Source organism: Bos mutus, chromosome 7 (assembly GCF_027580195.1).
Source record: "Bos mutus isolate GX-2022 chromosome 7, NWIPB_WYAK_1.1, whole genome shotgun sequence".
NCBI classification, from domain to species: domain Eukaryota; kingdom Metazoa; phylum Chordata; class Mammalia; order Artiodactyla; family Bovidae; genus Bos; species Bos mutus.
In genome coordinates, this window is record NC_091623.1 from 4,955,085 (window position 1) to 5,243,442 (window position 288,358).

General features: G+C 37.9%; 1 protein-coding gene across 3 annotated transcripts; it reads left to right on the top strand.

Annotated features, from left to right (window-relative positions):
• Positions 1 to 66,441: 66,441 nt before the first annotated feature.
• On the top strand, positions 66,442 to 201,025 carry GABRG2 (gamma-aminobutyric acid type A receptor subunit gamma2). Of its 3 annotated transcripts, none has more exons than XM_005910603.3 (10): positions 66,442 to 66,548; positions 101,553 to 101,704; positions 103,515 to 103,582; positions 105,833 to 106,053; positions 110,144 to 110,226; positions 114,389 to 114,526; positions 190,796 to 190,948; positions 196,961 to 197,166; positions 199,151 to 199,174; positions 200,583 to 201,025. In XM_005910603.3, exons 1-10 carry the CDS (start codon positions 66,442 to 66,444, stop codon positions 200,856 to 200,858), a joined length of 1,428 nt encoding a protein of 475 aa, XP_005910665.1. In that variant the 3' UTR covers positions 200,859 to 201,025. The 3 variants fall into 3 exon arrangements, with proteins under 3 accessions (XP_005910665.1, XP_070230870.1, XP_005910666.1); XM_070374769.1 differs by having other exon boundaries at positions 101,562 to 101,704; XM_005910604.3 differs by lacking the exon at positions 199,151 to 199,174.
• Positions 201,026 to 288,358: the final 87,333 nt, after the last annotated feature.

The following is a 288,358-nucleotide window of genomic DNA, read 5'->3' on the forward strand; positions in this document are numbered from 1 at the left end:
AAGCTACAGGAACTAATGATGAATTATGAACAAAAGAAGACAAACATGCCCCAAAATTTCAACAGAGAAAATGAGACCAGTGTTTATATTCAGGGCCCATCAGACTGGGCCCTGAGAGCTGGTTTCCTCTGCTCATCGGCTGCTCATTTTCAGCGAGTCTCCATTACTAAAAGGAGACAAACCATCGGCGGAAACTAATCTATCCTCATTCAATTAAACTGCAAAGCAATTACTTTTTTTTTCCCCCTAAGAAAGTGCAATTAGTCCCCTTTGAAAATTTATTCCAGCTCCAGGAGAAAAGCAGAACCTCTGAAAACGTATGTTGAAAGCAAAAAACGTTTTGAAGCAATTCTCGTCACCCTTTCTTACCCATCTGCAGCTTTAGTTTCCATCTTTTGGCCCAGCCGCCATTTGTTTGTTTTGTGGTGCCTTCCTAAGATAATTTCCTGAATGATTGCCTTTTCCAACAGGGACTTTTTCTCACAGTTCTGAGGCATTCAGGTTAAGATCCGAGAATGCATAGAAGCGGCGTGGTAGCCGGGAAGGCAGTCTGCACGTGGGGGATGGAGCTCTGATTCATGGCTCTTTGCCTTGTGGCTCTGGGCAACCTAGCTTGCCTTTCTGGGTTTCAGTTTCCTTATTTTTATTTTTAAATTTATTTTTGGCTGTCCTGGGTCTTCGTTGCTGAGCGGGCTTTTCTCTAGTGGCAGCGAGGTGAGCAGGGGCTATTCTCTAGTTGCAGGACACGAGCTTCCTATTGCAGTGGCTTCTCTTGTTGCAGAGCATGGGCTCTAGGGTGCGTGGGCTCAGTAGCTGTGCTTTCTGGACTCTAGAGCACAGGCTCAGTAGTTGTGGCACAGGGGCTTAGTTGCTCCATGGTGTGTGGGATCTTCCTGCATCAGGGATTGAACCCCAGTCTCCTGCACTGGCAGGGGGGTTATTTACCACTGAGCCACCAGGGAAGCCCTCCTTGTTTTCAGTTTGAGGTATTTGGTTTCTTCATATGGGTGTTTTCATAGAACATTTTAAAAAATTCCCATCAAACTCCTAAATGAAAACTCACAATAACTTACAACTTCTCCGTTAAAGTAGAAATGGGAAGTGGTGTCAGAGAAGAGAAAAAGCCAAGCCTCTCATTATCCTCATGGTATATAAGGGACAAGGCACTGAACTAGACAATCTCTAAGTTTCTCTTCGCACCTAGTAACTGACTGTTTCTGGTCCAGGAGTATTGTATGAACACGCCACTCGAGGTGGCTGTTTTCCTGCTCTCTGTACATCCCTGCTCAGTCAGTCCCTGCTTCGCCTACACCTGCTCACATGTTGGCTCTTCCTACATACTTGCCCCTGCCCCAGCTGGTGACTGTTGTAACCTTTAGATTAGAACATCTCCACGTGATGGCTTATCAAAGAGGAATAGGGGCATGGCCTTCTGCTATTTTCCCTGCTCATGGATGAGCCCACCTGAGAGCAATTCCCCCATAACTGATAACCTTCCACTCCTCTCTGCAGTGAAAACTGGGAGTGAAGACTGAGGCTGCGTCCTGCCTGCATCTGCTGCACACAATGGAGTGTTGCTCCAGGACCTTGCATCAGACATGTAAGTTACTGCATCTTTTAAACCAAGGATGTCTCTGTCACTGACTCGGGGCTCTTTCTTGGGTCTTGAAGTTAGCCAAGTATAGGGCTTAGGGCTTGTAGGACTCATGGTGCAGCCCAGCAGTTGGCAGAGCACCCAAGAGACTGAGGTGGCTCCAGTGAGTGCCAAGATGTCAGGAAGTAAAGATAGGGGATGGAAATTTGTGGGGCCGTCCACTAACATGTGGGACCTGAAAATTGCAGGCAATAATCCCGGGCCCTTGGATGAATGTAGCATTTGAAAGTTGCAGGTTTAATCCTGGGGTGCCTGTCCACTAACAGGTGGGGCCTAAAAGTTCCAGAGGCTATCCCCAAAGCTGCAGGGGAAACTCGGGATGGCCTGCACTAGTCTGTGGGGCTCTGTGGTGGCTGTCCTTGATAAACAGGGGCTACTAAGGGGGTACAGAGAAATAGCAGACACCCCTAAGGCTGCTGGGGAGATATTGGCTGCCTTTTCAGTGGTAGGGTAAGGTTGTGGGGCAAAGAGGTGGAGAAGGGGCCACAGCTGTTGCTTTTTGTATTAAGAAAGGCCACAGAGGCTGAGCTGACAGTCCAGGTGAAGTAAGCTAACATAAATGCTGATTCTGGTTCCTCTAAAAGTGAAGCATGTGAGTGAATAATTTGTATTATTATCTATTACTGTTATTTGTTGAAACTGAATCCACTATTTAGAAATTGAAAAAAAAAATCCCTGGAAAATGACAAGATGGGGCTCTTTTGACATTATAAAACTGTTTGTTTGTTTTTGCATATGCCTTTAGCTTTCTAGAAGGAACTGGTATTTCTCTTTTTGCGACGTTGAGTTATAAATGATCCACATGGGCTCTCTGTCCCAAATGAATTTTAGGTTCATGTGATCTGGAATATATCAGTACTGAATTGATACCTGGTATTGAAGCAAATTGGGGCTTCCCTGGTGGCTCAGAGGTGAAGAATCTGCCTGCCAAATCAGGAGACCCTGTTTCGATCCCTGGATCGGGAAGATCCCCTGGAGAAGGAAGTGGCAACCCACGCCAGTATTCTTGTCTGGGAAATCCCATGGACAGAGGAGCCTGGCTACAGTCTATGGGGTCACAAAGAGTGAGACAGGACTGAGCTTGAGCATGAAGATGTTTAAGGCTTCTGATTATATTTAATCATAATTCTTGTTATTGTAACCCAGTTGCTTTATTGATTACATTGTAATCAGGTGTTTAACTGTGCTTTTTAGTCTTTTGTCATTTATAGACAGTTGTTATAGCACCCTGAAACTTTTGCAAAGGTGCTTCATCTTTAAGAAGATTCATAGGAAGGGACTTTTGATAAGTACAGGTCTGTGATAAATTTCAGATTATACCACTGAACTGGGTAAGAAATTGGAGAATACTAAGGGAAAACTGAGTGACTTCATGAAAAGTTAAATGGGTTCATTACTGGGTTAACAGGTGGATATGCTGTAATTTTGGGTTTGTCTGGAATATTACTGGATTTGATCTGTGTTTTCCAGATACAAAGAAATCTTTCCTCTCAAATTAGTTATGACTTACAACAATTGGGTAAGCATACTTGTGGGTAGAATTGAAAGGTTTTTCTTTTGTTTCTGCCTGGTCCCTCCAGAAACTGGAGACTCTTGGGTTCCTAAAAGCCTTATCAGGTGAATGGGAAACACTGCCTCCTGGCAAGAGTATGGTCTGTAGTATGGCCTACTGTAGTGTGGTCTGTAGTAAGGTCTACAGGCACCGGATAAACCTAGGTTTGTGTTCAAGGATCTGAATGAGCCTTGGAAAGGTGTTTCATCTCTGTGCAGATAGTTTTGTCTTTTGCAAAATGAGAGAAATAAAAATTTCTCTGTGCTTTTGAATATTAGCACACTTTATTTGAGACCTTTTTTCTCCACAGTGTCTTATAATTCTCTCTGGAAAAGCAGATACAAATCTCCCTCATCTCTGTAACTACTTCATATGACTATTCTAGAGCGTAGATATTACCATTCACCTTACTATTGAACTTTAGGGCATAACCTATTTTGTGTGCTGAAAATAATATTGAAATAAATATTCTTCTGTGTCTCCTTCCACATGTGCAAATGAATATATGGGTTGTGAATCTAAAGTAGAATCATACTCAATATATTCCATTCTAAAGTAGAATCATACTCAATATATTCCATTTTAGTAGGTAATCCACAATTACTGTTCAAAGTTAATTTGCTAATTTATAATCCCAGTAATCCATTACCGTTTTTGCTATAACTCTGCCACTGTTTAAATTCATTGTGCTTTTTAAATTTGGGAAATTTGTAAATTTTGTCCTAACTTTCACCTTTTTTTCTAAACTAGTACAGAACCTAAGACATACTAGTTGCTTAATAAACAGTTATTAACTGAACAAATCTGTTATTTTGCTTATATCAGAGAAGAATATAATAAAGTATAATATAACTAGTATTTTTTTCTTGACATGTTAAGCAATTACTTAAAGTTAAGAATTTACAATTATGGATAAGCTAGGAGTTAATGTTAATAATAGTAAAGATTAGAAGTCAGGTCTAATATGAGATTTAGTTTCATACTGAGATAAGCAATTAATTTGAAGTCGGACAGATCTGAGTTTGAATCTCAATTTTCCCCCTACTAGCTGTTTTGCCATGGAAATTTTACTTTACCACACTATGCATTAGTTTCTAATTTCTAGAGTAAACTTTGCATGCTTTATTTTTTGGACTTAGAAAAACATGTGATTCATATACAATAAAAATAAGATGGCTAATTTATCCCATTATAGCTACTAGGTATTACTGGGCAGACATATACAACATGCCCATGTGGTGATTTATCCTATAAACTTTTTATGGTTTTCTTTCCAAAGCTCTATGAGACAGATATCTACATGTCTATTTGTATTTGGCAGAATTTGGACTCAAAATCAGCTTTCTTTTTTACTTGTATAATATACAAATTAAAAATGGATACATTTCTAAGAATGAAATAATTGTATTTTCACTCTGTCACTTCTCCAGCAGTAATGGAAAAGGCCAGATCTATGACAGCTGCTTAATAACTTTTTGGCAAACTTAGCCTCAAATTCTGACTGCAGAATGAATTGTGGTCTACAATTTAAATAAGGAAATGAAAAAGTTTACCATGTGTTTATATATCTATTGTCTGGAAAAAAGACCTAGATAGACTTGTGGGCTGGAGATGGAGCAAAACAATTAAAGTGTGATTTACTTAATTATTTTTAATTCCACAAATAAGACACCGGACATCTGGCATTTGACAAGGGAGAATTTCATTCACTTAACTTTTGGGAAGTGGTAGAGGCTTGATGAACCTTTAAAAAGATGAAGCCAATATTCTGCATAAATAAAATAATACACTCACTAACTCAAACCAGCATCCAACACTGAGTCTCACTAGCCAAAATATTGCAGTCACTTTTCAAGTGGTTTCATCAAACAAAGAGTATTAAATTAAAACCAATAAAAAACAAAATCCTCTAAGACAATGAAACTGGGTTCTAGTGCATGACTGACCTTTCTTGACTCTTCAAGTTTTCCAGGATTCCTCAAGTTTTCCAAATCACATTTACCTACAGGCCCCTAAGCCTTTTACTTCAACTCTCTGGACACACGGGGTGTTTGACTGTGGTTGGCACTGCCTCCTCCTCATTGTGATTTTCTGAATACTATCCGTGTGTGATTATGCTTGCCCTGGCTGCTGTCACTTACCTCTCTGACACCTTCCCCTGCTATCCATCTCGACTGGGGATGCTGCTTCAGTTATAAATGTTATGATCCCAAATCACCTTAAATAGTACTTTGGTTTATATTTCTCCTCTTGTAGTTCTATTTTGTGCATGAATGCTCAGTTCAATTCACTTTAGTCGCTCAGTCGTGTCCAACTCTTTGTGACCCCATGAACCACAGCACACCAGGCCTCCATGTCCATCACCAACTCCCGGAGTTCACCCAAACCCATGTCCATTGAGTCGGTGATGCCATCCAACCATCTCATCCTCTGTCGTCCCCTTCTCCTCCTGCCCCCAATCCCTCCCAGCATCAGAGTCTTTGCCAATGAGTCAACTCTTTGCATGAGGTGGCCAAAGTTTTGGAGTTTCAGCTTCAACATCCCTCCAATGAACACCCAGGACTAATCTCCTTTAGGATGGACTGGTTGGATCTCCTTGCCATCCAAGGGACTTTCAAGAGTCTTCTCCAATACCACAGTTCAAAAGCATCAATTCTTCAGCACTCAACTTTCTTTATAGTCCAACTCTCACATCCATACATGACCACTGGAAAAACCATAGCCTTGACTAGACGGACCTTTGTTGGCAAAGTAATGTCTCTGCTTTTGAATATGCTGTCTAGGTTGGTCATAACTTTCCTTCCAAGGAGCAAGCATCTTTTTTTTTAATTTATTTTTATTTTTTTTTACTTTGTAATATTGTATTGGTTTTGCCATACATCAACATGAATCGGCCATGGGTGTACACGTGTTCCCAATCCTGAACCCCCCTCCCACCTCCCTCCCCATACCATCCCTCTGGGTCATCCTAGTGCACCAGCCCCAAGCTTCCTGAATCGTGCATCAAACCTGGACTGGCGATTCGTTTCACATATGATCTTATACATGTTTCAATGCCATTCTCCTAAATCATCCCCCCACTCCCTCTCCCACAGAGTCCAAAAGACTGTTCTATACATCTGTGTCTCTTTTGCTGTCTCACATACAGGGTTATCATTACCATCTTTCTAAATTCCATATATATGCGTTAGTATACTGTATTGGTGTTTTTCATTCTGGCTTACTTCACTCTGTATAATAGACTCCAGTTTCATCCACCTCATTAGAACTGATTTGAATGTATTCTTTTTAATGGCTGAGTAATATTCCATTGTGTATATGTACCACAGCTTTCTTATCCATTTGTCCGCTGATGGACATCTAGGTTGCTTCCATGTCCTGGAAACAGTGCCACGATGAACATTGGGGTACACATGTCTCTTTCAATTCTGGTTTCCTCGGTGTGTATGCCCAGCAGTGGGATTGCTGGGTCATATGGCAGTTCTATTTCCAGTTTTTTAAGGAATCTCCACACTGTTCTCCATAGTGGCTGTACTAGTTTGCATTCCCACCAACAGTGTAAGAGGGTTCCCTTTTCTCCACATCATCTCCAGCATTTATGGAGCAAGCATCTTTAAATTTCATGGCTACAGTCACCATCCGCAGTGATTTTGGAGCCCAGAAAAATAAAGTCAGCCTCTGTTTCCCCATCTATTTGCCATGAAGTGATGGGATCGGATGCCATGATCTTAGTTTTCAGAATGTTGAGCTTCAAGCCAACTTTTTCACACTCCTATTTCACTTTCATCAAAGTGCTCTTTAGTTCTTCTTCACTTTCTGCCATAAGAGTGGTGTCATCTGCATATCAGGTTATTGATATTTCTCCTGGCAATCTTGATTCCAGCTTGTGCTTCCTGCAGCCCAGCATTTCTCATGATGTGTTCTGCATACAAGTTAAACATGCAGGGTGACAATATATAGCTTTGACATACTCCTTTTCCTATTTGGAACCAGTCTGTTGTTCCATGTCCAGTTCTAACTCTTGCTTCCTGACCTGCATACAGGTTTCTCAAGGGGCAGGTCAGATGGTCTGGTATTCCCATCTCTTTCAGAATTGTGTCCAACTCTGAGCAACCCAATGGACTGTAGCCTGCCAGGCTTCTCTGTCCATGGGATTTTCTACAAAAGAATACTGGAGTGGGTTGCCATTTCCTCCTCCAGTGGATCTTCCTGGTGCAGGGATTGAACCCATATCTCCCGAGTCTCCTGCATTGGCAACAGGATTCATCACCACCACGCCACCTGGGAATCCTAGCCTTATTTTACTACCTATTATTTTATTACATTCACACTCTGAAATAAGGAAGAGAAATCTTAACATTAACTATTTATCTAGCTTAGATCACATTGCATCATTTTCTATGTGTGCAGTGTTACTTTGCCTCATCTGTTTATTCCTTTTCATTTTATGTACCATTCTTTAGGGTATTATTATCTCAGGACTACATTGTCACTATAATTGCTTGTTCAACTTATTATTTCTAGTCTTTTCCTTCCATACAATATTATAAACATCTTGAAATTCCTAAAGTAAGTCCTCAGATGTATTTTGTGAAAAATCTCCATCCTGCCAAATGCAGGAAACAATCCTATTTATCTTCAGGTCCTTTATTCTCAGGCCTTATTAACGATCATTGTTCCTGTATAAACCCTCAAAGCTAGTCTAGCTGTCCTTTCTTCACTCCCACCGCACTCTTTTTATCCCCACCTTTGCAAATCCTCATGCCCTCATACAGAATTTTAAAAAAAGAAGCAACCCACAAACTATTTACAAAGGAAAAAAGTACACAAGGATGTAAAGAACAGATTATCTGGAGGAAATGGGCTTATACGCGATGTTTTATCTCTTCTTCTGCATTTCTCTACTATCCACACAGTCTTTAATGAGAAAGCATCAGTTTTATAATTCAGAGAAGCAAAGACAATCATTTTCCTATCTCAGTATTTATTCACTTCTTCCTTTTCAGTATTAGAATTCTTTTTTTTAAACTATGAACAAACATCTTGCTGCACAGAACAAATGAGTGTATCTCCCTGCCAGTCTTACATTTATGCATGGTCGTATGACTTAGCTATTGCCAAGGAAGTGTAAGGGAAAGCATTGTGTGACATTTTCAGAAAGCTCTTTAGGTGTTAACTTCAGCTGGAAAAATGCAGCTGTTTTTTTCCCATGCTCCTTTGTCAAGCAATGAATTTCTAGACTCCCAACAGCCATCTTGGAATGTGAGGTGAGCTTAAATAAAAACAGAAGCTGTGTGCTAGAATGTCGAAACAGAGCCATCAGAACCTGGAGTCCTGAATCACAGTGTAGAGGTTTCTTACTTGTCCTGGCTTGTCTTCCTCCAGAGTTCTTTTATGTGTGAGAGAGAAAAAGTCCATCTTGCTAACATGGTTGTTGCTGTAATTTTGTTGTTGCTTTTAGTTTATGCAGATAAACCTAAACTTAACTGAAGTCCAGAGGTAGAAAATATACCAAAATATACCAAAGTTTAATCATTTAAAATAATCAACAATCTCATAAATACACTCAAATTATTACAATAAATTGTTTTTGAAAGATAAATAACTAATTACATGGTCTTGAGAGTCCTGGGTTTAAATATCAGATCCATCTTTTATAGTGATATGAGTTATTGAACCTTACTGAATTCTCAGCATCATGATCAATAAAATGGGTTGTGCCGGAATACTAGAGTGGGTAGCCTTCCCCTTCTCCAGGGGACCTTCCCAACCCAGGGATGGAACTCAGGTCTCCAGCATGGAGATTCTTTACCAACTGAGCCACCAGGGAAGCCCATAGTGATATGATTTATTGAACCTTACTGAATTCTCAGCATCGTGATCAATAAAATGGGTTGTGCTGTCTCCTCAGTGACCTATACTTCCTGGTCTTTTTGTCCTTGGGTATTCTGCTTTTTGAGTGTGAGCTAAAATTATTGCTTCTCTTCTCTTCTAATGAATAGCATAATGCAGAAGTGATATAATGTCATTTCTGATACTAGGTTATAGAAGACTATGGTTTCTCTCTCTCCCCCTCACCGCTCTTCCTTTCCCTCTCTTTGCTCCTTGGCTCACTTCTATGGAGAAAACCAACCATCCTGTTGTGAGCTACAGTACAGACAAACCCATTTTGTGTAACTATGAGTTGTGGCTGTCAGTTCAACATACAGTAAGAAATGAAAGCCTGAGAATCACATGAATGACCTTGGAAGTGGATCCTTTAGCACCAGTTAAGTTTGCAGCCCTGTCGACTGCTTGCTTGAAACCTCCTGTAAGAAGTTAAATCAGAGGAACACAAGCTAAACTACTCCCAGATTTCTGACTCAGAGAGACTGTGAGAAAATAAATCTCTATTTTCATTCATTAAGTTTCAATATTAGTTATTATTCAGAAAAAATACTTTTATTGTAATGTACACAGGTATTTTATATTTTCATAAAAGGAAATAGTATGCTGGTTGTTTCTTTTATTAAGAATTTAAAGAAAACATCTTAAGAGTTTACTCTCCCACTTACAGAGAATATTTTTCTGCTTATCCTTAATATCTAGACAAATAGAAATAAAATTTCCTAGGTATCCTCCAGTAGGTTATGGTCTAACACAGAGTAAGCATAACAAAATCTTGTTTAACTAGGTCATGCTATAGAGCATGGTTTCTCAAAGTTGGCACTATTGACATTTTAGACCAAATAATTGAATAATTCTTTCCTGTGAAGGGCTTTTCTGTGAATTGTAGAATATTTAGTGACATTGCTGGGCAGTCTACCCACTGGATGCCAACAGTACATCCCCCTTGCAAAGGTGTGACAATCACAATTGTCTCTAGATGTGGTCAGATATTTCCAGAAGGAAAGGACAAATTTGTCCTGGTTGAGAACCACTAATACAGGAAGAGATTTCAGGCAGTTCCTTATAGTCCCATATATGTGTACAATCTGAGGGTTTCTACTCTCAAACTACCACCTGCCCTCTAGATATCTCAAGTTCCCCTGCTTGTTTTATCATAACTTTTTTTTCCTCTGGCCTCCTTTGTTTCCACTGATGTTTTTAGCATTCTGCATTCTTGACAAAAGGAAGGGCCTTAAAAAAAAAAAAAAAGAATGGCCTTTTTTGCGAGGAATAATTTGAAAAGGGTGTGACAGATATATATTCTTACTGCTAATGAGGACTAAGAGTTCTTATATGGATTGTGACCTCCATATGAACATTTGATGGCACTCACTGATGTCTATAGGTGTGCCACAGATGCCCATTGGCTCCTGGGACAGTCAGTCATTCCATGTCCCTGCATAATCTATGTTATCTTTGTATAGGGTCCCACAAAACTCTCTAATCTTATTGAGTGCCATTTTTATGCTTTAAGGGTGAGATCAGATTTGATTGTCTTCATTTTATTTCAACTATATTTTTATGGTATAGACTCCTTTCAAAGCCCTAGCCTTTTGAATTCTAAATTAGCAAGCCCATATAAATGAAATTTTATTTTCAAAGTAAAATTCTCTCCAAAAAGTTTCAAGAGTTGGTTTTATTGTTTGTTTTACTTTTTCTTCCTGTGCCTTTGACTCATCACTCTGATCTATTTTAATGTGACAAGCTACGTAAAAAGACGACGGTGGGAAGAGTTGATAGGGAAACATATCTCTGACAGTTACCATATCAAAATATTGCTCCACTAGAGTGTAACTGTTGGAGATAATCTTTCCCTATCTACTCCCACAGCCCCTTTTTACATAACTCCCATGGACAGAGGAGCCTGGTGGGCTATAGTCTATGGGGTCGCAAAAGAGTCAGATACGATTTAGCACGACTTAACAACAACAAAAATAAACTTAAATTATTTCAGTGTATTGTGACAAGTAGAATAGTTATGCTACATGTCCATGAAGCCATGGATCTGTGATTCTAGAGGCCATTACAGAAGGTCTGATTCATTAATATATCTTTTTTAATATCTAGGCATAGAGATAGACATTCCCTCTTGAACTTGGTCCAAGACCTCTGGTCTTTCTCCCATCCTCCTTTGTTCTAGATTCTTCAAGACAAAACCACTTACCCCCCAGCCACCCACCCACAGAAAGCAGGCAACACTTTCCTATCCATTGTGTAAAACTAACAAAACAAAACAGCTTTGGTGTGAAGTCGTAATCCTCTTTATGTACAGGCTGTAGGGGAAGGCTCAGAACATAAAGGTCTTAGCAATCTGTGCTAAGTGCTGTGAGAACATGGAGCAGGATGATTTCCATCTGTCTGTGGATGTGGGGAGGGCCAAGGGCAGGTGAGAAAATTATATATGGATGAAGTAACAATATGTGAAATCTTGAAAAGTGGTTTCCTGAAGGAGAGAAGATGAATTGCAAAAATGTGATTTGTTTTCTTTTCCTTTAACTGTGTGAATCCATACTTTATTCCCATTACTATATTACTTCATACAATTTGTGGTTCTGTGTAGTTGTCTGTACATTGTCTCTTCAATTATATTTTCTTGAGGGTAAAACCAGGTATTATGCATGAATCATAACAGAATTGTTAATTGTGGACTTAATAAAGACTATTTATTATTATTATTGTTTTTACTATTGATAAAAAGGTGATAAAAGTCCTGTCATCCCTCTGTCTCCCTTCCCCTCCATGAATCTATCCTATTATGCTAAATTCGGATCTTGCATGGCTAAATGGAGGCCTTCAAAATCTTCAGCCCCTAGAAGGGAAGTGTGGTAACTAACTCACAAGGCACTTCTTTGCTTCCGTGGAGCTTGGAATAGAAGTCCGGGGGAGGGAAACTCCACAAATGATCACAGATGTATTATTTGCAGATTAGCTAACATATGGCATGTTTAATTGCAGTTCTAAAACAACAGTGAGACGACGAAAATTGATGGTTCATTTTTAAAGTTTGAAGTTAGAGAGTCTTTTAAACATCATTTGAAAATGTCAGTGGTTTGGTGGACTACCCAAACTACCTAAAGCATTTTTCATAGTTTAAAGATTGAATTGGAAATTCTAGAATTGTTGAAGGTTTAAGGGAAAAAGGATTGTTAAAAAAATGTGTTGGACAATTAGATTGACTCCTTGGCCTGGCTGTTGTAAATAGTGCTGCAGTGAACATTGGTGTACGTGTGTGCTTTTGAATTATAGTTTTCTCAGGGTTTATGTCCAGTAATGGGATTGCTGGATCATATGACATTTCTATTGTTAGCTTTTTAAGGAATCTTTATCCACAGTGGCTATATCAATTTACATTCCCATCAACAGTGTAGGATACCCACTCCATACCGTCTCCAGCATTTATTGTTTGTAGACTTTTGGTGATAGCCATTCTTACTAGTATGAGGTGAAACCTCATTGTAGTTTTGATTTGCATTTCTCTAATACCTGGCATGTGGATGCCAGTGTCTTAATAACACACTGAAACCATACTCACAACCATACTCACAGAAAACTAGTCAATCTAATCACACTAGGACAACGGCCTTGTCTAACTCAATGAAACTAAGCCATGCCTGTGGGGCAACCCAAAATGGGTGGGTCATGGTGGAGAGATCTGACAGAATGTGGTCCACTGGAGAAAGGAATGGCAAACCACTTCAGTATTCTTGCCTTGAGAACCCCATGAACAGTATGAAAAGGCAAAATGATAGGATACTGAAAGAGAAACTCCCCAGGTCAGTAGGTGCCCAATATGCTACTGGGGATCAGTGGAGAAATAACTCCAGAAAGAATGAAGGGATGGAGCCAAAGCAAAAACAATACCCAGCTGTGGATGTGACTGGTGATAGAAGCAAGGTCCGATGCTGTAAAGACCAATATTGCATAGAAACCTGGAATGTCAGGTCCATGAATCAAGGCAAATTGGAAGTGGTCAAACGAGATGGCAAGAGAGAATGTCGACATTCTAGGAATCAGCAAACTGAAATGGACTGGAATGGGTGAATTTAACTCAGATGACCATTATATCTACTACTGTGGGCAGGACTCCCTCAGAAGTAATGGAGTAGCCATCATGGTCAACAAGAGTCTGAAATGCAGTACTTGGATGCAATCTCAAAAACGACAGAATGATCTCTGTTTGTTTCCAAGGCAAACCATTCAATATCAGAGTAATCCAAGTCTATGCCCCAACCAGTAACGCTGAAGAAGCTGAAGTTGAACAGTTCTATGAAGACCTACAAGACCTTTTAGAACTAACACCCAAAAAAGACGTCCTTTTCATTATAGGGGACTGGACTGCAAAAGTAGGAAGTCAAGAAACACCTGGAGTAACAGGCAAATTTGGCGTTGGAATACAGAATGAAGCAGGGCAAAGACTAATAGAGTTTTGCCAAGAAAATGCACTGGTCATAACAAACACCATCTTCCAACAACACAAGAGAATACTCTATACATGGACATCACCAGATGGTCAACACTGAAATCAGATTGATTATATTCTTTGCAGCCAAAGATGGAGAAGCTCTATACAGTCAGCAAAAACAAGACCAGGAGCTGACTGTGGCTCAGACCATGTACTCCTTATTGCCAAATTCAGACTTCAATTGGAGAAAGTAGGAAAACCACTAGACCATTCAGGTATGACCTCAATCAAATCCCTTATGATTATACAGTGGAAGTGAGAAATAGATTTAAGGGTCTAGATCTGATAGAGTACCTGATGAACTATGGAATGAGGTTCCTGACATTGTACAGGAGACAGGGATCAAGACCATCCCCATGGAAAAGAAATGCAAAAAAGCAAAATGGCTGTCTGGGGAGGCCTTACAAATAGCTGTGAAAAGAAGAGAAGTGAAAAGAAACGGAGAAAAGGAAGATATAAACATCTGAATGCAGAGTTCCAAAGAATAGCAAGAAGAGATAAGAAAGCCTTCTTTAGCAATCAATGCAAAGAAATAGAGGAAAACAATAGAATGGGAAAGACTAGAGATCTCTTAAAGAAAATCAGAGATACCAAAGGAACACTTCACGAAAAGATGGGCTTGATAAAGGACAGAAATGGTATGGACCTAACAGAAGCAGAAGATATTAAGAAGAGATGGCAAGAATGCACAGAAGAACTGTACAAAAAAGATCTTCATGAACCAGATAATCATGATGGTGTGATCACTCACCTAGAGCCAGACATCCTGGAATGTGAAGTCAAGTGGGCCTTAGAAAGCATCACTACGAACAAAGCTAGTGGAGGTGATAGAATTCCAGTTGAGCTATTCCAAATCCTGAAAGATGATGCTATGAAAGTGCTGCACTCAATATGCCAGCAAATTTGGAAAACTCAGCAGTGGCCACAGGACTGGAAAGGTCTATTTTCATTCCAAACCCAAAGAAAGGCAATGGGAAAGAATGCTCAAACTACCGCACAATTGCACTCATCCCACATGCTAGTAAAGTAATGCTCAAAATTCTTCAAGCCAGGCTTCAGCAATACGTGAACCGTGAACTTCGAAATGTTCAAGCTGGTTTTAGAAAAGGCAGAGGAACCAGAGATCAAATTGCCAACATCCCCTGGATCATGTAAAAAGCAAGAGAGTTCCAGAAAAACATCTATTTCTGCTTTATTGACTATGCCAAAGCCTTTGACTGTGTGGATCACAATAAACTGTGGAAAATTCTGAAAGAGATGGGAATACCAGACCACCTGATCTGCCTCTTGAGAAATTTGTATGCAGGTCAGGAAGCAACAGTTAGAACTGAATATGGAACAGACTGGTTCCAAATAGGAAAAGGAGTACGTCAAGGCTGTATATTGTCACCCTGTTTATTTAACTTATATGCAGAGTACATCATGAGAAATGCTGGGTTGGAAGGAGCACAAGCTGGAATCCAGATTGCCGGGAGAAATATCAATAACCTCAGATATGCAGATGACAGTACCCTTATGGCAGAAAGTGAAGAGGAACTCAAAAGCCTCTTGATGAAAGTGAAAGTGGAGAGTGAAAAAGTTGGCTTAAAGCTCAACATTCAGAAAACAAAGATCATGGCATCTGGTCCCAATTCTTCATGGGAAATAGATGAGGAAACAGTGGAAACAGTGTCAGACTTCATTTTTCTGGGCTCCAAGATCACTTCAGATGGTGATTGCAGCCATGAAATTAAAAGACACTTACTCCTTGGAAGGAAAGTTATGACCAACCTAGATAGCATATTGAAAAGCAGAGACATTACTTTGCCAACAAAGGTTCGTCTAGTCAAGGCTATGGTTTTTCCTGTGGTCATGTATGGATATGAGAGTTGGACTGTGAAGAAGGCTAAGCGCTGAAGAATTGATGCTTTTGAACTGTGGCTTTGGAGGAGACTCCTGAAAGTCCCTTGGACTGCAAGGAGATCCAACCAGTCCATTGTGAAGGAGATCAGCCCTGGGATTTCTTTGGAAGGAATGATGCTAAAGCTGAAACTCCAGTACTTTGGCCACCTCATGCGAAGAGTTGACTCATTGGCAAAGACTCTGATGCTGGGAGGGATTGGGAGCAAGAGGCGAAGGGGACGACAGAGGATGACATGGCTGGATGGCATCACTGACTCGATGGACATGAGTCTGAGTGAACTCCAGGAGTTGGTGATGGACAGGGAGGCCTGGCGTGCTGTGATTCATGGGGTCGCAAAGAGTCGGACTTGACTGAGCGACTGATCTGATCTGATCTGAATAACTGGCAATATTGAGCATTTTTCATGCTCTTCTTGGCCATCTCTGTCTTCTTCAGGAGAGAGATCTGAGACTAACACAACATTCTGACTTTACCACGTGAAAAGTGAATACTTTTTTATTGACGTATAATTACTTTGCAATCATCTTCTCCTCTTTCCCTTCCTTCACTTTAAGAAAATCACAGTATGAAATTGATAATTTTCCTTTCTATTCATCTTGAAAAAAGTAAAGAAGAATGGAAATTGAAAAAAAAAAAGATGAACACTAGAAATTTAGAAAGGTGTTATTCAGAATCCACTTTCATATTGGGTCTTTGAACAGGGAAGAGAAGTCCATGCTGTAAGATAGACCTTACTCCAATTCATTATAATTGCAGTGAGGCAGGCATTTCAGGACTTTATACACCAAGTGAACAAAAAGTTTCACATGATCCCTATGCCTCAGTTCAGTTCAGTCACTCAGTCGTGTCCGACTCTTTGTGACCCCATGAATTCACAGCACGCCAGGCCTCCCTGTCCATCACCAACTCCCGGAGTACACCCAAACTCATGTCCATCGAGTCGGTGATGCCATCCAGCCATCTCATCCTCTGTCATCCCCTTCTCTTTCTGCCCCCAATCCCTCCCAGCATCAGGGTCTTTTCCAATGAGTCAACTCTTTGCATGAGGTGGCCAAAGTATTGGAATTTCACCTTTAGCATCAGTCCTTCCAATGAAAATCCAGGACTGATCTCCTTTAGGATGGACTGGTTGGACCACACAGTTCAAAAGCACCAACTCTTCAGCACTCAGCTTTCTTCACAGTCCAACTCTCACATCCATACATGACCACTGGAAAAACCATAGCCTTGACTAGACAGACCTTGGTTGGCAAAGTAATGTCTCTGCTCTTTAATATGCTATCTAGGTTGGTCACAACTTTCCTTCCAAAGAGTTAGCGTCTTTTCATTTCATGGCTGCAGTCGCCATCTGGAGTGATTTTGGAGCCCCAAAAAATAAAGTCTGACACTGTTTCCACTGTTTCCCCATCTATTTCCCATGAAGTGATGGGACAAGATGCCATGATCTTCATTTTCTGAATGTTGAGCTTTAAGCCAACTTTTTCACTCTCCTCTTTCACTTTCATCAAGAGGCTTTTGAGTTCCTCTTCACTTTCTGCCATAAGGGTGGTGTCATCTGCATATCTGAGGCTATTGATATTTCTCCTGGCAATCTGGATTCCAGCTTGTGCATCTCTCAGTCCAGTGTTTCTCATGATATACTCTGCATATAAGTTAAATAAGCCAGGTGACAATATACAGCCTTGATGTACTCCTTTTCCTATTTGGAACCAGTCTGTTGTTCCATGTCCAGTTCATTGCCCACTTTATTTCTTCATATTACTCTTCTAGTTTTTAAGTCTCTACTTGGAAGTGAATATTGTCAATTTTCTGGAAGTTCAAGGACCTCATAGCTGCTAATGCATTTGCTTGTAAGAAGGAAATAACTGCCCAATCCACATACCCAAGACTCTGGCAGGTTCTATACACTGCAAGTCCATTGTTTATACTGAGTCCATAATGAGATCCAATGATAGCTTCTTTTTTATAGTAGTATAAATTCACATGAAACAAGTTTCTCCTTAATATATTTATAGAGATATGCTAATAAAAAGCAAGAGAGTGAATATTCTTAACAGTAAACTTTAACCAAAAGAAGTGTGACTATCAAATATCTTTCCTCAGGATAGGTTTTCAACCAGTCCTTCATAAAATGTGAACAGATACTTTGGCTTAAGGACTTTGTCCTTATTTATCAGTACATTTATATTTATAAAAGGGAAAATATCTATGTCTTGCTGTTACAGACTGAATGCTGGTGTACTTTCCAAATTCGTACATTGAAAGCCTAACCTACAGTGAGGCCATAGTTGGTAATGAGACCTCTAAGAAGGTAGTTGAGGTTAAATGAGGTCATAAGGGTGGAGTCCAGATATGATAGGATTACTGTCTAAAGACACCAGAATCTCCCAGCTTACTTGGAAAGGAAAGGGTATATGAGGACAAAGTGGCCATCTGCAAGCCAGCAAGAGAGCTCTCCCTACTGCTGGACCTGGATTGGGACTTCCAGCCTCTAGAACCATGAGAAAACATATCCAGTCTAAGGTGTTTTATAATGCCAGCTCAAGCAGACTAAAAGATGTATCAATACCAAGTAACTTTAGACTACTGTCAAAAGTTAAGGTGAGGTTGATGACAATGAGAGAAGCTGTTTTTTTCGGAATGATTATATTTATTTTACTAATTTATGACTAAATGATCTTACAATATTGTTTCTCACTTCAGTTCAGATCAGTTGCTCAGTCGTGTCTGACTCTTTGCGACCCCATGAATCGCAGCACGCCAGGCCTCCCTGTCCATCACCAACTCCCGGAGTTCACTCAGACTCACGTCCATCGAGTTGGTGATGCCATCCAGCCATCTCATCCTCTGTCATCCCCTTCTCCTCCTGCCCCCAGTCCTCCCAGCATCAGAGTCTTTGCCAATGAGTCAACTCTTCGCATGAGGTGACCAAAGTACTGGAGTTTCAGCTTTAGCATCATTCCTTCCAAAGAAATCCCAGGGCTGATCTCCTTCACAATGGACTGGTTGGATCCCCTTGCAGTCCAAGGGACTCTCAAAAGTCTTCTCCCACACCACAGCTCAAAAGCATCAATTCTTCGGCGCTCAGCTTTCTTCACAGTCCAACTCTCACATCCATACATGACCACAGGAAAAACCATAGCCTTGACTAGATGGACCTTTGTTGGCAAGTAATGTCTCTGCTTTTCAATATGGGAGGTTGGTCATAACTTTTCTTCCAAGGAGTAAGCGTCTTTTAATTTAATTATTCATAATTCCTATTTAAGTAAAAGCTGAAAAACTCATCAAGCTGCTATCAAAAACATATTGATGCCCTCCCTCCTTCACTCAAAGCATGCTTCCATTCCTGGAGGTAATCACTGCCCTGAGTTCTGTGATAATCATTCCTGTTCTGAGTATGTGCCACTCACTCCCATCCCCACTGGCTTTTTATTGGGAGCTTGAGAATCTGTGTCTCTTTGGCACTAATAGAATCCAGGAAGTCTTCCCTGTTGGTTCAGTGGTTAAGAATCTGCCTGCAATGCAGAAGACGCTGGTTCTTATCCCTGATCTGGGAAGATCTCGTATGCCACAGAACAACTAAACCCATGCACTTAGTTGTTGAGCCTGCGCTCCAGAGCCTGGGAGCGGCAACTACTGAGCCCACGTGTGGCAGCTACTGAAGCATGCACACTTTAGAGTCTGTGCTCCACAGCAAGAGAAGCCATGCAATGAGAAGCCCGCCTTCTCACTGCAACTAGAGAAAAGCCTGCCCAGCTATTAAAGACCTAGCACAGCCAAAAATAGATAAATGAATACAATTATAATAAAATAAATATGAATCCAGGATATTCCATTTAGCTCTATTGAGCTTTTGAGCCTAGTTTTTTAACTTCTTGTCCTAGAAAGCTTCAACATTTGGCAGATATCTTGCTGCTACTGCTGCTGCTAAGTCACCTCAGTCGTGTCCGACTCTGTGCGACCCCATAGACGGCAGCCCACCAGGCTCCCCTGTCCCTGGGATTCTCCAGGCAAGAACACTAGAGTGGGTTGCCATTTCCTTCTCCAATGCATGAAAGTGAAAAGTGAAAGTGAAGTCGCTCAGTCGTGTCCGACTCTTAGCAACCCCATGGACTGCAGCCTACCAGGGTCCTCCGTCCATGGGATTTTCCAGGCAAGAGTACTGGAGTGGGCTGCCATAGATATGTTGAGACTGAGACAAATTGGGAGTCTGAGGCAGACCTCCATTAGTTCTTTGTCTTCTAAGCAAAGTGAAAATTCCAGAGGTACCACTCTGCTTTGGTCCTAGATCCTCTGAATCCCATGCAGTCTTCAAATGCAGAAAATGTCTCCTGGGGAAGCTTAGCCATGAATTTCAGCCTCTACAATATTTCCAGTTTGTTATCATAGCCCCATACTCTCACTAAAGCTTTCCTAGTTTCCAGCATAAGCCATCTGCCTCGGATAAGCCAGAGCCTCAACCTAACCCCACAATTAGCAAAATCTCTCAAGGGAGAAAAACAACAATAACAGTGAGAGAAACAGTTGGCCAGCTGGAAATTATACCCTCACTTCAGAAAGATGCTCCCCTCTCTGAAATGTTATTTGCCCTCACTGTTTCCCCATCTTCATTGCACTGCTTTGTCCTCTGGTATCTTTAAAAACACAATTTTTATAGTACATTTGGCTTCGTCTTGATGATTCAGTAGAAGCTTTGACCTATAACAATTATGTATTCTACTTAGAAGTAGAAATCTGTTAGAAATTTATCAGGACTTTTCTATTAATAGCTTGCTACTACAGTGAATTTTATCAAACTTAAAAATATCTATTCACATCAGTGGATTTTCTACTTTCATTTCGTAATTAATACACTAATTTTTCTAAAGTTAAATTATCTTCTTCACCCTCTGTGGTGCACATAACTTTATTATTCAAGTTGTTGATTTTAGGTTGGTACTATTTTTTTAGAATATTGCTGCATTTATAAACTTGGAATAGATATTATAAATATAAATAAATGAACATAGATAAATATAAGTGGTCAAATGCTATTCAAATTATTTCTTTGTGAAGTAATTTAGTTTTCTGTAGAAAATCTTTTAAAAGTCATATGCCATCCTTCATCATCTTACTATAAAAATGTCAATTATTAATATATTTAGGAATATGTGTGGTCACCCATATTGAAACTCCATTTCATATTTTAAGATGTATGTAATTTTTAATCCAATTTATGAACATGATTAGAATGTTATGAAAAGTATTCTGTAATCCATTGTTTTTTAATCCAGAAAATATTAGGAAGACGATTGGTTATAAAGTAAGTAGTCACATGAAATAATTGTTCAAAATGTGAACTTTTGATTTTGCAGTCACTTTTCTGTTCTCAAAAGGACACGATGCATTCTTACACACTGACATGTGTACTTACACCTACCAGATGGTACCTTGTTCCTAGCTTTTACTCAAGAAAAAGCAAAATTCACTTAGGCTACCATTGTGTCATCCTCAAAGGGAAGATTCTAATTTTAGTAGTCATCTATCAGTATGGGTAGTCAGCTATCAGTGCCTTGGGGTTCAGTAGGCTTGAGACTTTCCTCAAAGGCTTAAAAGAATTTGTGTGAAAATCCTTCAGGTCTTTTATTCTGCCCGAAGCTAAATGGAAGGGTATCTGCTAATTTGTAAATGTAATGCTCTCAATTTCTGGGTGCCACTTCTTGTTTCCTGAAATTTTCTTGTGACACTGATCAAGTCAAGAGTTTTCTAAAGAAGGCATCATCTCACAGTTTCTCTTTGTTTGCTTTTAATAAGATCTTTTGGTTTGTATGTATGTTTCAGATTTTAAAGAGTAGTACATGCTCATTGCAGAAAGCTTAGGAAACAGAAGATAGAGAAATTTATTTAAAAAAAATTCATAATTCACCACTCACAGGGAATAATTTTTAGCATCTTGATGTTTTTACTCCCAGATGTATGTGTATGTACAAGTCACATATGCACAGTATATATGCATTCAACTATTGATTAGAAATATGAGCTATTTTTAATTTAGACCTTTACAAGGGAAAATAAACCTGCTTGAACATAATATATGTATCTTTCAGTGGACCTAAGAACCTTGTTTTGTTGAATTTATAATTTATACTTAGTTGTGCTGGGTATAGAGTATACCCAGCTATATATATATATATATACATATGTATACATGTATACTTAAATAAGTTAAACATATGTTCAACTTTTTATTAGAAACTGCCATATAGTTTTCTAAGTGGCAACACCGTTTACTGGCAACCGTAACGTGCAGCACATTGGCAACAATGGTATTGTCAATCTTCTTTTTAGTCATTTTTCTTGGATGCATATTTGTATTACATTATGTTCATGATTAGTATTTCTCTGACGGTTAATAGCATTGCTCAACTTTGTTTGCTAATCAGTTGATAACCTTGAGAAGTGCCCATTTGAGGCTTTGGCTAATTAAAAAAAGAAATCTTTTTGTTACTTAGTAGATTTCATTATTTTTAAATTTTTCTTGACTACAAATAGCTTGACATTTTGCTTTCTTGATTTTTTGGTTCTACTCTGTTACACTCTACAAATGAGTAGTATTTCACTGTATGGTTGCACCGTAGTTTGACTGTCTACTCACCTACAAAAGACAATATTTGGGGATCTAGTTTTGAAAATTATAAATATATAAACATTCACATGCCAGTTGCATGTTTTCAGATCAGTTGCGTATTTATGTGTGTGATTGTTGAAACACATGGTAAGACTGACATTATCATTCTAAGAAGCTAGCAGACTGTTATCCAAAGTTACTGTATCACTTTGTACTCAAATGAGCAATGAATGAGAGATCACAGAACTCTCTTTATCAACCATTGGTATTGGGTTGGGTTTAGCCATTCTATACGTGTTGTGGTGACTTCATTTAACTTTATTTCCCTGTTGATGAGTGATGTTGAACATCCTTTCAAATATTTATTTACCATCTTTATATCCTCTTTGAGATGTCTGATCAAATGTTTTTCTTCCTGTTTTTAAGCTCTGGATGTTTATGTTCTTATTTTTGAGTTTTTGAGACTTCTTGGTGTATTTTGTGTATAAGTTCTTTATTTTTTTTCTTTTTTTCTTTTTATTTTTTTTAAATTTTATTTTTAAACTTTACAATATTGTATTAGTTTTGCCAAATATCGAAATGAATCCGCCACAGGTATACCTGTGTTCCCCATCCTGAACCCTCCTCCCTCCTCCCTCCCCATACCCTCCCTCTGGGTCGTCCCAGTGCACCAGCCCCAAGCATCCAGCATCGTGCATCGAACCTGGACTGGCAACTCGTTTCATACATGGTATTATACATGTTTCAATGCCATTCTCCCAAATCTCCCCACCCTCTCCCTCTCCCTCTCCCACAGAGTCCATAAGACTGATCTATACATCAGTGTCTCTTTTGCTGTCTCGTACACAGGGTTATTGTTACCATCTTTCTAAATTCCATATATATGCGTTAGTATACTGTATTGGTGTTTTTCTTTCTGGCTTACTTCACTCTGTATAATAGGCTCCAGTTTCATCCACCTCATTAGAACTGATTCAAATGTATTTTTAATGGCTGAGTAATACTCCATTGTGTATATGTACCACAGCTTTCTTATCCATTCATCTGCTGATGGGCATCTAGGCTGCTTCCATGTCCTGGCTGTTATAAACAGTGCTGCGATGAACATTGGGGTACACGTGTCTCTTTCCCTTCTGGTTTCCTCAGTGTGTATGCCCAGCAGTGGGATTGCTGGATCATAAGGCAGTTCTATTTCCAGTTTTTTAAGGAATCTCCACACTGTTCTCCATAGTGGCTGTACTAGTTTGACAAAGGAGGCAAGAATATACAATGGATTAAAGACAATCTCTTTAACAAGTGGTGCTGGGAAAACTGGTCAACCACTTATAAAAGAATGAAACTAGAACACTTTCTAACACCATACACAAAAATAAACTCAAAATGGATTAAAGATCTCAACGTAAGACCAGAAACTATAAAACTCCTAGAGGAGAACATAGGCAAAACACTCTCCGACATACATCACAGCAGGATCCTCTATGACCCACCTCCCAGAATATTGGAAATAAAAGCAAAAATAAACAAATGGGACCTAATTAAACTTAAAAGCTTCTGCACAACTTGAATATACTTTGCTAATATTTTGTCATGAGTATGTGACTATTCATTTTATTAACAATCTTCTTTAATAGAGCAGAAAGTTTTAGTTTTATAAGGTCAAACTTATGTTTTTTTCTTTCATGAAATTTGATTTTGGGTTTATACACAAAAATTCATACCATACCCAGTTTCTTGTAATTTTTTTCATGTTTTCATTCAGAATTTTTAATGTTTGGATTCCATGTGTTCATGCTCAATCACATCTGACTCTTTGTAACTGCTGGGTCCTTTGTCCATGGGATTCTCCAGGCAAGAATACTGGAGGGGTTGCCATTTTTTCCTCCAGGGATCTTTCCAACCCAGTGGTAGAACCTGTGTCTCCTGCAACTCCTGCATTGACACATGGATTCTTGACCTCTGAGCCACTTGGGAAGCCTATTTTGCATTCCATTTTTAGATAAATTTTAGGAAAGTTACGAGGTTTATGTCTGGGCTTTAGTTTTTGTTGTTGTTGTTGTTGTCATTTTACATTAACAATTATAGACACCATTTGTTGAAAAAAATCCTCTTGCCATTGAATTGTCTTGTGCCTTTATCAAAGATCAGTTGACAATATTTATATAGATCTGTTGTAAGTAGGTTCTGTTCCATTGATCTGTATATCTATTGTTTTGCTTAAGTCTTAAAATAAGAATATGAGTTCTTCAGTGTTCTTCAATATGATGTGGGTTATTCTAGTTTCTTTGTCTTTCTTATGAAATACAGAATTAATTTCTAACTGCTGGAATTCTGATTGGGATTGTGTTTAGGATTGTGCTTAATCTACAGATTAATTTGGGATAAATTCATACTTTAATAATACTGATATGTAACCCATGAAGTGGAATAACTTTACATTTATTTAGATCTTTGATTTCTTTTAAATGTTTTATTATATATATTATATATACTGTTTGATTTATACCTTAGTACTGCTTTTTTTTTGTTGTTGCTATTATAAATGGTATTGAATTTTTAATTTTAAAATTGCATTGTACATTGATGGCTTACAGGAAAGCAGTTGACTTTTGTATATGAGACTTGTATCCTTTAATCTTATACCGGCTTATTACTTCCCAGTGGTTTTGTTTTGTTTTTGTAGATGCTTTGTGATTTTCTATAAAGAAATAAAGACATTCCAGAATAAAGACAGCTTTATTTCTTCTTTTTATGTTTAATATATACTTTTTTTGTTTTTGATCTTGTGTTGGATTAGATAAGACTTCTACAGTTATGTTGAATTTAAAAGGACTTTTTTGCATTGTTTCTGATTAAGGTAAAAACATCTAATCTGTCATTAGATGTGTTAGGTATGCCTTCTCTCTGCTTCTGTTTTCTGAAAGAGATTATAGAGGATTAGTATTATTTTTATTCCTTAAATTTTTGGTAAAATTCACCAGTGAAACCATTTGGGTCTGATGTGGGTTTTTTACTTTATTTTTTTTGTGGGGGGAGTGTTTTAATTTTTGATTCAGTTCTGTTATTTAATTTTTAATTATTATTTTTTCCATCCTTTTTCAGATTCTTTTCCCACTTAGATTATTACAGATTTGAGCAGAATTCCCTGTGCTGCACTGTGGGTCCTTGTTGGCTATCCATTTTAATTATAACAGTGGCCATTGAGTTGTTGGTAATACTGCTTTATTATCCTTTTAATGTTCATGAGGTTGAGGTAAGAGATAGATGTGCCCCTGGGCTGGACAGCTGGTGTTCGTCAAGTGGAGTAAAACTCAAGCTTTGTTCTCACCCAGACACTCCAAAGACAAAGCTAGTGGCAAAAACTGAGCTCTGCCAAAGTAAAGTGTTTACTCCTGAAGTCAAGGAAGACTTCCCTGTCTGCCCATGCACAGGAAGGCTTCTTGGGGGTCAAAAGAGAGGGGGCTCTACTCTATAATAAGGGTAAAGATGCACCCATAGACTTCTGCAGTGGGATACATCTTAGAAAAGAGTTGCACACATATCTTGGGGAGGGTCCATTCACCAGTCACATGTGAAAAAAGAAACACGATAAAGGTAAACAAAGTCCTGGATGGACTATCTTATATAAGTGATTTTAATCTCTTTTTAACTGCCCTACTTCTCATTCAGAATGCCCACACTCCTTTCTGGGAGTGTATCTCTGCCTGGCTTCTGCCTCACTGTGCTCCTCCTCATTAGAGAAGATGTCTGTACCCTTTGTCTCTGAGTGTGTATTTCTGCCTTGCTTCTGCCTTAAATTTTCTCTGTATGCTCTCCCATATGGGCTGTGTCTCTATTAATAAACTTTGTACCTGTTTTTACCATTTTTGCCTCCTTGAAACATTCTTGCTTTCCAATAGGGGAAAGAACTAGGGCCTTTTCTTCTAGCCTCTAGCCCATGGTGGTCTAGTAGCTAGGATTCCTGGTTTTCATCCAGGTTACCCAGGGTCTGTTCCTGGTCAGGGAGCTAAGATCTTTAGGATTGCTCACTGCTGTGCCCCTGAGATCAAGGTCAGTAATAAGAACTTCGCTTTCATTTCTGATACAGAAAGTATATTTTATTTCTTTTTGTCTTTGTTAGCCTGGCTGCTGCTGCTGCTAAGTCACTTCAGTCGTGTCCGACTCTGTGCGACCCCATAGACGGCAGCCCACTAGGCTCCTCTGTCCCTGGGATTCTCCAGGCAAGAATACTGGAGTGGGTTGCCATTTCCTTCTCCAATGCATGAAAGTGAAAAGTGAAAATGAAGTCTCTCAGTTGTCCCCGACTCTTAACGACACCAAGGACTGCAGCCTACCAGGCTCCTCCGTCCATGGGATTTTTATTAATTTCATGAATTAAAGTACTAGCCTTTGGTTTTATTTATTTTCTCTGTTGTGTTTTTTTAATTTCATTGATTGTAACATAAATTTTAAATATCCCTTTTCTTCTACTTGCTTTAAGGTTAAATTATTCTTTTTTTCCCTAATTTTCTAATGTAGAAGCTTAAATTATTGACTTCAGATCTTTCATCTTTCCTAATGTATGCCTTTAATGCTATAAATTTTCCTCTAAGAATTCTTTTCATTGTACCCTACAAATTTTCATTAGTTATATTTTCATTTTCATTTAATTTAAAATGATTTTAAATTTTTTCTGGGGAGTTTTCTTTGATCCATATGTTACTTAGTTTGTTGTTTATTTTCCAAATATTTGGGAGTTTTCTGGCCATTAAAAAAATAATTTCTGTTTTAACTCCAATTTTTGTCTGAGCACCTTCTTTGTATGATTCCTATCCTTATTCATTAATGTGTGTTGTAGAGTCTGCATCTAATATCTTAGTGAGTATTCCACATGAGCCAGAGAAGAATGTGTATCCTACCGTGTGAACTGTATTACATAGATGTCAATTAGATTGGTTGGTAGTATAGTATTAGATTGGCTTCCCAGGTGGCTCAGTAGTAAAGAATCAGCCTGCCAAGGAGGAGACTTGGGTTTGATCCCTGGGTTGGGAAGATGCCCTGGAGAAGAAAATGGCAACCTCTCCAGTATTCTTGTCTGGGAAATCCCATAGACAGAGGAGCCTGGCAGACTACAGTGCATGAGGTCACAAAAGTCAGACACAACAACTAAACAACAACATAGTATTAGGTTGGTTAGTAGTCTAGTATTAGATCAATGAGTTTATACTTATTAATTTTCTGCCTGCTGGATCCATCAGCTACTAACAGAGTAGATGCTATAGTCCATATCTCTATTAGTGGATTTGTCTTTTTCTTTTTTCACTTTTTTGCCTCATGTACTTTAACATCTATTGCTAGGTGCATGCACATTTAAGATTGTTAGGTTTTCTTAGAGAATTTACTTTTCTATTATATGCATTTCTCCTCTTGATCTCTGATAATTTCCCTTGTTCTGAAGTCTCCATTGTCTGAAATTAACATACTTTAGCTCTCTTTGATTTGGAGAAGGCAATGGCACCCCCCTCTAGTACTCTTGCCTGGAAAATCCCATGGACAGAGGACCCTGGTAGGCTGCAGTCCATGGGGTCGCTATGAGTTGGACACGGCTGAGCGACTTCACTTTCACTTTCCACTTTCATGCATTGGAGAAGGAAATGGCAACCAACTCCAGTGTTCTTGCCTGGAGAATCCCAGGGATGGGGGAGCCTGGGTGGGCTGCCGTCTATGGGGTCGCACAGAGTTGGACCTGGCTGAAGCAACTTAGCAGCAGCAGCAGCTCTCTTTGATTACGATTAGCATGGTTTGTCTTCCTCTCTCTTTTTACTCTTAACTTAGCTAAATCTTTATGTTAGAAATGACTTTCTATTAGACCATGTATAATTGGATCCTTTTTTTACTCAAACATCTCTTGCTTTTAGACTATTTGCATTTAAAGTGATTATTTTCTAATTAACATCTACCATGTTTGAAACTGTTCTCTATTTTTTATATTGTTCTTTCCTTTTTAAAAACTTTTTGTACCTTCTGTTTTTAATAAAAAATTTTCATATGGTTCCAATTATCTCCTCTTTTAGCACATCAATTATACTTTAAAAACAATGATCCTTATAATTTACAATATATAATTGAGTAGAAACTGAAAGACCATTATTATATACATTTAACATGATAATTGACATAGTTGCACTTGTTTACTGTTTTTTTTCTGTGTTTCCCATAAGTCGTATTCCATTTATATTTTTTGTTACATGTTTTTGGATTAATTTAGTATTTTAACTGTTACATTTTATGTCTTTGTTAGCTTTTTACCAATACTTTCTTTGGTTATTCATTTTATTCTTTTAGTGCTTACTCCATAGATGAAAATATGCATCCTATACTTTGTACTATTGATTGAATTAGAAATATTTCATTACCACTTCCCAAACAATAAAAGAAAAGCATTTTATCTTTTATTTACTGCTTCTTCTTCTATATCCTATAAATGATTTTAATACATTATAAATTTCACAAGATATTATTTTTATTTTATTAAATAGCCAATATTCATTTGCATTTACTATTGTGTTTACCTTTCTAGTTTTTTTTCTTTATTTCTTCAAATTCTATGCTTCCATTTGAGATCATTTTCCTTTAATCTGAAAATATCATTTTTTCAAATTTCTGGAGATTAGCACTGCTGCCAATAAGCTATCCAAATATCCCGTCAAGTTTTTTTTATCTTAAAAAAAAAAAAACTTTTTTTTTTTTTTTTTTACTGTATTCTGAGTTGGCAGTATTTTTCTTTTCTTTTAGTCCTATAAAAGATTTACTTTCTACTTTCACAGATTTTGTTAAAAGTTTGCCATCAGTCATATTTTTCCTCCCTTTTGTTTATGTATTTTTCATCTGGCTGTATTTATTTAAGATGTCTGCTTTTTGGTTATCATATGTTTAGATGTGGTTTCTTTGTATGCTATATAGGATTTGCTGAGCTTCTTGAAGCTGTTGATTGATTTTTTCCATCATATTAAGAAAACTGTTAGACAGTATTTCTTTAAATATCATTTATGCTCTAGTGTTACTCTTTTCTAAGAAACTCTAATTTTAAGTATGTTACAAGTTTTGACTATGCTTTACATGTTTCTTAGATTCTGGCAATTTGTTTACTCTCTCCAGATGCATCTTTTCATATAATTAGTTTTTTAATTCACAAATACTGCTTTCTTTTTTTCTCCCGTCTGCTCTTAAAAACCACTAAAAGAGCTCTTAAGTTCAAATATTAAGTTTTGTAATCCTAGAATGTGTGTTTGATGTTTTCAACTAAAATGCTTTATCTTTGAAATTCTCTTTTCTTCATTTGCTCATGTTTTTCTCAGTGGGCTTTAACATATAATTATAGTTATGCTGATGGCTTTATCTGCAATCATTATCTTGGTCATCTCTGGTTATGCTATAGCTGAACCCTTTTCTTTTTTGTTTTCCTGTTAGTTTTCCTTCTCAATAGTTTTATTTAATATGCATTGGGCATCATGAAAGAAATGTGCTCATTTATACAGACTGTTTTTTTTTTTTTATAGTGGTAAAAGTCACATAATATAAAACATACTGTTTTAACCATATTTAACTGTACAGTTCAGTTCCCTTAAGTACATTCACATTGTTGTGTGACTCTTACCATCATCCATATCCCGAACTTTTCACTTTCCTAAACTGAAACTGCCCCCATCTGCCCTCCCTACCCTTCTCCCTGGCATCTACCAATGTACTTTCTGACTTTACAAATTTGACTATTATAAGTACCTCATATAAGGGGAATCAAACAGTATCTGTCTGCACACACTATGTATTAATTAGGTAGTATCACCAACTCAATGGACATGAATTTAAGCAAACTTTGGGAGATAGTGAATGAAGGGAAGGCTGGCGTGCAGCAGTCCATGTGGTCACAAGGAGTTGGACGTGACTTAATGACAACAGAACTATATATCGGAATGTGTTTTTAAGGTTAACAGATTTTACCTTTTTTCCCTCTGTGCTGTTTGGTAGGTTCTCATTGGTTATCTATTTTACACATAGTAGTGTATATATCAGAGAAGGCAATGCACCCCACTCCGTACTCTTGCCTGGAAAATCCCATGGATGGAGGAGCCTGGTAGGCTGCAGTCCATGGGGTCACTAAAAGTCGGACGCGACTGAATGACTTCACTTTCACGCATTAGAGAAGGCAATGGCAACCCACTCCAGCGTTCTTGCCTGGAGAATCCCAGGGTTGGGGGAGCCTGGTGGGCTGCCGTCTATGGGGTTGCACAGAGTCAGACATGACTAAAGTGACTTAGCAGCAGCAGCAGTGTATATATCAATCCTAAACCCCCAGTTCACTCCACCTTTCCCACTTAATGTCCTTGCATTTGTTCTCTATGTCTGTGTGTCTATTCCTGCTTTGCAAGGAGGTTAATCTATACTATTTTTTTATAGATTCCACATATATACATTAATATATGATATCTGTCATTCTCTTTCTGACTTATTTCACTCTGTATGACAGTCTCTAGGTCCATCCACTTCTCTGCAAATGGCACAATTTCATTCCTTTTTATGGCCGAGTAATATTCCATTGTATATGTGCCACGTCTTCTTTATCCATTCCTCTGTCGATTGACATTTGGATTACTTCCATGTCCTGGCTATTGTAGATAGTGCTTCAATGAACATTGGGGCACATGTAACAGTTTCATTTCATCTTTTACAATTTGGATTCCTTTTATTTCTTTTCTGATTGCTGTGGCTAGGACTTACAAAACTATGTTGAATAATACTGGTGAAAGTGTACATATGGTCTTGTTCCTGACCTTTCAGATGTGCTGTGAGTTGTTATATATAGGTTTTATTATGTTGAAATAAGCCCAGGTGGCTCAGTGTTAAAGAATCTACCTGCTAATTCAGGAAACACAGGAGACATGGGTTTGGTCCCTGTGTTAGGAAGAAATGGCAACCCATTCCAGTATTCTTTCCTGGAAAATCCCATGGGCAGAGGAGCCTGGTGGGCTACAGGCTATGGGATCACAAAGATTTGGGCAAAACTTAGTGACTGAGTGAGTACAAAGTTCCTTCTATACCCACTTTTCTGGAGTTTTTTTTTTTATCATAAACAGGTGTTGAATTTTGCCAAAAGCTTTTTCTTCATCTACTTTGATGATAATATGGCTTTTATTCTTCAATTTGTCAATATTGTGTATCATAATGATTTGTGTATACTGAAGAATCCTTGCCTCCTTGGGATAAATCCCACTTGATCATTATGTATGACCCTTTTAATGTGTTGTTGGATTCTGTTTGCAAGTATTTGTTGATAATTTTTGTGTCTATGTTCATCAGTGATGTTGGTCTGTAATTTTCTTTTTTGTGGTATCTTTGTCTGGTTTTGATATCAAGGTGATGGCAGCCTCAGAGAATGAGTTTTGGAGTGTTCCTTCTTCTGGAATTTTCTGAAAGTGTTGGAGAAGAATTGATGTTAGCTATTCTCTAAATGTTTGATAGCATTTAAAAAGGAGAGACATTACTTTGCCAACAAAGGTCCGTCTAGTCAAGGCTATGGTTTTTCCAGTGGTTATGTATGGATGTGAGAGTTGGACTGTGAAGAAAGCTGAGTGCCGAAGAATTGATGCTTTTGAACTGTGGTGTTGGAGAAGACTCTTGAGAGTCCCTTGGACTGCAAGGAGATCCAACCAGTCCATTCTAAAGAAGATCAGCCCTGGGTGTTCATTGGAAGGACTGATGCTAAAGCTGAAACTCCATTACTTTGGCCACCTCATGTGAAGAGTTGACTCATTGGAAAAGACTCTGATGCTAGGAGGGATTGGGGGCAGGAGGAGAAGGGGACAACAGAGGATGAGATGGCTGGATGGCATCACCAACTCGATGGTCATAAGTTTGAGTAAACTCCGGGAGTTGGTGATGGACAGGGAGGCCTGGCATGCTAAGATTCATGGGATCGCAAAGAGTCGGACACGACTGAGCGACTGAACTGAACTGAAATGTTTGATAGAATTCACCTGTGAAGCCATTTGGTCCTGGATTTTGGCTCACTGGAATATTTTAAACCATAGTTTCAATTTCATCACTTACAATTGGTCTGTTCATATTTTCTATTTCTCCCTGATTCAGTCTTGGAAGATTGTACTTTTCTAAGAATCTGTCCATTTCTTCCAGGTTATCCATTTTATTGGCATATAGTTGCCTGTAGTAGTCTCTTATGATCCTTTCTATTTCTGCATTGTCATTTGTAATTTTTCCTTTTTCATGTCTAATTTCACTGATTTGAGTCCTCTCTCTCTCTTTCTGGCTAAAGATTTCCCAATTTTGTTTATCTTCTCAAAGAACCAGCTTTTAGTTTCATTGACCTCTGCTATTGCTGTCTTCATTTCTATTTCATTTATTTCTGCTATGATTAATTTCCCTCTACTAACTTTGTGTTTTGTTTGTTCTTCCTCTAATTGCTTTAGATGCAAGGTTAGGTTGTTTATTTGAGATTTTCCTTGTTTCTTAAGGTAGTATTGTATTGTTATAACTTCTCTCTTGGAACTGGTTTTGCTGCATCCCTTTGGTTTTGGGTCATCACATGTTCATTGTCAATTGTTTCTATTTTTTTTTTTAACTTATTTTATTTCTTCATTTATCTCTTGGTTATTTAGTAGCATATTGTTTAGCCTACATGTATTTGTGTTTTTTTAAGTTTTTTCCCTGTAATTGATTTCTAATTTCATAATTTTATGGTCAGAAAAGATGCTTAATATGACTTCAGCTTTCTTAAATTTACAGACTTGATTTGTGACCCAAGATAGGATCTATCCTGGATAATTTTCCATATGTACTTGAGAGTGTATTCTGCTGCTTTTGGATGGAATTTCCTACAAATATCAATTATCTAGTCTGATGTATCATTTAAATCTAGTGTTTCCTTATTTTCTGTCTGGATGATCTATTAGTGTAAGTAGAGTGTTAAAGTCCTCCACTTTTATTGTGTTTCTGACAATTTCCCACTTTATGGCTATTAGAATTTGCCTGTATGTTGAGTTGCTCCTATGTTGGGTACATAAATATTTATAAGCGCTATATCTTCTTCTTGGATTGATCCCTTATCATTATGTATGTCCTTCCATGTCTCTTATAACAATCTTTATTTTAAATTCTGTTTTGTCTGATATGAGAATTGTTACTCTGGCTTTATTTTGATATCTATTTTCATGGAATATCTTTTTCCACCCCTTACCTTTCCACCTCCTCAGAGTCTATATGTGTCTCTAGGTCTGAAGTGTGTCACTTGTAGACAGCATATATTTGGGTCTTCTTTCTGTATCCATTCAGCCAGTCTGTGTCTTTTGCTTAGAGCATTTAATCTATTTACATTTAAGGTAATTATCAATATATATTACTATTACTATTTTTCAAATTGCTTTACGTTTGCTTTTGTGGGTATTTTTCTTCTCTTGTGTTTATCTCCTAGAGTAGTTCCTTTATATCTGTTGTAAAACTTGTTTGTTGGTAGTGAATTCTCTTGACTTTTGCTTACCTGTAAAGCTTTTGATTTCTCTGTTGAGTCTAATCTTGGTTGTAGGTTTTTCTATTTCATCACTTTAAGCATATCCTGCACTCTATTCAGGCCTGCAGAGTTTCTGCTGAAAAATTGACTGATAAACTTATGGTGTTTTCCTTGTATATTATTTGTTGTTTTTCCCTTGTTTATCTTTGCATTTAATTTATTTTGGATTGATTAATATGTGTCTCAGTGTATTTCTCATTGGGTTTATCCTGTGTGGGACTCTCTGCACTTCCTGGACTTGAATGGCTTCCCAAGTTAGAGACATTTTCAACTATCAGCTCAGTTCAGTCACTCAGTCATGTCTGACTCTTTGGGACCCCACGGACTGCAGCATACCAGGCTTCCATGTCCATCACCAACTCCCAGAGCTTGCTCAAACTAATGTCCATTGAGTCAATGATGTCATTCAACCATCTCATCCTCTGTTGTCCCCTTCTCCTCTTTCCTTCAATCTTTCCAGCATCAGGATCTTATCCAATGAGTTAGTTCTTCGCATCAGGTGGCCAAAGTATTGGAGCTTCAGCTTCAGCATCGGTCCTTCGAATGAATTTTTAGGGTTGATTTCCTTTAGGATTGATTGGTTTGATCTCCTTGCAATCTAAGACTCCAACACCACATTTTCAGCTATAACCTCTTCAAATATTTTCTCAGATTCTTTTTTCTTTCTCTTCTTCTTCTAGGACCCCTATAATTAGAATGTTGGTGCATTTAATATGGTCTCAGAGGTCTCTGGAACTGTCCCATTTATTTTCATTCTTTTTTGTTCATTCTGCTCCACAGTAGGTATTTCCACCATTTTGTCTTCCAACTAGCTTACCTGTTCTTCTGCCTCATTTATTCTGCTATTGATTCCTTCTAGTGTATTTTTTGTTTCAGTTATTGTGTTGTTCTTGCTTTTTGTTCTTTATTTTTTCTAGGTCCTTATTAAACATTTCTTGTATTTTCTCCATCCATACCTTCATTCTGTTTCCAAGATTTTGTATTACCTCTACTGGGATTATGTGAATTCTTTTCCAGGTACATTACCTGTTTCCTCTTTACTTATTTGGTCTTTGCAGCTCCTCTCTGCTTCCTTCTCTCTCTCATCACTTTTCCCAAATCCCAGCTGTCTGGACAGTCCTCAATTTCAACTTTATGCTGTATGCCTGACTGACCTCTGCTCTCTGCTTAAAACCTGTTTCTCTGAACCACATTTTAGAACAGGAGTTTATAAAAAATTCCATGGTTTTTTGTTTTTGTGTGTGTGTGTGTGTGTGTGGTTTACTGATCCCTGTTTTTCAACATGCTCTCAAGGTAAAAGCTGAAGTATAGATGGAGTCCAACTCCAGTGCATCCATTCTCTCAGTAATTTTACCTATAATAATGCATCCCTTCACTCAGTAATTTTACCTGTCATTGAGAACATAAAAAACAGCAAACAACTGACTTAAAAAAAATCCTATACAGCATTTATAGTCTCTTTTTAAAAAATCAGTGCAATGGTCTAATGACAACTACTCCGTCTTTGTGAGAATCAATAGTTATCTCTTATTCTTATTTCCACTTTTGAAATTATAAAAAAAAGTAAATACCACCCATATTGTAATGCTAAATTTCCTCTGCTAACCGTAAAGCATATAGGAAGCATAAAGTGGGAGTGAGGGAGTGGGATACTTGGACTGAAGGTAAATAAAAAGAAGGGTGGGGAGAATCTTTACTGTTGTCCTTCAAAATTTAGAAAATATGTGTATGTATATATATATGAAACCATGTTACATTGTCTCTAAGAGTGAACTTTCAACTAAATCACAAGCTTTTAAATCTGGTTTGAGTCATTCCTCATTTGATTAACATATATCTTAGATGTACTCTGATCAGGGACACATATAAATAATTTGAAGCTTGCTTGAAGTTTGAAATTCTTGGAGCTATTCCCCATTTCTTTAAAATGCATATTTAAGAGGTACTCATTTGGTTGTGGCTGTTATTATCTGTATTTAAGATACATAAAAAAGATTTCTTCTGAGAGTGCAGTTCTTTGGGACTTAAATAATAATGTTACTTGACAAAAAAATTTACATAAGGGAGTTTTTTAATTTAAAACTTAAAATACCTTAAGATAGAACTTATTCTCCTTCAAAAATGTGTTTTCCAAACTCAAAGAAAAGAAAATAAGTGGTATTTTTCCTAAGCAGCAAGCAAGCAAAAAAAAAAAACAAAAACAAAAACAAAAAAACACAGCTTAATTAGAGACAGTACTTATGTCTCAAGGTCATATAGACATTCAGATTCTAACTTAATTCAACTCACATCCTTCTCTCCACTCTGAAGTGATGTTTATGGATGTTAAAAATAAAGCCAAGTCATTTGTATTTACCAGAATTACATTTGTAAAATCACAAACCTATTGCAAGTAAATGTCCTTGATTTTTCATTTACCTCCAGTGAGCTCAATCCAATATGAAATAAAGAATACTAAATTTCCACAAAGAGACATTTCTTGCTGTAACAGCCTGAGGTATATTCATGCTTTGAAATATTTCCAAAATATAGGTGGTTAAATTGCCTCTTAGAAGAATGTGTTTAAAAGCTCCCTAAGTATAGTGTCAACTCCTTACGTGTCATATAACTTGATGTTCCCATTCTAAATATAAACTCTGACATCTAGAATTAAAGATTAAAGGACATTGAGAAAAATTTTATTTGACATTTGTTGCCCTTGATGACCTGTGAACAAACTTGCTTGATGCAAAGGAGCCCCACAGAGTCCTAATAAAAATCCTGAGAACTACCACTTACTGAGTACTCAATACACTGTCAAACACTCTATGCAGGTTATCTGTAGTAACTATCCCAATACTTTACAAAGTATTATCTCCATTGTGTAGTAAATAAAAGTGTGACCGCAGATGGTTAGGTAAGTTGTCACAATTGTGAGAGCTAGTCATTGTCAAAGCCACATTTAATAAAATACACAACTCAGCTGCAACATTTTGAAGCCTGAATTTCATACATGTCAGGCCTTGAGTTTGGTTAATTCAAATTCAGATTTGCTCTCCATTTCTTTAATATTGCTTCAGAGAAAGAGTCATAGAGCTCCTCAGATGGAGATGCATCCTTCTATTGCTAATATTCTTTTTAATCATAGATATTACTTTATAGTAAGGACATTTTCTTAAAAGAATAATTGGCTCCTGTGGTAGGATAACTTCGAAAAAAAGGGAGATTATTTTTTCTAATTCTTGTTCCTTACAATTTCAAAAGGCCTTTTTGCCATTGTTAGACTTGTTGTACATGGTTCTAATAGTGAGAGGAGAGTGATCTGCCTTAGTGGAAGGGGCATGTCAATCCATAAGTTGGTAATTACTTTCTTTCTTCCTGAAAATGTTAGAAATATCAGTAATCAACCAGGCAAATGGGAGAAATGTAGTCAGAATACCCTGTAGCTATTTGAGCACTACCCATGGTTGTCCTGAATTAACTGTTCACAGCTTGTATGAACCAAACACTTTCTTGTTTATAATGTAATGGAAAACAATTCAGGCTAAAAAAATTTAAGTGAATCGATGGCCACAAAATTCTTAGCACCATGGTAATACACTGTTATGTTTATTGACCACTAATTTGAAAGTGACAGAGGAGAGTGAAAAATTTGGCTTAAAACTCAACATTCAGAAAATGAAGATCATGGCATCTGGTCCCATCATTTCATGGCAAATAGATGGGGAAACAATGGAAACAATGAGAGACTTTATTTTTTGGGGCTCCAAAATCACTGCAGATGGTGACTGCAGCCATGAAATTAAAAGATGCTTGCTCCTTGGAAGAAAAGCTATGACCAACATAGACAGTATATTAAAAAGCAGAGACATTACTTTGCCAACAAAGGTTCATCTAGTCAAAGCTATGGTTTTTCCAGTGGTCATGTATGGATGTGAGAGTTGGACTATAAAGAAAACTGAGCGCCAAAGAATTGATGCTTTTGAACTGTGGTGTTGGAGAAGACTCTTGAGAGTCCCTTGGACTACAAGGAGATGAAACCAGACAATCGTAAAGAAATTAGTCCTGAATATTCATTGGAAGGACTGATGTTGAAGCTGAAGTTCCAATATTTTGGCCACCTGATGCGAAAAACTGACTCATCTGAAAAGACCCTGATGCTGGGAAAGATTGAAGGCAGGAGGAGCAGGGGACAACGGAGAATAAGATGGTTGGCTGGCATCACCGACTCAATGGACATGAGTTTGAGTAGGCTCCAGGAGTTGGTAATGGACAAGGAAACCTGGCATGCTGCAGTCCATGGGGTCACAAAAAGTCGGACATGACTGAGCAACTGAACTGAACTGTGCTTTACTAGGGTAACCTCTAAGTTAAATTTTCACTTGTAAATTTTCATTCCTGATAGCATCAAATAAAAATTCTCTATGCCAAGGCTGGTAGAAATTTGCCTTACATGGGGGAAAAATGTACCACTGACTTTGGACAGAAAGAATATTCTTTGTGTGGAGGACAAACGAAGGCAAACCAGGTAGCATGTATTAAACTCAGAAATAGCATTGTAAATTGTAATTACATATTGCTTTTCTATGGCCAAATAATGATTAAAATAATATTTACATTATTATTACCAAAAAAGATATGGCATATTTTTTGGCCTCTATTAATTGAAATGATAGAATCTCTAAAGGTGAAAGTAGAGCCATCTGCTCTCTTTGCTTCCTTTAATTATTTTGTGTTAGCTTTGACAAGGTGTTACTGAAGATTTATTGCAAAGAATTTCACTTCACTAGAGCTTAAGTCTTATTGTATAAGCACAGGCAAATCTGAATTCTCTGTGACTTGTGTGCATGGTTTTGAAATATCTGTATTTCCAAAACAAAGCTCAAAATGTATAAAAGATACAAGATGTGACAGGTGCCATATACAAAGAACCTTTGCTGAAGGCAAGATGTGGTACGCAGAATTCCTTTTTTGTTAATTCCTTTATACCTTGTCTGAACAATCATCATGTCCTCCTGAATTTTTCTTCCACAGATGTTCAGTCCTCTGTTTCTCTAGCACCCTTTTTTATAAGGTCCATGAGGGATGGCTATTTGAGGAATGGATATTTGTTTTTCCCCACTTGCTGTCTCTCTGTAATGGTGATAAATAGTGCTCCTTTCTTTTCTAAGAATCTTCTGAGAATTGAATGTGACTTTATTTGCCTACCAAGTAACTTCTGTTAATTTATTCAATTACATGAAATCCCAAGAATTAATTCAGTATTTTATCATAATTCACATGAAAACTCACCTCCTTGTATCCTCTCCCTCACCTCTCACAACACATATTAGCACTGGAGTATTTGCAGTGGGGCATAGGCAAGCCAGGGAGCTTGATACACATGAAATTTAACAGCTCAGCCAAGATTGTCTATTTACATCCCTGAACTTTTATCCCCCCACCTCTCAAGAAAAAAGAAAATTATGCACACATTCACAAGTAATATTGAAGAAAAAACACTGTGCTGTGAATCTCAGTCCTGTAAATATAGTAGGGAATTGAGGTGGTACCCTGGAGAAGGGGATGGTAACCCACTCCAGTATTCCTGGGGCTTCCCTGGTGGGTCAGATGGTAAAGAATCTGCCTGCAATGAAGGAGACTTGGATTTGATCCCTGGGTTAGGAAGATCCCCTGGAGAAGGGAATGGCAACCCACTCCAGCATTCTTGTCTGGAGAATTCCATGGACAGGGGAGCCAGGCAGGCTACAGTCCATGGAATCACAAAGAGTTGGACACGACTGAGCAACTAACACTTTCACCTGAGGTGTTTATTTAAATATAATTTAAATATTTTTATTATTATGGGAGAGCACCTTTTTTTCTGTGACCTCTGTTTATGAGAAATTTTCTTTTATTTAAATAAAACACTGTCTGTTAACGTCCGGACCCAAATAGCCTCATACTGTATCTCAAACACTATCAATGGTGATGTAAATTATTGCAGCATTTTCTGGATAATTTTAAATATTTTTAAAAGTATACCTCCTTGGACCTAGCTACTCACACCAAGCATCTATTTTATGGAAATAAAGTATAAAATCATATATATATATATACATATATATATATATGTATGTATATATATTGTTACAATAAGTGTTACAAGTAAAATTACGATAAATACTAACTTAGCACAGAGACATTGATTGCTATAACTGCTTGAGGTATATCCATGCAGAAGAAAACTTTGAAATGTTTCCAAAATATATGTGGAATATGGGAGTATTCTTACCTGGAGTATTCTTGCTATCCCAGTATTCTTGCCTGAAGAATTCCAGTTGTTTCCATAGTAAATACAATCCATGTTTTCTAGTGGTAAAGAACCTGCCTGCCAAGCAGGAGACATAAGACATTAGTTCCATCCCTGGGTCAGGAAGATCCCCTGGAAGAAGGTATAGCAACCCACTGCAGTATTCTTGTCTGGAGAAACCCAGGGACGGGGGAGCCTGGTGGGCTACGGTCCAGGGGGCACAAAGAGTCGGACATGACTGAAACGGACTTAGCATGCACACACTCGTATTTGTACATGCATGCCAGGGATTTAATATATTGTATACTTAACCCAGGGATTGAACCTCATCTCTTAATGTCTCCTCCATTGGCAGATGGGTTCTTCACCACCAGCACCAAAACATAATGTTTATTCATAATGAATGTACATTTTAAGTGTAAAACTTTCAACCCATATAAAATTGACACTAAAGAAATGCAATGCTTTCTGCCCAATGACAGCTGAAAGACTTTGAGTGATGGGAGGTGTGCAAGTGGGTTTTTATACAACCATACTTAAAGATAAATTTTATCTATACTTATTTATCTGTGCTTTTGAATAAACAAATCACAAGTGTTGTTTTACAAAGTTTAAACCATATCATAGGAAGTTAGCTTCATTGTGCTCTTAGCTATTTATATATGAATCTTTTCTGAGGAATGTGTGTTGATCAATGTAAATGTTTTCTAAATGAGAGGATAAGGGCTCTGTGTTTGATCACTGATTAGCAACTACAAGGTTTATATACTTAATTACTGATTAGAGACTATGAAGTGGTAATCTTAATACCTCTTAAAAATCATGAATAGATAATATCAACTATTAGTGACAGTTTGAGCTGTTGGAATATATTGCTGGTGGGAGGATAAACTGATATAATGAATTTAAAAAATAATTTAGCATTGCCGGATAAAATTACACATACTTGAGTTGCACCAATTCCATTCCTAAGTATATGCTTCATATTTTCTACCCTTGTATATGTGCACCAGAAGAAATAATCAAGGATGCTTACAAAAGAATAGTTTGTAACCCAAAAATAATAATCCAAATAACCATAAATATCAACATCAATATTAGAACAGGTAAATAACTTATAATATATTAATTCAATGAACTATCCCACATCAGAGACAAAATTACTATATTATAGCTACATTAAACAACATGAATGAATCAAGATTGAACTGACTAAAAATAGTGAAGAATATATAATATCATTAAGATATATTCCAAATGAAACAGGGTATTTTTAGGGATATAAATGTATGCAGCTAAAGAAAAGCAAAGGAACAATAAAGAAATTCAATACAGTGGCCTCTCTAAGGATGTAAAGGAGATGGGGAAAGGATTGAGTACGTAAAGAACTTTAGGCAAATGCTAATAATCTTTTAATTAAACTGAAGGTTGTGCCCATAGGGAATCACCATATCTTTATTCTTTACATTTTTATAAGTAATCTTTTATATATAATTTAAAAATCATTTAATGAGAATAAGATATTTTTATATATGTATTTAATATAGGTATTGTTTGGATTAAATAAAAATTAAAACCCCAAACAAAAAAAAATTTTTTTTTTAGAGAGACATTGCTCTCTTTTTCTTTTTAATTTTATCTTATTTTTAAACTTTACTATATTGTATTAGTTTTGCCAAATATTAAACAAAATTTTAGAAGAGATGGAACAAAGTAGTATTACTTTAGATCCCTGACATTAGCCACTATCATGACCTGTTTGTCACCTGTGCTGTGATTAAATTGAGGACTCAGGCTTTGCATCTTATTTGTAGCATAAGTAAGTATTAGTTGCTCAGTCATGCCCAACTCTTTGCAACCCCATGGACTGCAGCCCACCAGGCTCCTCTGTCCATGAGATTTTCCAGGCAAGGATACTGGAGTGGGTTGCCATTTCCTCCTCCAGGGTCTTCCTAACCCAGGGATCGAACCCGGGTATCCTGCACTGCAGGCAGATTCTTTACCAATTGAGCTACAAGTTAGCATATACTACATTAAAAAAGAAAACTGATAAGAGCTGTATCATTTTGACCCTCACAGAAGCCAGTTCTTCGCCAAGTTTTTAGGATGCATTTTATTGGAGGTAGGTGTTCATGTGTGTGTGTGTGTGTATGTGTTTGTGAGTGTGCGTATGTGTGTGCACAGCAAGACACTAAATCCAGGTCAACACTTCCTGCATTTGAGATACCCTTTTTTCTTTTCAGGAGCTATGAAGTGTGTCTGATTGATTGAATAGAATCGGTTGTAGAAGGATATATCACTATTATTCCATTGTGAATTGTCCATCACAAGGGAAATCAAGCTATAAGATTTCAAAAAAGAGTTGTGGAATTTAGACAGTATTAAAATCAGCTTAGACAGGTTTAATCTTCCTGTGTTACATGTCAAATGCCCAAGGTCCACCTCAGTCCTTCTCCAACACCTCATGTCTAGCCACAGCTGCAGGTTTCACCAGTGCTCAGATCTTTAACCACCATAACATTAATTCCACCTAATGCAAAGTTCTGCAAAATGTTTCCACTAGCAAGTATGTTTGGGAAATACGTTGACAAAGGTAATAGGTTTCCTAAGAACATTTTAGAAGATGTTAAATCTCTAAACTGCTTTTTTGATTCTCCTCTAAATGGGAGACATTGCCACATTGTTCCTCAAATTCATTTGATTATAATACTTTTTTTTTTTCTCTTGGAGTATCATTTCATGGGATTTGGGATTTGTATAATAGACTTTGAAAAATATTGCTAAGATTTATTCTGTTCTATGCTTTACCCTTTCCATAAAAGAAATAGTATCTGAAGAATTTAGGCTATATCATTAGACTGTTAGAATCTATTATGGGGTGGCAGAATCCTGTTGTACCTTTCTTTCCCAGTGATCTGGACCCTAAAATATTAATCTGGCCTCCAGAGTTATTTTCTTAATGAGTCTTTGAATAGGTTCACCTTCCCTTTAATCAGGCCAAAGATTTTGCACTTTAAACATAGAAGCATGTCTCACTGAAGTTTCTCTACAAATATCATGCGACCCACATCCTACTTGTTTGTTTTTAGATTCCTAGTCCTCATAAAAGAATAAGACCAAAAGGTGAGAAAAGTCAGGAATGCTCTGAATGAAACAGAATAAAGAAATTATTTAACACTCCATATGGAGTTTTATTTAAGTGTGAGTTGGGGAAAAAATAACCTATCACACTATTATTAATGCTTATGGATTTTCAAAATTTTCTAAGTAACTTTGAAAAGTCCTTCAAACTTTCCAGTGTCCTTCAAAACTTTTTCAAGGTTGTGAATATATAGGATTATTATTTTTGTTTTTATGTGATGATTAGTGATGTGCAAGACACAGCAAATTTAGACAACCTACATAGTCACAGGATATAGTGTGACTTTCTTAAAATGAGAGGGTTGGATTTCGTGTTAGTTGCTCAGTCGTGCCCGACTCTTTGTGACCCCATGGACTGCAGCTCACCAGGCTCCTCTGTCCATAAGATTTTCCAGGCAATGATACTGGAGTGGGTTGCCATTTCCTTCTCCAGGGCAGCTTCCCAACCCAGGTATGGAACCCAGGTCTCCTGCACTGCAGGCAGATTCTTTGCCAAGTGAGCTACAAGGGAAGCTGAGGGTTGGATTAAACAGGCATTAATTTAACTCTGTTGAATTCTATCCTGTGATAATGTTCTTTCTACTCACAACTTTCATCCAGTAACATCAGGGAATAATGGTAACAGGGAATACAGCAAAGATCATATCTCAAGAATAGTCTTGATACTAACCACATTTACCACCTTGATCAATGTCTAAAGCAACCATTCATCTTTGATTTGAATGTGATCCATGTGCAGACTGACCAGGAGTCCACTGCTTGTTCCCATTTGCTTGGGCATGGGGTGAGGGGTATTATAGCCCATTGATCTATAATAGAGGCTGGTGAACCCTGCCTACTAGGACACAATAAGGCATGCAGAAGCTGGATAGATAAATATAAATAGATAGATAAATAGATAAATATAAAAATAAGGCTGCTGATAGACTGTTTGATTCCATAATTCCTAGTCTATTGATTGGATGAGGTTTTAGAATTGTGTCAAATTGGAAAGCTATCACTCAACATAACCCCTCTGTGTTCCATTCAGCATCAACCCAAGTTTGTGCTGCAAAGCCTTCAGAAAATGAAATTTGGTGGTTATGTCGGCTGCTGGCTAAACTTCAGTTGGCAATTGTATTTAATAATGACTCTTGCAACTTCCACATGAGTTGTTTGTACACATGAGCATAGGATAGTCAAGTGTCAAGATCAAAGCATCTGCCAATGTATAGAAAAATGTAAGGGAATGATACCTCTCCATTCTTTATCTTGTGCTGTGCACTGCTCTGCAGACTGAGGACTAGAAATCTCTGGTATAAAGTATACCTCTGTGATGGATTCATTTTGATATTTGGCAAAACTAATACAATTATGTAAAGTTTTAAAATAAAATAAAATTAAAAAAAATAAAGTATACCTCTTGAAAAGATAGGGAACTTTGGCACTACACAGTTGTAGGACGGTAAATTCTAATATTTTTCATATGTTAATGTGCTTCTTAAGCCTCTGAAATAGTTCTTACAGACTATTCTGGTTATTTCCATTATATAAAGCAAGAAGTCATTTTTCAGATTGAGTAAACTAAGGAAGATTGAAAAACTGGAAATGACAAGTTCAGAATTTCAGTTTAAATGTTTCTGACTCCAGCACTTAATGTCGTAAGCACTAAGACATATTGTCCCTAAAGAAACTAGCAGCATCACTTAAATGTAGAAGAGGACTTTTCTGAAACTCTAAAATAATATTGCTGTGATCTCCCCTGTACATAGGCTAATTTGAGACAGTGATCATCAGGGACAAATTTATCCATTTATAGATATAAAATTCAGGATGCTGGGATTATTTTCTGTCTGTGAGATCTGAGGACACCCCCTTTCAGAACTCAGTTGGCCTTTTCATATAATAGGCAGGTTGGAATAGATGATCTTTAAGATGATTAAACAGAGAAGGCAACGGCACCCCACTCCAGTACTTTTGCCTGGAAAATCCCATGGATGGAGGGGCCTGGTAACCTGCAGTCCATGGGGTTGCCAAGAGTCGGACATGACTGAGCAACTTCACTTTCACTTTTCACTTTCATGCTTTGGAGAAGGAAATGGCAACCCACTCCAGTGTTTTTGCCTGGAGAATCCCAGGGACAGGGGAGCCTGGTGGGCTGCCATCTATGGGGTCACACAGAGTCGGACACCACTGAAGTGACTTAGCAAGATGATTAAAAACTATTCAAAATTCCATTATAGTTTTCCCTTTCTGCTTAAGAAAATAATTTTAAACTTTGTCTAATACGTGATTATTTTGTAAAATGGGATCTTACAATAAATACATGAATGAATATCAGACAGTAAAGAATCTGCCTGCAATGCAGAAGACCTGGGTTCAATTCCTGCGTCAGGAAGATCCTCTGGAGAAGGAAATGGCAACCCACTCCAGCATACTTGCCTGGAGAATCCCATGGACAGAGGTATCTGGTGGGCTACAGTTCTGCTACTGCTGCTGCTAAGTCGCTTCAGTCGTGTCCAACTCTGTGCGACCCCATAGATGGAAGCCCACCAGGCTCCCCGTCCCTGGGATTCTCCAGGCAAGAACACTGGAGTGGGTTGCCATTTCCTTCTCCAATGCATGAAAGTGAAAAGTGAAAGTGAAATCACTCAGTAGTGTCTGACTCTTAGCGACCTCATGGACTACAGCCTACCAGGCTCCTCCATCCATGGGATTTTCCAGGCAAGAGTACTGGAGTGGGGTGCCATTGCCTTCTCTGGGGCTACGGTTCATGAGGTTTCAAAGATACACAACTGAGTGACTAACACATATAGATAAGTAGATAGATAAATAACTTGCACTGACATTAACACTTTCCAACCTAAGTATTGTTAGATCTACCTTTTACATTTTAAAATTTTATAAGTACTTCCATAGAACTCAATGATATTCCATAATGTACCACATTTTCTTAGTCATATGTCTATGGAAGGGCCTTTCTATTATTTCCAAGTGTTTTATTTTATTTTGGAGTATAGCTTATCATCAATGTTGAGATAGTTTCAGATAGATAGCAAAAGAACTCAGCCATATATACATTCATTTCCCCCCAATCCCTCTTCCCTTACAGGCTGCGCTAAATATTGAGTAGAGTTCTCTGTGCTATACAGCAGGACCTTGTTGGTTATCCATTTTAAATATAACAGTGGGTACATGTCAATCCCAACTCCTTAAATATCCCTTGCCCCCATTCTTTTTCCCTGGCAACCATAAGTTTTATTCTCTAAGTCTGTCTCTTTCTGGTAAATAATTTCCTTTGTATCATTTATTTTTAGATTATCCATATAAGGGATGCCATATGTTATTTCTCCTCCATCTGACTTATTTCACCCAGTATGACACACGCTAAGTCCATCCATGTTGCTGTAAGTGGCATTGTTTCATTCTTTTTCATGGCTGAGTAATATTCCATTGTATATAGGCACCACATCTTCTTTATCCATTCCTCTGTTGATGGACATTTACATTGCTTTCATGTCTTGGTTTTTGTAAATAGTGATGCAGTGAACATTGGAGTGCATGTATCCTTTCAAACCAAGCTTTTCTCTGGGTATATCCAAGGAGTGGGATCGCAGGATCATATAGTAGCTCTCCTTTTAGTTTTATTTAAGGAACCTCTATACTGTTCTCCATAGTGGCTGTACTAATTTACATTCGATCAATAGTGTTGGAGGGGTCACTTCTTTCCACACTCTCTCCAGTATTAATAGATACTGATTTTTTTGATGATAGCCATTTTCACTGGTATCAGATAATATCTCATAGTTTTGATTTGCATTTCTCTAGTAATTCCTGGGGCTTCCCAGGTAGCTTAGCTGGTAAAGAATCCTCCTGCAATGCAGGAGACCCCACTTTGATTCGTGGGTCTGGAAGGGATAGGCTACCCGCTCTAGTATTCTTGGGCTTTCCTGGTGGCTTAAACAGTAAAGAATCCTCCTGCAATGCGGGAGACCTGAGTTCAACCGCTGGGTTGGGGCTGATTCCCTGAAGGAGTGCATGGCAACTCACTCCAGTAGTCTTGCCTGGAGAATCCCTGTGGACAGAGGATGAAAGGTGAAAGTGAAGTTGCTCAGTCATGTCCAACTCTTTGTGACCCCATGGACTGTAGCCTATGAGGCTCCTCTGTCCATGGGATTTTCCAGGCAATAGTACTGGAGTGGATTGCCATTTCCTTCTCCAGGGGATCTTCCCAAACCAGGGATTGAATCCAGGTCTCCCGCATTGTAGACACTTTACTGTCTGAGCCACCAGGGAAGCCACATCTTTTCATATGTTTGTTGGCCATCTGAATGTATTTGGAGAAATGTCTATTTAGGTCTTCTGCCCATTTATTATTTGGGTTGTTTGTTTTGATTATGTTAAGCTTCATGAGCTGTTTGTAGATTTTGGAGACTAATCCCTTGTTAGTCACATCATTTGCAAATATTTTCTCCCAATCTGTGGGTTTTCTTTTCATTTGTTTTATTTGTATCCTTTGCTGTGCAAAGGCTTTTGGGTTTTTTGGCTTTATCTATATCATTTTGCTTTTAAAATTAAGGTTACAAGATATATGCTATATTTAAATTGGACATATTCCTTAGAGTTTCTAGTATTGATAGCTAGAACAGCAAGAGGTGAACATTTCAACTTACTTACAGTTATTTGTTGATGATTATCCAAATATATTTTCATAATTTGTTACCATTGATAGTGTTTGCATATTATCAGGCTACTTTGAGTTACAACTAATGGAAACTATCAATTTTAGTTTATTTAAATAAGAACCATAGTCTTGTGTAACTCTTATTCGGACGGTGAAGACAGTTGTCTCCAGGTCTCTCTCCCCTCCTGTTATCAGATTATCCCTCCTAAGCTCTCCAAGGTGATTACAAGATATTCTCACATGGTACAGTGGTACTTAATGCAGGAGTTTGTCCCCTACCCCCCACCTCTGGCAACAGTTGCCAGAGAAAAACCATATTAAAACAACCATTTTATATCCATTAAATTGATGCAGCCTCTCCCCTCAAGATAGAAAATATCTATGGTAGACATTGGGCTTCCCAGCTGACTCGAGTGGTAAAGAACCTGCCTGCCAGTGCAGGAGACATAAGAGACATGGGTTAAATTCTTGGGTTGGGAAGATCCCCCCCAAAAAACTATTGCCTTTTTTCATGTATTTATTGTCCTTTTGCAATTCTTCATTTGTTAACTTTTATAGCCTGTTCTTGTTATTCTGTTGGGATGAAATTACTTATCAGTTATAGGAGCTCTTTGTGGAATAATATATTAACAACTTTTGAGTCGATTTTTTTTTTAATTCATAGTATAGTTCAACTTTGATTACATTTACAGTTCATTTTTGTCATGAAGATTTCTTTTTCTCCTAAACCTCCTTTATGGATTCTAGATTTGTATTAAGTTTTAAGCTATAAAATATTTTTCTGTGACTATGGGAGTAAAACCTAATGTATTTACTTACTGGCTTTGATATCTTTGATGTAAGATATTATGATAAAGCGGGGGAAAGTTGCTACTAGGCACTTCTTAATTAGAAAAAATGATGCATTAGAAAGCAGGACTTAAGGAGTAAATGCAGCCGTCCTTGAGCCCCATATCAATATAAATAATACATCCTCCACCCTGTTACTCAGTCTCTGTGCAACTTCTTTAGTTTCTCAATGGTTCTTATTACAACTTGTTAGTTCATATTTATTAGTGTGTTTTTCTCTTTAATATCTGTTTCCCCAACTAGAAAACCAACTCAGAGAAGGAATGGATCCCTCTTGTTTTATTCACTGGTGTACTCCAGACAATAGAGCACATTGTTCAGCACATAATAGGTTTTCCAAAGTGTTAAGTATTAACACTTTTAATACTTAAGTGTTTGTATTAAATGCCCTAACTAATACAAGGTGAAGACAGGAGGTATCTCATGAGGAAAAGAACATGAGAATATAGAGACGTCAGCAGTTGAGCAAGTGGAAGAAAGGAGCTGTTACCTTGGAGAGACCATTGTTAAGGTTTGGTTGCTTCCCTGTTCCAATGATTTGGCAATGTTGGTCAAAAAACCAAGAATTATAAAAACACCTGTGTCCTTTGATTCAACAACCTGATATCTAGAAATGATCACAGGAAATTAAGTAGGGAGGCAATCAAAGCTTTACCTACAAAAATGTTCTTACTATATTATTTATAATGGTGGAACTGAATAACAACAAAAATATTTGGAAATAGCATAGATGACAATAAAAGGACTGTTAAAACTGGAATATAAAAAATGATGAATATTATCTAGTTATGACAATAAGGATTTCAGAAAATATGTGATGACCAATGAAATAGCCAGCATTAAAAGGGAATTGCAAAGATTTTTATTCAATATCTTTTCCAAACATTTTACTTGGAATATGGGTTCTTTCTACAATTAGCAAAAAGTGAATATTATAAAAATATAAAGGCTTATATTTCTCAGAAATAATGTGGGCATAGTCAAGATTTTGTAAGGCACAAACCATTCACTAAATCATGCATTTATTATTATAATTAACTATGCTTTTTAATAAAGAATAGTCCCTTTAGGTAGCTACATGTCACATTGGAGTTTGAATTTTCTAAGAATTTTTCATTCATTTGATGACAGAAGCCCAAAGTCTGAAACAAAATGATAAATGACTAAATATGGTCTCCCCAGGCAGCTGGAGATGACAAGGTTAATATGGTCTAAAGGAAAATGAAAAATGTTTGAAAAGTATGAGTTTTTATGTTAGAAGGGAACATTTTGTTTTTCATTTTTCTTTGCTCATACCAAAAGCCTTATGGTAACCTAGCTGAAATGAACAAATTTGTCTCACATAGAAATAAGACTTTTAATCACTACTTATATTGCTGTAGACCTCCTGTATACAAAGTACTTTTTACGAAGTAACCAAAATAAAATAGTTGGCTGTCAGTTGGGTAATTACCTGGGTAGAATTGAGATTTCAAGGAAGAAATAAAGGAAAACAATCTGAAGGGAAGAGTAGGAGGTTGAGACTGTCACCAACTCAATGGTTCAAACCAAGTTCTGTCATTAAAATAAACTCTTAGGTGACCAAAACTACCTCACTGGATGCCCTCCAACCTCTAGCACTCTTTTCTTCTGTATCTCCAGCGTTACAAATGATAAATCGTGTTCTGCTATAATGCTGCTGCTGCTGCTGCTGCTAAGTCGCTTCAGTCATGTCTGACTCTGTGTGACCCCAGAGATGGCAGCCCACCAGGCTCCCCCGTCCCTGGGATTCTCCAGGCAAGAACACTGGAGTGGGTTGCCATTTCCTTCTCCAATGCATGAAAGTGAGAAGTGAAAGTAAAAATGCTCAGTCATATCCGACTCTTAGCGACCCCATGGACTGCAGCCTACCAGGCTACTCTGTCCATGGGATTTTCCAGGCAAGAGTACTGGAGTAGGTTGCCATTGCCTTCTCCTCTGCTATAATATATTGAGTTAAATATCTGCACTCAAAAAGTAAATGATCTTTTGGTGACTGGATTAAAATAAACAGGAAATTATCTCATAAACTGAAGATTATTCAATAAAAAGAACTGAAAAAAATACTTGTAGTGATAATCTTCATCTTTGTCTTAATCTGCAAACTGAAGTTTGTTGGGTTGTTTGTTTTTCCCTTGAGGAAGAGGTCACAGGTAGAGGCGAGATCTGTGTGTGTGGCTCAGTCGCTCAGTCGTGTCTAACTCTTTGTGACCCCATGGACTGTAGCCTGAAAGGCTTCTCTCGCTATGGAAATTTCCAAGCAAGAATACTGTAATGGGTTGCCATTTCCTCCACCAGGGGATCTTCCTGACCCAGGAATCAAACCTGTATTTCTTGAGTCAGCAGGTAGATTCTTTACCACTGTGCCACCTGGGAAACCCATTTAGGAAATCTGCATTACCCATGCTGGCTCTGTTGCTATTCAGAGGGGTAACTTCAGATCAGTCATTAAACCCCTCTGGACCTAATTTGCCTTTTTAGTTCAAAGAGAAGGTCTGGTTGGATAAAGTCACTTTTAACTCTTACATTGAATAGTTTTTCACTGAGTAATTAATTTGGTACTGATTAATGAAAATGTCTGAAGTAATAAGGTGTTAAAACTATCTCTTTGGGACCCCATGGACTGTAGATTGCCAGGCTCCTCTGTCCACAGAATTCTCCAGGCTGGAATACTGGAGTGGGTAGCTGTTCGCTTCTCCAGGTAATCTTCCCAACCCAGGGATTGAACCTAGGTCTCCTGCATTGCAGGTAGATTCTTTACCTGGTGAGCTACTAGGGAAACCCAATGAAAGTGTTCAGATCAGAACAGATCAGTCACTCAGTCGTGTCCGACTCTTTGCTACACCATGAATCACAGCACGCCAGGCCTCCCTGTTCATCACCAACTCCCAGAGTTCACTCAGACTCATGTCCATCGAGTCAGTGATGCCATCCAGCCATCTCATCCTCTGTTGTCCCCTTCTCCTCTTGCCCCCAATCCCTCCCAGCATCAGAGTCATTTTCAATGAGTCAACTCTTCGCATGAGGTGGCCAAAGTACTGGAGTTTCAGCTTTAGCATCATTCCCTCCAAAGAAATCCCAGGGCTGATCTCCTTTAGAATGGACTGGTTGGATCTCCTTGCAGTCCAAGGGACTCTCAAGAGTCTTCTCCAACACCACAGTTCAAAAGCATCAATTATTCGGTGCTCAGCCTTCTTCACAGTCCAACTCTCACATCCATACATGACCACAGGAAAAACCATAGCCTTGACTAGATGGACCTTTGTTGGCAAAGTAATGTCTCTGCTTTTAATATGCTATCTAGGTTGGTCATAACTTTCCTTCCAAGGAGTAAGCGTCTTTTAATTTCATGGCTGCAGTCACCATCTGTAGTGATTTTGGAGCCCATAAAAATAAAGTCTGACACTGTTTCCACTGTTTCCCCATCTATTTCCCATTAAGTGATGGGACCGGATGCCATGATCTTCATTTTCTGAATGTTGAGCTTTAAGCCAACTTTTTCACTCTCCTCTTTCACTTTCATCAAGAGGCTTTTGAGTTCCTCTTCACTTTCTGCCATAAGGGTGGTGTCATCTGCATATCTGAGGTTATTGATATTTCTCCCAGCAATCTTGATTCCAGCTTGTGTTTCTTCCAGTCCAGCATTTCTCATGATGTACTCTGCATAGAAGTTAAATAAACAGGGTGACAATATACAGCCTTGACGTACTCCTTTTCCTATTTGGAACCAGTCTGTTGTTCCATGTCCAGTTCTAACTGTTGCTTCCTGACCTGCATACAAATTTCTCAAGAGGCAGATCAGGTGGTCTGGTATTCCCATCTCTCTCAGAATTTTCCACAGTTTATTGTGATCCACACAGTCAAAGGCTTTGGCATAGTCAGTAAAGCAGAAATAGATGCTTTTCTGGAGCTTTCTTGCTTTTACCATGATCCAGCAGATGTTGGCAATTTGATCTCTGGTTCCTCTGCCTTTTCTAAAACCAACTTGAACATCTGGAAGTTTACAGTTCACATATTGCTGAAGCCTGGCTTGGAGAATTTTGAGCATTACTTTACTAGCATGTGAGATGAGTGCAATTGTGTGGTAGTTTGAGCATTCTTTGGCATTGCCTTTCTTTGGGATTGGAATGAAAACTGACCTTTTCCAGTCCTGTGGCCACTGCTGAGTTTTCCAAATTTGCTGGCATAATGCAGCAAAAACAAACAAACAAACAAACAAAAAAAACTGCAGCACTTTCACAGCATCATCTTTCAGGATTTGGAATAGCTCAACTGGAATTCCATCACCTCCACTAGCTTTGTTCATAGTGATGCTTTCTAAGGCCCACTTGACTTCACATTCCAGGATGTCTGGCTCTAGGTCAATGATCACACCATCGTGATTATCTGGGTCATGAAGCTCTTTTTTGTACAGTTCTTCTGTGTATTCTTGCCATCTCTTCTTACTATCTTCTGCTACTGTTAGGTCAATACCATTTCTGTCCTTTATCGAGCCCATCTTTGCATGAAATGTTCTTTTGGTATCTCTGATTTTCTTGAAGAGATCCCTAGTCTTTCCCATTCTATTGTTTTCCTCTATTTCTTTGCATTGATCGTTGAAGAAGGCTTTCTTATCTCTTCTTGCTATTCTTTGGAACTCTGCATTCAGATGTTTATATCTTTCCTTTTCTCCTTTGCTTTTCGCTTCTCTTCTTTTCACAGCTATTTGTAACGCCTCCCCAGAGAGCCATTTTGCTTTTTTGCATTTCTTTTCCATGGGGATGGTCTTGATCCCTGTCTCCTGTACAGTGTCACGAACCTCATTCCATAGTTCATCATACTCTATCAGATCTAGGCCCTTAAACCTATTTCTCACTTCCACTGTATAATCATAAGGGATTTGATTGAGGTCATACCTGAATGGTCTAGTGGTTTTCCCTACTTTCTTCAATTTAAGTCTGAATTTGGCATTAAGGTGTTTATGGTCTGAGCCACAGTCAGCTCCTGGTCTTGTTTTTGCTGACTGTATAGAGTTTCTCCATCTTTGGCTGCAAAGAATATAGTCAATCTGATTTCGGTGTTGACCATCTGGTGATGTCCATGAAAGTGTTAATACTATCTAATTTCACAAACATAGTATCAATGAGCTACAGTAATTCACAAAGATTTAAATAATACTCCATTCAATATCAAGTACTCACAGCCAGCCCTGTTTAAGTTCTCAGATGGTCACCTTTTGTTTCACCATCTTAAATCATTTTTCCAAGATGTACACATAGTGCCTTTCTCATGAATCTGTGGAGCTTCAGGACAAAAATCATGGCTTAATCACCTGTATAGCTCTAGCATCTGGCACAGTATCTGATTCTTTAGTTAACAATTAACAGTATTTGTTAAATGAATGAGTTGATAAACCAACTTAAAATCATACTTGTTTGCCTGGGTTTATGGATAATTCGGTTCAAATTTTTTTATTAGAAATAGGATTCAAACAAGTAGGAATAAATTATAAGTAAATAGCTGCTTTACTGATGTGAATTGAGAAGATAATGTCAAAGGAATTTTCTCTCCTGATTATTATCATAATATTGTATAATCATGACTACCATCTGTCTTCAGAAGTCATTTCATCTTGTAAAAACTGAAACTCTGTACCTCTTTAACATTAAGATCCCATTCCCATGTCACTGTTGATGGTGGCAACCATTGTATTTCCTGTCTCTAGGATTTTGAATACTTGTAAGTATCTCAATGACAAACTTAGTGTGCCGAAAAGCAGAGACATTACTCTGCCAACAAAGATCCATATAGTCAAGGCTATGGTCTTCCCAGTGGTCTTGTACTGTTCTGAGAGCTAGACCATAAAGAAGGCAGGATGCCAAAGCATTGATGCCTTCAGACTGTGGTGCTGGAGAAGATGCCTGAAAGTCCCTTGGAGAGCAAGGAGATCAAACCAGTAAATCTTAAGGGAGATCAACCCTGAATATTCACTGGAAGGATTAATGCTGTAGCTAAAGCTCCAGTATTTTGGCCATCTGATGTGAACAGACAACTCATTGGAAAAGTCCCTGATGCTGGAAAAGATTGAGGGCAGAAGGAAAAGAGGGCGTCAGAGGATGAGATGGCTGGACGGCATCACCAATGCAATGAACATGAACTTAGGCAAACTCCAGGAGATGGTGAAGGACGGGGAGGCCTGGCATGCTCTAGTCCATGGGGTTTCAAAGAGTTGGACACAATTGGGTGACTCAACAACAGCAATAAGTATCTCATATAAGTGGAATCATGCAATGTTTGTTTTTTTGTGTGTGACTAGCTTATTTCATGTAACATAATGTCCTCAAAGTTCATCTGTTCTATGCATATTTAAGAATCTCCTTGTGGCTCAGAGGATAAAGCATCTGCCTGCAATGCGGGAGACCTGGGTTCAATCCCTGGGACAAGAACATCCCCTGGAAAAGGAAATGGCAACCCACTCTTGCCTGGAAAATCCCATGGATGGAGAAAACTGGGAAACTACAGTCCATGGGATCGCAAAGAGTCGGACACGACTGAGTGACTTCACTTTCTTTTCTTTTTAAGGCTGAATAATATTCTCTTATGCATATATATGTACAACACTTTGCTTATGCATTTATCTCTTGATGCACACTGGGCTTGCTTCCACTTTTTAGATACTGTGAATTGACCTCGCACTTTGAGCCACAGGTTTGGAGTTAAAGAGAACTACTTAAAGAGAATGACAGACATTCCTTAAAGAATTTGGAGGACATAGGGACCTATACATAATTCAGAATTATAACAATCTAAAGGCAAGAGGCTATGGCTAGAGCTTTCTGGTAATAGCAGAAAAGACTGGGTATACTGCAAACATTCTGCACTTTCAGAGCTTGGCAAAAAAAATGTGTGTTTTCCATGAGTCATATGTGACTCCCAGGAAAGAGGGTTGGCTGTATACCATCTTGAAAGATTTCACATAAAGAACTTCTGTTCATTTCAAAAAGACTGGCATCTCCCAGAGATGCAGCAACTGAGATCATCACCTCCACTTAGACATTTTCTATACCAAAAAACTTCTTGGTAGCCCTTAGCAGGTATCTCTTAAGACATCTCAAAAATGCCTCATAAAAGAGAATAAATGTGTATCTAAGATTCTGACATCAGATTTTAATGTACCAGTCAAGTGGTATCTCCATTCACCTCCTCCCCTTGTTAAAAAGCAGCTATAGGGTGCATACCTGTTTATGTCTTTGCACGTGTGTATGTAAGTGTGTGGGAATGTTTCTGTGTTAGGGAAAAAATGAGGGGAAAGGTATACCAAGAAAACTCAGACATGTCATTTAGTCTTCTCCTTCCCCTTTCAGATTTCTTATCCTGAAGGAAATCTTTTTGGTATAGCAGAAATGTTTTAAATTGCCGTGTTTAGAGTTTTAAGTTAAGTAGAATTTTACCTGTAAGAACTAGTAAATCCTTCTTCATCTGTTAGCTACAGTGACAGGGAAAACAGTGAGCTATGCCTGGGATTTCACATGGAAGAAAGGAGGAGTCCACAGAGACCAGAAATGAGTTTTTGTGAGAAAGCCCCTTAATGAACTTATGTCTTAGATAGACAGAGTTTGTTGTTCCAGGAGACTCTGAAGGGGTATGCAAGGCAGTCAGATATATATTTATGAAAAATCAATGAGCACTGGTAAAGGATTTATTATGTTGTGTTCTAGTGAGAAAGGTAGAAATTTAAGTCACTGAACCATAATCTCCTCAAGGGCAGGAAACGTATTTAATCCAGCTTTGTTTAAATGATGCCTAGGTTGAGGCTTGTACCTATTAAATGCTAATAAATTTTGGTGAGTGTTGTCGAATAATAAAAAAACACATAATAATTATAATGAATAATCAATATGGATCAGAAATTATATAGTGTTTATATATATTAATTTATTTAATCCACACAGCTCTATGAGTTTAGTATTGTTTGCTCAAATAAAAATGACACAATTGTAAAATGTAAAAAATCTTTATCAGTTGTGACATAGGCATGATCATAAAATATCTGATAAAATGTAAAACTTAAAATTTCTGATAAAACTTAAAAATTACAATGGATTAATTTTTCTTTATGGAAACCTCTTGTTTTTTGACAAAGGCAATAGAAATTTTTATGTACTTTCTATAACTTGAAAGAAGCCATGTTTTTTCTTTTAAGTATTAACTTGAGGTGCTGAAATTATTTTCCTCAATAAAATATTATATTTTCTAATTTTTACATTTTTTCTTCTGATGTAAACTGTGCCAAATAAATTTTAATGGCTACAATAATTTTATTTATATTTATATTTTATAATTAAAACTTTTAATAAAAGAAATCAATCACTTAAGAACTGATTCACCTTTTAACTGAATCCCCCCCAAAAGGAAATTAAGAGAATTCTAAGAATGCCATAAATTATCACTATAGTCATTTGCTGTCATTTTCGTTTGTCCTTTATTTTCTCCTACAATTTAAAATCCTCTTTTATTGGGTACGTGAAGGGATTCTGAAGCCAATAGTGGGAAATTGATACTATGGTTCCAGGCCTACCTGTCCTACCAGTCCCATCCAGTAATAGTCACACTAAATGACACCCTGGTGACTCAAAGTCTGAAACAAAGTCCCTGGAAGCATCTCATTAGCACTGAGAGACATTAGCCTGGGAGAGTCTCTTACTGTGTCATGATTGCCTAGGCCATCTGAAAAGCATTACACAATAATTCACAGCATTGATTCACATGCCAAACTGAGTCAGTGTTGAGAATGCCTTCGTTTTACAGGCCTTAGCTTTGACACACACACACACATGAGTCTGTGTGTGTTCTGTGTGTGTGTATATGTAAATTTCCTGTGGCTTCTAAAGAATGACCAAACTGGCATGCATACATTTTTGTTGCAAATGTAAACTGGCACAATGTTTCCAAGGATACACTCTAAGACTCAACTTTTAGATTTGAACAAATAGTCAAAGAGTCTATATTATATTGCCACCCTATTTATTTAACTTATATTCAGAGTATATAATGAGAAATGCTGGGCTGGAAGAAGCACAAGCTGGAATCAAGATTGCCGGGAGAAATATCAATAACCTCGGATATGCAGATGACACCACTCTTATGGCAGAAAGCAAAGAACTAAAGAGCCTCTTGATGAAAGTGAAAGAGGAGAGTGAAAAAGTTGGCTTAAAACTCAACATTCAGAAAAATAAGATCATGGCACCTAGTCCCATCACTTCATGGGAAATAGATGGGGAAACGATGGAAACAGTGACAGACTTTCTTTTCTTGCGCTCCAAAATCACTGCAGATGGTGACTGCAGCCATGATATAAAAAGATGCTTGCTCCTTGGAAGAAAAGCTATGATCAACCTAGACAGCATATTAAAAAGCAGAGACATTTCTTTGCCAACAAAGTCCATCTAGTCAAAGCTATGGTTTTTCCAGTAGTCATGTATGGATGTGAGAGTTGGACTATAAAGAAAGCTGAGTGTCAAAGAATTGATGCTTTTGAACTGTGATGTTGGAGAAGACTCTTGAGAGTTTCTTGGACTGCAAGGAGATCCAACCAGTCCATTCTGAAGGAAATAAGCCCTGGGATTTCTTTGGAAGGAATGCTGCTAAAGCTGAAACTCCAGTAGTTTGGCCACCTCATGCGAAGAGTTGACTCACTGGAAAAGACTCTGATGCTGGGAGGGATTGGGGGCAAGAGAAGAAGGGGACGACAGAGGATGAAATGGCTGGATGGCATCACCGACTTGATGGACGTGAGTCTCAGTGAACTCCGGGAGTTGGTGATGGACAGGGAGGCCTGGCATGCTGCGGTTCATGGGGTTGCGAAGAGTTGGACACGACTGAGCGACTGAACTGAACTGAATACTTAGAACTGAAAAGATCCTTATATATCACCTGTTTCACCAATCAATTTATTGATAAGACAATAAGATCTAGGGAAATGAAGTAATTTCCCTAAAGTCACAAAGGTAATGACAGAACTAAAATTTTTGACTCCAGACTCTCTGATCTTTGCATTACATCATGTTTCCTCTAAAATTTTATTGTAGCTCATGATTAAGGAAATGAATTAGTAACTATGTTATTTATTACCAGTCATACTTTTTGGAAAACTGTGTGCAACCATGCTAAAGAGTTCAGTTGCTTAAACTGCAAACTGGGTTTAAAATCTGCTCTGCTATAGACTATAGTGGACACTGTGGGTTATCTTGGACAAGTTGTTTAGTCTCTCTAAACTTTAAACTTCCCATGTGCAGAAATTTGAAAGTAATATGGCTTGCCTTCTGTTTGTTCTTTTTTTATGATGATCAAATAAAGCCTATCATACACAGTACTTTGGCTGTCACAGTTCATGCTTATTGATAAGGGCAATATTTATTTTAACAATAATTTTACCAATGTGAAATTAATACACAGTGAAATGATTAGATCTTGAGTATGCTTTTATGAATTTTACTAGTGTATTAGCCTGGGTAATAACTTTCCTAATCAGGAATATTTCCTTTACCCCAGAAATTTCTCTTGTGATTCAACCATTATAAGCAACCTCTATTCTGATTTTAATCGCATGATTTTCTTTTGCTTCCCTGGAAGGTCACATAAATGGCACTATATAATACATACTGTGGTTTGCCTAGCTTCTTTTAGCATAATAGCTTTGAGATTCAAGCATGTTGTCATATGTATGTATGTATGTATGTGTGTATATATATATGCATATTTATCTGTGTATATGTTTATGAAAATGAATGATTCATAAGATTACTCTTCAATCATGTTTTTTCATTTTTTAATATATACCCTTAAATCTGATTATCCATTTTTCTATTAATGATATTCAGATTACTTCAAATATGAATAAATCTACACAATTCTTATACAGAGTTTTTTGGAATATGCATACATTTATTTTTCTCTGATAAATATCTTGAAGTAAAATGACTTGTTCATGTGGTAAGTGACTGTTTAACATTGAAAGCAAATGTCATAATCCTTTGCAAATACAATTACCATTTACATTCTTACTAGGAAAATGAATTTTGGTTGTTCTATGCCCTCAAAAATTTAATATTGTCACTTCTCCTAATTTTAGCGATTACAGTCCACAAGAAAAGATATCATTGTGGCTTCATTTTTAATTTTCTTAATGAACACTGTTGATGAGAGCTTTTTCATGTCCTTATTAGATACATACAACTTTTTTTGGTCTGTTCGAGGACTTTGACCTTTTTTATTAGGTTGCTTGAATTTTCATTATTAAAATGAAGAATTTCTTCATGTATTCTGGATACAAATCCTTTATTATTTATAATGCAAACATTTTCTGCCTGTATGTGACTTGCCTTTTCATTTTTTAGTGGTCTTTTTATGAACAGATATTTTTCATTTTTATTAAGACCAATTTATCAGTCATATTTTATATTTTCTACTTTATGCCTGCTCTAAGAATTTTTTGTCAATCCCAACATTATAAACATATTCTCTTTTCTTCTTAAAATTATTAATTTTAGCTTTGGCATAAGAGATGAAATAAAGGGCAAATGTTATTTTCAACATTATGCTATTTAAAAATAATCTAATCATTTGTTTCAGCATCATTATTTTAAATCATTAATCTTCCTCCTTGGAAATGCCTCACCTTTACTGAAAATCAAATGAATATACATAGAACTCTGTTCTTTTTTCTAGCTTTTAAAGTCAGAAGCTTACATTATTGTCTCCAACCTTTCCTTTTTCTATGTATTTTATAGTTCTAAGCTTTCCTCTAAGGCTTGCCTTAACTCCACAAAACAAGTTTTGATATGTTGTATTTTCATTTTCATTTGTTTTGAAACATTTACAACTTTTCCTGTGGTTTCTTCTTTGATCTGTGTATCATTTAGAAGTATTACTTTCAAAGTTTTTGAAATGTTTCTACATATAGTATTGATTTCTAATGAATTCTATTGTAGTTAGAGAATATGTAAGCTTCCAAAAATTTGATACTTACTGAGGCATATTTTATGAACAGTTGAAAATGATGTACCTTTTTTACTTCACTCTTCAATTGTTGGGTATTGTATTCTATAAATGTTAAGTCAGAGGACTTTTAATATCTCCAACTGTGATTGTGAGATTTATCTCTTTCTCCTGTTCTGTCAGTTTTTGCTCCTATTTATTCTGAAGCCCTGTTATTGGGTGTGGAAAATTTTGTAATTCTTATGTCATCTTGATGAGTTGATCTTTTTGTCATCATATAGAACACCTCTTTATCTCTTGTAATACTCCTTGTGGTTATGTTGCTATTCTGCCACAATTTTGCTATCTGCATTCTGTTTGTCTTTTCCCCCTGTTTGGTATTTTCTACCTTCTTTTGTATTTATGAGGGGTTTTTTTTTTTAGTATTTTTTAAATGATTTTTAGCTATAGCTTTTAATATTACTTTTAGTGGTGCTTTAAAGATTACCATATTCACCTCTGGGTCTTATCAAACTCTACGTATAGTTGCCATATTATTTCTTGAAATAACCAAACAATTATAAAAGTATAATTTTATTTACCCCCAACTCTGGGATATTTTGTGCAATTGTTGACATGTATTTTATACATATATATGTTTTATAAACCCCAAAATGCACTGTTAAAATTTTTGTATTAAAAAGTCAGGTGATTTTTAAAAGAACAAATAAATACACTTTGTATACATATTTTTATTTATATATATAATGTGTATAATACTACATATTGTATATATAGTTTCTTCATATGTTGACCATTTTCAGGGTTCTTCATTTGTCACAGAGCTGGCTTCCCATCTGGCATCACTTTCCTCAGCCTGAAGAATTTACCTTAGCATTATTTTTATCTCATCTTTGCTGATGACAAATTCTCTCAGCCTTCATTTATTTGAAAAGGTCTTTTTTCCCCCTTACTTTTCTAACAGATCTGTATATTGGATATTTGATTCTATGTATAGTTTATTTTCAGCACATTAAATGTATCATCCACTGTTTCCTGACCTCAATTGTGTTGATCCATTTTCGCTTTATTTTAGGTTTCTTTGCCTTGTTGCTCTTTCCCTTCAAAAACAGGTATCTAAACAAAGTTTGTTTGTGGATCTGGAGTCTAACCTTTCTGTTGCTATTTTGTTTCTCTGATTTCTCCCTTAATTTGAGCTGCTCTAAGAGTTAATTAAGGTTGTTGCCTTCTGCTGATGTTAATCATCCTATATCTCTGCAACTGTTTCCTAGAATGAAACTTTCCATGCTAAAACCAAAGAAAGTAAAAGTGAAGTCGCTCAGTCGACCAACTCTTTGCAACCCTTTAGACTGTAGCCTACCAGGCTCCTCCGTCCATGGGATTCTCCAAGCAAATACTGGAGTGTGTTGCCATTTCATTCTCCAGGGGATCTTCCCGATCCAAGAATCGAACCTGGGTCTCCCATATTGCAGGCAGATGCTTGAACCTCTGAGCCACCAGGGAAGCCTCCAGTAAATGAGGAAAATTTTATCATCTTTTAAGTGCCCTCAGGGAAACCCTAGACCTCATCCAATCCAGTTTCCTCATTTTATGGTCAAATCTTCATCACTTTTGGCCCATTTTTGGTGACTTTCTAGGGTGTACATAGTTTTTATTTAATGATTTCTCCACAAGTTATAAATGTTATCTGCATAATGGTTGGCCTACTTCATCATTAGCAGAACTAGAACCTAAGTTATTTATCTTAATTCTACAAGAGTTAAGAGATTTGATGTTGACAACCAAATTGATCCAACTTTAGATTTCATAATTTACTTCTGTGTATAGTAATGACAGTCAGTTCAGTTCAGTTCAGCCGCTCAGTCGTGTCCGACTGTTTGCGACCCCATGAATTGCAGCACGCCAGGCCTCTCTGTCCATCACCAACTCCCAGAGTTCACCCAAACTCATGTCCACCAACAAACTCATGTTGGTGATACCATGCAGCCATCTCATCCTCTGTCGTCCCCTTCCCTTCTTGCCCCCAATCCCTCCCAGCATCAGAGTCTTTTCCAATGAGTCAACTCTTCGCATGAGGTGGCCAAAGTATTGAAGTTTCAGCTTTAGCATCAGTCCTTCCAAAGAACACCCAGGACTGATCTCCTTTAGAATGGACTGGTTGGATCTCCTTGCAGTCCAAGGGACTCTCAAGAGTCTTCTCCAACACCACAGTTCAAAAGCATCAATTCTTTGACACTCAGCTTTCTTCACAGTCCAACTCTCACATCCATATGTGACCACTGGAAAAACCATAGCCTGGACTAGACGGACCTTTTTTGGCAAAGTAATGTCTCTGCTTTTGAATATGCTATCTAGGTTGGTCATAACTTTCCTTCCAAGGAGTAAGCATCTTTTAATTTCATGGCTGCGGTCACCATCTGCAGTGATTTTGGAGCCCCAAAAAATAAAGTCAGCCACTGTTTCCACTGTTTCCCCATCTATTTCCCATGAAGTGATGGGACCGGATGCCATGATCTTATTTTTCTGAATGTTGAGCTTTAAGCCAACTTTTTCACTCTCCTCTTTCACTTTCATCAAGAGGCTTTTTAGTTCTTCTTCACTGTCTGCCATAAGGGTGGTGTCATCTGCATATCTGAGGTTATTGATATTTCTCCCAGCAATCTTGATTCCAGCTTGTGCTTCTTCCAGCCCAGCGTTTCTCAGTGACAATAGTAATAGTAATAATAATAACACAATATCAAATTAAAATAATCTTCATTCAGATAAAATTAGTCTACCAAACAAGTCTCCAATATATTGACAGGGGCTTGTTTGAATGAGAAGATGCAGGTGGTAGTTTTTTCTTTCTACTTTTTAATAATTTTAAAATTTCAGTGTAAGTTGTGGCTCAGTTGGTAAAGAGTCTGCCTGCAATGTGGGAGACCTGGGTTTGATCCCTGGGTCAGGAAGATTCCCCTGGAGAAGGAAATGGCAACCGATTCCAGTATGCTTGCCTGGAAAATCCCATGGATGGAGGAGCCTGGCGGGCTACAGTACGTGGGGTCGCAGAGTCTGACATGACTGAGTGACTTCACTTTCACTTTTCACACAGCAAATATATTGTTTGCAGTGAAAATATGAACATATTTATCAAATTATGGTTGTTTAAAGATGCATCAAACATAAACTTAAAAATGGGCAAGAATAAAAGGTGATTATACTCACAACTAGAAGGTGATTACAAAAAATTATTAGACAAAATCTCTTACAAATACCAGTGAATATGTATGTGGTTAAATCTTAGAAAATATATTGATATTATTTTTTTTTTCAAATAGCAGCCACCAGATAGGAAAGATCCACCAAAGCAAACTGCAACTTGCAAGCCACGAATAGCATAGTTAAAATTGTACCCAGATATTATAATAGTATAATTTCCTCTATAGATTTCTCTTAATATGGTGGCATGTATTCCATTATTGAAATAACTTATAATTTACAGGGATCATTATGATACCAATAAGGAATCAAATCTGAATTACTACTTTGTGAATGTGATAGCATTCATTCTCACTGGTTCACTATGCTTGTCACTAAATTCAAAGGAAAAAATAACTTATATTGGAAAATTGGAAATGTTCTATTTGGTAGAAGACAGAATTGTCACATCAGTTTTTATTTGCAGCTTAATGGTCTGTATATCTGTTCAGTTTGGCCTCCTGTGTATTTGAAAAATTAGGATGTTTCTTATAATTGTATTCCTATTTCCTCTGGCAACTGACTGGAACAGAACAGTGGCAACGCCATTCAGATGGGGTACAAGTACTCCAGTGTGCATGGTTTCCACTACTATACTGATTCAGAACTAGCTCTTTCTTTTCTTTTTTCACTTATCTCACTTGCTTGGCTTTTGTAGGCATGTGAACACGCAAGCTTTGGCCTACAAAAATATGATAGAATGTCTTAACTGAAAATAAATACACAGCTATTAACAACATAGACTTGTTTTCTTAAAAAAAAAAAAAAAAGGATAAATATGAGGAGGGCCAAAATTCCTCACAGTGCAGTAAGGAATAAGCAAATTGCAAAGGAAGACACTTTCATTTTTTTCTGTCTCTAATTTAATCACTACCAAAAAAAAAAAAAAAGTTGACTACTACATGTGAATGCTGTTGTTGTTTTAATTGGATTTTATTCAAATGCCATAAATAACTGCCTAAGTTCTGAAGGCATGCAGGTTTCCAGGCATGTCTGTTAGGCGTTTTTTGCTTTAGTGTCAGAATATGTTTCCTCAGTCTAAAGGAAGCCAACAGTTCTTCTCTCTACTGTCGTTAAGTATGTTTTATGTTTGCAGATGAAGTGTGCATGTACTCATCCCATGTTCTATTCCTATGCATCCTGGACTCTACTCAAGTTCCCTACCTGGAAGACTTTCTTGTAGAAGAGGCACTGGTTTTGGACTGACTCCCTGCTGTGTTCCAGGGAGTCTGATTGGTCCTCTTCACTTGGAATTTTTCATGAACATCTTTGCTATGGTCTCAGTGTTGCAGGAGCCTTGAAACACTCCTCCACTTGCTTCTCCATGATGAGAGAATGGGGTTTCCTCTGCAGTGGATGAACTAAGTTGACATAAAAGGATATCTCCCATGTATCAGTATCCATGGTAACATTCGAGACAAGAAAGAAGCATGGTAACACCACTCTTCCACTCCAGAAATTTTCAGAATTATCACCAAGCAGAACAACAACAAAAGTCAAATCCCACAGAGCAAATAGAATTCCCTTTATATTGTTAATGTCATCTTGACTTTCCCCTTTATCCACCATCCTTTCAAGAAGCAGGCCCCTATTCTGTGGTCTATAGTCTTTAGGCAGCTATTTTCATGCATTTATATTTATATTATTTAATATCCAAGTAGTTTGTGTCTTTGCATTTTCACTAGGGATAGGGAGCAGAAAGAGGAGGAGTGAATACTGAAGAGCATAGATTCTTCTTGTTTTGTAATTCTATCAATGTTTTCTCCCTTCATTCAAGTTAAAAATTCACCGAATCTGTTTTCTTAATGGATGGTTTACAGAGAAACAACCACTCCTCCCCCAACACCTGCTCCCCCTTCCCCTACGATGTAACCCTAATTTCTAATGTTGCATGATTTTAAATAAGGATTCTTGGCAGATCTGAAGAGACACCTTCTGTCACTGGTGATATAGTATATAAATTGCTAAAGCATCTCTTGTCCCCAGGAAAGCCTCTCTTTGCATGCCTGTGTGTGCACCAAAGAGTTAAACAGCGCTGGAAAGACACCACGCATGTGTTAATTCCTTCTGCAGCAGCACGCATCGCTTCCACTTTGACCTCATAGTTAATCTGCGTGATGGTTAATCACGCAGAGACTCGAGTATTTCTTTTAAACACATACACCCCCAGCACACATACATACTTGCTGCCCTCTAAAAGAAAAATCAAAGCAAAGCAAACAAATAAACAAACATAAAACGATGGACCTGGGAGAGTATGTGTGAATGGTGGGGGGACATGAATATGTGTAAGAGTGTGCCCGCGTTTCTCATTCTCTTATTTGTCTCCTATGCGTCTCTCCCTGTACCCTCCCCCTGCCTCAATTATATTATTCCCCTAGACTTGAAAGCTGCTCCCTGAGCTGATGCTTTGATGGTATCTGCAAGCGTTTGTGCTGATGTTATTTCTGCCCCCTGAATATTAATTTCCGAAGCTGGTAGCAATACGGCTCCCCAGTGACGGACCTACTAGAGGCAGGTGGGGGGAGCCACCATCAGATCATAAGCATAATAATAATACAAAGGGGAGGGATTCTTCTGCAACCTAGAGGCTAGAGGCAGGGAAAAAAAAAAAAAAAAAACGATGAGTTTGACAAATATATGGAGCACAGGAAGCTCAGTCTACTCGACTCCTGTATTTTCACAGAAAATGACGCTGTGGATTCTGCTCCTGCTATCGCTCTACCCGGGGTAAGATATGCCCTTTTCGGGGTTGTTTTGTTTCACAGAGGTGGGGGAAGGGGTGGGGACCGAGGAACTAGGGAGACCACCCAGATTTAAAAGACTCTTCTGGGATTTGGGGCTTTGTTATTTAGGAGAATGTGAATATGTGGGGCAGGAAAAGGAGGGAGAGAAAAGGAAGGTCATTTTCATTTATTTATTTATTTAATGGGTTTTATTTCTTTCTTTTAGAATGGAAAAGCTAACGCCATAAAGACTTTGCGTTTGGGGAGTAGCATTTTGATAGTACTGCAATCTGATGTCTAGGTGGGCTGTGCTGATACATGCTGGCATTTGAGGCCATGTTGGAGGCGTTTGGGTGGGGGTCTGGAAGAGAAAACTACAAATGGGGTCCTGGCGTATACCCGGCAGATGTGTTTGTGTGTGTGTGTGTGTGTGTGTGTGTGTGTATGTGTTGGGGGATGGGTTCTGCTCCTGTGACCAAAGTATCTCTTGTTTCTGCACCTGAGCATTCTTAAGATGAGTGAGCCAGGTTTTCTATCCAGCCCTTTTGACCTGGCAGCAGACTCCCTGGTGGGGTAACATGGTTCAGCACCAGGGACAGCAGTCCTGTCAGGGCCAAAGGAAAAGAAGCTTGTCTAATCCCATAAGACAACTTTATATTTACATAGGACATTGTCATAGTAAGACAGAATGCCGATGGAGCAAAGGAGCACTAATGATGTCTGGGGACCCTGCTTTGATTATCCTCTCCCCCTCCTTGAGATAGGAGGGGCATTGTTGGGCATGGGGTGGAGAATGTAGTTAATGCATGGAGGGATATAGGTCTGGAAAAGAGTTGGCTTTGCTGTAGTGTTGAAAAATATGCTGAGCCAGGTAAATGTGATGCCTAATTGGGAAGTTAGGCATTAATGTCTTAGAGCCTTATTACATTGAATGGAAAAGATGGGAAAAGATTGTGTTGTGAAGTGTTTTGCACCTAATTTTTTTTTTAACTTCTTTGCACCAAAGATATCAAGGAAATATCCCTTCACAAATAGTTCATCATTTATCCACCCACAAAAACACCCCCCCTGACTCAACACACACCATCAGGATTTCCAGCCAGAGCCAAAGGCAGGTTAGAGGTCTATTGTACTTATATTAGTTGCACTCTGCTTTACTGTCACTTTGAGACAAAACTCAAAAAAAGAAAAACTAGCTATAGAAGAAACCAAGCCATTGCCTAAGGTTTTCCTGGGAGTTGACACTGCTATGTAGTAGTTGTAATGAAGGGAGATAAAAGAGATGAAGGTGAAAATATTTTTTTATTTTATTGAAAAGCTAACTTTGCTGGTCCTGCATTCTCTGGAGTAGATAATCAGAGGAAAAGATTTCAGTAAAAAGGAGACCCAAGCAAAACAAGGAGTGAAAGTCTGTCTTGGGAGTTTGCAAGTAAAGAGAAGGGCCTGCTTAATCTACCAGTACTTTTCATACCTTCCCGCATTACATTAAAAATTGAATGCATTTTCTTTAAGAGTGTCAGATTAAGTAGCTTTCTCAGAAGAGGGCCTTTTACTTAAGATAGTTTAGGTGTTATGCATTTTAGTGGCATACTGGAAAAACAATGTTTTTAATTAAAAATTACACACATTTTACTATTTAATGTAGTATGTAACCTTTAATTTTTTTCAGAAATTGGGGAATTTAGTTACTTGTTGATAGAAAAACATCATTCTCATGTTCCTACCATTTATGAAACCTGTGGATTAAAATACACTTTCCTTCCCACACACTTAGATTCATTTTAGTAAGCAACTTTATACTTAAATAGATTAGTACATTTTTATGTATTTTATCTCCAAGGGACTTATTTTAACCAAAAACATGCAATTTTATTATTTGTAAGATTATCAAATTTAAGATGTCTTCTTATAGCAACAGTCCTACCTTCTCAAATATTATATAAAAACTAATATTAGGGATATATTTTAATTTTCAATTCCTAGCATGGTATCTAGATGAGCTTTATAAGTAGCTCTAAATAATGGGAGTTATGTGCCAAGAAAACTCTTCAATAGGAGGATTTTCACATTTTCTCTGTAATGACAGAGAATGGAGTCACTGTAGTTTGGTGCAGAGAATGTGATCAGAGTTTCAGTTTGTTGCAATCCCATAAAAAAAAAAAAAAAAAAAGCCATTTGAATGGCTGAATAGAACTGAATGAAAATAGTAGCTTTGATCTCTGAAGCTGATCCTGAAGGACAGCAAGTGACTAGTAAAATGTGAGTTTCTAGGAGAAATTTAAAAAAGGCTTTTTGGGTAAACAGTGGTAGTAGAATCAGAAAGTTGAAGGAATATTAAAAAAAATTAACGACTTTTTATTTATATAACTTCAAAGAAAAATGTCCCTCGTTAAAATTGACTAAATTAATTAGATTGTGTGGGAATATGAGTCATTGGCATGAGGATGTTTATAGCTAATATCTCTTATGTGGGGGATAGTTAATTTCTGAAACCCAAAACTATCTAAACTGTCACATATCTTTTATACAATGCTATCATATGAGTCATCTGGGAAACTTTCTAAACTTGTATGATTCTTGAACCAAACAAGCTTGCTGTTCCCTACCTTTCCAAATTTTCCACTTCGCCTTATTAGAAAAGAAAAATCAAAATCACTTCCTCAGCATATTTACTTGCTTAGTTATAGATATAACATTTCAAGTAGTGTCTACCCTGAGACAAACATACATCTGTAAAAAAAAAAAAAAAAAGAGAGAGAGAGAGAAATATTTATCACTCAGTATTTCCCAGGATCCAGCTGCCTACTACCTTCTAGACAAAACGTAGGCAGAAATTTAAAAATCAGCTTTTAATTTAGTTACATAAATGCATCTGATATCTTAGACTCAGTTTAGAATAATCTCCTCAAGAGAATTGAATTACAAACTATTTAGCAATAGAGGCCTCTGTGCTACACATTTTAAAATTTGCATCATATCAACAAGAATTTCTCTTCAAACTGGAAGAATGTAGGACTGAGTTTAGAGATTTTATCTTTGTTGTAAATATTATTTTGCTAGGACTGTGACTAGAATAACTTCCTAGTAATTCCAAGACAGACTTTCCACAATTTAAGTACAAATAGGCTTTACCAGGGCTTCCCTGATAGTTCAGTTGGTAAAGAATCCACCTGCAAGCAGAAGACCCCAGTTCGATCCTGAGTCGGGAAGATCCCCTGGAGAAGGGAAAGGCTACCCACTCCAGTATTCTGGCCTGGAGAACACTACCGAGTGACTTTCACAGGCTTTACTGAAATGACATAATACTTGTTGAAGAGATGCAGAATTTGCCAACCCAAAATATGCCTCTTCGGCATAAGGATTATTTTAGGCTTATTATTTTTAACAAACAGCAGATACAGGTGTGAAGCTTAAAACTGAGTGGAAGTTACCTTTTGTAAGAGGCATTCAAATAACAAAAATCTCCATTTTTATGAGTATCTCCATCCCTCTACCAGAAAGAAGAGTTTGGCTAAATATCTAGAAACTTACCAGTGGTGAAGGCAGAGATTTGAATCTGCCTAACAATCATCCCCTTGTTGACAGTGCTTTACTCAATAACTGCCCTTAACTGGCTCCCCCTGCTCACAACATCTTCTTTTGTCTTTAACCAGACACTGTATGTAAGGAGGTGGCCTGGGCTATTTGAAGGACTTAGCTTTCCTGGGTATCTCCTATGTGTACAGAAAGTATACATGTTATTACATTTCTGTTTGCTTTTTTTTTTCTTTTCTCTTGTGAATCTTATTAATGCAATGATGTCTCAACCAAGAATCTACAAGTGTAGAAGGAAAATTATTTTCCTCCCCTACATGACTGTCCAAAGTACTTCTGCTAAAATCAAAGACCTTGGAAGACTGGCAAAAACTTTATAGTTAGTGCATTTCAGAAACTGTTTGACCATCACAGGTGTCCAAACAATTTAAGTGCTTAAAGATACAGGATTTCAGTTGTGGTGGGCACATTTCTTATTCAGGCAATTATGAAAGAAAGAATTCATCCTCCTGCTACTGGTTATAAGAAATCCACGTGGGTTATAAAAGACCTATGTGACTTCTTCAAAGTCAGAAACCAAATAGTAACAATGTAACATCAAGTTCAGATTTTCCAATCTACTTGTGTCATGTGTATACATACAATAAACCAGATTTTACATATAAATATTAATATATAATATAGATTTTAATGAACATATACAAAGTTGTGCAACCTATTTCAATGTATAAAATATATTTATTTTATATCATGTGTGTGTATATACACACACACACACACACACAATTTTACTAACATTTGTTAAGTAGTTTTTGTGAACCACATTTGACTTGGAAACCAAGATTATAGAGACTTTAGACTTGCTTAAAAGCAACAGATAATTAGAAGTAACAAAATAATGATTAAGCATGTATGTGGATAGAAATAGAGATTTATAACGATAAATGTGTACATTTGTATACATTTCACACCATCCTGGGGTTCGTTGCTGTGTCGCTTGGTGGGAGTTTTCCAGGAACCAGGGAGTGGCTCTCACTCCAGTTAATACCACTAATTTCCCCCTACCCTTCTCCTCCCCTCCCCAGCACTGCTAGTAGCAGTGAGTTGATGTGAGTTCCACGCATGACCTGCCAACTGCGTTGATGCAACTGGAGCTTTCTCCTTTCTGTGGCTGCCAGCACTCACCACTTACTTATCATCTCATCACTTTGCCCCAGACCCCTTGTCCTGAAGCAGGATCTCAGAAGGCCTGTCACCTCCCTGCCTTGTCTCTTGGGCCATAGCCACTCTGACCTTGATGTGTCCTTTGCTAAATATGACTTTTCTGTATAAATAAAAGGTGATTTGGCATGTTCTTTCCAAAAATATTTTAGAATTATATGTTCATACATGATAGTGATAACTGGTTTCATTTTGTATCTGTCACTATTTTCCAAATTTTGTTTTCTGTTTTGCTTTTTTCTTCTGATTTTTTTCATCAGGTTCATTTGCTCAGTACTGCTTACTTATAAGTGTATTTAACTGATCAATTTTAATTTTTATAAGTATCTGATTCTACCATCATACAGTAGAAGCTAGTATGGATATACATTCTATTAGCCCAGTAAATAAAGATTGAATTTACCTAGTAGTGTGGCTTGAGGTCCTCAGTCTGCATCAGTCACTCCATTTTTAAATTTATCTTGCATTTTTGATTGAAAGCTCTAAAAGATATGCTTAGAAATAATCCAGTATTCAGTTATTTTATTAGTTTAATAACATACTAAATAATATTATTTAATACCTGGGAAAACTGTTTAGAAAGTATATTTTCTTAATGGTTATGTGTAACTAAAGCATAGTTTAATCTGGTAATTCAGTCATTACCCAGAAAGTTAACCACTCTTTTTCATCCCATTTTCAAAAAAAACTTTGTCTTCTATTGAGAAAATTTACAGGATGACTTGTTGAATGTTGTTGGATAGTTTTCCTACAAAAATTATTGAGGCAACCATACTGAATATGAAAGTAGAGAAAAATGTTGCTGCTTCAATATCTGGATATCTTTATCTTCAGTGTATAGATATTTAAAGTTAACAGTTTTAATCACCTCAGTCATACAAGCAACAGCTTGATTAACTTCTTTGGTATGTGAAAACTTAAAGTGCTTTTTTCATTTCTAGAGGAAAACAATTTACACTTTCCAGATATTGGGGCTTTTTTTCCTGAGACTGTTGGTGTGTACACTTTTTCTCCTTCTGTAGCTTTGTAAGTTAGATGAGGAAAATAATATTTTACTTTTTTGACTTTTGAAAACAAGTCATAGAATAGTTCTGAAAATAGTCCAACTCTTCCTGAATTTTGGTGGTGGAGTAGGGGTTAAGATTTCCCCAGTCATATATTTCTAGAGCAATACACCACACCATTCACCTACAGTCTTCCTTTTTCTCTGTAAAAATAAGAAAAATACTTGGATTGTTTTGAGGTGTAAAAGACTTCTCCAGTTTGCTTTACTGGGAAGGTTATTTCCTATTCATTTCTTCTGTATTCTAGAGAATATGTATCTTTTAAAAGGAAAAAAAAAAAACACTTTTAAGTTACATATTAGTGATTTAGGGTAAAAATAAAATTTAACTCCAAATCACATTAATCCCTACAGTATAAAATAAGAGGGCAAATATGGTAATAATTCTATATTATTATGAAATCATTATGTAACTCTCAAGACAAAGTGCTATGTAAATGCTAATAAGTAGTCCTGATATTACATTCTCTACTCATTTATAAAGAAAACCATAAAAAAAAAAAAGAAAACCATATGAATACCAAATAAGTAATAGTGTAGAAAACAAAAGATGCTTTTTAAGCCAAGGTCCTTTGTAATAATTGAAACCCTGCCATGAACACAAGTATCGTAGTAGAACCAAAGTCTATGTAGTGAGATAGATAAATAGCAAGTTCTATAATTTATTTAGGCACATTTAAATTACATGGCCAAAACAAACTGAATATAACTTGTCAATATAACCTTGGTAGAAAGAAATAAATGACTTATTTGTGTTCTTTTGTGCAGGTTAACAGTCCCTTTTTATAAATTGCTTTTGAAAACACATTTGAGATACAATAAGTAAGGGAAAAACTCTAGATATAAACTATAGAATTGACTAGTATTTCAGCTAGTTCTATGCTAGTAATGGTATATAACTATATAATTTATAAATTGCTTTTGAAAACACATTTGAGATACAATAAGTAAGGGAAAAACTCTAGATATAAACTATAGAATTGACTAGTATTTCAGCTAGTTCTATGCTAGTAATGGTATATAACTATATAATTTATAAATTGCTTTTGAAAACACATTTGAGATGCAATAAGTAAGGGAAAAACTCTAGATATAAACTATAGAAGTGACTAGTATTTCAGCTAGTTCTATGCTAGTAACGGTATATAACTATTATGGGGTAGCAAAAGCCATAATTCTGTCCTCATGGAGTTTGCAGTCTCATGGGTGGCAGGCAATGATCAAAGTTTTGCTAATTTTACCTTAGATAAATACTACACAGCAAAGTCATATGGTGCTATGAGAGACTATGACAGTTTTCTAACTGGTGAAAGCATAGGACAGAGAAATTAAGTTAGGGCCACAAACTAGCTAAAACTGATCTACAATCATCTAATTTGTTGGTTTTAATATTTCAACATCCTTTTCTTTGTTATAATAGTTATTGCTGTTTTTTTTTTTTTTTTTAACCTCAGTTGAAGAGGTTTTTTTTCACTTAAAAATGAGTGGTATTTTTTGGAAGAAAAGTGGTGAAAATTTTTTAATGTTCTAAAAACAATTTCTTTTTTTACTATTTAAAAGTTATGTAGTAGACTAGAACTATATTAAGGATAATTAAATAATGTAATACATCATATGTGACATTATTTTAACACAAACTAAATTTACTAATCAATGGCCAGTTGAAAGGCTTATGCTCTACTCACCCCCATCCAGTAAATAGGTCTTCAAGTTACATATGCGTGAAAGTAGATTTATTATCCTACCACTGCCTCCAGCTGAGGCATCTTCCCTGATTCTTTGTCAACCCAATATAGTCAATTATGTCAAAAAGGGAAAAACAGACACACACACACAACTGTCTTAAATATAAATACCTGTTGAGCATCAATTAATTTCAGAGTTGGATACAATATGATAAAAAATAGAGTTTTGAAGATTTTAAAATTATGTGCAAAATGTACTGTGTATGACCTTTAAAAATATGTGCAGAAGGAGACTGTGAGGCATGCAGGATTTGAGTTCGCAGACCAGGAATTGAACTTGGGCCATGGCAGTGAAAGCCCAGAATCCTAACTACTAAGCCACCAGGGAACTCCCTCAAGTTACTTTTCAATAATAAGAAACTATAATCTTTCAGCAAGAGAATAGATTGCTGAAATTATTAACATAATTCCAAGGAATTATGTTAATAAATTATCAATTTTTAAAATCTATTTTACCTATTTTATTCTAGTATCTCCTCCTTTCACCTAAGTCCAGGAGTGGGATTGCTAGTCATATGGTAGTTTTATTTTTAATTTTTTAAGGAACCTCCATACTGTTTTCCGTAGTAGCTGAACCAACTTACATTCCCATCAACAGTGTAGAATGGTTCCCTTTTCTCCACACCCTCCCCAGCATTTATTGTTAGATTTTTTGATGATGGCCATTCTGACTGGTGTGAAGTGGTACCTCATTATAGTTTTGATTTGCATTTTTCTAGTAATTAGCAATGTTGAGCATCTTTTCACATGCCTCTTGGCCATCTGCATGTCTTCTTTGGAGAAATGTCTATTTAGGTTTTCTGCCTATATTTTAATTGGATTGTTTGTTTTTTTGATATTGAGCTGCATGAACTGTTTGTAAATTTTGGAGATTATCCCTTGTCAGTTGCATCCTTTGCAAATATTTTCTCTCATTCCATGGGTTGTCTTTTTGTTTTGCTTATGGTTTCTTTTGCTATGCAAAAGCTTTTGAGTTTAATTAGGTCCCATTTGTTTTGTTTTGTTTTTTCCTTCATTACTCTAGGAGATAGATTGAAAAAGATATTACTGCAGTTTATGTCAGAATGTTCTGCCTATGTTTTCCTCTAAGAGTTTTATAGTGTCCAGCCTTACACTCAGGTCTTTAATCCATTTTGAGTTTATTTTTGTGTATGGTATAATTTATAAACTAAATTATTTCAGGGAAGTCCCTTAACCCTATAACTACCACTTGTTTAATATCTGTAAGATATTTAATTATATTGATATATTGTGATAGGTGATGTTCACCCCTAATAATTGGGAGAGTGAATGGTAACAGAAATATAGTCATGTTTAGATGCTATTAATTTAAACATCTTTCATTGTAAGCCTTCTATTATGAAATGATACTTAAAATATGGTTGAATTTCTCTGTAACTGATTTATTGAACATGCTGGAATTACATAGCTATGGTCTAGAAATTATGTTTCTTTTTAAACATCATCTGTTGAATCTACCCCTCCCCGCCCCAACACCACATCTGGACAATATATATCCAATGTCAAAACTTTCCATTCATTTTAGAGTTTGTAATCTCATTTTCAGGTATTAAATTCATCTAAATTGATCCTTCAATCTCTCACTCACTTTAATTTTTTCTTTTTTATTTTTTCTGTTCTCTCATCAGGCCTGACTTAAGATTTCTGCAGCCCACCTATTACATCATGTTCTAAAGGCTCCCCCTCTTTTTATTATGCTGCTTTTGGCTTTTTTCAAGATTAGGGTCGAGATAGGAAGGATGGTTACATTTGCAGAAAGATCTTACTGTACTTTCTGGGTGAAAGAGGCCTGCATACTGAGTCATTCTTTCATGGGGGAGTTGGATGGGTTCTGTGAAGCTAACCCTCTTCCTCCTTCCTCCCCCTGGGAACCTTGAGAATTGCACTATTCCCTGACATGGGTCATGCTGTAGGGACTTGATGTTTCATGACAGTCCTTCGCTCCACTCCAAAAATACATCCACTCTGACTTTATACTAGCATTTTATTACTAGAGTTGCACTATAAACTCTAAATAAACAGCACGATTCCAGCATGACTATTTTTCTGGCATCCATTTAGCTCAGGAAGAATGAATGAATGAAAAACAGACTCTGAAAAATTACTTGTCAGCTTCTGAAAGTAATGGTGTTTTTCTGACTCAGATTCACTATAGGGATTGTTCAAACCAGCTTATCTTCTTTAGACTTTTTCAGGAAAGAATCAAGCCACATTAGTCACTTAGGCTGCTTAAATTATAGAGACCACAGGCCAAATTTTGCTAAGAATTCTCTGTCTACCCTGTGCTGAAACAGCATTAAGAAGTAAATAATGCAAGTTTTCTGTTTTAGGTAGAGATAGCAGTTATCTCTGTTAGTCTTCGCTAACTTCATCTATGAGTGAGTTTCTTGACTTTGTTTTCCACTTGCCTTGAGGGAGAGGTGGAACATATGTCACTGTGAGGAGGGAATATGAAACTGCTGTAGCTCTTTCTGCAGTTAGGCCAACAACCTTATTCCATAAGAACTGCTCTCTCATTGAATCTTTTAACTTCCATTATATGGTCCCAAACTGGGTGAAGGAAAAAGAATGCAGGAGTGGTTTTTGGCTTTCTCTAGCAAGTTCTGCCTCTTCTTGGGAATCCATCACATTGGTGTTAAATGAGAACATAACATTTCTCATTTTTTCTCAGTTCTGTTATGATAATTTTTTAAGTATTTAAGAAAGTATATTTAGTATTATGTTCCCTATTTGATTCATTTCTTCCTGATATCCACTACTTTATTCACCTTCTTCACATCTTTGCTCAAATATTGCCTTCTCAATGCCTACACTGATCATTCAGTGCACTATTGCAAATGTCCATCAATCCTATATTCACAACTCCAGTTCTCTTCTATGTTTCACCTTTCCTTAGTATTTACAGTCTTCAGTAATTAGAAAATTTTTGTATTATGACACCTACTGATTTATTATTTTAATTTTTTACTTTCTGTCTCACTCAGCTAGAATCCAGGATGGACGATAACAGAGATGCTGTTTTGTCCTCTGCTATACTCCAGACTGTTAGAAAAGTGCCTTGCTTCTGATAAATGTTCAGTAATTACTGTTTCATGGGATCACAAAGAGTCGGACACAACTGAGCGACTGAACTAGAACTGGAAAAGTGAAAGTTAAGTCACTTAGTCGTGTCCGACTCTTTGCAACCCCGTGGACTGTAGCCCACCAGACTCCTCCATCCATGGGATTTTCCAGGCAAGAGTACTGGAGTGAGTTGCCATTTCCTTCTCCAGGGGATCTTCCTGACCCAGGGATTGAACCCGGGTCTCCCTCGTTGGAGGCAGACGCTTTAACCTCTGAGCCACCAGGAAACTGGAATTACTGTTTAATGAATTTAATAATAATAATGGCATCTCCCTTTCCCTGAAATTTATCTTCTTTTTAAAAAATCTTTTCATCTTTTCCATAGCACCTAAGTCCAGCATACATGGCTGGTGACCAAAACAAAAGAGCAAGTCCTACAGTGTAGTGCAGTCCGTAAGAGCATAAGCCATGGACCTGCACTTGCCTAGTATTCATATTTCTACCCTTGACATTCACTACGTGATGACCCTCAGTAAATTTACTTAACTTCATTCATCCTTAGTCTCTTTGTATAAAAACAAAAAAGACAATAATTCCCCTTAAGCTTATTTTGAGTAGTAATTGACATAATACATTGAACATGGCACATGGTAAGCATCTCTTATATGTTGTTATTGTTTTTACTACTACAGGGTCATTATTTATTTCCTGGGATATCCCAAGAGGCACAAGTAGCCTCTCCACCCCTACTAAACTTTGAACTTGGGAAAAGTACAGGAGAGGGGTTTTTTGATAAAAATTCTGTAATTCTCTATTCCCCTGTCTTAATTTGTGTAAGATGAGAAAATTGAATAAAGCTCCCTAAGTTTCTGGAATGACAATACTGTTCATTCATTTTAGATCCATATTATATATAATAAAATGTCTATTATGCATGGGCCAAGTCCCAATAACAATGAAATATGTGCTGACACATAGGCCTTCTTCCTGAAGACAGTTTCTTTAACTATATGCAAAGAAGAGAGAGCTGATGTTTTTCTATTCAAGTTTTTGACTGATTCCCCATTTTTTTTGCGTGTCCCTTATGGATCTGATAACAGAATAAAATCCAACTCCATCTGTCCCCTAGGTTACTGCATCAGCCATCTAATGGACCTTTCTGATGCCGGTTTTTTGCCTTCTGATTCATTCTCCATACAGCAGAGAAACTTTTTTCCTAACAATTATTTTCCTAAATACAGATGTAATTTAGATTCAATGAACTGTTAAGAATTTAAGAGTAGAGTTAAATTTTCTCAAATGTATGCAACTAGGAAAACCACCACCCATATGTACACATACATATTAGTTTTCAATATAATGAACATAAAAACGAATCAAGCTCTCAAGCACTATGTTAAATGCAGAATGAAAATAAATGCAAAGTAGACAAATTTCCTCCTTCTTGCCTCCTGCCTTCTTGCTATAAATAGTTATTGCATTCCTAATGCTTGTTTAGTACTGTACTAGGGATTGGAGATTAAAATGGAATAACAGACATCTTCATAATCCTCTTAGACATTGCAGTCTAGGAACAGGCAGATAGTAAATAAACAACTTTCAAACTGTGATAAATGTTACATAACTAAAAGGTGTGATGTGGTGAAAAAAGAAACAATCTATATTAGAAAACTCAGGAAAGTCGTATCTGAGTAATGGATAAGAAGTTGAGATTGTAAGCATATTAAAAAAAATTTAGCCATGAAAAGATTGAAGAGAAGCCCTTTCTTATTATAGGTAAGAGCAGGTTCAAGGGCCTTGAATAGAGGAAAAATTTGGTGTGGGTCAGGAAATAAAATATAGCCCACATGTATAGAGGACAGTGATCATGGATGAAGAGGTCAGGATATAGGATTTGGGAGGCAGAAGGCTACTTTGTATGGTGTAGTCTTGTGGCCATAGTGAATATTGTAAATTCAGGAAAATACTTCATATAATAATACCATCAGTTTTGTTCTTATGGAAGAAGTGTGCCTCTATGATTTGGGGAATGGTGAGGGTTGCAGTTTGCCTAATAATTTTAAGTTGCTTGGCAATTAACTAAACTGTTTACCTATAGCTTCCTTAGAATTATATATAGTGTTGCTCTACATCTTGCTGCAAAATCTTAGCAGGAAAAAAAAAAAAAAACTATTGATTCTGCTATTATATCAATTACTTAAAACATGGTCATTTTTTTGGCATCATTATGAATGCCATAAAATTATGGCACTATGAAATGATTTATATTTAACTTGTGTGTTTAAACATATATTTTTATAAAGATAAATGTTTTGCATCTAAAAAATGGAGAAGATAGTTTAATTCCAAATTAATAGCTTTTCTGGGGAGCAGTTATTGGCCTGAATGATTTTTAAATTTTAACGGATTCTCACAGGGAACATTAACAAATGTACATTTATTCCCATCCATAAAATATATTATTGAACTTCATCTACATAAAATAGAACCACAGAAGGTAATACTTCTTAGAGCTTGAAAGATATACAAAAATCTACACATCAAATAAGAAAAAGAAAAACTGCCATTTTATTAATAAAAAGTTTCCTTTTCCCCAGGAGATTTTTTAGTGCTTAGACTCACTTACCTCACACTTTAGGAAATTTCACAAAAGTCTCATGTCAAAGAATATTTTGAAAAATTCAGTGATTTACTTTACAGCATAATAGTTTTATTTTTAAGTTAACATACAGACAGCAAACTGACCTGTATCAGTGTACAGTTGTATGAATTTTAACACACATGTAAATTCTTATAATTCAGTATCCCAAATCAGGCTGCTGAACAGTTCTACCAGCAGCCACAAAAGTTCCTCCTGTAACCCCTTGTAGCCATATCCTTCCCCCACTCTTAACTCCTGGAAACAACTACTACTTCATCACTGTAGTTTTCCCTTTCAGGAATGTCATATGTGTAGATTCAGCATACTGCCTTTGAGAGTCAGCTCAGTTACTGTGGTGTCAGTAAGCACATGAACAGAAGTCCCACATTACCTTGAGATAAATGCGAGCTAAGACCATGATGTGGTAACACTACACACCAACCAGAATGGGTAAAACAAAAACAATACTGACCAGACCAGGTGTTGGTAAGTATGTGAACCAAATGGAACTCTCATACATTACTGGTGAGAACTAAAAATGGGGATCAATTTGGCAACTTTGTGTAAGAGTAAGCATATGGCTAACATTACTGAACAACCCCACTCTGATTGCCTGGGAGGATTGAAAACTTACATTCTGGAATAATGGATTTTATACTTATGTGATAATTTTTTCAGAAATGCTTACATAAATATGATCATATCAAGTTTTCCAGACAAAATAGTGTTTTCCTTTATTTCACTTGAGAATACATTCTTGATTGAATTGATACATTTCTTAATGGCTATGTGATCTGCTTTGATTCTACTTGTGACCATGTACCTGAGGATATTGGAAAGACTGGATAGAATAATGATAGGGGTAATGCAGGGAGAAGCATGGATTCCGTGGGAGCTCCTTTTTTAATGTGTGCAACACGTTTGCAATCTCTTGAAAAAGGTAAAAATTCACTACTGAGAAAAGACAGTAAGTTATTCCCTTAAGACATATTCTTTGCAACATGAATTCATTATCCTATAATGACAACGATAAAGCAGTCAACCTATTGTGTGACAAGGATCTAAATTTGTAAAAATGTAAATGACACAAATTGACCTTTTTCCTATCATATAAACTTTTAGTTTCTCTATAAAGCCAGCATGCTGATTTAAAACACCTTTAAGGTTTGGGTGGAGCTGTGATATTTCAAATTCCACTGGGAATTTCTTTTACGTTGTTCCAGATTTCTAAGAACAAAAGTAATTTTGGACTGTCTATGTTTACTGCCAGCATGGAACTTTTTAAAACAACATCTACTATATTTTCATAGGCAAAAAAGTAATATTTCCTAGTGCTGAGAATAGTGTTCAGCTCATAGACGAGGTCTGTGAATAATAACAAATGAGTGAATAAATACACAACTTCTGGAGTATTCATAATTCTTAATTATGTAAACTTACATGATGTAGAGTAGAAATAAAATGGACTATTCATGTAATGAAGGGAGAGGGAAGGGGAGGAAGAAAAATACTAACAACAAGGCTGAAACCTAAAACTTGATTAACTTTTTTAAGTGATTGATAACACACTGATTTTGAGAAAATGTTTATCTGCTGCTGCTAAGTCGCTTCAGTTGTGTCCGACTCTGTGCGACCCCATAGACGGCAGCCCACCAGGCTCCCCGGTCCCTGGGATTCTCCAGGCAAGAACACTGGAGTGGGTTGCCATTTCCTTCTCCAATGCATGAAAGTGAAAAGTGAAAGTGAAGTTGCTCAGTCATGTCCGACTCTTCGCGACCCCATGGTCTGCAGCCCACCAGGCTTCTCCGTCCATGGGATTTTCCAGGCAAGAGTACTGGAGTGGGGTGCCATTGCCTTCTCCAGAAAATGTTTATCTAGGAAGAGCCAAATAATGAAAACTTAAGAATAGTCTTCTAAAAGTGGTCACACCACAGGAACAAATTTCAAATTTGCATGAATTGAACTTAAAAGACTATAGCACAATTTTAGAAAAGAAAAAAAAGAAAATTTTCTTTCTCTAAAGAAAAATTCCCAGACTCATGGTCACTAGGATGTATACATATTGGTAAAATTTCCATGTAAAAATGAAAATTCAGTCAGTCCCCTAAACAAATTTGCTCCTAGTTAGAAACATCTGTATATTAACAAAATGAGGATAATATTTCATTTCTTGCTACGATAGAATAACACAAACTATAGCAATATAAATTGTCCATACATCTAAAGTATATTTGAATACATATCTGAATACATTTGATAATGGATGCATAACCAGACTTCCTTTTTTTTTTTTTTTTTTTTAATTTTTTAAATCTTAATTTTATTTAAAAAAAAAAATCACATGCTCCCCATCCTGAACCCTCCTCCTCCCAACCTCCCCATACCATCCCCTGGGCCTTCCCAGCGCACCAGCCCCAAGCATCCAGCATCGTGCACTGAACCTGGACTGGCATCTCGTTTCATACATGACATTTCACATGTTTCAATGACATTCTCCCAAATCTTCCCACCCTCTCCCACAGAGTCCATAAGACTGTTCTATACATCAGTGTCTCTTTTGCTGTCTCGTACACAGGGTTATCGTTACCATCTTTCTAAATTCCATATACATGCGTTAGTATACTGTATTTATGTTTTTCCTTCTGGCTTACTTCACTCTGTATAATAGTCTCCAGTTTCATCCACCTCATTAGAACTGATTCAAATGTATTCTTTTTAATGGCTGAGTAATACTCCATTGTGTATATGTACCACAGCTTTCTTATCCATTCATCTGCTGATGGGCATCTAGGTTGCTTCCATGTCCTGGCTATTATAAACAGTGCTGCGATGAACGTTGGGGTACACGTGTCTCTTTCCCTTCTGGTTTCCTCAGTGTGTATGCCCAGCAGTGGGATTGCTGGATCATAAGGCAGTTCTATTTCCAGTTTTTTAAGGAATCTCCACACTGTTCTCCATAGTGGCTGTACTAATTTGCATTCCCACCAACAGTGTAAGAGGGTTCCCTTTTCTCCACACCCTCTCCAGCATTTATTATTTGTAGACTTTTGGATCGCAGCCATTCTGACTGGTGTGAAATGGTACCTCATAGTGGTTTTAATTTGCATTTCTCTGATAAAGAGTGATGTTGAACATCTTTTCAAGTGTTTGTTAGCCATCTGTATGTCTTCTTTGGAGAAATGTCTATTTAGATCTTTGGCCCATTTTTTGATTGGGTCATTTATTTTTCTGGAGTTGAGCTGTAGGAGTTGCTTGTATATTTTTGAGATTAGTTGTTTGTCGGTTGCTTCATTTGCTATTATTTTCTCCCATTCTGAAGGCTGTCTTTTCACCTTGCTAATAGTTTCCTTTGATGTGCAGAAGCTTTTAAGTTTAATTAGGTCCCATTTGTTTATTTTTGCTTTTATTTCCAATATTCTGGGAGGTGGGTCATAGAGGATCCTGCTGTGATGTATGTCAGAGAGTGTTTTTGCCTATGTTCTCCTCTAGGAGTTTTATAGTTTCTGGTCTTATGTTGAGATCTTTAATCCATTTTGAGTTTATTTTTGTATATGGTGTTAGAAAGTGTTCTAGTTTCATTCTTTTACAAGTGGTTGACCAGATTTCCCAGCACCACTTGTTAAAGAGATTGTCTTTAATCCACTGTATATTCTTGCCTCCTTTGTCAAAGATAAGGTGTCCATATGTGCGTGGATTTATCTCTGGGCTTTCTATTTTGTTCCATTGATCTATATTTCTGTCTTTGTGCCAGTTCCATACTGTCTTGATAACTGTGGCTTTGTAGTAGAGCCTGAAGTCAGGTAGGTTGATTCCTCCAGTTCCATTTTTCTTTCTCAAGATCGCTTTGGCTATTCGAGGTTTTTGTATTTCCATACAAATTGTGAAATTATTTGTTCTAGCTCTGTGAAGAATACTGTTGGTAGCTTGATAGGGATTGCATTGAATCTATAAATTGCTTTGGGTAGTATACTCATTTTCACTATATTGATTCTTTCAATCCATGAACATGGTATATTTCTCCATCTATTAGTGTCCTCTTTGATTTCTTTCACCAGTGTTTTATAGTTTTCTATATATAGGTCTTTAGTTTCTTTAGGTAGATATATTCCTAAGTATTTTATTCTCTTCGTTGCAATGGTGAATGGAATTGTTTCCTTAATTTCTCTTTCTGTTTTCTCATTATTAGTGTGTATAGGAATGCAAGGGATTTCTGTGTGTTGATTTTATATCCTGCAACTTTACTATAATCATTGATTAGTTCTAGTAATTTTCTGGTGGAGTCTTTAGGGTTTTCTATGTAGAGGATCATGTCATCTGCAAATAGTGAGAGTTTTACTTCTTCTTTTCCAATTTGGATTCCTTTTATTTCTTTTTCTGCTCTGATTGCTGTAGCCAAAACTTCCAAAACTATGTTGAATAGTAATGGTGAAAGTGGGCACCCTTGTTTTGTTCCTGACTTTAGAGGAAATGCTTTCAATTTTTCACCATTGAGGATAATGTTTGCTGTGGGTTTGTCATATATAGCTTTTATTATGTTGAGGTATGTTCCTTCTATTCCTGCTTTCTGGAGAGTTTTTATCATAAATGGGTGTTGAATTTTGTCAAAGGCTTTCTCTGCATCTATTGAGATAATCATATGGTTTTTGTTTTTCAATTTGTTAATGTGGTGTATTACATTGATTGATTTTGCGGATATTGAAGAATCCTTGCATCCCTGGGATAAAGCCCACTTGGTCATGGTGTATGATCTTTTTAATGTGTTGTTGGATTCTGATTGCTAGAATTTTGTTTAGGATTTTTGCATCTATGTTCATCAGTGATATTGGCCTATAGTTTTCTTTTTTTTTGTGGCATCTTTGTCAGGTTTTGGTATTAGGGTGATGGTGGCCTTATAGAATGAGTTTGAAGTTTACCTTCCTCTGCAATTTTCTGGAAGAGTTTGAGCAGGATAGGTGTTAGCTCTTCTCTAAATTTTTGGTAGAATTCAGCTGTGAAGCCGTCTGGACCTGGGCTTTTGTTTGCTGGAAGATTTTTGATTACAGTTTCAATTTCCATGCTTGTGATGGGTCTGTTAAGGTTTTCTATTTCTTCCTGGTCGAGTTTTGGAAAGTTGTACTTTTCTAAGAATTTGTCCATTTCTTCCTCGTTGTCCATTTTATTGGCATATAATTGTTGATAATAGTCTCTTATGATCCTTTGTATTTCTATGTTGTCTGTTGTGATCTCTCCACTGTCATTTCTAATTTTATTGATTTGATTTTTCTCCCTTTGTTTCTTGATGAGTCTGGCTAATGGTTTGTCAATTTTATTTATCCTTTCAAAGAACCAGCTTTTGGCTTTGTTGATTTTTGCTATGGTCTCTTTTGTTTTTTTTGCATTTATTTCTGCTCTAATTTTTAAGATTTCTTTCCTTCTACTAACCCTGGGGTTCTTCATTTCTTCCTTTTCTAGTTGTTTGAGGTGTAGAGTTAGGTTATTTATTTGACTTTTTCTTGTTTCTTGAGGTGTGCCTGTATTGCTATGAACTTTCCCCTTAGGACTGCTTTTACTGTGTCCCACAGGTTTTGGGTTGTTGTGTTTTCATTTTCATTTGTTTCTATGCAAATTTTGATTTCTTTTTGATTTCTTCTGTGATTTGTTTGTTGTTCAGCAGCGTGTTGTCCAGCCTCCATATGTTGGAATTTTTAATAGTTTTTCTCCTGTAATTGAGATCTAATCTTACTGCATTGTGGTCAGAAAAGATGCTTGGAATGATTTCTATTTTTTGAATTTACCAAGGCTAGCTTTATGGCCCAGGATGTGATCTATCCTGGAGAAGGTTCCATGTGCGCTTGAGAAAAAGGTGAAATTCATTGTTTTGGGATGAAATGTCCTATAGATATCAATTAGGTCTAACTGGTCTATTGTATCATTTAAAGTTTGTGTTTCCTTATTTATTTTCTGTTTAGTTGATCTATCCATAGGTGTGAGTGGGGTATTAAAGTCTCCCACTATTATTGTGTTATTGTTAATTTCTCCTTTCATACTTGTTAGCATTTGTCTTACATACTGCGGTGCTCCCGTGTTGGGTGCATATATATTTATAATTGTTATATCTTCTTCTTGGATTGATCCTTTGATCATTATGTAGTGACCTTCTTTGTCTCTTTTCACAGCCTTTGTTTTAAAGTCTATTTTATCTGATATGAGTATTGCTACTCCTGCTTTCTTTTGGTCCCTATTTGCATGGAAAATCTTTTTCCAGCCCTTCACTTTCAGTCTGTATGTGTCCCCTGTTTTGAGGTGGGTCTCCTGTAGACAACATATGTAGGGGTCTTGTTTTTGTATCCATTCAGCCAGTCTTTGTCTTTTGGTTGGGGCATTCAACCCATTTACGTTTAAGGTAATTACTGATAAGTATGATCCCGTTGCCATTTACTTTATTGTTTGGGGTTCGAATTTATACACCATTTTTGTGTTTCCTGTCTAGAGAATATCCTTTAGTATTTGTTGTAGAGCTGGTTTGGTGGTGCAGAATTCTCTCAGCTTTTGCTTATCTGAGAAGCTTTTGATTTCTCCTTCATACTTGAATGAAATCCTTGCTGGGTACAATAATCTGGGCTGTAGGTTATTTTCTTTCATCATTTTAAGTATGTCTTGCCATTCCCTCCTGGCTTGAAGAGTTTCTATTGAAAGATCAGCTGTTATCCTTATGGGAATTTCCTTGTGTGTTATTTGTTGTTTTTCCCTTGCTGCTTTTAATATTTGTTCTTTGTGTTTGATCTTTGTTAATTTGAGTAATATGTGTCTTGGGGTGTTTGCCTTGGGTTTATCCTGTTTGGGATTATCTGGGTTTCTTGGACTTGGGTGATTATTTCCTTCCCCAGTTTAGGGAAGTTTTCAACTATTATCTCCTCAAGTATTTTCTCATGGTCTTTCTTTTTGTCTTCTTCTTCTGGAACCCCTATGATTCAATGTTGTAGCGTTTAATATTGTCCTGGAGGTCTCTGAGATTGTCCTCATTTCTTTTAATTCGTTTTTCTTTTATTCTCTCTGATTCATTTATTTCTACCATTCTATCTTCTAATTCACTAATCCTATCTTCTGCCTCTGTTATTCTACTATTTATTTGCCTCCAGAGTGTTTTTAATTTCATTTATTGCATTATTCATTGTATATTGACTCTTTTTATTTCTTCTAGGTCCTTGTTAAACCTTTCTTGCATCTTCTCAATCCTTGTCTCAAGCTATTTATCTGTGATTCCATTTTAATTTCTAGATTTTGGATCAATTTCACTATCATTATTCGGAATTCTTTATCAGGTAGATTCCCTATCTCTTCCTCTTTTGTTTGGTTTGGTGGGCATTTATCCTGTTCCTTTATCTGCTGGCTATTCCTCTGTCTCTTCATCTTGTTTAAATTGCTGAGTATGGGGTGTCCTTTCTGTATTCTGGCAGTTTGTGGAGTTCTCTTTATTGTGGCTATTCCTCACTGTGTGTGGGTTTGTACAGGTGGCTTGTCAAGGTTTCCTGGTTAGGGAAGCTTGTGTCAGTGTTCTGGTGGGTGGAACTGTATTTCTTCTCTTTGTTCAGTCGCTGTGGGGGAGGGAGGGAGGGATGCTGCAAGCAAATAACACTGGCGTCGCGCTCGCAGTGCCTCAGCCACACTGGGTCTGCCCGCTCACTGCGCGTGTAGTAGCCCCTGCCCACACTGCTCGGGCTCTAGGTTGTTCCGCCGGGAACAATCCAAGGCTGGCCCTGGGTTGCATGTACCTCCCAGGTCCAAGCCGCTCAGGTTCAGGCACTCGGATAGTCCTCAGAGGCGCAGACTCAGTTGGGCCTGAGTATTGTGCTCTTCCCAGGTCCGAGCAGCTCAAGTGATGAGGTGTTTGGCGGCGCCAATGCTGCGACTTATCGCCTCCCGCCACTCGGTTATCTGGGCGCAAAACCGCGCACCTTCTTAGGCAGATGTTAACCGTCCAGACCCCAAGAAGTTTTAGTTAGCAAAGAAGCCTGCTTACAGTTTTATAGATAATGTCTCTCTGGGGCTGCGATTGCCCCCTTCCGGCTCTGGCTGCCTATCACCGGGGGAAGGTCTGCAGCCGGCTATCTCTGTTCAATTCTTTCTTCCGTGCGGGCCTGGCGGTCTTAGGTTGGGGCTGGCTTTTCGCGTAGTAGATATCCCACAGTCTGGTTTGTTAGCCCAAATTATTTCGCTCAGATAGTGCTCAGGGTATTCAGGCCAGATTCTTACTCTAAGCGATGCAGCCCGCGCTGCGCCTCCCTGCCCAGCCCCCGCTTGTTAATGGCGCCTGCAGGCGTCTGCGCTGCTTCTCCACTGGGGGAGTTACCGTAGGACTCGCAGTCTTGAGTTTTAATTGTTTATTTATTTTTTCTTCCTGTTACGTTGCCCTCTGTGCTTCCAAAGCTCGGCACAGATTCGGCAGTGAGAAGGTTTCCTGGTGTTTGGAAACTTCTCTCTTTTTAAGACTCCCTTCCCGGGACGGAGCTCCGTCCCTCCCTCTTTTGTCTCTTTTTTTGTCTTTTATATTTTTTCCTACCTCCTTTCGAAGAGTTGGATTGCTTTTCTGGGTGCCTGATGTCCTCTGCCGGCATTCAGAAGTTGTTTTGTGGAATTTACTCGACGTTTAAATGCTCTTTTGATGAATTTGTGGGGGAGAAAGTGTTCTCCCTGTCCTACTCCTCCGCCATCTTGGCTCCTCCTCTCCAGACTTCCTTTTTATAAACTGGTTCTCCAGGACCTGTATACTATTTTAGAACTGTTTGACCTCTTGTTCTCGGACCATGAGAAAACACACATTAGTTCTATCCACTTGTTGCCCCCTTGTAAGTAAGAGGACAACTTTGAATGTTCATGTTTATTACCTTCTATTTTTCTAGAAGAGGAAGCAAAAGTTTTTCAGTTCAGTTGCTCAGGCATGGCCGACTCTTTGCAACCCCATGAACTGCAGCACGCCAGGCCTCCCTGTCCATTACCAACTCCCAGAGTTTACTCAAACTCATGTCAATTCAGTAGGTGATGCCATTCAACCATCTCATCCTCTGTCTTCCCTTTCTCCTCTCTCCTTCAATCTTTCACAGCATCAGGGTCTTTTCAAATGAGTCAGCTCTTTGCATCAGGTGGCCAAAGTATTGGAGTTTCAGCTTCAACATCAGTTCTTTCAATGAACACCCAGGACTGATCTCTTTTAGGATGGACTGGTTGGATCTCCTTGTAGTCCAAGGGACTCTCAAGAGTATTCTCCAACACCACAGTTCAAAAGCATCAATTCTTCGGTGCTCAGCTTTCTTTCTTTCTTTTTTTTTAATATAAATTTATTTATTTTAATTGGAGGCTAATTACTTTAAAATATTGTATAAGCTTTCTTTATAATCCAACTCTCACATCCATACATGACCACTGGAAAAACCATAGTCTTGACTAGATGGACCTTTGTTGGCAAAGTAATGTCTCTGCTTTTTAATATGCTGTCTAGGTTCGTCATAACTTTCCTTCCAAGGAGTTAACTGTCTTTTTATTTCATGGCTGCAGTCACCATCTGCAGTGATTTTGGAGCCCCCCAAAATAAAGTCTGCCACTGTTTCCACTGTTTCTCTATCTATTTGCTATGAAGTGATGGGACTAGGTGCCATGATCTTTGTTCTCTGAATGTTGAACTTTAAGCCAACTTTTTCACTCTCCTCTGTCACTTTCATCAAGAACCTCTTTAGTTCTTCCTCACTTTCTGCCATAAGGGTGGTGTCATCTGCATATCTGAGGTTATTGATATTTCTCCCGGCAATCTTGATTCCAGCTTGGGCTTCCTCCAGCCCAGTGTTTCTCATGACGTACTCTGCATATAAGTTAAATAAGCAGGGTGATGATATACAGCCTTGATGTACTCCTTTTCCTATTTGGAACCAGTCTGTTGTTCCATGCCCAGTTCTAACTGTTGCTTCCTGACCTGCATACAGATTTCTCAAGAGGCAGGTCAGGTGGTCTGGTATTCCCATTTATTTCAGAATTTTACACAGTTTATTGGGATCCACACAGTCAAAGGTTATGGTATAGTCAATAAAACAGAAATAGATGTTTTATCAGTTCCCCCAAATGTTTTATGCTCTAGAGAAAAATATTACTCTTATCATAGAAAGGGAGATGTGGAACTGATTACAGATGCATGTTGATAGAAATAACCTTCATATCAAGTTGGAAGTGCTGGTAGACAGAGATCAGCCACATTCTACCATGTGACAATGTTTCTGTTATTGCCTTGCACTGTGATTTAAGTGTTGCATTTTTTCCCCTAGCTGTTCAGGTATTTGTCTCCCAAAATAGATGAGATGTGTTTTGATATCAGCATTGTGCTTTGCACATCTTTCCATCTGCAATGGTACTTTGCACAAAAGATTCTCAAATACAGGCTGATTAACTGAAGGATAGAGAAATCTAAACTCACAAGACATTATTTCCCAAATTCCCCCACCTTCTTGCCACATTTCAGTGACACTAGGTTATGTTTTTGCTTACTATTTTTCATAAATCAATGTCTTTTAAATCTAGCTTGTGCTTGTGCTTAGTCACTAATTCATGTCCTCCTCTTGCAACCCCATGGACTGTAGTCCACCAGGCTCCTCTGTCCATGGAATTCTCCAGGCAAGAACACTGGAGTGGGTTGCCATGCCCTCATCCAGGGGATCTTCCCAACCCAGGAATCAAACCCATGTCTCCCGCATTGCAGGTGGATGCTTTACCATATGAGCCACGAGGGAAGCCCAAGCCGTCAGGAAGCCCTTAAATCTAACTAGTTTATTTAATAAACTTAATAAAAGTATTAAACCCAGAAAATAAGTTTCATTTTTCATAATAGAAGAAAACCATAAAGTAAATACAGTGAAGTCACAACAATGTTATCAAGTTTTCATCATACGTTATTGTCTACCAGAGGTGTAAAGCTTGCTGGTACTCCTCTTGAGAAAGTAGGTTAGCGAATTGCAGAATGTGGATAAAGACACATTACAGATAAACTGAGACTTATCTTTAATATGATTGGATGAGCTAGTCTGAAATGAGGAAAACTTTCTAATTATAGATTTCAGTATCATTTAACGCTGTGCATAAATGACACTTAAAACGGCTTTGGGTACTAGCAGCTAGTGGCTCAGACTTTGGGAAACACTGATATAAAGTGATCTTAGTAAGACATAGGATCTTGATTCAAAATGATGCTAATTTGAATTTGCAGTATACCTTGAAACACTGTAGTAAGTGACATTTATTTGACTTGCTTGAGAGCAGTTACCAACATGCTGTTTATTTAGAAAAGGAAGTCCATGTAGCTCTGTCACACACTTGCAGTAGCTCTTCATCCAGGCTGCACCTTAGAGTTAGTGAATATCATTGCTGCCATCTCATCCTAGTCTAATTAAATTAGTATCTTAAGGGGTAAGCTTTCAGCACTGTTATTTTTTTAAGCCCTCTGGGTAATTTTAACATGCTGCCAGAATAAGAACAATTGGTCTGTATTCAGTATCAGACATTCAGTCTAGGCTGGACATTTCACATTCCTGGTGAATGACAGTCATCATATAAATGAAGAAATTCAGAGTATTTCCTTCTTGAACTATTTTTTGAGGGTAAATAATTATATTCTTCTCTGATATTAACTTTATAGTTTGCTATCTTCTGTGGTTAAAATTGGTCTTGGATGTCAGTAGTCAGAAAATAGCAAAAAAGGCAAACTTCACGTGTGTTTCTAGAGTGAGGGAGAGTGGCCCCCAAAGTTGCAGTGGCCTCATTTGTCACCATGTGGTCACAGTCCAATAACAATGCAAGTATAGTGTCTAAGTTCTGCCACCGTGTAGAAAAATTTTTACTGCATAAGAGCAACATACTTGGAACTCCACTTCAGCTAACTGCCTTCAAAAAATTCTGCATTGGTGTATAGTGTACAGGATGAGTTTTGTCCAAATAATTCAGGTTTTGAAGACGGCTTCCTATTTGCGGCAAAGTGTACACAAGCAAGAACATGAGAATATTGTTTTTCCTTCTAGTGTATTTTTCATTTTAGTTATTGTAGTCTTCATCTCTTTAGTTTTTCTTCATATTTTCTCTTTGTTAAAAACTTATAACTTCCCATTCTCTGTATCCATTCTTCTGAATTCTTTGATCATCTTCAGATCATTTTTCTTTACTCTTTCTCCAATAGAATGCCTGTCTCCATTTCACTTAGTTTTTCTGGGGTTTTATCCTGTTCCTTCATCTGTTGCCTCATTTTGTCTAAGTTGCTGTTTATATTTTTATTTCTGTGGTTTCTTGACCTTGGAGAAATCCTATGAGTCCCAGCAGAGCAGTCCCCGTGGTCACCCAAGCTATATACTTTAGGAGTTTCCCCTAAGAGGTCTGCTTGGGTCCTTCTGCTGTGGCATCTGACTATGTGGATGGTCTGGTAGGCTTAGTTGGTCCCGAGTCTGGTTGGTTGTCAAGCCCAGCTTTGTTCAGATGCTGCTGGGCTATTTAGACTTTAGGCAGCCTGTCTGCTGATGGGTGGGGCCGTGCTCCTGCCCCGTTAGTTGTTTGGCCTGGGGCATCCCAGCACTGGCACCCATAGGCTTCCGGGTAGGGCCAGATCTTGGTCCTAATGAGTCGATACGGCAGCTGCTGTGTTTCTGCAATACATCTGATGCCAGCCTCTATGTCCCCAAAGTGAGCCATAGCTCATACCAGGAGACTTTCCAAGACCAGGTTAGGTCTGGCCCATGCTCCTAACAAATTACTGATCTTGCCCTTGGGTTCCAGTGTGCATGAGGTTTTTGTGTGCACCGTTAGAGTGAACTCTTGTTTTCCTTAGTCCTTAGTGAAGTGAAGTGAAGTCACTCAGTCGTGTCCAACTCTTTGCGACCCCATGGACTGTAGCCTACCAGGCTCCTCAGTCCATGGAATTTTCCAGGCAAGAGTGCTGGAATGGGTTGCCATTTCCTTCTCCAGGGGATCTTCCTGACCCAGGGATTAAACCCTGGTCTCCCACATTGCGGGCAGACGCTTTACCATCTGAGCCACCAGGGAAGTCCTGTGAGGCTCCTGCAGTTAAGCCCTGCTGGCCTTCAAAGCCACATGCTCTGTTGGTCTTGTCTTCCACCTACTAGAACACCGGGTTGTGGAACCTGACCTGGGGCTCATAACTCTCACTCCTGTGGAAGAATCTCTCCAATACAATTATTTTCCACTTTGTGGATTTGATTATATTGTGAGTCCACCCCTCCTACCCATCTCACTGTGGTTCTTTCTTTATGTCTTCAGTTGGAGAAGATCTTTTCTGGTAGGATCTAGTCTTTTTTTTTCTGTCTTTTTTATTTTTTAAATTATGATAGTATAATAATACATTTACATGAGACTTGGAAAATACAGAACAAAGTTACAGATAGTTCCATTATAGTACTTATTTTTTAAATAGATAAGTTAAAATTTTTAGTTGGAGTTTCAATATAAGACCCTCAAAAATGAATAGAATGAAAATACAGAAAAGTGGAAGGATGTAGTAGACCTGAAAAGCACCATGATAGTTTCCAGTCTTTTTCAGCCATGGTTGTTCCGCAGAGAGTTATGGTTTTGGTGTGCTTGTGAGACTACTAAATTTTTCAGATTTGTTTTGCTGCACATAGCAGTAGTTCACTAATTTGTATTGTATAATACTTCACTATGTAAATATGCCATATTTTATTTGTGCATTCTACTATTTATGTTATATGAATTTCTATTATCAATAATGCAACTATGAACATTCTTATCTATTCTTGTACCAGATACATTATGCATTTCTTTTTGGATTAAATATAGTAATAAACTTTCTCGGCAATAGGATACATATGTGTTCATCATTAGCAGATAATGCCAAAATGTTTTCCTTTCAGCTGTGCATGAGTCCTAGCTGGTCCATATTCTCTCACTTTAATTTAACAAATAAACAACAGCAGCAACAGCAAATCACAGTGAGGGGGCTAGCCCAAAGAAAATGGACTTTAATAATAAGCCTAGAATATGACCTGACATGGACTTTTTTTTTCTGTTTACACCTTCTGTTCCTAGTGAGTGCTATGGTTGTCTTCTCCATATTTTCTGTCCTTATCTTAAATATCCCAATTTTCATTTGGTTTCTGAAGTCCATATGTCATTGGGGATGACGATTTCATCTTTGATACTAGTGGAAGGATATATAATTACACCAAAATAATGAACATAGTCCCATCCTTTAGCTATAGATTTGGTTTCTTATGTATAAATTCATATGTATTCAGGCTAGTGATTCACAAAATGAGAACTTCTAGGGACTTTTAGAAAACTAAATATCTAGAAGAGTTTATCTCTTTTCATGGATGTACATAAGAATGCATAGAGGAAAGTTTTTGTTAGCATCTTCTGATCATACAGGCTTTCCTTGTGGCTCAGCTGGTAAAGAATCCGCCTGCAATGCGGGAGACCTGGGTTCGATCCCTGGGTTGGGAAGATCCCCTGGAGAAGGGAACAGCTACCCACTCCAGTATTTTGGCCTGGAGAATTTCATGGACTGTATAGTCAATGGGGTCACAAACAGTCGGACATGACTGAGCGAGTTTCATTTCAGTTCTGATCATACAGTTAAGCCATCTTTGGGTTGAAGCTGATACCATGGAGGACAGAAGGACAATATAGAAAGAATCCAAGTTGTTAAATACATAGATGAGAAGCTGAATTGAAGCACCAGGAAGCTTATACTACACTAGGTTTAAAATTATATATCCCTTCCAATTTAGTCTGAATATTCTGATGCTGTTTGCTATTTAGTCACTAAGTTGTTTACAACTCTTTGTGACCCCATGGACTTCAGCCCATCAGGCTCTTCTGTCCATGAAATTTCCCAGACAAAACTACTGGAGTGGGTTGCCATTTCCTTCTCCTGGGGATCTCCCTGGCCCAGGGATTGAGCCTGCATCTCCTGCTTGGCAGATGGATTCTTTACCACTGAGTCACCTGAGAAGCCCAAATATTCTGATACTTGCAATAAAATTCATCTTTGCTAATAAAACCCCTCAGTCATTTATTTGATATAGGTCTTCAGCAATTGTTAATAAACAGCTTGCAATTTTACATTGGAATATACACATCTGATAGTTGACTTAGTCAAATAAACACATTTACCAACAGCTGCTGCTGCTGCTAAGTTGCTTCAGTCGTGTCCGACTCTGTGCGACCCCATAGATGGCAGCCCACCAGGCTTCCCCATCCCTGGGATTCTCCAGGCAAGAATACTGGAGTGGGTTGCCATTTCCTTCTCCAATGCATGAAAGTGAATGAAAGTGAAGTCTCTCAGTTGTGCCTGACTCTTAGCGACCCCATGGACTGCAGCCTTACCAGGCTCCTCCGTCTGACCTAATTACAAGACCACTATGAGGTACCATTTCACACCAGTCAGAATGGCTGCAATCCAAAAGTCTACAAATAATAAATGTTGGAGAGGGTGTGGAGAAAAGGGAACCCTCTTACACTGTTGGTGGGAATGCAAACTAGTACAGCCACTATGGAGAACAGTGTGGAGATTCCTTAAAAAACTGGAAATAGAACTGCCTTATGATCCAGCAATCCCACTGCTGGGCATACACATTGAGGAAACCAGAACACATGTACCCCAATGTTCATCGCAGCACTGTTTATAATAGCCAGGACATGGAAGCAACCTAGATGTCCATCAGCAGATGGATGGATAAGAAAGCTGTGGTACATATACACAATGGAGTATTACTCAGCCATTAAAAAGAATTCATTTGAATCAGTTCTAATGAGGTGGATGAAACTGGAGCCTATTATACAGAGTGAAGTAAGCCAGAAGGAAAAACACCAATACAGTATACTAATGCATATATATGGAATTTAGAAAGATGATAACAATAACCCTGTGTACGAGACAGCAAAAGAGACACTGATGTATAGAACAGTCTTATGGACTCTGTGGGAGAGGGAGAGGGTGGGAAGATTTGGGAGAATGGCATTGAAACATGTAAAATATCATGTATGAAACGAGATGCCAGTCCAGGTTCAATGCATGATACTGGATGCTTGGGGCTAGTGCACTGGGACGACCCAGAGGGACGGTATGGGGAGGGAGGAGGGTTCAGGATGGGGAGCACATGTATACCTGTGATGGATTCATTTTGATATTTGGCAAAACTAATACAATTATGTAAAGTTTAAAAATAAAATAAAATTTAAAAAAAATTGAAAAAAATATTGAGCATGGTATGAGCTAATGGGGCGTCACTGTAAGTAGAACAATTCATCAGAATTGATCCTTAGACATACCCCTACCCTTACTCTAGCCTCTGTGCATGTATATACTCACATACACACCTGTGCATAGAGCACCCTTCCTGAAAGGTTCTGCACAGGTTCTTACGTCTCCTCCCTAGGAGATACAGAATTCCATTGGCCACTAAAGGCCGCATATGAAAGAGCAGCTTGTGCCCCGGTTCTCCTTCTCACTAAACCACAGTGTTTCTCAAGAATCCCTTATCCTTCAGGGATGTACAGAATGAAGTCTCCTCCTCCTATGATCAGATTCTAAGTCCCCTCCACCCCCTGAGGATATATACTTACCTAGCATAGCTGCTCCTACACTTTATACCCAAGTCCACCTTTTGCGGTAGCTGGAGGATGGTCTTTGAAATAAACTTATGCCTTAACACTGCAGCATGCACTGCTTTCCAAGTCATGAAAGAACTTAGAGAGTAAGTTGATCACATCCATTAAGTTAAATTACAAGCTCCACTTTTATTCCTCAGTGTGAGAAGATCAAATCATTGGTATCTGCAATGGCAAGTTTATGAAATTTGAATGTTATTAACTTTGTGCTGAAAGTGCCATACTCTTATTGAACTCAGGCATAAGCAAATTTATTGTCCTAAGGGAAAATGAGCTTGAACACCCATTTGTTTTAGTTGATCTTACTTTCTGATAAGTGTAAAATCGCAGATTCTTTGGCCCCATTTCCTTTCTCAAACCCTCACAGCATAATGGTTAAACATTTTGGTTTTGGCAAACTAAACGACTATTGGCAAATATCACTGTTTTTCTTCATCTGTAAAATGGAGATATTTATAGGAGTATCAGGGTTTTAGAGGTCAAAGTGGGAGAATGTATGTGAAGTCCTTAAAGTTTATGTGTAGAACATGGTGAATACATAACAATAGCCATTGTTGGTATTCTTTATCTTAGGAAAACTAGTCAGAAAAAAATGATTCTTTTCATAAGTTTTAATTGTAAATTTCATATGCACTCATAGAATTTGTAGTTTAGTAGTGGAAACAGACAATATGCGAATCGGTAAATACCCATTGTGACAAACGCTGTGAAGCAGTCGAAGGACTGATGAGAAGAGACGAAGGATCAGGTGGGTGACAAAGGCAGAGGAAACAGTAAGGAATGACCCCTACTGATACCGAGAAGGTGATTTTTGCGTTGAAAATTGAAAGCTTATAAGGAATAAGCTATGATCAATAGCACTTTGGGAGGTGGAGAGAAGAGATTTTAGGCAGAGAAAGAAAAATATATATCCTGTATTTATGATGCCAAATACCAATGGATGTGAAGATACCCAAGTGAGAAAACAAATGTTTTTATTGTTTCTCATCCAAATGTGTGCTGATATACTGCCCTAAGCAAGTACAATGACTAGATTTTTCTTCCTACAAAACTGAGAGCTTGATTGAATCTGTGAAAATATGAAATACTTGGATTAAAATTTAAAAGTGTATAAACTTCATGATTATCTTCACAGTGTCAAGTATCCAAAATAAGTACCAACATTCAGATATTTAAGACCTACTGTCTAATTGAGAACAACCTTTAATCTCTTCACTATTTATTTTTTTGTCACTTTTTTCTTAAATTGATTTTTCTCATTATAAATATAAACTCATTACACTCAAATCATGCATGTAACTGTAAAGATGAAAATTAAAAGTAATATTCTAATTTATACCAGAGAATTTCAGTTGGAAAAGCTAAAGTAGGAAGTTGGAAATCTGTGCTTTTTTAAAGGGCCTACCTCAACACACCACACACACACACACACACAGACACACACACACACACACAGACACACACACACACACACACACAAGGGTAAGCACCCCAGGTTCACTCTGTGACTGAGATTCTCAACTTTTGATATGCATGTGAACCATTTGAAGACCTGTTAAAATAAAGATTCTGATTCAGGAATCCAGGTTGGCCCAGGGTTCTCCATCTCTAGAAATTTCCCAGGAAATTCTCATGCTGTTGGTTCAAGGCTCTTGATTGGATGGCTTTCTAACAGGTTTTTTTTTTTGAAAGTTTTCAAAGATGAAAACTTCACAACCTTTTCTGGCACTGTCTTTTAGGACTTATCACTCAGACTAAAAAAAAAAAGTGTTTTTCATTATGGTAAGAGTAATGTTAATTTCAGTCCTTTTCCTCTGCAAGATTATATTCAGTTTATAAAGGGTACAAGAAGAAATAATCATTTCCGTAGGCCATTACATTTAGGTAGGTGCCTTGAGCTAGAAGTTCAAGTTTGCTCTCAGCACACACAACTGTTAATCAGTTTTCTTGCATCATTATCAATCTATTTCTGCCCAGGTGTTTTCATGGAGTTCATAGTACCACAGAATGCCTTATCTAATTGTCATTATTACTAGAGCTCCCATCTATAAGTGAGGTGACCTTAACAGCAGAGAATTCTGGAGAAACAGCCAATTTTGAATGAGAGAGGTTCTTTTTTCTTTTTTTTTTAAACAAATCTGGAAACAATCCCAGATTATTCATCAGCCCCGTTAATTTAGACCTCAGCTGGGAACACACTAAAGAATAAAAACTTCATTTATTTATAATGTAGGGGTTCATTATTTTTCTTCCTGGATAACATCTGTTTTTAGTTCTTCTCAGCCCATATTAGATCAAAGCCTGGAAGTGGTGTCTGAAGATTCAGGTTTTAGTTATGAGGTTGAAACTTTTTATATAAATCTACTTTCAGGGCTATGTGTCAGGTACTCTCCTAAGCACTTAATAAGCATTATCTTGAAAGTGTTAGTCACTCAGTCAGATCCAACTCTTTGAGACCCCATGGACTGTAGCCCACCAGGCCTCTCTGTCCATGGGATTCTCCAGTCAAGAATGCTGGAGTGGGTTACCATTTCCTTCTCCAGGGGATCTTCCCAATCCAGGGATTGAACCTGGGTCTCCTGCAATGCAGGCAGATTCTTTACTGCCCGAGCCACCAGGGAAGCAAGTGTTATCTTGCACAAAAAATGTGATAGAATAATAGTATTAACTCTATTTTAAAGATGAGAACTTTGTGAAGCTTAGCAAGATTAAATCATTTGCCCAAGGTCATAAAAGAATAAGTGACAGGCAAGATATGAAGCCAGAAGTCAAACCTGGTACTTTCTGAGTATATGCTCTTAATTTCTCTACTCCACTTTACCTCTTTGTGGCTAAGTAGGCAACCTGAATTATGACCAAATCTGTCACTGACACTTTCACCTGAGATAATCTATTTGATTACTATTTTGGCATCCAATAGATGATGACTCCAAGAGAATTACTAGGTGAAATTCTAGAAAGTAGTATTCCTTTAAAGAAGTATCCCTTTTCTTTTCACTTAATGTATTTTTCCTCCTGGTTTTCCAGAAAATAGTAATAAAGGTAACATGGCACCATCATACTTGGATTATTTATTTGCTAGTATGAATACGTACTGTGAATAAACATAGCTATTTAATATATATTTCCTTTCCTTGAAGAAACTTTGAGAGGGTACATTTTTTCAGAGAGGAAAGAGGGAGTGAGAGAGAGAAGCTTCAGGGGGAAGGAAGCAAGAGGTTGAGATTCTTTAGAAAATGCACTTTTGCCTGAACAAATTAAACAGTGATAAAATTTCATAATGATGACATCCAGCATCCAGTGGGTCAACTACATTCTTTTCTCAATGAGTTATGAGAGGGATTTGAAATTTTCTTTATCAGATAACTTTTTTTTTTTCTTCTTAAACTAGTAAGATTCAGGTCATAGGATTAGAACTCTATTACGCAGGGTTCATCAGTGCTCTAGAGAAATGATGAATTGAGGCTTAAGAGGAATTTTCCTAGCAGACAGCTGCTCTCTGCCTGCACTGAAGTAGTTTTGAGTGCTGGCTGAAGCTTTGTCCAGCCCCTCACACATACCCTCTGTGGGTGATCTATGAAATTCAAATTTGGTTTAACTTCTTATGCTAACTGAAGTGCAAGATTTAAGATTGGCTATGTTAGGTTTCATGGGAGTGTGTGACTCAGTTTTTATGTTTCCTTTTGTAAAGCTTTGAAGGGATAAAAAATTACTCACTAAGTTGATGCATGCCAGTGATTACTTTTAAAACTTCATCTCCCATCCTCATTCTCAAACAAAATTAATCACAAAATCAGCTTTCACTTACCATCTTTAGTCATCTATCTGTCTATACATACAAATATATATCTATATATATATATATATTGACAATTGAGTATAATACATGGTTTAAGAACATGATGTATATTCAGGATAATGTGACAGTGATTTGATTTCTGACAAGATTCACTCTTACCATATCTTTAAGCAAATAAACTGAAGATGAGGATCAGTATGAGAAAGTATTTTGTAATTTTTAATTTCACCATAAACATCAAAAGTAACCAATATTTACTGAGTATTGATGAAAATGAAAATGGCAAGGTTTGCACTCCCACTAGGTCTGGAAACTATGATCACCTTATGTGTATGTGTGTGCTGGGGGCAGGAGCATGGAGTTTGGGGCAAGGAGGAGACAAACTATAGGAATTTCAATATCCTTCCAAAATCAGCCTTAGCTTCGGGTTTAGTTGTGGGTTTTCTGACAGGTTTTGGCATAAAAAACTGAATCAGAATATTATGTCACTTTTTGATCATTCAAAATAGATCATTTGATTTCTATGATTATATAAATAATACATTAACCATTAGTATGAATTTCCAGCTTAGGAACTTTTACTACAATAAAGAGTATTTTAAAGTCTACAGCTACATCTTTCTTCATAGTACCAGGTTCTTAGCAATCAAGGATAAATGAACCACCCTTGCTTCCAGTGCAAGGGAGGGGAGAAAAGTACACATACACACACCCCGGGGGAAGAAAATGCAGCAAGACTGACGCTCTCCTTAGTAGTTCAGTTGAGGAGGAAGAGATTTGTCTGGTGGTGTGTGGGAGTGAATCTAATTATCAGCCTCTTATTTCATTAATAGGTTGGAACAAGTTAACTTCTCAAAGGAGAAAGAAGTAGACATTATGCCTGAACGCCTAGACTAGATTATGATCATTTAAGCATTGCTTTCAACAAAATGCTTGTGATTTTTTTCTTAATAAGTGCTTTGTGAAGTTGGGCAGGTGGACAGGAAGAACATCAACAAAAGAAAAGGCAAAGATAACTGGTAGAGCGTAGTATATTTATAGATGGGAGGACAGAGCATTCTGTAAAACCAAAGAGTACACCTGAATAGATTTTAATCTACCTCTGTGAAGTCTAATTAGCTAGACTAACCCTCGGCTGAGAATTTCCCTGCAATCCATTGTAACACACTCCCATCATCCTACTTCGTTTCTCATTTTCCACCAAAGGTCTGTGACTAAAAGTCAACTTGGATGGAGTCTATGTGATTCTTGATCAATTTTTTTTTTCTTAGCCTCACTAGACAAAAATCTGATGATGACTATGAAGATTATGCTTCTAACAAAACATGGGTCTTGACTCCAAAAGTTCCGGAGGGTGATGTCACAGTCATCTTAAACAACCTCCTGGAAGGATACGATAATAAGCTTCGACCTGATATAGGAGGTATGTTAAAGCCTCTTGTGATGTGGGTTTTATACAAACGAAGAGGCCTACCACATTAGAACAAAGCATAAGCCTATTTCAATAACCAGAAGGATATAAATGATACTTTTACTAAATGTAAAAATAATGAATAAACTGCATTCAAGTCTGGGAGGAGATGGAGCATCGATAAGTTCAAAATGAAGAAAGATGATATTCAAACTAACTTGAGAAATAGTAACTTAAAATTTCCTAGACTGAGAGACTATAGAAAAAAAAAAAGTGACAGCTTCTTTATGAAGTAACACCAAAAACAAGTACACACCTACTGTATAGCATAAGGATCTCTACTCAATCTGTAATGACCTAAATGAGAATAGAATCTAAAAATGAGTGGATATATTTGTATGTATAACTGATGAACTTGGTTGTACAGCAGAAACTAACACAACATTGTAAATCAACTGTACTCCAATAAAAATTAGTTAAAAAAAGAAAGGAAGGACATACTGATTATCTATAGCTGTGTAACAAGCACAAAATCTCAGAGGTATAGAGTGATAAGCATTTATTTGCCGCTTTGCTGGGGGTGGCCTAATCTAAGGTCAGCCAGGTTGAGGCTGCTCATTTAAGAAAGCTTTACTCTCGTTTCTCCTCCTGGGACCAGCAGACTAGCTAGGAGTATCCTTCTCATGATGATAGCAAAGAATAAGAGAAAAAAATAGAAGCTCATAAGGCTTAAGGCTGGAGAAGGCAGTGGCACCCCACTCCAGTACTCTTGCCTGGAAAATCCCATGGATGGAGGAGCCTGGTGGGCTGCAGTCCATGGGGTCACCAAGAGTCGGACACGACTGAAGTGACTTAGCAGCAGCAGCAACAGCAAAGCTTAATGCTTGGAATAAGAGCTAGCACACTCACCTTTGCCCATATATTATTAACCAGTGTGAATCAAATGGTCACGCTCAAAGTTCAGAGTCAGAGAAACAGCCTCACTAATGTGAAGGCAAGGATATAGGTGAAGAGTCCAATCCCCCACAGAGAATTAGAGCATGGCACTTCAAGGAAAATGGATAAAGATGAGGGAGGTGTACTTATTGAATTGAAGCCCAGAATGATGTTATGAATCCTTGTTCATTAAATATTAAATGAAAATGGAGCGCATTCATTAGACCATGGATGTAATACTACAAGATTTTTACTATCAGTCTTCTTTGACAAATAGGTGTGTATTGGGTTTCCATATGGTTTTCTCATTTGATGAGTCACGGAAGTCATTAAATCATTGAGGAAAATTGATTTTGTGTTGGCTAGAGGTGAATGAGGATAAAGTGGTCATAAAAGGAATCAACAGGGAGCAATATTTCAATAACAATTCATAATACTTGTTGCTTTTTATGTCTACTTCATATTTCTAATGCAGTTTATTCTCTAGGTCACACAATAGTTATTTATTTTTCTATATGGGGCATGTCAGGTTACAATGCCCAAATCTATTCAAGAGCTTTAAGAAAAAAAATAATAAAAGTCATGATATATGAAGAAGGAAGAAGAAAATCTGGGCAGTACTTTCTTACTTATTCATTTTTATGTAGTCTTAAAAAGAAAATCAGTTTCAAAACTGTGCTATGCTTAGTTAATGCCTTAATGTGCTTAAAAGGAGATGTTTCTTTGAAAGCAAATAGCTAAATGTAGTGAATTAGTCACTAACTCCACATTAGTTGTGAATAAATCACTTCTAATGTAGCAAAATAAATATTTCTAGAATAACAAGGGCTAGTGTTAAAACATTATGCTTCTTCATATGCATATATTTCTATGGTTCTCTTTACAGTGAAACCAACATTAATTCACACAGACATGTATGTGAATAGCATTGGTCCAGTGAATGCTATCAATATGGTAAGTTTCTAATTGTTTATTTCATTAACAAACTAGAGAGGTAGTGTGTTATCATGGAAATAACAAAGACTATCCTTACAAAAAAATTGGAAGAGAGAGAACCTTTCATATCTTTTCTTTCCCCTCTTGTAATATAATTATTTTTAATGATTTGTATTAAAAATTAAATGTGATCATGTGTATAAAATTAACTTATGTAAAATGCTATAATCTTAAAATTCAACACTCATTGCTTATTTGGTAGGTACTGCTTACTATAAAGTAAAATATAGTGCTTTACTGTGTTTTAGAATATTCATGGTGTGGAGAGGTTATATTTCAAATCAGAATTGTTTCTCAGAGGAGAAATAGTGCATTAGATTTAACAACAAATGTAACTTTATTTTTTTTTTATAAAGCTTTCTATCAAAATCTGAAATAACGAATTAGCTTGGAGCAGAAGACGATAGAGTAGAATAGAGTAGAACAATGTAATGTAATGTTAGTGATAGTATAACTTTAAAACACAATTTACCAAATAAGCAATAAGGATGCTCTGCTGAATCAGATACGAGAAACATTTATTGCTCTCAATGAGGCTGATTAAAAAAACTGTACCACCACCTGCACCCTCCATGCAAATAGGTTTGCTTGTTTAACCATGAAACAAATGGCAACATGTTTCTCAGACTGTTTAGAATTATGATGATGATTGTGAGCATCTAAGAAGAATCAGCTGTACATGTAGTTTATTTTAACACAAAACTTATGATTTCAGGAATACTGGTACCCAGAACTACTGTCCCAGGATCATAGTTTATGAAATGATGGTTTAAAGACTTTTAAAACGTGTTTGTGTTGGCCAAAATGTAGGTCAGAAATTCTTGAGTTGCTCTGTCTACTGGCACAGCAGGTTCCCCTTTCATTACTTGTGGACTGCAAATATAGAATTAAATCGTAAACAAAGTGGTGTGACTTACCCCAGTGGAAATGCAGCCAGTTCCAGTGAGATACAGGGCAGGAGTGCAAGGATACAATCCAGAACAACAGAAATCAGGCAAAGGAAGAAGGTTCTAGTCTGATCCTGACAAGCTGTGTTTCTTAGGCAAAGAAATAATCTCTCTGTGGTTTCTGGTGTTTTCTTTTTTTCTTTTGATGTGTATTCTTCATCATAAATGGTGATGGGTCAAGGGGATTAGATTAGGAAATGTGGATAGTTTCTATTCTTCACCTCTCATATTCTAAGACCACTAGGGTCATGCTCTAAGAACACTAAGGGTTTTTTCCATTAATTTTCTCATGTGTATACAGATTAAAATCGAGCTGTAAAATAATACTAAATAAAATCTAAATATGACAGCCAAGCAGATCTTGGGTGTTACGGCTCCAGGTCTAATTCACATCAAACTTTCTTTTCTTTAATTAAAGTCAATCATGTACATGAGGGTAATCATCAGAGTCACGTGTCATCATAGCACTTTTTGCATATGTTTTATGACAGATTAGTACAGTAATAAAGATTATCTTTTAATTGGTCCATTTCTTCTTGTTTAGAAAAAAAGACAATTGTAATAGTAAAAAAATAAAATTAGTTACCTTACACTGAGTGCTTGCCATCTGCAAGACAGGGCACAAAGTCTTTTTTGTATAGGGTGTATTCCCCTTTTCTATCTTCACACTGCTTAGGTCTTCTGGTGGCCTCAATTTATTGCGAGGCAACCTAAACTCCAGAGCTCTAGTTTAGAACTGTTTTTGAGTGTTCTGGACTTTGTTTTACTCTGTAGCAGTGGCTTTTTGAACCTGACTATTTCCTCAAAAGACAATTGGCAATGTCTGGAGATAGTTTTGGTTGTCACGACTTGGGGGTGGGATTTTTTGTTGGTGCTATTGGCACTTAGTGGGTAGAAGCTAAGAATGCTAGTAAACATCCTAAAATACACAAAATTGCCCCCACAACAAAGAATTAGCTGGCCAAAAATAACATGAGAAACTCTTCCCCATAAATACCAAATGCAAACAAGTGTATCAAGGCTACGATCTTTTGCCAGAATTCATTTACACAGGTCTATTTGTTCATAATGTATTAACTTGTCTACAAAAGATGGGTGAGTCTCCTTAGCCAAGCTTTTGCTTTCTTTTGGATCATTCAAACCCAAAGTAGCTTTGCTTGGTATTGGCAATGAAATCATAAGTGATAAATACAAACAAGTGGCCTATAACACAATCCTACTATATTAAAGATGTTCCATTTCACCTTTTTGTTTAAAACAGGAATATACAATTGATATATTTTTTGCCCAAACATGGTATGACAGACGTCTGAAATTTAACAGCACCATTAAAGTCCTCCGACTGAATAGCAACATGGTGGGGAAAATCTGGATTCCAGACACTTTCTTCAGAAATTCCAAAAAGGCAGACGCACACTGGATAACCACCCCTAATAGGATGCTGAGAATTTGGAATGATGGTCGAGTGCTCTACACTTTAAGGTATTCTTTTGGAAAGGGAAATGAGTAATTGTTGGGAATAAAACAAAGATCAATTACGTTCTCTTAGAACAAAAAGAGCTAAGACGTCAAACCTAAATCAGGATTGGCGCTTGAGCAAAATAATATGTGATGCTACAAAATTAGTTTGGTGTTTTTTTTCTCTTATCAATGAACTTTTTCAAAGGATATAATTAAAACATTTTCTGTGACTGATGTAGGAACTCTTTTCTCACAGGGATATGAAATTTCCCTTGCCTTTATGAGATCATCTAACCTTTATACCAGTCTTGGCTTTTATGTGTATGCCCTGCTACTTTAAAATATGGACACTAAATAATAGTCATCCTTAGGAGTTGATATGCTTGGAAATGTTTCTGTTTCAAAGGAAAAAATCATTACTAAAGGAGAATTTTTGGTGTGGGAATCTGTACATCCTTTTCTTTTTAGCTGCACAATGGCATAACTAGAATGAATTCCATCTCCCAACATCTACTCCCCACTACATTGATAGGCTATTTGACTTTTTTTTTTTTTGCTATTTTTGGAATAGATATTCTTGGGGAAAACTTTAAAAGGAGGTATCATTTATTTTCTGAACTTAAATATTAAGCCAACATTAGACAGGTTTTTGACTTAAATTAATGCCATCATCTTAGCACTTCATAATTGATACATTTAAATTTTTTATGTTGAAGTTTCTCATGGGTGAGAGTATATTATGAAGTCAACATAATAGATAAGTACACGCACTTAAGAATCAGACAAATCTGGCTTTGATGATTAGCTCTGTATCATACTGTGCTGTGCCTAGTTGCTTCAGCTGTGTCTGACTCTGTGCGACCCTATGGACTGTAGCCTGCCAGGTACCTTTGTCCATAGGATTCTCCAGGCAAGACTTCTGGAGTGGGTTGCCATGACTTCCTCCAGGGGATCTTCCGAACCCAGGGATCAAAGCCACGTCTTCTACATCTCCTGCACTGAAAGGCGGGTTTGTTACCAATAAGGCCACCTGGGAGGCTCCTGAATCGTATTATATTGTTTGTAGGTATTAGGGTAGTTCTCCAGGATTTCTATAGGAGTGGCAACAGTTGAGAATATGCACAGGACTAGAGGCAGCTATCTGGTAGCAGGGGTCTAGCTGCTAGGAGTATCCCAAAGTTTTATTTGTATGGTAAGTATGATGTTTTTACTTAGTTACATTTTTATTTAGAGGAATGAGGTGAGAATTGATGGGGATTATTGGCAAAGGAGGTACCTCTACTGCCATGACATATGCCCCTACAACTGAGCACCTTTCATTTATTTTAAACTTCTATAAAATAGAGTTAATGATTATTACTTTACAGAGTGGTAATAAGGACTAAATGGGGTGATATGCAAAGTGTTTAACTGCTGCTGCTGCTGCTAATTCACTTCAGTCGTGTCCGACTCTGTGCGACCCCGTAGACGGCAGCCCACCAGGCTCCCCCATCCCTGGAATTCTCCAGGCAAGAACACTGGACTGGGTTGACATTTCCTTCTCCAATGAGTGAAAGTGAAAGTGAAGTCGCTCAGTTGTGTCCGACCCTCAGCGACCCCATGGACTGCAGCCTACCAGGCTCCTCCGTCCATGGGATTTTCCAGGCAAGAGTACTGGAGTGGGGTGCCATTGCCTTCTCTGGTGTTTAACATCAGTCAGTTCGGTTCAGTTGCTCAGTCGTGTCTGACTCTTTGCGACCCCATGAATTGCAGCATGCCAGGCCTCCCTGTCCATCACCAACTCCCGGAGTTCACTCAAACTCACGTCCATCGAGTCGGTGATGCCATCCAGCCATATCATCCTCTGTCGTCCTCTTCTCCTCCTGCCCCCAATCCCTCCCAGCATCAGTCTTTTCCAATGAGTCAACTCTTCTCATGAGGTGGCCAAAGTACTGGAGTTTCAGCTTTAGCATCATTCCTTCCAAAGAAATCCCATCTATCTATGTTTAACACAGAACCTAATAAAAAAGTAAGCACAAGCAGACATTTAAACTATTTGTATATATTTTCAGTAATAAATATGAATAATGTGATTCTTCTAGATCTTAGTATCCAGGATCTTATAGCTTCAAAATATTTCATGTTAAATGCCCTTCTGAGGTATATTTTATGCCATATGTAATATTCAAGATATAAAATTCAATACTTTAAACTGGATCCATAGCTCTTGTCATCAGAGTTACATCAGTTAGTAGGAAAAACAGTCACAATTGCAAAAGAAATTCATTGCATATGTTTTGATTTCATCATGGGTTTTATTAAATTAGATGTGAGGTAAAGATTGGAATTAGAATCTAGTGGAAATCAAATTTTGTCTGCTAAATAAGAGCTCAGTCTAGCTTTTGAAGTATTAAGTAAAGTTATGCTATCTGAAGTCACTTTATCATTCCATAATATTATGGTTATTTTTTCACTTCTATTAACTTAGAGAAACACTATACAATATTTAATTATGGAAGCCACATCAAAATTATCACTCATGAGATTCATTCAAGATTTGAATGAGTTTGCTAATCTATATAAAGAGATGATTTCATTCTTATTGCTTATCTATAATGAGTTACCAATGTATATATATGTGCATAGATATATATCTGTGTAACTATCTGCAATCTGTATTATCTTCAATTTTAATAATTCCAGTTTAATTTGGAGAAATGATACTAATAAAATATCAAATTTAATTATAATTTCACTTATGAATAAAGCTTATCTTTTCTTTGAAGAGCATGTAATTACTGAGTGACAATGATAAAAACTTCCAGCTTTGGAGACACAGTCTTGGGCTCACATCTCAACCATGACACTAGCTTTGTCACTTCAGACAAGTCTAAGTACAATAAAGCCATAATAACACTTACTAAATGAGAGAAAAATTCACCTTACCTAGTGCCATGCTGACAATTAAGGGCTCAATGATGATTAGTTATATCTTAGGACCAGTAATTGCCCTATTATACCATAGAAAAATTAAATTTATGCTGAACTTTTAACATAAAAGGTTTATAAAATAAAGTTTTTTATGTTAAGATTGATATCTGTAATTATAAGAAGTATAGCTAACAAATATGGAATTTAAAATATCATCAATCTATCACCATTACAATTTAACATTATAGTCATACTTCCCCAAATGTGGTCAAAACATCTAGGACTCCTTTAAATTTTATCCCTCCTAGAGTTCTAGCCTCTTTTGGGAAAGAAAATCTGTATGTTTAATAAGCGCCTCTGGGACTCCAAGGGCTTCCCTGGTGGCTCAGAGGTTAAAAGGATCTGCCTGCAATGAGGGAGACCCAGGTTTGATCCCTGGGTCGGGAAGATCCCCTGGAGAAGGAAATAGCAATCCACTCCAATATTCTTGCCTGGAGAATCCCATTGGCAGAGGAGCCTGGTGAGCTACAGTCCACGGGGTTGTAAAGAGTGGGACATGACTGAGCGACTGCACTTTCTTTCAGGGACTCCATGGCAGACATTTTTCTGATACATCTGTGCATTTAACATCTGGCTGCTACTAGATATTCTTATACTCTTTAACATCCTATATAATTGCTTTATAGTGTTCCTTTGTAAGAACGCTTAATACTCTGTTGTGAAACACAGGTATTTTTAAACTCACATATAGTAATTTAAATATAACAGCTAACAAGTACTTACACGCAGAAGGTTCTGCTGTAATTATCAGATAAGTTCTGAGAATTATCTGCATTCATTTACATGCAAACAGTAAATGAGCTTAAGTTCTTAAAAGAGTTTGTTCTATTAAGTAAGTTAAGTGAATTCACTGAGCAATCCCATGTGTGCAGTTAGTTTGCCAAAAAAAATATGGGATAATAAGTACTGAATAAGTGAAGTTGAGGTCAGTGAGAATTTATTGTTTAGTCTGGGAAAATAAATGGACATTAAGTCTTACACAATTTTATCCTGGACTTCAGTGAGGATCACCTTGTATTATCAGTAAGAATGGGTGAGATACTGTCCAGGAATAAAAATGAATGGTCATTAGAAAGTGCTAATACATATTTAAAATTTTTTTAAACTGTCTAAAACCTTTGTATCATATCTTTCTACTTAGACTGACAATTGATGCTGAGTGCCAGTTACAGTTGCACAATTTTCCAATGGATGAACATTCCTGCCCCCTGGAATTCTCCAGTTGTAAGTAATTACTCATTCTATATTCTGTATCCCCTCTCACCAGTAGTCTTTCTCACTGCGATACCAATTCATTGGGAAACTTAGAGAACGCAAAATTGCATTATGCAGTGTTGTTGACTTTGAAGATTCTGATAATCCCTTTCATCATTAAAAAAGGGATCTATTTTATCAGAAATTACAAATAGACTTCATTGGGGCATAAACTTGGAATAAATTGGCAGTGGGTTCCTGAATGACTGTGTTGGGAAGGATTGTAAAGCCTGGCCTTGTCTCAATAGAAAGAGGTGCTGCAATTGATGGGGTTGCAAAGAGTCGGACACGACTGAGTGACTGAACTGAACTGAACTGAATATCACTCCCTCCATGGACCCAGAAAAGATTAGCAGGATATTTGTTAGTTGTTTTCTCCCTATGTTGGCTTCCCTGGTGGCTAAGATAGTAAAGAATCTGCCTTCAGTGCAGGAGACTTTGGTTTGATCCCTGGGTTGGGAAGATACTCTGGAGAAGGGAATGGCTACCCACTCCAGCATTCTTGCCTGGAGAATTTCATGGACTAAGGAACCCAGAGGGCTACAGACCACGGAGTTGCAAAGAGTTGAACATGACTGAGCAAATGAACAAAAACAGCAAAATAACAAAATTGAAAATTACATCCTCCATCTGGAGTTCTAGTAATATCTAAAACTAGTTATCTGCCAGTGAGCAAAAGACTGATTTGGGGGTCATGTGAAAGTGAAAGTCGCTCAGTCATGTCCAACTCTTTGTGACCCCATGGACTGTCCATGGAATTCTCTAGGCCAGAATACTGGAGTGGGTAGCCTATCCCTTCTCCAGGGGATCTTCCTGACCCAGGAATCGAACCAGGGTCTCCTGCATTGCAGGCAGATTCTTAACCAACTAAGTCATCAGGGAAGCCCTATTGGGTTCAGTTAAAATCCCGAACCCAACACTATAGATTTGAACAAATTACTAAATCTCTCAATGAGTCCACAACACAGGTGTCCATAGAGATTATAAGACCTGCCTCACCTCAATATTGTTTTGTTCATATAATATATGTAAAAAGCCTATGCTACCTCACACATAATAAGATTCAATCAGTAGCTGTATTATTTTATTATTATTATTATCATGAGATAATAGCCAATAGCAAGAAGATCCTTGATGATTCTAGAAGGAATTAAGCTTTAGTAACCTTCATAGGTATTTCCTGCCTAAATCAAAAACAAGCCTCATTTTTTCCCACATGTGCCTGACTATTTGTTCTGTATTCATGTTAGATTGCTTACCTCCTCCTTATTTCTGAACTGTCAATTGTGTATATTGTGTAGAATGAAAAAGCATGAATTTTAAAAATTTAATGTATGTACAATTTATCAGCCAGGGAGTAACGGAGATGCCTAAAAAGAAACTGAATCATAATAACAATACTTTCAAAAAAAGATTAGAAAAACAGTCACCTGTTTTGACAAACATTTCCAGAGGGAAACAAAAAACAAAACAAAAAAAGCAAAACAAAGGGCACCAAAGAAAAAATTCATTGTATATTTTATATATATTGAGAAAAGTTCTCATTATAAATCTTATTTCATATGTTTTACCTTGTCCAAGGATAGACTATTTTTAAGTGAAAACTCCCCTAAGGCTTAGGATATAGTATTTATTTTCTTTTAATTTTCCAACTGAGACTACTCCTCTCCTGAGTTAGATAAAACTTAAGAAACAGTGATCTCTATGCCATTGGGGTGCTGATTGACAATTGTCTTCTGAGCCCAAAATCAACTTAGTATTACTTATTGCTATCAAAACAATTCAATCACCAACATATTCTCCATAGGAAGTTCCTTAATATTATCAGGAATAATATTATTATATTAATATTCCTTAAATTCTCAGTTTTCATCACATCCTGCCCTACCACCCGCCACTGCCCTCTCAATAGCAACCTGCTTTCTTTCTTTCTTTTAAATTAATTAATATAGTGGACAAAAAGTTGGACCAAAACCAAAGAATAAAAGAGACAAGGGATTTTATTCCAAGGAGTCAATCACCTTCCATAGTCAAAACTTACCTTTCCACAGAATTATTAGAAGATATACAGTGGAGAAGATTTCTACTTTTATGGGCTATTTTACTTGAGTTTACCCTACACTTTACTTAATAGTAATGTTTATCCATTCAACAAATACATATTGAAAAGCAATTCCACAAAATAAGTACAATCACCCCCATGTAAGTACACCCATAGGTGAACAAATAACTTAGGAGAAAAATTAAGAAACTTGTCTAGGGTATTATGGAAAAGGTAAACAAGGAAAAGGTACTATTGATCACTACATTATCCGTGTAACATTTGTTTCATGATTGCCTTCTGTTGTTTTGGCTGAACATGACTGAACCTTAAAGAATCGATATAGTTCTCATAGGTATCTTCCCCTTGGCATTTCTACTTACTACTTTTAGTTATAGTTGTATATTAAAAAGAAGCCTCAACAAATTGAGTGTGAGAATAATATAAATAGTTGAAGTAATTTTTTCCTTCTACTCCAAGGACATGCCCTGGACAGGGATTTGAATCTGCTTTCCTTCCACCCAGGGACTGAACCTGTGGCTTCTGCCACATCTCATGCATAGCAAGCATATTCTTTACCACTGAGCCATCGGGGACATCCTAGATACTTCTTCCTCCATTATTTTCTATTTCTACGTGACTCAAAATCTCACCCTTTTGAGTCCCTTTCACTGTAAATATTATCCTGCATATGTAGTGAGAGGAGAGTGAAAAAGTTGTCTTAAAGCTCAACACTCAGAAAACTAAGATCATGGCATCTGGTCCCATCACTTCATGGGAAATAGGTGGGGAAACAGTGGAAACAGAAGCTGACTTTATTATTCTGGGCTCCAAAATCACTGCAGATGGTGATTGCAGCTATGAAATTAAAAGATGCTTATTCCTTGAAAGGAAAGTTATGACCAACCTAGACAGCATATTAAGAAGCAGGGACATTACTTTGTCAACAAAGGTCCGTCTAGTCAAGGCTATGGTTTTTCCAGTGGTCATGCATGGATGTGAGGGTTGGACTGTGAAGAAAGCTGAGTGTCAAAGAATTGATGCTTTTGAACTGTGGTGTTGGAGAAGACTGTTGAGAGTCCCTTGGACTGCAAGGAGATCCAACCAGTCCATCCTAAAGGAAATCAGTCCTGGGTGTTCATTGGAAGGACTGATGCTGAAGCTGAAACTCTAATACTTTGGCCACCTGATGCAAAGCACTGATTCATTTGAAAAGACCCTGATGCTGGGAAAGATTGAGGGCAGGAGAAGAAGGGGACAACAGAAGATGAGATGGTTGGATGACATCACCGACTCAATGGACATGGGTTTGGATGAACTCTGGGAGTTGGTGATGGAGAGGGAGGCCTGGCATGCTGCAGTTCATGGGGTTGCAAAGAGTCAGACATGATGAGCCACTGCTGAACTGAACTGATAGTATATAGTATTTATTATATGCTATTTATATCTTACCCCAGACAATATGAAGTATTCATATAGTATATACAAACTCTGTTTAGTATACCTTATACTCAGTTTACATGCTTTTCACAGGTAATTTTGACCTCATGATTTTAAAATCTGATTTCCCTGTTAGGATATATATTTTCTCTCCTGTAATGTGGTGTTGGAGAAGACTCTTGAGAATCCCTTGGACTGCAATGAGATCCAACCAGTCCATCCTAAAGGAAATCAGTCCTAAATATTCATTGGAAGGACTGATGTTGAAGCTGAAATTCCAATACTTTGGCCACCTGATGTGAAGAGCTAACTCATTTGAAAAGACCGTGATGCTGGGAAAGATTGAAGGCAGGAGAAGAAGGGGATGACAGAGGATGAGATGGTTGGGTGGTATCACTGACTCAATGGACATGAGTTTGAGCTCTGGGTGTTGGTGATGGACAGGGAAGCCTGACATGTTGCAGTCCATAGGGTCACAAATAGTTGACACGACTGAGTGACTGAACTGAACTGAATGCTCTTTAATACAGGATCATCATCCAAGTCACAACTATTTCTTTGGTTATTTCCCTCAGTGTGTTGTTCATAGAAAGTGGTTGCTACGTATATTCATTTTTAATAATTTTAAATATGTTTCCTATCTCATGGCAGATGGCTATCCACGTGAAGAAATTGTCTATCAGTGGAAGCGTAGTTCTGTTGAAGTGGGTGACACAAGGTCTTGGAGACTTTATCAATTTTCATTTGTTGGACTGAGAAATACCACTGAAGTAGTGAAGACGACTTCTGGTAAGATGCACTTGAAAATAATTTTAAATGACCTTTCCAGAGTTTAAATTCTGGTATAAATGATTTAGAAGCTTTCAGTACTTGTCTAGAAATGATATTCAGCCAACTAAATGTCTTAATTTACTAGAGACAACTATAATTGGTATTCTAGCATGATACATAAACATAAATGGATTTTATCAATTTAAAGCAAGTTAGATTCAAATTGGATAAGTAAATCATTTGCTTAATTTCCTTTAGAAAAATCAATGTCTATTATTTAAAAAGAAGAAAATATTTATTAGGCATAGATATAATGTTTCTTTTAAGAAATATGTTTCATAATATATTGAAATAGCTGCATTTAAAATATCACATGGAAATGAAGCAACTGACAAAGAATTAGTCTCAAAAATATACAAGCAACTCTTGCATCTCAATTCCAGAAAAATAAATGACCCAATCAAAAAATGGGCCAAAGAACTAAACAGACATTTCTCCAAAGAAGATATACAGATGGCTAACAAACACATGAAAAGATGCTGAACATCACTCATTATTGGAGAAATGCAAATCAAAACCACAATGAAGTACCATTTCACGCCAGTCAGAATGGCTGTGATCCAAAAGTCTACAAGCAATAAATGCTGGAGACGGTGTAGAGAAAAGGGAACCCTCTTACACTGTTGGTGGGAATGCAAACCAGTACAGCCACTATGGAGAACAGTGTGAAAATAGAGCTGCCATACGACCCAGCAATCCCACTGCTGGGCATACACACCGAGGAAACTAGAATCAAAAGAGACACATGTACCCCAATGTTCATTGCAGCACTGTTTATAATAGCCAGGACATGGAAGCAACCTAGATGTCCATCAGCAGACAAATGGATAAGAAAGCTGTGGTACATATACAAAATGGAGTATTACTCAGCCATTAAAAAGGATACATTTGAATCAGTTCTAAGAAGGTAGATACAACTGGAGCCTATTATACAGAGTGAAGTAAGCCAGAAAGAAAAACACCAATACAGTAATACTAATGCATATATATGGAATTTAGAAAGATGGTAACCCTGTATGCAAGACAGCAAAAGAGACACAGATGTATAGAACAGTCTTTTGGACTCTGTGGGAGAGGGTGAGGGTAGGATGATTTGGGAAAATGGTATTGAAACATGTATATTATCATATGTGAAATGAATTGCTAGTCCAGGTTCAAGGCATGGTACAGGATGCTCGGGGCTGGTGCACTGAGATGACCCAGAGGGATGGTATGGGGAGGGAGGTGGAAGGGGGGTTCAGGATGGGGAACACATGTACACCTGTGGAGGATTCATGTCAATGTATAGCAAAACCAATACAGTATTGTAAAGTAATTAGCCTCCAAGTGAAATAAATTTATATTAAAAAATATCACGAGGAAGATTAACTTTACAAAAATGAAGAAAAGTCACCATAGTATATATGGACTAATTCCCTATTCAGTAATGAAATGGTTTAAACTGGCTCATTGTGAATAAGGGACTGGGTTTTGGTGTCAAACAGGCCTGGGTTCAAATCTCAACTCCATCAGTTACCAGCTACAAATTTTAAGAATTTACTGAATGTCTCAGGAGACCAGCTTTCTCAGAGAAACAGTGTGCACAAAAAGATCTGCCTCATAGGCATATTGCATGTATGAAAATAAAAGATAAAATGCTTAGAATAAAACCTGGCAGTGAACATTCAGTAAGTAGTAGTGCCTAATAATATTGATTAGAATTATCAAGTATGTCTGGGGCCTAATGTGGTCAGGGCTTCAGTTTTTTCAAGAAAAACTAAAACTCTATAATCTTATATCAACTATCATAATTTTAACAGTATTAAAAACATGTGGGACAAATCAGACATATTTCTAGACCACATCTATCTCACGGGTGGGTATAGGTTCATACAAACCCTTTGCAATGCTAAGTACAAACTCCATAAAAATTACTCCAGCTACTCCTTTTTAAAGCTATGTGAATTTAAATATGTCCTAATTTCAAATATAAACATTGTGTTCACAACTTACCATCTATTAAGATATATCTTTTTATATTTGTTTCCTTAAGTTGCTTTCTGATTATTTATTTATACATACTAATTTTTCTTCCCCTGAAATTCATAGGAGATAGTTTTGTGTTGACTAAAAAGCTTTGGTCTATGGTACAGAAAGAAACAAAAACCTAGACAAACATGGGAATTTAAGATTCTACCTTCATAAATACCATCCTTTAAATCAAAGCTATCTGGCCCTAATATTGTTTTTGGCATTTTCAGCTTTCTTAAAAAAAAAAAAAAAAAAAAAACTCTTAAGCAGCAAATAGAATCCAAAAGAAAATCAAGAACTGCTCTAGTCTATTTTTAAAAATGTGGCCTTATGTTCTCTTATTCACTGGAAATCCTGACCATCAAGTACTAGAACAGTCCTTATTTTGGTCCCCATTAACAGATTCAGGATTGTCTTAGAACAGGTCTTCCATCTGTGAAAGAACATATGTAAAAATATTCTCTAAGTCTGCATGCTTCCAGAACAAGAAAAAGGGTGTTAAATTCTGCTGTGTATTCATATCTCTATAGTTATTATAGCACCCTAAAACAGAACCCACAAACTTATGACTAGCAGATTTTTTGTTTAGTCATTTGAGCCCAGAATGGCCTTAAAACCAACTAATGGTCAGGGAAGTGTTGATTTGATATCATAGGGTTTAATATCACCCCTCCCCAAAGTCTCATACTGAGAATAATGAGTATTTACTGTCTAATAAGAGATACTTCCAAAAGAAAATAATCTGTTTACTTAAAGCATGACAAGAAAATTTATCAAGGCATCACTGAACTATTTTTCTTCCTAGAAAAATCAAAGCAAACCTGTATTGATATCAGAGTTGATATTGAATAGCACCATTTAATTGATTGCATCAATTCCTTATGAAATTTAATATGGGAGTTAGCCTCCATCTTGGTCTTTTTGTCCACTCCCAGTTCTTGCTGGTTTGTTTTTTTGTGTGCGGTACCATTTCAATTGCCTCTGTTAAGAAAAAGGAAACACCAATGCTGAGGGGCATCTTGATTCTTGTAATAGTTGACTGTGTAATGATCAAAAGTCTGTGTGTTACTTTGTTTTATTTCTGATGTCATTCTTATCTTCAAAGCATTGCTCCATAACTAGTTGATACCTACAAAGAAGTTACATTAACAACTTTCTTGGGAAGTTATCAGAAGATCACAGTTATAGATTTTTTGAATGCTGGTTGTTACAAACAATGTGGTTTTCTCTTAGATTTACAGCAAATGTGTCTTCTTTTGAGAAAACTATCAAAACTAGGCAAGAATATTACCTAAAATTTGGTCTAGTTTACTGTATGGATTTCTAACATTCTCTCATTCAAGTTCACCTTTCATGATTTTGTTATATCAAAGTAATGATTATTCTGTGGGTTCCTTAGTATTTTTTTTCTTTAAATTGATTCCTTGTTATTAATAAAATGAATTTTTAAAAGGGAAGTTCATATTAGGACCATAATTGGAAAACCAGAAACATTTGACATGAATAGAAATTGATTAATATAATGAAAAATAAAGAAATGCTCTTAAATTTTAAGTGCACATATTTGTGTTTCCCAGACTCTGAATATGTTAGAAAAGATAGAGAAAAGGGAAAAGATAAACAGCATCAAAATAAAACACTTCTTTGATTTAAACTGAAGAATAGAAGAAGCAGGAAGGAATTTTCTTACATATAATTCAATGCTGTGTGATAATTCTGTATACACCACCTGAATCATCTTTATCATTTATCTGCATTACTCTTGAGAAAAATATTGCCTTGGTGGTGGATTGATAAGGCTTGAAGAATACTTACAATCCATAATCAATACATCAAAATAGATTCTGGATCCATGATTTCTCTGCAAACCATCTCTTCCTGATTGTTCTATATCTGGTAACAGCACCATCATTGTCCCAGTGAGCCAGGCGTGAACACTCAGAGTCACATGTCTGCCTCCCACATCTAATGAATCACGAAGGCACTTAGCCCTCTGAAATATCTTGTGTAACTGTCCTCTTTTCCATTGCCACTGCCACTGTCCTAGTTCACGATTTTATCTTTTCTCATCTGGACTGTGTTGGGAGCCTATTAAACTATGTTCCTGCTGTCAGTCTCTTTCCTACAGCCTATCCTTTATACATTAATCATAAAAGCTAGCACTTACTGAGCACTAACTACATGTACCATAGCAAACATTTTATATAAATGACCTACTTTAATTCTTATAACTACAGTCATATTTAGTGTCATTAACACTGAGGGTACCACTGTGGATAAGGAAATAGAATTCTAGGGGTTCGTTTATTACAGGGATCAGATATGGCAGCTGGGACATGAATTCAGGTGGTTTGCTTTCAGACTCATGCTCTTAGTCACTGCACTATTTTTATTTGCACTGTGGCCCAGTGAGTCTTTCTGAACCACGACTTTCCTCATATCCCAAGAATTCAGGAGATTCAATTAAGCACAAGCTATAATGGGCTTCCCTGGTGGCTCAGTAGTAAAAAAAAAAAAAAATCCTCCTGCCAAGGCAGGAGACGCAGGTTCAATCCCTGGATTGGGAAGATCCCTTGGAGAAGGAAATGGCAACCCACATTCGTATTCTTGCTGGGAAAAGGTCATGGACAGAGGAGCCGTCAGGCTCTAGTCCATGGGGTCGAAAAAGAGTCAGACATGACTTAGTGACTAAATGACAACAACAATAAACTTTGTTCCTGATATATAAGCCCCTGAGATCTTGGGAATTTTCCAGCTTGGTTTTTATAATTTCTCGGCTGGTAACAGAACTACTCCGTCCATGTTTTCCTGAATATAAATAGCCAATCCTATATACACGTTGAATTTTAATCTTTTCTCTTTTGAGTGGCTTGTCAGCTCACCCATACTTTCTTTATGAATTTAAAACATAAATAAACGGTTTCTCTTTGATGAGGGCTTTACAGATGGTAATGCCCAAACAACCTGGAGCAGTTTTTAAGAATGTGCACTCTTAGAGCCGGCAGCTGAGGTTTCAACATTGATTTGTATACATTATAGAATATATCAAAGTTTAATATCGTCAATGTTACAGGGTTACTCTCAGGAATAAGTAAAATAATCCATTATAAATACTTAAAACTGTGCCTAACACATAGAAAGGACTCATTAAATAGAGAGCACCATCATCATTATCAAATTCAGAGCATTTTCACCCACCTTACTACTGCTGCTGCTAAGTCGCTTCAGTCGTGTCCAACTCTGTGCGACCCCATAGACGGCAGCCCATCAGGCTCTCCCGTCCCTGGGATTCTGCAGGCAAGAACACTGGAGTGGGTTGCCATTTCCCTCTCCTTCACCCACCTTATAAAAACATAATTTCTGCCTTTTTTTTTTTTTTTTGGACAGTTGTTCCCTCTTTTCTGCCCTCTCACTCCAATTAGTCTTCCCAGTGGAAGCCTTCTTATAATCATCTTTGTATCCATGATGCTATTAGCCTGGTGGTTTGCTTAGAATTGTTGATTTGTAGGTAATTATAAAATGGATTGCTTGTGACAATTATATTGATAAAGCCATAAAATTTATCTCAAATAAGCAATTCAGAACTCTCTTATTTTTTCCATTACTCATTGTTTACTTTGAAGTTGGAGATCTTGTTTTTTCTAGTCACATTGCCATGGCCAGTTCACCAGATTATCTATGTGATATTATCTATGTGATATCTGTGTGATATCTATGTGGTATCAAGCAAGGCTTTATTCCTAATGTTAGTATTTTGAAATGTGGGCTAGAAAAATAGGTAAATGAGTTTCTTAGGGGAACCTACATTCTTGGGATTCCATTCATTGGGATTCCATTATTATAAATCAAAAAGAAATATATCATGTTGTTCCTACATTAGAAAAATGTTGAATCTTCTTTCTTCTAGTTTTACTGAGATAAAATTGACATACAGAACTGTGTAAGTTTAGGGCTTCCCAGGTGGCCCAATGGTAAAGAAACTGCCTTTCAATGCAGGAGATGCCAGAGGCACAGGTTCTATCCCTGGGTTGGGAAGATCCCCTGGAGAGGGAAATGGCAACCCACTCCAGTATTCTTGCCTGGAAAATTCCATTAGGGAAGCCTGGGGAGCTATAGTGCATGGAGTCGCAAAGAGTGGATATAACTGAGTGACTGAGCATACACTGTATAGGTTTAAGGTATACAGCATAATGATTTACTGTAAATAGATTATGAAATGAAATGATTATCCTAATGACTTTAGTGAACATCAATCATTTCATATAGATGATAAATAAACAGAAAACAAAATTTTTTTCTTGTGATGAGAACTCAAAGGATTTACTCTCTTGTAAATATAACTTGTTTTTGTGTTCTATAATTAACATATAAATGGCAACCCACTCCAGTATCCTTGCCTGGAAAATCTCACGGACAGAGGAGCCTGGTGGGCTGCAGTTCATGGGGTTGCAAAGAGTCGGGCATGACTGAGCGACTAACACTTACTTTCTTACTTAGTGTTAATTGTATTTGTCATGTTGTACATTATATGTCTAGTACTTACTTATCTTATGGCTGAAAGTTTGTACCTTTTGGCTACATTCATCCAATTCTTCCTTCTCCCACTTCTAGTAACCACAAATAGCTCTTTTTTTTTTGAGCTGTTTGTTTTTAAAGTATAATTGCCCTACAACACTATGTTAGTTCCTTGTACACAATACAGTGATTTGATATTTCTACACATTTCAAAATGATCACCATGTTAAGTCTGCTGCTGCTGCTAAGTCGCGTCAGTCGTGTCCGACTCTGTGCGACCCCATGGACTGCAGCCTACCAGGTTCCTCCATCCATGGGATTTTCCAGGCAAGAGTACTGGAGTGGGGTGCCATTGTTAAGTCTAGAAAACCATTAAATCTTCTGTATCATCTTTAGAAATGTAAACATCATTGTTTCATAATTTTTTGGTATTCCCATTACCTTAAATATTACTTACCTCCTTTTTGTCTTTAATCCACCTTTCCTGGCTTTGATTTCATGTGCAAGTTATGTTTTCTTGATTCTTATTAGAATAAAGGCATAAATGCTAAAATTAAAAAACTGAACTGCTAAATTCACCTTACTTTTCAAGAGTGGTATGCAGACCACAATTTTAGAAAACCAGCTCTGTGGATGAAGTTCATGTTAATTGCTTGGTTTCTAAAGTGTATGTAATCCACCCTATATCTTCAAACCTTGCCCATTATTCTCCCACCATTCCCTTGATTGTCCTGAGGTTTTTTGGAGGGGCTATACCTACTTCAGATCTCAATGCTCTATTTTTTCTTCATACTAAGCTCAAGTTTAAACTTCTCTGCTTATATTAGTATATACCTACTGGCCAGATAATTCTCCAAATAGGAAGAAAGAAAAATAGCTCCCACTTTCTAGGCTGTATTTTAATCTATATGTCTTTGGCAAACCAAGGAGACACATGTAAAGCTACTCATCACTGAAGTAAACTATTTTGGGAGAAATAAAAAGGGAAATCAAAACATAAAAAGTTAACGGTAATTTTTCCATTAAGAAGATTGGAATGAACAAAATAATAAATCTAAATGATAGAAAAGAAATAAACAACTTCAGCACCAGTCCGACAGTCTTCAGTTTTTGAGTCATAGTTAAGTTGTGAGCCCATTTTTTTAGTCAATAATAAGCTTTTCAAATTACTAATGTATCAAATTAAATCAGTATGAAAGACTGCAAAGTAAAAGATTTGTATTTTTAGCCTTCAATTTAGAAAATTAGTTTTGGTTTCAGGAGAGGAAAATGAATGCATTATGTAAAGAGAGCTGGGCCAGGAATGGCCAAGGAGAAGTCATTTGTCCTTTCTGGGATGGAAATTCCTTATTTATAAAGATAATGTATTTGACTAGATGTTTCTTTAAAGTCCTTAGACTAATTTATACTCTTTGATATAACCAAGGTTACACTATAGATGTCTCAGGGTGGGAGCAACTTTCTTTATAGTTGATGTTTTCCTAGAATGTTTCGCTTCATCTAGTTTTCAACATTTACAAAGTGAGTCAAATGCAAAATTATACTCCTTTAGACTTTTAACGTAAAAAAGATGACATTCCTACTCCATTTAAAAACCTGTTATTAATGATATGACATTGTATTTATACTGAATATTAATATACTGAAGCTGAAACTCCAATACTTTGGCCACCCGATGTGAAGAACTGACTCATTGGAAAAGACCCTGATACTGGGAAAGATTGAAGGCAGGAGGAAAAGAGGATGACAGAGGGTGAGATGGTTGGATGGCATCACCGACCCAATGGACATGAGTTTGAGCAAGCTCTGGGAGTTGGTGATGGGCAGGGAAGCCTGGTGTGCTACAGTCCATGGGGTTGTGAAGTCGAACACGACTGAGCAACTGAACTGAACTAATTAATATACTACATTTAAAAATCCCACTTTAGAATGCAAGTTGGTGTAATTATCATGGAAAACAGTATGAAGGTTCTTAACCGTATGAAGGTTCCTTAAGAAACTAAAATTAGAGTTACCGTATGATCCAGCAGTCCCACTTTTGGGTATATCTGGAGAAAACTCTAATGTGAAAATCTACATGCACCCCAGTGTTCACTGCAGCACTGTTTATGATAGCCAAAACATGGAAGCAAACTGCATGTCCATCAATAGATGAATGGAAAAAAAAGGTGAGGTCCACATATACAATGGGATGTTACTCAGCCGTAAAATAGAATGAAAGCATGCATTTTGTAGCAACATGGATGGACCTAAAGATGATCATCTAAGTTAGATAAGTTAAAATAGAAAGACATGTACCATATGATACCACTTACATGAGGAACCTGAAATATGATAACAATTAACTTATTTACAAAACAGAAACACTCACAGACATGGAAAACAAACTTCTAGCTGTCAAAGTTAAAATGTGGAGGAGGAATTAATTAGTAGTTTCAGATTAGCAGATACAAACTACCATATATAAAATAGATAAACAACAAGGTCCTACTGTATAGCATGGGGAACTATATTCAATGTCATGTAATAATTTATAATGGGAAAGAATATGGAAAAGAATCTATATTAATATATATATTATGATATATTAATATATGTATGTATATAGAGAAGGAAATGGCAACCCACTCCAGTATTCTTGCCTAGAGAATCCCAGGGATAGATGAGCCTGGTGGGCTGCCGTCTATGGGGTCACACAGTCAGACAACTGAAGCAACTTAGCATCAGCAGCAGCATGTATGTATATATATAACAAAATCACTGTACATGAGAAGCTAGCATAGTATTATAAATCAACTATACGTGTGTGCTAAGTCACTTCAGTTGTGTCCAACTCTGTGAGACCCTATGACTGCAGCTTGCCAGGCTCCTCTATCCATGGGATTCCCCAGGCAAGAATACTGGAGTGGGTTGCTGTGTCCTCCTCCAGCTGATCTTTTCAATGCAGGAATCAAATCTGCATCTTTGAAGTCTAACCTGCATTAGCAGGTGGGTTCTTTACCACTAGTGCCACCTGGGAAGCCCCTACCTCAATTTATAAACAATTTAGCTATTAAAAAAAAATCCCACATTGGAATTTTAATTCTAAGGTTGCTCTGACAGTACCTAGTGAGGATATAGCATTTTAGAAGTGGAGAGGGGCTGCATAGAGAAGGCATAGGAAATTGAAGAAAATCTAAGAAAAATTGTTTGGTTCCAGGGTGACACACTTCGTTTCTTATATTCCATTGGCAAGAACCAGCTGTATGTTAATATGGAGATCAAATTGGCTGGGAAGTGTCACTCAGTTGTGTGCTAGGAAGGGACAGTAGGTTTTACAACTTTCTAGCATGCATGATATCATTGTTTTTCTCACAACAAGCTTCTCAAAGAGGTAATATTTTTCTCAGTTGACAGATGGAGCAGCTTAAATCTAGAAGGGCTAGGTAATTTGTTCAAGACTATTCAGTAAGAGTTATTTACCCAGATCCCAAACTTTTACCACACTACCTCTTATAAGCACAGAAGATAAAAGAGATGAATTAATAAGATAAAAATTATTCCTCAGCCTGATAACAGCTAAGTTTACCAAGACAACGCAATAAAGTAGTACACATAATATGAGATCTATGTACAGGTATTGATATCAGAATTAATAAAATGTTTTAACTTATAGGAATAGCAATTATATTTACATACAGCAAAAACCTCAAGTGAGAAACAATTTAGTGACAATATATTTTCCTTTTTCAGAAACACATTTATTGCTTATAAGGTATTATTCACTCGCTGAATGAACCTATGGGTCACCATGGAAATCTGGCCTTAACTAATAAACTATTGGATCCAGTGTATTTGTGTAAATATATTACTTGCAGAAAAATATCATCAGAAAAAAGCATAATAGAAGGGTTGCATGACTACTATTTACAGTAATTTTGAGGACTAATATCTTATTCTGACTATCAAAACCAGTCAGGTCAAGAAAACATTAATTTTTATCCAAGATATGGCATTTTCTAATTCAATTGAAATTCTTTTGCTATGTTTAAAAGACACTTTCATCAATGTGAATGATATAACTAATGGAGCCCTCCTGTTAAGTTGCTGTCCTCATGTAAATGTAAAAGATGAAATAATTTTAAAATATACCAAAATGTGAATGAGGAGGACTGACTACAGACATCATTGAAGGTTCCTTTCACTCTGTTTGATGCAATCAAATAATTCCTTCATCTCATTTTTGCATTTTCAGAAAATAATGCTGCCCAGAATTGCACATCTGCAAATCTAGGCATGTCATGGAATGGAAAGGGTGTCAAATAGCATGGAGGAAAAGAATGTTTTTTCTTTTTATATTTACTTTCTTTTCTTCAAAAGGAGGTCATTATGAAGGTCACAGAACGTTATATTACATAATAACCCTGAAAAGAATTTTGGGGGTTTACAAGTTGGGGCTGACCAGAATTTGTTTACTATTCTCTCTTGCCATTCCTGTAATCCATCTCTTTTGGAAAATCAAGGACAGCTGGTTTTATTCATCCATTTCAGAGCAGCAGAAAGAGATCAGGAAAGCCCAAGGACTAGAGAATTGACCCATATATTAAACATGACTCAGTATATTATTTTGTGTTTACTTTTATGTATGGTGTCTCTGCTATTCAAAAACTGACAACATTTCAAATTTAACATAAATCACATAATAAATGTTTTAAATTGATCCATTTCCAAATTACCTACTCCTTGTTATATACCATATCTTAGGGAGATAAAAGGAAACAATAAAAAATAGCATTTTCTCTAGTTCTTCTCCCATAAACATGCTTCCCTGGTGGCTCAGATGGTAAAGAATCCGCCTGCAATGCAGAAGACCCAGGCAATGGTTTGATTGCCTGGGTTGGGAAGATTCCCTGGAGAAGGGAATGGCTACTCACTCAGTATTCTGGCCTGGAGAATTTCATGGACAGAGGAGCCTGGCAGACTACAGTCCATGGGGTCACAAAGAGTTGGACACAACTGAGTGATTTTCACTTTGGGCTTCCCTGATAGGTCAGTTGGTAAAGAATACGCCTGCAATGTGAGAGACCTGGGTTCAATCCCTGGGTTAGGAAGATCCTCTCGAGAAGGGAAAGGCTATCCTCTCCAGTATGCTGGCCTGGAGAATTCCATCGTCTTCATAGTCCATGGGGTTGCAAAGAGTCAGACACAACTGAGCAACTTTCACTTTCATTCATTTTTCTATCAGCTCTATAAGATGGTAACTTTACTTGTGAATACTGAAGTACAGTAAATGACCTTGATAACAAGATGAAAGTTTCAATGTAGATAATTGAGTTTACCTAAATAGGTTCCAAATATGATTTCTAATCTGCCTTTACTCATGTGACTTACAGCATTGTGCATCTCGAATTTCATCATTATATCTATTGTTCACTACTAAGAGTTGAAGAGCTTTGAAATATAAAAGGCCATGTGTAAATCATGAGCTTTGCAATACCTCCTTGCTAAAGAGATAATGTAATCCAATCACTAATTGTAACTGCCTAATGATTATATTTTATTTTTTGATTTCTTGTTACCAGTGTTAGTGACTGAGAATAGAATTAGATTGATAGAAAAATAAAATTTTAGGGCTAAATATGAAAGATTAAGACCAACTGTAATTTGACTTTGGGTAATTACTCCAAAGAGGTAAAATAATTCTTTGTAAATCTAACCTAGAGTGCAGATCATTAAACATGGACAGGGTTAAATTTCATTTCCATCAACATTGAACAATTGAGAAATTTGTATGAAAATTGAAACATCTTTATACCCTAAATATCTAGCTTGTTGTTTGCATTTGAAAATGATTGGGTAAAGTTGAATTCTCACTTCTCCCAGTGGGTGAGGCACATGATCTCTTTTAACAAAATTCCTACCACCCTCTGTTGTATTTTCAGGACTATATGATTTTCTTCTTGAATTACTATTTCCTTGTTTGGCTATTAATTTTCTTTGGAGTATAGTTGCAAAGTGAATCAGCTGTGTGTTTATATATATCCCCTCTTTTCTTGGATTTCCTTCCCAATTAGGTCACCACAGAGAATGAGTAGAGTTCCCTGTCCTATACAGCAGGTTCTCTTTATTTATTTTGTGCATGGTATCAATAGTATATACATGTCAGTCTTAATCTCCCAGTTCTTCCCGCCCCCTTGTATCCAAACACTTGTTCTCTACCTCTACACCTGTGTCTCTATTTCTGCTTTGCAAATAAGATAATCTATACCATTTTTCTATATTTCACATATATGTGTTAATATATGATATTCATTTTTCTGAGTTGCTCCACTCTTTTTTTGTAGATCTAAAAACTGGAATTAATTTTAATAGAAAATCAACATTGAAGAATTAAAAAGTACTTATAGAAAGAAATATTATATCTATAGGTAGTAATTTAGCTTAAGTAAAATGTAAACACCAAGATATGTTTTGATTTTAAGATTTCCTATTGAATTTATTTTCTTTTGTTTTTAAATTAATTTATTTTAACTGGAGGATAATTACGTTACAATACTGTGATGATTTTTGCCATATAGCAACATGAATCAGCCATAGGTATACATGTGTTCCCCCCCAACCCAAACCCCCCTCCCACACCCCTCTGCACACTATCCCTCTAGGTTTTCCCAGAGCACAGGCTTTGGATGCCTTGCTTCATGTATCAAACTCACACTGGTCATCTATTTTACATATGGTAATGTATATGTTTCAGTTCTATTCACTCAAATCATCCTACCCTTGCCTTCTCCCACTGAGTCCAAAACTCTTTTCTTTGTGTCTTTTGCTGCTTTGTATGTAGGATTGTCAGTACCACCTTTCTAAATTCTATATATATATGTTAATGTACAGTATTTGTCTTTCTCTTTCTGACTTACTTCACTCTGTATAATTGGCTTCAGTTTTATCTACCTCATTAGAACTGACTCAAATGCTTTCCCTTTCATAGCTGAGGCATAATCCATTGTGTATATGTACCACAGCTTCTTTATCCATTCATCTACCGATGGACCTCAAGGTTGCTTCCATGTCCTAGCTATTGTTAGTAGTACTGCGATGAACACTGGGGTATATGTGCCTCTTTCAATTCTGATTTGCTCAGGGTACATGCCGAGCAGTGGGATTGCTCGGTCATATGGCAGTTCTATTCCCAATTTTTAAAGGAATCTCCATACTGTTCTCCATATAGTGGCTATATGGAGAACAGTATGGAGTGGCTATACCAATTTGCATTCTCACCAACAGTGTAATAAGATTCCCTTTTCTCCACACGCTATCCAGCATTTATTGTTAGTAGACATCTTTTGTTTAGTTGTTTTGTTTAGTTTGTTTTAGTTGTTTTTAATTTTTTAATTGAAGGATAATTGCTTTACAGAATTTTGTTGTTTTCTGTCAAACATCAACATGAATCAGCCATAGGCATACATATATCTCCTTCCTTGTGAACCTCCTCCAATCTCCCTCCCTATCCCACCCCTCTAGGTTGATGCAGAGCCATACAGCAAATTTCACTGGCTATCAATTTTACATATGGTGATGTAAGTTTCTATCTTATTCTCTCTATAACCTCACCCTCTCTTTCCCCACCCCTGCCTATGTCCATAAGTCTGTTCTCTATGTCTGTTTCTCCATTGCTGCCCTACAAATAAATTCATTGGTACCACCTTTCTAGATTCCATATATGTGTCTTAGTATATGATATTTATCTTTGTCTTTCTGACATTCTTCACTCTGTATAATAGGTTCTAGGTTCAACCACCTCATTAGGACTGACTCAAATTCATTCCTTTTTATGACAATGAAAAGTGAAAATGAAAGTCACTCAGTCATGTCCAGGGACCCCCTGGACTATACAGTCCATGAAATTCTCCAGGCTAGATTACTATAGTGGGTAGCCTTTCCTTTCTCCAGGGGATGTTCCCAACCCAGGGATCAAACCCAGATGTCCTGCATTGCAGGTGGATTCTTTACCAGCTGAGCTATAAGGAAAGTCCAAGAATACTGGCGTGGATAACCTATCCCTTCTCCAGGGAATCTTCCTGACCCAGGAATCGAACCAGGGTCTCCTTCATTGAAGGCAAATTCTTTACCAACTGAATTATGAGGGAAGCCTTTCCTTTTTATGGCTGAGTAATATTCCATTGTATATATGTACCACAGCTTTATCCATTCATCAGTTGATGGACATCTAAGTTGCTTCCATGCTCCAGCTATTGTAAATAGTGCTCCAGTGAACATAGGGGTACATGTGTTTTTTTCAATTTTTGTTTCCTCAGGGTATATGCCTAGTAGTGGGGTTGCTGGGTCATATGGTGCTTGTATTCCTAGTTTTTTTTAAAGGAATCTCCATACCATCTTCCATAGTGGCTGTATCAATTTATATTTTGACCAAGAGTGCAAGAGGGTTCCCTTTTCTCCACACCCTCTCCGGCATTTATTGTTTGTAGACTGTTTGATCATGGCCATTCTGACCGTACTTTGGCCACCTGATGCAAAGAACTGACTCATTGGAAAAGACCCTGATGCTGGGAAAGATTGAAGGCAGGAGGAGAAGGGGACAACAGAGGCTATCTTTGCCTGATTGTATATTCTTGCCTCCTTTGTCAAAAAAAAAAAAAGATACCCATAGGTGTGTGGGTTTATTTTTGGGTTTTCTATCTTGTTCCATTGGTCTGTATTTCTGTTTTTATGCCAATACCATACTGTCCTGATGACTGTAGCTTTGTAGTATAATCTGGAGGCAGGAACATTGATTCCTCCAGCTCCATTATTCTTTCTCAAGCCTGCTTTGTTTATTTGGGTTTTTTTGAGTTTCCATTAGAACTGTGTAATTTTTTGTTCTAGTTCTGTGAAAAATGCCACTGGTAATATGATAAGGATTGCATTGAATCTATAGGTTGCATTTGGTAGCTTAGTCATTTTCACAGTATTGGTTCTTCCAACCCAGGAACATGGAATATATCTCCATCTGTTTATGTCATCTTTGATTTCTTTCATCAATGTCTTATACCTTTCTGTGTACAGTCTTTGTCTCCTTCGGTTCAATTCAGTTCAGTCACTCAGTCATGTCCGACTCTTTGCAACCCCAAAATTGCAGCACGCCAGGCCTCCCTGTCCATCACCAACTCCCAGAGTTCACTCAGACTCACGTCCATCGAGTCAGTGATGCCATCCAGCCATCTCATCCTCTCTTGTCCCCTTCTCCTCCTGCCCCTAATCCCTCCCAGCATCAGAGTCTTTTCCAAAGAGTCAACTCTTTGCATGAGGTGGCCAAAGTACTGGAGTTTCACCTTTAGCATCAGTCCTTCCAAAGAACACCCAGGACTGATCTCCTTGAGGATGGACTGGTTGGATCTCCTGGCAGTCCAAGGGACTCTCAGGAGTCTTCTCCAACACCACAGTTCAAAAGCATCAATTCTTCAGAGCTCAGCTTTCTTCACAGTCCAACTCTCACATCCGTACACGACTACTGGAAAAACCATAGCCTTGACTAGACGGACCTTTGTTCACAAAGTAATGTCTCTGCTTTTGAATATGCTATCTAGGGTGGTCATAACTTTCCTTCCAAGGAGTAAGCGTCTCTTAATTTCATGGCTGCAGTCACCATCTACAGTGATTTTGGAGCCCCCAAAATAAAGTCTGACACTGTTTCCACTGTTTCCCCATCTATTTGCCATGAAGTGATGGGACCAGATGCCATGACCTTCGTTTTCTGAATGTTGAGCTTTAAGCCAACTTTTTCACTCTCCACTTTCACCTTCATGAAGAGGCTTTTGAGTTTCTCTTCACTTTCTGCCACAAGGGTGGTGTCATCGGCATATCTGAGGTTATTGATATTTCTCCCGGCATTCTTGATTCCAGCTTGTGTTTCTTCCAGTCCAGCGTTTCTCATGATGTACTCTGCTTATAAGTTAAATAAACAGGGTGACAATATACAGCCTTGACGAACTCCTTTTCCTATCTGGAACCAGTCTGTTGTTCATGTCCAGTTCTAACTGTTGCTTCCTGACCTGCATACAGGTTTCTTAAGAGCCAGGTCAGGTGGGCTTGTATTCCCATCTCTTTCAGAATTTTCCACAGTTTATTGTGATCCACACAGTCAAAGGCTTTGGCATAGTCGATAAAGCAGAAGTAGATGTTTTTCGGAACTTTCTTGTTTTTTTGATGATTCATCGGATGTTGGCAATTTGAGCTCTGGTTCCTCTGCCTTTTATAAAACCTGCTTGAACATTGGGAAGTTCATGGTTCACGTACTGCTGAAGCCTGGCTTGGAGAATTTTGCGCATTACTTCACTAGAGTGTGAGATGAGTGCAATTGTGCAGTAATTTGAGCATTCTTTGGCATTGCCTTTCTTTGGGATTGGAATGAAAACTGACCTTTTCCAGTCCTGTGGCCACTGCTGAGTTTTCTAAATTTCCTGGCGTATTGAGTACAGTACTTTCACAGCATCATCTTTGAGGATTTGAAATAGCTGTACTGGAATTCCATCACCTCCACTAGCTTTGTTCGTAGTGATGCTTTCTAAGGCCCACTTGACTTCACATTCCAGGGTGTCTGGCTCTGAGTGATCACACCATTGTGATTATCTTGGTCGTGAAGATCTTTTTTGTACAGTTCTTCTGTGTATTCTTGCCACCTCTTCTTAATATCTTCTGCTTCTGTTAGGTCCATATCATTTCTGTCCTTTATCAAGCCCATCTTTGCATCAAATGTTCCCTTGGTATCTCTAATTTTCTTGAAAAGATCTCTAGTCTTTCCCATTCTATTGTTTTCCTCTATTTCTTTGCATTGATCGCTAAGGCAGGCTTTCTTATCTCTCCTTGCTATTCTTTGGAACTCTGCATTCAGATGCTTATATCTTTCCTTTTTTCCTTTGCTTTTCACTTCTCTTCTTTTCACAGCTATTTGTAAGGCCTCCCCAGACATCCATTTTGCTTTTTTGTATTTCTTTTCCATGGGGATGTTCTTGAAACCTGTCTCCTGTACAGTGTCACGAACTCTCCTTAGATAGGTTTATTCCTAGATGTTTTATTATTTTTTGTTGCAGTGGCGAATGTGATTGATTCCTTAGTTTCTCTTTCTGTTTTTTCATTGTAAGCTTATAGCAATTTTTCATTGTAAGTTTTAAATAAGTGATTTCTGTATGAGTGTGTAGACGTTTTGATGATGGCCTTTCAGACTGGTGTGAGATGACACCTCATTGTGGTTTTGATTTGCATTTCTCTAATAATGAGTGATGTTGAACATCTTTTTATGTGTTTGTTAGCCACCTGTATGTCTTCTTTGCAGAAATGTCTGTTTAGGTTTTTTGCCCACTTTTTGATTGGGTAGTTCATTTTTCTGGTATTGAGCTGCATGAACTGCTTGTAAATTTTGGAGATTAATTGTTTGTCAGTTGTTTTGTTTGCGATTATTTTCTCCTATTTGAGGGCTTTTATCCTTGCTTATAGTTTCCTTTATTGTGCAAAAGCTTTTAAGTTTATTGTTTATTTTTAATAAACACTTGTTTATTTTTCTTTTTGTTTCCATTTTCTGGGAGGGGGGGTCATAGAGGATATTGTTATGATTTATGTCCGAGAGTGTTCTACCCATGTTTTTCTCTTAGAATTTTATAGGTTCTGGTGTTACATTTAGGTCTTTAATCCATTTTGAGTTTGTTTTGTGTATGATATTAGAAAGAGGTCTAGTTTCTTTCTTATACACATAGTTGACCAGTTTTCCCAGCACCACTTGTTGAAGAGATTGTCTTTCCACCATTGTATATTCTTGCCTCCTTTGTCAAAGATAAGGTATCCATAGATGTGTGGATTTATCTCTGGACTTTTGATTTTGTTCCGTTGATCTATATATCCGTCTTTGTGCTAGTACCAGACTGTCTTTATGTCTGTAACTTTGTAGTATAGTCTGAAGTCAGGAAGGTTGATTCCTCCAGTTCCATTCTTCTTTCTCAAGATTTCTTTGGCTATTCAGGGTCTTTTGTGTTTCCATACAAATTGTGAAATTATTTGTTGTTCTGTGAAAAATACCATTGGTAGTTTGACAGGGATTACATTGAATCTGTAGATTGCTTTGGGTACTGTATTCATCTTCAGTATATTGATTCTTCCAATCAAAGAACATGGTATATTTCTCCTTCTGTTTGTGTCATACTTGATTTCTTTCATCAGTGTTTTATTATTTTCTGTATATAGGCCTTTTATTTCCTTAGGTAAATTTATTCCCAAGTTTTTTATTATTTTCATTGCAATGGTGAGTGGGATTGTTTCCTTTATTTCTGTTTCTGATTTTTTCATTGTTAACATATAGGAAGGCAAAGGATTTCTGTGTATTAATTTTATACCCTGAAAGTTTACTATATTCATTTATTAGCTCTATTAATTCTCTGGTGGCATCTTTAGGGCTTTCTATGTAAAGTATCATGTCATCCACAAACAGTGACAGTTTTGCTTCTTCTTTTACAATATGAATTCCTTTTATTTCTTTTCATTTTCTGATTGCTATGGCAAGGACTTCCAAAACTATGTTGAATAGTAATGTAAGAGTGGCACCCTTGTCTTATTCCTGATTTTAGAGGAAATGCTTTCAATTTTCCACCATTGAGGATGTTTGCTGTGGGTTTGTCATATATCGTTTTTATTATATTGAGGTATGATCCTTCTATGCCTACTTTCTGGAGAGTTTTTATCGTAAATGGGTGTTGAATTTTATCAAAGGCTTTCTCTGCTCCTATTGAAATAATCATATGGTTTTTATCTTTCAATTTGTTAATATGGTATATCACATTAATTTGCAAATATTGAAGAATCTACTTCACTCTTTATGACAGTCTTTAGGTCCGTATGTCTCTGCAAATGGCACTGTTTAATTCCTTTTTACGATGACTGAGTAATATTACATTGTATATATGTACCACATCTTGTTTATCCATTCCTCTGTTGATAGACATTTAGGTTTCTTCCATGTCCTAGCTATTGTAAATAGTGCTGTAGTGAATACTGGGGTGCATATATCTTTTTGAATAATGTTTTCTCTGGGTTTATGTCCAGGAATGGGATTGCTGGGTCATATGGTCGTTCTATTTTTAGTTCTTTAAGGACTTTTCATACTATTCTCTATAGTGGTTTTGTCAATTTTCATTCCCACCAACAGTTTAAAGGGATTCCCTTTTCTCCACACACTCTCCAGCATTTACCATTAGTAGATTTTTTTTAATGGTGTACATTCTAATTGGTATGAGGTAATACCTCATTGTAGTTTTGATTTGTATTTCTCTAATAGTTGGTGATGTTGACCACCTTTTCATGCTTTGTTGGCCATCTATATGTCTTAGAGAAATGTCTATTTAGGTCTTCTGCTCATTTTTTGATTGGGTTGTTTGGGGTTTTTTTTTTTTTTTTGATATTGAGGTACATGAACTGTTTGTATATTTTAGAGATTAAGCCCCATCAGTTGCTTTGCTTGCAAATGTTTTCTCCCATTTTGAGGGTTGTCTTTTCATTTTGTTTATGGGTTCCTTTGCTGTGCAAAAGCTTTCAAGTTTAATTAGGTCCCATTTGTTTATTTTTGTTTTTATTTTCGTTACTCTAGGAGGTGTGTCAAAAACGATCTTGCTGCAATTCATGTCAAAATATTCTGCCTATTTTTTTTTTCTAGGAGTTTATAGTATCCAGTCTTACACTTACGTCTTTAACACATTTTGGTTTTATTTTTGTGCATAGTGTTAGGGAATGTTCTAATTTCATTCTTTTACATGTAGTTGTCCAGTTTTTTCACCACCACTTACTGAAGAATCTGTCTATTCTCTATTGTATATTCTTTTCTCCTATGCCATAGATTAGGTGACCATAGGTGCCTGGGTTTATCTCTGTGCTTTCAATCATGTTCCTTTGGTCTATATTTCTGTTTTTTTGTGCCAGTACCATACTATCTTGATTACTGTAGCTTTGTAGTACATAGTCTGAAGTGAGGGAGCCCGGTTCATCCTGCTCCATTTTTCTTTCTTGAGATTGCTTTGGCTATTGGGGTCTTTTGTGTTTCCATAAAGACTGTAGAAATTTTTATTCTAATTCTGTGAAGAATGCCACTGGTAACTTGATAGGGATTGCATTAAATCTCTAGACTGCCTTGGGTCATATAGTCATTTTCACAATATTGATTCTTCCAATCCAAGAACATGTTACATCTCTCCTTCTGTCTGTGTTGTCTTTGATTTCTTTCATTAATATCTTATAGTTTTCTGTGTACAAGTCTTTTGTCTCCTTTGTTGTTGTTTAGTTGCTCAGTTGTATCTGACTCTTTTACGACCCTGTGGACCATAGCCTGCCAGGCTCCTCTGTTCATGGGATTTTCCAGGTAAAAATACCAGAATGGTTTGCCATTTCCTACTCCAAGGATCTTCCTGACCTGGGAAAGAACCTGAGGCTCCTGCCGAATCTCCTGGACTGCAGGCGGATTCTTTACTACTGAGCCATCAGGAAAGCCCATCTTTTGCCTCCTTAGGAAGATGTAGTTCTAGGTATTTTATTCTTTTCATTGCAAGGTCAGTGGGATTGTTTCCTGAATTCTCTTTCTGGTTTTTTATTGTTAGTGTATAGGATGCAAGTAATTTCTGCATATTCACATTTTATGCTGTAGCTTTATGAAATTTATTGATTAGCTGTACTAGTTTTCTGGTGGCCTGTTTAGGATTTTCTATATATAGTATCATGTCATCTGCAAACAGTGACAGTTTTGCTTATTCTTTTCCAATTTGGATACTTTTATTTCTTTTTCTTCTGTGACTTCTGTAGCTAGAACTTTCAAAACTATGTTGAATAGTAGTGGTGAGAGTGGACACCTTTGTCTTGTTCCTAATCTTGGAGGAAATGCTTTCAATTTTTCACCACGGAGAATGATGTTTGCTGTTGGTTTGTCTTATATGGCCTTTATTATGTTGAGATAGGTTCCCTCTGTGTCCACTTTCTGGGGAGTTTTTTCTATCATAAATGGATGTTGAATTCTGTCAAAATCTTTTTCTGCATTTATTGAGATGATCGTGTGGTTTTTATTCTTCAATTCGTTAATATGATGAATCATATTGATTGATTTCCATATATTGAAGAATCCTTATATCCCTGGGGCTTCCCTTGTAGCTCAGTTGGTAAAGAATCTGCCTGCAGTGCAGGAGACCTGGGTTTGATCCCTGGGTTGGGAAGATCCCCTGGAGAAGCAAATGGAAACCCACTCCGGTATCCTTGCCTGGAAAATCTCATGGACAGAGGAGCCTGGTGGGCTGCAGTCCATGGGGTCACAAAGAGTCAGACACGACTGAGTGACTAACAGCGACTTATTTCCTTACTTATATCCCTGGGATAAATCTCATTTGATCATGGTGTATATTTCTTTCAATGATTCATTTTGCTAGTTTTTTATTGAGGATTTTTGTGTCTAAGTTCATCAGTGATACTGGCCTATAATTTTCTTTTTTAATGATATCTTTATCTGGTTTTGGTATCCTGGTGGTGTTGTAGAATGAGTTTGGGAGTGTTTCTCCCTCTGCAGTTTTTTTTTTTTTGGAAAAGTTTGAGAAGGATGAGTGCTAGCTCTTCTCTAAATGTTTGATAGAATTTATTTGTGATGCCATCTGGTTCTGGAATTTTGTTTGTTGGAAGATTTTTAATCAAAGTTTCAATTTCATTGCTTGTAATTGATCTGTTTATATTTTCTGTTTCTTTGTGGTTCAGTATTGTAAGGTTGTACTTTTCTAAGAATTTATCCATTTTTTGCAGGTTGTCCATTTTATTGGCACGTAGTAGCTTGTATAGTCTCTTATCCTTTGTATTTCTGTGGTGTCATTTTAAACTTCTTTTTTATTTCTAATTTTATTGATTTGACTCCTTTCCCTGTATTTTCTTGATGAATCTGACTAAAGGTTTATCAATTTTGTTTATCTTCTCAAAGGCATACTTTTTAGTTTAATTGATCTTTCCTAATTTTTTCTTCATTTATATTTGATTTATGTCTGCTTTGATCTTTATGATTTATATCCTTTTCACTTTGGGTTTTTTTTTTTTAGTTCTTTTTTCTCTAGTTGCTTTAGATGTAAGGTTAGGTTGTTTATTTGAGATTTTTCTTATTTCTTCATGTAGAATTGTATTGCTGTAAACTTTCTTCTTTGAACTGCTTTTTCTATATCCCGTAAGTTTTGGATCATCACTGTTACCTTATCTTGGAAAACTATATGCATCTATATCTCACTCAATGTAGGGGGAAATGAAGGATTATCAGTTTCCAAATGAGAGCACATATGTCTCTATGGAAATGCAGAATATTCATTTACTTTTCATAGGAGAGAATTTCTGTCACAAAATGATAAAAAAAACAATAGTAAGTAATGGTGAAGACTGTTAATCAATGGAAGTTTACTGAGGATAGTGAGTTGCACAGAAGTGTCAGAACCTAGCCAGCCTAGGTGTCACTTGCTTTTCACATTCTACAAAAGGGTTTGTTTATCATAAGTATCTAGCATATACAGTGCAAATCGATTTTAAGTTAATTCAGTTTAATCTCTATGATGAGCTTTCATGGAAAATGGATTTTAAATAAACAGAGTTGTGAAGTACAATATATGGACGTCTGTGCATCTAGTCCACTCATATTTTCTTCTTTCTTTCCTTTCAGCTTATATATAGGCAGCTAGAAGCTTTGTTGCAAGTTTCCTGCACATTACTCATTAGCAGTCTTGCATAACCAATTAACACTTTTTCTTTCATCCTCTTTGATGAAATGAGACAGCTGGATATAGCAGATACACACAAAAACTATGATTCCTTTTAAGAGTTCCCTTTGTGGTTTTGCTACCATAGTTGAATGACCTTGAGCAAGTCATTTTCTCTTTCAATGCTCGGTATCTTCATCTCCAAATAAAAAATTTAACTAGATTAAGTGTAAAGGTCCCCTAAAATTTGCTCTTCTGTATTTCCTGATACTTAGCAGTTCTGTCATAATGCAAATGTATGGCGGATATTTAGGTTTTCCTTGTTCCCATGAGTTCCTAATAGGACTTTTTCATGTTTTCTTACTCTATAAAACTCAGAAATTAATAGATTTATTTTATCTGTCAGGTATTGAGGACTCTGCTAGCAACTGTGGTGCAAGAGGCTCACGAGGTTGCCATAGATATGGTTGGTAAATTAGTTAAGGTGTGAATAAATGAACTTGGCCTGGGAAAAATAGGGCCACTGTAGGTGTGAGGAGTGAGGGTGGAATTTCATTGGATTCACTGTGAGTGAGAAATTGAAAGGGACAAAGATAGGACAGTGGCTGTTGCATGGCTTTCAGAGAGGAAAAAAAAGAGACACTGGGTATCCTCATACAGAAAGAACACTTGGAATTGAGAGTGCATAGTATAAGCTTAATTTATCATTTTGTGTTTCATTATATAAATCAGGCTGCTATGAATCGGCAGTCCATTAAAATAGTACTGATATTGCCAACTCTATAATAATGAGAATATAATGCACTAGAATCTGTAAGCCCTTTCTATATACATCATCTCATTCACTTTTCCCAGTAATTTTTTAAGGTGATACTCATTTTCCAGGTGGCATTATCATGTACAACCTATCTTGTAGAAAAGTATCCAAATAGGGTAGAGACTTCCAAAACCATAGAATCTGTTACTAAACAGACATCCATGTTTCCTGAGAGGTCAGTTTTCCAATATAGTGATGATTGAGCTGTTTCTGAATTTGTGTTTGCAGAAAGACTTGTCCTTGGCTATAGTTTTTTTTTTTTTTTAATCTAGAGTGTAATTTGTTTTCTTGTTATTGTTATGGCATCTATCTAAAGCTGACTGCATACAAGTAAGGTAGAATCAGACTGTATTTGTCAGATTATGCTAGAATATGCTATGGAAGAAAATAATTCTCAAATCTTAGTGGTTTAAAATTTATGCATACTACTATATATGTATTTTTTTTTAAATTTTATTTTATTTTTAAACTTTACATAATTGTATTAGTTTTGCCAAATATCAAAATGAATCCATCTATTGCTCTTTCCCCTGTGCTTTTCATTCTGTGGCAAGCCATTCTCAGGGCCAATGGGTGAAATGATAGAAGATTAAAATGATTCTTAAAATTTCTGCTTGATAGGCATAAGTCATTTGTTCTATTTGCCAAAACAAGTCCCATGAGCAAGTCTGATGTCTATAAGGTGAGATACATACTTCTTTTACTCAAAGGGCCACCTGAAGGCTTCTATAGCAATGGATTTGGGACAAAAGGATAGCAAATATTTAAAACTACAAAACTGTAACCAAACTTACCACTATTATAATCTTTATGCTATACATTTCCCACCTGTAGCTCAAAGTCACATGTCAGGATAAGCCAAACCACAGCAAGGGAAAGGAATAACTTTCTCCCAAAGAAAATAGAGCCCAGGCTTAAAAATGTCCCTTATTCTGAGAATTCTCCTCTTGAAAAGGGAATTTTTGTCAAGCCTGCTTCACTTTCCGGTGACCTAGAGTCATGGTTTCCTATTCATGTGAAATTGGCTTCAGAAGGAGCAGGTAAAAATACACAGTGTTAATGTGAAAATTATTGTAGGGTGATGGGAACTGTCAAGTTTTATATATCTGGGCAAGATATCTCTTGCTATACTGCTGGGACAGTGTTATTAATTATAATAGAGAACAAGTCTATAAACAGTGGTCCCATGCTAAATTCAATTTTACAGATATTAGGTAGGGGTAAGTTCTAAGAAACAATTAACTAGAATCACCTTCTTGTCAGGAGGAGTAAATAATTGAACATGATTTAATAATGAATGGCCACAAAATGATGAAAAGCTCAAGCTTTCTTGATTACTGTTATTTTTTGCAAGGAAAAATATCCTTAATATTTTAATGGTGTTATATAAGAAAAGAGTATGAACAGAGCAGTTTCAATGAGCTATAATTTAACTACTTCCTCTCTAAAACAGTCTTAAAATTAATTCTGTTCCTCTGTTGTAGAGATGAAGTACATAAAATACAGTGCTATCAATAATTTAAAACATTTCTACATGGCTAGTTATTAGTGGAACTAGAACTTATCAATGGGCATCTATGTCCCCAAGCTACTATATCTTGGCCACTACCTAACACTAAGCTAATATAAAAATAAATTTTCATTTAATTGGACGATACTGAATTAGCAAGTAGTAAGATATGTTTTCTTTAGTTCTAAAAATCTTCCAACTACTAATCTACACAGAAATAAATAGAGTTGATGATGATATGATGATGTGTACATTAAAGCCAGCTTTCATTGAACCTTTCACATATGAGAAGCACTATACTAAGTACTTTACAAGATTATGTAAACCTGGAACGGCTTTACGAGGTACGTCTTGTTATTTCCCTGATGCTATAGCTGGTAAGTGGCAGAGCCAGGATTTGAATGTGCGCTCTGACAGGGGGCCACAGTGTTTTTGCTGGGTCTCATTTGTAGGAAGCAGTGATTTCGTTTCCATTAAGGAGAAGGCTATCCACATAAACAGGTGTGTGTGTGTGTGTATTATGTGTATATGTGTGTAACGTAGTAAAGAACACATGTTTTCAACGTACCTTATGTCACTTGCATGTTTGCAACAACCTGGTATGTTTTGTTATTCAAGTTGATGGCAATATTCAAAGTGCTGATAACTGACTCTATCCTGGTAGGTCCAATTTTCTTCTTACAAAGATAAGAGGAACTAATAGAAGTATCTTGAACAAGACTGGGCAAAATGCTTCCTAGTACTGAAAACACTATGACAGAAAGGAAAACTCTGGATACAATTATGTCAATGCTATATTAGTAAAACATTCTTAGTAAAATCTGAAGGGAAAAAAATTCTTGGCTAGGGCTAAGAAGATTTGGCCTTAAGTCCTAACAGGCCTTATAGTAGGTACATACATCTGGGCAAATCATGTAACCTCTTGAACCTTACTCTGCTTATCTGTAAAATGGAAGAATTGATTGTCCCATCAGAGTTGCTATGAGATTTAACTGAGGTAAGCATCTGAAAATGCATAGGAAACTGTGGATAGCTTTGGAAATAGATGACAATGTGATCATAGTATAATTGTACTTTCTCCTCTCTCATTCCTTTCTCTAATTTTGTAATTAAAAAGTTTCTGCATGAAAATTCCAGGCATATTTAATGAATCTGAGAAAAAAAAGTGATTTATAACATATTGAAAATTTGTAGAAGGTAGTGAAGGCAATGGCAACCCACTCCAGTACTCTTGCCTGGAAAATCCCATGGACAGAGGAGCATCGTAGGCTACAGCCCATGAGGTCGCAAAGACTCGGACACAACTGAGCGACTTCACTTCACTTCAGTGATTTATTCAGTTATCCACTCTTGCTTGTTTTGTAAACTTCCAGCGAGACCACAGAAAAGGAAGAAAGCTGAATTGTGTCCAAAAAAGGGCAGAAGTGTGAGTGGGAGTGCTCTTTTAATAGCTGTTTTGTAGAGTGGCTTTGAAAGAAAAGTACTTGAGGATTTGGGAAGGTATGATTAAATTGACTTGTTGACTGATCTGGACTGATTTGGAATGTCTAACACATACACATTTGCCAGATGCATCAGAGGAGTTCATTATTTTTCATTTCACATTACTAACAATACTCTGTGCTGTGGTTACATAATAAAGACAAAACCATGCACGTCACAGACACCCTGGACTTGTCCAATCAAGTTACCTTATTCCCTAGATTAAAAACAAAAACAAAACAAAAAAATGAAGTCCAGAGAAGTGAAACGGCTTGCCTAAGTTCTCCCATCTAGTTTCATAGGAAATGAAGCATTTTACAATTGGCTTCCAGATCTCATCTAAGCCTCTCTGTTAAGTTCTATAACTCAAAAGTTTACTTTGGCACCTCCTCTATCTTGCATCAGATATTGGAATAGAAGAAAACAGAAGAAAAATAAAAATTAAGAGAGAAAGAATGACTGAGTTAGAAGGTGACCTATGTCTACTTTCTGTGTTCTCTGGAAGATGCTGGCAGTCATTGCTTTCTGAGGATTAAGGTACTCGTGGCTCAGCATTTTTGATGGTGTTTGTAACTATGCAGTGTTAGTTGAAATATCTTGGAGTGATGAAAGAAAGCTAGAGTAGAGAGTCTTAAAACCTAGATTCTATTTCCAGGCCTGTCTCTAACATGTTCCATCATATCCTTGATCAAAACCATTTGTGTGTGAGTTTCTTTTCTGTCAGATATACGTGGCATTAACTGGAGTCCTTTTTCAGAAAAGTATGGAGAGAATCAAACGTGAAATGAGATAGTGAATGTGAACATGCTTTACAATCAAGTTAGGCATGCAGCACATGCAAAGCATCACCAATGTGGCTTTAATAACTACCCGTGAGGACCCTTCAGATCTGAAGTTCTAAAGTCATGCCTTAGAGTTCAGATACTCACACCCTTGTATCAGTAGGGAAATTGAGACATGAGAAAAATGAATTATTCCTCCCCGTTCCAGAAGGTGCAAGACTGGGAATGTGACTCAATTTCCTGCTTCTCCCTCCTGGGTTCCTGTGATCAGATTTTGTCACCAAACCTAATAAGGATGACAAGCTAATAATAATCAGGAATATTATTAAAGACACATAAAAGTTTTTTTTTATTTATTTTTTTTATTTTTTGCTACTCTTGAGGGGGAACTGCTATTAAAAGATCAAGGCAAAAAGTGGAAATTAAAGGATGAAGGGAATAATATTCAGAGGAAGACAGAGAAAGAAGGAATTTGGGTGACCCTCAGGATTCACCCTGGGAATTTGGATGACCCCTGGCTTTCAAAGGAAGCCAATAAGAGCCCTGAAGCTTTGGCAGTGTTAAAAGCCCATGGAGATTTGAGGGAAAGCAGAGCAAGGAACATTCGGTCATCTAACTTTCCTGGGACTTGAAAGTTCAGCTTTGAGATGAGGAATGTAGGATTGCAAACATTTTGAAATAAAAATTCACGTAGAGATTTGGAAACAGATTTTAAGTGGATTATCATTTCATTTCAAAACATTCAGTGCAGTCTCTTGCATCTACATGATGATGCAAGGAAAATTACAACACTCTGCATTAGTGCTAGTTTCTGTTGTGTTTGGGATTGAGAGAAACAGATGTTCATCTCTTGAGAACTGATGGCTTCCTTGAACACCTCTATCAAGATAATTGCTGTATTTTGTGTTTTACAACATCACAGTTATCCAGCGTTGTAATAATTAATCATGCGATTTATTGAAAGTATACTATGTGCAACAAAGTGCCTATGGCAATTTCTATAAAGTATCTCTTTCAAGTATCCCTACAAGTATCTCAAAGCAGATATGATAAGTCCCCTACTTTCAGAGATAAGAAGAAACTGTTTTTGTTTTTTTTTTCCCTGTTACTCAAGGAAATTAGTCTGAGCCTTCACAGTCAATAAGATAAGTAGGGGATTTGAAATCAGATCAAACAGACCACAAATTCCAGGTTCTTAAACATCCTGCTCTGTAAGATTCTTTCCAAAGATGCCTTTGGTGAGGGATGAGGGTGAAGAGGAAGAAGAAAAAGAGTTCTGGATGTAAAATTTATTTAAAAATCACTGTAAGCTGAGACTAGCATGCCTAGGAGGCACTTGTCAAAACACTACTGGGTTATGTTGAAGGCAGGTTCAAGGATGGTGTTCTGTTACCATGTGTTAACTGATAAATTGTAAAGGTCACCTGTCAGGCACCTGAATGTGCTTCCTTATTTCTAAGGCTTACTTAGCACCGAATTTCACCAACTCTAGCAATAGAAACTCAATATAGGTTAGGGAATTAATGGAAATTAGTGGGTAGACTCACTGGAGAAGGAAATGGCAACCCACTCCAGTATTCTTGCCTGGAGAATCCCAGGGACAGAGGTGCCTAGTAGGCTGCCGTCTATGGGGTTGCACAGAGTCGGACACGACTGAAGCAACTTAGCAGCAGCAGCAGTGGGTAAACTCATTCAAAATATATTAGATAGATATATGGTTTCTATTGGAGAAGGAAATGGCAACCCACTCCAGTGTTCTTGCCTGGAGAGTCCCATGGACGGAGAAGCCTGGTAGGCTGCAGTCCATGGGGTCGCACAGAGTCGGACATGACTGAAGCGACTTAGCAGCAGCAGCAGCAGCAGCATGGTTTCTATACTTTTTTATTTTAACTGACTCAGGACTTTCATTGCTTTAATGAAAATATACCTTAATTTTAGGGAAAAGTTTTTTTTTTTTTTGCTATGGAGATTACTGATTCCTAGTGGCAAAGTATTTATTCCTTTGGTCTATGCAGAGAATATTAATATGGCAATTTTACAAATTAAAAAATTGGAATCTCAGGATAAATAAGTTGCCCAAGGTCACATGGCCAGTGAGTTGAATAGCCAGAATTCAGACTCAGTCCAGACTGTAAAACTGCCCATATTCATCTATGCAACACCACCAAACTCTCCCAGGAGTGGCTCCAAGCTCTGGTTAAATCCTTTCTTTGGGGTCAGCTAAATCAGCTAACCAAATAACTAAGCTCCTTGGTTATTTATTGAGGGTCTCCTATGTTCTAAGAATCATTAATAGGGCTCAGGATGAGCAATTAGACATGGTCTTTGCCCTTGAGCAGCTCTCAGTCCAATGGGGTGACAATGAGCTTGATCTAATCCAATTTTAAATAGTTCTTACAGGAATCTCTATGTAACAAGCCTGGTGGAGTATCACACGCAAAAATCTGTTACTATACCAGAACACATTAGTGCACATATGCTTCAATAGCATGTCATCCTCACTCTTATTTTTTCTGAATTAAAAAGCCATTACCTAAAAAATATCTCAAATCTTAAAATACCTTAATATGTGTTTGGAATAGAATTTCAAAGTATTGGTACAGTCATTATCCAGTTTAAGTGCTACTGTAGTTTATAATTGTGACTGCTCCTGGGGCTTATTTTAGTGAATTGCTAACCTCCACCCACCCCTTTCTGGCAGTCGGGATGCTCGCCCCCATGCCTGATGCCTCCCAGTTGGAGGTGGTAGGAGAGACGTGTCTGCAGAGACCAACTGCCATCTCAACCCTCTGAGAACGGGTTTGCTTGGGAAGCCCTTAGGAAAACGTCAGCCAGTGTGGCATCTCTATAGCTCTGCCTGCTTAACGTTGAGTGAGAGGCTGTTTGGTTTCTGCTTGTCTTCCCCCATCTTTTACATTCATTTTTGGCCCACGGAAATACCATCATGAGCTTTGCATGCAGATAGATCTAATGTGTCTGTAGCTCTAGATATGATAGTCATTTGATGTTGCTTCCAACCTTTGAATCTATCCTCAGTCCCTCAGGAGTCTTTTCTGTGGCCTAGGAGAATATAATAGATAATAGTCAAGGACAGTATTGAGATCTCTTTGAGATCCTTTGTGCTAGTGTTACAATTTCATGTCTCAACATGAAATTTTACCCACTAGACTTCTCTGTACAAAGGAGATATTAGGAAGTTACAGTAAGCACTCCATCACCATATTTTTTAATTGAACAGTGCATCTTTCTAGTCTAAGAAGTAGACGAGAGAATTTTAGATGAGGATTCAGATGACATGAGCTCTGATGCCGTCTCTGCAGGCTTCATGGACTTGGACGTGTTTCTAGCTTATCTGAGCCATGATTTCCATGCCTCTAAAAATAATATTTGAAATACTCTATTTGGTAAACCACATTATATAATTACAAATCCCTTGTGACTCAGTGGTAAAGAATCCCCCTGCCAATGTGGGAGACACAGGCTTGATCCCTGGGTTGGAAAGATCCCCTGGAGAAGGAAATGGCAACCCTCTCCAGCATTCTTGCCAGGGAAATCCCATGAACAGAGGAGCCTGGTGGGCTACAGTCCATGGGGTTGTAAAGAATAGAACATAACTTACAGACTAAACAGCAAAAATAAATTATATAATTACATTATACAATTACTGATTATATAATAATTAAATGAAATTTCAGGGGCTTTGTAATTACAAGGAACTATATAACTCTAGTGGATCATTTGTATAGCATTGTACAGGAAGGAAGCCAACCAGCTTAGATGAATAATTTGCATTAAAACATAGTACTGAAATCCAACATTGCTTTCACTAACCATAGTAGCTAATTGAAGAACGCCTTGGTTAGTGAAAGCAATGTTGGATTTCAGTACCATGTTTTAATGGAAACTTCTCTGCTAAGCTGTGCTCAGGTTTTCTCTAGTTGTGGTGGGTGTGGGGGTTGCTATTCTCCAGCTGCAGCACTCAGACTTCTTGCTCTGGTGACTGCTCTTACTGTAGAGCACTGGCTCTAGGATGCACAGGCTCAGTGGTCCTGGTTCACAGGATTGGCTGCTTCTCTGCGTGTGAAATCTTCCTAGAACAGAGATCAAATCCTGCAGGTAGATTCTTAGCCACTGGACCACCAGGGAAGTCCGATTAAAACGCATTTTACAATATGATATAAATCATATGTGTTAAAACATAATAAAAACCACTTCTGATTAACTGATCTACCATAAGCCCTTTCTATGTGATGAAAGGGTATCTCCTTTATAAGACTGAGGACAGACAAACTGCCATAAAGTACAACTTCATTATCCTTGGCAGCTCCTACAGGACCTGACACAGAGTAGATGCTTCATAAATGTCTGTTGTAGAATTGAAGGACGATAGTTAGCAAAAACAATATTGAGATAGAAATATTTGAACTAATCCTTGAAAATAGGAAAAATCTTTATAGAAATGTGAAAAGAGCAGTTGTTATTTTTCAGTCACTAAGTCGGGTCCAACTCTTTGTGGCCTCATGGACTGCAGCACGCCGGGCTTCCCTGTCCTTCACTATCTCCCGGAGTTTGCTCAAACTCATGTCCGTTGAATTGATGATGCCATCCAACCATCTCATCCATCCTCTGTCATCCTATTCTGTCCCTGCATTTAATCTTTCCCAGCCTCAGGGTCTTGGATTCAGCATCAGCCCTTCTAAAGAATATTCAGGGTTGATTTCTTTTAGAATTGACTGGTTTGATCTCCTTGCTGTCCAAGGGACTAATAAGAGTCTTTTCCAGCACCACTTTTCAAAAGCATCAGTTCTTTGGTGCTCAGCCTTCTTTATGGTCCAACTCTCACATCTGTACATGACTACAGGAAAAACCATAGCATTGACTATATGGACCTTTGTTGGCAAAGTCATGTCTGATTTTTCATATGCTATCTTGGTTGGTCTTAGCTTTTCTTCCAAGAAGTAAGTGTCTTTTAATTTCATGGCTGCAGTCACTGTCCACAGTGACTTGGGAGCCCAAGAAAATAAAGTTTGTCACTGTTTCCATTTTCCCCCATCTATTTGCCATCAAGTGACGCAACTGGATGCCATGATCTTCGTTTTTTGAATGTTGAGTTTTAAGCCAGCTTTTTCACTCTCCTCTTTCACTTTCATCAAGAAGCTCTTTAGTTCTTCACTTTCTGCCATCAGGGTGGAATCATCTGCATATCTGAGATTATTGATATTTCTCCCAGCAATCTTGATTTCAGCTTGTGCTTCATCCAGCCCGGCATTTCACATGATGTAATCTGCATATAAGTTAAATAAGCAGGGTGTCAATATACATTCCCAATGTACTCTTTTCCCAATTTTGAACCAGTCCATTGTTCCATGTTCGGTTCTAACTATTGTTTCTTGACCTGCGTACAGGTTTCTCAGGAGGGAGGTAAGGTGGTCTGGTATTCCCATCTCTTGAAGAATTTTCCAGTTGTGGTCCACACAGTCGAATGCTTTAGCATAGTCAATGAAGTAGAAGTAGATGTTTTTCTGGAATTCTCTTGCTTTTTCTATGATCCAATGGATGTTAGTAATTTGATCTCTGGTTCCTCTGCCTTTTCTAAATCCAGCTTGAACATCTGGAAGCTCTCAGTTTACATACTACAGAAGCCTAGTTTGAAAGATTTTGAGCATTACTTTGCTAGCATGTCAAATAAGCACAATTGTGCAGTAGTTTGAGTATTCTTTGGCATTGCCCTTCTTTGAGATTGAAATGAAAACTGACCTTTTCTAGTCTTGTGGCCACTGGTGAGCTTTCACAATTTGCTGACATTAAGTGCAGCTTCATCTTTTAGGATTTGAAATAGCTCAACTGGAATTCCATCACCTCCACTAGCTTTGTTCACAGTAATGCATCCTAAGGCCCACTTGACTTAACACTCCAGGATATCTGGCAAAGGTGAGTGATCACATCATCATGGTTATCTGGGTCATTAAGAGCTTTTTTTGTACAATTCTTCTGTGTATTCTTTCTACCTCTTCTTAATCTCTTCTGCTTCTATTAGTTCAGAGTAGAAAGAGCATCAGTGTGTCCTCTTGAGAGTAAGGGATCATGGTTTAATGTAATTTAAGATGTAGGCATATCTCAGATAAATGATTTACCATTCTGGGCTTGTACTTCTCACAATTGTTGGTCTTCAACAGAGAAGCAAAAATATGACATCAGGAAAATTAATTCCTGTTTTTGCTAAAAAGATCTTAGTTTGGCACTTGAAAGTCTATGCATGTAAAATGGGCTTCCGTGGTGACTCAGACAGTAAAGAATCTGCCTACAATGTGGGAGACCCAGGTTCAATCCTTGAGTTGGGAAGACCCCTGGAAAAGGAAATGGTAACCCACTCCAATATTTTTACCTATAAAATGTGGAAGAGCTAGATATCAAAGTGTCACAGGAAGCATACATGCATGCAGGGATAAATTAATTATCTCACTAATATTGCAATGCCTTTGTTTTCAAGGCAAAATCAGATTAAAATTATTAAAATTATATAAAGCAGCACAATACAATTTGTGAGGTTGAATGAGGTGAATTTAATATTAAATTAAATATTATTTAATAATCACACTGTTATTAATAATTTTAATAATTTCCATATTTCACTAGTCTAGAACTTAAAATATTTTGCTGACTATATAAGGTACATACAGAGACATACAAAGAAACAAAAATGATGCATATGCTTCTTTTATAATCTGACAAATTATCTACTTATATAATTGAAATAATTTTGAATTGTTCAGAGTTAAATGGAAGTCTTACTGGTTAAAATTAAGGAAAAAATTAAATATTTAAGTGCCATTCATAGGTCCTTTGTTCTAGTAACTATGAGAGTTAGGCCTGCTGCAAGATTATGCATGTAAGAACCAAATCAAACCAAAACTAAACTGCCATGTTCTTCTATAAAATACAGTTAGTATTGTTTCTTAACACAGGATTATCATGAGATGCTTAGGAACACACTGTAGGAAATGGGCCTTACCTATGACTGATACAGTAAATGGTGGAGTGGTATCCATTTCTCCACTAGCATCCCACTACTCTTATATCCCTCTTCTTGAAACAGTCATTTCCTCTATGGATAAATCACATACAACCTTCAGACCTAGGTCTAGTGATACTGTGACCAGTTTGTGGCCAAGGTACTTACCAGAACTTACCATTGTTTACAAACTTGCTAAAATAATCCCCTGGAATACGTGTGCATGTGTGTGTGTTGGGGGGTGGGGGGGCTGTTATTTCTACTTTCCTTCATACACAAAATGTAGCAGACCATATTCTGTTCTATACTTTGACTTTTTTTACCTGATACATCTTAGAAATTCATAACAACTCATAGAGTTTGTCCTAAAGTATCGTACTTCACTGTGTGGCTAGTTTATTTAACCAGTCTGTATTAACAAATATGTATTGTTTTGAAACTTTTGTTGTTACAAATACATGACTAATAAACATGTGTGTGTGTGTGTGTGTGTGTGTATGTATATCATTTAGTGTTGCATAGGTGTATCTTCAGTTGCTTAGTGGAAGAATAGGTAAGTATGTATGTATTTAATTTTATGAGATATTGCCAAATTCCCCACAAAAAGGCTTGTGGAATTTTGTACTTCCCGCCATCAATGATGACACCATATGTTTCTGTACAGCCTTGAACAGGGTGTTTTATCAAGCATTTCATTGTTGCTAGTTTGATAAACATAAAACATGTTTAAGAAAAAATAAGCCCCTGGACCTGTCTGCATCACCTGAGTATCATGAGCTGCTCAGGAACAATTATAAATTACAATAGCATTTAAAGATAATAACTGTACCAATACTTTCAAATTATTTTCCAAACACATTTATTTAAGAAACATGTTTCTTGCCTCTTCAAATGGACTGTAAATACACTGAAAACACATGTATTAAAGACTCCTCTTGTGGCACAGTTATGAGTGGCTCTGTGGTGGAAGCTTAGAACATTCTTGGGGGAAATGTCTGAAGCCTAGTTGGTCACTGGGTCTTCTCAAGGAAACACAGTCAACATCTTTCAAGTTATGGAAAAATCCTTATACTCCTTTTGTCTTAATGTGGTCCAAGAAAAAATCATTTTTAGAATCAAGATATGTGACAGGATTATTTTAAGTCTCAAATAGCAGATTCAGTAGCTCAGAAAATGTCCATTAAGATCTGGCTTCTCTCCACGTCATCCACCTTTTATACATGCTGTTGGCTTCATTTTCAAGCTGCACACAGAACCACTGTGGAGATCCATATTCTCCCTTGGTTATAGTAAAATGGCTGCACTGAGAACAGACTGTGACTCTTCCCATGGCACTGCAAAGGCAGGCTTGCTCCTTGGTGTTCCTAGTATTTCTCTTCTGTTGGCTTTAAACTCAGTCAGGTTCACATTCCTAAGCCAACTGCTCTAGGTGCTGGGAATAGGATCCTTACATTAATCTCCATCCTAGGATCTGGAGTGTGGTGTGTACCATCCAAATTCAATGGCTGAGAAAGGAGCAGAGTAATTTCCAAAAGGAAATTAGGAAAATTGGTAAAAGAAAAAGGGAAGGAGAGGCTAGTGAGTAAATGACCTGTAAAGATCCATAACATTGGTGCTCTTTTGCTTAAGACTAGAGGATATTAGAATGAAATCCCAGTAATAATAAAATAAAAAATAAGAAACATCAATTTAAAAATATGTTAACAGCAAATTGACCATTTCTTATGTAGTATTAAACTTAGAATTTAAGAGCAATTTATGGTGTCAGACTTTAAGCAGAATATATTTTCTTGTATTCCTTTGACAATATGTTGTTGGTAGAAATGGCTCAGGGTAGGAAACAGTGGTTTTTCAACAGCAAAATTATTATACAGCTTTATTAATTGGTGTCTATTTTGGTCACTTTATAGATTAGGAACAGAAACTAAAATCAATAATGTAGACGCAAAATGAGAAAGCTGGGTAACAGCAGGTTATGAGTGCTATATCAGTCTTTTGAGATGATGCTATCATAGCAATCACAGGCCATGTGTATCTCCATAGGGGATGAATGAGTGGTTTTCTACTGTGGTCCAGAGAGAAAGGAGAATGGGAATACTTGTGAACTGCACAAAGAATTCTACCAAAGTATAACACACATTTAATAAACATTTAACAGTTAATGAAAAGAGATTTTAAACTTGTATTCATATTACCACTGAAGCACACTTTTCTTTCTTAATTTAGTTGTAATGGGAGGACTTTGGAGCATAGTAATAATACCATACAATAACAAAAAAATTATTATTGTTAAAGTCAGATCCGCTATGTCCTCAACCTGACTCTGCCACTCACTAGCCCGTCTTGAGCAAATCAGCAAATCACTCTAACCCCCTGGGCTTCAGTTTCCTCATCTTTACAATAAGACATGTAAGACATTTTTCATAGAAATATTGTGAAAACAACAATAATAAGAAACCATATAGAAAACACCACATACAATGCTGCTGCTGCTGCTAAGTCGCTTCAGTCGTGTCCGACTCTGTGCGACCCCATAGACGGCAGCCCACCAGGCTCCCCCATCCCTGGGATTCTCCAGGCGAGAACACTGGAGTGGGCTGCCATTTCCTTCTCCAATGCATGAAAGTGAAAAGTGAAAGTGAAGTTGCTCAGTCGTGTCCGACTCAGCGACCCCATGGACTGCAGCCTTCCAGGCTCCTCCGTCCCTGGGATTCTCCAGGCAAGAACACTGGAGTGGGCTGCCATTTCCTTCTCCAATGCGTGAAAGTGAAAAGTCAAAGTGAAGTCGCTCAGTCGTGTCCGACTCAGCGACCCCATGGACTGCAGTCCACCAGGCTCCTCCATCCATGGGATTTTCCAGGCAAGAGTACTGGAGTGGGGTGCCATTGCCTTCTCCGACTTACAATGCTAGGCAAATATTAAAGAGTTAATAAGCTGTAGTTTTTACAGTCCATAGTATCTTATCCACAATATTTGATTTCAAGTTACAGTATTTATTTGAAAATTAAAATTTTTTCCTATTGTCATAAAAATAACATGACTTGATCTCAACTCATTTGACAGAAAGAACTGACCTAAAAAGACAGAAAACTTGTCGTAGACTTCATCTTATTTAAAGTATGAGCATCCATACATTTTCGTATATATGCACTACACTGTGTAAAGTAGCTAGTGAGAACATGCTATACAGCACAGGGAACTCAGCTCAGTGATCTGTGATGAAGTAGAGGGGTGGGATAGGGGAGGCAGGCTCCACAGGGAGGGGACATATGTATATGTAGGGCTGGTTCATGTTGTTCTAAAGCAGAAACTAACACAACATCATAAAGCAATTATACTGATTTTTTTTTTCCAAAGGTAGGATTGGAACCACTCAGCGGTTGCTTTATTGCAAACCTTTGTTGATCAGTCCTTTATCCCTTTGACTTTTTTTTAGAGTATGAATTCTCACAATATATTATGGGTGTTTCAGCATCACTCCTGCTACTTTATCAAGGTATAGATTTCTGGACCTCCCCCACATCACACACATCCCATATTTGGACAATTAGGATCTCCAGAGGTGTGACCTTAGAGACAGCATTTTTAACAAGATCCCAAAGTGATTCTAAGGGGGAATAAAGTTTGAGAAGTGCTGCCTCAGATCCTAAGCATAAACTGGCCTTATTTCCTCTTGCATAAGTGATTCTGTCTCAGCCCAACAAATTTCTTCCCATAGTCCCTTGTGTAATACATCCTGCATCCCTGCTTCCAGGGGTATCATTTGAAGTCCCTTATAATGTATTTGATATGTTCTTTAGTCCCCTGGCATATTTCGTTGTACCTCTCTTACTGCCAGTGGTTGCCACCTGGGCTTTCTAAGTGAAGGTCGTAGAACAGCTCCTGGAAAAGGAGAGTACATTAACCTTCTTCAGAAAATTAATCCAGAGAGAGCAAAGAATACTAAGGAACTCTTGTTCTGCTTTTAGAAATGGCAGGGGTGTAACAAAAGGAATTGTTTGTTTCTTAGTATAACATCTGGTCAAATATATTAAGAGTTGTTTGGTAATGTAGGTATCTCTATGGCCAGACAGTACGGTGGAGACTCACATATTTCAAAAGGAAGCACCTAAAGAGACATTAATTTGTACCTTAGAATCATTAACTTCCAACAGGCTTCAGCTCTTTAAACAAGATAGAAGTATGGCCTCAGAAATTGGAAAAATTTAGTATTAAACTACAAACCGCTAGTTGACCAGTTTATGAGTCACTCATGCTATTTATTTTAAATGAACATTTTTTTCATCTATGAAATGAAGAAAATATGTACTTCAGAGTTTATTTGGAATAAATAATAGAGAGGGCAGAGTAGAGTGCATGGATATTCAGTATTTCATGTAATAGATTTATCTTCAACGCATTCTAGAATTGAATTATTCTCTTAGCAAAATAGCTTCAGAGAGATAGGAAAATCAAGATACGCTTGTAAGCATTCTCATGTACAGCACAAGTATAAGTTACTAGCCCCAAGAAAATGAAGCTGTAGCTGAACAATTTTTGAGTAACCTCTGTGGGTGTCAGTGACAACATGAATGGCAAAGCAAAAATAAATACAGGCTAAGAGATATAAATCCGTTTACCAAGCTGGCTATTTGTAAACTCCACTGAGATCAACAATATGGATTGCAAAATATAGAGGAGTATGAGCTAAGAAGTATAAAATAAGAATCTTTTAAAAGAAATTCCAAAGATAATTCTTAAAGTTGGTTGGCTGTGACTTTGTCTTAACATTCTTCCATGAGCATGTTGCAGTATATATTTTGAATTCTTCAACCAGAAGCCCCAATCTGTTCAGTCAGTTCAGTTCAGTCGCTCAGTTGGTCCGACTCTTTGCAACCCCATGGACTGCAGCATGCTAGGCTTCCCTGTCCATCACCAACTCCTGGAGCTTACTCAAACTCATGTCCATCAAGTCAGTGATACCATTTGAACATCTCATCCTCTGTTGTCACCTCCTCCTCCCACCTTCAATCTTTCTCAGGATGAGGATCTTTTCCAATGAGTCAGTTCTTTGCATCAGGTGGACAAAGTACTGGAACTTCAGCTTCAGCATCAGTCCTTCCAATGAATATTCAGGACTGATTTTCTGTAGGATTGACCGGTTATATCTCCCTGCAGTCCATGGGATTCTCAACACTCTTCTCCAACACCACTGTTCAAAAGAATCAATTCTTCGGCACTCAGCTTTCTTTATAATCCAACTCTCACATCCATACATGACTACTGGAAAAACAATAGCTTTGACTAGACGGACTTTGTTGGCAAAGTAATGTCTCTGCTTTTCAATATGAGTCTAGGTTGGTCATAGCTTTTCTTCCAAGGAGCAAGGGTCTTTTAATTTATGGCTGCGGTCTCCATCTGCAGTAATTTTGGAGCCCAAGAAAAGAAAGTCTCTCACTTTCCATTGTTCCCCCATATGCCTTGAAGTGATGGGACTGGATACCATGATCTTCGTTTTCTGAATGTTGAGCTTTAAGCCAACTTTTTCACTCTCCACTTTCACTTTCATCAAGAGGCTTTTTAGTTCCTCTTCACTTTCTGCCATAAGGGTGGTGTCATCTGCATATCTGAGGTTATTGATATTTCTCCCAGCAATCTTAATTCCAGCTTGTGCTTCATCCAGCCCAGCATTTCCCATGATGTAATCTGCAAGTAAGTTAAATAAGCAGGGTGACAATACACAGACTTGACGTACTCCTTTCCTGATTTGGAACCAGTCAGTTGTTCCATGTCTAGTTCTAATTGTTGTTTCTTGACCTGCATAAAGATTTCTCAGGAAGCAGGTCAGGCAGTCTGGTATTCCCATCTCTTTAAGAATTTTCCACAGTTTGTTGTGATTCACACAGTCAAAGGCTTGGCATCATCAATAAAGCAGAATTAGACCTGTTCAGTAGAGATGGGAAAGTTGAGGCTTAAAAACACCAGGCAGCACTTCCAAAACACTGGGTTTAATAGGCCAGAGCTTGCTTAGAAACAGCAGACCTTGATGGCTATGATATCAGGTCTTCCACTCACTATAGGGATTTTATCATTGATGAAAGTTTCCTCATAAATGTAGAGACTTAAAATATTGTATGAATCTGTTCTTGGCTTCTCCATCCACAATTCATCATGTGTTACGTTTGTTCAGTTGCTAAGTTGTGTCTGCCTCTTTCCAAACCCATGGACTGTGGCAGGCCAGGTTCTTCTTTCCTCCACTATCTCTGGAGTTTGCTCAAATTTATGTCCATGGAGTCAGTGATGCCATCCAACCATTTCATCCTCTGCTGCCCCTTCTCCTTTTGCCTTCAGGCTTTCCCAGCATTAGGGTCTTTTTCAATGAGTCAACTTTTTGTATTCATTAGCCAAAGTATTGGAGCTTCAGTTTCAGCATCAGTCCTTCCAATGTATATTCAGGGTTGATTTCCTTTAGGATTGACAGATTGATGTCCTCTATGTCTAAGGGACTCTCAAGAGTCTTTTCCAGGGCTAAAATTCAAAAGCATAAATTCTTTAGCACTCAGCTTTCTTTATCTTCCAACACTCACATACATACATGACTACTGGAAAAACCATAGCTTTGACTAGAGGGACCTTTGTCAGCAAAGTGATGTCTTGCTTTTTAATATGCTGTCTAGATTTGTCATAGCTTTTCCCACAAGAAGCAACCATGTTTTAATTTCATGGCTGCAGTCACCATCTATAGTGATTTTGGAGCCCAGGAAAATAAAACCTGTCACTATTTTCATTTTTTATCCATCTATTTGCCCTAAAGTGGTTGGACCGGATGCTGTGATCTTATTTTTCTGAATACTGAGTTTCAAGCCAACTTTTTCACTCTCCTCTTTCACCCTTATCCAGAGGCTCTTTGATTCCTCTTTACTTTCTGTCCTCAGAGGAGGGTATCATCTGCATATCTGAGGTTGTTGCTGTTTCTCCTGGAAATCTTGATTCCAGCTTGAGTTTATCCAGCGTGGCATTTCACAGATGTACTCTGCATATAAGTTAAATAAGCAGGGTAATGATATATAGCCTCGTCATACTCTTTTCTCAGTTTTGAATTAGTCAGTTGTTCCATGTCTGCTTCTATCTGTTGCTACTTGACCAGCATACTTGAAGAATTTTCCACAGTTTGTTGTGATCCACACAGTCAAAGGCTTTAGTGTAGTCAATGAAGCATACATAGATGTTTTTCTGGGACTCCTTTGTTTTCTCCATGATGCAATAAATGTTGGCAATTTGATCTCTGGTTCCTCTGTATACTTTAAATCTTACTTACATTAGTGGTATTAGAAGCTCCAGAAAGGAATCTAAGAAAGTATTATTGAAAATTTATTGTGGGGTCTAGGAAATTCCATGAAATGAATGTCAGTTAATGAGATGTCATTTTATGACCTCTTGATTATGAATCAGAGTCAAATAATTAAATAGATCTAGATACCACTCACAGGCTAAAACTTTGCTTCATATTGCTTTTCTAGCTGCAGCAGTATTTTACTTTAAAGAACATTTTTATTGAAAATAACAGAGAAAATTGCAAAAACAATGTTTTCACCTCAATGAATTCTTTTTCAGCTCTGTCACTCAGTTCAGTTCAGTCACTCAGTCGTGTCCAACTCTTTGCGACCTCATGAATTGCAGCACACCAGGCCTCCCTGTCCATCACCAACTCCCGGAGTTCACCCAAACTCATGTGCATCGAGTCAGTGATGCCATCCAGCCATCTCATCCTCTGTCATCCCCTTCTCGTCCTGCCCCCAATCCCTCCCAGCATCAGGGTCTTTTCCAATGAGTCAACTCTTTGCATGAGGTGGCCAAAGTACTGGAGTTTCAGCCTCAGTGTCAGTCCTTCCAATGAACACCCAGGACTGGTCTCCTTTAGGATGGACTGGTTGGATCTCCTTGCAGTCCAAGGAACTCTCAAGAGTTTTCTCCAACACCACAGTTCAAAAGCATCAATTCTTCAGTGCTCAGCTTCACAGTCCAACTCTCACATTCATACATGACCACTGGAAAAACCATAGCCTTGACTAGACAGATCTTTGTTGGCAAAATAATGTCTCTGCTTTTGAATATGCTATCTAGGTTGGTCATAACTTTCCTTCCAAGGAGTAAGCTCTTTTAATTTCATGGCTGCAATCACCATCTGCAGTGATTTTGGAGCCCCAGAAAATAAAGTCTGACACTGTTTCTACTGTTTTCCCATCTATTTCCCATGAAGTGATAGGAGCAGATGCCATAATCTTCATTTTCTGAATGTTGAGCTTTAAGCCAACTTTTTCACTCTCCTCTTTGACTTTCATCAAGAGGCTGTTTAGTTCCTCTTCACTTTCTGCCATAAGGGTGGTGTCATCTGCCTATCTGAGGTTATTGATATTTCTCCTGGTAAGCTTGATTCCAGCTTGTGCTTCTTCCAGCCCAGCGTTTCTCATGATGTCCTCTGCATATAAGTTAAATAAGCTGGGTGACAATATACAGCCTTTTAAGACCTGTTAATCTATTTATATATATGGTAGTTTCTCTCTGCTAATCCCAAATTCCTAATTAACCCTCCTCTCCATTTGCCTTTGGTAGCCATAAGTTTATTTTTTATGTCTATAAGTCTATTTCTGTTTTGTAAGTAAGTGTATTTATATCATATTGTAGATTCCCTAACACTTTAGCTTCCACATATAAGGGATATCATATAATATTTGTCTTTGCCTGACTTACTTTACTTAGTATTATATTCCCTAGGTCCATCCATGTTGCTGCAGATGGCTTATTTCATTCTTCTTATAGCTTAGTAATATTCCACTATATATTGGATATGTGATACATATGTACATATATATGTATGTATGTATACATACATATGGGCAGATGCAGGAGACGAGTTCTATCCCTGGGGTCAGGGAAGATTCCCCTGGAGGAGAGCATGGCAACTCCAATGTTCTTGCCTGAAGAATCCCATGGACAGAGGAGGTTGGTGGGCTACAGTCTATAGGGTTGCAAAGAGTTGGACATGACTGAAGTGACTCCGCATCATACATATATATGTACATGTGTGTGTATGAGATATATATATATATAAAACATTATCTTTAGTCACTCATTTGTTGATGGACATTTAGGGTACTTCCATGTCTTAGCTATTGTAAATTGTGCTGCTTTGAACATTGGGTGCATATCTTTCTGAATTAGTGTTTGCTCCAGATAGATATACCCAGAACTGGGATTGCTAAGTCATATGGCAACTCTATTGTTAGTTTTTAAAGGACCCTGCATACCACTCTCCATAGTGGTTGCACCAACTTACATTCCCACTAACAGTGCACAAGGGTTCCCTTTTCTCTGCAGTCTTTCCAGAATTTATTATTTGTAGGCTTTTCAATGATGTCCATTCTGATCCATGTGATAGCTCATTATAGTTTAGATTTGCATTTCTCTAATAATTAGTGATGGTGAGCATCTTTTCCTGTGTTTATTGGCCATCTGTATGTCTTTTCTGGAGAAATGTCTGTTTAGGTCTTTTGCCCATTTTTCAATTGGGTTGTTTGTTTTTTTGTTACTGAGTTGTATGAGCTGGTTGTATATTTTAGAAATTAAGCTTTTGTCAGTTGCCTCATTTGCAAATGTTTTGTCCTAGTCCAAATTGTCTTTTCGTGGTTTTCTTTGCTGTGCAAAAGCTTATAAGCTGATTAGATCCTATTTATTTATTTTTGCTTTTATTTCTATGCTTTGGGAGACTGACGTAAGATAACATTTCTGTGACTTATGCCAGAGGATGTTTAGCCTATGTTCTTTTCTGGGAGTTTTATGGTGTCATGTTTTATATTTAAGTCTTTGAGCTATTTTGGGTTTATTTTTGTGTATACTGTGAAGATGTGTTCTACATTGATTTATACGTGGATGTCCAGCTTTCTCAGCACCACTTGCTGAAGAGACTGTCATTTCTCCATTGTATATTCTTGCCTCCTTTGTCGAAGATTAATTGACAGTAGAGGGTAAGTTTATTTCTGGGCTCTCTATTCCGTTCCACTGAATCCGTATTTCTGTTTTTGTGCCAGTACCACACTGTTTTGATTACTATATCAGCTCAAAGAATTTTTAACAAAGGGAATGCACTCATGTTGTCACTAACCAGATTAAAAATAAAGAGTTTTATTATTAACACCACAGAAGAATCCCTAATAAATTTTCAATACCCACTTATCACTACCCCATCACTATTCTGATTTTTATTTTCTTGGTGGACTTTTAGTCTTAACATTTTCATAAATAGGATTATATAGTATGTATAACTTTTCATCTGGTATCTTAGATTTATCTTAGCATGCATCTATATTTTGAGCAGCAATAGTTCATTTTTTTCACTGAAATATGCAATTTCATGAATATATTCTATTCTACTCATGATGAATTTTTTGGGGTTTTAGTACTATAAATAATGTTGCTATAAACATTCATGCACATGTCTTTTTGGTGCATTTATACATTTTTTTCCGTGTGTGTGTGTGTGTGTATATATATTTATCCATGAGTGAAATTTCTGTATTATGATGTATGCTAATACTCAGTTTTTGTAGAAACTGCGTTTCTCAAGGTGACTATATCAATTTACACTCTCACTACAAGTTTCAGATACTCTACTAGGCAATACTTAGATTTTCAGTATCTTTTTAAAAATTTAATTTAAAAAATGTTATCCATTTTTATGGTTAAGTAGGTGCATTCCATTGTAGTTTTACCTTACATCTCCCTGATGACTAGTGAAGTTGGACAATTTTTCATGTGTTTATTGATCATTTGCCTATTCTTCCTTGTGAAGTGCTTGCTCAGGAATTTGTCCATTGGTTTTGTTTATTTATTTTTTGGGGAGGGGGTTGGTGTGCTGTGTCTTAGTTGTAACATGTGGGATCCTTGAGCTGCATGTGGGATATTTAGGGCTTCCCAGGTGGCTCAGTGGTAAAGAATCCACCTGCCAACGCAGGAGACTAGTGAAACGTGGGTTTGATCCCTGGGTTGGGAAGATCCCCTGGAGTTGGAAATAGCAACCCACTCCAGTATTCCTGCTTGGAGAATGCCATGGACAGAGTTGCCTGGTGGGTTACAGCCCATGGGGTCATAAAGAGTCAGACATGGCTGAGCATGCATGCACATGCACACAGGATCTTTAGTTACAGCATGCAAACTCTTATTTACAGTATGTGGAATTTAGTTCCCTGACCCGGGACTGAACCTGGGCCCTCAGGAACGCAGTCTTAGACACAGGACCACCAGGGACATCCCTGTTCATCATTTGTATCTTCTTTTTCTTATTGGTTTTTAGGATTTCTTTATGTACTCTGGATATGTCTTTTGACAAATAAATAAATATCTTCTTCTATCCTCTGACTTTCATTCTCACTTACAATGTCTTTTAGTGGACAGAATGTCTTAAGTTTAAAGCAATACAGTTTTTTTAGCAGTAGTTTTTTTTTTTTTTTTTTTTTTTTACCTTGTTTAAGAAATACCTGCCTATCTCAATGTCATGAAGAAATTTTCCTATGCTATATTTTAGAATTCACATTTTACAGTTAGACCTTTAATATTTGTGACCATGATCTATCTAGAATCATTTTTTTGTGTAAGGAGTAATGTAGCAATTAAGAAATAAGTTTTACCAAATGTATATTCAACAGGTCCATCTGTAATTTTTGAATATAGTCTTTTCCACAATGCATTTCAGTGGCAACTTAGTAATACACTGACTGTATGTGTGCTTGAGAAGAAATCTAGTCTGATTTTCTTTTTGCTAGTGTCACATTGTCTCAATTACTCTAATTTATACATATCTTGATTTTAGCCTTATAATTCCTCAGCTTTATTCTTTCTCTTGGCTATCATTAGTTCTTTTGATTTTTATATAAATTTCATAACAGTTTATCAGTTTTAAAATTAGTATATGAAATTATGATTGATACTACATAGAACTATAAATTAGATTATGGATAACTAACATCTTTACAATATTGAGCCTTCCATGAACAAGGTATATATTGTATCCCTTTAATTAGAACTTTAGTGTTATCTCATTCATACTCTCTAATTCGTGACTGCACTCATGTGGTTTACAGGCATTTGTTTGTGTGTAGGTCCCACACATTTTTCATTAGACATCACAATAGACAAAGCATCATAAGGCAAGCGAAAGGAGGAGGAGGAGTTGTGGAGGGTAGAGGAGAAGGGAAGAAGGAGGAGGGGTGCAGGAGGAGGAAGGACAAGAAGGAAAAAAACAAAAGGAAGACCAAGGACAACGCAGTAAAAGAACAAGAATGAGAAGATGTGTACCTGTGATGCATTCATTTTGATATTTGGCAAAACTAATACAATTATGTAAAGTTTAAAAATAAAATTAAATTAAAAAAAAAGAAATAAGAAAATGCAGCCAGTCTTGCTCATGAACTAAAATTGTAATCAAAGTATTGACAAATCTACCCCAGTTTTACCTAAAACAGATAGTATTTCATGACCAAGGACAGTTTTATTCCAGGGATGCAGGGCTGGCTTAATAAACATACACACACACACACACATATATATAAATATAAATTCAAACAATATCTGTCAAAGTCATCACGCTCAGAGAATAAAAAGGGAAAACCATGCAATCGTCTCTGTGGATGTAGAAACTTCATTTGGAAAACTTACGTCTCATGAATGATTAAAAGGCTATTAGTAAAATGGGAATAGAAATGGTATCTAAAGCACAAACCTATATCAAACATGATACATTGTAAACTATTGGAAGATTTTCCACTCGAATAGAAATTTCACATTGCCACTAAATCAAATGCCACTAGAAAATTTTTTGTGTATACTAGAAACAATAATTAGAAAATCAACAAGCATAGATTACTAGTATAGGTTATTTTCTAAAGCCCATCTTCTAGGTCTGTCCTGGAACTCTGACGTTTACTACCATTGCATCATAAAACTATTGACTCAAAAAGTGAGAGTTACTGCAATTTTCTTCTCTAACATTTTGAGAGAGCTTCTGGATGCCTCCTTTGTTCCCTTATGCCTTCAAGTAATATATTTTCATTTCCTTTTTTAAAAAATTTATCCAGCTTTTATAGTTTTATCTCATCAGGAAGTTTGGTGAAATACAAGCTTCTCCTTTATAACTTGAAGTAAAAGTCAGTATGATTATTTTTCTTAACTCTAATTATTATTATCATGCATTAAAATTTTATTTTCGAATTTTCTCTTTACAATTAAGTCAAAATTAGCTATGAATAAAATTTTTTTATAAAAATCATTTCTTTTAAGCCCTAACTTTGTTTTTCATACATTGCCCATATAATTTTTCCTGACATTCATGAGAGCAGGAAAACTGCCTGTTTTACACCCTGGCATAGAATCTGAAATATTTTCTCAAAAAATATTACTGAGAGAAATCATCTTATTTCATTGATTCTAAGGTGCATATTTATTTTACATTTTAATCTGACTAAAGTTAAAACATTTTAAAATCAATATTATCTCACAATACCTGTCAGACAAGTATATTCTGGCATAATGGAGACAGTACTAATATTAAAACACCTTAGAACACATTGAACATGATAATCATTATATATTTGAAAACAAAGTGCTTAGTGCTTTTAGTTCAGAGATGACTAATTAAATATTTGGATATTCTACAAAGCCTTAGCAACCATCTTTGGGAAAGATAGGGCATAGATACAAGGTCTGAAAATTATCTTTCTAATATTACTTCCTTTCTAAAGTCTGCTGCCTCCAGCTTTAAGCACATATTGAATGCCAAGGATATGTTTATTTGGAATTATTGATGGATGGGATGTAGTCATGCTTATTGAAATCTTTCAAAATTTTCTATGTATATATGAGACTTCCCTTTATCCACTGGGTAACTATTTTGTATGGTTATGGGATTTTCATGAAATACTTGTCTATATTTAATAATGTTTTCCTTGGAGTTTAATGGGCATTAACAAATAAAAAATGATTATGCATTTTCAAAACAAATATGAAACATCTGGTTTAGCTCAATGCCTTGGGAATCATATCACAAATGAAAATGTATATATGCATGTACATGTCTTTGCACACAGATATAAAGACTAATGTATGCTATCATTTATTGGCTATTTATTATGTGTTAGGAGATAAGCTAAGTGTCTTACTGCATTATATATTTTATTATTACTGAACTATGAAGAATTATTATTATTCTAAAGTTGAGAAACAGGTTAAGAACCTTGGCTGAGGTCACCTAGAATGTGGCATCCAAGAGAATTCCTTAGGACCTGTGTGACTCTAAGGAATATACTGTGTTAATGCTCTTATCTGTGTGTGAAACATTTGAAATAATTCTAGTGATACAAGAAATGTTTTTAAACAACAGTCATCATAAAATCCAGGTGAAAAGTATATCATCTTATTATGTCCACATGAGCAAAATAGAGTAGAAGCAGCAAGTTAAGATTAGGATTAACTGGAGTTAAAGCAATGACCAGTATAGGCACAGAGATGCTTGATAAACTAAAGAAGGCCCCCTGGGAAACAGAGTGCTTGAGATCATTCTGAAGAGAGGTTTTGATAGGCTGAAGAGAGAGAAGCAATTGGGCGAGGGTGATAGCACAGATAAAGGCTCAGAAACAGGAAGGACCAAGCTTACTCAAGCACTGGTGAATGTTGAGTGTTCAAGGAATCCAGTCAGTTCAGTTTGGTTCAGTTCAGTCGCTCAGTCCTGTCCAACTCTTTGCAACCCCATGAATCGCAGCACACCAGGCCTCACTGTCCATCACTAACTCCTGGAGTTCACCCAAACTCATATGCATCAAGTTGGTGATGCCATCCAGCCATCTCATCTTCTGTCGTCCCCTTCTCCTCCTGCCCCCAATCCTTCTCAGCAACAGGGTCTTTTCCAATGAATCAACTCTTTGCATGAGGTGGCCAAAGTATTGGAGTTTCAGCCTCAGGATCAGTCCTTCCAATGAACACCCAGGACTGGTCTCCTTTAGAATGGACTGGTTGGATCTCCTTGCAGTCCAAGGGACTCGCAAGAATCTTCTCCAACACCATTGTTCAAAACCATCAATTCTTCTGCATTCAGTTTTCTTCACAGTCCAACTCTCACATCCATACATGACCACAGGAAAAACCATAGCCTTGACTAGACAGACCTTTGTTGGCAAAGAAATGTCTCTGCTTTTGAATATGCTATCTAGGGTGGTCATAACTTTCCTTCCAAGGAGTAAGCATCTTTTAATTTCATGGCTGCAATCACCATCTGCAGTGATCTTGGAGCCCCCCAAAATAAAGTCTGACACTGTTTCCACTGTTTCCCCATCTATTTCCCATGAAGTGATGGGATCAGATGCCATGATCTTAGTTTTCTGAATGTTGAGCTTTGAGCCAGTTTTTTCACTCTCCTCTTTCACTTTCATCAAGAGGCTTTTGAGTTCCTCTTCACTTTCTGCCATAAGGGTGGTGTCATCTGCATATCTGAGGTTATTGATATTTCTCCCAGCAATCTTGATTCCAGCTTGTGCTTCGTCCAGCAGTGTTTCTCATGATGTCCTCTGCACATAAGTTAAATAAGCAGGGTGACAGTATATAGCCTTGATGTACTCCTTGTCCTATTTGGAACCAGTCTGTTGTTCCATGTCTAGTTCTAACTGTTGCTTCCTGACATGCATATAGGTTTCTCAAGAGGCAGGTCAGGTGCTCTGGTATTCCCATCTCTTTCAGAATTGTTTTTGTCTCTCGTGTTGAAAAACAATTGGAAAATTAAACACAAGTAAGTAGAAAGTGAGCAAAGCATCATCTTTGTTACCAGCAACGCTAATAGTGAAAAATCTCATATACACCTGTGAGAGAGTGAATGTTATAATACTAAACGACAGAACTAGAATTATCCACCCAGAAGAATTAAGAGTAAGCAGAGTAGAATGCATGTGCCCTGTATGCCTCTCCCTCCCAAGAATGAGGATAAACAGGAAGAATTTGATGATGAATGTCCAGTTTATCCTTCTAAAGCTCTTTATACTCATCACAGTAACTCAATCTTCCCTGGGGTGGGCTGAAAGGATGTAGAGAGGCTAATAGTTACCCTAATAGAGTTTCTTCACAGGGAGGGAGACATCAGGAGTGGCAATGAAACATCCTCTACCTTGACCAACTTGAAAATCTATACCTAAAATCCCCCTGTTTTTTTGTTTTTTGTTTTTTTTTTGGCTGTTCTGGGCCATCGTTGAGGCATGTGGACTCTGTTGTGGCATGCTGGCTTTCTCTAGCTGTTATGCACAAGCTTCTCTTGTGGGGCAAGGGCTTCTCATTGCAGAGCCTAGGCTCTAGAGTGCAAAGGCTCAGTACTTGCAGCATGTGGGCTCTCTGACTTTGATACGTGCTGCTCTGCAGCATGTGGCATCTTAGTTCTTGGACCAGGGATGAACCTGTGTCTCCTGCACTGGAAGGCAGCTTCTTAATTACTGGACCACCAGCGAAGTTCCTTGGCTATTTTTCTTCATTTTCTACCTTACATAAATGTAGAGATTCACTCCTTCATTACTAGCTCCTCTTAAATATTCCCAGTGGCAATTAAATAGAACTGCAAAAAGCTCAAAGGATCTCCTAAGTGACCTAAAAAGAGCATTTTCTAAACATAAGAACAGTCTTGAAAGAAATAAGGTCCCTTCTAATCCTTTTGGATTAGAAGGACATTTGTGTATATTTTCACTAAAGCATATGAAAACTAGCATTAAGACAAGGTTTCTCACCACGGGTTGTGCTATCTTTTCAGCCATCTATGTTCAGTATTTCATATAGTTGAATCTGAAAAAGGTAAGATTTTGGATAAACATGCTGAATTCCGAGATGGATTCTTTACCATCTTAGCCACCAGGGAAGCCCAAAGGCTCATCTGGTAAAGAATCCACTGGCAATGAGGGAGACCTGGGTTCCACCCCTGGGTTGGGAAGATCCCCTGGAGAAGGAAATGACTAACCCACTCCAGTATTCTTGCCTGGAGAATTCCATGGGCAGGGGAGCCTGGTGGGCTAGTCTGTGGGGTTGCAAAGTTAGACATGACTGAGCGACTTTCACTTCACTTCACTTCGTTCCAAGATTACATTTTCATCTGGTAAAGGAACAACTAAAGGAATCTATTGTCTGTATTTTTTTCTTAATTCTAAGAATTTATATTTATTTGCTAAAGGTTGAATCTTCCGCTAACTGTATTTGATACTGGGGTCCTTTTTAATCCTCTAGATATTCACTGTTATCTTGCTCTCTCCTCATGTATCCTTTTTTAATAAGTGTCTGTTTTTACAAATCATTTGATATTTTGTTATGAAGTTATAAAATAATGTCTAAGTTTGAGTGACTAAGCCATTTCCCACCGACATGATGGGTGAAACGGACACCAACAAGGCCTCAGTACAAATGTATATAGCAGCTATACTTTAAGGACTGGTATGTAAGGTTTATTGGGGTTCTGTACATGCTTTTTGGAGCCTTATGATTCCCAGATTTCTAGCCACCACTTGGCATTTACTGTAAAGCCACCAAGGCAAAAGGATTCCTGTGTTGTCTAAGGAACAGCAAGAGGTCATTTTGCTGGGATTATGCATCAAGCACAAGGAAATTTGGGTCTAACAAAGGTGATGGTTTTGCCAGGTCAGTCTGATGAATGGCAGTAAAGCTGAGAGAGTGCAAAGAAGTTACTGTAATGATCAAAGAATTCACACAGGTAAGGACAGAGAGGACATTGATGAGGTGAGGTAGAGGAAAAATGTTACAGAAACAATGGATTAAGGGTCCTTGTTAGGCCAAACAGAGAAGGCAGTGGCACCCCACTCCAGTACTCTTGCCTGGAAAATCCCATGGACTCAGGAGCCTGGTAGGCTGTAGTCCATGGGGTCGCTAAGAGTCGCACACGACTGAGCGACTTCACTTTCACTTTTCACTTTCATCCATTGGAGAAGGATATGGCAACCCACTCCAGTGTTCTTGCCTGGAGAATCCCAGGGACCGGGGAGCCTGGCAGGCTGCCCTCTATGGGGTCGCACAGAGTCGGACACGACTGAAGCGACTGAGCAGAGCAGCAGCAGTTAGGCCAAAAGGTTGTAGAGACTAGACTCCCAGAGGGAGTTAATGAGAAACAAATGAGATGTGTGTCACGTAGCAAGGTTCATAAAATGGAGATTATGTTCAAGCTGCAGGTATTACCGGAGAAGGCAATGGCAACCCACTCCAGTACTCTTGCCTGGAAAATCCCATGGGCAGAGGAGCCTGGTAGGCTGCAGTCCATGGGGTTGCGAAGAGTCAGACACGATTGAGCAACTTCACTTTCACTTTTCACTTTCATGCATTGGAGAAGGCAATGGCAACCCACTCCAGTGTTCTTGCCTGGAGAATCCCAGGGACGGGGGAGCCTGGTGGGCTGCCGTCTGTGGGGTTGCACAGAGTCGGATACAACTGAAGCGACTTAGCAGCAGCAGCAGCAGCAGTAGCAGGTATTACTTTTTTAAAAAGTGATGTTGAGTATGCCACACAAGTGTGTGAAAGGAGTAGTGCTGAGATCAACATCACTGCATCATCAGACTAGAGAAATCCAAGCAACTCACAGGACAGAGTTTTGTAGAGAATTTATATCAGGGCTGTCAGAGAGTGTGGCAGTGAGCTAGGATTAAAAGTCTTCAAGTAATTCGGGGAAGCAAGTCGGGGCATATTAAGATTAGACATGGTAGATTCAAGGTAGCTGGTATTGATGTGGTTGCTGAGGATATGGCTGGGGAGGAGTTGTTTGCAACTCAGTCTTCCCCATCAATGAGGAACAGCATTGTGGAGAAGCACATGTTTCCAGTGTGCAAGCCAACCTCCCACCTGAGTTGGTCCCTGATCAGTGAAAAGGCCTGAAGAGTCATGGTCTTAGACTAGTGCATTGATTCACTCTTACCTCTGATGGGGACGATGGGATTATTCGTGAGTGTGAGACTCCACTTGACCCCTTTAAATAAAGTTGAAACTTTGGGGGAAGGCAGATATTATCCTAGCATGGAGTTTTGCTACTCTGCCTGATAATATTGGTAGAAGGTCTACAGCATGCTTCACATTGCACTCAGGACTAATTCTGCTTTCCTTAGTAGGGCATATATGAAACTGAATATCTACTTCTCCAACCTTTCCTTCTCTACCTACTCCTTCACCTAATCCCAACACTCTACAACAGTCACAATAACTGTTTGTAGTTTCCTAAATATGTCAGTCTCTCGCTGGCATATTTAGGGCCTCAGGGAGTCTGCATTTGCTGCTTCCTCTGTGGAATGTTCTTCTTGGACATTTTTGGCTGTGCTGGGTCTTTGTAGCTGTGCGAGGGCTTTCTCTAGATGTGGCAAGCAGAGGCTACTCTTTGTAGTGGTGCACAGGCTTCTCATTGTGGTGGCTTCTCTTGTCGCAGAGCATGGGCTCCACAACGTGGCCTCAGGAGTTGTGGCACATGGATTTAGTTGCCCCGTGGCATGTGGGATCTTCCTGGACCAGGGATTGAACCCATTTCCCCTGCATTGGCAGGCAGATTCTTAACCACTGGGCCATCCGGGAAGTCCACTTTTGTGTTTTTCACTTGACAACTGCTTTTTGTCCTTCCTCATTCAGTTGAGAGGAAGCAACTTCTGAGACTGTTTGCAACTCTCTTCCTTTATTCTCCTCTTTCATGGCATTTATAACAAGCTACAAATTGCCTGGTTACCTGGAGTACCTAAGTGGCACTCTGTACTGGGACAATCTTGTTTACTCTTGCATCATCAGCTCTTACTCCCGGGAGAGGCTTATAACAGGTGATCAGTAAACACTGGTTGCTATAAATCTATTCAATTCCCAGTAATAATCTTCCTGAAATTTTTTATATTCGCTGTTCTAAAATTCCAGATGTAATTCCCAGATATCATCCCCCTTTAAAATCTACCTTATTAGAATTCATTAGTAACACTTTTAAATGATAAAAGAAAAAAATCTTAAGTATATACACAGAAGTAATGGAGATTAAGGGACAAAGATAGCTTGGAGCACCTAGATTCACGTTAGGAATTGTTTTTAGCAAAGTCATCAAATCACACACTGATAAAACTTTTGAATACGAATGTCATTTCTTTTGGCATGAAAGTCATGTTTTCACTACTGCGCATAGTTGAGTTATTTGGGGTAAATGGCTCCCCATCACAAATTAAAACTATGCTAAAAATTCAGGTTATTATAGCTTCATATTACGATGTTTCGGTCTATCTATCCCCTTTATCTAATCACCTGTAGACTCGCTCTGAAGTTTATGACTAAACCTAAGCTTTTTGTAAGATTTTAGAATTAGGAATATTCTTGCTCATCATGTAATCCAGCTGCTGGAAGCTCCATCTCCAGACATGAGGAGTATTGAGGTGTGGCCTGGCCCAAAAGCCCTGTAAGAAGCTGGGCAGTGGGTAAAACGCTCATCCTCGGTCACCCAGGACAGACTGTCAAGAGGCAGGACTCGAGAAACAGAAAACATATGATATACTGTGCGAGCAAAACGTTCGTTTGGGTTTTCCCAAAAGATGGCACAGAAAAACCTGAACAAACTTTTTGGCCAACCCAATAATTTTACCTCGTATCACGCTTTTGTTTAGAACTTCAGAATTAAGCAGAAAAAAAGGGAAACTGTTTTCTTAAAACTGCTGGTCCAGCTTCCTGATTGCCTTTCCTTTCATGCAAACGTGTCAACATGCAAGCCAAGTCTTTCTTCTGCTTAGCTGTCCTGAATTTTCTTCCCTGGCTGAGACACAGTGAGGAGCTATATTGATTACAGCTCAGAGTTTCATCTGGGTCATTCAACCTACATTCAGCAAGTGGAGTTCTTTTACTCATAGAGGCAGAGAGATTCTGTCATCTCTCCCTGGAGGACAGTTGACTAAGTATAGTGAGACTGTTTGTTGGCATCCCTTCCCTTGTATAGCTTTGTTTTACATAACAGGATGCCACAGTTCTTCAAGGAAGAATGCTTAAAACTGCCCTGGCTTCTCTTCTCATGACATAGAGGAAGGAAGCATTAGCACTTGTAAAATACTTTTGCTCCAAGCCCAGCTCTCTGCAGGCAGATAATCAATTTTCCCCAAAGCGAACCTGCTCTCTCTCCTCTCTTTGCCTTCTTCCCCACTACCACAGGTGGTAACCTATGACAGACGAGGGACGGTGACCTCCAGTTCTCTAGGAGGGGGTTGGGGAGTGATGGGTCTCTCTTACTTTCCTCACTTCTGAGATGAAAGAATTGAACAAGTTGAGGTCTAAAATTGCATATTTCTATGGCTTAGTTATTGTGCTATTATTTCAGTGTCATATACCCCCAAATCGGTGCAATGTCTTCACTGGAAAGTCAGTCTGAGAAAATTTCTGAGACTCAAGCTACTGAAATTTTATCTTTTAGATCTGACGTTTTGTACACCTGGATGTATAATTTTGAGTGTCTGAGTTCCAGCTATGGCTAAATGAGATGGTGCTTACAATTCCTTCCAATTTTAAATAATCTAAACTATATACTATCTTTTTTTTTCTTTTAATACATATTTTACTTACTTTCAAGCAATAGTAGTTTAAAGGAATGATTTTAGAACTGGGGATGAAGGAGGTCTATTTACATTCTATTATTTATTTATCAGTGTCTTGTCTAAATAAGATCAATGACCGGACTACATAGGAGAACTATGAGGAAACATGGAGAATGTTTATGTTACCACAAGATTTTGATCTTTCTACAGAAGCTCAACTACACATAAGCCTGGTGACTCTGACATTGGGGTAGATAATAAATTGTCCACTAGAACTGACACATAGCAAAGAAAAAAAAAGAGGGATTTTCTTTTTTTGTGGAATATAAGTCCTAAAACATCCCCAGGAGTATCTTACCTAAATTTAATAAGGTTAAAGATGCTAATATTTGCCTTAAGGCAGCTATTTTTAATTCTATAATGTCCTGTAGTTGCAAACCAGTTTACAAATGTTTTCCATTACTATGTCCAGGTCACAAAAAACCCAATATGTGTTACAGAATTCATTGGGGCAAATGAGTTATACATTAATGTTAATAAACTACAAAGTACACATCCTATAAAAACTGCTTGAAAGGAATGAGTGAGGAATTTCCTCCTTTCAAGGAAGGCTACAGATGGGAAGAAAGGTATTTCCATCTTCTCCCTATTTAAATACCAGATTCTAATCACTCACTAGCTCAGTCGTGTCTGACTTTGCAACCCCATGGATTGTAGCCCTCCAGGCTCCTCTGTCCATGGGATTTTCCAGGCAAGCGTACTGGAGTGGGTCACCATTTCCTTCTCCAGGGAATCTTCCTGACCTTCCTGAATCAAACCTGCATCTCTTGCATCTCCTGCAGGCGATTCTTCACCACTGAGCCACATGGGATTCCAAGTGGGCTACAGTTTCATTTATGCCAACACCAAGTCCTCCTTGGGAAATCTCTCCTGATCAGCTGCCTAGGAGTTGTTAACCTCAATGTTGAAAGAACAATAGTGCTAAGCAAAGAATGTAACACTCTAAAACTAAAGATCATTCTTGTGCTTCTTTGCAAATCATAAAAGCAATTATAGCAAAGATTGGTTGGCTCTAAGTTTATTCAGAAACTCAAACATAGGAAAGGAGAGAGAAAAATCTAACTAAATCTTTAATGCATGAGACTACAGTTCAGTTTTACAATTCATAGTTTAGTTATTTAAATGACACATGAAACAATTCTGGGGGGCAAATTGAGGGACCTAGCTGCTGGTGCAGGTGTCAACCTTGACCTTCAGGAAGAAGCTGTACTTCTCAGAGCCCCACTTTCTCTTTGGTAAAATGAAGAGACTGGTCTGATCTTTAAACTCTTGCAGCTCTGACACTGTAGGATCAAATCCCAATTCTAACTCAACAATGAAAGCACTGAAAACTCTACGTAAGGAGGCCAGTTTCAGTTTCGGTGAGCAGAACATTACACCATTGTTCTTGATGTTGATTAGACACAGAATACCATCTGCGAAAATAAAGCAATTGCCAACTCAAAAAACCCACATGGATTTGGAGGGTTTTTTATAATCTTCTACATTACTCCTGCTATAGCAGAAATCAGATAGAAAGCAAATACCACATACTATAATTCACATGATCCATCTTTCAGAGCGGTTGCTCCCAGAGGGCCATTTTGCTCAGAAACAAAATCTTCCTTTTCCCTGTGGACAGAGAATGCTGGGCCTCAGCCCCCTAATCTAGATGGCCCTGTATAGAGTAAAAAAGACACAACATTCCACATGGACAACACATCAATGCTGGAATTCATTCTCTGGCATATCAATTGAAACCAAGAGAGTCCTGAGGCCTGAATCCCAAATATAATCGGAAGTGGATATAGTTGCCGACCTTTTTCAAGCTTTCATATTATTTTCCTCAATTACACAATCAAGTCCACAACAGGGGTGTTCTGGTGGACAGACAGAGGCGATCATGCTGCCTGTGGAGGAGAGGCAGGGCAGAGGTGGACCCTTGCCTTGAAGGATTCTGCAGATTCATGTCCAGAGCTCAAAGCCTGCTGCCCTCCAGCGGCGGGGAGCTTGTCTGACCTGGCTGCCCTGTGGCCTTATCCTTTTGTCCATAACAGAGGCTCATTAGGGGAAAGAAGTGAAGTTGCTTTTGATTTTATGACAGATAGAGAAAAACAGAAATACTTATGGTAAATATAAATCAAAATGAAAAGCTCTATAGACAGTTAAATTCTCAAGGTCATAAGATTCTCTGAATTACATAAAGACATTTTAAAAAGGAAAGTCGTGTCTGAATCTCTGTGACCCTATGGACTGTAGCCTGCTGGGCTCCTCTGTCCATGGGATTCTCCAGGCAAGAATACTAAAGTGGATTGCTATTTCCTTCTCCAGGGGATTTTTCCGACCCAGGGTTTGAACCCAGGTCTTTCATATTGCAGACAGACTCTTTACCATCTGAGTCACCAGGGAAGCTTTAGGGGAAAGAAGAGAATGGTTTATTCTGCTCTCTTGTCTTTTACCCCAAGTGGCCACTACAGTGCAAAAGGAGTTGTGCTGTCAGGGGTAGAGCTGTAGAATCTTTAGGTTTAAAGCTAGAATAGGAAGGAATGAGGTTAGGCTTTCAATTTTATGACAGATGGGGAAAAACAGAAATACTTATGGTATATATAAATCAAAATGAAAAGCTCTATATACAGTTAAATTCTCAAGGTCATAAGATTCTCTGAGTTATGTAAAGACATTTTAAAAGGGAAAAAAATGGTAATAACTTTCAGGAACATGTATCAAGCACTTACTGTATCTCAGTCTCTATCACAAACTCTATAGGAATCATTCTACTTAATCCTCATCATGACTCTGTGATTTAAGAGTGACTATCATCTCTGTGTTTCCATGTGGGAAAACAGACCAGAGACCTTAAATAACATGCTCAAGGTTATGGAGCAAATGAATTTCCAACTAAGAAATAGTGAGTATTTTTTCTTTTTTTTTCCATGAAATGTCTCATTCTTTTACTTTTAAAATAAATTTTTAAATTCTGATTGGTGAAATCTGGACATACATTTCAAATACACAGATTTAAATAACATCACTAATAATACATTTTAAATATTTAAATAATATTTAACATTTGGTATAGAATTTCCACAAGGTCTATTATCTAGTTGAATTAGTCATATTTTATAAAGACAAAAGAGAAAGTGAGTTATCCAAGATCACACAACTAGATTGTAGCCAGAATAAATTATTACACAAGTCAGCTTATTTTGAATCTAGTGCTTTTCCACCCAAAAGATAAAGCCATGATTCAGAGATATTCTGTTCTTTTATAATCAACTCCATGTAATGGATATAATTTATGATATATTAGATAGTTTTTATTTTAGTAGTGACTTTAAAGAAAGCTGAGCACCAAAGAATTGATGCTTTTGAACTGTGGTGTTGGAGAAGACTCTTAAGAGTCCCTTGGACTGCAAGGAGATCCAACCAGTCCATCCTAAAGGAGATGAGTCCTGAATATTCATTGGAAGGACTGAGTTGAAACTGAAACTCCAGTACTTTGGCCACCTGATGTGAAGAACTGACTCATTGGAAAAGACCCTGATGCTGGGAAAGGCTGAAGGCAGGAGGAGAAGGGGACGACAGAGGATGAGATGGTTGGATGGCATCACCGACATAATGGACATGAGTTTGAGTAAACTCCGGCAGTTGGTGATGGACAGGGAGGCCTGGCATGCTGCCGTCCATGGGGTCGCAAAGAGTCAGACATGACTGAGCGACTGAACTGAACTGAATGACTTTTGACAGACATTTAAAAACTACCTTGAATATCACAAAATGTAAAACTTCCTGGTTGAGAGAATTCCAGTAGGAAGGAACAAAAAAGAAAGAAAACAGAACCTTTAAAATGCAGTGCTTGGGCATAGAGCAAAGAGCAAGTGAAGTCAAGTTCTTAAGCCTACAATTGTGCAGAGTATCCCCAGGAGTGGTTTGACATCTTGGGGAACATTTTGTGATCTGACCTTTTGCAATCACTGCCTGCCGTTGCCTGAATTCAGATGTTCTTTTTCCAACTGCTTTAAAAGTCATTTTAGAAAGCTTGGTATTCTGGTAACATTAGGTTTCTCAGCCTCTGTGGAGTCATTTTTTTAAGCAAATGTCAATGCCTGGGTTAGACTCATCAGGTATGGCTCCAAAGGCAAAGTTATGCTAGGCCCATTGACAGAGGGAAAAAAATGAAAAAATTAAGAATTTTTGCTTGCTTCTTTCTCCAAAAGAGTTTTCTGAGTTCTGATGTATAAAAGTGAAAAGTGAAAGTGAAAGTTGCTCAGTCATGTCCAACTCTTTGCGACCCCATGGACTGTAGCCTACCAGGTTCCTCTGTCCATGGGATTTCCCTGGCAAGAATACTGGAGTGAGTTGTCATGCCCTCCTCGAGGGGATCTTCCCAACCCAGGGATGGAATCCCGCTCTCCTGCATTGTAGGTGAATTTTTTAAACATCTGAGCCACTAAGGAAGCCCTTGAATACTAAAGAGGGTAGCCTATACCTTCTCCAGCAGATCTTTCTGACCTAGGAATCAAACCAGGGTCTAACCTGGCCTTTGTATCTACAATGAGCAGCTGAGCCACCTAATTATCAATATTTCCCTTTGTTTCTTGACTTAGAAACTATTTGTGAGATGCATTCATAAATTCAGCAGAATTTAAATATCATCTTCATTGCTGGTAGTATTGGTTTAGAGGATGAATTTGTAATCACAGTTGGGATTCTTACTATATTTCATCCAAATCTAATCTTTGGTATTAACCAACTCAAAGGAGAGTTGCATGTGTAAGACCAGCATACTTGCTTAACTGACTGGCTCCAACTACATCCCTATAGTAGGAACTAAGATAAAGCTCTAGATTAACCTCTAAAAATTAGCCTGTGGCTTAACACAGGATACCTAAGCAAATGGAGAGCAGACAAAAGTGATTGTTAGAAGGAAACGCAAATTAGGAAATTGTGTAACTGTCCCAATTTCATCAATCAGAGTACATAGAATGAAAAAATTGGGAAGAAGTCAAAGGAGAATCTTTTCTTTCCAGTACTTCTGAAAGGTAGAAATTCCTATTTAACAGGTCAGGAAAAAGTGAGAGAAGACAGAAACTGAGTGATAATGGCTAAAGACTTCAATTCCCAGGGACTTAATTCTGAACCATGCCTTTTCCTACTGGAAAATATTCTTTCCAAATATCACAAATAGGATTTCTACTCATTTCCTGAGAAGTATCATCTCATCATTTCTATGCCAGAAGAGTAAAATATAACATATTGGTGCCCTTTCTGTGGCTCTGAGATTACAAATATGATAACTCAAGTTGTTGCTGTCCAGTTGGTAAGTAGTATCTGACTATTTGCCACCCCATGGATTGCAGCACACCAAGTTTCCCTGTTCTTTACTAGAGCTTGCTCAGACTCCTGTCCATTGAGTCAGTGATGCCATCTAACCATCTCATCCTCTGTCATTCCCTTCTCTTCCTGCCCTCAATCTTTCCCAGCATCAGAGTCTTTTTCCATTGAGTTGGCTCTTTGCATCAGGTGGTCAATGTATTGGAGCTTCAGCATCAGTTCTTCCAATGAATATTCAGGGTTGATTTCCTTTAGGATTGACTGGTTACAAAGAGAATAAAGTCCTTCCTCAGCTAGCATGTACCTAAGGTTGACTGGAAGTAAACGACTGCATCTTTCTCAGGATTTCTCATATTTCCACTGATACCTCCATTAAGCCAGTCTAAGTTTCTTATCAAAGTTGACAGATACAGCTCTTGTATGGTGTGTGTTCATTATTGGTATCTCTCTTCTGAGCTATTAAAAACATTTCCAGTCAGTAACATAAAGCCAGGAGAACTGGAATAGAAATTCATGTTGAAAAATTTTCCCTGAAATGAGACTTCTCAGAAAGATACATTGTGAGATCTGGTGGTATCACAATAATACTCTACATAAGAAGGAACCACACATAAATGGGCATTTTGTTATCTTTCTCTCTCAAGCCATGTTACTATATAATTTATCTGTACTTCAGAGTCCACGTTGAACAGAAAAGAATGTGTAATTTTGGGGACACAAATTTTGTGAACTGTATTAAAATGATGGCATCAGTGGTTTTGGTGGATATGGTAAAGGCCACATTAGCAAGAACAAGGTTGACTTCTTTACTATCATTCCTCACAGTTGCAGGTAGCCTTTTAACAAAAGCTACAAATCAAAGAAAACCACTGAACAAGAAGCTTTCTACCAATATCAAAGACGCTATTTGGCAAGATAGCTGTCCTTAGGAAGCTGCATGTCTACCTACATCGTCTCTGAAAGTTTACAAAACACTTTTCCTATCATTAGAAAATAAGGTTTTTCACTGGAGCCTTGGTGATAGGTATGATTATCCCTATTTTACTGGGGGAATTTGAACAATCCATCCAAATCCCTGCACCCGGTAATGACATCTCTAGTACTTGAATTCTGGGACTGGAGACTCTGCCCTTCTGTGAAACGTGTTTTAGTAGCTAGTCAGATGTTTGTAAGGAGTTTGATTTAATTATGCTGGGACATGCATTTCCTTTGGATGGATCAAAGTAGCAAGTGCATTCATTTGTGTCTTCAGCTTTAGAATTCTGAGCCAGATTTTTATTTACATAAATCCCAAGGTGCATTCACTTGCTGCTTTGTTGGAATTTGATGATGGGCTCAAAATTACAAAAGCCACACTAAGCTAAGAATCAGCGGTGTCTTTTTCAGAGGGTTAGGAAGAGGAGCTATTACAGTAAGTCCCCTACATACAAACCTTCAAGTTGTGAACTTTTGAAGATGCGAACGTCCACCTGGTTCCAGCAAAGAGCCAGAACCTGTGCCATCAATGCCAGGCATGAAATTGCAGCTTGCCCTCTGTCCATCCCCTGTGCACCAGCTGTTGTACATTTTGGGCACTGTACTGCAAGATTAAAAATGTTTTATTTTTGTTTATTTAATGTATTATTTCTGAGAAGTGCTATAAACCTATTACAGTACAGTACTATACAGTTGACTGTGTTAGTTGGATATCCAGGCTAACTTTTTCAGACTTAGGAACAAACTGGACTTATGAACACACTTTCAGGACAGAACTTGTTCATATGCAGGGGACTTACTGTACACTAATTAAAAAGTGTTCCATTAAAAGAGAACAAAGAACTGAGATCCTAGCAAATACCTAGATCCCATTTGAATCTAGAGAAAACCACTACTGATTTTGGATAGGTGCAGCAGTAAGCAGCAGTTTGCAGCAAGCAGCAGAGCGGTAGCTGGAAGCAGTGTCTCAGCTTCCCAGCCTGGGAGTCCTAACCATTGGACCATAGGGACCAGCAGTTAAGGCTAAGGCCCCTAGCCTTTGCCTGCCTAGTCAAGAACAAATTCAGGTGAGGAGGCAGAGAGTAAAGAGTAAAGTAAAAAGGTTATTGAAAAGAAAAGTATGTGCAGAAAGGCCCACGGTAGGCAAGCTCAGAGAGAGAGAGTCCTACCTTTGGGAAGTTTAGATACTTTATAAAGGCGCAGTTTTCTGTGTCTTTGTCTTCCCTCAGGCCAATCATCTTGCTTTGTCCCCTCTTGGTTAATTTGTCTCAGGACCCTCCCCTGGGGTGTGCATGAACACAGTTGTGTTCAGTCACTCAGTGTATCCTACTCTTTGCGACCCCATGGGCTGAAGCACACCAGGCCTCCCTGTCCAACACCAACTTCTGGAGCTTGCTCAAACTCATGTCCATTGAGTCAATGATGCCATCCAACCATCTTCTCCTCTGTCCTTCCCTTCTCCTCCTGCCTTAAATCTTTCCCAGCATCAGGGTCTTTTCCAAAGAGTTAGATCTTCGCATCAGGTGGCCAAAGTATTGGAGCTTCAGCCTCAGCATCGGTCCCTCCAATGAATATTCAGTATTGATTTCCTTTTGGATTGACTGGTTTGATCTCCTTGCAGTTCAAGAGACTCTTCTCCAACACCATAGTTCAAGAGCATCAGTTCTTCAGTGCTCAGCCTTCTTTATTGTCCACTATCACATCCATGCATGACTACTGAAAAAAGCATAGCTTTGACTATATGGACCTTTGTCAGCAAAGTAATGTCTCTGCTTTTTAATATGCTGTCTAGTTTTTATAGCTTTTCTTCCAAGGAGCAAGCATCTTTTAATTTCATGGCGGCAGTCACCATCTGCAGTGATTTGGGAGCCCCCCAAATAAAGTGTCACTGTTTCCATTGTTTCCCCATCTATTTACCATGAAGTGATGGGACTGGATGCCATGATCTTCGTTTTTTGAATGCTGAGTTTTAAGCCAGCTTTTTCACTCTCCTCTTTCACCTTTATCAAGAAGCTCTTTAGTTCCTCTTCACTTTCTGCATTAAGGGTGGTGGTATCTGCATGTCTGAGGTTATTGATATTTCTCCTGGCAATCTGGATTCCAGCTTATGCTTTATCCAGCCTGGAATTTCACATGATATACTCTGCATATAAGCTAAATAAGCAGCATGACAATATACAGCCTTGATGTACTCCTTTCCCAATTTTGAGGCAGTCCATTGTTCCATGTCCTGTTCTAACTAGTGCTTCTTGACTTGCATATAAGTTTTGCAGAAGGCAAGTAAGGTGGTCTGGTATTCCCATCTCTATAAGAATTTTCCCACTTGTGATCCACACAGTCAAAGGCTTTACCATAGTCAATGAAGCAGATGTTTTTTTTTGGAATTCTCTTGCTTTTTCTCTGATTCAACGGATGTTGGCAATTTGATCTCTGGTTCCTCTGCCTTTTCTAAATCCAGCTTGAACATGTGGAAGTTCTCAGTTCACATTCTGTTGAAGCCTAGCTTGGAGAATTTTGAGCATTACTTTGCTAGCATTCGAAATGAGTTTGTTTGTGTGATAGTTTGAAAGTGCTTTGGGAGGGAGGAGGGAGGAGGGTTCAGGATGGGGAACACATGTATACCTGTGGCAGATTCATTTTGATATATGGCAAAACCAATACAATATTGTAAAGTTAAATAAAATAAAATAAAAAAGAAAGTACTTTGTCATTGCCCTTTTTTGGAATTGGAATGAAAACTGACCTTTTTCAGTTCTGTGGCCACTGCTGAGTTTTCTAAATTTGCTGGCACATTGAATGCAGCATTTTCACAGCATCATCTTTTAGAATTTGAAATAGCTCAGTTGAAATTCAGCATGCACACTGATTGATCTCAAAGTGAATGCTTCTGGGAGGAGCAAGACTCACTTTGACCTGGAATTATCCCGACTTTTGACTCCAAGGAGACTTTTAGTGCATGTGTAGTGTCTCCCTTATCCTTTACTCAGACAGGGTTTTGCCTCTCTTTGTCCTTGCCATGATTATTTTCTTGAGGTGTTTACAAGAGACAAAGACTGGCTATTTATCCTATTTATTTCTGTTATTACTTCCCTTTTGGAGAGCAAACGGGAAGATGATTATAAATTTCTCAGCGGAGCCCACCTATCTCTTGCTTCAGGAACTGCAGAGAGGAGACTGGCCAATTGTGAATTTCCAACTTGGAGTCTGTCTATCGGCTATCTCACTACCTGGAGGCTTTGCAAATATTGAGCTTCCTTTCATCTAGAGCTATTCTCCAGAAGGACAATTCTAGAATGGTTGTTGTGTTAGTCTGGAATTCTAGACTAATGAGTTTCCACTCTCTTAAAAGTAACAAGTCTATTATACAAGGTTTAAAAGCAAATGAAAGGAATTTTTCTTGTGGTTGGGGCTCCTAGTCATCCATACCAGATTTCTTTATTAACACTATTCAGTAATTGTTCCACTTCCTGTTTTGCTTTATCCTGCTTTCTGTTTTGCGTTATCTCCATGATCCTCACCACTGGCTCAAAATGGGCAGGCTGTTTACTCCAAAAATAGTATTGGTTTGGGAGGCAGGAGTCTTGGGTCTGCAACTCTGTCTTTTTAAGTGGATTTCAATTGTTTAACCTGTGAGAGGATAGAATTGATTGACATGAATAAATGCTAGGACCCTTTCTAATTTTTATTCTTTTCTGAATGTTTAGTAGCATTTCTTCTCTGCTTATATGTGCCAGAATAGTGTTAATTATTTTCCATAGATTAAACTGGGCTTTCCTGATAGCTCAGTTGGTAAAGAATCCACCTACAATGAAGGATACCCTGGTTCGATTCCTGAGTCGGGAAGATCTGCTGGAGAAGAGATAGGCTACCCACTCCAGTATTCTTGGGCTTCCCTTGAGGCTCAGCTGGTAAAGAATCCACCTGCAATGTGGGAGTCCTGGGTTGGGAAGATCCCTTGGAAAAGGGAAGGACTACCCACTCCAGTATTCTTGGGCTTCACTTGTGGCTCAGCTGGTAAAGAATCTGCCTGCAGTGTGGGAGACCTGGGTTTGATCCCTGGGTTGGGAAGATCTCCTGGAGGAGGGAAATGCTACCCACTCCAGTATTCTGGCCTGGAGAATTACATGGACTGTATTTCTATGCTTATACATGCCAGAATTTTGTTAATTATTTTCCATAGATTAAACTACTTTGTAATCATAACTGACATTAATGGACATTTTATTGTGTACCAGGAACTTATCAAGCACACTATATATGTTAGTTCATGATAACCCTGTGAGGTATATTCTCTTATCATTTCTATACTTGCCTAAAATTACACAACCTGTGAGTGACTGGACTAGAACCTTTGAACCCAGCCTAACACCAGTCCTTGCAGTGACAGTTTTGATGTCCCCTCTTTCACCTCACCTTCTCTGAGCTGGTGCGCCCCATTCTCCAGGTGCTACAAAGTTTGGATGCTAACAGTGTATCACTGTCCCCTTCTCTGGAGAATGTCCTTGAGCAATGTAGGGCTATCTGAACTTGGAGATTTACACCACCCCACCTCAGCCTGTGGGAGACAAGTGACTGCCAGTCTGGTCTCAAGTGGCACTAACTCTGCTTGTGCACTTTGTTCTAGAACCTCCTGGAAGCTCTCTTCCTTGGGCTGAAGCAAATCTAGCCTTAGCAGGTCCCCCTGCCCTTTTGTGCTTTCCTCATTTTCCCATAGCTGAGCTCCAAACGTCACCCCTGCAGGGATTCTGGACTTCTCCTTGCCTTCTGGCATGAAGCATCTCCTGTTCTTCCTGACAACCCTGCTCCCACTCCTCAGTGGAGAAGTCAGAGGAAGTCTTGAAAAGAAAAGATTTATTTAGCCCAGAAAATAATTACAAATTACACTTTTTATTTTTCACTGTATTTTCCCCAATTGCTATGTTGTTCTTTTTCATCACCATGTGAGCTTGAACAAGCAACAGATTAAATAATAATGGTCAAGTTTTGAAACAAAAACACACCTATTAGACTTAATGTGGAAGACAGTGACGGCTGTTTCAGCAGCCAAGCCCCTTTGTCCTTTTCTCTCCCTAATTGCATCCAGTTGGAAAACTCAAATCACCAATCGATTCTCTAATAAGCTTTATGCAGCCACTCTGATGTGGCTGATTTTCCTTCATTTCTTCTTGGCAAGCAGTCAGGGCTGCTAACAGCTCTCTGTGACCTTATATCTACATCTCTGGAGATTAAGTCCACCAGGGTATCCAGTAAGAAATATCTCCAGAAGCAATAGTTTCTAAAGTAAAATTTAGTATTTTAAAACCCCACCTTGATTTCTGCCCTGGTCTTAATGCTTTGGGTGTATAGTTCACCCACGGTATTTTTCATGGCCATATGAGCTCAAACGTTTATTCATTTGACAAATAACTGTTGGATTCCTTCTGTGTGTACCAGCACTGTACTAGATACTAAGAGTAAATAGCTGCAGTAAATAGAGAGTAAATGGATACTGGAGATAAATAGCTACAGTTACTTCATAGAGTTCATGGATTAGTTATAACCTAGAGTGTAATCCAATATTCACACCAATCACATACTTCCTAGCAAGATCAGCACTATGAGAGTCATATGGTGCTGTGAGATCTTACTGAGAACATCTGATTTACTAAGGGCTTCTCAGATGATGGGATACATTAATTTACATCTCAAGAAAGAATGGAGTTAAGTAGAGATGGAGATATCAGACTCTGAGCTGAGGGAACCAGCATGTGATAAGACTCTAAGGTAAGAGGTGTGTGTGCGTGCTCAGTCACTCAGCTGTGTCTAACCCTTTGTGACATCATGGACTGTAGCCCGCCAGGCTCCTCTGTCCATGGGATTTTCCAGGCAAGAATACTGAAGCCAGTTGTCATTTCCTGCTCCAGGGGATCTTCCTGATCCAGGCATCGAACCGTGTCTCTTATGTTTCTGTCTCCTGCATTGGCAGGTGGATTCTTTACCACTGCGCCACCTTGCGAGTGGTAGCAGGGAGCATTTAAAGGAACTGTAAGAACCCCGGCTGGAGTGTGAAGAAATACTATTTAAGATGAAGATGGAGAGTAGTCAGGGAAATGCCATAAGAACTCCTACAGAACAAGTAAAAAACTTAATTTAGCTTTTAACATCAATGGGCAATAATGAAAAGGTTTGAAGATATGCGTGAATCATACGATTGGAGATGTGGAGAGTGTTTGAGAAATTGAAGACATCATAGGAAAATGAGGACAACAGTATCCCTTGGAAGTGCAGAAGGTAAATCAGGCTGGGTGGGCATAAAATGGAGAGATTATGAATGGTGGGAGATACAAATGGGATGGTTCGTTGTGGATCAGGGGAAAGTAGACTAGACTCATGTGTTGAGTAGTATGGATTTTATTCCAAAAAACTTGGAAGGGAATGGCATGAGCATAAATGCCTTCTAGAAAGATTAGCTTAGACCAGCACTATCTAATTGAGCTTTCTATCACTTAGTAACTTTTATAATCTGTGCTATTATATTACTCACTGAAGGTGTCAGTCCCTCAGCGATGTCTGACTCTTTATGACTATAGCCTGCAAGGCTCCTCTATCCATGGGATTCTCCAGGCAAGAATACTGGAGTGGGTTGCCATTCTGTTCTCCAGGGGGTCTTCCTAACCCAGAGATTGAACCCAGGTTTCTTGCATTACAGGCAGATTCTTTACCATCTGAGCTACCAGAGAAGCCCACAGTACCCACTAGCTCTAAATAAATATTAAAACACTTGAAATATTGGCTTGGTCAACTGAAGGAATTGATTTTTAATTTTAAATGTTACTTAAGATTGCTACCACCTAGCACAGGTCTAGTCACAGTATGGGTATGTATGTGCAGTGTGTGCTGCTGCTGTGGGTGGTTGGAAGGGTGGAATGAGTAAAAAGGATTAAAGAGATAAGCTAGGAATCTGGGTGAAGAAGGGAATGGCAACTCACTCCAGTGTTCTTGCCTGGAGAATCCCAGGATCGGAGGAGCCTGGTGGGCTGCCATCTATGGAGTCGCAAAGAGTTGGACATGACTGAAGCGACTTAGCAGCAGCAGGAATCTGGGAGAGATAACATGTCAGGAAGAATAAAGACAGGAAAATCATAGAAGTGTGAAATGAAACTATTTATTTTGTTTAGGACCTTGGGAACATGAAGAGAATGATGAGGGAGAGAAACCTAGATTAAATTCAAATTACAGTTAGCCTTACAGGCCATACTAAGGTGTTTGGACTATCTGTGAAGAGAATGGATCTCTTTAAGGTTTGTGAATATTAACATTATTAAGCAGAACTTTTAGAAATATGCTTGCCAGAAACTTCATCTAATCAGGGTGTATAAGGCAAACTAACAGCTCTGTTTTATATAGTCCTCGGGCCATGGAGTAGGGCTTCCCAGGTGCTGCAGTTGTAAAGAATCCACCTGCCAGTGCAGGAGACACCACAGCTGAGCAACTAAGCATGCATGCATGCCACGGAGTAATGCTGCTGTATTCGTATGTCGTTCTTACCCAGAGGACTCCCTGTGGCAAGGATTACAGCTTAGTTGTTTTGCCCACTCTTGACCTCCAAGGACCTAGTTGCTGGAAAAGTGTTGAATGTAATTTCAGAAGAATTGCAGGCCTAAGCCATGCCTGGGAATGGTGGGCCAGTGAGGGATGCAGAATACTTAGGGGTGTCATGCATAGAAGTAGGGAGAAGGCAATGGCAATCCACTCCAGTACTCTTGCCTGGAAAATCCCACGGACGGAGGAGCCTGGAGGCTGTGGTCCATGGGGTCGCTAAGAGTCGGACACGACTGAAGCGGCTTAGCAGCAGCAGCATAGAAGTAAGCAGCACGATTAAATTTGAAAGTTTTTTCTCTTCCACTATGCTCTATTCCACTGGGCACATAAACTCAGGGGTTGGGATTCTGCCCAAGGACTGAGTATTCTATTCATACTTTTGGGCGCAGAGCAAACCTGGAAAAAAAACTTGGTGCCAATCAAAAGGCAATATTTAAAAACCATTTTTCTCTATAGTGCTAATTCCAAATATACAGAAGTAAAATAATTGTATATGCTTCCAGGTTACCTTTAAGTTTATATCAGTGCACACCCCACCAAGAGTGCATAGCTCTGCTCTTCATCCACATTTTGTGGTACAGGAAATTACCAGTTTATTTGTTCCCAATATTATAGGCTAAAAATGAAATACTATTATTTTACTTTGCATTTCACTGATCACTAATGAAGCTGAGAATCTTTCTTCATATTTAGTGTCTATGAATTGTTCATTCATTTTTTCAGCCCAGTTAAAAATGTGGGTCTCTCTCTCAATAATTAATGAGAATTACTTATATATCAGTGATATTAGCCTTTGATTTATTTATATAGGTAATATTTTATTCAAATGCAGTATTTTGCCTTTCAAAATTACTTAAAGAAGTATAATACAGTTCTAAACATGATATAATTTTTTTCTCCTTTATGCCTTCTGTATTTTATGTTGTGCTTTGACAAAGTGTCTTCCACACTAAGATTATGAAGGTGTTCTCTTACATTTCTTTCTGGGATAGTATTTATATTCATGCTTAAATCTGAATCTTCGATACATCTCAAATGTGTTGTTGTGTGTTAGGTGAGGTATAGATCTAATTTCAGAAAACACTTTTCCCAAATTAATTTGCAGAAAGTGAACTCCCCTACCTTCCTGTGGTCAAAACCAGCCCTGTGGAACCAGGCCACAGATTCAAGTGTTTAACAAGGAGTGATAAAGGAAATTCACTGCATTGTCTCAATACCTCTCTCAAGAGGTATGTCTCAATACCATCTCATCAAGAGATGAAATAATCTTGTTCTCATTTAATCCATTTAATTTAGAATCTGTCTGTGAGGTTTCATAGATCTTAGTTTCCATGTTACCTAATTTAGTGCTCTTTGCATAAAAGTGATTAAAAATATTTATTGACAAATAAAAAGAGACTAGAGAAAGGAAAGTAGAGTATATCAACACTAATTATGCTTTCAAAATTAATCCAGTAGAGTAATATATACTCTATTCAACTATAGTTAAGTGGAGTAAGAATCATGGGAGAGGAACCAGGTGAAATCTTAGTTTTTTCACCACCATGACAAAATGTTTAGAATTTTAAAGAAAATATATGCAAACTATTCAGCCCAGTGTCTGCACATAGTAGGCCCTTATTACTTGTAACTAGAAAACCATTATTTTTATTATTTGGGGCATCCGGGAGGGGCAGATGTCTTATCATGCAATCAAGTTTTTACGAGGAGGTAGTTTCACGTATGAGCCTAAACACTCCAATAAATTTGAATTTTAAAGCTTTCAAATTGTTAATATGACAAACAACTAAAAAAATAATTGTTGAAGTCCATTATTCACTGACGTTGCTCTCTTCCTAAAACTAGACATAAGAATCTTACAAAAAATAATGGACATTAATGGGTGTTATTCAAATGATATATCTTCTCAGTCATAGCCTGTTTCTATTACATTCTTAATTAGGACAAAGACAGGGAACCAAACTAGTTTTTTTAAGATGCTATGGCTTTAAGTATCATGTTAGAATAAATCAATAGAATAAATCTGAAGTGGCTGAAATAACCACCTTTGACTTGGTGGGCATTTAAAGCTTTTGGACTTGGGGAAATCACTGATGCGGCACTTTCAGGGGATTTGATTTTATAGGCTTCTCAGCCTGAGAGTTTTTAAAAATACAAAAAGTGATGTGGCCTTAGAGATAAGACAGATGTCAGGCTGTCACTGTGGAGCTGCTTGGCTTTTAAATGGCCTGTTCCCAAGTTTGAATCCATAATCTAGTGATAGAAAAGCTTCGGATTTGTTGGCAAAGATGAAAGATGCTCAGAAGCTATTACCTTAAAATAGGAATTGATAGATAAATAGGCTAGGGGAGTCAAGATTCTGACCTAAAGGGAAGTGGAAAATTGAATTGAGATAATTATCTGTTAACTTGAGGCAAAATTAAAGTTCACCTTTAAAAGAGTCAGATCATTAATGCCAATGTGTAGATTCTCATTTACTTGCACAATAAAGAGTAAAAAGATGTTACTAAAATTGTCTAGATTTATTTAAAATATTATAATTTGCATTCAGAGAATTCTCAAGGACTTGAAAAATTAGGGAGAAGAAGTGCCCCCGAATATGATTATTTATAAAGAAACCCTTTCTTTCTTTGTGTTTCTTAGGTAGAATAAGAAACTTACATTTGCCTCTGGTATTGTGGTCAAAGGAACATGAAAGAAAAAGACACTAATAGGGATCATCTTCAATTAAATATTTTTATAATAAATAGAGGCAGGCTGTAATTGAATAATATTCTAGATTAGAACAAAAGCAGAGACCAAACAAATATATGAAATGCTATGACTTTAAATAGCCTAAATCCAAATAAATCAACACAGAGAAGCATCATCTCAGAGAACTAGCACAAATGTATTTATGATCAATAAGAAAATTTCTACCTTTAACTTTTCAAAGATAATTGCTAAATAATGGCTAATTACTGCTCTCAGAGAGGGAACTGTATGTTCTAATGGGAGCCTAATTCCGTAATTAGTATCTGGGTCACTATGACTGCCTTAACCAGGCCTGATTCAGACAAGTGATAGTCTATCAGTGCCCCGAAGGGCAGTGTTAGGAAGTAATCATAGCCCCACTTAGGAAATACTGCAGGGTTAGCAGAGAATCTTGACTCCCTCGAGGAGTACCCAGTGAAGGGTCTTCTGTCTCAGCAGCTTAGAAGAATGTGGAGAGAAGCTGGAGAGAGGGAAGGAAGGAGTGGACTAAGTAATAATAATTCATCCAGCTAAGACAGTCTTCTTTAAAGTGCCTTATTTTCAAATCAGATTTAAGTCATCTAAGTATGGAAAAAGCAAGAGGGTTCCAGAAAAACAACTATTTCTGCTTTATTGACTATGCCAAAGCCTTTGCCTTTGTGGATCACAATAAACTGTGGAAAATTCTGAAAGAGATGGGAATACCAGAACACCTGGCCTGCCTCTTGAGAAATTTGTATGCAGGTCAGGAAGCAACAGTTAGAACTGGACATGGAACAACAGACTGGTTCCAAATAGGAAAAGGAGTACATCAAGGCTATATATTGTCACCCTGCTTATTTAACTTATGTGCAGAGTACATCATGAGAAACGCTGGGCTGGAAGAAGCGCGAGCTGGAATCAAGATTGCCAGGAGAAATAGCAATAACCTCAAATAGTCAGATGACACCACCCTTATGGCAGAAAGTGAAGAGGAACTCAAAAGCCTCTTGATGAAAGTGAAAGTGGAGAGTGAAAAAGTTGGCTTAAAGCTCAACATTAAGAAAACGAAGATCATGGCATCCAGTCCCATCACTTCATGGCAAATAGATGGGGAAACAATGGAAACAGTGACAGACTTTATTTTTTTGGGCTCCAAAATCACTGCAGATGGTGATTGCAGCCATGAAATTAAAAGACACTTACTCCTTGAAAGGGAAGTTATGACCAACCTAGATAGCATATTGAAAAGCAGAGACATGACTTTGCCAACAAAGGTTCGTCTAGTCAAGGCTATGGTTTTTCCTGTGGTCATGTATGGATGTGAGAGTTGGACTGTGAAGAAAGCTGAGCGCCGAAGAATTGATGCTTTTGAACTGTGGTGTTGGAGAAGACTCTTGAGAGTCCCTTGGACAGCAAGGAGATCCAACCAGTCCATTCTGAAGGAGATCAGCCCTGGGGTTTCTTTGGAAGGAATGATGCTAAAGCTGAAACTCCAGTACTTTGGCCACCTCATGCAGAGTTGACTCATTGGAAAAGACTCTGATGCTGGGAGGGATTGGGGGCAGGAGGAGAAGGGGACGACAGAGGATGAGATGGCTGGATGGCATCACCGACTTGATGGACGTGAGTCTGGGTGAACTCCAGGAGTTGGTGATGGACAGGGAGGCCTGGTGTGCTGAGATTCATGGCGTCGCAAAGAGTTAGAGACGACTGAGCAACTGAACTGAACTGAACTGAAGTAAGTAGAGAAACACAGACATGAAGTCAATAATTAAAAAAAAAAAAAACATGTGATCTGGATTTCATTGCCCATTTATTTTAGGACAAATTATAAGGAAAGAAGACACAACATTTGAAAAGTAGTCTCACCTGTCGCCTCACATTAAGAGAGCAGATACAGTGTTTGAAAGTGATGTTGTCTTAAATCAGTCTGAGCTATAAGGTACAATATGGTATATACTGTATAAGTACTTTACAGTTTGTACTGTAAAGTGAATACAATGCATGTATCATGATCTTAACAAATTACAGAGACTTGGGACTGTGTCACATTACATTGTTCTCATGCATAGCTGTATGGTTATTCTTGGATTCCTTAATTACTCTACTCTCTGGAATATTTATATACATTTCTTTATAACCAAAATGTCCCAAAATACAACTTCCTGACTTTTTGTTTCTTTCTCTATAGTTAAATGTATAAATAGATTGTTCATTTAATCATTTACTCACAAATGTTGCTGAGTGGCTGTTTGGAATCCAGTGGGATGCTAAGTGTAGTGATAGGGGTAGGGAAGGGCTGGGGTAAGCACAGTCTGTGGACTCATGCAGATACAAGTTAACAATGAGACAGATGTTACAAAAACAACCACAGGGATGGACAAGAAGTTACAAACTGAAGCAACTGTTATAAAGGAAAACCACTTGATTCAATGGAAACATGAGAAAATGTCTCAGCACAGGAATTTGGTTATAAACTGAGTAAATAGTCGTCTGTTAGTGTCAAGCACAAAGGTAATTCTCTGGTTTGTAATGGAGAAAGGTCCTGAGATAAAGAAGAAATTGTAACAAATCTTAGAATTCATTGCAGGCAAGAGAGGCACAGGGTAGAAACAAAGATTCCCCTACTTCTGCACCAAATGTAAAACTACATTGTGTGCATTAAGTCAGCAGAGACGGCAAAGTAAAAGATCGCCCGAAAGAAGAAAATATGAGCAATATGCTCAAAGGTATTTCCTTTCATCTAGCAGTCACATTGCTTCTTAAAGGATCAGAATTCAGTACGGTTGGGTATTTTCTATAACGTTTTATTTTGTACTGGGGTACAGCCGATTAACAATGCTGTGATAGTTTCAGGTGAACAGGGAAGGGACTCAGTCACATAGATGCATGCATCTATTCTTCCCCAAACCTCCCTCCCTTCCAGGCTGCCACAGAAGACTGAGCAAAGTTCCAGTGCTTTACAGTAGGACCGTGTTGGTTATCCATTTAAAATATAGCAGTGAATACAGGCTGGGTTTTGCTTTTTGTTGTTTTTTGTTCTTAATGCAGGTGGATTAAAACTTTCAAGTGCAGCTAAGAGTGATATGCATGCTTATCTGAGACGCTTTCCAGTTTTGTGAAGAGTTTTCATGGTCCACCCTTGCTCTGTTCCAGGGGATTATGTGGTCATGACTGTCTATTTTGACCTGAGCAGAAGAATGGGCTACTTCACCATCCAGACCTACATCCCCTGTACACTCATTGTTGTCCTATCTTGGGTGTCTTTCTGGATCAATAAGGATGCTGTTCCAGCCAGAACTTCTTTAGGTGAGAGACAGTTTCTTGTGTTGTACTGTCCCAAGGTAAGTACTGAACAACACTAATCTTTATTCCCCCTTCTAAGTTGATTTGCTTTTAATTCAGTTAGTAATAACATAGAAATGCCATTTATTTAAAACTAGCATATTAAAACAGTGTTTAAAGCTTCTTAGTTGTGTTTTGCTAAATTCTCTCCTTGCTTTGAAAGTGTTTGTTGCTCAGTGATGTCCAACTCTTTGTGACCCCATGGACTGTAACCTGCCAGGCTCCTCTGTTCATGGGTTTCTCCAGGCAAGAATACTGGAGTGGGTTGCTATTCCCTTCTCCAAGGGATCTTCCCAACTAGACCTGGATTTTATCCAGGTAATCTTTTAAATAAAGTAACTGGGGATAAAAAATTTTTTAAAAACTTCTTTTCAGGAAATTTTTTGTTTGTTTGTTTTGGTCTCTGGGCAGTTGTATACCCATAAGAGTTGGTTGTGGTTATCCTTTTCCAATATTGTTTTCAGTGATGCCAGTTTGGTAGCTTGAAATCAACCCAGGTACAAATATTAACACCATGGAAACAGATAAACACAAAAAATCAGGGGCACCTTTTTCCTAGGGAATCAATTATTACACTTGTACTAGCATACCACTGGCTACTGATTAATTTCAACATGCATAATTATGATGATGACATTTGAAGATATACATATACATAACTGGCTCTATACAGAAGAGCTGTTGGAAAGATTATTTTGAGAAAATATGATTACCTATGAAGGATTATTTGGAGTTTGCTTAATCTCTTGTCTGGTGATACCTGTCTTGGAGTTTCACATCATTTTCCTCACATAAGGAAGAGGACTCAAAGATTATTACAAAGCCACAGACTCACAGGAACACTGGAGGCTAGGTCCATGAATAGAATTCTCACACTACATAATATTTCCTAAAGATTTAACTAAAGCTATTGAAAAATGAATTATAAGGCTGCTATCCTCTTTAGTCATCTGTGTGACAACTAGAACCACAATTCCTGTTCACTCTTTGGCTAGAGGCAGTATCATGTAATAGTTAAGAGCTTGGATTTTGAAGTCCAACAAATGGATTTCAACCCTCATACACGGTATGGCCTTAGATACGTCCTTTAGTCTCTACAAACCACATTTTACTACAAACGGCATTCACGTGTGGAATATCATTTCCTGTACCTAACTGTTGGGGTTTGTATCAGGTTAAATCAGGCACTCCATGCAAAGAGCACAAAACACAGTAGGGCCTCAGAAATACGAGCAATTACAGTCATTTTCTAACAAAGTGATCTGTACCAGGTTATTAAAACTGAGAGCAGCAATGATTACTGGGAAAAAAGGACATCATTTGCATATTTATTCTTCTCCAAACCAAATTTAGTCTCCCATCTGTTTCAAAATAAGGTTATTTTGATTTCTTCTGTTATAGGCGGTACTTTATGTTACAGGCTGTATTTAACAATTATAATATCTTGTCTAATGCTACATGCTAAGACAGACCCAAAATATGTTGCTACTTTTTAGGACGATTACTTGTCATCGTGAGTAGAATGTACCACATTCCTTACTCGCTTTCTGTGTCTGTCACATCAGGGTATCAATCAATGTCTTCTTCACTCCCAGCACAGTGCCTGGTCCACGGCAGGTACCTCTATGATTACTCAAGTAATATATGCACATATGAGTGGATGGAACAAGCACACTGATGCGTTCCAGTCCACCAATCCCAAAAATATCTTTAGGGAAAGGTTTCAAATCAATCTCTTCTCTTGAAGTCTAGATTCCTGCTGGTTAAAAAACCCTCTTAAGGCTTTAGTACTAGCTCATTTCCACCACTTGATCAATGAGTGCTCACCGGCAAGAGACCCTAGTGGGAGAAGAAAGGAAGGAGAGTAGGCTGAGGAAGGAGGGACAGAACAAATAGCAGGTAGGCGCTCCTCTTGCTCATAGATCATTTACCGTAAGCCAGTCATCCTCAGTGTGGTCCTCCTGCTTTTCCTACTTTTTAGAATAACTGCATGCAGAAGTTGTAATGAAAACAAAGGTTAGTATCACATTTTTAGAGCTAAGGAACCAGAGGTACCATGAGGTTAAATGGCACGCACAAGGCCACTGCCAGCAGATAGCAGATGTGTGCCTTGGCTGATGAGAACTAGATTGGCTCTGGGTGTGGGGCCCTGTTGAAGGCCACTTGTGGGAGGTGGGATGGTGAGCTGAGCCAATTTCTCAACTTTAGCTTTGCAGTCTCAGGTCTCTATCACTGCTTATTAAGTCCAACTGTGTATTTAAATCAGTAGAGGGCTTTCAAGAGTACAACTGCCTTTGTCCAACCCCAGGATATGCTTATTTAATTTCTTGAGAGCACAGGGTGGGGTGGGGGTGGGGGGTGGAATTTAGGATAAAAAAATAAAAAATTCCTCAGGTGATTCTAAGGCGTGATCAGGTTTAGGTTTAGGAACACTGACCTAGATTATTGGGTCCAATTACCTTTTCCAATGTTTACAATCAAGAGTTGAACCAGATGACAGTGAATGCCTGTGAACCTAAAAGTTTACTGCCACAAAGCAGAGAGCCACGTTGTTTGAGGAGTGAGATAAATATATCCATGTGGCTAAGAGAGTGACTGCTTTCTAAGTGCAGATCACAACATTTGAGGTCATTTTGAAGGTTATAACACTTGAGTAGAGTTTAGTACACAGGTGGTAGCTGGGGAGGTTTAATCATGGTATAAGGATGATGGATTAAACAAGGAAAATACCTCTTGGCATTTTTCACCCAAGTTATGAGGTAAGCAACATGCCTAAAGAGCTTACTTCATGCCAAGACTGAAGGAACTGAAAAAAGCTTATAGATATTTTTCATCCATCTCAAGTAAGAGAAGTCTAGTTTCTTTGCTTAGCAAAACTGGACTGAAAAACCCCATGGAACAAATGAAACACATTAAGCTATCTTGTTGTTGGTTGGTAAGTCAGTTAGAGTCCTGTTCTTCACTGTTCTCTGTGGCTCCAAGCAGACCTGAAAATATCTTGAAGGAACTTTTCGAGATTCTTCTTTACATTCCTGTGATGAATGTCCATGTAGCCTAATAATATCAGACATACCAAATTTTCTTAAGTGAATTTATGCATGATATCTGCTATGCATACTGAAATTTTCACTTCTCATAGGTCATTTTTGCTTTGAGGCCTGAATGAAGTGAAGAAAGTGCTAATTAATTTTTGAAATTATCCCACAAAAATATCAGCTGTGATTAGGTATAATCAAGAACTTCTATGTGAATTAATACATAGACAACCTAAGTGAAGCTTTTTTACTTTGAGAAGCAGATCTTTCGTCTCTAAAGTAAATGATAATAACACCTTATATTTATTGAGACTTTACTAGGAATTGTCACTCTATGTTCGTGATTTAATTTAATCTTCATGAGCGCCTTATGAAGTCACTACCATCCCCAGTTTGTACTTGAGAAGCTAGACCATGCTTATGTTTCCATCATGACAACATGGAAGATTCACAGATCCACATCATATCCCAAATTAGGGATTTGGGATAGCTAAATCCCTAATAGCTCCTAAGAATGTGGCACTTCATCCTGCACATTATGGACCTATTTATAGAGAGGAAATACAACAATGTGGTTTAGAACATTGCATTTAAAGTCAGACTTGCTAGGCTTGTAGGTTATCTCTCTTACTGGTTTATTCTTTCTGTGCTGTTTTTTTTTTTTTTTCACTTGCAAGAAGAAGGATAACAGTGCTTATTACCTCATTTTGAGGGTTTTCTGGGATTATTATACATATGCTTGACATAGTACCTGGTCAAATGAAGAGATTCTTAAATGTTAGCTACTGTTATGTACAACTAAAATGATCCTCCCAAATCATCAATATGGATTCCTATTTTCATATGTAGGTTGAGTCTCTTTGATCTTTCATGTATACACTATTCTTCAATCGTTTTATTTATTCAACAGATATTGAGTCCTAGCTCTATACTCACTGTGGGGTTACAGTGGACATCAAGAGCCATGTTTTATCTGTCGTCACAAAGTATGTAGACTAGACAGAGAGATGGATTACTCCATAATCGCTAATGATGGAATGCGAGAGAGGCCTCAGTCTTTATGACTAAGTTTCCTTGTGGAGGGCCTCTATTAAAGGCACTTCTGTCTGTGTAGTTCTTTTAACCAACACTGATCTTCCCCTTCTCTAGAATTTCATAACACACAATGTATCATACAAACCTGATACTAAGCTAAGTGTTCTTAGAAACATACCCAAACTCTTCAAAAATGGCTCTGAAAAAAAACCTGAGCAATTAGGAAGAGAAAGGTCAATGTCCTTCTTGGCTTAACCTTTCTTCAAGAGTGGCTGGCTCCCCTTAACCATCTTTGGAGCATTTTGTACCCATGTTGTAAAGAGAGAAGAAAATCCTATTTCTCTTTTCCTGTATGGTGATACTGTTCTTAATCTCTGTGGCTTCCTTCCCCTGCTCCTCAAGTTTCTCGTGTCTGATTCCTTCTGAGTTTCCCAGCACTGCTCTTTGAGGCAGGGGCATTGACTCTCTCCTAGAAGTATCTTGGTCCTAGTAATAGTGAGAATTAACACACAGCATTAGACAACGGAAACGTCCCTCTCTCCTGCCTCCAACAAAAATGTTAAGTCGCAAGGCTATAGACGATAAAAGCTTGGGAAGACCATTTTTGGAGTACAGAAAAGTTGCATCCAGTCATGATAAGAAATGTTGAATTAAAATCATAGCATGATAAGAAATGGATGGGTCTTCAAAAAGATAGTCAAACAGATGCAGAAACTGAAACCTAGAATACTGAAGTGAATTGAGTTACTATAATGAGCTAGAACCTATTCAAGTACTGAATCCACGTTGCCTTGTTATAAATAGCACAGCTGGAAATACATAGAGTTTGTCTTCACTTTGTTGTTAAACAATTATTGGGGAGAACTAGTTTTCTTGGGCACTGTTGTACAATGGGAAAAAGAAGGGTTTTGAAATCAGCCATTTAACTTCTGTGCTCAAATCTTTCTGCTACTTTACTATCTGACACAGAGCTTGCCTTTTGGCTTCCTTTCCCTCAACTATAAAATCAAAATGAAAATATCTGCTGTAAAGATTCAAAGAGAGAATGCACATGAAATACTTATCATAGTGCCTGGCACAAGGACATTTTCAGTAAATATTAGTTATATCATTTCTGAGATGCCTGTTTTCATCATATAATCGTCTCTAAAGAATTTATACATCAGAACCTGTCAGTCACACACAAAGTACCTCCTCTATTTAATACCTTTAAAGGGCTTCTCCTTACACTTTGAATAAAATGCAAACTCCTGGGCAGGCTCTGCATAACTTAACTAGGTAACTTCTATTTACCTAGCATCACTGTGACTTGGCCGCCCATCCCAGGTATTCTAAAAATTCAAAACCAGATAAGGTTTCCCTTCCTCAGAACCTCCCTTTAATTAATTTAGCCAGTTCTGTCCCGTCACTCAGTTGTGTCCAACTCCTTGCTACTTTAGCGTTGATAGCCAGAAGGTTGGTTTTTTCTAATTTTTTAAGCTTCACCTTAAATATCACCTCCTCAAACAGGCCTTCCACCTAAGTTCTCACTGCCCCTGTCCTCTGCACGGTGCATTCCATAATCTGTCATTATACTTCTCTCTGCTTTCTTGATTCATGGTGGTGTCTCTCACTGAAATACATATGGGCATACATAAGGGACATATGGGCAGAGACCTTGTCTATTTTATTTCTCAGCACTAAGTCAGCACATTCTTAGCACATTTCTCAGCACATACGGGAGATGACACATGGTAGGCAGGCGATACATATCTGTGAACAATGTGAATGAATTCCAGTCAAGCCTCCTTTCCCAGAACTGAGGCCACTCCTCAGAAGTCACAAAACACATTTAGTCTCACCAGGGAGGCAGTTATCCAATGTGCTGATGTGGTCACAGGGTCTGTTTTATCCTGCCTTCCTCCAGGAATCACCACTGTCCTGACAATGACTACCCTCAGCACCATTGCCCGGAAGTCTCTCCCCAAGGTCTCCTACGTCACAGCGATGGATCTCTTTGTATCTGTTTGCTTCATCTTTGTCTTCTCTGCTTTGGTGGAGTATGGCACTCTGCATTATTTTGTCAGCAACCGGAAACCAAGCAAGGACAAAGACAAAAAGAAGAAAAACCCTGTATGTATCATTTCTCATTGGGCCCTTTGACATTTTTACACCAAGAGATCACCTGGCTTTGTTTTGGTTTGGCCTATTGTGGGCTATCCATACTTTGGGCCCCAAGGTGAGGATAGCATGTGTGAGTTTGGCCAGGCTCCCAGGATTCATTATGGTCATTAGTTAATCGGGAGAGACCTGATTCACTGAGGCAGACTGTAGCTCTCTTCATTTCACTGGGAGAATAACCATGACTGGAAACTGCATTCATCTTTTAGTAGCTGTCATTTTAGGTTTCCCTGATTTTCAGCTGTCTGACTCTTAACTATAATGTTTTAAAATTACTGATGTTTTAAGTCCTTCATCCACTGCTTTCCAATAGGAAGCCGTGAGGTTCTTAAAGTTTCAGGGATCACCATACTTTTTTTTGCAAATCATTTAGTGTGTGTGTGTGTGTGTGTGCATTGCCAGAGGACTTCTGTTGGTTTTATACTCAAAATATATATTTTTAGCCTCCCTGTGTTATCATGTTCTCGTATATAAATGAGTATTATTTTATATATATCTTATGAGGCTGCTGTGAGAAATAAGTGTAATGGATATAAAAGACATTAAATAGTACCTGGCATTAAAATGATGATGATGGCTGATGTTGATGATTTATATAGTTACCAACCTGGATTGAGTTCAGTGATTTGGAAACAGGTAAGAACACTTTACCTTGCCACCAAACTTTAAACAGAGTTGAAGAATCACATTTATAAAAGCCTAACATAATTGTTTTGTATTATGGATGCTGAAAAGAGCACGTAGCTACGCATTTGCCCACTTAAATCCAGTGTTTGGTTCACAGGAGGCCCGATGAAAGTGAAGGTGCATTTCTTTCCAAAAATGGGGCAAAGGAACTTACCCACCCTCCTGAATTTATAGCCTTTCCTGGTGAGGGCCATGACAGTGGCTAGCTTTCTGACCCATGGACTTTGGGGAGCTGAATTATAACCACTGATTCTAGCTGATTCTAGCCTGAATCCTGATGCATCTTCAGAAACCCAGGTGAAATTTGACAAATGGCACACGTTTATTTGACTGTGAAACATTATAACAGGTAAAGAAAGATGCATCATTGTTCTTGATGATTAATGTAAAAGAAATGCTTATCTTCAATTTCCCGATCACCGCACTTTCTGCAGCCCCTTCTTTTTCTGTATGGCCTCTCTTTACCTTTGCATCTTTTCTATCCTTAGTTTATTTTCCTTGTCGTGTTGTTTTTTATTTTCCCCCCTTTCTTCACTTGCCATTTCATTTTCCCCTCAAATTCCCTGCCAGTAGTAATAAGGCAGTGAGGACTGACAGTGGACAAACCCCTTGGCCCTTCCTATTGCAGAGTGGATTTTGCTGCAGAGACAGAAACACTTGGATTCCTTAGACCAGGGTCCTGGTCCTGAGGATGGCAGAAAGAAAAGGTGACAGAGGAGAAAGAGAATTGAAGAAACTGCAAAAGTGAAATTACCCAAGAACTCTGTGCACATTTCCCTTTTAAGCCAATTAGATGATTTATCAGAATGAGCTAGAGTCCAAGCTGTGACTGAGAAGCTAAAATTTCACTTTCCCATTTAATATGTTCTTGGGTTCATTATGTCAAGACTCTCCTAGTTAAGGCCTCCTTAATGATAATCAGAAAATAAAACCAGCATTTCTATACAGGGAAAATAGGCAACAAAGCTTCCTTACAAGTGGGCAGCACTGAATTTTGTAGTTAGATCATTATAGATTAATTTATCAAAGATTTCCCTAGGAATCACCAAAATTTCATTTTCCAAATTAGGCATATACTTTATTCTAAGCTCAGAACTGTCCTTCTGTGTTTATAATTTCAGTTCATTTCACTTGCTATGTTTTCAAAATGTATTTTTAATTTATCTTATTTTGTCTCTCTTTTTTTTTCCTTTTTTCCCTTCTTTTAATTAAAAAAATGCGATTCTCTTTTCTGTCTACAAACCCAAAGCTTCTTCGGATGTTTTCCTTCAAGGTATAATGTTTTTGGAATGGAAATTCACTGCATGCAACTGCTGGATCTAACTATTAATGCTTACATGGTGTTTTATTTATTTTTTATGAATAGACATTTAAGCATTCTACTAGAGATAACACATTTAAGATGGAGAAAGTTCTTTAGAGTTTTAGAGTTGATTCAGCAACCCTACATTAATTCAGAGGTTTTGACCTAACATGAGACTAAAAATCTCTAAGCTCTATGAGATGTTATTAGTGAAGTGGGCCTCATTAAACATCAAAGCCAAGACTTACCCTCTCTTTGCAGATAAAAATGGAATCCAGTTTCACTGGTTGTACCTACCAAGTTCCATTTATGTTCTAAAATTTAACTCTGTAAGTCCTAATTCAAAAAAGGATTGTTTTTCAATAAGTACATATAAAAATTTCCATTGGCCTGAACTCTACCTTTTGGCTCTATAAAAATGATACTGTCTTTGAAATGCTTTAGATTAAAACACCCATCCCTTCCTTCCAGGGTTATCCAGGGGCCTTTTGGCTCTATCATACAATATTCAATGAGATTTCTATTCTCAGCTGAACTTTCTGATAGCTGATTCAGAGACAATAGAGTTCGTATATATATCATTCCTAAAACTAACTTACCAAATTAACATTAAATAAATTGAATTTTCTAGCAATTTTATAATTGGTGCAGCAGCAAAGATTAGATTAACATTTAATTAATTGGTACTAGTTTCTTCTCAAATCCTCAAGAGAGTTTGACAGCTAGTAACATTTAAAAAATTTCACTCACATGTAGTTTAATATTGCTGACATTCTGAAGCTTCTAAAGGGTGATGTTAGGCAAAGTACTATATTACTTTAAAGTATAAACCCTACCATTGTGGTATAAACTCAGGAAGCTTCTGTATTTATACACAGCTTAACATTTTCTGTTAAAAGCGTTTAACACATTTGCTCAGTGTAACGGGATTTACTATTTGCCTATATAGATAAGCATGTACACAAAATTTGATTTCACAATTGACTCATTTTTATTTCTCTATCCTACTCACATGCAACACCATTAAATGCCTTCATGTAACCAACCTCACATCTAATAGTTACTAGAATAAGATTCCATGTAGTTGTTTGATTTAAATCTTCAAACTTTGAGTTCTTTTGGTGTTCAATCTTCTTGCTATAGCTTATTAGCTTGGTGGTATTATTTTCAGCTGCACTGCTTAAGCTCAAAATTTGAAATCTGCAACTGCTATCCTTCTAAGTTCAATTTCACCATTGTAGATCATGATGTCATAGCAATTCCCTGAGTACTCATTTTCAGATTCATCATTCGCACACTGGGGACATTGTGGAGACATGGTCTGGGATTTATCAGGTAAAACTAACTCTTATCCCGCTCCTTCCCTACTCCATCTCAGGCCCCTACAATTGACATCCGCCCACGATCAGCAACCATTCAAATGAACAATGCCACACACCTTCAAGAGAGAGATGAAGAATACGGGTATGAGTGTCTGGATGGCAAGGACTGTGCCAGTTTTTTCTGCTGTTTTGAAGATTGCCGAACAGGGGCTTGGAGACACGGGAGGATACACATCCGTATTGCCAAGATGGACTCCTATGCGCGGATCTTCTTCCCCACTGCTTTCTGCTTGTTCAATCTGGTTTATTGGGTCTCCTACCTTTACCTGTGAAGAGGTATGGGTGTTACTGATGTGGGTCTTACTCACTAAATCTCATGAAGAGAAGATGTCCTTTCTAAGTCTACTTACATAATCCCCTGTGTAGTTTACCATACTTTGAATTTGTTTCCGTGTTCCAGCCTGGTAAATTGTATTCATGTCATATTGTTTGCACCCAACTCTCCTATGCTAAGTGTAATTTGAAGTGTAATGTTTGCTGTGTCTCAAAACCTGCAAGGCAAAGTGAAATTAGAGCAAGAACATTGAAACAAAACAAGCTTTTCTTTCAGCTACAACAATTGCAATTGTGAAAGCCAATATTATTTACAATGGTGTTGTCCTTCCTGAATTCAAAATACAATTAGATGCAAAAGACCCAAAAGTGTACCCTCTGTTCTGGGATCAAGTTGTGGTAAATTTGATTCCCAAAGGATATCTCCCTAATTTGAGAAAAATCACAACCTGCTTTAAATATAGGAACCTAGACTAGAAATCTATTATATCTCCCTTCCAAGATATGAAGGAAACTTCCTCCACATCACATGTACAATGATGTAAATATTTCAGTAACATAGAATGCTTCAAGTTTAATGCATGCATCTCTAGAGCTGAAACAAGTGGACTGACGTTAACATCATATTGTCTTTTATTCTGTGTCTTTGGGCTCTAAATGAATCATGAATGTAATTATATGGGTTTGGGTTTGGAACAGGAGAGAGGAATCTTCTCCCTCACGCATGAAGATTCAAACATCTTGTTTTTTTTTTTTTTTTTTTCCTTGTAAGACGTATTACAACACTAAGTAAATACAGACTGGATAATTGACATTTGCCACCTCGAAATATGCCCAATTTCATAGAGTATAAAGTAAATAAATGTATGTGCTTGCTACTTTTTCTTCTTTTTAGGATATAGGTCATCACAGAACTTACGCTCAAGATCTGCTTCCCGTGACTGTGAGTGCCTTGTGGGCAGAATCCTTGTCATCTCTTCTTTGGGTCCTCAGCACCATGTAGAGTGCTCGGCACACAGTTGGTGCCAGTGAATGTGGTTTGAAGTGAACTGGCTTTAGATGCCTCTGATAAAGCTCTCTGAACTGGTCTGGAACCAGTGATTCACCTTTTCACACAGGCGTTGTCCAGTGCTATTTGATCTTGTAGAAGTAAACAGAAGGATCCAAAGAACTTTGACTATTTTTGTTCATTATTACACATTTACTTTAGGCAAAGATCATATTCCTTTTAGAACAATATTTACATCCTATATTTCTGTACAGAAATGAGTCTACCAGGGCATAATTAGAATCTGTGTAGTATGGTTCCAGGTCTGGGGGTGAGTCAGTCCTGACACCCCACTTTTTCACCGAGGACATAGACAGGAACAACAGGAGTCATACCTGACTGGTGTTCAAATGCAGTATCCTTTGTTCTGGGGAAAGCAAAATGTACTGAAGTTTACATTTACGAGATTAAAGAAACCTGAAAGACTTAGAAGGCAGTCGAGCCTATGACTGTGTCCCCATTTGACCAGACTGTACTCTCACGAAGTGGCTATCCCAGGCTTAAGACTTGATGAGTTGAGCTCTGTTTTCATGTACTCATCCTGAATTCTATTTTTCTAAAATCATGTCCTTCACCAGTTCTGCCTTTTGGCAATCATTTCTTTAAGTCAGAATTCAATCATAGCTACAGATAATCTACAAAGAGTAGAAAAGAAGAGAAAGTGTCATTGTTAATAGAAAACCATGTAAAGAAGAGAAAGTGTCATTGTTAATAGAAAACCATGTAAAGTCGTCATCAGGTCATCTGGATGAATCTTGAAATACATATAGCTGCCAAATTTACAAACCTTTACTGTATCAGTGCTGTAGTATATAACCTCAAACAGGTGTAAATAGAATTAATTATTTTCTTGTTTTGAATTGTTAACATATTAAATGTTGACTTTTTGGGAGAGTTGTTGGCAAATTTTCAATGACAAGAAAACATGTTGTTATTGTCAACTTGAAATGTATTCCGTTAATGGGGACATTCAAGAAAAAAAGATAGCTTTCCAATGTGTGCATAGTATTGGCAACAAAAATATATATTATATATAATCTGATTCTTAATTATCAGCTGCTCCCGGTCTATGTATATGAAAACCTTTTCACAAAGGGAACTGCCTAATATGTGGACTTTTACAATAAAAATGCTGCATTCTAAGCCATGGCATCAGGTCAGTGGTTGGTTGGACTTGTTTGTCTTAAAAGAGACAAACTTCACTTTCTGTTTGTCTCTTCTCTGATCCCTCTTCTCTGTCTCACTCCCCAACACTGCCTTCCCTTTATGTAAATTTTAGTTGTGAGCAGTGTGATCATGTTTTGCATGATACTCACTTTAAAGAAATTAAGAGATGGTTTTTGGAGTGTGGAGTAGAGACATAAAGAAACGGCATGAAGGAGTAGCTCAAGACTTCTGTGCCTAAAACTTTGGTGAGGCTAACAAGATGGACACTGGTATCAGCCATCACTGGGATCCCATCTCTACCAGAGACCAGCTGTTTCACAATTGTCAGGTCAGCCTTTATAAGCCTCCATTTTACCAGCTATGAATTAGGTGTAGTAAGGCCCCCCCATGTGGTGACACCAGTGCTCTGCTGCTGGGCTCCTCCCACTCCCATCACATCAGCTAATAGCATCTGGCAATATTCAAATATGTCTTAATTGAGGCCCTGTAGCATGATGTTTCATTTTGAAAGAGTAACTGCACTGCAAACCATTCTTTATACTACAGGCTGACAATCTAAGTTGTTATTGAAAAATCTCACATATTATATTATTTTCAAAGCCAAAGAACCTGTCTCTGTAACCACCCCCTCAAATTAAAAATATAGGGAACCATGCTGCAGAGACAGTATCATATTTTTAAGTCCTCTGAATTCCTCAGAATGGTTAGCATGCTGCTGCTGTTAAGTTGCTTCAGTCGTGTCCAACTCTGTGTGACCCCAAAGATGGCAGCCCACCAAGGCTCCCCCGTCCCTGGGATTCTCCAGGCAAGAACACTGGAGTGGGTTGCCATTTCCTTCTCCAATGCATGAAAATCAAAAGTGAAAGTGAAGTCGCTCAGTTGTGTCCAACTCTTATCGACCCTATGGACTGCAGCCCACCAGGCTCCTCCGTCCGTGGGATTTTCCAGGCAAGAGTACTGGAGTGGGGTAACAGTTAGCATAATCCTTTACAAACCTAGCTACCCTACCTTCCTCTTGCTATCATTCTCTTGGCCCCTCATGTCTTCCTGCATTCAATTTAAACATCTATTTCTCACCTTCCAGACACACAAAAAAATTAGTTTTCATTTCAGTCTTGTTTCCCATCTAACTCAATGCCTTTATTTTTAGCTTCCATCCCCTTTTTAAAGTCTCAGTATTATTCTGACTAGTAGCAATGCTTTTTGTCTCTAACGAAGGTCAAATTACATTTAGCCAAATGATGTGGTCATTGGGGATTATGTCAAAAACTGCTATCTCTATGCCTTGTCACTATGGATTTTTGTTTAACATGTAGAAGAAAGAAAGAATGACCTACACCGATAGCTCTGCTATATAATTTTAATGCTCACTGAGTTGCCAAAGGTCACACAGTTAATGGCAAACATGGAACAGCCACCCAAGCATTACTCTTTCTACTGACCCTCACGGTGTTTTAGGATTTGGAAGTCAAATCTGGAATACATTATCTTCCTCTTCATGCTTTAAGATCTGTCAAATTTGAAGATGCCTTCTTCTTTGATCTTGACTTCATTTTAATTGCAATGAGACAAATTTTAAAATATGTAGCAACAGAGTTAAGTTGATGGATTCTACATTTATTTCATTCTATTTCTAGTCACTTTCCAGTGTTATTCACTGCTTTCAGAATTCTGCTTGAAAGAAGGGATCTCCAAGAATCTGAAAAGTTCTAGACCCAGACAGAGTTGCCCCTTTTTCTCTCTGGGTGTGGAAGAACAGAAAACCAGAGTTTCTTATATTTTGTCTCTACTGGCTCATTCTTTCCACTGTATCCGAAAAGTGGTAGAAGTACTCTATTAATACTTGGTCTGAGGTTAGATACCAATTACAAAATCCAGTTGTGATTTTATTTTTCTCTATTTGTTTTTTTTTTTTTTTTTAAGTTTTCCCTTACTATTGTTTTTGAAACAAAATGGAAAAGCAGACACTCTTACTCCAGATTACACAGGTTCAAATCCTAGACCTGTCAAGACTTAATATTCAATGTTTCTCTACCTCAGTTTCTTTTACAATGAGTGACTGAAGTAATACTGAGGAGTTATTGGATTTTTAGTAATTTTCTTTAGCACAGATATGAAATATCATAAAACAAAGAGCAGGAGGCTCATAGTCTACTTGGCTTAAGAACAATGATTGTCATTTATGAAGTTAATTACTACATTGTTCTGCTTTGTGGGAATGCGGTATTATCATCCCATATTTGGGAAATTCACGTACATAAAGAAAATTATAGAGCTAAGTGTTAACAGAGGACTACTCTCAAGTGGAACAGTATATTATTTAAATCACTGTATGTGATATGTATGAAGATACAAACGTTGATACCTTTTGAAAATTAAACATGATTTCCCTTAAAATATTTAAATCCCTAAAAAGATTGTTAAATAAACATGTGTAACATAAATAAATATGTAGTTCTATCTTAATATAGTATTTTTGTGATATAAATCAATACATTGTTTTGTAGATGTTTCAAAAATCCTTAGTGAAATGAACATGAGGACTCATTAATCACTACCGAGGGCTCTGCCCATAAAAAAAAGAAAAAAAATGTCACTGGACCAAGAATGGAGATTTTTAAGTCACAACTGAAGTTCTTCCAATTTTAGTTCCTTCTCCTGACATGCCTTAATTCTATCACTCCTCTCTGTTTATTATGGTATGATATTATTGATTACCATCTACCATTTAGATTCTCCTAAACTCTGCCATCGGAGAAGGCAATGGCACCCCACTCCAGTACTCTTGCTTGGAAAATCCTATGGGCAGAGGAGTCTGGTAGGCTGCAGTCCATGGGGTCTCTAAGAGTCGGACACGACTGAGCGACTTCCCTTTCACTTTTCACTTTCATGCATTGGAGAAGGAAATGGCAACCCACTCCAGTGTTCTTGCCTGGAGAATCCCAGGGACGGGGGAGCCTGGTGGACTGCCATCTCTGGGGTCGCACAGAGTCGGACATGACTGAAGTGACTTAGCAGCAAACTCTGCCATGTCTCCATATAGATATCTTGACACATCTGTCCTATTTCCTCCTTGAGTAGTTTCTAAAATAGTGCCATATTCCTAGAATACCTTTTTCAGCTCAACATACTGAAGAGTCACTAATTAAAGATTCTACCTGGTTCAAGAAGTCTTTCCAGTCTGACTAAAGTATAATAGGCTATTTTTTTTTTCATCCCTTCCAGTACTTGATGAGATTTTTGAATAGTCTAATCCTAATATTTATCTCAGCTAAGCACTTAAATTCATCTAATCCTCTTAGTAAACACATTTTAAATGAACAATTCTGTGACAAGAATATGATATAAATAATTCACTATCCATTTGCATCTTAAATCAGGTTGTTTATCTTCCATCTATCTCCCTGCTATGCAAATTTGCCTCATAGGTTTTTTTTTTTTCTGTTATTTGTAATTTTTATGGATCTGAAAATAAGTGACCCATCAAAAAGTTTTGATTAAGCATCTACTGCAATTCAATATAAAGCTTTCAATAAGTGCATATTGCAAGCCTCATACAGGTCACTGTGATGTAGGACGAGATACATTTCAGGACATGGTCTGCATCAAAATGTCCATAATATGATAGAGGAGTCAGATAAGAATGCAAGTAAATATAATGAAGCTGTGCAAAATAGTTGTAGATAAAAGAAACTGTTCTAATTGAGGGTGAAATCAGAGAAGATTTCCTCTGTAATACAAAGCATTCCACCATGTGTGAGAAGGACCCATTACTGCTTTAAAGCTTTCTTTCTGGCTACTAAGGAAAGCCTTGTAGAAAATTTGAAAAATATGAAAATGCACAAAGAAAAAAAAATGTTATCCTTTATCCACTAGCAAGAGTTAACCTCTAAAAGCATCATTTATATTTTTCTCCTTTTTCAGTTTTCTTTATGTATTTAAACAGATAGATAAATAATATATAGATAAATACAATAGAGGCATAGGTAAAAACACACAATAGATATGCTTTGCAGCCTGATTTTTCATACAGTTAGGCATGAATTAACAAACATTTTCTGGCATTCTATTATTATATCATACATCTATATTATAATTTATTTAGCCAGTCCCTATTCTGTTTATTTTTGTTGTTATAAATAATTCTACAATCAATATCTATATATATCTCAGATACTATATGTATTTCCCAGAATTTTCATAGAACAAACACCAACAATTGGCTTTGTTGAATATAAAGGCATAAGCATTCAACAGAGTCTAAGCAGATATCAGAAGGTATACTCAGAGAGATAAGTGAAGAAAAATGAATGGAGGGGTTATTTGCAAGGTTATGGGCAAGGTTAAGATCCACCAATAAAAGGATGCAGTGGTACCATGGGTCTACCAGGAGTGGAAAGTCATTCAGTTCTGTTCAGTCGCTCAGTCATATACAACTCTGTGATCCCACAGACTGCAGCACGCTGGGCTTCCCTGTCCATCACCAACTCCCAGAGCTTGCTCAAACTCATGTCTATCATTACCATCTGAATTAGTGTCCTATTGCTCCTGTATCAGATAACCACAAACTTAGGGACTTAATGACAGCACAAATTCATCATCACCTCTGAACGGTGGAAGTCTCACTGGCTAAAACAGAAGTGTCTTCTAAGCTGAGTTTTTGCTGGATACTCTAAGGGAGAATATGCTCTTTGCTTTTCAAGTTTATAGAGGCTCCCTGCACTTCTTGGCTAGTGGGTCCTCTTCCATCTTCAAAGACAGCAATCACATCAGTACAACCTGTTTCCTTCCTCACATGTCCTGTTCTAGCTCTGAACTCTGACCTGCAAGAACCACTGAGATAACATTGTCACTTAGTGGCTCAGTCATGTCTGACTCTTTGTGACCCCATAGACTGTAGCCCACCAGGCTCCTCTGTCCTTGGAATTATCCAGACAAGAATACTGGAGTGGGTTGCCATTTCCTTCTCCAGGGGATCTTCCCAACCCAGGGATCGAACCCAGGTCTCCCTCATTGCAGGCAGATGCTTTACTGTTTGAGCCACCAGGGAAGCCCAAATAACAGCACCCAACAATCCTGGAAAATTTAAATCTATTCATCTCCAAATCCTTAACTTAATCCCATCTACAAACCATCTCCCCCCACCCACCCTTCTTTTTTTTAACCAAATAAGGTACATTTATTCACAGATTCTGAGGATTAGAACGTGAACATCTTTGGGGGGACAATTATTCTGCCTATCATACCTCTCTAGTCCTAACAAGAGGAAAGAGCCGTAATGAGACCCAGAACGTGCTGCAGAACAAGCCAACAGGAGCTGTGACTTTGGACAAATGATGCAGCCATTTCCAATAGTGGTCAGACAGAGAGGGAGGGTGAGGATGATTACCCAGAATTCTCTTCTCCTTCATAAAGCAGCCTGTTATTTGATCAGTTGGTCAAACCAAATAGATAGTGGAAGACAAGGAAACCCACTCAGATAGTGTGGGCAACAGAGGTTAGCCTCACTGGGGCATACTGCATAGTGAGAGGGTAGAAAGTCAATCTAGAGGAATGGATGGAAATTATCCAGAAAATCTCTCCCCAAATTAGCACATAACAGCATAGTCTCTTTGTTTTGTATACTAGTTATCATAATTCTCTGATGATAAAGGTGATATTTATGTCATTTCAATGGTTTCTATTGCATGAAAAAAGTAATCGTTAAAAAGAATCACAGTGGAATTCTAGAGACCATGTATTCTATTCAGCACAAATAACTTTCCAACTGACTTTACAACCATCAAGCAAATGCCTTCAGAAAACAGCTTTCTGGGAGTTAATGTGGGTTAATAGCCATGGCCCTATGGTGAGCCCCATGGCAAGGATGCCATGTCAGGCAGTGATTTGCAGTCCAAAGCAGCCTGGAGATGTTTTACAGAGAGTGGACCTTCTGATCCAGTATTTCTCATTTGCTATTGCTCAGTTTTAAAACGGCAAGGCTTCTGAGTCAGTGTGAACCCAAGGATACAATTCTGAGTTCAAGGCTAAAAATAGCAAAACCAGTCTTAATAGCAAAATAGCAAAAATAGCAAAACCAAAATGACTAGAGGACAATTAAAACTTAATTGATATAACTTAACTGGAAGTGATTACAGTTGAACCATTTGGAGACCAGATAAATTCAACAGGCTCTTTGAGCCTAGTGTCCAGCCATGTACAAGACTATGACTGCCTCACTGAGCAGAGTCCTCACTCCTTTGAAAGTCACGAGAGGAAGTAAGTCCTCATTAGGACCAGATTTTAACCCTCCTGAACAGAAGATTGGGCAAGTCTACATGGTACTTCAGTTTAGTTCCTTTCCTCTTCTAAACATCTACTGACTCTGTCTTCCCTTTCACTCTTTGATTTTTTTTTTTCCTTTCCAAAAAAGACTTGATCCCTTTGGAAAGTAATGAAGATGTGATTCAATTCAGTAAATACATTAAGCACCCATCATATGCCAAACATTGAACTATGCTTTGGAGCTGTCATGGCATAGGGTTTGTCTGTATAAAGTTTACAGTATCACGCCAAAAAGTATTAAATTTGAAATGCAGTGCTGCTGCTGCTGCTGCTGCTAAGTTGCTTCAGTCGTGTCCGACTCTGTGCGACCTCATAGATGGCAGCCCAAGAGGCTCCCCCGTCCCTGGGATTCTCCAGGCAAGAACACTGGAGTGGGTTGCCATTTCCTTCTCCAATGCATGAAAGTGAAAAGTGAAAGGGAAGTCGCTCAGTCGTGTCTGACTCCTAGTGACCCCATGGACTGCAGCCTACCAGGCTCCTCCGTCCATGGGATTTTCCAGGCAAGAGTACTGGAGTGGGGTGCCATTGCCTTCTCCGTGAAATGCAGTAGTTGGTAAGAATTATTAATGCATAACTAATGATTCTGATTACAAAATTCTTATCCCTTCTCAGATCCAATATATGAGAAGTTGCCATGGGGCACAAGATAAAGGATCTTGATAGAAAATGAAATCAATTTTATTCCATCTCTGTTTTTTTTTACAAGTAAATAAAATTGTAACCTTAGGGGGTGGAAAATCGGCTCAGACTTTTCTAATGAGAGATATGGACCACATGGAACTCCCAAGTTTACCTCTAATATCACATATAAACTATGCATGAAATTTCACATAAACATCACAAGTACCAGTACTTCCTTTGAAAAAGAATGAAGAGGATGGATATAGTTCATTATCAGCAGACCTGTTATTATGTTTATTTATATTTATACTAGTTAACTTTACAAAATGCAGTTCTTACACTGGTCACAAGTTTTACTATACAATTCCATGTAGAACAAAATTAAGATAACATTTTAGCACTTGGAAAATATTCTACAAAGATGTATGAACAGAATAATCCAATTGTGAAAATTAATGCAAATCCATATCCATTCTTCATTTCTTAGCTTGAGATTATGAACTCTGACCAGATGAGGAACCCCTTAATGCTATTTACCCTAATCTGTGCTATATACATTTGCCAACCAAGATTTAGGCACATAAAAATGGTCTTTTTGTCACGTGACCTGAAATATCAGTTTTCTCCATTCACAGCCTTAATACCTTTTAGCCTTATCTCCCTTGACTAGAGTCACATGATCCTTGAGCTGCACAGAGATCTTAGTCACTTTGAAGGTCAGCTTTCAGAGAGAGCTTTCCAAGGAAAATCAAGACTTCTGCCACCCATTCCAAAATGAACCATGAAAGCCACATATGTTCAAAGCAAATCAGGACCTGCAGCTTTTCTGGGATCCTAACACTGGGTACTTCAAAGTAAAGTTCTGAGTGGACTACCTGGTGTATTTTAAATCAGAAAATCACAAAGATAACTTCCAAGTTTGTTAGCTAGACAGATAGATTGATATAGACAACAGATAAATTACACGAAAAAATGATAAAAATATTTATGATGTTTAGAGCATTGGAGATCATTGCTTTTTAAAGAAAATCCTCATCTGAGTTTTCTAAAATCCTCAGTTATTCACATGAATTAATCTTATAATCAGAAAATGGATATGTTTTTAAATTTTAAAACTGCTGTGATAAAATCTAGATTTTAAAAATACATTTTATGTAGTCAGCTTAGAAAAGAACTTTCTTAGAGAACAAGACACTCTTCTGGTAAAGCAGACTGCAGTGCAGTAGTACATACATATTCATACACACAAAACCACACATACAAGAGAAAGAGTTTCTTTAAATGTTCAGTGTTCTGAAAACCAGAAATAGAGCACGTTCACTTTCTGCTATAGCTCACACACATTCCCTTTGTCCTCTTCTCCAGGCCCTTCCTGTGTCAGATGGCATTTCAAGAAGCTATTTGAAGACAGCCCTTCCTACACTCACACCTCCACTTTCATTCTTCTCTTTCTGAAAAATACAGAAAGTGCTCAAGGGAAGAACCAAGGTAATAGCTCTGGAGATCAGAGTTCTCCTTTCATTTCCATCATTAGGGGAGCTCATGTGGCAACAGTCAGTCTGTGTTCCACCATCCCACAGTGTGGTATTCAATGTTTCTACGGTGACAGGGCCCCAAAAGTGGGTTATGGTAGCCCTCCTCCAATTAGTCACAACTACTCTGCTGTGAGGCTGATGGAATAATGTTGCAACATTCCTTTTCCCTAATGTGGACTGCTTAAGAATGATTAAACAGTCTGCTTTGCCCTCCACAGTACCCACACAGAGATAATGAAGTGACCTGTTTAGAGGACACAGTGGAAGGTGCATATTGAATTTTTTTTTTTAATATTATAGATCCTCACATCTTACAAGGACCTTGAAGGTCTTCTACTTCATGCATCTATTTAATTTTTCACTCATTCAAAATATTTGTTAAGCACTTAATAAGTGCTAGAGGCCCTTCATGGATCACAGCCTTGTCCTGGCAAAGGGGCTTGTGTAACTCAGTGAAGCAGTGAGCCATGCCATGCAGGGCCACCCAAAATACTCTCCAAAATAGTGGAGAGTAATTACAAAATGTCAGAGAGAGGAGTGAATGGCAAACCACTCCAGTATTCTTGCCATGAGAACCCCATGAACATGAATAGTATGAAAAGGCAAAAAGATAGGACATTGGAAGATGAGCCCCCCAGGTCAGAGGATGTCCAGTATGCTACTGGGGAAGAGCAGAGGATGATTACTAATAGCTCCAGAAAGAATGAAGATGCTGAGCCAAAGCGAAAATGATGCTCAGCTGCTGATGTGTCTGGTGGTGAAATAATGTCCAGTGTTGTAAAGAACAATATTGCATAGGAACCTAGAATGTTAGGTCCATGAATCAAGGCAAATTGGAGGTGGTCAATCAGATGGCAAGAGTGAACACTTACATTTCAGGAATCAGTGAACTTAAATGGACTGGAATAGGCGAATTTAATTCAGATGACCAATATATCTACTATTGTGGGCTAGAATTCCTTAGAAGAAATGGAGAAGCCCTCACAGTCAACAAACGAATCCAAAATGCAGTACTTGGGTGCAATTTAAAAAACTACAGAATCATCTCTGTTAGTTTCCAAGGCAAACCATTCAGTATCAGTAATCCAAGTCTATGCCCCAATCACTAATGCCGAAGAAGCTGAGATTAAATGGTTCTATGATGACATACAAGACCTTCTAGAACTAACACCAAAAAAAAAAAAAAAAAAGGTTTCCTTTAAATCATAGGGGACTGGGATGCAAAAGTAGGAAGTCAGGAGATACCTGGAGTAATAGGCTTATTTGGCCTTGGAGTACAAATGAAGCAGGGCAAAGACTAACAGCTTTGCCAAGAGAACACACTGGTCATAGCAAACATCCTCTTCCAACAAGAGAGGAGTCTACCCATGGACATCACCCGATGGTCAATATTGAAATCAGACTGATTATATTCTTTGGAGCCAAAGATGGAGAAGCTCTATACAGTCAGCAAAAACAAGACATGGAGCTGACTGTGGCTGGCTCAGACCATCAGTTTCTCATAGCAAGATTCAAGCTTAAACTAAAGAAAGTAGGGAAAACTACTGGTTCATTCAGGTTTGATCTAAATCAAATCCCTTATGATTATAAAGTGGAGGTGATGAATAGATTCAAGTGTTTAGATCTGGTAGAAAAAAGAACTACGGAGAGAGGTTTATAACATTGTTCAGAAGGAAGTGACCAAGGATATGCTCAAAATCCTTCAAGCTAGGCTTCAGCGGTACATGAACCAAGAACTTCCAGATGTACCAGCTGAGTTTAGAAAAGACAAAAGAACCAGAGATCTGCTGGATCACAGAAAAAGCAAGAGAATTCCAGAAAAACATCTACTTCTGCTACATTAACTAAGCTAAAGCCTTTGGGTGTATCACAGCAAACTAGAAAATTCTTAAAGAGGTGGGAATACCAGAGCACCTCCTGTCTCCTGAGAAACCCATATGCAAGTCAAGAAGCAACTGGACATGGAACAGCAGACTGGTTCAAAATTGGGAAAGAAATATGACAAAGCTGTATATTGTCACCCTGCTTATTTAACTTCTATGCAGATACATCATGCAAAATGCCTGGCTGGCTGAATTCCAAACTGGAGTCAAGATTGCCTGGAGAAATATCAATGACCTTGGATATGCAGGTGATACCACTCTAATGACAGAAAGTGAAGAGAAAGTAAAGAATCTCTTGATGAGGGTGAAAGAGGAGAATGAAAAAGCTGGCTTGAAATTCAACATTAAAAAAACTAATATCATGGCATCTGGCCCCATCAATTCATGGCAAATAGAAGGGGAAAAAGTGGAAGCAGTGACAGACTTTATTTTCTTGGCCTCCAAAATCACTGCAGATGGTGACTGCAGCCATAAAATTAAAAGACTATTGCTCCTTAGAAGGAAAACAATGACAAACCTAGAAAGCATATTAAAAAGCAGAGACATCACTTTGCCAACAAAGGTCTACATTGTCTCAACTATGATTTTCCCAGTAGTCATATACGGATGTGAGAGTTGGACCGTAAAGAAGGCTGAGCACTGAAGAATTGATGCTTTTGAACTGTGGTGTTGGAGCAGGCTTTTGAGAGTCCCGTGGACATCAAGGAGATCAAACCAGTCAATACTCTAGGAAATCAACCCTGAATATTCATTAGAAGGATTGATGCTGAAGCTTAAGCTCCAGTACTTTGGTCACCTGATGCGAAGAACCAACTCACTGGAAAAGGTCCTGATGCTGTGAAAGATTGAAGGCAAAAAGAGAAGAGAGCAGCAGAGATTGAGATGGTTGGATGGCATCACCGACTCAGTGGACATGAATTTGAGCATACTCTGGGAGGCAGTGAAGTACAGGGAAGCCTGGCATGCTGCAGTCCATAGGGTTGCAAAGAATCAGACACAACTTAGTGACTGATTCACTGATTCACAGTAACTTAGTGAACACACACAAGTGTTAGAGGTCATGTTCCATGCTGAGGACAGAATAATAAAGTCATAGAAATGGGCTTCTTTTTTAGAAAATAAAGTATTCCATTATTTAATAACTGACTACATGCTGTGTATGAGACACTGGGGCATTAAGTCTAGAAGAGTAAACCTATAGCAAAGGTAGGGATCTATACATATTGTATACTTGCCCAGCCTTCAACTGCCAGCTCCTAAATTTCTTTGCCTGGGTGCATTTGGGTTGGTTATTGCAGTTAATTTTGTTTTTTTACATGGTAGATTACAAGCGTTAGGAAATTAATGTCCTCTCTTCCAATTCCCTGACCTCTTCTCAGTTACCTTCAAAAGTTAACTGACGGGAGCTGGTGGCAGGGTGATTAACTACACTGTTTTATCTGGGATAAAGGGATTACCCTGTGCTAAAAGTGTAACTTTTAGCATAACCAAGATAGTATGTGAATATGCCAACTCTGTCCTAGCCTGGGATAACTGTAAGGCACAGATTTTAAAGTGGCTCCCAGAATGCCTCAACATGTTAATATCCACTTATCCAGAGTGGCACTTGAACTCTTCACTGTCTATTTAGCTTCCCTATTTCACTTCCTTTTTGTCCCCAGTTTCCCAAGACACCTGTAAAATTATCTGCACTTGAATAATCCCTCTCTAAGGCTATTCTTCTAAAGAAAACAAGGCTAAAATAAAGTCATGATACCTATTCTTAAAGGAAGATAAAGTGTAGTTACAAAGTCAGACAAGAAAATGGGCAATGACACTAGTGTGATGAATTCTATTATCAGGAAAACCACTCTGCACTCCAGAAGAACATAGGGGGATCTTGGTTAGAGAGAGAGAAGGCTTGTAAGAGAAAACTCCATCTAGACAGAATCATGAAAGATGGGTTACAGTTAACTCACTGAATGGAGGAGGAAGGATAAAAATTTTAGGCCGGAGGAAAAAAAAAATCTTGTTAAAATCTTAGAATGGAAAAGAAAGTGCACCCCGCTTAGGGATCTACGAATAGGGTCCAATGGTTGGAGCTTAGAATGAAGTAAGCAGTTGGACAGAGAAGAAGAAACAGATTTAAAGAGGTACTAGGTCACTCACGAATGACCTTTCCTCGCCTGGTAAGGAGAGCAGACATTATCCCGAGGGCAGCAGAATGGCATTGACAGGCTTGAAGTAAGCAAGGAAATGACATGATTGGATCTGACTTCACAAAATCACTCAGACTGCATTGTGAAAAATGGATTGGAGGGGTCATGACCTGAAGCGGGGACACCAGCTAGGAAGCTGCAATTCAGGGGAGGGTTAATAGTGTTTTGAACCATGGGGATAAGTAGAATGTGCTGTATTTTCAAGGTATTAAGGAAGGAGAAGTTAGAAAATTTGTGATTTACTAGATATGGTTTGTAAGACAAAAATTCTTGCTTGAGTAAATGGAAGGAGATTGGAAAATCATTGCAATAGAAAAATAAATGAAATATTTCAGTTTAGATCTGTTGGATTTGAGTTTTTGTGGAGAAACCCTTGCATATTTATCATTAGAAGCAGTATTAAAAATAAATAATGGTAAGGAATGGGGAATCAAACACATCTGGATTCTAGCTGTATGCAGTGAGTAATTTATTAAACATCTTCAAGACTCAGTTCATTCATCTTAAAATGGGGACACTTTATGGTGAAATAACTCAAGAAATGGAAATTTCAGAGAATTTGGTCCATGGTTATTTCTCAATTATTATGATCTTTACATTTAATAGTAGTATTATCATCCAAGTAGTGATAATATAGTAGATGCTTGGATCTGAGATATTTAGATTGGAGACAAGAAGGGGAAAATGAGATAAAAGTATAGTCTAAATTATTAGAACATAAAACAGTACATGAAGATCAGGGAATGAATATGATAACTGAAGGAAAGTGTTTAGAATAAAAAAAGAGTAACCCTGAGTTAAAATAAAAGAAAATTCTTACAAGGAAGCCCAGTAGGACACAGCAAGAAAAGTGTAGTGTCTCAGCAACCTCAATCCCTCTGAAGTTCAGTGTGATGCAAGGAGAGGTTCATGAACTGATCAGATTCTGCACAAAGGTTAACTCAACCTAGGACTGAGAAGTTTCCATTGAATTTAGTAGCCAAGAAGTAAACAGTGGTTTTATCTACAACAATTTCAGCTGAGTGGAGGTGGCAGAAGTCAGACTGGAGTTGTCTGAAGTACAAATGCAAGGTGAAAAAAATAGAGACAGCAATTGTAGGCAACTTCTTTAAGATACTGGGATGTGGAGGGAAGGAGAGAGATAAGAAAATAGCTCTAGGGAGCCTAAAAGAGGTGAAGGCAAAGTTTAATCTTTTAAAGATGGGAGAGAATTTCACAGGTTTAAATACTGTTGGGAAGGAGCCAAAGAAAACCAAGGTTGAAGACTAAGAAAATGAATTCTATCAGTGATGACCCAGATTCTTAAGGAGACTGAATGTAGTGGGACCTGATACATAGGTGAAGGGAAATGCCATTCACTTCATGATTGAAGAAAGAACAACAAAAGATTGGTACTGAGGTGTGTGTGTCATTTGTCAAAAAGATATGATGCACCTGATGCATCGTAAGATCCAGGAAGGAGATGGAAGGTGATAAATATTGACTGAGATGGTGAAGGGTCACAGAATAAATCTAAGTCACGCAAATTCACAAACACCAATCCAGATACAAAGAATCAGAATCTCTGTGTATCTGACCCTAAGATTATATTTTTAAACAACATCCTAAATAATTTCTATGAAATAGAAACATTTCCTGATTCATGAAGAAGCATTTGGGAAGTGACTTGGTTGGCACTAAAAAGAACAGGTGAGAGAAAGAGATGAAACAAGACTATGGAGATCAGAGGAAAGAGATACTGAAAATAGCAATGTCCAGCTTACTGGTGTTGACTGAAGGTCAAAGGTCTTGAGAACTGATAAAGACTCAAGTTATGTTGTTGGATGAGTGATCCATATAGACACTGAAGAAACTGAGATTTTTTTAGGACTTAGAGCGAGAAGCAAGGCTGTAAGTCAGATATTTAATTCTCCAGTAAATGATGAGGAGCAATAGGAAGATCCGTAAATGTCACCAGTGAAGTAAGCAGTGACAGAGCTGAAAGTCATACTTCTCAAATGATTTTTATTATTTAACCTAATGTTATATATTAGAAAGGTGTAAATGCCTGGAATAGTTTCTCAAAACCAAGAATCATTGTGCTCTCATAAAGCAAATGTGTTGGTACAGAAGAATAAATGGAACCAGAGAAACAAAGTAAATTTTTCTACATGAAATTCCTTTGATTTCTGCTTTAATTTGTTCTCCCTTACATCACCTCTATATTTTACAGACAAAGAAAGGGAGACCCATAGACTTAAGTAACTCGACAAAAGTTAAAAAGTTAGCCAATGATAAATTACATCTAAGACACAAATATCAAATGTGCTTGCCAAAATACCTCACTGATTTATGTGAATTTTCAAGAGTCTTGTCTAGTTGTAAAGGATAGACAGCAATAGAGTCAAATTTGCCAGGGTTAGTTACTATGGCCTGAAGCAGAGTTAACCAGTATCGAGAAGACTGACTTACTGTCTAATCACTTAACCTGAGCACTTGGGAGAATCTAGCTCTAAGAGGTTAAATTGTTTTCACTCTGAATTAGTTTCTCGGTTGACAATGAAGGAAATTAATTCTCTCACAATCCACAAGGCCAGAAGGTCAAAATCAAGTTGTCAACAAATCTATGCTCCCTCCAAAGGCTCTAGGGTAGAATTCTTTCTTGTCTCTTTTGGTTTCTGGTGGCTCCAGGATTTTCTTGATTTTGTGCCTGCGTAACCTCAATCTCTGCTTCTGTCTTCACAGGGCTTTCTCTTCTCTATGTGTCTTTCTCTCTATATATATGTGTTTTGATTTCTCCTGGATAATTAAATATATACATAAATATATATACACACATAAATATATATATAAATATATACATAAATATATATACATAAATATATATACTATATATATATAGTCTATTCAGGATGCTATAACAAAATAATATAGACTAGATGTCTTATAAACAACAAAAATTCTAGATGTCTTATAAACAACAAAAATTTATTTCTCATTGTGTTGGGAGCCTGTGAAATCCAAGATCAAAGTGCTGGCAGATTTGATGCCTGGTGAGAGCTCACTTCCTGATTTAAAGATGTCCATCTTTTCACTTTGTCCTTACCTGGTGGGAGGAGACAGGGAGCTCTTTGGGGCTCCTTTTATAAGGGCACTAATCCAGTCCAGCAGGGCTCCATTCTTAGGACCTGGTCATCTCCCAAATGTCCCACCTCCAAAGACCATTGCACTGGAGAGTGGTTTTCAATGTACAGATTCTGGAGGTACATAGACTTCAGTCTATGGCAGTCAGTCACCCGTCTCTCAGCTAGAATTCTACCACTGGTGAATTATAACACAGAAAGCTCCATTTCTTGCTCTACAAGCAGCTTTGAGGTATCTAAATTATCCACAGTCTCCCATAAGGGCTCTGCGAGTCATTAGATGATCATTATATAATGTTGTTAGTCCACAAACAAGGAAATGATATACCAGGGGTATAGAAGTTAATAAACAGCCTAAAATATTAAGGGTTAGATCTCAGGGATTCTGTAAATTCTCTAAACTTGTGTGTATTTTTTCCAACTCAAATCAAAAAAGAACCTTCAGTGTACATAATTTGAAAGAAATGTTGGTGGTCATGTTCATCCTGTCCTGCCTACTAACATTTCTCTCCAGACTAACTGCATCAATTTAGACTCTCACCAGAAAAAAATGGGAGCGAATAATGTTTTCATACTCCTGCTGATACATAGTACCTTACAATTTTTAATATTTTTTCTAAGCTATTGCGTGTGAAATTGTGCTGCTTTGTTTTAAATTGCATTTCTTTTATACTCACGAGTTTCCAAATCTTTCCTTATCTTTGTGATCATGCAAATCTCTTTTGTAAATCAGCTGTTCATATAAATGATATGTTTTTCTTCATATCTCTTTATTTATTCTTCTTTTTGATCTTCTTCATAGTAGGCTTTGTTTTTGTGTGGTCTGCATAGCTAGCCTTTGTTATAAATGTGTAGATGTTGTAAATACCTTCTCTCAGTTTGTCCACTGTTTTTTAGACTTTCTGTTGTGGCATACGGAAGTTTTCAATTCATTGTCATTAAGTTTCTGTATTTTTTCTTCAGCAAGTTTTCCCTAAGCAGTGAATGAAAACTATATTTGTATACTTAATTGTAACAGTTCTGTGATTTTAATTATTTTTAAATTACTTATTCCTATTGGAATTTATTTTTGTGTGATTTAAAGGATTTAGTGTATATACTGAACTGCTTAATTCAAAAAAATTATTCATGAACCAATTACCTCCCACATTAAAGTACATGCTATTCTGTTTACAATATCCAAAACACAGAAGCAACCTAAATGTCCATTGACAGAGGAATGGATAAAGATGTGGTACATATATACAATGGAACATTATTCAGCCATTGAAAAGAATGAATTATGCCATTTGTAGCGACATGGATGGACCTAGAGATGCTCATACCAAGTGAAGTAAGACAGGGAAAGAGAAATATCATATGATATCTCTTACAAGTGGAATCTAAAGAGAAATGATACAAATGAACTTATGCAGAAACCAGAAACAGATTCACAGACTTACGGTTACCAGGGGTGAAGGATGGGGGGAAGGGATAATTAGGGAGTTTAAGATCGACATGAACACACTGCTGTATTTTAAATGGATAACCAACAAAGACCTACTGTCTAGCACAGGGAACTCTGCTCAATGTTATGTGGCAGCCTGGATGGGAGGGGAGTTTAGGGTAGAATAGATACGTGTATATGTATGGCCTAGTCCCTTTGATGTCCACATGAAACTATCAAAACATTGTTAATCAGCTATACTCCAATATAAAATTAAAAGTTAAAAAATGTATATTCTTCTTCTGCCATACAACATCAATATATATTTATTTTCAGAATCTGTATCTGATCTATTTACTTACTGGTCTACCAGAGCATAACATAATGTCCACACAAATTTATAAAGGATATGGTAGTATATAATATATGCCTTGCTGAAGTTATGTTAATATAAACTTGAAGCAGCCATTAAGAAGAGATTGATTATTATAAGCAACATACACCCATGTAATATGTTACTATGCAGCAGCTAAAATAAAGGTGTCAATCTAAGCTCACTGACATTAAAAAAATCCATAATACATTGGTAAGTGGAAAAAGCACACTGTAAAATGATATCTATTTATAGATAGATATAAAAGTTGCAAAGTTGGATTTTGCACTTACAGTCCATATGTAAAGAAGGCATACTACTCCTATATATACAGATACACTGCATCATAAATGAATATTTTTCAAATATATAAGAGTTTACACTAAATTCCTGAGAATGCTGATCTCAGCACAGTATGTCATGTTTAGGGTATGAAGAGGAAAGGAAGGACATTCAGGAGAGAAGAAGAGAAGCAAAAGGGAGGGCAGGTGGGTAGGTGGAAGGAGGAGGAACAAGTGGAAGGAGGAGGAACAACTGGAAGGGGAAACGCTATTTTACTCTTTCTACCTGTATGTATGGTTTTAAATTTAGACAATGTACATGGTTTACTTTTATTATCAGAAAAAAAGGAACCATAGATGTGCACATATCAGTTTCCATAATGATACCCACATCCAGAGCTACATAGTTAATCGGGTATTACTAAGTAAAAACAAAACATATGTTTTTTTCTCTCACAAGTTAACAGAACATGTGCAAACGCATTAGCGGTATTAATTTGGAGAATTATACTGAAAGGTATGTGAGATGTTGTATAAGCTGGAGTGGTTAGAATATCCTATTTGATGGGTGACATCTAAGTAGAAACCTGAATTGAGCAGGGGAAGGAGTGTCACCTGAAAGCCAAGGGGTCTTGTCTAAGACCACGTCCCTCTGCAGTAAGAAGTAAGACTTTCAGACAATGCACTAAATTCCTATTTCCCTTCATAATAACTTTTCAGAAGAGATGCTATTATCCCCTTTTTAGGAAACATACAAGATAACCTGACTATCCCTCAGAGACAGGAGGGACCCCCACCCAAAATTTGGTTTGGGTGTAGAGAGTGATAACACACACGCACCTACAGGTGCAAATTAAGTGCTGCAATTCATGGGAAATCACTCTTTAGTTTCCTCATTGATTGAGGTGTGTTGTTGACTGATACATTGTAAAAGGCTGCTAGTCAAAGTCCATTCTTATCATTTTCCCCCATCAGTTTTCTGGCCCATAACAAGGCACACACTTGTGCCCCACCTCTCAAAAAATATTTACAGATTTACCTAATTGTCTACATAGAAAATTCAGGGATGACCATCTCCCTGAAACAACCTTTTTAAAGAATGACCTTGAACAAGACACCTGTCTACTCTGAGGCTCATTCTCCTCTTCTGCAAGGTAGAGCTGATAATGCCTCACAGAGTAGATGCAAAGATATATGAAATACTGTATAAAAGCAAATAGAAAGCTTGAGCCTTAATACACATTCAAGAAATTAGAAATACTAATATTATTACTATGAAAATGTTTTTCGTGCAGCACCAATGAAAGCTGATTATTCAGTAATGTCCTCCTCTGACCTTCAGTTTTTTTAAGGCTAGATAGAACTAAAAGATTCAGTTTACATATCATTATTAATGTAACACTTAAAATTGCATTTTAATGTGCTTTGTAAACTCCAGCAAAACCAACTGAATGAATGTGATCTATTCCTTTGGGAAAATAGAATTCTAAGAGAAAATCAGAAAGTTCAGGATTCAGTTCTCTATGAGAACTACATCTTTTCTGTACTGGCTTCCCGCCTACCCCCTCACTGCCCCTCAACAAATAAAACTGTGTTTGTTTCTACAATATGTCTTCTCATACCATCCACAGAGAACTGGAAAACTAGAATACTTTTTAATGTAGACTTTATTGCTCCCCAGAAATTGAGCTAAAAGAAGGTGAGAATCTATTACAGTTGGCTAAAGAGAAATGTTTAGTGATAAATTATCTATCTGAGCATGTACACTGGACACACAAAATAGCATGCAAGTGTCAAACTGAATGCAAACATGATTAGAATAAAGCTGTTCTGTGTCAGGGCCCTACTTAAATAAAAGTGACAAGTTCTGACAGAATTTCTGTCTGGTGTGAATGAAAAGACTGAGCAAGCAGCATTGAGACGATTTCTGAAATAGCTTTTTGTGAACAAAACATTAAAAATCCAAAAAGGTTCTGCTCTATACCGTCTGCAGACATACTCTGGAAACGAAAAGCACTATACTTTTCCAAAAGCCACATTTCTAACAGACTCCGATGGTGTGGTCTTTCTCCTGTCATCTCTCACTTCTAACTGGACTTGGGTCTTTGATTAGCTGTGGGTAAAACACTGCAGGTTTTCAAAACTACAAGGGAAAGCCAGGCTTAAAGGGCCACTACACTCCGATCTCCAAGGTCTGGTCATTCTCTCCACTAATTTATTTCCCAAGAGAGCACCTCACTTTCCCAGAGGCAGCTGTGTGCCTTCCCAGAAAAGAGGAAGTTTCAGTGCAATTACAGTAGCTCTTGTTCCAGAGTCTATTGAGAACTAACAGTATGACTTGAATATGCCCTCTGCTTTATCTTTGAGTCATTTTACTTTATATAAAATAGGAATAACACTTTCAACAATGATTAGATCCATATACATGTTAGGAACTATGACAGACATGGAAAATTTAGACGATGTACTCTCTGCCTCTAAAGGCTTCAAAGTCCAGTGACTATTAACTGAGCAATTAGAGATGATTTAAAACAATATTTAAACCATAAAGCTCTATGTCAATGCAAGGATTCGCCAGAATATTTTATTCTACACCTATTCATACACATGCACATCAAAGATACAAAGAGAGAAAAACATTCGGAGGAACAGAGTTAGAAAAAACTTGTAATTACTACCATGTTCTGTGTGCTTATATGTAATATTTGATTTTGTACTTGTGTTTTTCAAGAGGAATATGTATCACTTCCTTAATAAAATAAACAAATAAATGTTATTTCATCTGTATTTAGAAAAAAATAGATATTCACACAAGGATACAATTTTGTCATTTCCTTCTGATGCCCATGTTCCCCAAACTAACACAAATATGACCTCTCTCCTTTCTTGCAGATTATTTTCCTATAAGATGAGGGTAAAGGAAATGAGAGAGGGATGTGATACAAATTTTGTCATGATGGCTTTGAAAATTCTAGTGATCAGGTAAAGGAAAATCAGACCTGATGATAAATGCTGAATGGAGGCTGGAAGTTGTTTTGTTCAGTCTAATCCAAAGTGCTTATAACTTTGCACACTATATAACAAGTGCTCAGAACAGCTTTTGCTGCAGAAAGGTAAAGATGAGCTCCTGGGATCAAGTTTTAGCAATGACACATGAGTCATGAGACTTTTTTTCAAAAAGTCTTAGTTTTAAAGGAAATGGAAAGACAAGCCACAGACTGAGAAAAAATATTGACAAAAGACACATCGTAAAAACAAAAGACACTGCTAACCCAAATATGCAAAGAACCCTTAAAACTCAACAAGAAAATAAACAACCAATTTTAATATGGGACAAAGACCTTAACAGACACCTCACCAAAGAACATGCACAGATGCTAAATAAGCACATGAAGATACTCCATCTCATACGTCACCAGGGAAAAACAAATTAAAACAGCAATATGATACCATTTGGTACCCACTAGAATGGCCAAATCTAGAACCCTGACAACACCAAACACTGGCTAGGAAGTAGAGCAATGGGAACTCTCATTCATCACAGGTGGAAATGCAAAATGGTACAGCCAGTTTGTAAAAGAGTATGGTAGTTTCTTACAAAAATAAACATACTCTTACTATATGATCCTTTTCTTTGGTATTACCCAAAGGGGTTTAAAACAGGTCACACAAAAATCTGCATATGGATGTTAATAGTAGTTTCATCTGTAATGACCAAAGCTTGGAAGTAACCACGATGTCCTTCAGTAGGATAATGGATAAACAAAACAGAAAGATATTGAAATATTATTCAGTGCTAAAAAGAAACAAGTTTTCAAGCCAAGAAAAGACATGGAGGAAGCTTAAATGTATATTCTTACCAAGTAAAATAAGTCACTGAAAAATGCTACATACTGCATCATTCCAACTAAATAATATTCTGGAAAACACAAAACTATGGAGTTAGTAAAAAGATCAGTGGAGATAGTATAAAGCGATTGTGGTCTATGGGGAGGATAAATAGGCAGAGTACAGAGGATTTTGAAGTAAGTGAAACTACTTAGTGTAACACTGTAATAATGGATCCATGTCTTGACACATTTGCCCAAACTCGTAGAATGTAGAACACCAAGAGTGAACCCTAAACTGGTGTTTGGGTGATAATGATACGCCAATGCAGGTTTACTAGCTGTAATAAAGGTACCATTCTGGTGGTGATATTGATAAAGGGCATGGCTCTGCATGTGTGGGAGGAGAAAAGATATGGGACCTCTCTGTACCTTCCTCTCAATTTGGTTGTGAATCTAAAACTGCTCTAAAATGTCTTTAAAATGTCTCAGTTAATAAAAAGATAGTTTTGAAGATTCAAATCGTTTAGCAGAAATACTTTGCAGAAAAAGTCCTTGAATTGAATATGAACAAGTGTCCATGTCTGTTCCTGTCATAAAATACCTTCCCAGTCATTTGTGTGTGCTGAGGTGCACCGTCATGTCCAAATCTTTGCAACCCTATGGACTGTACCCTGCCAGGCTCCTCTGTCCATGGGATTCTCCAGGCAAGAATACTGCAGTGGGTTGCCATGCCCTCCTCCAGGGGATCTTCTCCATCCAGGGATCATGTCTCTTGTGTCTCCTTCACTGGCAGATGGGTTCTTTACCACTAGTGCCACCTGGGAAGCCCAGTCAACTGGGGATCAGTTCAGTTCAGTTGCTCAGTTGTGTCCGACTCTTTGTGACCCCATGACCCCAGCACGCCAGGCCTCCCTGTCCATCACCAACTCCCAGAGTCCACAAGCAAAAGCAAAAGACCTAAATAATCATTTAATTGTATCAAGATATATTGTGTCAGCTATCTATTGCTGTGTAACCAATTTTTCCCCAAATTAGTATTTTAAAATAAAATTTTAAAGTCTCATGGCTCAATTGGTTTTTGGCAAGCCTCCAGTCCTCACAGGCTGTTTTCCAGAGCAAGCAACATGGCAGCTTGCTTCCCCCACTAAAAATGACCCAAGAGAAAGAGCAGAAGTACCAGTGCTTCTATAGCTTATCGCAAGATACCATTAATTCTGCTTCATTCTATTTCTTAGACATAAATACTAAGTCAAGACCAATTCAAGGGAAGAGTATCAAAAAACGAGATAACACATTTTTAAAATCATCACAGATGGGCTCAATTCTGGAGGTGAGGGGGAGTCAGGATCATAGTTTTGGCTCAAGTATTAACAAACTGTCCCTTCTCCCCTCCCTCTGCTAGGGCCACGATCGGTTATATTCTGACTCAGTCAGTATTGTTGAAAAATATGACCCAACTGCTAAGTGTGCCTCTATGAAGGCCCTGGTGAATTCTGAGATGAATTTAAGAGTCCACAAAGACCAGTTTTCGTTTTCTTGGGTGGGTGGTTTCACTAATACTTACGGCAACTCGCAAAATATGATGACATTGTTTTCCAGGCCTTCATTTGTTCATTTTTGTCTTTCCTTTTTTTTTTTTTTTTCTTTAATGCCCCAAAGGAAATTAATGTTGAACCTAGGAGGAGACAGAAACCAGGAGACATCTTTCCAGGCTAAATACTTGTGACGGCTTTAGCTCCTATTCTTACTACCAGAAGGTAAACTAGATTATTGAAATAAGAAAATAAATACCTTTTTTTTTCAATATGTTATTCTCATTCTCCTTCTCTCTCCCTTTTCCCCCTCCCTTCTTCCCTCTTTCTCTCAATATGTGAAAACATTCACAGTAGAAACTATTATTTTAATCAAGTCTCCTTACAAAATTTACACATCAATTGACCAAGCAAGAATTCTGCTTTCTTGGAGTTAAAAAAGTCTAGCTTAGAATCATGCTATTACTATTCCCATCTTATGATTGCAAAGCACTTCACAGTTTATAAATAACTTCACATATGTGATTTTATTTCAGCTTTCTGAAAAACCTTTGGGAGAGGTAAAATAAGTATTAACCCTTCCATTGCATATATAAATGGGGACACACAGGTGTTTGGTCTAAACTCAAGTTATATAACTGCTACCCTAAAGGTACTTTAGAGTAGGTTAGTGCTGAAAGGGGATGGAGGGTGAACAGAGAGAGAAGGGGAGACGAGAGATGAGGAGCAATTATTGCTCACAGCAGGCCCCTGATGGAGTACACCCCAGAAACCAGGCCTTGGAGGTCACAGAGCTGAATCTCAAAGTGAACACAACACTCTTATTTCAAACAAGAAGAAACTATCAATAAGATTTTTTGGCTTGGTGAATCATAGCAGTATGGAAAAATTTGAGCCTTAAAACTTGCATTTCTTCCTGGAATTTCTCCTCTATTTGCTGGAAAAATAGTCCTTGACTACAGACAAGTAGTAATACCACATAAAAACAAATTAGTTAGAAACACTTTATCTAAGTCCATCGATGAATTTATCCCAGTGATTCTCAAACTTAAAAAGGCATCAGAATCACGTGAAGGGTTCCTTAAAACACAAGAGTGATGGCAGGAGGCGACCTGCACCAGATGCTCTGGTTCAAGGGCCGTGGGGTGGAGCCCTGCATCGTGTGTTTTCTGGGCTGTGCTGACGCTGCTTCTCTCTGTAAAGTTTCCTCTCTCTTACCACAAATTCCACTCTATAAGGGAAAGCAAGAAGGAACAGAGGAAGACACCGTCCCTCTTGGGGCAGGGAAAAATCTCCTTCATTATTTTGTCCCCAGGTCTAAAATCTACTACATCAGTAACTACTTTAGTCTTAAAAGCCCTAAAGAGGCACAAAGTTGAAAGACTGGATGATACATTAGACTTGTTAACATTAATTACCATGAAGATAGACATGAATTAAGCAAACACGCTAGTAAACAAAGAATAGGCCCTTGAGATAATAGAATACAGGAGGGATTCAATTCAGTGGGGCTGTGGGAGTACCAAGCATAGGCAATGGCCATCAGGAAGGGCAGGCCAGGAAGGACACCTCCAAATTCCTTGGCATGGAAGGATACAGAAGAGTTGTCACAGGAGTGGAGGAGAAATGCAGAGAATAAAAGGACCAGTGTAGACCCCGCATTTGAGATGGTCCCATCTGAGGGTGACTAGGCACTTTTTACGGAGAAGGCAATGGCAACCCACTCCGGTACTCTTGCCTGGAAAAATTCCATGGACGGAGGAGCCTGGAAGGCTGCAGTCAATGGGATCGCTGAGGGTTGGACACGACTGAGTGACTTTCACTTTCACTTTTCACTTTCCTGCATTGGAGAAGGAAATGGCAACCCACTCCAGTGTTCTTGCCTGGAGAACCCCAGGGATGGGGGAGCCTGGTGGGCTGCCGTCTGTGGGGTCACACAGACTCCGACACAACTGAAGTGATTTAGCAGCAGCAGCAGCAGGCACTTTTTAATGTAGCTTTGTTTAATCCTCGGCTTACCTCTTTTCTGGACATACTAATTCCATTTAAAATAGATGCTTACTGGTCAGTGCCCTTATTGTTGGTACTTTCATGTGGACCAACTTCTCTATTCATAGAATTTTCCAGGCAAGAATACTAGAGAGGGTTGCTATTCCCTTCTCTAGGAGATCTTCCCAACCCAGGGGTCAAACCTGGGTCTCCTGCATTGGAAGCAGATTCTTTACCATCTGAGCCACCAGGGAAACCCCAGTCTCAGATAAGGATGTCAAGGGATCAATCTACTGTTGCTTAGTCTCTCAGTCTCCACCAACATCCAGTAACAAATCAATAACTGTCACCCAATGAGGTACACCAAGCACCAGACGAAGGCAGGTGCTGTGTCCAAAGGCCCAGAAGGCATTGTTGCCTTAGTGGGAACAACTGTTTGCCAAAAACTCCAATCCATATAATTGTTAGTCATGGCTCATTAGTGTGTGTACAGTTTGGTGGATAGATTCTAGGGTCTGGTGTTGGCCACCACCTCTTTCAAAAGTGGCTGTCATTTCAGTGTTCTTATGTAACTGGGTGAGTAGTATCTCCATATGAAGTATCAACTAACTCCAATACCCAAATAGGCCTATTAGATGCTGCGCCTTCTTTTTGTTTGCTGGAATTTTAAAGGCCAACAATTCTTTAACTGGTTCAGGGATGGGTCTCTGAGTGTTAGTCCATATGTTTCCTAAAATCTTTGTTTGAGTTACCAGCCTCTCTAATTTGCCAGCCCTTAGTTCAGTTCAGTCACCCAGTCGTGTCCACTCTGCAACCCTGAGGACCACAAAACCCCAGGCTTCCCTGTCCATTACCAAGTCCCAGAGCTTGCTCAAACTCATGTCCATTGAGAGACAGATGAGAAACTGCCTTGTGAAAGCTTCTCTCAAGATAGGGAAGTGAATGAGAAACTGCTTTGCATCAACTCACAACACTGCTTAACTCTCCCTGTTGCTGAAGACACACAGGGCATTCTGATAGGCTTGTGTCACTTGTGGTTGAGCCTATCCACGTGGCCTCTGTTGTACAAGGTCATCAGGGCGCTGGCACAAATCATATCAAGGACAAGGGAAACCCAAGAGTTAGGAAGTTTGCTCAGCAGAAAATGTTTTGCTCCTTTATTCCTTCTGCTATTCTGAATAACTTATATATTTTATTATATAACTCTTTTGAGTTCCTGACTAGACATTTTGCTCCTTCCATTACATTAGATTTTTTATATAAATTCCAAAATCTTTTCTAATATTGTTACTGTTTATCACATCCTTGCCTAAATATTTCTCATAAAAGACCATATTTATTTTTTCATAGTGAAGCTGTTGACACCACCCTAATGGCAGAAAGTGAAGAAGAACTAAAGAGACTCTTGATGAAAGTGAAAGAGGAGAGTAAAAAAGTTGGCTTAAAGCTCAACATTGAGAAAACTAAGATCATGGCATCCGGTCCCATCACTTCATGGCAAATAGATGTGGAAACAGTGGAAACAGTGGCAGACTTTATTTTCTGGGGCTCCAGAATCAGATGGTGACTGCAGCCATGAAACTAAAAAATGTTTGCTTCTTGGAAGCAAAGTTATGACCAACCTAGACAGCATATTAAAAAACAGAGACATTACTTTGCCAACAAAGGTCTGTCTAGTCAAAGCTGTGGTTTTTCCAGTAGTCATGTATGGATGTGAGAGTTGGACTATAAAAAAAGCTGAGTGCTGAAGAATTTATGCTTTTGAACTGTGGTGTTGGAGAAGACTCTTAAGAGTCCCTTGGACAGCAAGGAGATCCAACCAGTCCATCCTAGAGGAGATCAGTCCTGACTGTTCATTGGAAAGACTGATGTTGAAGTTGAAACTCCAATACTTTGGCTGCTGCTGCTGCTGCTAAGTCGTTTCAGTCGTGTCCGACTCTGAGCAACCCCATAGATAGCAGCCCACCAGGTTCCCTCGTCCCTGGGATTCTCCAGGCAAGAACACTGGAGTGGGTTGCCATTTCCTTCTCCAATGCGTGAAAGGGAAAAGTGAAAGTGAAGTCGCTCAGTCGTGTCTGACTTTTAGCGACCCCAAGGACTGCAGCCCACCAGGCTCCTCTGCCCATGGGATTTTCCAGGCAAAGGAGTACTGGAGTGGGTTGCCATTGCCTTCTCCAATACTTTGGCTACCTGATACAAAAAGCTGACTCATTGGGAAAAAATTGTGATGCTGGGAAAGATGGAAGGCAGGAGGAGAAGGGGAGGACAGAGGATGAGATGTTTGGATGGCATCACCAACTCAATGGACATGAGTTTGGGTAAACTCCAGGAGTTGGTGATGGACACGGAGGCCTGGCATGCTGCAGTCCATGGAGTTGCAAAGACTCAGACATGACTGAGCGACTGAGCTGAACTGAGTGAAACTGTAACCCTCATTTGACAGCAGGAGAGGGCTCGCTCATAACCAGAAAGTAGGCTTACACTGTAACACCGTGTAGCACATTCTCCCTTCAAATTCAAGTTGATTTTTATCCATATATGTCTATCATACAGACTTTCTAAATTTTAAAGTTAAAATTTTCTGGTAGATTTTGGTACTCATAACATAAAATTCAGAAACTGAACATGGGGTTTCCTTCGTAGCTAAGTCAATAAAGAATATGCCTGCAATGCAGGGGACCCAGGTTTGATCCCTGGGTCGGGAAGATCCTCTGGAGAAGGAAATGGAAACCCACTCCAGTATTCTTGCCTGGAAAATCCCATAGACAGTGGAGCCGGGTGGCTACAGTCCATGGGGTCGCAAGAGTTGTACATGACTTAGTGACTAAATCAACACCACGGCAAACTTCAATCCCACCTCCCACGGTTCCCCAGTCCTTCACTACACACTACACCTACTATGTCTTCTCTCAGTTGCTCAAAAATGCAAAGTCCGTTACTGGCTCAAAGCCTTTGCCCTTGCCTTTTTCTCTACATGGAATAAGACCATTCCAGTAGAGTAAAAAGCCTCAGATCTCTGTGAAACGGATACTCTTTTCATCATTCAGGTCTCCAAACAAATATCACTCCTGATTACCATATTCATTCAGTGTTAACCAGATTCACTAGAAATAAGTTGATTCAGAATAGGAAAGAGCCCAATTCCACATTGGCAATCAGATTATATTTAATAGGTTTTCCAAGAAGAGAGTAGAATTTTAAGCTGTAGAAACAGCAAAGGTTGCTACAGTGGCTAATCAAGAAATTCATGTTATATTGGGGAAGATTTCAGTAGGAGTTAGAGTGAGCATGTATTGGAGTAGAAAAAATAATAATAATAAAATTTTTAAAGAAAAAAAACAAAAAAACAGGGTACTCAGGATTGGGAACACGTGTACACCCGTGGATTCATGTTGATGCATGGCTAAACCAATACAATATTGTAAAGTAATTAGCCTCTAATTAAAATAAATAAATTTTTAAAAAAGTAAATAAGCTCTGTGGGAATAAAGGATGTCAAAAGAGGTAAGAACAGACAGGTTGAGAAATAGAGTAATTGAAGAAGAACCTTGAACGTTGGGCTTAATACACGAGATAATTTGATATGTTAGATTCTTTTAAGACAGTGTGTCACCGAATACTACTGAGAAGAGGAATGATTTAGTGAAAATCGTTCCAAAGAACATTTTGCCTGCTATTTGCAGAATGACATAACAGTTATACTAATTAGAGAAAATATATGACAGAAGTAGTAAATATATACGTATCAATGAACCTACATACAGCTCAGTAAGTTTTAATTTAGCTCTTCTAAAATGCAGCATGCAGTGGGTGGGTCCCTTAGTGAGCATACTTTATAGTAATACGAGTTTTCAAATCAAGAACTTCTATTTCCAACAAGAACCTACTAGATGGCATGTTAGTCACTCAGTCATGTATAACTCTTTGTGACCCCATGAACCGTAGTCTGCCAGGCTCCTATGTCCATGGCTTTTCCAGACAAGAATACTGAAGTGGATAGCCATTCCATTTTCCAGGGAATCTTCCCAACCCATGGATTGAACCTAGGTCTCCCACACTATAGGCAGATTCTTTACCATCTGAGCCCCTAGGGAAGCCCCACTGTATGGCATAGGGAACTGTATTCAAAATATTATAATAACCTGTACTGGAAAAGAATCTGAAAAAGAATACGTGTATATATATATATATATATATATACACACACACACACATATATATATGATAAAAATGAGAGTGTTAGTCTCTCAGTCATGTTTCATTCTTTGTGACCCCAAGGACCGTAGCTTCCCAGGTTCCTCTGTCAGTGGGATTCTACAGGCAAGAATACGGTGTGTGTGTGTGTGTGTGTGTATGTACGTGTGTGTGTATGTACACATAACTGAATCACTTTACTGTAAACCTAAAACTAATACAACATGTAAATCAACAGTTCTTCAATTTTAAAAAATATATAAAAATAAAGAATTTCTGTTTCTATGTATCTTCTTAGAATATGCCAGCAAATATGGAAAACTCAGCAGTGGTCATAGGACTGGAAAAGGTCAGTTTTCATTCCAATCCCAAAGAAAGGCAACGCCAAAGAATGCCCAAACTACCGCACAATTGCACTCATCTCACACGCTAGTAAAGTAATGCTCAAAATTCTCCAAGCCAGGCTTCAGCAATATGTGAACCGTGTACTTCCAGATGTTCAAGCTGGTTTTAGAAAAGGCAGAAGAACCAGAGATCAAGTTGCCAACATCCGCTGGATCATCGAAAAAGCAAGAGAGTTCCAGAAAAACATCTATTTCTGCTTTATTGCCTATGCCAAAGCCTTTGACTGTGTGGATCACAATAAACTGTGGAAAATTCTGAAAGAGAAGGGAATACCAGACCACCTGACCTGCCTCTTGAGAAATTTGTATGCAGGTCAGGAAGCAACAGTTAGAACTGGACATGGAACAACAGACTGGTTCCAAAGAGGAAAAGGAGTACGTCAAGGCTATATATTGTCACCCTGCTTATTTAACTTATATGCAGAGTACATCATGAGAAACGCTGGACTGGAAGAAGCGCAAGCTGGAATCAAGATTGTCGGGAGAAATATCAATAACCTCAGATATGCAGATGACACCACCCTTATGGCAGAAAGTGAAGAGAACTAAAAAGCCTCTTGATTAAAGTGAAAGAGGAGAGTGAAAAAGTTGGCTTAAAGCTCAACATTCAGAAAACGAAGATCATGGCATTTGGTCCCATCACTTCATGGGAAATAGATGGGGAAACAGTGGAAACAGTGTCAGACTTTATTTTTTGGGGCTCCAAAATCATTGCGGATTGTGGTTGCAGCCAGGAAATTAAAAGACGCTTACTCCTTGGAAGGAAAGTGATGACCAACCTAGATAGCATATTGAAAACAGAGACATTACTTTGCCAACAAAGGTCCATCTAGTCAAGGTTATGGTTTTTCCAGTGGTCATGTATGGATGTGAGAGTTGGACTGTGAAGAAAGCTGAGCACCAAAGAATTGATGCTTTTGAGCTGTGGTGTTGGAGAAGACTCTTGAGAGTCCCTTGCACTGCAAGGAGATCCAACCAGTCCATCCTAAAGGAGATCAGTCCCGGGTGTTCATTGGAAGGACTGATGCTAAAGCTGAAACTCCAATACTTTGGCCACCTCATACGAAGAGTTGACTCATTGGAAAAGCCTCTGATGCTGGGAGGGATTGGGGGCAGGAGGAGAAGGGGACGATAGAGGATGAGATGGCTGGATGGCATCACTGACTCAATGGACATGAGTTTCCGGGAGTTGGTGATGGACCAGGAAGCCTGGCTTGCTGCGATTCATGGGGTTGCAAAGAGTTGGACACAACTGAGCGACTGAACTGAACTGATGGGGTCTCTTGAAAGTTACTTAAAATTTCAGTGGAGACTTCTCTTTTGGGGAGATTAGGAATTATTTTAATTAACTTTTATGCATCTTTTTAAGTTTGAAAAGAACATTCGTTATTTAATCAGAAGATCTATTTGTAATCTCAGTTTTCTCATTTACTATTCCATTAACATTGAATAAAATACATTAAAATTTTTTTATCTACATAAACTAATAGGGGCAATGTGAGGTAACTCATCATAAATTTCTCAAAATCCCATGAGGTAATCTTCAAATGTTCCTTATAAAGAATAGGTGAAGCAGGACAAAGGAAAATGCAATGTCTTAACTTTACATAACAATAGTTAATGTGTATCTACACCATACCAGCACTTTACTGAATGAAGAGATAAAGTAAGGATCAAAATATATCCAGGCCCGAAGAAAATTATGGTCTAATAGTCAAAATATTTTATGCAGTCCAGCTATGTACCACCTTCTTCATCACTATAAAAGCAGTATTCATGTTGAAGCTGTTTACAGGTATTTTATGATTCATAGAATGAGGTGCATATACATCAAGCAAAAGCTGGTATAGACTAATTAAAGGAGGATGCTGTTGGACTGGGATGGCTCTAATACTTCGGCAGACTACTAAGCAAAGGCTGGATGCTTGGGGCTGTTGCACTGGGACGGCCCAGAGGGAGGGTATGGGGAGGGAGGAGGGAGGAGGGTTCAGGATGGGGAGCACGGGTATACCTGTGGCAGATTCATTTCGATGTTGGGCAAAACTAATACAATATTGTAAAGTTTAAAAAAAAAAAAAAAAAACCTAAGGCAGAGTAAATGCACTTGAATCCAAGAAAATGAAAGAACAACCATTCACAAAATCACAGCTACCTAGGCTTTCCCGAATAAGGCAACTGCTTCAGCTACAACTGTAACTGTGCTGTGTTCGATAATGTCTGACTCTGTGACCCTGTGAACTGTAGCCCTCCAGGCTTCTCAGTCCATCCCATTTCCCCGGCATGGATACTGGAGTGGGTTGCTATTTCTTCCTCAGAGTGGGTTGCCATTTCTTCCTCCAGGGGATCTTTCTGACCAGGGATCTAACCTGCGACTCTTGTGTCTCCTGCATTGGTAGGTGGATTCTTTATTACTCTGTCATCTGGGAAGCTTCAGTGATAGCCAATCAACAGTGTCCTTGCTTTGCTTCTTCATCCTCTCTATAAAAACCTCTACCCCGGCTCCTATCAGGTGGTATGCTCCTAACTACTTTCCCTTTGGCACTGGTGGATTCTGATTGATGTTTGTTCAAATAAACTCTTGAAAATTTTAATGTGCCTCAATTGATCTTTTAACAGTGGTAACACAGACTGGAAGTGCACTTATAGGAAATCATATACTTTCTTTTTATTCTAGATTAACTGTTCTATTATATATGCAACATATTTGCCATGAGTAGGGCATACATTTATGATATGGCTCTATTTTGAACTATTCCACCCTTCAAATGATGCTATAAAAACAGAAGTCAAGTGAACAAAAAGACATAGTGATTATCAAATAATTTTCTTTGCATTGTGTAGTTGTCCTTCTTTTTTAATGAAGGAGGAAAAAAGAATAAGCAAATATTCTGAACTTAAAAAAGGTTCACACCATGCTATATGCCCTCTTACATTTTAAAACAATTATTATTACTGTGATAATAAAAGACCTATTATTGTCTTACTATATGTTAGGTACTCCACTTTGCATCATATATACACTTTACTATTGGGTACACAGAACGAACTTTTGAGGTCAAAACTTTGCAATAAATACATCTTTCTTGTTTAGTTCATGCTCCATTCTTACACATTACCATTTACCACATGAATAGATGGGCCTTAGTAATATACTTACTTACATGAGATAATCCTATCTCTTTGGCCACAACTGAGCAGAGTGCAACAGATTTAACCTTTAATCTACATTTAACCCTTTAAAGCACCACTGCAACATTGTCAGTAAACACCAGAATTGCAGGGGTTTCAGTAGGGTTGCTACAGTACACTCAGAGAAGAGTTGGAGGGCCACCTTTGAGGGGTTACTCTCAGCTTTCCTACCCTCTTCCCAGCCTTTGGGAAGGCTGAGATTTGATGATAGTCTGTTGCCCCTTAAGGGCTTTCCAGATAGCTCAGTGGTAAGAATCTGCCTGCCAATGAAGGAGACACAGGAGACCTGGGTTCAATCCCTGGGTCAGAAAGATCCCCAGGAGGGAGGAATGGCAAGCCACTCCAGTATTCTTGCCTGTGAAATCCCATGGACAGAGGAGCCTGGAGGGCTACAGTCCATGGGGTCGCAAAGAGCCAGACACAATTGAGCGCACAAAATTTCTGTCTATTGCACCACAGGGGACTGATCTCAGCTTTTCAACCCTGTTCTGCTTCAGTAGGCCACTGCCTTGCACATGGAAAAGCGCCTCTGGTGTGGGCTGTGGGGTGGATCTCCCTTGACTATCTTTTCCTGCCTCGGCTTAAAGAGGTAGCTTGTAGAAAGTCAAAGGATGAAAGCAGCTCAGTGGCTGCAGCTCCTCAGTATTCTATCAAACCAGCCCACAAATGGCAATTAAATGTTTATTAAATTCTCCACACGCCTCTCTCTGGAAGATTTCTTATGCTCCTCTCTCTCTACCAGGAATCAAAGCAATTGCAGGCTTTCCCCTCTTTAAAGGGATTCAACATTTTTTGAACTTGAGTTCATATACTTTTTTGGTATTGTTGGTCTGAATATTCAATTCTTAAATTTTTTTTTCTCCTTTTGATGATGATTTTGTATCTTCTTTAGTTTCTGCTAACAACTTCTGCTGTAGTTGTTAGTGCGAGGAAAATAGTCTCTTAAAATATTTTAATATCCAAATGGAAAGCATTTACTATTAAGGCTTATATCTTAATTATTATTTTTGTGCTTCCTGAGGTATATTTCCTGGGGTTTCCTAGGTGGAGCAAGTGGTAAAGAATCCACCTACCATTGCAGGAAACACAAGAAACTTGGGTTCGATCCCTGGGTTGGGAAGATTCCCTGGAACAGGAAGTGGCAACCGCTGCAGTATTCTTGCCTGGAAAATCCCATGGACACAGAGGAGCCTGGCAGGTTAGAGTCCATGGTGTTGCAAAAAGTCAGACACTATTGAGCAACTGAGGCATATTTCTAATAAAGATTTAGTTGATTTTAAAGAGGGTTGTGGCATTTCTTTATATAAGCTCTCATTTTATAAATAGTTCATAAACTGTTTAATACATTTCTAAGCTATCCATATCTTCTTCTAATTTTTACTTCTGCAAATTTCTACAAGCAATCCATGTAGACAAAACTGTTATCTTCTTGTATGCTGGATAGACAGTTTTATTTTATATAAGTAGTGGGACACCATTTTCAACTGCTGGTCTCATGATTTCCAAGCTATATTTCCAAGATGCTTTTGGCAATAGTTGATAAAATATACTATTAATTATAGACCATGCCCAGTTTTTCTGAGCTAGGAGAAAAAAATCAGAAAAATCTCAAAATCCATTAAGTATTTTTTTCTAAAATGTCTCTTTTTCAGTCAGAATAATTTCTAGGAATTCAAGAAAGAAAAATCTAAGGTGTTATCAAATATATTCACTGAATGAAGTAATGTTCTATAAGTTGTTCACTTCTAACATTTATGATTTATTTCTGGAACTCCCACCAAAATGTCATTTCTTTAGGATATTTCATTAATTATGTCAACTAAAAAGGAAATGTAAAACTATCCAATATAAAAAAGGAATAAAACATAAATTTTGCAATAAAAACATTCCTTTCAAAAAGAATAAGCAATGAGATCAGTTTTATATATAAGCTTGTATTTTAAAAGCTAGAAATGTCCCTTACTAGTACCTGTTTTGTCACAATAAAATTGTAGAGAAAGCAAAAAATCACTTGATTATTTATATGTTTATACTTCAAAATGGATTATATATATATATATATATAGCTTTGTGCATAGGAAGATAACAATACACTATGATATTCTGTGAGGGAAGAGTGCCTACTGCTTTTCAAATCAGAGCAATGTTTGAAGACCCTGAGGTTCAAAAATCTTACATTTCCCTTATAGTGCCTTTCTGAGAGAATTAATCTGTTGGGGTTGTAAATGCCTCTATTGGCGGGGGGGATGCTGTAATGATAGTAACAATTATAGTTTAGTGAGGGTTTGCAAGTGTCAGGTACTATACTGTGCTGCTGCTGCTGCTGCTAAGTCGCTTCAGTCGTGTCCGACTCTGTGCAACCCCATAGACGGCAGCCCACCAGGCTCCCCCGTCCCTGGGATTCTCCAGGCAAGAACACTGGAGTGGGTTGCCATTTCCTTCTCCAATGCGTGAAAGTGAAAAGTGAAAGCGAAGTCGCTCAGTCATGTCTGACTCTTCGCGACCCCATGGACTGCAGTCCAGCAGGCTCCTCCGTCCATGGGATTTTCCAGGCAAGAGTACTGGAGTGGGGTAAGTATATGAAAATCTGTGGATTGTAAATATAATATAGAATGCTTCATCAGCAAGTATTTCATGGATAAAAACCCATGAAATTATTATCGTTCTCAGTCATCTAAAAAGCAATTCTAACAATAGCTTATTTTAATTGTGAGATCTCAAATTACACGTGCAAATGGATCTTCCCCTTCTCCTACAGATATATCAAAGAATACATTTCAATTCATAAATTAAATTTTAAAGATATCAAAATTTGGCCATGAAAGTATAAATAATGACAAACCCTTTGCTTCCTGGATTTTGAACATAAAGTATTTTTTTTTTCTTGCCGTATGGAAATTACATTCCCAGAAATCATCAGATTCTTCTTATCGCTTTAGTATTTTTTTCTAGGGACTCAAATGGCACAGTGTGGTCTTTCTTTTCCCAATATTATGATGATAAATGACAAACCACAAAGCTAGATGCACCAAATTCTGAAAACGATTTCACAGTTCATAGAAGAGTGATAAATGAAACTTTCTAAAAGGTTAGTCGATACCTCATCAACTCAGCTATAGATAACTCATTATGGATAAATGCCAGATACAATCATGCTCAGGACTCTGTTTTGTTTGTTTAATTTAAAGCTCCCTAAGCAGAAGATAAGTGTCCTGAGCTGTGACTGACACATAGCTATAGATATCAGACTGTTTTTCTCTTTAGTGGGACAGATGGTTTAGCAAAAAACCCTGGGGAATTTCTATAATATCTAAATGTGTGAGGTAGAGAGAAAATAATTTCTCTCTTCATCCTCAACACATATACAAGTAGTTAGTTTGCAAATGCTATTGCTTTCTTAGAAATCTTTTAAATGGATAACAGTTCAGGACTCCTTCTGGAGTGCTGAGAAAGGAAACACCAGCAACTGGAAATAACCCAAGTTGGGTCATAAAATTCAAGGAGCTATGCCATAAAACTTGTTGATTCATATATCATTATTGGGGGGGGTGGAGGGGAATAGATTACACTCTTTCTTACCAGCATATTCTGGATCCATGATTCTCAAAGCACAGTAAGGCAAAGAGCAGCATCAGCATCTGCTCATAACTTCTTAGAAATGCAAATCATCAGGCTCCACTGAAAATTCAGTGAGTCAGAAACTCTGTGGGTGGGACAATCTGGGTTTTAACAAGGACCACTGTTCAGTCTAGCTCATGATACCCAAGTGTTGCCTAAAACCAACAACTTTGGGAACCCACGACAACTTGTTAAATCAACAGATTTGGGGCTCTATCTCATGCCTATGGATTTAGAATCTACATTTTAAAAGGATCCTCAAATGATTCACTTGTATATACGTGTTGAAGAAAGCATTGTTTTACAAGCCTGGCAAATGTAGGAGGTAAATTTCACTATTTCTGCCTATATAGAAAAGTAGTACCACTCTTTAACATTCAGGTTAGAGGATGGGACAAATTCTTTCTCAAGACAATTCTCTATCAAACACTCTTCATCCACCTATTCATCCATTCAATAAACATTACTTGAGCACCTACCAAGTTCTGGCCAGTAATAAACACTGATTTTAGAAGCCGTGCACAAGACAGAATGTACTTACAGTATACAAAGTAACCAGAATTAAAACAAGAGTTGAAACCCATTTGTTATCTTTGCTGTAAATGAGACTATGAAGGAAATCCTGAGGAGAAAATTGTTATTTAAACAGTCATTGCTACAGTTAAATTGTTTAATGTCTATTGGTATAGGTATTTATTCTTTTACATCTATGGCAAAACGTTCCACAAGACTGATCTTACTTGCTATGGATCAGAATTACAATTCTAGCATCTGATTTGTGTCATGAGTAATATTCGAGATACAGAGAAAACAAAAGCTAATGTTGCATGTATGTTGAGATGATCCAGCAGAGGAAGTTTGTTGACTAACACCTTACTCCAGGGTAGGGGGATGAGTTTTGTGATTCATGCTTCTATGGCTGTTTAACAAAAATCTACAAATGAAATTTCAATTTAAAGATAAGATAATGTAAATATTTGGTATTATATGTGTTGAAGGAAGTGATTCATGATAAAAATTATTCACAGTAAAAGATGACTATAAGCAACTAAAATAGACAAATTCTTAGACAGTTAGAATTTCCCAAGACTAAGCCAGGAAAAAATAGAAAATATGAAAAAATGAAGTATAAATATTGAAATTGATTCTGTGATTTAAAAACTCCCAACAAACATAAGTCAGGACCAGATGGCTCCACAGGTGAATGCTACCAAGCATTTAGAGAAAAGTTAACAACTATTCTTCTCAAACTATTCCAAAAATTTCCAGAGGAAGGAATACCTCCAAACTGATTCTGTGAGGCCACCATCACTCTGATACCAAAAGCAAAGGTACAAGAAAAAGGAAAATCACAGGCCAATGTCACTGATGAACATAGATGCAAAAATCTTCAACAAAATACTAGCAAACCAAATCCAACAATACATTAAAAGGAAAGGATCTAGTAGGATTTATCCTGGGTACACAAGAATTTTTCTATATCCACAAATCAGTCAGTATGATATACCGCATTAACAAATTAAGGGAAAAAAACCATATGGCCATCTCAATAGATGTATAAAAAGCTTCTGACAAAATTCTGTACCAGTTTATGATAAAAACTCTTCAGAAAGCAGGCATAGAGGGAACACACCTCAACATAATGAAGTCCATATATGAAAAATTCATAGCTAACATTATACTCAACAGTGAAAAACTGAAGCATTTCCTCTAAGATCAGGAACAAGACAAGGATGTCCACTCTCGTCACTTTTATTCAACATAATTTTGGAAGCCCCAGCTATAGAATGAGAAAAGAAAAAAGAAATAAAAGGGATCTAAGCTGCAAAACAAGAAGTAAACTAGTCACTGTCTACAGATGACATGATAATATACTAAGAAAACCCTTAAGATGCCACCAGGAAACTACTACACCTCATCAGCGAATTTGGTAAAGTTGCAGGATACAAAATTAATACACAGAAATTTGTTGCTTTTCTATGTGCTAACAATGAAAGATCAGAAAGTGAAATTGAGGAAACAATTCCATTTATCATCACACCAAAAATAAATGAAAAAAAAAAAGAAAAAAAAAACATCTAGGAATAAACTTACGTAAGGAGGCAACAGACTGGTACTCTGAAAACTTTAAGACTGATGAAAGAAACTGAAAATGAGACAAACGGATGGAAGGATATACTATGTTCTTGGGTGAGAAGAATCAATACTGTCAAAATAATTATACCACCCAAGGCAATCTACAGACTCAGCGCAATCCCTATCAAATTACCAATGACATTTTTCACAGAATTAGAACGAAAAACTTTACAATTTGTATGGAACAACAGAAGATCCCATTTGAGTCAGTTCTCATGAGACGGATGAACCTGGAGCCTACTATACAGAGAAAAGTAAGTCATAAAAAGAAAAACAAATTTTGAACATTAATGCATATATACAGAATCTATAAGTACTGATGAACCTATTTGCAGGGCAGTGATGGAGACACAGCCATAGAGATCAGACTTGAGGACATGGTGAGGGAAGGTGAAGGTGAGACAAATTGAAAGAGTAGCATTGAAACATACATTCAATTCCGTTCAGTCGCTCAGTCGTGTCCGACTCTTTGTGACCCCATGAACTGCAGCACGCCAGGCCTCCCTGTCCATCACCAACTCCCAGAGTTCACTCAAACTCACGTCCATCGAATTGGTGATGCCATCCATCCATCTCATCCTCTGTTACCCCATGTGAAAAAGATAGCCAGTGGGAATTTGCTGTACAACATCAGGGAGCTCAAACCCGGTGCTCTGTGACAACCTGCAGGGATGGGATGTGGTTGGAAGTGGGAGGGAGATTTACAAAGGAGGGTACATATGTACACATATGGCTGAATCAAGTTGATGTATAGCAGAAACCAATACAACATTGTAAAACAATTATCCTCCAATTAAAAATAAATACATTGTAATAAAAAAAATAGTCACTGAACTACTGAAAAATAAAAAAAATCCAGAATAGTCAAAGCAATCTTAGAAAGAAAAACAGAGCTGAAGGAATCAGGTTCCCTGACTTCACACTATACTACAAAGATACAGTAATCAAGACAGTATGGGAGAAAAGATAGCAGAGGAGTAGGTAGACATGGAGTACATCTCTCTCCGCAGATACATAAGGAATACACCTTCAGATACAGAAGTACATGCAGAACCACCAGCTGAGAGCGGACAGGAGTTCCTGACCAGTGGAAGAGAATATATAGAACCATGCAAAACTTGGTAGGACAAAGGAACTAGGGGGAAAAACAGGAGTGTTAGTAGAACTGGACCTGCCCTCGAGGTGTGGGGGAACTGAAGCAGGGGTCCGATACCCACCTTGGGGCAAGTGTCTGAGTAATAGTAGAAACATTTAAGGCTGAGAATGAAACAGCTGATCTGTGGCAGCCTAAATGGAATGAGAATCAGGCAGTCCTTGCCACAGCCATACAAACCCTGACAGGGACGCACGTCCCCTGGAAGGAGCAGCGGCTGGAAGCTGGAGTTTAGGGATTGTAGAGCAATCCCAGGGCGAGCGCTCCTGTTGGCTGCAAAGAGACACATCGAGGGATGTGAAGGAGGAGATTGTGGTGGGAAATACCTGTGGAGGAAAGCTGGGAAGCCATGGAAGCAAGGAAGTACTGCTGAGTCACACGTAGGTGGTGGAGCCATCACCACAGCCTGTCTCACCCCACACGCCAGTATGGCAGCTGAACAATAGAGAGCCTGGACCATCAAACGCCTGATGCAATGAACTACAGAGTAGGATCCCACCCAGGGTGCCCTTTAGGTGCCTGATGCACCAATCTACAAAGTAGGACCCCAGCCAGGGAGGTCTCTCTATGTGCCTGACCTGCCGAATAATAGAGAAAGACCCCAGACAAGGGAACCCTCTGAGTGTCTGAATGGGCGGAACTACAAAGACTGGCAAAAGAGGCCTTCTGATCACCAGCTACAGAGGCTCCAAAAAAAGACTCTGATAGGGCCATAACTCCTATGGCAGGTGCAGTCCGTGTTCCTGCATTCTTGGCACCACCAGGCTATCCGCAAGCCAAGCAGCTGCTCCAGTTTCACCCTCAACCCTCACGGAGGCAGAGCTGCCACAGGCAAAAAAAGTCTTGCATCTATGCAGCTCAGGGTCACTTTAGTCATGTCCAACTCTTTGTAACCCTGTAGACTGTGGCCTGTTGGGCTTATCTGTCAGGGGGTTTCTCCAGGCAAGAATACTGGAATGTATTGGCCAATACTAGTTGCCATGCCCTTCTAGAACACTATATTTCCTGCTGCCCTAGCCGCCAACTCCCCTGAGCATCTGGTATTGCCAGAACCCCTGCGATCCAAGCAGCTGCACCACCTCCACACCTGGCCCTCACAGGGGCAAACCCAAATCCTCCAGGGCAGCCTCAGGAGCAAACCCTGGTGGACGACCTACATGCAGAGGTGGCAGTAAAACCACAATTGAAACACAGGGGCAGTGTGGCTAAGGAAGAAGACCCAAAAGCTTCCCACTAGCTGTACAAGCTGCAGATTAAATTCATGCAACTAGGCAGACTCAGTGTCTATGGACTATATAAAAGGACATTGAGAGCTCCCACAAAAGAAAACACAGGAGTTCTGATAGTTGGGGACATTGGAGGCAAGAAAACACAGGAGTAGGACCAGAACAGAATCTGAGCTGCCCCCATGGCAGGTCCAGAGATCAGCACAGTGTTGGAGGGCATCCTAGGGAGGTGAGGTTGACTGTGACTCCCAGAGAGGGAAAGGATTCTGGCAGCAGTGACTCTAGAAAAACATATATTATTCTTATGTTTTGACTTGTTCTGTAGATTTTGTTTTGGATTTTTTTCCCTTTTCTTTTCTTTTTTTCTTCCTTTTTTCTGCCTCACCTGTAGTTGTTGATTTTATTGGCACTATGAAATCCAATCAAGCTTTTTTTTTCTTTTCTCAGTCACATTTTTTATTGTTTTCTCAGTCACAGTTTAATCTGCCTGTTTGTTGGGCTTTTGCAGTTCTGTGGAGTTTTCCTTTGTTTTTTTGGTTTTTCTCTTTTTTTAATTTTAGTTTTTTAAACGTATTGTTATTATTTTCTACATTTTTTCCTTTGTTTAGTTTCCTACTGTTCTTTTCCCTTGCAGTTAATCTTTAATGTATATAAATCTTCTTTATCTACCTCTATTCAACTTTGCATATCTATTCTTTATCTTCTTTCCTTTCCTCTCAACATATCTGTTAGTTTTAATTTCATTGCCTTATTCCCCACTTGGCACCTTGCTTTAGTTTTGTTTTCCAGTTTGTGCTTTAATTAGTTTTGTTCTTAACTGGTAGATATAATTTTTGGTTTACTTTGTTCACTGGGTCAATCTTTGTGCTTTACTTTACTTCTGTTGGACTGTTTTGATCTTGCTTATGGGTGTATATGTATATGTGTATATTCAGTTACACTTTTTACTGTTATTATAAACCTCTGCCTCTAAACTGGGCTTTTGCAGTTCTGTGGAATATTCCTTTTTCTTTTTTTTTTCTCTTTTCTTTTCTCTGTTTTATAATTTTAATTTTTAAACATATTATATTTTTCTACAGTTAATCCTTTGCTTGATTTTCCTACTGTTCTTTTCCCCTTGCAGTTAATATTTAATGTATATAGATCTTATTAATCTACCCATATTTAACTTTGCATATCTATTCTTTCTTTCTTTTCTTTCTCTCCTTTTCTCTCAACATATTTATTAGTTTTGTTTTCATTGCTTTATTCCTCACTTGGCATCTTGCTTTAGTTTTTTTTTTTTTTCCCAGTTTGTGCTTTAGTTTTATACTTAACTGGTACATATAATTTTTTATTTCCTTTGTTTGCCAGGTCAATCTACTGTACTTTATTTTTGTTGGGCTGTTTTGACTTTGCTTATGGGTGTATAGGTATATCTGTATATTCCATTTGCCTAACTTTGTAAATGTTACTTGCCTGGGGTTCACCTTTGGTTTCTCATTTCAGGCATTTGTTTTAATCTCACTTAATACCATAAGAAGCCACTTGTGGAATCTTCGTTCCTGACCAGAGATCAAGCCCTGAGTCTTTGGCACGGGAGCACTGACTTCAAGACCCTAGACTACCAGAGAACTAACCCTAGAGAGCATCAAGTAGAACTCACACAAAGGAAACCACTTGAATACAAGACCGGCCATCATCCAACCATCAGTAGCACCCTGTGCAAGAGGCCTGGTCTGAACAACAAACAAAACAAAAATGCAAACTCAATCACTAGCAGACAGAATTGCCACCTCATTGAGCCTTGCCCATCAGAGGAAAAACAAACAAAAAACTCAGCACAAATCTCACCTTATACAAAGCTTACACAAGCCACTGGACAAACCTTAGGAGGGCAGAAACCAAAAGGAAGAAAGAATTCAACCTTGAAGCCCAGGAAAAGGAGACCTCAAACACAATAAAGTTAAAAAAAAAAATGAAATGGCAGAGAAATACTACAGAAATGAAGGAACAAACCAGAAACACAGAAGTCCAAATAAATGAAAAGGAAATAGGCAAACTAACTGGAAAATAATTCAGAATAATGATAGTAAAGTGATCAAAAACCTTGAAAACAAAATGGAGAAAATGCAAGAATCAATTAACAAAGAACTTGAAGAATTAAAGAATAAACATTCAGAGACAAACAACGCAATTACTGAAATTAAAAATATTCTAGAAGGAATCAATAGCAGAATATATTAAGCAGAAGAACAAATAAGTGAGCTGGAAGATAAAATGGTGGAAATAACTTCTGAAGAGCAGAATAAAGTAAAAAGAATGAAAGGAACTGAGGAGAGTCTCAGAGTCCTCTGGGACAATCAAATGCACCACATTCGAATTATAGAGGTCCCAGAAGGAGAGAAAAAGAAAGGGTATGCAAAAAATTTTGAAGAGATTATAGTTGAAAATCCCCCCAATGTGGAAAATGAAATAGTCAATCAAGTCCAAGAGGCACAAAGAATCCAATACAGGATAAACCCAAGGAGAAACATGCCAAGACACATACTAATCAAACTGATGAAGACTAAACACAAAGAATATTAAAAGCAGCAAGGGAGAAGCAATAAGCAACATACAAGGGAAACCCCATATGTTTAACAGCTGATCTTTCAGCAGAAACTCTGCAGGCCAGAAGGGAATGGCAGGATATATTTAAAGTACTGAAAAGGAAAAATCTACAACCAAGATCACTGTACCCAACAGTTATCCCATTCAAAATTGATGGAGAAATCAAAAGCTTTACAGACAAGCAAAAGTTAAGAGAATTCAGTACCATGAAACCAGCTTTACAACAAATGTTAAAGGGACTTATATAGTCAAGAAATACAAGAGAAGAAAAACCTCCAACAATTAATAAAATGGCAATAGGAACATATATATCAATAATTACTTTAAATGTAAATGGGATGACCCAGAGGGATGGTATGGGGAGGGAGGTGGAAGGGGGGTTCAAGATGGGGAGCACATGTACACCCAGGCAGATTCATGTTGATGTATGGCAAAACCAATACAATATTGTAAAGTAATTAGCCTGCAATTAAAATAAATACATTTAAATTAAAAAAAAAAGTAAATGGATTAAATGCTCCACCCAAAGACATAGACTGGCTCAATGGATACAAAAACAAGACCCATATATATGCTGTCTAAAAGAAACCCACTTCAGTCCTGAAGACACATACAGACTGAAAGTGAGAGGATAGAAAAATATGTTCCATGCAAATGGGAAGCAAAAGAAAGCTGGGGTAGAAATCCTCATATCAGACAAAATAGACCTTAAAATAAAGAAGATTACAAGAAATAAGGAAGGACACTACATAATGATCAGGGATCAATCGAAGAGGAAGACATAATAATTGTAAATATCTATGCGAAGAGGAACTGAAGAGCCTCTTGATGAAAGTGAAAGAGGAGAGTGAGAGAGAGTTGGCTTAAAGCTCAACATTTAAAAAACTAAGATCATGGCATCTGGTCCCATCACTTCATGGGAAATAGATGGGGAAACAGTGGAAACAGTGTCAGACTTTATTTTTGGGGGCTCCAAAATCACTGCAGATGGTGACTGCAGCCATGAAATTAAAAGATGCTTACTCCTTGGAAGGAAAGTTATGACCAACCTAGATAGCATATTGAAAAGCACAGACATTATTACTTTGCCAACAAAAGTCCATCTAGTCAAGGGAATGGTTTTTCCAGTGGTCATGTATGGATGTGAGAGTTGGATTATGAAGAAAGCTGAGCGCCAAAGAATTGATGCTTTTGAACTGTGGTGTTGGAGAAGACTCTTAAGAGTCCCTTGGACTGCAAGGAGATCCAACCAGTCCATTCTAAAGGAGATCGGTCCTGGGTGTTCTTTGGAAGGAATGATGCTAAAGCTGAAACTCCAATACTTTGGCCACCTCATGTGAAGAGTTGACTCATTGGAAAAGACTCTGATGCTGGGAGGGATTGGGGGCAGGAGGAGAAGGAGATACAGAGGATGAGATGGCTGGATGGCATTACCGACTCAATGGACGTGAGTTTGAGTGAACTCTGGGAGTTGGTGATGGACAGTGAGGCCTTGAGTGCTGCAATTCATGGGGTCACAAAGAGTTGGACACAACTGAGTGACTGAACTGAATTGATGCATCCAACATAGGAGCACCTCAATACATAAGACAAACACTAAAAGACATAAAAGGAGAAATTGGTAGTGACACAATAATAGTAGGGGACTTTAATACCCCACTCACACCAATGGACAGATCATCAAAACAGATAATTAATAAGGAAACATAAGTCTTAAATGATACATTAGATGAGATTAATTGATAACTTATTGATATCTTCAGGACATTCTATCCAAATGCTTAAGAATACACCTTCTTCTCAAGTGCACATGGAACATTCTCCAGAATAGACCACATCTTGAATCACAAATCAAACCTCAGTAAGTTTAAGAAAATTGAAATCATACCAAGCATCTTCTCTGACTGCAATGCTATGAGACTAGATATCAATTACAAGAAAAAACTCTAAGAAACACAAACACATGGAGATTTAAAAAATGCATTTCTAAATAACCAACAGGTTACTGAAGATATCAAAAGGGAAATAAAACATTTTCTAGAAACAAATGACAATGAAAGCACAACAACTCAAAACCTATGGGATGTAGCAAAAGCAGATCTAAGAGGGAAGTTTACAGCAATATAATCCTACCTCAAGAAACAAGAAAAACATTGAATAGACAACTGAACTTTACGCCTACAACAACTGGAAATAGAAGAACAACAATAAGAAAAAAACCCAAAATTAGTAGAAGTAAAGAATTCATAAGGATCAAAGCAGAAATAAATGAAAAAGAAATGAAAGAAATAACAGTAAAGATTAATAAAACTGAAACCTGGTTCTTTGAGAAGATAAACATAATTGACAACCCGTTAGCCAGACTCATCAAGAAAAAAAGAGAGAAGAATCAAACTAACAAAAGTAAGAAATGAAAAAGGAGAGGTTACAACAGATAATGCAGAAATATAAAGGACTATAAGAGACTATTATGAACAACTACATGGCAATAAAATGGTAAACCTAGAAGAAATGGACAGATTCTTAGAAAAGTTCAATCTTCCAAGACTGAACCAGGAAGAAATAGAAATTATGAACAACCCAATTACAAACACTGAAATTGAAGCTCTGATCAAAAATATCCACAAATACTAAAGTCCAGTACCAGATGGCCTCAGAGGAGAATTCTATCAAACATTTAGAGAAGAGCTAATGCCTATCCTTCTAAAACTATTCCAAAAATTTGCAGAGGAAGGAACACTTCCAACTTATTCTATGAGGTCACCATCACCCTGATACCAAAACCAGACAAAGACAACACAAAGAAAGAAAACTACAGTCCAATATCAGTGATGAACATAGATGCAAATATCCTCAGCAAAATTTTAGCAAACAGAATTCAGCAACACATCAAAAAGCTCATATACCATGATCAACTTGTGTTTATTCCAGGGATGCAGGGATTCTTCAGTGTATGCAAACCAATTGATGTGATACACCATATTAACAAATTGAAAGATAAAAACCATATGATAGTCTCAAATAGATGCAGAAAAAGCCTTTGACAAAATTAAGCACCTACTTATGATTAAAATTCTTCAAAAAATGGGCATAGAAGGAATCTATCTCAACCTAGTAAAGGCCATATATGAGAAGCGTACAGCAAACATTATTCTCAATGGTGAAAAACTGAAAGCATTGCCCCTAAGATCAGGAACAAGACAAGAGTGTCCACTTTCACCACTATTATTCAACATAGTTCTGGAACTACTAGCTACAGCAATCAGAAAAGGAAAAGAAATAAAAGGAGTCCAGATTGGAAAAGAAGAAGTAAAGTTCTCACTATTTGTAGATGACATGATACTGTACATAGCAAACCCTAAAGACAGAATCAGAAAAATTACTACAGCTAATCAGTGAATTTAGCAAAGTTGCAGGATACAAAATCAATACACAGAAATCAGTTGCATTTCTATATACTAACAATGAAAAATCAGAAAGAAAAATTAAGTAATCAATCCCATTCACTATTGCAACAAAAATAATTAAATGTCTAGGAATAAAACTTATCTAATGAGAAAAAAGAACTGTACACAGAAAATTATAAGACCCCTGATGAAACAAATCAAAGATGACATAAACAGATGGGGAGATACTCCATGTTCCTGGGTAGGAGGAATCAATATTGTGAAAATGACTATACTACCAAACTCAATCTACAGATTCAATGTGATCCCCATCAAATTACCAATGACATTTTTCACAGAACTAGAACAAAAAAGTTCACAATTTATATGAAAACACAAAAGACCCCAAATAGCCAAAGCAGTCTTGAGAAAGAAGAATGGAGCTGGGGCAATCCTGACTTCGGATTATACTACAAAGCTACAGTCATCCAGATAGTGTGGTACTGGCACAAAAACAGAAATATAGACCAATAGACAAGATAGAAAGTCCAGAAAAAAACCCATTCACCTCTGGGTACCTTATTTTTTACAAAGGAGGCAAGAATATACAATGGGAAAAAGACAGCCTCTTCAATAAATGGTGCTGGGAGAACTGGACAGCTACATAAAAGAATGAAATTAGAACACTTCCTAACACCATACACAAAGATAAGCTCAAAATGTATTAAAGACCTAAATGTAAGGCCAGAAACTATAAAACTCTTAGAGGAAAACATAGGCAGGACACTTGATGACAGAAATCAAAGCAAGATCCTCTATGACCTACCTCCTAGAGTAATGGAAATAAAAACTAAAGTAAACAAGTGGGGCTGATTAAACTTAAAAGCTTTTGCATAGCAAAAGAAATTATAAGCAAGGTGAAAAGACAATCCTCAGAATGGGAGAAAATAATAGCAAATGAAACAACTGACAAAGGATTAATTTCTTAAATATACAAGCATCTCATACAACTCAATACCAGACAAACAAAAAACCCAATCAAAATGTGGGGAAAAGACAAACAGACAGTTCTCCAAAGAAGACATACTGATGGCTAACAACCACATGAAAAGATGCTCAGTGTTGCTCATTATTAGAGAAATGCAAATCAAAACTACAATGAGATATCACCTCACACCAGTCAGAATGGCCCTCATCAAAATATCTACAAACAATAAATGCTGGAGATGGTGTGGAGAAAAGGGAATGCTCTTACACTGTTGGTGGGAATGTAAATTAATACAGACACTATGGAAGACGGCATGGCGATTCCTTTAAAAACCAGGAATAAAACCCAGCAATCCCACTCCTAGGTATATATCCTGAGGAAACCTAAATTGAAAAAGACGTACGTATCCCACTGTTCATTGCAGCACTATTTACAATAGCTAGATCATGCAAGCAGCCGAGATGTCCATCAACAGATGAATGGATAAAGAAGTAGTGGTACAGATACACAATGGAATATTACTCAGACATAATAAGGAACGTATTTGAGTCAGTTTTAATGAGGTGGATGAATTTAAAGCCTATTATACGGAGTGAAGTAAGTCAGAAAGTGAAAGATAAATATTGTATACTAACGCATACATACAGAATCTAGAAAAATGCTACTGAAGAATTTATTTACAAGGGAGCAATGGAGAAACAGACATAGAGAATAGACTTATCAACATGCGGAGAGGGGAGGAGAGGGTGAGATGTATGGAAAGAGTAACGTGAAAACATACATTACCATATGTAAATTAAATAGCCAATGGAAATTTGCTGTCTGGCTCAGGAAACTAAAACATGGGCTCTGTATCAACCTAGAGGAGTGGGATGGGGAGGGAGATGGGAGGGAGGTTCACAAGGGAGGGGATACATGTATACCTATGGCTGATTCATGTTGAGGTGTGAAAGAAAACAACAAAATTCTGTAAAGCAATTATCCTTCAATAAAAAAAGTAAATTAATTAAAAAGAAAAATAGTATGGTGCTGGCACCAAAAAAGGACACATAGTTCAATGGAACAGGATGGAAAGCTTAGAAATAAACCCATGCAGCTATGATCAATTAATATACAAGAAAGAAGGCTAGAATATCCAGTGAAGAAAAGGCAGTCTCTTCAATAAGTGGTTTTGAATAAACCAGACAGTTATATATAAAGAATAAAATTAGAATGTTCTTCAACACCATATACAATTTAAAACTCAAGATGGATTAAGGTTCTAAATGTAAGACCAGATAATATAAAACTCCAAGAGGGAAACAGGCATAATATACTTTGACATAAATTGCAGCAGTATCTTTTTGGATCCATTTCTAGAATAATGAAAACAAAATACAAAAATAAACAAATGGAACCTATTAATAATCAAACTTATAAGCCTTTGCACAGTATAGGAAACCATAAATCAAAAAGCAACCTACAAGATGAGATTAAAATATCTGCAAATGATGCCACTTATAAAGAATGACAAGGATTTTAAGTCCAAAAATATATGAGTAGCATATACAGCTCATTTAAAAAAAAAACAACCCAATCAAAAAATGGGTGGATGATCTAAATAGACATTTCTCCAAAGAAGACATAGAGATGACCAACAAACATAGGAAAAGGGGCTCAACATCATGAATTTATTAGGGAAATGCACGTCAAAACTACAATAAGGTATTACCTCACACCAGTCAGAAGCCATTATAAAAAATCTACAAACAATACATATGGTAAATGGTGCAGAGAAAAGGGAACCCTCTTATACTGTTGGTGAGAATGTAAATTGATACAGTCACTATGGAGAAAAGCATGGAGCTTCTGTAAAAAACTAAAAATAGACCTACCATATGATCCTGAAAGCTCACTCCTAGGCATACATTTGGAGAAAACTATAATTCAAAAGATATATGCAATCCAATGTTCACTGAAGCACTATTTCTAATAGCCAAGACATGGAAGCAACTTAAATGTCCATTGACAGAGGAATGCATAAAGAAGTGGTACATGTATACAATGGAATATTACTCAGCCATAAAAAAGAATGAAATAATTCATTTACAGCAACATGAATGGACCTAGACATGATCATAATAAGTGAAGGAGCCCAGTCAGGGAAGGATAAATATTATATGATATCACTTATAAATGCAACAACAACAACAAAAATGACAATATAAATTATCTTATTTTCAAAACAGAAAGAGACATACAAAGAAAACAAATTTATGATTACCAAAGGTGAAAGGGGCATGGGGAGATAAATGAGGTCTTAATTAACATTTATACACTACTATTAATATAATTAATAGTTAATATATATAAAATAGATAACCAACAAGGACCTTCTATATAGCACAGGGATCTATACTCACTAGTTTTTAAAAAACAATAAGGGAAAATAAACTGAAAGAGATATTTGTATGTATATATATGCATAATTGAACTGAATTGCTGTGCTGTACAATTGTTGTGCTGTGCTGTACACCCAAAGCTAGCATGATATTATAAATCAACTATACTTCAATTTTTAAAAAAAAATATTAGGTATTTAACTAGTATTTATAGTGAAAATGAATAAAGATTTTTAAAATAAAATGTATGCATAGTGAATCTATTTAATAAAGATATTTAAGAATTTTATAACATTGAGAAGAAACACTGTATAACATTTAAGAACCCAAACTCTGGGGTCAGACTACAATATAAATTCTAACTCTGTCACTTAACTTCTTTAGGAATGAACCTGTTTCTGTTCAAAGCAGAGATGATATTTACCTATAGGATTATTGGAGGATTAAATTTGTTAATACAAATAAATGCTCAGAACAGTGACCAAATATTGTAGACATTATGTGTTAGTGATGATTAGTTGCAGTACTGATGATACATACGAACATTTTGAAAATTGTACACAAACAAAGCTTGAAAGAAACTGAAGCCAAGCCTATTAAGGCTTGACAGAGAGAGTTGCACAGAGTAATCTAGAGAGTAAATATTACAGCATAAAAATATGACAATGAAGTTTGATGGGCATGGTGTTCAGTCTGATCAGCCATTTATGAGTGTCAGTATCATGTGTAAGTACTTAATTTGCCTAAATATGGACTGTCTTATCACACATTTAGAGTAGAAGCTACATTATATGGTTGTCTAAAAATAAATGATGTAATATAAAAAAGATAAATAGAACATACAAGATGGTTAAGAGTAGGGGTTAAATAATCATTATTTCTATTTTTAATACCTGTGATCAAGCTGAAGTCTCATCAGAGAACCAAACACCAGGAGATAGTAAGGCAGTGAGAGATAATTTGCTGTTTTTTATTATTTTTTGTTTTTAAACCACTGAGCCCTGACCTTTTTATTTCATCAAAGGGTTGAATAGAAGGAAATATGTCCTTTGGATAAAACCTGTGATGTGTGTGTACTCAGCTGTGTCTGATTCTTTGCGAGTCAGAGAGTCAGACAGTCAGACAGTCCCATGGACTGTAGCCCACCAGGCTCCTCTGTCCATGGGATTCCCCAGGCAAGAATGCTGAAATGGGTGGACATTTTCTCTTTAGGGGATCTTCCCAACCCAGGGATCAAAACTGCATCTCCTGTGTCTCCTGTGCCATAGTTCAAAAGCGTCAACTCTTCAGCACTCAGCCATCTTAATGGTCCAACTCTCATATCCATACACGACTACTGGAAAAACCATAGCATTGACTAGATGGACCTTTGTCAGCAAAGTAATGTCTCTGCTTTTAAATACACTGTCTAGGTCTGCCATAGCTATTCTTAAAAGTAGCAAGCATCTTTTAATTTCATGGCTGCAGTCACCGTTCACAGTGATTTTGGAGTCCAAGAAAATAAAATCTGTCAGTTTCCACTTTTCCCCCATCTATTTGCAATGAAGTGATGAAAGTGGATGCCATGAACTTAGTTTTTAGAATGATTAGTTTTAAGCCAGTTTTTTCATTTTCCCCTTTCACCTTCATCAAGAGGCTCTTTAGTTCTTCCTGACTTTCTGCCATTAGGGAGGTATCATTTGCATATCTGAGGTTGTTGATATTTCTACCAGCAATCTTGATTCCAGTTTGTGCTTCGTCCAGCCTGGCATTTCACATGATGTACTCCACATATAAGTTAAGTAAGCAGGGAGATGATATACAACCTTAACATACTCCTTTCCCAATTTTGAACCAGTTTGTTATTCCATGTCCGGTTCTGATTGCTGCTTCTTTTCCCGCATACAAGTTTCTCACGAGACAAGTAAGATGGCTTGGTATCCCCATCTCTTTAAGAATTTTCCACAGTTTGTTGTGATTGCACTCTCAAAGGCGTTAGTATATTAAATGCAGCAGATGATTTTTGGAATTCCCTTGCTTTTTCTATGATCCAATGGATGTTGACAATTTGATCTCTGGTTCCTCCGCCTTTTCTAAATCCAGCTTGTGGTCCTGGAAGTTCTGAGTTCACATCCTGCTGAAGCCTAGCTTGAAGGATTTTGAGCATAATGTTGCTAGCATGTGAAATGAGTGCAATTGTATCATAGTTTGAATATTCTTTGGAACTGCCTGGCTTTGGGATTGAAATAAAAACTGACCTTTTCCAGTCCTGTGGCCACTGCTGAGTTTTGCACTTAAATCTTTTACAGGATCAGAGTTAGGAGGTATCTAAACGTTCATGGATGCTTTCTCCTTAGAAGAAAAGCTATGACCAACCTAGACAGCATTTTAAAAAGCAGAGACATTATTTTGCTGACAAAGGTCTGTTTAGTCAAAGTTATAGCTTTTTCAGTAGTCATGTATAGATATGAGAGTTGGACTGTAAAGAAGGCTGAGCACTGAAGAATTGATGCTTTTAAACTGGTGTTGGAGAAGACTCTTGAGTGTCCCTTAGACTGCAAGATCAAACCAGTCAATCATAAAGAAAATTAGTCCCGAATATTCATAGGAGGGACTGATGCTAAAGCTGAAGCTCCAATATTTTGGCTACCTGATGTGATGAACTGACCCATTGCGAAAGACTATGATGCTGAGAAAGTTTGAAGGCAGGAGGAAAAGGGGGCAATAGAGGATGAGATTGTTGGATGGTATCACCAATTCAATGGACAAGAGTTTGAGCAAGTTCTGGGAGTTGGTGATGGACAGGGAAGCCTGGTGTGATGGAATCCATGGGATCACAAAGAATTAGACATGACTGAGCAACTGAACTGAACTGAAACATTCATGGAAGAATATTTCAATGTCTTATTCTGTTCCTAAAAACCTGGTGAATTGTATGATGACAACTTGTTATTATTCTGGTGTTTCAAATTTTCTTCTATAAACCTTATTTATTTACTCATTCTGCTTATATATTTTTATTCATTGCATTCATATATTTATGTATTTTTAAAGCAATTCTTAGGTACATTAGGACTTATGTTAAGAAAAAATGTCAAGGTCCAAATTACCATAAATAATTTCTTAAATAAATTATCTAAATTGCAAAATATTATATTTAAAAACAGATGCTCTTTAGTTTCCTCCTTAAACGAACTAAATAATAGAGAGGAATTTTACAAGTGCATGCCAGAATGAGCTATTGAGCTATTGAAAAAATAAATTCCATTAGGATTAAATACATATACTATATTGTATAAAGATTTGAAAATAAATTATGTCCCTAATGAAATATTGGTGTATGAAAGATCTAGGTGTCCTGATACACTTTCTGGAACAGTAACAAAAAAATTATCACTTACTTGAAAAAAAATTTAATCATTAAATTTTCCTTGTTGCTTCAACAACACCTTAATGAACTCTTTTCATTATGCTAACCTTGAGCCCTCAACATACAGGTATCATGGGGAGTCAAAGATCATAGAGAATTGGGCTGTTCTACAATCCCCATTGTGTCTTCTTAAATCTAGGGACAGGTTTGCGGTTGTAGGTACCGTGCTAGTTAAACTCAATCCGACTTTACTGTGTTCATAGCTCTATTCCACAGTACAATAGTTGCTGCTTACCTGTGGTTTCAGTTACCTACAGTCAACCATGGTTCAAAAATATTAAATGGAAGATTCTGGAAATAAACAATTCATCAGTTTTAAATTACATACCATTTTGAGTAACATGATGAAATCTCAAGCCCTCCCACTCCATCCTGCCTGGGATGGGAATCATTCTTTTCCTTCTCCAGAGTATCCTACTCACTAGTCACTCAGGAACCATCTTGGTTATCAGATGTACTGTCACAGTATCACAATGCTTCTTTTCAAATAACCCTTATTTTACTTAATAATGGCCACAAAGTACAAGAGTATTGATGCTGGCAATCTGGATATTCTGTTACTGTGACTAATTTATGAATTACGTTTTATAATATGTACAGGAAAAAACAATTGTGGACATACATATAGCATTTGGTATTATCTCTGGTTTCATGTATTCACTGGGAGTCTTTGAACATACACCCCATAGACAAGAGGGGACTGTTGTACTGAGGGACTGCTATGTGTCAGTACTGGGGTACATGTAATGTTGCACAAATGAACAAGACGGGGTTCTTGTCTTCAAGAGTATCATATTTTATACACACACACACATATATACATATGGATATAGGTAGCAATTACATAGGCACTTTAAATATTTTAAAATGCATGCTGTATCCTAATAAATATAAAATATTAAAGAAACACAGAAAAGTGGCACAGATCCCAATATTGCACCATCTGGCATGGCTTTTCAAAGGTGAAGATATTTAAAGCAATTCCAAAGAAGGAAGAGAAAGAAATTCAATTGTGAAGGTTGGTGTTTGTGGTATGTGGATGGTATAAAAAGACTTGAAGTGTGGTATTCAATTCCTTTTTATTTAGAAGGGAGATGCTTTTGGAAAATCCTGCAAAAATTAAATAAGAGGAACAGGATGAAAATATCTAATGGGAAAAACAATCCAAGAAGTCTAGCAGACCCTTGTTATACTGGTTGTGACTTGTCAAATAGAAGAAGCCACTTGGAATTAGTTTCTGAATTATTATCAAGGAGCAACAGTTAGAACTGGACATGGAAATAAGGGACTGGTTCCAAATCGGGAAAGGAGTATGGCAAGGCTGTATATTGTCACCCTGCTTATTTAACTTATATGCAGAGTACATCATGAGAAATGCTGGACTGGATGAAGCACAAGCTGGAATCAAGATTGCCGGGAGAAATAATACAACCTCAGATAGGCAGATGACCACACATGGCAGAAAGTGAAGAACTAAAGAGCCTCTTGATGAAAGTGAAACAGGAAAGTGAAAAAGTTGGCTTAAAACTCAACATTCAGAAAACTAAGATCATGGCATCTGGTCACATCACTTCATGGCAAATAGATGGGGAAACAGTGGAAACAGTGAGAGACTTTATTTTTTAGGCTCCAAAATCACTGCAGATGGTGATTGCAGCCATGAAGTTAAAAGACACTTGCTCTTTGGAAGGAAAGTTATGACCAACCTAGAAAGCATATTAAAAAGCAGAGACATTACTTTGCCAACTAGTCCATCTATTTTGTCCATTTAGTCAAAGCTATGGTTTTTCCAGTAGTCATGTATGGATGTGAGAGTTGAAATATAAAGAAAGCTGAGTGCTGAAGAATTGATGCTTTTGAACTGTGGTGTTGGAGAAGACTCTTGAGAGTCCCTTGGACTGCAAGGAGATTCAACCAGTCCATCCTAAAGGAAATCAGTCCTGAATATTCATTGGAAGGACTGATGCTGAAGCTGAAACTCCAATACTTTGGCCACCTGTTGTGAAGAACTGACTCATTGGAAAAGACCCTGATGCTGGGAAAGATTGAAGGCAGGAGGATAAGGGGATGACACACATGAGATGGGGCATCACTGACTCAATGGACATGAGTTTGAGTAAACTCCGGGAGTTGGTGATGGACAGGGAGGCCTGGCATGCTGCAGTCCATGGGATCGCAGAGTCAGACACAACTGAGTGAGTGACAGAACTGATCCAATCACCAGGAGCTTCTAGTGCTACTTTGTTTTGAGATCTGATCAAGTGCACATTAGTCAGGGTACCAGCTGGAAACAGATGGCATATTCAAATCGGATAACTCAAGGGAGTTCAGTAAAAGGCTCTTAACAGAGATGTGACCGGGTCAACCCCAGGGTTGTCTATACCCCTGAAGAGGTGAGCGGACAGAGCACTTATATAAGAAATCTTCAGAGTGTCATGTGGAGATGGCCACCTGGAGAGATTCAACCTTCAGTTACAGGATGCAGTCAGGCCAAAGAGAAACCACAGAGTTGGGACAATAAATGCCCCTAATGCCCTCTATCCATCTTTCCATTTGTCAACCCAATGAAAGAGAACAATAAATCCATAAAGGTTAGCCTTTGGGAGGCAGAGAAAAGCCTGTATAATAAGAAGGCCAATCTGGAGAATGTAAGAAAGCTAATCAGCATCATGCAATTCATGAATCAAAAAGGGAAAAAATTAATAGGCATCCACTTAATCATTTTCCAACCTTTAAAACAGCATTGCTTATAAAATTCTTTAACAAAAACATCTTATAAAGGAATTTCATTTATTACAGAATTCTCTGTGTATGTGTGTTGAAAGGCCATTATGCCATTATAAATCTGAGTCTATATTGTAGCCATCTTAGCTGATCTGTACATCACCACCAGAGGTATAATGGGGTGAACTGAGTCTATTTTAATTTCCTCTTCTGTAGAACTATCATGTTAGAGCAACAATACCATAGACCTCACCAAACAATATTGTTAGCCATCAGGCAATGTTTAATCGCCCTATAAACCTGATCTAGCACAGCTAGAATTACTGCTAGATACCATATGTGAAACAGATCACCAGTCCAAGTTCAATGCATGAAACAGGGCACTCAAAGAGGGTACACTGGGACAACCCTGAGGGTTTGGATGGGGAGGGAAGTAGGAGGGACGTTCAGGATGGGGCACACATGTACACTCATGGTTGAGTCATGTCAATGTATGGCAAAACCCACCACACTATTGTAAAGTAATTAGCCTCCAATTAAAATAGTTAATTTAAAAAAATGAAGTAGAATTATTTTCTATTTGCATTTTTTTTCACTGTATTCTGTTTGGTAAATTTGGTTTGTCATAATGTTAAATAAAACCCTGCTTAAAATTTGTTTTTTGCCCTCATAAACTCTTGATGGAAATGTAAATTCATAGAGTCACAATGTAGAACAGTATGGAGATTCCTTTAAAAACTAAAAATAGAGCTACCATATGACCCTTTGGTTCCACTCCTGGGCATATATCTGGAGGAAAACATGATACAAAAAAATATATACACCACAATGTTCATTGTAGCACTGTTTACAATAGCTAATATATGGAAGCAACCTATATGTCCATCAACAGAGGAAAGGATAAAGAAGATGTAAACAATGGTACATAAACAATGGACATTACTCAGCCGTTAAGAATAATGCAATGATGCTATTTGCAAAAACATGGATGGACCTAGAAATTGTCATAGTGAGTAAAGTAAGTCAGAGAGGGAGAAATACCTTATGATATAACTTATAGGAAGAATCTAAAAAGAAATGATACAAATGAAATTATTTACAAAACAGAAACAGATTCACAGACTTAGAGAATGAACTTATGATTGCGGGGGGAAGGATTGGGGGACGGGGATAGTTAGGGAGTTTGGGATTGACATGTATACACTGCTATATTTAAAATGGATAACCCACAAAGACCTACTGTATAACACAGGGAATTCTGCTCAATGTTATGTGGTGGCCTGGGTGGGAGGGAAATTTGGGGGAGAATGGATACATATACATGTATGGCCAAGTCCCTTTGCTGTCCATCTAAAACTATCACAATATTGTTAATCAGCAATATCCCAATACAATTTAAAAAGTTTAAACATTTTTATTTTGTTTTTTGGCCAAGCATAGACTGGTAGTAAAGATACATACCTTTACTGACAGAGCTAGCAATTATTATCCCACCACCTTTCTTTTTTTTCCTGCCCTCTCTTTCACACAAAAAAGCAATTCTCTTCAAAGCCCAGAAGCCTTGAAGTGATTGCTTTCTCAGGAGTCTGAAATTAGTATATCTCTCCCTGTTTATTTAGTTCTTTGAACATAAGAAGGGATTTCTTTATACAACCAAAGAAGATTGGAATCTCATACTTTGTAGCCATTCATGATGTTGCCATGAATGCAAAACATTTGGAAAAGTTGCCTGGTTGTTTTGCAACCTCTTACAAGTATCCCAGTTAAACAGTATATAGTCGAAAAACTTCTTTTTCATAGCAAACCTTTGATTTTAATAATGCTCAGAGGCCTTTTCTTTACAGTACTCTTGTCACTAATGATCTTTCCATAGAGCTCCCAGAGCTGGGTCAATACAGCACTTTCAATGCCTCTCACCATTCAAAGGAGACCCTCCCATGGCAAGACCCTTAAGAGTTTCAGCAAGGCTGAGAAGGCTGTATTGTTTAAAATTTATAATTAAAAACTCTTTTTCAAAGGTTGGTGATTTTTATTTTTTTTTTTAATTTTATTTTACTTTTAAACTTTACAATATTGTATTGGTTTTGCCATATATCAAAATGAATCTCCCACAGGTATACATGTGTTCCCCATCCTGAACCCTCCTTCCTCCTCCCTCCCCATACCATCCCTCTGGGTCGTCCCAGTGCACCAGCCCCAAGCATCCAGTATCCGAGTCGCCAGTCCAGGTTTGATGCACGATACTGGTGATTTATTCTTAACGTTGGAAGTGAAATCAATGGCAGTTTAACTCAGTAAGGACAGTGTCCTTAAGATTCCAAGAGATGGTGCTGCTGCTGCTACATTGCTTCAGTCATGTCCGACTCTGTGTGACCCCATAGACGGCAGCCCACCATGCTCCCCAGTCCCTGGGATTCTCCAGGCAAGAATACTGGAGTGGGTTGCCATTTCCCTCTCCAATGCATGAAAGTGAAAAGTGAAAGTGAAGTCGCTCAGTCGTGTTGGACTCTTAGCGATCCCATGGACTACAGCCTGCTAGGCTCCTCCATCCATGGAATTTTCCAGGCAAGAGTACTGGAGTGGTGTGCCACTGCCTTCTCCAAGAGAATAGTCCCTTATTAATTGCATGTTAGCGGTTAAGGGGGCCACACTCAATCTTTCTGCTTTTGGGGGGTTGTAAGTTAGGGGAACATATAATAAAGGATGAATATTCAAATAGGGAATAGAATTTTACTGTATTATTCTGGAACAGTACTGACTCATTACACGAAGGGCTTCTGAATACGGAGAAGGTGGCATAAGCTTAAGTCAAAATAGGTCTTTCTCCTCCATTCCCCTCTTGAACTGAAAACGGTATTCAGAGAAGACTCAGTTTTATAACATTAACTTTGAATACCTGACTTTATTGAACATCATTAGCTATTTTATACTCTCACTTACCCAATCTTAAATTTGTAAACGTATTTTTCAGGCTGTGTAATGAAGTATTTCCAACATAAAGGATTTATAACAGATACAAATTTTTAACTTGTCCTTAGGATTTCTGAAAACACACACACACAGTGTTTTCTATAATCTATTTATCATGTATCTCCACAGGTAAGTTGACAACTTAAACCAACACAGACTTTTTGAGTCACAATTCTTTTTCTCAAAACTCTCAACATCATTGCATTGCTGTCTAGTCTTTCATGCTATAGAAGAAAATTCCCAGACAGCCTTTTTCTTTCCTGTGTGGGTAACTTTTTCCCCCTTGATTTCTAAAGGTTACATTTTCTTTGTTCTTGAATTTTCAATAAAATTGAAATAACAAACCTAGGTGTGAATTTTTAAACTTTGTAAATTTTAGTGATCTGTATGTCCAAATTGTCCACTCAGAAAAATTTGAAGTATGACGTATCATTTCATTGGTTATTTCTTCTCCTGTGTCCATTCTTTAAAACATGACCCACCCTCCCCCCAAATTAAGTCATCTTCATACATAGAAACTGCAACTTGCATATATTACTGTCTTTCAACTATTATATAACTTTATTTTTATCCTATGGATTTCAGTGACTATCTCAATTTTGTCTTCCATACATATTGGATTTTTCTCTATCTTTATTTTCAATTTAGTAATTGTGTTATTCATCAGATGTACTTTTCTATCTTTAGATTTTTCACACTTCACATCTGCTTGCTTTAATTTCATAGATTAGACAGCTTTTATAACCCCCTCTTGATTTTACATAAAATCTTTTTCAGATACAAAGTTTTATTGCTCTGATTATTTAGGGTATTTCTTTGTGTGGGCTGTTATACATTATATGTTTGCACAGGTTCCCTACTTTTCTTCTGTAGGAGAATCTAACAGGAAGTTCCACTCACTAACACTGAACTTATTGGGAACAGTAGCTATTACAGCCTATATGGAACAAGTTTTCTGCTTCTTGCAACATGTGTTTTGAGATAAATCACTGCCATTTCATTCGTTCACTCATGTCATAAAGACTGCATTCCTACTAGAACTCCAACATGGGCAATGAACACACAACGGACAACAAAGTAGGCTGCCTTATTTGGCCACCTGCCCTATTAAAGAAAAAAAAGAGAGAGAGGGAAACTCTGAAGGGCCAAAACATCTCAAAGCAACAATAAAGCCACTACTACTAGCACTGAAAGTTCTCTCCCTGCCAGACTGTAATATTCTTTAAAAAGACAAAGCAGAGGGAACAAGAAGTCAGGCACTCATTTTACCCAAAATATGAGTGCAGTTTTACTTCCTGCCATTATTTGCATTGTTATGGTCACCTTTTATCATTGTTTTCTAAAGTCTGATGATTGCCAGGGTCTTCCCTGAAAAAATAAATACATATTAAAAGATATAAATGGGAAGGAGACAGAGGAAATCCATCTACTTTACTAATTATGGTACTGTGTCTATGAGGGGCCTTGTGGAAGAGAGAGTTTCTCTGTCCTCTTAAAACTGCTAGAACAGCAAGCTACCTTGTGTGCTACCTGTATTTCTAGGAAGTCATCTTACCATTTAGCTGCTAAAAAAAAGCCAGCAGTTGAATACTTAGCATTTTAGTAATCTCTGAAAGAATAATTAAAGTAATATAGTTTCATCTCGTCTCTAATGTAGTGAAATTAAAAGATGCATGCTCCTTGGAAGAAAAGCTATGACAAACCTAGACAGGATATTAAAAAGTGGAGACATTGTCAACAAAGGTCCATCTAGTCAAAGCTATGGTTTTTCCAGCAGTCATGTATGAATGTGAGAGTTGGACTATAAAGAAAGCTGAGTGCCAAAGAATTGATGCTTTTGAACTGTGGTGTTGGAGAAGACTCTTGAGAGTCCCTTGGATTTCAAGGAGATCAAACCAGTCAATCCTAAATGAAATCATTCCTGAATATTCATTAGAAGGACTGATGCTGAAGCTGAAGCTCCAATTCTTTGTCCAACTGTCCAACTTTAAATAACTGACTCACTGGACAAGACCCTGATGCTGGGAAAGACTGAAGGCAGGAAGAGAAGGGAATGACAGAGGATGAGATGGTTAGATGGCATCACCGACTTAATGGACATGAGTTTGAGTGAATTCCAGGAGTTGGTGATGGACAGGGAAACCTGGCGTGCTGCAGTCCATGGGGTTGCAAAGAGTCAAACATGACTGAGTGGCTAAAATGAATGTAGTGAAAAAAACTGCCTCTTACAGGACTTAAGCCAGTTACTGTGATCTCATCCTTTCTTCCCCTTCTCCTCCTGCCCCCAATCCCTCCCAGCATCACAGTCTTTTCCAATGACTCAACTCTTTGCATGAGGTGGCCAAAGTATTGGAGTTTCAGCCTCAGCATCAGTCCTTCCAATGAATACCCAGGGCTGATCTCCTTTAGGATGGACTGGTTGAATCTCCTTGCAGTCCAAGGGACTCTCAAGAGTCTTCTCCAACACCACAGTTCAAAAGCATCAATTCTTCAGTGCTCAGCCTTCTTCATAGTCCAACTCTCACATCCATACATGACCACTGGAAAAACCATAGCCTTGACTAGATGGACCTTTGTTGGCAAAGTAATGTCTCTGCTTTTCAATATGCTATCTAGGTTGGTCATAACTTTCCTTCCAAGGAGTAAGCGTCTTTTAATTTCATGGCTGCAGTCATCATCTGTAGTGATTTTGGAGCCCCCCCAAAATAAAGTCAGCCACTGTTTCCACTGGTTCCCCATCTATTTGCCATGAACTGATGTGACCAGATGCCATGATCTTCGTTTTCTGAATGTTGAGCTTTAGGCCAACTTTTTCACTCTCCACTTTCACTTTCATCAAGAGGCTTTTTAGTTCCTCTTCACTTTCTGCCATAAGGGTTGTGTCATCTGTATATCTGAGGTTGTTGATATTTCTCCCAAAAATCTTGATTCCAGCTTGTGTTTCTTGCAGCCTAGCATTTTCATGATGTACTCTGCATATAAGTTAAATAAGCAGGGTGACAATATACAGCCTTGAAGTACTTACTCCTTTTCCAATTTGGAACCAGTCTGTTGTTCCATGTCCAGGTCTAACTGTTGCTTCCTGACCTGCATACAAACTTCTCAAGAGGCAGGTCAGGTGGTCTGGTATTCCCATCTCTTTCAGAATTTTCCATAGTTTATTGTGACCCACACAGTCAAAGGCTTTGGCATAGGCAAAAAAAGCAGAAATAGATGTTTTTCTGGAACTCTCTTGCTTTTACCATGATCCAGCGGATGTTGGCAATTTGATCTCTGGTTCCCCTGCCTTTTCTAAAACCAGCTTGAACATCTGGAAGTTCACAGTTCACATATTGCTGAAGCCTGGCTTGGAGAATTTTGAGCATTACTTTACTAGCGTGTGAGATGAGTGCAATTGTGCGGTAGTTTGAACATTCTTTGGCATTGCCTTTCTTTGGGATTGGAATGAAAACTGACCTTTCCGGTCCTGTGGCCACTGCTGAGTTTTCCAAATTTGCTGGCATATTGAGTGCAGAACTTTCACAGCATCATCTTTCAGGATTTGAAATAGCTCCACTGGAATTCCATCACCTCCACTAGCTTTGTTCGTAGTGATACTTTCTAAGACCCGCTTGACTTCACATTCCAGGATGTCTGGCTCTAGGTGAGTGATCACACCATTGTGATTATCTTGATCATGAAGATGTTTTTTTGTACAGATCTTCTGTGTATTCTTGCCACCTCTTCTTAATATCTTCTGCTTCTGTTAGGTCCGTACCATTTCTGTCCTTTATCCAGCCCATCTTTGCATGAAATGTTCCCTTGGTATCTCTAATTTTCTTGAAGAGATCTCTAGTCTTTCCCATTCTATTATTTTCCTCTATTTCTTTGCATTGATCACTGAGGAAGGCTTTCTTATCTCTCCTTGCTATTCTTTGGAACTCTGCATTCAGATACTTATATCTTTCCTTTTCTCCTTTGCTTTTCACTTCTCTTGTTTTCACAGCTGTTTGTAAGACCTCCTCAGACAGCCATTTTATTTTTCTGCATTTCTTTTCCACTGGGATGGTCTTGATCCCTGTCTACTGTACAATGTCCTGAACGTCTGAAGGTTTGTGCCATAGTTCATTAGGCACTCTATCAGATCTAGTCCCTTAAATCTATTTCTCACTTCCACTGTATAATCATAAGGGATTTGATTTAGGTCATACCTGAATGGCCTAGTGGTTTTCCCCACTTTCTTCCATTTAATTCTGAATTTGGCAGTAAGGAGTTCGTGATCTGAGTCACAGTCAGCTCCTGGACTTGTTTTTGCTAACTGTATAGAGCTTCTCCATCTTTGGCTGCAAAGAATATAATCAATCTGATTTCGGTGTTGACCATCTGGTGATGTCCATGTATAGAGTCTTCTCTTGTATTGTTGGAAGATAGTGTTTGCTATGACCAATGCATTCTCTTGGCAAAACTCTATTAGCCTTTGCCCTGCTTCATTTCGTACTCTAAGGCCAAATTTGCCTGTTACTCCAGGTGTTTCTTGACTTCCTACTTTTGCATTCCAGCCCCCTATAATGAAAAGGACATCTTTTTTGGGTGTTAGTTCTAAAAGGTCTTGTAGGTCTTCATAGAACCATTCAACTTCAGCTTCTTCAGCGTTACTGGTTGGGGCATAGACTTGGATTACTGTGATATTGAATGGTTTGCCTTGGAAATGAACAGAGATCATTCTGTCATTTTTTTTTAAATTTTATTTTATTTTTAAACTTTACATAATTGTATTAGTTTTGCCAAATATCAAAATGAATCCGCCACAGGTATACATATGTTCCCCATCCTGAACCCTTCTCCCTCCTCCCTCCCCATACCACCCCTCTGGGTCATCCCAGTGCACTAGCCCCAAGCATCCAGTATCGTGCATTGAACCTGGACTGGCATCTCGTTTCATACATGATATTTTACATGTTTCAATGCCATTCTCCCAAATCTTCCCACCCTCTCCCTCTCCCACAGAGTCCATAAGACTGTTCTATATATCAGTGTCTCTTTTGCTATCTCGTACACAGGGTTATTGTTACCATCTTTCTAAATTCCATATATATGCGTTAGTATACTGTATTGGTGTTTTTCCTTCTGGCTTACTTCACTCTGTATAATAGGCTCCAGTTTCATCCACCTCATTAGAACTGATTCAAATGTATTCTTTTTAATTTTGAGATTGCATCCAAGTACTGCATTTCAGACTCTTTTGCTGACCATGATGGCTACTCCATTTCTTCTAAGTGATTCCTGCCCACAGTAGTAGATATAATGGTCATCTGAGTTAAATTCACCCATTCCAGTCCATTTTAGTTCTCTGATTCCTAGAATGTTGATGTTCACTCTTGCCATCTCAAGTTTGACCCTTTCCAATTTGCCTTGATTCATGGACCTGACATTCCAGGTTTCTATGCAATATTGCTCTTTACAGCATCAGACCTTGCTTCTATCACCAGTCACATCTACAAGTGGGTATTGTTTTTGCTTTGGCTCCATCCCTTCATTCTTTCTGGAGTTATTTTTCCACTGATCTCCAGTAGCATAATGGGCACCTACCGACCTAGGGAGTTCCCCTTTCTGTATCCTATCATTTTGCTTTTTCATACTGTTTATGGGATTCTCAAGGCAAGAATACTGAAGTGGTTTCCCATTCCCTTCTCCAGTGGACCACATTCTGTCATTTAAGGAAAAGTACATCTTATTTTAGAGAAATGTAGTTTATTCTGCCCAGGGGTAGCTGTTGAGTTCATTGCCCATTTAACCAGCCAAGGACAGAGAGATCAGTCAGAGTTCCATACAGTCAGACACCACTGATTTGAAGTTGTTTAGAACACATTTTGAATTTCATTGAACAAATAATACACCACTTCATAAAGCATTAATGATCGTCATAGGCACTCATAGCACAATTGAATGGAATACCACAAAAATGTAAAAGATTCCATAAAAAACAGAAACAAAAGCCACTGTTTTCCATATCTAAAGCTAATATGCTAGAGGAATTGATTTGATAAATGTTGCCTTAACTGCTGAAGTATTAGGGTGTTTTGCATAAGACAATGCAAGGCAGTGCATTCTTTTTTTAGTGGATCCTCTAAAGGCCAGGTAATTTCAGAAACTGTTCAAATAACTGGGAGGAAGTAACTCAAGGGGCACCAAAGAAACTCCTGCAGGCCTGGAAGGAAGCTGTAAGGGCTCAGCTCCAGAAAGTCATTTAGAAAGAAACTATTGAGGGAATAGACTTCTTCTGCAAGCATGAAAAATCTTCACTATCTATTACTAGATAGAAAATACTCCTGAGTTGAGCCTGAAGAAAATTCATGCCTCTATCAAACTGGCCATTACCTAGGCATGAGTACTATGGGATACGTCCTTGCTATTTATCTAAATTTAGTTTCACTTTGTTTTTTATTGTACTAGTGCTGAAAGATATGTTTTCAAAAGAGCGTCAAAGCAAATAGATATAAAATAAACACATGTCAAAGCTTATATTTAACTCTTGAAGGAGAGAATGAGTAAGATGTTAACTTTAGATTCTCAAATGAAAATCTGAAGGAAGTCAACTGTATTGGCCCATCATGGACACTGAAATAAATAAGCTTAGTCAATGCAGAACAGGCACAACTGGGCATCCTGTACAGGTCAAAAACCAATCGAATCTCCACTGGACACAATTTACATTGTTATAGACAAGAGTCTGTGCATAACTATGAGCTTTCTACAACTTGTGCTGTGCTTAGTTACTCAGTTGTGTCACACTCTTGAGTGGGTTGCCATGCCCTCCTCCAGGAGATCTTCCCAACCCAGGGATCAAACCCAGGTCTCCCACATTGCAGGTGGTGTCCTTACCATCTGAGCCAACAGGGAAGCCCTTTCTACAACTTACAAAACTAGCTCAAATATAATGAAAAACAGAGAACAAAGCATTCAACAAGACACTCAATAATCTTTTGGCTCATTTACAATCTTTCATAGTTTTTCCCTCTACTAGAATCTTATTTTACATGAAGTTTAGTTTTATGGAAATGTTCTGATGTACATGTGAAATTTTAAAAACTAATATAAGTTTGAGTATGTAAATGATAATATGCAAGCTACATTAAAGATGCTATTTATAAAAAGCATTAACCAATGCAGAAAACAATTTAAATTATTTTAAATAAATATATATATTTGCATTTATATATATACACATAAGCAGGGTGACAATATACGCCTTGACGTACTCCTTTTCCTATTTGGAACCAGTCTGTTGTTCCATGTCCAGGTCTAACTGTTACTTCATGACCTGCATACAGATTTCTCAAGAGGCAGGTCAGGTGGTCTGGTATTCCCATCTTTCAGAATTTTCCACAGTTTATTGTGATCCACACAGTCAAAGGCTTTGGCATAGGCAAAAAAGCAGAAATATATGTTTTTCTGGAACTCTCTTGCTTTTACCATGATCCAGCGGATGTTGGCAATTTGATCTCTGGTTCCTCTGCCTTTTCTAAAACCAGCTTGAACATCTGGAAGTTCACGGTTCACGTATTGCTGAAGCCTGGCTTGGAGAATTTTGAGCATTACTTTACTAGCATGTGAGATGAGTGCAATTGTGCAGTAGTTTGAGCATTCTTTGGCATTGCCTTTCTTTGGGATTGGAATGAAAACTGACCTTTTCCAGTCCTGTGGCCACTGCTGAGTTTTCCAAATTTGCTGGCATATTGAGTGCAGAACTTTCACAGCATCATCTTTCAGGATTTGAAATAGCTCCACTGGAATTCCATCACCTCCACTAACTTTGTTTGTAGTGATGTTTTCTAAGGCCCACTTGACTTCACATTCCAGGATGTCTGGCTCTATGTCAGTGATCACACCATCGTGATTATCTGGGTCATGAAGATTTTTTTGTGCAGTTCTTCTGTGTATTCTTGCCACTTCTTCTTAATATCTTCTGCTTCTGTTAGGTCCATACCATTTCTGTCCTTTATTGAGCCCATCTTTGCATGAAATGTTCCCTTTTTATCTCTAATTTTCTTGAAGAGATCTCTAGTCTTTCCCATTCTGCTGTTTTCCTCTATTTCTTTGCGTTGATTGCTGAGGAAGGCTTTCTTATCTCTTCTTACTATTTTTTGGAACTCTGCATTCAGATGCTTATATCTTTCCTTTTCTCCTTTGCTTTTCACTTCTCTTCTTTTCACAGCTATTTGTAAGGCCTGCATTTAACTTATATGCAGAGTACATCACGAGGACGCTGGACTGGAAGAAACACAAGCTGGAATCAAGATTCCCGGGAGAAATATCAATAACCTCAGATATGCAGATGACACCACCCTTATGGCAGAAGGTGAAGAGGAACTAAAAAGCCTCTTGATGAAAGTGAAAGTGGAGAGTGAAAAAGTTGGCTTAAAGCTCAACCTTCAGAAAACAAAGATCATGGCTTCTGGTCCCATCACTTCATGGGAAATAGATGGGGAAACAGTGGAAACAGTGTCAGACTTTATTTTTTGGGTCTCCAAAATCACTGCAGATGGTGATTGCAGCCATGAAATTAAAAGATGCTTACTCCTTGGAAGGAAAGTTATGACCAACCTAGATAGCATATTGAAAAGCAGAGACATTACTTTGCCAACAAAGGTCTGTCTAGGCAAGGCTATGGTTTTTCCAGTGGTCATGTATGGATGTGAGAGTTGGATTGTGAAGAAGGCTGAGCACCGAAGAATTGATAGTTTTGAACTGTGGTGTTGGAGAAGACTGTTGAGAGTCCCTTGGACTGCAAGGAGATCCAACCAGTCCATTCTGAAGGAGATCAGCCCTGGGATATCTTTGGAAGGACTGATGTTGAAGCTGAAACTCCAATACTTTGGCCACCTGATGCGAAGAGCTGACTCATTGAAAAAGACCCTGATGCTGGGAGGGATTGGAGGCAGGAGGAGAAGGGGCCGACAGAGAATAAGATGGCTGGATGGAATCACTGACTTGATGGACATGAGTCTGAGTGAACTCCGGTAGTTGGTGCTGGACAGGGAGGTCTGGCGTGCTGCGATTCATGGGGTTGCAAAGAGTAGACACGACTGAGCGACTAACTGAACTGATATACATAGAAGCTTGAATTCTTCAGAAACATTTCAATTTCTTAGCAAGAAAATGTTAATGAATCAGATGTCTCCCAAGTGATACTAGAAAAGATGCACCTCAGCATAGATCTGTGTGTCAAACGTGTGTTTATTGAGTACAACCACAACAAATTTATTGAGTGTACATAAAACACTTCAAAGAAGAAACAGAAATAAGTTTATCTGACATTATTTTCAGCCTGTCAGAGCAGATGTTATAAAAAGCAGAAAGACATTTTAGATTAGTCTTTAATATTTCAAAGGATCCCCATTATATAGTAATATCCAAAAAGTTCTGTAAAGGCTATTTCCAGACGACTTGCTACTCCAAAAATGCAAGATTCTCTCTCTTCCTAAATCCCTGGTTCTCCTTGAGCCACAGATTCATTTAATATACTTGTCTCTTGCCAAAGAGGTTTCCTAATCACATGCGAATTATTGGAGCATATATATGTCAGGAGAGTGTGTAATTTCCTTAGTTCTGTCTCGCTGCAGCAAAAATTTGAAGCAATGGGTGAACCAGTGTTCTAGCTCCATGTTGCAGCTCAGTTTTATTTGGTTAACAAAGGAAAATATATCCTGGAGGTGTGAGGGTGGGCCTACCCAAAAGACACAAAGAGAAGAGAAACCCCAGGCTCAATTTTGGCTTCTTTATATGTTTTTTCTCCTCCCCCTGAGCCTGCCCTATATAAATTGGGCTAGCCAGGAGGGCTGTTTGTTTTACCTGAGATCCTCACTCTGGTCCTCGGACCTTCCTTTATTCTATTTTCACAGGCTTTTCCTTTCTTTGTCTTTTAGCCACGGCCATTCTGGACTCCTTTTTCCTCTTTTACCTACCTAAAATATATATATATATATATATCCTTAGTAGAAAGCGGCCTTGGGAAGCTTGCCAACAGCATTAAGTGTCTGATAGAATATGATGCATCTTCTCTTCTCCATTAAAAAGTTAAAGACACCTAACCTTGAACCCTTTCTTCCTCATATTCTGGCAGGTTTTCAGAGTGCCAGTAATGTCCTTTAATTCTGCATTATGTTTTCCCCATTGGTATAGCTAATAAGCATTTTTTTTTAAAGCACATTTAAATGGCAAACAAACTCCTGTTAGGGAACAACTAGGGGACATACAAGAATATACATTTTCGACTTCTCACAATGCAGACATTTTCTCCAAATACAGATATATGTCAGTGCATTTTAGATATATAATATATTCATTCACTTAACAAATATTTTCTGAGCATCAATTGGTTAGTGTATACATGATCTCTCTTTTCAAGGTACCTCTAGTCAAAGGACAGAGGTAGCTTTATTTGTTGCTAACTCTGGAATTAATTATTATTTTAAAATACAAGGTTCTGTGTGTTTTAGGTAAAGAGAGGCCAAAAGATCAGGAGACATCTACCATTAAAAAGAGAATCTGTTACTCTCACAGATCCCAAGAAAATGAAGAAAATAATGATGTCACACATGGGCTCCACTAGGAAAGCACTGGGGTTGGTCAGGAGGAGAGGAAGACAGGGAAATATGAACTGAAGTCTTCATAGTGGTTTATATGGGAAGGAATGGGAGAGGTAGAATAAGCACACTTAGGCTTGGCTGGTTTGAATGATTCCAGTGGCCTCAGGGGCTATAACGCTGTCCCTAGTTGTCTGGTACCTGGCCCTGGGGTGATTAGGGCAAAGTGGATAGTGGTGCAGAAATGTGAGAGCCCCAGGAATGAGGTAGTTGAGAATGTGGGCTCTGGATTGGTTGGTGCACATTTGAAAAGCCTGCTCTTGGAGGAGTGGTTTACTAGGTGAAGGAATTGGTTAACTCTGGGAGGACAGTACCTCCAGGGTCAGCAAGGCTTCTGATGTCAAAGTATCAAAACATAGAAAATAGAAGGTATAGCTTATACCTAATTTTTTTCTTTCATCAATAGGAATTTTTTTCCTTTCAACAATATGAAAATTTGATGGCAACATAAGCAGTGAGCTGGCAAAGAAAGGAAGAGATGAGAGGAAGAAAACAAGAAATGATACCATTATCAATGACATTTTTTAAAAAAGGTCAGAAACCTTTGTGATTCTTTCCAGTTTCTTGTAACAGGAATAAGATGGACAAGTGGAACAAATTGTGATTTCAGAAAAAAAATAAACAGCAGCAACTAATCAGGGTTTGTTTATCATGAGCCACGCACTAGGCTTAGTGCTTCACATGCAGTTATTTTATCTGATGCTTACAGTAACTCTAATGGCTTTTATAAAATGAGGCTTACAGAGTTTCAGTAATTTTCCTGAGTTTACATAGCAAGTTAGTAGAAGGGCTGAGATTTACACTGAGATCTGATGGTCCCCAGAGTTAGAACTGCTCATTATTACACACACACAGACACACACTTATTTATACATGCACTTATGTGTGTATCCACTGGTAGCTCAGTCAGTAAAGAATCTACCTGCAGTGAAGGAGACCTGGGTTCAATCCCTGGCTTGGGAAGATCCCCCAGAGAAGGAAATGGCAACCCACTCCAGTATTCTTGCCTGGAAAATTCCAAAGCCTGTTGGGCTATAGTCCATGGGGTCACAAGAGTTGGACACAACTAAGTGACTAAACCACCACACAGGTTTTATTGGACGGAGGAGCAATAACTTTTAAATACATAGTACATACCACATACACTAAGACTTTAATTTTCTAGAATGATTTAGAAATGGAGTATGGGAATTAGATATAAGAGTATTGAAGAGGTAACTATAAATGTCTTTATTTCAATAATTATAATTGAAAATCTACATAAATCATACAGTCTTATCATAATAATGAACTACTTCTAAGTAATCTAACATTACTCTTTGATAATTAAATATCTGGGAAGGCCTTAATATCATCATTATGAAGATGAGTTGGAACTGAATTATCCTAAAGAAACAGCTAAGAACTTAAATGAACTGACTTTCCCTAATTTGAAAGTTGTAGCTGTTGCTTTGGCTGTGATTTTCTCACCTCTTACTCCTAAAAATGTAGTGACAGAAAAATATATATATATATATATGTGTGTATATATATATATGTATATATATGTATATATATGTATATATATATGATGTATACATACACATGGATAAACCATATACATGGTTGTTTGTATAAAAAACATATATAGAGCGATAGATGAGGCTCAGAGTGGATAGCCCCCAAATATGCCACAATGGCATATTGATTATTTTGATTTAAAGCTGCTCAAGAAGCAGCTGATGCAAGAAGGATGTTCTGAGCCTCCTCCTTTGTCTCCCATAAAGTGGGAAATAAATCTCTCAGATGAAAGGTATGCTCCCTGCATCTGGAGGTAAAAGGACTCCCTTATCATCATCAGAGAGAGGAGCCAACCAAGACTGGATAAACAAGCCTCGTTACTTCTTTAATTTACTACCCCAAGCCCAAACTCTATCTAGGATTCTTCACTAATTAAGCAAACAAAGCCTAAGTTTCTTCATTCGGTGAATTCCTCACAAATTGACTGTTTCATGGTCTAAAAGTATGAAAGCTGCCTGCTTTGGTCACTTCTCATGTTCTATTTCTGCAAAGTTGTTGCTGAGCCACGAAAGACGCTGGGATTCTTGGCCTCCGGAAGAGAAGAATTCAATCCAGGGCCAGAGACGAGGCTTGCTCGCTCAGAGCTTTTGTGTAATAAAGTTTCATTAAAGTATAAAAGGATAGAGAAAGCTTCTGACATAGACATCAGAAGGAGGCAGAAAGAGTACCCCCCGCTAGTATTTAGCTGAATGTTATATAGCTACTAGCAGTCTGCTAATTAGAGAAAGGAAATGTCTCAAAACTCAGAGAATGGCACCAGGTGAGCCATCCCGGGCCATAAAACAATTGACATAAATCTTGAAGAAAGGCAGAGATCCATACAAATATATAGTTTCGTTAACATAGATTAGGAAAACAATGTATGAGTATAACATACTGGTTTCTCAAGTCGGTTCTGAGCCTAAATCTGAGCCTTTAGGCGGAACCGACTTAAAGATAGAGTTTAGGGTAAATGCATAGTACATTAACAAAGCTTAAGACAAACATTTCATAAGAAAAATGCATTTGTTAGCTCAAGGTTTGAGAAAAGTTAAGTTCAGGTGGAACCAGGTATCATTATGGCAACACAGAATTTTAAGAGAAACCTCTTTTTAAATTTGTATAGAGAAGGGGGAAAAAAGTAACACCAGTTTGTTTCCTCCTGCCACTTAAGAGAGAGAGAAAAAATGTCTGACACTTGCAGCCTATTTCCTATGTTTGGAGACCCTTGGCCTTCCTGTCTGTTACCCTCTCATTTCTAAGAGACCTCCATGCATATGAATTAAAATTTGTTTCTTTTTCTCTTGTCAATCTCTCTTGTGTCAATTTTTATTATTAGTTCAGCCATAAGAACTAAAGAAAAGCAGAGAGGGAAATTTCCCCCTCCCTGAAAACATGTATCAAATATATAATATGCAAAATAAATGTGTAAAAACCTGATCTATATCAAATATATTATAGATACTTTGATGTATATATTAAGGGCTTGATAAAATGGATTTACTAGTTATTAAATAATCATCTAGTCATCATTAACTGAAAACTGATTAGGAGAAAAAGAGTTAATGCTTCTGAGATTAAAGAGAATCAAGAAACAGAACTTTTAATATGTATGTATTCCAAGATCATATACTACAATGGATAGAGTACTGGCTCTGGGCTCAACTGATCTGGGTTTGCTTTCAGGCTACAACTTTATAGCTCTATGAATACATTCTAATCTGTCAAAGGGTAGAAATTCCTATTTTATGAGATGGTTATAAGGGTGAAATAAAATAATCCATGTAAAACTCCTTAGAGTTTCTCTGGTAGTTCAGTGGTAAGGAATTTGCCTACATTGCAGAAGATATGGGTTTGATCCCTGGGTCGGGAAGGTCCCCTAGAGAAGGAAATGGCAGCCCACTCCAGTATTCTTGCCTGAGAAATCCCATGGACAGAGGAGCCTGGCAAGCTACAGTCCATGTGGTCATAAAAAGTTGGACACAACTTAGCAACTAAAGAGCAACTAGAACAAAAACTCATGATACAGTGTTTGAGATCAGTTGCTAAGTTGTGTTTGACTTTGTGACCCCATGGACTGCAGCACGCCAGGCTTCCCTGTCCATCATCAACTCCTGGAGATTGCTCAAACTCATGTCTATTGAGTCAGTGATGCCATCAAACCATCGCAACCTCTGTTGTCTCCTTCTCTTCCTTCCTTTGATCTTTCCAAGCATCAGAGTCTTTTCAAATGAGTCAGTTCTTCGCATCAGCTTCAACATTAGTCCTTCCAATGAATATTCAGGGTTTATTTCCTTTAGGACTGACTGGTTGGATTTCCTCACAGTGAAGGGACTCTCAAGAGTCTTCTCCAACACCACAGTTCAAAAGCATCAATTCTTTCATGCTCAGCTTTCTTTATAGTCCAACTCTCACATTCAAACATGACTACTGGGAAAACCATAGCTTTGACTAGATGGGCCTTTGTTGGTAAAGTAATGTCTCTGCTTTTTAATATGCGGTCTAGTTTGGTCATAGCTTTTCTTCCAAGGAGCAAGTGCCTTTTAATTTCATGGTTGCAGTCACCATCTGCAGTGATTTTGGAGCCCAAGAAAATAAAGTCTGTCACTGTTTTCATTGTTTCCCCATCTATTTGCCATAAAGTGATGGGACTGGATGCTATGATCTTAGTTTCCTGAATGTTGAGTTTTAAGCCAGCTTTTTCACTCTCCTCTTTCACTTTCATCAAGAGGCAAGATCTTTAGTACAGTGTTTATTTCATATTAACTAAGCAGTCAACAAACCCTAGTTATTACTGCCAGCAGAAGATGACGTGGTCTCCAAAAACTAAACATCAAATTTGCCTTTAGTATCCTTTCTTGACCTGTTCACAGTTGAATTTCTGCACTTCTGATGAAACCAGTACCCTTAGGAAATGATTCACTCACATACAAGTTCCTGGCAATACTGGAACCTGTCTCACTCCATTAATTTCAAGAGGCAAAGTGACTTCGAGCTGAAGAGAAACAGAGTGTAAAGTGCAACCTTCGAGCCTCAGGCTTAAGAGGCACTGTGGTTCTGAGACAGAGAGTGCTGAGGTAGAATGTGGCAGACAGTGGCTTAATTAGCTCTGGTAGAAAATGAGATGCTAATTGGTCTGCTCCTGCCAACCCTAGGGACTGACATTCTCCACTTCTTATCAGATGGTCCCTTGAGTCTAATTTCTTTGGAGGAAGAGTTGCTGCTTATAACTTGCTCATACCAATAGGAATGTTACTGCTCAGAATTCCAGAGTTTGGTGCAGAGTTGGCTCAGTTCCCAGTTGTGAAGGGAGCAGAGTCCTTTACCAGGTGCATGTCAGCTGTTCAGCTTCTATCCCTTCCACTGTATTCTTTTCCCTCCAAACTGATCCTGTCCTGGAAGCTTCTTGATTAATTACTAACTCCCAGTTAAGGAAAGTTATGACAAACCTTGACAGCATATTAAAAAGCAGAGACATTACTTTGCCAACAAAGGTCCATCTAGTCAAGACTATGGTGTTTCCAACAGTCATGTATGGATGTGAGAGTGGGACTGTAAAGAAAGCTGAGTACCGAAGAATTGATGCTTTTGAACTGTGGTGTTGGAGAAGACTCTTGTGAGTCCCTTGGATGGCAAGCAGATCCATCCAGTCCATCCTACAGGAGATCAGTCCTGGGTGTTCACTGGAAGGACTGATGTTGAAGCTGAAACTTCAATACTTTGGCCACCTGATGCGAAGAGCTGACTCATTTGAAAAGACCGTGATGCTGGGAAAGATTGAGGGCAGGAGAAGAAGGGGACAACAGAGGATGAGATGGTTGGATGGTATCACCGACTCAATGGACATGAGTTTAGGTAGACTCTGGGAGTTGGTGATGAACAGGGAGGCCTGGCGTGCTGCGGTTCGTGGGGTCGCAAAGAGTCAGACACGACTGAGCGACTGAACTGGAAATGCAACTAGTTAGAGATCACTTTACAGTAATAAATATAGGGATAACCCCAGGTTTCTCACAGTCAACAAACTTTTCTTGTGAAAATTCAAATTGTAACAGCAAAATCTAGCACAAGATGTGATGATTGCTAGGATTATGAGTTTTCTAATCACTCAGCCATGATAGGCTGTATAAATATATATGGTAACCTTTATATGCCCACCATGCTTTCCCCACAAGTATCCCCCTTTTAAAGCTGTGCATCTATACTGCCTGGAAAGAGTTAGTTAAATAATAAGTTCCCCTGATTTCAGGCCATTCCTGTTAGAAAGAGGAAGAGTTTACAACATATAAGAGGGTAATATTTTAAAATATATTATTGTTTCTCTTTCACATTTCCATGTGCTTGACACTTTTCCTGGGGACCAAAGCATCCAAGATAATGTTAGGCAATTAGCTTGTTATGGCAATATTTGCAATAATGAAAGAATAAATAGTTAATATTTTGCTTCTGACATTAAGAAGAACAGATGAAATTTTGGGCCTTTTGTTTCTTAGAGACATGATTCTATCACATACCATAGTCATCTTAAAAAAAATGACGATCTTCATAAACAACTGAAGATATAAAGGCATCACTGGTTATGATGACCACTGCAGGATGGATTTTGAGTAACAATATAAGACTTTTTGGAATTGGGAGTGAAACAGAATAAATAAGAATTCACAATTTTGATAACATTTCAACATTCTTAAGAGCTGGAAAAAATTACCCTAGGATTCACATTATTTGCTCATATTTGTTTTATCTGTTATATTATTTGTTCAAGAAGCTGGGGTAGGGGAAATGTTACAAATTGTTGATGACTGTACTGCACAATTATTCTGGCCATTGCTTAATCTGAATTCAGGCCTAGTTTCAAAACTGATCCTTGTCTTGTTTAAAATACTACATGTAAGTCATTGTCCCAAAGAGAATATATGGGCTGTACAAACATGATTGTCTTTTAGTCTGCTTTGTGCCCAGAAGTAGGAGGTGGGTGCTGAATATAAAGTATAGATATGTTACAGATAAACAATAAGAAACCACATATCCTTTGCATGTTTGTCTAGTACAAAGACCCTGCTATACTACAGCCAGTCTGTAGTAAAGAGATTTTCTTTTTAGATTTATTTATTTATTTAGTTTGGAAGTGAGATACAGATTAGCTGAAAGGGTGGCCTAGTATCAGTACAGTTCAGCTCAGTCACTCAGTCATGTCTTACTCTTTGCAACCCCATGGACTGCAGCACGCCAGGCTTCTCTGTCCATCACCAATACCTGGAGCTTGCTCAAACTCATGTCCATTGAGTCAGTGATGCCGTCCAACCATCTCTTTTTCTGTCATCCCCTTATCCTCTCCCTGCTTTCAATTTTTCCCAGCATCAGGGTCTTTTCCAATGAGTCAGTTCTTTGCATCAGATGGCCAAAGTATTGGAATTTCAGCTTCAGCATCAGTCCTTCCAATGAATATTCAGGACTGATTTCCTTTATGATTGACTGGCTTGATCTCCTTGCAAGCCAAAGGACTCTCAAGAGTCTTCTCCAACATCACAGTTCAAAAGCATCAACTCTTTGGTGCTCAGCTTTCTTTCCAACTCTCACATCCATACATGACTACTGGAAAAACCATAGTTTTGACCTGACAGACCTTTGTTGGCAAAGTAACATATCTGCTTTTTAATATGCTGTCTAGGTTGGTCATAGTTTTTCTTCCAAGGAGCAAGCGTCTTTTAATGGCATGGCTGCAGTCACTATCTGCAGTGGTACTGGAGCCCCCAAAATAAAGTCTCTCACTGTTTTCATTGTTTCCCCATCTATTTGCCATGAAGTGATGGGACCAGGTGCCATGATCTTAGTTTTCTGAATGTTGAGTTTTAAGACAACATTTTCATACTCCTCTTTCACTTTCATCACAAGGCTCTTTAGTTCTTCTTTGCTTTCTGCCATAAGGGTGGTGTCATCTATGTATATGAGGTTATTGATATTTCTCCCAGCAGTCTTGATTACAGTTTATGGTTCATCCAGCCTGACATTTCACATAATGTACTCTGCATATAAGTTAAATAAGCAGGGTGACAATATACAGCCTTGACATACTTCTTTCCTGATTTGGAAGAAGTCTGTTGTTCCATGTCTGGTACTAATTGTTGCCTCTTGACCTCCATACAGATTTCTCAGGAGGCAGGTCAGGTGGTCTGGTATTCCAATCTCTTGAAGAATTTTCCACAGTTTGTTGTGATCCACACAGTCAAAGGCTTTGGCACAGTCAATAAAGCAGACGTTTTTCTGAAACTCACTTGCTTTTTTGATGATCCAACTGATGTTGACAATTTGATCTCTGGTTCCTTGCCTTTACTAAATCCAGCTTGAACATCTGGAATTTCATGATTCATGTACTGTTGAAGCCTGGCTTGGAGAATTTTGAGCATTACTTTGCTAGCGTGTGAGATGAGTGCAATTGTGCGGTAGTTTGAACATTCTTTGGCATTGGAATGAAAATTGATCTCTTCCAGTCCTGTGGCCACTGTTGAGTTTTCCAAATTTGCTGGCATTTTGAGAGCAGCACTTTCACAGCATCATCTTTTAGGATTTGAAGTAGCTCAACTGGAATTCCAACACCTCCAGTAACTTTGTTCCTGGTTATGTTTCCTAAGGCCCACTTAGCTTCACATTCCAGGATGTCTGGTTATAGGTGAGTGATCACACCCTCATGGTTATCTTGGTCATGAAGATCTTTTTTGTATAGCTCTTCTGTGTATTCTTGCCACCTCTCTTTAACATCTTCTGCTTCTGTTAGGCCCATACCATTTTTGTCCTTTATTGTGCCCATCTTTGCATGAAATGTTCCCTTGGTATCTCTAATTTTCTTGAAGAAATCTCTAGTCTTTCCCATTCTATTGTTTTCCTCTATTTCTTTGCACTGATCCCTGAGGAAGGCTTTCTTGTTTCTCCTTGCCATTCTTTGGAACTCTGAATTCAATTGGATACATCTTTCCTTTTCTCCTTTGCCTTTAGCTTCTCTTCTTCTGCCTTTTTTTTTTTTTTTTTTTTTGCCTAGCATATGGCCTAGTATGCTGCTGCTGCTAAATCGCTTCAATCGTGTCCAACTCTGTGCTACCCCATAGACGACAGCCCATCAGGCTCCCCCATCCCTGGGATTCTTCAGGCAAGAATATTGGAGTGGGTTGCCATTTCCTTCTCCAATGCATGAAAGTGAAAAGTGAAAGTGAAGTCACTCAGTCGTGTCCGACTCCTAGCGACCCCATGGACGACAGTCTACCAGGTTCCTCTGTCCATGGGATTTTCCAGGCAAGAGTCCTGGAGTGGGGTGCCACCACCTTCTGCGATGGCCTAGAATACTGGGACAGAAACTAGGAGTCTCATGCAGGTGCTGCTGCTTTGTGGAAAGGAGAAATTCTTCTATCATCTCAAGGATTTCATTCCTAGTTGACTTCTATTTATTTCCTATCTTCAACATTTTCCTATGTATTATTTAGGTCTTACCTTAAATAGTAAATGCAAAAGAGGTTGTCTCTGACTCCTGGATATAAGAAGAAATCTAATAACTCATTATAACACAATCCTGTTTTAATTCTTTACTTGACACTCCCTTTCATCTGGTATTTTCTTGTGTTTTTGATTACTTATCTTCTGTCTCTCCACATGTCCTAGAACAGCAGCTCCACAAAGAGGGTAAACTTAACTGCTCATTGTTTTGTGCCTTTCTCAGCCTATATGTAACCAAAGTTGTGGTTGGATCAGCTCTTGTGATTCTTATTATGACTGCAAGATGCCCTTCAGCAACCCACCAGAAAACTGGATAAAACGTTTATTGCTTATACGTCCTGGAAATTACATGGCTTACCTGGGGCCATATAGAGAGATCATGGGTACAGAGATGGTGAAAAAGAGTGTGAGTGCCTGGGATTCTACTTTTATTGGAGGTGAGGGTAAGACCCTAGGGTTTGGAGGACTCACTCTTTATTGGTGAATTTAAAACATAACAGTGTAATTTAAAGAGCAGAAAAGGGGGGTGGGTGGGTGGGAAATGTTGCTTAAACAATTAGTTAATGGAACCTACAAAGATCTCTAAAACAAAGGAGTTGGTGGTGGAGTGAGAGGGGATAGGAGGAAGTGTGTAGCCTGCCTCCATCTAGTCCTATAACTGGCAGTGAGCTTATTTGAGATAGCCATCTTTGAAGTAATCCAAGTAATCAAAGCTTAAGTCAGGCAGTTAAAAAAGAAAACCCAACTGTCAGGGTTTACACTATACTCATGTATACCATGGGATCTTAAGTCCATGTAACTGTGCTTGCCATAGTAGGAGCACTAATAAATATTCCCTGAATACATATGTTTATATATTTACATTATACATATGATCCAAAAGATGAGCCTTACAACCCAAGGGAGAAAGACGCAGAAAGAACAGTCTGCTTACTTTCTCATTTCCCCAAGACTGCTGCTGCTGCTACTGCTAAGTCACTTCAGTCGTGTCCGACTCTGCGACCCCATAGATGGCAGTCCACCAGGCTCCCCTGTCCCTGGGATTCTCCAGGCAAGAACACTGGAGTGGGTTGCCATTGCCTTCTCAAATGCATGAAGGTGAAAAATGAAAGGGAAGTTGCTCAGTCGTGTCCGACTCTTGGCGACCCCATGGACTGAATCCCACCAGGCTCCTCTGTCCATGGGGTTTTCCAGGCAAGAGTACTGGAGTGGGGTGCCGTCGTCTTCTCCCCAAGGCTAACTTTCTGTAATTCCATTCCTTACAATTCCCTATGTCATTAGTTATGTTTGGCCTCTGCTTTTTCGAATCAAAATGACGCTGAAGCAAGAACTTGACTTTTCTAAGACTCAGTTTCTTCCATGTTAGAAGTTTCCATTTTAGAAACTTCCATGTTAGTCTGTATTTGGTTCACCTTCCCAGGAAGCCTATCAGTCTTAGGGTTGGAAAAGGTGATGTGCCCAAACCCACACGTTCTGCATGATGCAAAGCCCCTTGACTCCTAGTTCAGCATATTTTCATAGTGCATCTTGCTGGTCCCATTCATACTGAATTATAATGAGCCCTATTCTATTTTAATGAGTATGCTAATGTGTTAGTGTTGGTCTCAACCTGACCTTGTATATGTTTGTCTTTGCTGTTCTGTTTCTATTTAAACTGAAAGCTCTTGGGAGGAGGAAAAGATGCCAATTTAACCACCCCATTGCCTCGTGCTCCTGGAGCTTAGCAAACACTATCTGGTGATGATAATGATGATAGACTAGGCATAATAACATTCTTCTTTCTCTCTAGGGAGGCTGTGTGGTTGCTTTATTTTGCATTTTTTGTTCCTCAAGAGATAGGTACTGCGGGAGTCTTGTAAAGGTCAGGAAATGGAAGCAGTATGTTTCATCAACAACTTTTTTGAAAAAAATTCTGAACTGTCCCCAGATTTGCAAAGAGAAACAAAAGTGTGAAACCCAGAGATAGTGTGGAGTGGAGCTGTCATTTTTATATTTGTTTTGCAGGACACTGCTGAGTGTAGCAAATATAAATGATAAATGCCACGTTTCACCTTCAGAAGAGCAGGTGTCACTTGATGCAGGGGAATTAAAAGGATGTGCGATATGAAGGAAAGAAAAGACAGTAACAGAGGAATGGAACCTGAGGAGGTAGTTGATTCTGAGCCTAACACAAGGTGCTGTTGGTGAGGAAGAAATTTTCCTCTACTTCTCTAGGTTCTTCTGACTGTTCTAAGAATTAAATTGACATGAGGCAGATTAACAAGAGAAAATCAAACAAAAACTTATAACATTTACAATGGAAGAGACCAAGGATAACTGAGTAACTCACCAAAATGGCCAAAGTCCTCCTAAATATCATCTAAAGCTAAAGACAAAAGAGGGTAGTGGTTTGGGACCTCAAAGTGTAGGAAGGCAATTCATATGGGGACAGGCTTCCCTGGGCTCAGGTGGTAAAGAATCTGTCTGCAATGCAGACCTGGGTTTAATCTCTGGGTCAGGAAGATCCCCTGGAGAAGGGCATGGCAACCCACTCCAATATTCTTACCTGAAGAATCCCATGGACAGAGGAATGTGGAAGACTACAGTCTATGGTGTCGCAAAGAATCAGACACGCTGAGCCACTAACAAACAACACACACAGAAAATAAAATATTTGATAAAGATTTGTGGGCCCTACAGAGACAATAGGACAAAGAGTAGACTCTGATCTCTAGGCCCTGCTTAAGTTTCTTCACCATATCTAGAACATATTCTTTGCATCTATCTTTGGTGATACTCTGTTACTGAAACAGAACCTTTAGGAAGCTAAGGGGAAGTAAAATAAAAAAGACTTCCTGATGCGTATGTGTCCTAAAAATAATCAACCTAAATTAAATCTCATGCCAAAGAGACACATTTTGGGGTGGCAAAATTTGTTCCCCTATGGTATGAATTCACAATGAAAAATACAGAATTTATCTAACTTGGAGAAAAATTAGAGTAGCTGAATTCCCACAGTCCACTTAAAGAAATTATAAATGGCATAGCTATAGTGCTGAGGTTTTTGAGTCAAACTAAAGATGGAGAAGCTCTATACAGTCAGCAAAAACAAGACCAGGAGCTGACTGTGGCTCAGACCATGAACCCCTTATTGCCAAATTCAGACTTAAATTGAAGAAAGTAGGGAAAACCACTAGATCATTCAGGTATGACCTAAATCAAATCCCTTATGATTATGCAGTGGAAGTGAGAAATAGATTTAAGGGCCTAGATCTGATAGATAGAGTGCCTGATGAACTATGGAATGAGGTTCGTGACATTGTACAGGAGACAGGGATCAAGACCATTCCCATGGAAAAGAAATGCAAAAAAGCAAAATGGCTGTCTGGGGAGGCCTTACAAATAGCTGTGAAAAGAAGAGAAGCAAAAAGCAAAGGAGAAAAGGAAAGATATAAACATCTGAATGCAGAGTTCCAAAGAATAGCAAGAAGAGATAAGAAAGCCTTCTTCAGCGATCAATGCAAAGAAATAGAGGAAAACAACAGAATGGTAAAGACTAGGGATTTCTTCAAGAAAATCAGAGATACCAAAGGAACATTTCATGCAAAGATGGGCTCGATAAAGGACAGAAATGGTATGGACCTAACAGAGGGGAAGATAATAAGAAGAGATGGCAAGAATACACAGAAGAACTGTACAAAAAAGATCTTCATGACTCAGATAATCACAATGGTGTGATCACTGACCTAGAGCCAGACATTCTGGAATGTGAAGTCAGGTGGACCTTAGAAAACATCACTACGGACAAAGCTAGTGGAGGTGATGGAATTCCAGTTGAGCTATTCCAAATCCTGAAAGATGATGCCTTGAAAGTGCTGCACTCAATATGCCAGCACATTTGGAAAACTCAGCAGTGGCCACAGGACTGGAAAAGGTCAGTTTTCATTCCAATCCCAAAGAAAGGCAATGCCAAAGAATGCTCAAACTACGCACAATTGCACTCATCTCACACGCTAGTAAAGTAATGCTCAAAATTCTCCAAGCCAGGCTTCAGCAATATGTGAACCGTGAACTTCCAGATATTCAAGCTGGTTTTAGAAAAGGCAGAGGAACCAGAGACCAAATTGCCAACATTCACTGGATAATGGAAAAAGCAAGAGAGTTCCAGAAAAACATCTATTTCTGCTTTATTGACTATGCCAAAGCCTTTGACTATGTGGATCACAATAAACTGTGGACAATTCTGAAAGAGAAGGGAATACCAGACCACCTGATATGCCTCTTGAGAAATTTGTATGCAGGTAAGGAAGCAACATTTAGAACTGGACATGGAACAACAGGCTGGTTCCAAATAGGGAAAGGAGTTCATCAAGGCTGTATATTGTCACCCTGTTTATTTAACATATGTGCAGAGTACATCATGAGAAATGCTGGACTGGAAGAAACACAAGCTGGAATCAAGATTCCCGGGAGAAATATCAATAACCTCAGATATGCAGATGACACCACCCTTATGGCAGAAAGTGAAGAGGAACTAAACAGCCTCTTGATGAAAGTGAAAGAGGAGAGTGAAAAAAATTGGCTTAAAGCTCAACATTCAGAAAACCAAGATCATGGCATCTGGTCCCATCACTTCATGGGAAATAGATGGGGAAACAGTGGAAACAGTGTCAGACTTTATTTTTTTGGGCTCCAAAATCACTGCAGATGGTGACTGCAGCCATGAAATGAAAAGAAGCTTACTCCTTGGAAGGAAAGTTATGACCATCCTAGATAGCATATTAAATAGCAGACATTACTTTGCCAACAAAGGTTTGTCTAGTCAAAGCTATGGTTTTTCCTGTGGTCATGTATGGATGTGAGAGTTGGACTGTGAAGAAGGCTGAGCATGAAAGAATTGATGCTTTTGAACTGTGGTGTTGGAGAAGACTCTTGAGAGTCCCTTGGACTGCAAGGAGATCCAACCAGTCCATTCTGAAGGAGATCAGCCCTGGGATTTCTTTGGAAGGAATGATGCTAAAGCTGAAACTCCAGTACTTTGGCCACCTCATGCGAAGAGTTGACTCATTGGAAAAGACTCTGATGCTGGGAGGGATTGGGGGCAGGAGGAGAAGGGGACGACAGAGGATGAGATGGCTGGATGGCATCACTAACCCGATGGACGTGAGTCTCAGTGAACTCTGGGAGTTGGTGATGGACAGGGAGGCCTGGCGTGCTGGGATTCATGGGGTCGCAAAGAGTCGGACACAACTGAGTGACTGATCTGATCTGATCTGATCTGATAATGACTGGTGTTTCAGCACCAACAGTTTCTAGCTAATATCAATTACTTAGAGTTGTTGTAAAAGATTAAATGAAATAATGCCTGCTCAACTCTTCAAATAATGCCTTTCCCATTGTTCAATTCAGTTCAGTCACTCAGTCATGTTTAACTCTTTGCAAACCCATGAACTGTAGCACACCAGGCCTCCCTGTTCATCACCAACTCCCGGAGTTTACCCAAACTCATGTCCATTGATTCAGTCCACCTCATCCTCTGTCATCCCCTTTTCCTCCTGCCCTCAATCTTTCCCAGTATTAGGGTCTTTTCAAATGAGACAGCTCTTCGCATCAGGTGGCCAAAGTATTGGACGTTCAGCTTCAACATCAGTCCTTCTGATGAACACCCATGATTGACCTTATGGATGGACTGGTTGGATCTCCTTGCAGTCCAAGGGACTCTCAAGAGTCTTCTCCAAAACCACAGTTCAAAAGCATCAATTCTTTGGTGCTCAGCTTTCTTCACAGTCCAACTCTCACATCCATACGTGACCACAGGAAAAACCATAACGTTGACTAGACTGACCTTTGTTGGCAAAGTAGTATCTCTGCTTTTGAATATGCTCTCTAGGTTGGTCATAATTTTCCTTCCAAGGAATAAGCATCTTTTAATTTCATGGCTGCAATCACCATCCACAGTGATTTTGGAGCCCCAAAAAACAAAGTCTTACACTGTTTCCCCATCTATCTGCCATGAAGTGATGGGACCAGATGCCATGATCTTAGTTTTCTGAATGTTGAGCTTGAAGCCAACTTTTCCACTCTCCTCTTTCACTTTCATCAAGAGGCTTTGTAGTTTCTCTTCACTTTCTGCCATAAGGTTGGTGTCATCTGCATATCTGAGGTTATTGATACT

What these genes read in the sequence shown, in the direction of transcription:
- GABRG2 (XM_005910603.3), top strand. Translation starts at nt 66,442, where the DNA reads ATGAGTTTGACAAATATATGGAGCACAGGAAGCTCAGTCTACTCGACT. An exon ending in AGTAGTGAAGACGACTTCTG is followed by an intron (nt 114,527 to 190,795) that starts GTAAGATGCACT and finishes GCTCTGTTCCAG; the next exon opens with GGGATTATGTGGTCATGACT. An exon ending in TCCAGCCAGAACTTCTTTAG is followed by an intron (nt 190,949 to 196,960) that starts GTGAGAGACAGT and finishes GCCTTCCTCCAG; the next exon opens with GAATCACCACTGTCCTGACA.